The sequence below is a fragment of the Hemiscyllium ocellatum genome, chromosome 8 (genome assembly GCF_020745735.1).
Source record: "Hemiscyllium ocellatum isolate sHemOce1 chromosome 8, sHemOce1.pat.X.cur, whole genome shotgun sequence".
NCBI classification, from domain to species: domain Eukaryota; kingdom Metazoa; phylum Chordata; class Chondrichthyes; order Orectolobiformes; family Hemiscylliidae; genus Hemiscyllium; species Hemiscyllium ocellatum.
The window spans coordinates 30,699,986-30,988,343 of NC_083408.1; the positions used below are offsets into that span (position 1 = coordinate 30,699,986).

Consider the following 288,358-nt stretch of genomic DNA (forward strand, 5'->3'; position numbering starts at 1 on the left):
GAGATCTTGGGGTGTCTGGGGAGTATTAAGGAGAGATGTGGTGGTGGCTGGGGGGTTATGGGGAGATGTGGGGGGTATCTGGGGGGTATTTAGGGGAGATTTGTCGGTGTCTGGGGGGATATGGGGAGATGTGGGAGTTGTCTGGGGGGTATTTAGGGGAGATTTGGGGCTGTCAGAGGGGTATTTAGGGGAATCTGGGGGGATGTAGGGGGTGATGAGGGGGAGGATCTTGAGTCGACCCGGGGGAAAGCAGCACTTCCGAAGAATAGGTGACGTCGGGCTGTGAGAGGAGGAAGGTGAAGGAGAGAGACAGAGAGAGAGAGAGAGTGAGGAAGAAAAACAAAAAAAAAGGACAGAAACAGAGAGAGAGAGAGAAGGAGAAAGGCAGCGGAGAGAGAGAGAGAGAAAAGGAGAGAGATAGAGGGAGTGAGAGAGAGAGAGAGAGAGAGAGTGTGTGAGAGACGGAGAGGAGGGTCGGCGGGCACCGAGCTCCGAGCCCGGTCTCCCATCAGCGGAGTATCCCCGAGCCCGAGCCCCGGGCGGCGGTAGAGCACGGTCCGGCCTCCCCGGGCCCCGCCATGGCCGCCAACATGTACCGGGTCGGAGGTAGGTCCAGCCCGCGGCCCCGACCGCTTCAGGAGCAACCCCCTCCCCACCACCCCCCCCACCCCCTCAGATCACCACCCCCCACCCATCATCCCCCTTCCCACCACCCCCCACCCCCTCACATCACCCCCACCCCATCACCACCCCACCCCCTCACCTTCACCACCCTTACTCCCTCCCCATCAGCACCCCCTCCCCCTCACATCATCCCACCCCACCCCCTCCCCATCACCACCCACACACCCCTTACATCACCCCCATCACCATCCCCATCCCCATCCCCATCCCCACCCCCCTCTCATCACCCCCATCACCACCCCCACCCCCTCACCACCCCTACCCCCTCCCCAACACCACCCCCACCCCCTCACATCATCCCACCCCTACCCCCTCCCCATCACCACCCACACCCCCCTCACATCACCCCCATCACCACCCCCACCCCATCACCACCCCTACCCCCTCCCCATCACCACCCCCACCCATCACCCCCATCACCACTCCCACCCATCATCCCCATCACCACCTCTACCCCCACCCCCCTCACATCATCCCCAACACCACTCCCACCCCCCCCCCATCACCACCCCCTTCCCCCTCACATCAACCCCATCACTAACCCCTCCACAACACCACCCCCACCCCCTCCCCATTACCACCCCCACACCCCTCTCACATCGTCCCCATCACCACCCCCATCCCGTCACATCAACCCCAACACCACCCCACCCCCTCCCCATCACACTCCCACCCCCTCACATCAACCCCAACACCACCCCACCCCATCACCACCACCCTCACCCCCTCACATCAACCCCAACACCACCCCCTCCCCATCACCACCCCCACCCCATCACATCCTGCACCCCCTGCCCATCACATCCCCCTCTCCCTCCCCATCACCACCCCCTCCCCATCACCACCCCAACTCACTCCCCATCACCGCCCTCCCCATCACCATCACCACCCCCCTCCCCTCATCACCATCACCACCCCTCCCCCTCCCCACCCCTCCCCCTCCCCACTCCCACCCCTCCCCATCACATCCGCCTCTCCACTGAACCCCACTCCCCATCACTTCAACTCCATCCCTCCCCAATACCATCTTCCCCTTTCCCCATCAGATCCCCTCACATCCCCCTCCCCCTTCACATCCCCTCCTCCTTCACTTCCCCTCCTCCTTCACTTCCCCCCATTAATCCCCCCATCACTCCATCCTGCTCACCACTACCCCCAAATCACTGTCCCCATCACTCTCCTCCATCATTCACCCCATCAGTCTCCCCATCCCTTCCCTCAATCGCTCATCCCCATCGCTCTTCCCATTACTCCCTCCATCTCTTGCCCCATCATTTCCCCCCATCACTCCCCCTGCTCATCACTACACCCCATCACTTCCACCCCATCTCTCCCCCAATCATTCCCCCATCGCCCCCCCATCACCCCCCCATTCTCTCTCCATCTCTCACCCCATGACTGCCCCCATCTCTCACCCCATGTCTCCCCATCTCTCCCCCTTTCTCTCTCCCATCACTTCCCCCCCCAGCAATTTCCCATTACTTCCCCCCATCAATCACCCCGCTCATCACTTCCCCCCCAAACTCTCCCCCAACTCTCCCACATCCCACCCCAACTGTCCCCCATCTCTCTCCTATTTCCCTTTTCCCCATCACTTCCCCTGTCATTCCCCCCATCTTTTCCCCTATGTGACTTCCCCCTACCACTTCCCCAGTCACGTTCCTCTGTCACGTCCCCCCATCTCTTTTCCCCCAATCACTTGCCCCCTCCCTGCCCCCCTCCCTTCCCCCATCACTTGCCCCCTCCCTTCCCCCATCACTTGCCCCCATTCCCATCACATTCCCCCATCCTCCATCACATGCCCCATCCCCATGACTTGCCCCCCAACACATGGCCCCCCCATTGCCATCGCTTTTGTCCCCATCATATCCGCCATCCCCCATCACTTCCTCCCCCCATCACTTCCTCCCCCATCCCCCATCACTTCCTCCCCCATCACTTCCCCCTCGTCCCCCATCACTTCCCCCTCGTCCCCCATCACTTCCCCCTCGTCCCCCATCACTTCCCCTCCATCCCCCATCACATCCCCCCATCCCCCATCACCCCCCATCACTCCCCCTCCACCCCCCATCACTCCCCCTCCATCCCCCATCACTTCCTCCCCTCCATCCCCGTCACTTCCCCCCCCATCCCCCGTCACTTTCCCCCATCCCCCATCCCCCGTCACTTCCCCCCCTCCATCCCCCGTCACTTCCCCCCCTCCATCCCCCGTCACTTCCCCCCCTCCATCCCCCGTCACTTCCCCCCCTCCATCCCCCGTCACTTCCCCCCCTCCATCCCCCGTCACTTCCCCCCCTCCATCCCCCGTCACTTCCACCCCCCATCCCCCGTGACTTCCCCCCCCATCCCCCGTCACTTCCTCCCCTCCATCCCCCGTCACTCCCCCCATCCCCCATCACTTCCTCCCCTCCATCCCCGTCACTTCCCCCCCATCCCCCGTCACTTCCTCCCCTCCATCCCCCATCACTCCCCCTCCATTCCTCATCACTCCCCCATCCCCCATCACTTCCTCCCCTCCATCCCTCGTCACTTCCCCCCCATCCCCGTCACTTCCCCCCCATCCCCCGTCACTTCCTCCCCTCCATCCCCCATCACTCCCCCTCCATCCCCCATCACTCCCCCTCCATCCCCCATCACTCCCCCTCCATCCCCCATCACTCCCCCCATCCCCCGTCACTTCCCCCCCATCCCCCGTCACTTTCCCCCATTCCTCATCACTTCCCCCCATCCCCCGTCACTTCCTCCCCTCCATCCCCCATCACTGCCCCTCCATCCCCCATCACTCCCCCTCCATCCCCCATCACTCCCCCTCCATCCCCCATCACTCCCTCCCCTCCATCCCCCGTCACTTCCCCCCATCCCCCGTCACTTCCCCCCATCCCCCGTCACTTCCCCCCATCCCCCGTCACTTCCCCCCATCCCCCGTCACTTCCCCCCATCCCCCGTCACTTCCCCCCATCCCTCATCACTTCCCCCCATCCCTCATCACTTCCCCCCATCCCTCATCACTTCCCCCATCCCTCGTCACTTCCTCCCCTCCATCCCCCATCACTCCCCCTCCATCCCCTATCACTCCCCCCATCCCCCATCACTTCCTCCCCTCCATCCCCGTCACTTCCCCCCCCCATCCCCCGTCACTTTCCCCCATCCCTCATCACTTCCCCCCATCCCCCATCCCTCATCACTTCCCCCCCATCCCCCGTCACTCCCCCCATCCCCCGTCACTCCCCCCATCCCCCGTCACTCCCCCATCCCCCCCCACCCCCCCCATCCCCGTCACTTCCCCCCATCCCCCGTCTCTTCCCCCCCATCCCCCGTCTCTTCCCCCCCATCCCCCGTCACTTCCCCCCATCCCCCGTCACTTCCCCCCATCCCCCGTCACTTCCCCCCCATCCCTCATCACTTCCCCCCATCCCTCATCACTTCCCCCATCCCTCGTCACTTCCTCCCCTCCATCCCCCATCACTCCCCCCATCCCCCATCACTTCCTCCCCTCCATCCCCGTCACTTCCCCCCCCATCCCCCGTCACTTTCCCCCATCCCTCATCACTTCCCCCCATCCCCCATCCCTCATCACTTCCCCCCCATCCCCCGTCACTCCCCCCATCCCCCGTCACTCCCCCCATCCCCCGTCACTCCCCCATCACCCCCCACCCCCCCCATCCCCGTCACTTCCCCCCCATCCCCCGTCTCTTCCCCCCCATCCCCCGTCACTTCCCCCCATCCCCCGTCACTTCCCCCCATCCCCCGTCACTTCCCCCCCATCCCCCGTCACTTCCCCCCCATCCCCCGTCACTTCCCCCCATCCCCCATCACTTCCCCCCCATCCCCCATCACTTCCCCCCCATCCCCCATCCCCCGTCACTTCCCCCCATCCCCCGTCACTTCCCCCCCATCCCCCGTCACTTCCCCCCCCATCCCCCGTCACTTCCCCCCCATCCCCCGTCACTTCCCCCCCATCCCCCGTCACTTCCCCCCCATCCCCCGTCACTTCCCCCCCATCCCCCGTCACTTCCCCCCCATCCCCCGTCACTTCCCCCCCATCCCCCGTCACTTCCCCCCCATCCCCCGTCACTTCCCCCCCATCCCCCGTCACTTCCCCCCATCCCCCGTCACTTCCCCCCCATCCCCCGTCACTTCCCCCCCATCCCCCATCACTCCCCCTCCATCCCCGTCACTTCCCCCCCATTCCTCATCACTTCCCCCCCATCCCCCGTCACTTCCTCCCCCCATCCCCCGTCACTTCCTCCCCCCCATCCCCCGTCACTTCCTCCCCCCCATCCCCCGTCACTTCCTCCCCTCCATCCCCCATCACTCCCCCTCCATCCCCCATTACTCCCCCCATCCCCCATCACTTCCTCCCCTCCATCCCCGTCACTTTCCCCCATCCCCCGTCACTTTCCCCCACCCCCCATCACTTCCCCCCCATCCCCTGTCACTTCCTCCCCTCCATCCCCCGTCACTCCCCCCATCCCCCATCATTTCCTCCCCTCCATCCCCGTCACTTCCCCCTCCATCCCCCGTCACTTCCCCCTCCATCCCCGTCACTTCCCCCTCCATCCCCCGTCACTTCCCCCTCCATCCCCCGTCACTTCCCCCTCCATCCCCCGTCACTTCCCCCTCCATCCCCCGTCACTTCCCCCTCCATCCCCGTCACTTCCCCCTCCATCCCCGTCACTTCCCCCTCCATCCCCGTCACTTCCCCCTCCATCCCCCGTCACTTCCCCCTCCATCCCCCGTCACTTCCCCCTCCATCCCCCGTCACTTCCCCCTCCATCCCCCGTCACTTCCCCCTCCATCCCCAATTACTCCCCCCATCCCCCATCATTTCCTCCCCTCCATCCCCGTCACTTCCCCCTCCATCCCCCGTCACTTCCCCCTCCATCCCCGTCACTTCCCCCTCCATCCCCCGTCACTTCCCCCTCCATCCCCCGTCACTTCCCCCTCCATCCCCCGTCACTTCCCCCTCCATCCCCCGTCACTTCCCCCTCCATCCCCGTCACTTCCCCCTCCATCCCCGTCACTTCCCCCTCCATCCCCGTCACTTCCCCCTCCATCCCCGTCACTTCCCCCTCCATCCCCCGTCACTTCCCCCTCCATCCCCCGTCACTTCCCCCTCCATCCCCCGTCACTTCCCCCTCCATCCCCCGTCACTTCCCCCCCCATCCCCCGTCACTTCCCCCCCCATCCCCCGTCACTTCCCCCCCCATCCCCCGTCACTTCCCCCCCATCCCCCGTCACTTCCCCCCCCATCCCCCATCACTTCCCCCTCCATCCCCCGTCACTTCCCCCCCCATCCCCCATCACTTCCCCCTCCATCCCCCATACTTCTCCCCACAATCCCTCATCATCTCCCCCCACCAGCCACCATCCCTTCCAACTCCTGGCTTTCTTACTCCTCTCCACCTCCCTCCCTCTCCCCCTACCCTCAATCTCTTCCCACTCCCCCCTCTTCTCCCCCTCTCCATCACCCCACTTCCCTGATCACTTGTCCCCATCCGTCTCCTCCCATCGCTACCCCCACCATCACTTGCACTGGTCTGCATCGTCACTTGCCCCCTCCCCAGTCACTTCTCCCTCACCCAATCATTTCCCCCTTTACTTGTTTCCTTCCCCTTATTCCAATTACTATGCTCATCTCCCACATCATTTCCCCCTTCCCCCCATCATTTCCCTCCTTCCTCATCACTACTCTCATTCCCCCATCACCATCTCCTTCCCCCATCACTGCCCATTTCCCCAATCACTTCCCCTCCTCCTCTCATCACTTCACTCTGCCTCCCATCACTAAGCCTGTGTGCCTCCCATCACCTCCCTCTACCCCCATCACACCTTCTCCCAATCACTTCCCTCACTCTATCCCCATTAGTCCTCTCTATCATATCCCCATCCATCACTTCACCGCCTCCAACCCATCGCTTTTTCCCAAGTTACTTCCCCCGTTGCTTCCCCCATCACTCCCCTCCATCCCTCAACCCCATCAATCCATGATCATTTCCTCCACCGTTTCCCCATCACTTACCTCCCATCATCTTCCCCCCCGCCATCACCTTCCTTCCCCCCCGCCATCACCTTCCCCCCCCCCGCCATCACCTTCCCCCCCCCCGCCATCACCTTCCCCCCCCCGCCATCACCTTCCCCCCCCCCCATCACCTTCCTTCCCCCCCCATCACCTTCCTTCCCCCCCCATCACCTTCCTTCCCCCCCCCCCCCCGCCATCACCTTCCTTCCCCCCCCGCCATCACCTTCCTTCCCCCCCCCCCGCCATCACCTTCCTTCCCCCCCGCCATCACCTTCCTTCCCCCCCCCGCCATCACCTTCCTTCCCCCCCCCCGCCATCACCTTCCTTCCCCCCCCCCGCCATCACCTTCCTTCCCCCCCCCCCGCCATCACCTTCCTTCCCCCCCCCCGCCATCACCTTCCTTCCCCCCCCCGCCATCACCTTCCCCTTCTTATCACTTGTCCTCCCTCCCCCATCATTTTCCTTCCCCCCCCCCCCCCCCATCACCTCCCCATACATCCCCATCACATTTCCTCCCTCCATCCCCCACTCACTAACCCCTTCCCCATCACCTCCCTGTTCATTTGGCCCTCTTCGCCACCTCCCTTCACGACCCCCTCTACCTGTCACTTGCCCCTTCCCCCATCACTTGCCCCTGTCTTCCCTTGTCACTTCTCTCCTTTCCCCAATCATTTCCCCCTCACCCAATCACTTCCCCCTTCATTTTCCCCCTCTTCCTATTCCAATCACTCCCACCTCCCTCCCATCACTTGCCCAATCACCCCTTCCCCACCAACTCCCCCCCCCCAACTCCCCCCCCCACCCCAACTCCCCCCCCACCCCCAACTCCCCCCCCCACCCCCAACTCCCCCCCCGACTCCCCCACCCACCGACTCCTCTCCCCAACTCCCCCTAACATTCCTCCCCCTCTCCTCATCACATCCCCTATCTCCCCAACAGTACCCTCCCCCCTTCCCGTGGTCATTTCCTCCTCCCCGATCACTTCCTCCATTTTCCCCCATAACTTCTCCCATCACTCCCCATCACTGCCCCCTCCTCTCCTTCCCCTCCACCTCACCCCTCCTCTCCCCCCTTTCATCCCTTTCCCCCCTTCTCACCCCATCCACCTCCCCTCCCCCAGGCCCTCACTCCCTTTCTTCCTCCACACTCACTCCCTCTCCTCCCTTCCCCCTCTTCCACCCCATTCCCCCTCCCTCACATTCCCTGATCTTTTCCTCACCCCCCTCACTCCCTGCTGCCCCCTCACTTTCAGCTCTTTTCATTACTCCCTTCCACCACCTCCCTTGTTCCTCCCACGCTCCCTCACTCCCCTCCTCCCCACTCGCCCTCACTCATTAACCCTCCTCTCCTTTCTTTTCCACTCTCCCCTCACTTCACCCTCCTCCTCCCCTCCTTAACTTGTGTGCCAAAGCTACATGTAGCTGTGCATATGCTACTTGCTCCACCACAGGAATCTACATTTTACAGATCCTTGACGAAATCCTTCCTCTTTTCCAACTGTAGTTGGTTTGATAGCATTCTTGCCTCTGAGTCACAACGTTTTGTGTTCAAGTCCTACTCCAAGGCATGAGCAAAACAAAAATCAGTGCAGACAATCCAGTAGTGTCCTGAGCCAGTGCTGCAGGTTTGGAGGTGGTCTGAGGCCCAGGCTGCCAGGTCAGGTGATTGTGGGATTTGTGGCACCATTTTGACGAGCAGCAAGGGTGTCTTTCCAGTGCCTTGGCTGATATTTGTTTCCTCAAGCAGCGTCACAGAAGTAGATGGTCTTGTTGTTGCTTGTGGAGTTCACTATGTACAAATTGGCTTCTACTTTTCAGGCATTGCGACTTTGGCCACACTTCAGTGGTTGTCAAGAAATTGGAGAATCTGGTGGCCTTTCCTTACTTTTATCTCCCTTTTATACCCCCACCTCGAGCCCCAAGTGTTCAATCATCCATACTATCTCCTCCTTTTTACTTGGTATTTCTGAAGATACCTTGTGCATTTTTCTAATAAAGAGGTGTTGGTGGAGGTCTGGTATACTGCAGAGCTAATACATAATTTTAACCATTCTGGTAAAAGCCACAGCAGGTAAAAGCCACAGCAGCCAAAAGTTCTGTATCTAATGTACTGGACGTGACATCATCGCTCAGTTAACGGTAGTCACAGCTATTCCAGAGAGGTTTGAGCAGAGAGATGATGTTTCTTCCAACCAGTTTTGGATCCTGATGCACTGATGTGATGAAATCCCTCCCAAAAATCCTGAAGATACCTTCTTATCACCCCGGTCATGATTGTAACTGAAGTTTTTATTGAGTTGCAATGAAATAAGATGATGGTTAGAATTATACTTATGTTTTGCAGTCAGGATCAGTTTCAAAATTAATTTGCCTTTACACAGCAACAAGTTGTAATGATGCTGACTAAATCAAGGTCTTGCTTACTGTTGACAAGAACACCTTGAACCGTAGAGTCACAGAGTACACCCTTCTGGCCACTTCTGTACGTCTACACTTGACCCACTTGCCCACACTAGGGCCATAGCCTTAAATGTTATGATCTGTCTGACAAAATCCATATTATCTTCTCTTTATACCTGCTGCCTCTGAAGATATTTGGTGCATTTTTCTCATCAAGAGCCGTAAGTGGGGATCAGCTGAGATTTTCTACAAAACTGTTTGGACGAATCCTTGCCCTATTTGATTTCTAAATGTTTGCAAGCTCAACGTTTAGTTGGCTGTAGGAGTAAATAGCTTTGCCTTTCCCTTGATAAGAATTATTATTGTCTTACAGATTATGTCTTTTTTGAGAACTCTTCAAGCAATCCATTCTTGATCAGAAGAATAGAGGAATTGAACAAGGTAATTGATCGGCATGTTGAAATTCTGTTGCATCAGTAAGCTTCACTATCATCCTGTGAATGTCTGTGTAGAGTTTCAGTGCTGTGAGTATTCCTTTTCATACTTGCAGAATCTCTTAACTTTGAAAGAATTTAATCATGACAACAAATTTGATATAAACCTTCCATTAACTATGCATCTGACGTGCAACAGGATTTATTTGCTTGCTGACCTTGCCAAAGCAGCTAATTTTCAATGTGATATACACTGTATTTTGTTCTGACTGTAGCACACCCTGAGTCATTGTTTAACTTGTATTCAAGCCTTTGTGTAACATATTAGAAGGTGAGTGTAGGATATATTAAGTCAGTCATTGAGAAGCTTCCAATAAGTTAGGCGGTCTTCCTTCTAGAAGACAGTAAAGGTTATGACATCCGAATCCTTTCATGTTTAATGCCTGAAACTGCAGGCTCTTGAAACCTCTAACCTTGCTTAAATTTATGTTGTGAAATTAATTCACAGGCCACTTGTATAATATGGTGAACAACTTGGACAATGATATGTGATCAAACCTTCATCCATTGGATTTAAGGTTGTAGAGATTGTGGGTGCAATAGTCACGGGAGACTGTCAATATTAGAATAGTGGTGAGATTACTGGGCTAATGACTCAAAGATGCGAAAGTGAGGACTGCATATGCTAGAGATCAGAGTCAAGATTAGAATGATGCTGGAAGCGCACAGCAAATCAGGCAGCATCCGAGGAGCAGGAAAATCGGCGTTTCGGGTAGGAGCCCTTCATCAGAAGTGAGGCTGGAAGCATTGGGGTGGAGAGATAATTGGGAGGGGGTGGGGCTGGGGAGAAGTCTCAACTACCTTCTCCCCCGCCCCACTACCTTCCATTTATCTCTCCACCCCCAAGGCTTCCAGCCTCATTCCTGATGAAGGGCTCCTGCCTGAAACATTGATTTTCCTGCTCCTCGGATGCTGCCTGACCTGCTGTGCTTTTGCAGCACCATTCTAATCTTGACTTATGACTCAAAGACGCAAGCCTGGATTTTCATCCTCAGGATGGGTAGTGCGATTTTGATTTAGCTTGCTTGCTTTGAGGACTGGATCTTTATTGCCAAGGTGTCAGACGCCAGCTAGAGTCAGACAGTGCGGTTCGAAGAAAAAGTTTGGAGGCAGCCACGGGGCTGTTTAAAAGTTCACCCTGGTTCTGTGAAATTTCATTCTAGCAAGATTGCAAACAGAAAAGCTTTCCAGCATCACCCCTGACATGCCCTCAACTCCCACATACCTCATACATGGCCTCTCATGCTGCCCGTGCCAAGGTGTGTCCCCTCCTGAACAACTCAAATGGCCTGTCAGGTCTCTATGCTGGCTCTGGCACTTCCAAGCCCATTCAACCAGTATCCACAAACCCTTGAGTGAGAACAGAATATATTAAGAAAATCTTTTTAAAATAGTGATGGGGAAATTTCCAGTAAGGTTTAAAAGAAAGGTCTTTCTTCTGTAAGACAATAAAAGTTCATGTCATCTATATCCTTTAAAGTTTCAGTAGCTGCAGGCACTAGAAACTTTAACCTTGTTTCATTTTACATTATGAAATTAATAGCAGAGATGATAGAGCTTGAGCTGTCACTCAAATAGGGACTATTTTATCAGAGATAGAAAATAGGTGCAGGAGTAGGCCATTTGGCCCTTTGAGCCAGATAACAATATCTGGACTCTTGGCTCAGCTTCACTTTGTATCGACCCAAACAGCCTGCACTCATAAACGTTGCTGGTAAGTATCAGAAACGTTGGGAGCGGGCTCAGATTCCTAGAATTGTGACCAGGCTGCCATTTTTAAAGGGGTCAACCTGAGTCAACCAGGTCATAGTTTCAAACCTATATGGCTCCTATCAGTAATGGTGATCACGTAGCTATTAGATTGTCAAGAAAATCTCATCTGGGAAAGGAATCTCCTGTCCTTATCTACTCTTGTGTACTTGCACCTTCAGACACCAAGGCAATCAAACAATAGCCAATGACCAACAAAGGTAGTGGTCACTGAAGGTACTGAAACTCAGGACTTAATTTAACTTTAATTGGGCTGAAAACAACTTGATTGGTGAAAATAATAATGAGCACTATCATTCTTGAGGTGAGGACAAAAAAAATCAAAGAGGCAGTGTGTCTTTTCTTGATTATTACCCATGGATTTCCTTCTGCTGGGTGAGAACAGAATGTATAGTCACTATGGTTGATTGGCAAGCTCACAACTGTCAGCTTACCTGTGAAGAATGGGCACTTGACTGAGGTAACAGGTCAGTTGGTTCTTGTCAAGGGACCTCTGCTTTGTGTATGTCACTTCAAAGTGATGCCTGTTTGCTGTTTCACTGCAACATCTGTGTAATATCATTATCCTTAATGCCTTTTGTGTTTGCTGTTTCAGACCGTCAATGGCAATGTGGAAGCAAAGTGTGTTTGTTTCTATCGGAGACGAGACATTTCAAGCAGTCTTATTGCCCTCGCTGATAAACATGCAAGTAAGTGTCAGATTTATTTTTGTGATGGGGCAGTGCTTGTCATGATTAACGTTATTGCCTGTTCTTAGCCGTTCTTGAGAGATGGTGAGGGTCATTGTGGTCTGTGTTGTGAAGGTACACTGATAGTGCTGTGGGGTAGGATTCTAGGATTTTGACCTAATGAATGTGAAGAAATGGTGATATGTTCTAGTCAGGATAGTATGTGACATGGAGAATCATTTGGTGATGCTGGTGTTCCCTGCATCTGCTGTCTTGGTCTTGCTAGGCTAGGGGTTCCCAAATTGTGTCACCCACTGTGGCATCACAGAGATATTGTTCATGGTTGTGACGTACCCCTTCTCTGGACAGCAATGGCAACTGTTAAGTGAGAATTTTGGTGGGGTGGCCTTGGACCCTGTGGTGTTGGTGGCAGACAATAAGGGGTGGACAATGGACCCAAAAGCTTTCTCCAACTTCAGAAAAGAATTTCAGTAGTGAACCTAGGACATTTTGGTGTCAATGTGCTGAAGGTAGAGGTGGGAAAAGGCAGTTCTGAGTTTGGTCTCCTTATTTACGAAAGGAGTGCAGAGCCTCGACTTATTTCTTGGATGAAGGACTTGTACTATAAAGGAAGTTTGGACAGTTTGTGACTGTACAAGTTGGAGCTGAGGAGAATGCAAGTTGCTCATGTTGAAATGTACAAGATCCTGAGGGAACTTGACAAGGTGGGATCCAGTTTAATGATAAGTAGTCTCCCATTTAAGATAGAATTGAGAATGAGTTTTTCTCTCAGTGGGTTGTTAGCCTATAGAATTTTCTCTGTCTGAGTCATGGAGACTGGGTTGGTATGTGTGCATTGAATAGTGAGGAGGTAAGGAGCCTGATTACTACATGTGAAGGAGAGAAAAGAGAGGTGCTGAGAACTATATGCATTTGCAAGGGGGAACGAATATTTAAAATATTCATTGACTGAATCTTTTAAAACACAAAATATTTGTGAACTTAAAACAGATTTGCTTATTTATGTGATGTTGATCCATGCTATAAGAATGAATAATTATAACTGTTGCTATACTGCTTTAATACTATTTTGTGTTTGTTGAACTCAGGTCACATCAATCAGTGTTAATGTGGCGTCACATTTGAAAATAGTTTGGCAAGTGTTAAGTCATGGGCTTAGGAAATGCTGTTAAATGCTGCAGATTCAGCAGAAAATACTGTACGCTTTCGTTAAAGGTGATGACTGAACTGCTGTTCAGACAAACTTAGTCTTGAATGGTATCAAGCTTCTAGTATATTGTAGGACATGGATTCATTCAGACATTTGGAGAGTATTGTGTCATACACCTGACCTGTACCTAGAGATAGACTCTTAGAGTCAGTAGGTGAGCCACTCACTGAGGAATACCCAGCCTTTGACCGACGCTGTAGCCAAGAAACTCGGATGACAGATCCAATACAGCAAGTGAGTAGTTGTCCTTAAATGATGTTAATGTTGAGTTTGGCTGAATGACATTTGGAGATGGCTATTCTCTTTCTTGCTGGTGGTGGTCATTGGTTGTCATGTAGCGTGATTATTGGTTATCAGTCCAAGAATGCATATTGTCTAATCTTCGTAATGGAGTGCTTCATTATTTGAGGGGTGGCAAATGGAGATGAACACTGCATAAGCCTTAATTGTCCCCCAGTTCTGATCTTATGAAAAACAATAGATTATTGATGAAGTAGCTGAAGACGTCTGAGTTAGGACATTTGGGGTTAAGATGCTTGACCTCCAACAATCACGGCCTTCTTCCTTTATGCTAGATTTGATGTTATTTGGAAAATTTTAATGTCAAGGGTAGTCACTCTCATTCACTCTGGAAATTAGTTCTTTTGTTCAGGTTTGGACCAAGGTGTTATCATATTGAACAGCAAAGCAGGCTTGATTGGCCTATTACTCCTGGTTTTTGTGTTTTACTGATCCCAAAGCCATTCTGTGGAATGATGTGGAGGAGCTGGTGTTGGACTGAGGTGGAACAAAGTTAAAAATCTCACAACACCAGGTTATAGTCCAATAGGTTTATTTGGATGCATTAGCTTTCGGTTCACTGCTCCTTTACCAGGTAGCAGCAGAGCAGGACCGTAAGATACAGAATTTATCGCAAAAGTGTACAGAGTCATGCAACTGAAATGATATATTGAACAAACCTAGATTGCTGTTAAGTCTTTCATCATTTACAATAGGTTGCAGGTTTTGACTTATTAATATGAAAATCCCAGAACTTCTTTCAAGTCACGTTTTGGAGATAACTTAACTTAAGGTTTTACTTAAACAGAAAAGGGGGTCATCTCAGCTCAGACAATGCACTAAAAGTATGAGGTCAGAGTCTGTCTGTATCCCAATCTTGAGTCAGCCTGGTTCTGTTTTCAAAGTGGAATTTGTAAAATATTACATGGATTGACTGTCTGCATTGACTGTCTGCAGATTGTGTGCTTTTTGAGCAAAATAGAATGTATCTGCAAATATAATTCTGTGAATACAAACTCACCCCATAGACGTAGATGTGTGTGCAAATGCATGAGAGAGAGAGAGAGAAAGATAGTGAGAGAGAGTGTGTATATGCTTGGTAAAGTGTGTGAGTGTGATGGAGTGTAAGCCTGTGAGAGGGTATGTGTGAGAGTGTAGGGCAGGGTATGTGTGCATGTGTATGAATGAATGAGAGAGAGTGTGTGTATGAGAGAGGGTCTGCATGATTGTGTGAGTATGTAAGTTGTGTATATATGCATGCTTGTGTGTGTGTTGGGGTAGGGCGTTGGGGAGAGTGTATCGTGTAGTGGGGTCACCTTGGGTGATGAAGGAGCAGGATTGGGACAAGAAATAAACCTGTTGGACTACATTCTGGCGTTATGTGATTTTTAATTATGCGGAATGGAGGAGCACGGGTAAAGTGTTCCTGATGTTGTGCAGTCTTTGTTGGTTACAGGTTTTGTTTTTCTCTTTGGTTAATGTTGTGGAAGTCATAATCCTCTACCAAGAAGGTGTAGCTTGTTACCCTGGATCCTGTCTCTCTCTTCCTACATTATCTATTGATGTATCTTTATTTTTGACACAGCACAGTGTTATGGACTAAGCCAGATCACTCAAAACATTCTTAAGTCGGCAGGTCAGACCATAACTTTGCAATTTGTTTCAGTAAGTGTACAGTGAAAATTACCCAGGTTGACTACTAGATTTTAAAACAGACAAAAATTTATTTACACAATTACACAATGAAACACAAAGAGCAGAATAAAGAACCCTTGCAGAACTCAACCTATCCAACTAGACTTAATTATGCTGTTCCGAATATACACAACAGTCCCAATAAGCAAACTTCCTTTTAAAACCAGTATAAATGGAACAGATACTTACAGGTTGAAGTTGAAGGGCAAAGAGAGAGTCTCCACACAGCTTCCCTGTTGAACTTTTCACCAGTTCAGGACTGAACTAAAACTGTTCAGCTAACCACTGACCACTCCCCTTTCATTATACAGGTCACTTCTAAAACATGACCACTTTGGTCTGAAGTCTCATCTGTTTACATAGAAACAAAAGGCCTCTCAAAATCCTTTCCATCTCTGTACCAAACCAGACTGATTGGAGCCTAGCCTGGTTTATTACCCTTCTGAAAAAACAAGGACAGAGCCTCCTTGAGCCAAGGAACAGCTTTTAGAAAAAAAAGTGACTAGCTTTTATGACAAGAGATTGCTAATCCCTCTTGGCCATTGACCCCAGGAAATTACTCATGACGGAACGGTGACTGCTATATCCTTTACCTATCTTCATGCAAAGGTTAGTTTTCATTCCTTCTAAAGATAAAACCTCTTACTTTCCAAAACACCACATTCATAATTGGGTAGTGAAGGGCCTAATTATTCGTATGCTTGTAGGAGGCTTGTTACTACTGTAACACAGTTAAATGCGGTCTCTTGCTACATAGAAAGTTCAAGATATGGATTTCTAAAAGAACGCAGTTTTAAAGGGTTTCCATTACAGAGTGGAGATATTCTGCAAAGTGGTCACCCAGTCCGCATTCAGTCTCACCACTTTAAAGGAGACAACATTTGTGAGCAGTGAAAACAGCATGATAGATTGAAAATAGTACAATTAAACGGCTGTTTCATCTGGAAGTTGTGTTTGGGACCTTGCACTGTGAAAAGGGAGGAAGTGAAAGGGCAAGGGTCACATCTTCTGCAATTGCATGGGAAGGTGGAAGTGTTGGGAGTGATGGAGAATTGGACAACGTTATCATGGAACACATAGAGAAAGTGAGGACTGCAGATGCTGGAGATCAGAGTCAAGAGTGTGGTGCTGGAAAAGCACAGCAGATCAGGCAGCATCCGAGGAGTAGGAGAATCGACACTTCAGGCATAAGCCCTTCATCAGGAATGAGGCTTGTGGGCTGGGGGACTGAGAGATAAATGGGAGGGGTTGGGGTTGGGGGGAAGGTAGCTGAGAAAGTGATAGATGGATGAAGGTGAGGGAGAAGGTGATGGGGTTGGGTTGGGTGGGGATGGAGCGGATAGATGGGAAAGGTGATGGACACATCAGGAGGGTGGTGCTGAGTTGGAGGCTTGAGACTGGGATAATGTGGGTGTGGGGGAAATGAAGAGACTGTTGAAATCCACATTCATCCCGTGTGGTTGCAGGGTCCCAAGGCAGAATATGAGGCGTTCTTCCACCAGGTGTTGGGTGGTAACGGTTTGGCAGTGGAGGAGACCCAAGACCTGCATGTCCTTGACAGAGTGGGAGGAGGAGTTGAATTGTTCAACCTCGGGGTGATGGGGTTTGTGGGTACTGGTGTTCCAGAGATGTTCCCTGAAATGATACGCAAGTAGGTGTCCCATTCACCCCAATGTCGAGGAGACCACATCGGGTGCAACGGATACAGTAGATGATATTGGTAGAGGTACAGGTAAATTTTTGTCGAATGTGGAAGGATGCTTTGGACAGAGGTGAGGGGGGGGGGGGGTGTCCGCGCAGGTTTTGCAATTCCTGTAGTTGCAGGGGAAGGTGCCAGGAGTGGGGTGTAGGCTGGTGGGGGGCGTGGACCTGACGAGGAAGTTGCGGTGGGAATGGTCTCTCCAGAATGCTGATAGGAGTGGAGAGGGGAATATATATCTCTGCTGGTGGGGTCCGGTTGGAGGTGGCGGTAGTGGCGGAGGATAATATGATGTATATGGAGGTTGGTGGGGTGGAAGGTGAGGACCGAGGATGGGGGGTGTTCTTCCTTTTTGCATTGGGAGGGGTGGGGTTCAAGGGTAGTGGTGTCGGAAGTGGAGGAGATGCGCTGGAGGGCCTCATCAACCACATGGGAAACGAAGTTGCGATCTTGGAAGAAGGACGCCATCTGGGATTTTCTCAGGTAAAATTGGTCATCCTGTTAAAAATCACACAACACCGGGTTATATTCCAAGAGGTTTATTTGGAAGCACTAGCTTTCGGAGCGCTGCTCCTTTATCAGGTGGTTGTGGAGAATAACCACCTGATAAAGGAGCAGCACTCTGAAATCTAGTGCTTTCAAATAAACCTGTTGGACTGTAACTTGGTGTTGTGTGATTTTTAACTTTGTACATCCCAGTCCAACACTGATGTCTCCAAATCTTGGTCATCCTAGCAACAGATATGGCGGAGGTGGAGGAATTGGGAATAAGGGATGGCATTTTTACAGAAGGTAGGGTGGGAGGAGGTGTAGTCTAGGTAGCTGTGGGAGTCGGTGGGCTTGAAGTAGATGTCCAGTTAGTTGCCGGAGATGGTGATGGAGAGGTCCAGGAAGAGGAGGGAGGTGGCTGAGATGATCCAGGTGAATTTGAGGTCTGGGTGGAATGTGTTAGTAAAGTTGATGAAGTGTTCAACCTCCTCGTGGGAGCACGGGGTGGTGCTGATACAATCATCGATGTAGTGGTGCCGGTATAACTGAAGAAGGTGGACTGTTCCATGTACTCAACAAAGAAGCAGGCGTAGCTGGGTCCCATGCAGGTGCCCATGGCTAGCCCTTTGGTTTGAAGGAAGTGGGAGGATTGGAAGGAGAAGTTGTTGGAGGTGAGGACTAGTTCAGCCAGGCGGATAAGGGTGTCGATGGAAGGGTACTGTTTGGGATGGCATGAGAAGAAGAAACGGAGGGCTTGGAAGCTTTTGTCATGGTGGATTAATGTGGACAGGGACTGGATGTCCACGGTGAAGGTACGGTGTAGGGGGCTGGGGAAATGAAAATCTTGGAGGAGGCGAAGGGCGTGGAACCCATGGTCCCTGTGGAATGCTGACACTGGAGGGGAGAGGAAGATATCCTGCTGGATGTGGTGGAAGTTGTGGAGACTGGTGAGGTGGAAAGTGAGGACATGGGGAATCCTATCATTGTTCTGGGTGAGAATGAAAATGTAGGAAATTGGTCACACCTGGGGGCTTAGTTAACTGGGAGTCACTGGCTTTATGTTGGATATTGGTCAATAGCCTATCCCCAGGAATGGAAACCACAAGGAAGAGTCAGAGGCGTATTAGATAAATAGGAAAGAAGGATGGAAATGATAAGTACAAGTGATGAATCTTTCCAATTCTGTGACATCATCAATGTGTTGAAGAAAGTGTTGGAGGTAGGGGCCAGAGTAGGACAGGAACAAGAAATATTCCACATACTTCTCAAAGATACATGGGTAGCTGTGATATATGTGGCTACCCATGGCCACATCTTTGATTTGGAGAAAGTTAAAGGAGAAGTTATCGACTGTGAGAATGAGCTCAATCTGGTGAAGGATGGGACTGTTCAGGCTTTGTTTCAAGGAAGAAATGGAGAGCCTTCTAACTGGTCTGATGGTGGGTGGATGTGTAGAGGGGTTGCACATCCATGGTGAAGAGGTGACAGCTAGGCTCAGGAAACTAGAAATTGTGGAACCGAAGTAAAGCATTGGAAGAATCATGGACATAAATTAGAAGAGCTGAGACAGGAGGAGAAAGATACACTCAGGATATCAATAAATAAGTTCATTGGGGCAGGAGCTGGCTGAAGTGATGGGTCTGCCAGAGCGGTCCTGTTTGTGGAATTTAAGATGGAGATACAAGTGGTCTGTGTGGATTTGGGGGTTTATGAATAGACAAGTTGTAGAAGGGGAATCACCTTTAGCTTCCCTTTGTCTTTTTCTCTGGGCACCCTCATCACTCACTCTTCCTGTTAACTGTACAAAATACTGCAGTTTTTTTCAGCTCCTTGCAGTTATTAAAAGACTCAAAATGTTAAAACCACTTTTCTTTCCACAAATGCTGCCAGATCAATTTGAGTTTCTCCAGCATTTTCTTTTATCATTGGCACAGTACTTTGACAGGCTGTTAAAATTATGGAGATCTTCATTTGCAAGTTTAACCATGTCTGCATGGGAAATCATGTCTCATTTAACTTGACTGAGTTTTTTGAAGAAGAAATGAAGAGAGTTGATGAGGGCAGAGTGGTGGTCGTGATCTATATGGACTTCAGTAAGGCGTTTGACAATGTTCCTCATGAGAGACTGGTTAACAAGGTTTGATCTCGTGGAATACAGGGAGAACTAGCCATTTTGATACAGAACTGACTTGAACGTAGGAGACAGAGGGTGGTGGTGGAGGGTTGCCTTTCAGACTGGAGGCCTGTGACCAATGGTGTGTCACGAGGATCGGTGCTGGGTCTACTGCTTTTCGTCATTTATATAAATGATTTGGATGTGAGCATAAGAGGTACAGTTAGTAAGTTTGCAGATGTCACTAAAATTGGAGGTGCAATGGACAGCGAAGAAGGTAACCTCTGAGTACAATGGGATCTTGATCAGATGGGCTAATTAGCTAAGGGGTGGCAGATGGAGTTTAATTTAGATAAATGTGAGGTGCTGCATTTTGGAAAGGCAAATCAGAGAGGACTTATACACTTAATAATGAGGTGCTAGGGAGTGTTGCTGAATAAGTTACCTGGGAGTGCAGTTCATAATTCCTTGAAAGTGGAGTCTTAGGTAGATAGGGTAGTGAAGAAGGTGTTTGGTATGCTTTCCTTTATTGGTCAGAGTATTGAGTACAGGAGTTGGGAGGTCATGTTGTGGCTGTACAGCACATTGGTTAGGCCATTTTTGGAATACTGTGTGCAATTCTTGTCTCCTTCCTTTTGGAAAGATGTTGTGAAATGTGAAAGGGTTGAGAAAAGATGTTGTCATGGTTGGAGGGTTTGAACTGTAGGGAGAGGCTGAATAAGCTGGGGCTGTTTTCCCTGGAGTGTCAGGCTGAGGGGTGACCTAATAGAAGTTTTTAAAATCATGAGGTGCCTGACATAGACAAAGTCTTTTCCCTGGGGTGGGGGACTCCAGAACTAGAGGGCATAGGTTTCGGGTGAGAGGGGAAAGATATAAAAGAGACCTAAGGGGCAACGTTTTCACAGAGGGTGGTACGTGTATGAAATGAGCTGCCAGAGGATGTGGTGGAGATTAGTACAACTACAACATTTAAAAGGCATCTGGATGGGTATATGAATAGGGAGGGTTTAGAATGATACAGACTAAATGCTGGCAAATGGGACTAGATTAATTTAGGATATCTGGTCGGCATGTACAAGTTGGACTGAAGGGTCTGTTCTGTTGTGTACATCTTTGTGACTATGTGATTTCTAGGTAACTCTATGTATTTCCAGGAAAGGCTGCAAGGTAGTGAACAGCAGTGCAAAACAAACACTTACACTGGGACAACTGCTATGGTTCAAATGCTGGCAACTGGGAGTAGTTTAATTTATGCTATCTGGTCGGCATGGATGAGTTGGAGCAAATGATCTGTTTGCTTACTGTACAATTCTATGACTCTATAACTGCTGCTCTTGCTGTGTTTTTTAAGCATTCATTCATGGGACTTGAGCATTGCTAGCAAGGTCAACATTTATCACCCATTGTAATTACTCTGGGAGAGTGGTCTTCTTGAACTGCTGAAGTCTATTTGATGTAGATACAGTGCTGTTAGGTTTTGATTAGCAATCAGCAGTGAATAGCAGGATGGTGTATTGGTGGAAAAACCCAACAGTGTTGATGGTAATATTCATAGGGTTAGGGTGAGAATTAGGGTTTGTAGATGATAAAGTCATGGGTATGGAAGATGCTGTCAGAGGAGACTTGCCCAGTTTCTGCATGTGTCATCTAAATATTGCACACTGCCGCTACTATGTGTTGGTTAGCTAAACAAAGGCCTGGTCTTCCGGGCTTTGGACTTGTGTTGATATGGCTCAGTATCAAATTTAACAGTGCAGTTACTTAACTGCACTTTTGGAAAGACTTTTTTCAAAGAGGTATTTTGTGCTGGTGTCCTTGTCTGCACCGTTTACACACTGGTGGCATTCACCTCTTATCTCACCCATCACCACTCTCAACTGGAGCATCATATATTACTTATTCAACATCCAACCTGGATGTGAAGAAATTTCTTCCACTAGAGTATTGGGATGACTGAAATTGTTGTTTTTTGGTCTCTACTCCAAACTCTATTAGTAACTGTCTGATATTAAGCCAGTGTGTTCGCAAAGTTGATGTCACCTTCGATCCTGCAGTGAGATTCTGACCTCCTATTTGTGTCATTTCTAAGATAACTTATTTCCATCTCTGCGTCATCACTCACCTTTTTACCTGTCACAGAACATCTGCGACTGAAATCCTCATTCTTGCAATTGCTATCATCCCGGGTAACTTGAGACTGGATATTCTATGGTGAGTGGTGAGTTTAGCTCAGTTGGCTGGATGGTTGGTTTGCGAAGCAGTGTGGGTTCAATTCCTGTCACTGGCTGATGTGGCCGTGAAGGGCTCTCCTTCTCAACCTGTCTCCTCGCCTGAGGCTCTCGGGTTAACTCACCACCAGTTCTCTCTCTCTAATGAGAGAGCACCCCTATCGTCTGGTAAGACTATGATGGCGCTCACATTCTGTAGTGATTGAGGGATTAAGGTTTTTTTTTATTTTTAAGGACTGGGTGGAAAGAGATTTAATTGAGGGTGGGCAATACCTATATAGAGAGAATTGTTCACAACACCAGCTTACATGGGGTCCAGGGTGGGAAGTTAGTTGGTCAGCATTTTAGTGGGAACACAGCTCAGTTGAAAGATGACTGGCCTCATGGACAAGCAGAGTTTGGAGACAGCATGAGGAGAAATAGGAGACACTTTGAAAAGTAAGTGAGTCGAGGTCTATGGCAATGGAGAGTTTGGGGAAAAAGTTCGACTGAGTATATAAGGAGCAGGGAGGGAACTGCGAAAGATAGAATGTTCCAAGTCCGTGAACTCCTCACTTGGTGAAGATGGGGTTGCAAGAGACGGGAGGGGGAGGGGGAATGATACTTATGCAATCAAGAATAATCTGGAATCAATTGTAATCTCATGAATAATTTTATTAAATCAAAGCTGGATCCAATAGTGGTTCCAAGGAGATGCTATTGGACTCAAAATGTTAACTTTTTCTTTTCTTTCCCCACACCTGCCACCATTCCTTCTGGCATTTTGCAACCGTTTTCACTTTTACTTTCAATCTCCAGTATCCGCACTACTTTGCTTTTACCCCAATAGTGATTCATTTGGCTCAACCAAAAGTAGAATGCAGATGTGATGAATGTTGTACCGGTGTAATGGCCCGGGTGCAAAGGAACATTTGGGGCTTAAAGCATCCAAAGTGGAAATGAGGGTGGGCCTGAGCAGATTGGTTGCAACGGAAAATATTACGTTGGGTGAAAGGTCCATGATTAGATAGAACCCATCTTTCAAAATCTGAACTAAGTGAAATCTTTAGGGACAGATGTGCAAGGTTGTGAAGTTGGAAGCGGGGCTATGGGTAAAGTGATAATAGGGAGTGATCAGAGGTTCACCCCATCTGTGATTGATACTGTTGGAGTAATGAGGTCAGGTGAGTTGGCAAGCCCAAGAGGATAACTAGTGGGAGAGCTCTCCATTGAGCCACATTGATAATAATGGTCACTCGAAGCTACAGCTTAAAAGCTTCCATGATGAATGCACAAATTGACGTCTTCAAATTACAATGCTAGTGCACTGCAAAAACAAAATCAAAGGGGCCATGCACAATCGGGGTGAGGAAAAATCAAGGGAATGTTGACTAACGCCGGTGTTTTTATTGCGATTTTTATTGGTCGTTTGAGGAGTGATTTTATTCTGTAATACAGTGTGATTTGGAAGGATGGGAGATCATTACTCCAGTCTTTGGTCTTTGTGCAGGGGAAGTGGAAGAGGAGATGGAGAACACAGAACTACAGGAGCTATCGGAGAATGAGCGACACCAGCTGAAGCACCGTGAACTCTTCCTGTCAAGGCAGCTAGAATCTTTACCCGCGACCCACATCAGGTAACTCTGGGGCGGAAGAGCATGTCTGTGGTTGCAGGCTTGACGATGCAGAACTTTGTGTTTTGCTCAGTCGTTGGATGTGTACTCCTGGTTTGTCCTAATTCTCCTCGGTCAAGACTTGCTTTTGATTCCCTTCCTTTCCTGCTTAGCAGGTGCAATAATACTGACCTGCAATTGTACAATACTGTTAACATAATGAGGACAAGTGTGTGTTGAAACCTAATTCGACTCCAAACCCAAGAAGGAATTAGGATAGCCAACCTAAAGCTTCTTAAAACAGGTTTTGGCAGCATTTTTAAGGGAGGAGGGAGAGATGGAAATGTACAGTCAGGGAATTCTGGAGTTTATGTCTTAAACAGCTAAATGCATGGTTAGCAAAGATGAGTTGATGAAAATCTATACCATACTGCTGCTTGTTTTGTGTGTTCTGTCCTTTCTCTTCGATTTGTACTTTTAATATATTCTTTCTGCTTTCTTTATCTTCTTTAAATAAAACTTTTTAAAACTGGTTCCATTGGCAGGAGAGTGGGTAACCAGAGGGGGATAGCTCCTCAGTTCTCTGGAGTGGGACTTTACTCCATGAATGGAATTGACCCTAACTGAATTAAACAGCAAGAGGTTGACGGAGGTGTGTCTAGAACCAGATGACACTGATAAAAGGTGAATGACGGAAGCAATGGCAAAATAACATTTCATGCAATAAGTAGTTGGGATCTGGGAACCACTGCCTGAGAATGTGGTGGAGACAGATTCAATTGTGGCATTTGAGGGGGAATTGGACAAGCCCCTGATGAAAATAGAATTTGCAAGGCTTCGGGGAAATGCAGGAAAGTGGGACCAGCTAAGTTGCTCGCTTGCAATGACTGTCTATGGCTTTGTTTCAGGGTTCCCCAACTCAAAAGCATAAGACTGCAGATGTTGGAAATCTGAAATTGAAAATACAAAGTTCTTGAAATACTTGGCAAGTCTGGTGATATCTGTGGAGAAAAAAAACTGAGTTAACTTTTCAGGTCATCAACTTTTATAAGAACCGGGAAAAAGATATGTGACAGATTTTCAGTGAATATAGTGATAGGAAAGTGAGGAAGTGGAGGAATGACTAAAAGGAATTGATGGGTGGAATGGCACGAGGAATTAAAGAATGAAGGGGATGGTTGTGCAAGGCAGATACAGATATTAATGAAATAATAAAAGGTAATCTGAGAAGAATAGTTAATAGTACCAATACAATCTATTTGTAAAGAAAAGTGGGATTAGTGGTAGTGACCTGAAATAGTTGAAACCAATTTGGAGAAAAATATAAAGCATCTGATGGAAAACTGGCAACTACTGGTTAAGTTAGGTTAAGTTAGTCTCCTGTTCCATTTAAAAAAAACAATTCCAATAAGCTTAAACTACTACAACAACAGCAATTTAAACTAACATGTTGCTGTTAATGTAGCAAGGCATATCATAGGAATATCATAAAACAACATTTCCCTGATTTACACAAAGATATGTTGGGTCAAATGACCGACGACCATAAGAAATAGGAACATGAGCCTGCTGCTCCATTCAGTAAGATCCTGGCTGAGCCAACATTCCTCACATCCACTTTCCTGTGTTTTCCCTATAACCCTCGATTCCCCTACTGGTCAAGAAACTATCTGCCTCAGCCTGAAATATACATAAGAATTCTGTTCACACAGCTCTCTGCGGTAAGGAGTCGAAAAACTCTAAACCCTCTGAAAGATGACGCTCCCACCCCCACCCCCAACCTCTGCTCAGTGTTAGGTTGGCACCTCTTAATTCTGAGATGTGCCCTCAGGTCCTATACCCTCCCTTGAGGGGCGGCATCCTCTCAACATTTACCCTGTCAAGCTCTTAAGTATTGTGTAGGTTTCAGTGAGATCACTTCTCATTCTTCTAAACTCCAGTGAATAGGATCCCAACCTCTTCAGCCTTTGCTCATAGGACAATCCCTCCATACTGGGGATCATTCAAGTGAACCTTTCACTGTCTCCAGTGAAATGATAACTCCCCTTAAATAAGGGGATCGAAACTACTCCAGGTACTTCAGATATGGTCTCACCAGCAGCTTGCACAGTTGCAGTAAGACTTCTCTACTCTTATACTCCAACCCTCTTGAAATAAGGACCACCTTTCCATAGATTTTGTAATTAACCTGCTGTATCTGTGTGCTAGCTTTGTGTTTCATGAACAAGTAACCCCAAGTCCCTTACGTGAACAGAATTCTTATGTATATTTAAGACTGAGGCAAATAGTTTCTTGACCAATAGGGGAATCGAGGGTTATAGGGAAAACACAGGAAAGTGGATGTGAGGAATGTTGGCTCAGCCAGGATCTCACTGAATGGAGCAGCAGGCTTAAGGGACCTCATGTTCCTAATTCTTGTAGTCTTCGGTCATTTGACCCAACATATCTTTGTGTTGCGCCTTTCTGCAGTTCTTCTCCATCTAAATAATATTCCCCTCCAGTCCCTCCTAAAATGAACAACTTCACATTTTCCCGCGTTACACTCCATTTGCCAACATATTGCCCATTTAGTTAACCTGTCATTATCTCTCTGTGAATTGTTTGTTTGTATCCCTCTCAGAACCTACCTTTCCACCTATTTTTGTGTCGTCTGCAAATTTAACCGCAGTGCATTCACTTCCTTCCTGAAAGTCATTTATATATACTGTATTGTAAACAGTTGTGAAATCAGCACAGGTGTCTGTGGGTCCCCACTGGTTGTGGATTGCCAACCTCAAAAAGAATCCCTTATCCCCACTCGCTGTAACTAAGGGTTCTTGTGGTACAGTGGTAATGCCTACCTCCGAGCCAGGTTCACATCCCACCTGCTCTGGTGTGTCATAAGAGCCCTAAACAGATTGACTCGAAAACATCACCACTTGCTGTTTCCTGCCCATGAGCCAATTCTCAATGAATGCTGAGAAATTATCTCCAACACCATGGTTATTTATGACATAACCTTTGTGAGGCACCTTGTCAAACACCTTCTGGAAGTCCAAATATAACACATCTCCTGGTTTCCCTCTCTCCACTCTGATTAAGGCTTCTTTGAAAAACTCTAATAAATTAGTTGGTGGCTCAGTGGTTGGCACTGCTGTCTCACAGCGTCAGGGACCCGGGCTCGATTCCAGCCTTGGGTGACTGTCTGTGTGGGATTTGCGTGTTCTCCCCGTGTCTGTGTGGGTTTCCTCCCACAGTCCAGAGATGTGCAGGTTAGGTGAACTGGCCATGCTACATTACCCATAGTGTTCATGGATGTGTAGGTTAGGTGCATTAGTTAGGGGAAATGTAGAGTAATAGGGTAGGGGAATGGGTCTGCGAGGGATACTCTTTGGAGGTTAAGTGTGGACTTGCTGGGTTGAAGGGCCTGTTTCCACACTGTAGGGATTCTATGAAATAGTCAGGGACCATTTCATGACGTCATGCTGATTCTGCTTGATTGCTTTGTGATTTTCCAAATGCTCTGCTATTATTTCCTTAATGATCGGTACCAGCACTTTTCTAACAAGAGATGTTGGGCTAATTGGCCTGTAGTTAACTTTTTGCCTCCCTCCGTTTTTGGATAGAAGTGTCACATCAGCAGTTTTCCAGAGCTCTGGTACTTCTCCAGAATCCAACGCTCAGTCAAACAGTTGTGTTTTGCAGAGTATCCAAGAGGAGAAGAGTGAGATAGGAAATTTGGGACAGAATTGAAAAGCTTAGGACCTTGATAGCTGATGGTGTGGCCGTCAATGATGGAATAATTAAAATTGGAGATGCTCATGAGGACAGAAATAGAATAGTCCAGTTATCTCAGCCAGTTGAGTTAGAAGACAATGATAGGCAAATGTGAAAGCTTGAAAGCACTTGAAAACAAGGCACTGCATGACTAGGAGTGTGTGTGTGTGTGTGTGTCTCTATCTCTCTCTCTCTCTGTCATCCCTGTCCCTGTCTCACTTTCGCTCCCTCTGTCCCTCCCACTCTCTGTCTGTCTGTGTATCTCTCTCTCTCTCTCTCTCTCTCTCTCTCTCACTTGAGCACGCGCGCACACTTTCTCTCACACGCACTCTCTCATTTTCTCTGTCTCCTGAAGACTCCCCATGGCCCAAAAACAGCCTCAGCCCTACAAAGTAGCCTTACTTAGGATGTCGATCCTTGTGTTGTTGGTTGTTCCTGGCAGCAAAAATCCCCCACTGTTTCTTGAAATCATGCCATAAGCTTGATTTACTATTTGATCTGAAAGACAGCACATCTAACAGCATAGAATTCCCCTGATGCTGCTCAGGAGTCTCACAGTTGATAAACCCACAGCCATCTGACTAACACAGTGAAACATAATGATTCGGCATCTGTTCCCTTGGAGAAATATAGTACTTTTTACTGACAGCTTTTTGCTTTCCTTCCAGGGGTAAGTGCAGTGTTACACTGCTAAACGAAACAGAGTTACTTCTATCCTACCTGGAACGTGAGGTAAGGACCTGTTTCTGGAAGTATTTGTGGTCTATTAATGCGGTTGTTTCAGTATCTGTTATTTGTTTTATTTTCCTGTATTGTTCAGCAATAGATCATTGTGTCTCTGCTAATCTTGTATCTTAATGCTTGGAGGCAGCTTGAAGGCTTGCACTGAGCCACACCATCTGCAGGATCTTGAGCTTGATTTCACTGATTTGAGATGAAACGGTAAGAAGGATGACATGGCTGGCCCTGGTGAAGAGGGTAGAGAGTGCGGAAAAGAATTATTTAAACATCTCGGCACAGGGCAGCACAGTGGCTCAGTGGTTAGCAAGCGCCGGGGACCCAGGTTCGATTCCAGCCCCAGGCGACTATCTGTGTGGAGTTTACACATTCTCCCCGTGTCTGTGTGACTTTCCTCTGGGTGCTTCGGTTTCCTCCCACGATCCGAAGATGTGCAGGTCAGGTAAACTGGCCATGCTAAATTGCCTATAGTGTTCAGGGATGTGTAGAGTTAGGTGCATTAGTCAGGGGAAATGCAGAGTAACAGGGTAGGGGAATGGGTCTGTGTAGGTTACTCTTCAGAGGGTCTGTGTGGACCTCTTAGGCCAAATGGCCTGTTTCCATGCTGTAGATTCTATCATCCCTCTGCAGGTTGTTATGAAGGAGCACTCTGTTGCTCCTTTGCATGCCACCATCAGCAATGTCCCCATTGCTAAATAACAAACTAAGAGCACTCATTGTTGAGGCATTCAAACAAAAAAGAAATGCTTCATTTAGTAACTATCAGTGCCTTTAAGAGACGAAGGAGTGGCATTGAGAGGTCTTGGATTCTTTATTCTAAATCCAGTCTACTTAACCTTGGCAGTGCTACAGAGTGAAATTGGCCAAACATCTGGCATGAAGGTCCTGATCTGTGGAGGAATTTCAGGAATGAGATGTTGGTTTTCTATTTGAGACCTTGATATAGTCAAGCTGTGCCTTGGGCCCTTATCAGACCGATCATTTTGGAACAGCGAGCGGGGGAACCCAGTTGGATAGGAGACAAAGATTCAGTTTCCTGACAGCAGGATGAAGTTTCTGCCCTAAGTTCTCAGAACCTTTCAAGTAGGTTGGCTTTCCTGATCTTGATGCAAACCTGTTTTGAACTCACTAGCATCCCATTATTACTCATTAACATCCCAAGCTACTGAAGTTACAATCACTGCTGATGACAAACTTGTGAGGGAATGAAGTAAAACGTGTGTGTTCACAAATCCGGCATATACATATAGAAGTTAGGTTAGTTTTTTTTCCCCTTCTCGGTTCTGAAGAAGACAAAAGTCTTCACTATTTGGTTCCTTCGTAACCAAGATGTTTCTTTGCACAAGTGCTTACGTTATAAGGGGTGAAGCCTGTTCAAGTGAAATAGCTCATCAGCTGATGCTGGCAAAGCTGACCTGGAAGGCAAGCAGGGTGGAGCTCCAAGGGGCTGGTATAGTTTGCTTAATAAAGGTGCTTCAGGTAGAATGGAACTTAAAGGATGTGATTGTCAGGGGCACTGTATGCGAGAGTGGAGGGAGCAATTCTTAGGGGACGGGGTTAAGATAAACGGAGTAAGTTTAAACAAGATTTGAGGGGCAAGTTTTTTTTTACACAGAGGGTGGGATGTACTGCCAGAGGAGGTCGTGGACGTGGATACTATAGAAACATTTAAGAGGCAACTTGACAGATAAATGGATAGGTAGGAATAGATGGATGCAGAACACGTAGAGGCAAAAGGTTTTTAGTTTAAAAAAGCATCATATGTCGGCACAGTCTTGGTGGGCTGAAGGGCCTGTTGCTGTTGTTATTTGAGGAAATTATGCAGAAGGGAGAATCATGGTGATCGGGATAAGGGGGGGAAGGAAGAGTAGGAGGTACATATTTACAGTGGGGATCGCAATGGAGCTATTAGGTGAATTTGTGATAGAGTTGGAGCAGACTGGATGGGATTCAGTTCTGAGGGTCAGTACAGACTTGGTGGGTTGAATGGCCTCTTTCTGCATTGGGATTCTATGATGCTATCTCAGAGTTTCTCCTGCTTCGGTAGGAGATAACATCTCTGTGCGTGATAACATCTCTGAACAGGTTCATTCAAAAAATAAATAAGTAACCAATGTAACAGTGGAGAAAGGTTTCCTCTTTGCACCATTCGCTTAGTGCAATGCTCAGGTTTAGGCACTGGTTCAGACCATATCCTGTGCTAGATTGTTTCTGATTTGACAGTGGTGGAAAAATAAAGTTAGATCTAATTTCCAGTTATTAATTAAAGGGATTGGACTTAATATGACTGGATTTCGAATAATCTGTGCAATAAATTGATTTACTGACTTTGTATATTAAAGGAAGTATTGCTCCTTCAAAATGGAATTCTAAGTAGCACAGTTGTGATTTAAGATTAGATTAGATTCCTTACAGTGTGGAAACAGGCCCTTCGGCCCAACCAGTCCACACTGACCCTCTGAAGAATAACCCACCCAGACCCATTTCCCTCTGACTAATGCATCTAACACTGTGGGCAATTTAGCATGGCCAATTCACCTCACTTGCACATCATTATTGTGGGATTCTTTCAAACTCCTGCAAGAACATGTTGACTATCCTAACACTAGGGCATTAGCTCGATATTGTTTCCAGAATTGCATATCACTTTAAGATGATCAACACGTAATTAGCAATACTTTATAATCTAACAAAACAAAACTTAAGCTGTGAAAAGAGGATATTTATTTGATATACATATGCATTTTAGATGAAATAAAAGCTGGCCATTCTAGTTTGCAAATACCTGATCTCATCTAATCTTCTGAAGTTATGCAGACTTGGGCCTGATCAGTACTGTACTTGGATATGAGGCCGCCTGAGAATACCAGGTGCACTAGACTCCTATTTCCAGCAGAGGTCGCTAATGTCACCACACTGTATTTGCATTGAGAGTCTTGTGTGCTGCAGTGGTAGTGTCTTTACCTATGGGCCATCAGGTCTGAATTCCAGTCCTGACCCTCCCCAGACTTGTGCCACGACAGGTCAGAACTGTTTGATTAAAAACATCTGTACAGTGAAAGACTTTTGAAAGTCCTCCTTCACTCTGCAGCAGGACCCAAATGCTCGTGATTCACTTGCTGCTACCAGTTTCCAGCCTCTCTCAGTAACCGATCTTCTCATCAAATTAAGAACGTAAAAACGTATAGTTGAACATTGATTTATCGTATAACTAATTTTTCTAAAAAGTGACACGTGTTTTTGCGTTACATGGGTGAATGGAATTTTTACAGCATGGGAGGGGAACTCAAAAGCTAAAAGATTGAGGAAGCCCTGTATAGAGGCAACTTTATTTTGTATCTAACCTAGATTGATCACAACCTCCAGATGTGTACAATCATTGTAAAGAATGTGTTACTTGATAATAAATTCATAATGTACCTGTCCTGGGTCAGTGCAGAAGGAGCTTTACTCTATTTCCAAACCAGGCTGTAGCTGCCTGAGAGCATGAAGTAGAAAATATATCATGCCACAATATTCATCCTTCATTAGGCTGGCAAGGAATACAACCAGCTGTTTTTAAAAAATGTTCAAGTGACCCGACATTGGTGTCCCTGCTCATTCAAATTCATTTGGCATTTCAGTTTCAGGACAAGCAGAGTTGTGTCATATGAGTTTATGTTGACTTGTCTTCCTGTTTTACCCTTTCCCTTCAGGACACTTTTTTTTATTCACTCGTCTATGATCCACAGCTGAAGACCCTTTTGGCAGATAAGGGAGAAATCCGTGTTGGGCCCCAATACCAGGCAGACATTACAGACCTACTGAAAGAAGGTAAATGGCCAGTGGGGTTGGCACATGAACATCGAGAGCTCACAACAATTGAGGGACACCAAATTCTTTAAAAGAACTACACACGCAGACTTACTCCTCATTATGAATTTCAGGTTACTATTAGATTCCTGTTTGGTTCAGCATCATCAAAGACACTGACCACTTCAGAGCAAATCAAAACAGTCACAGTTATCCAGCTGTGAGCTTTCTTTGCAACAACCCTTAGTGAACTTGCATGAATGAGGCACTTATAACATTATGTAGTGAATGGTAGTCGGAAGTTTTATTTTCTTTGTTCATTGGTGTGGGTTATGCTGGCTATGCCCATTCCCAATTACCCTTGAGAAAGTGAGCCATCTTCCTGAATTGCTGCAGCCCATGTCAAGCGGGTATTCTCACATTGCAATGGGATTTTGACCCATCAATGATGAAGGATTGGTGAGGTAGTTCCAAGTCAGGATGATACGTGGCTGGGAGAGGAAATAAAAGGTGGTGAAGTTCCCATGCATCTGCTGACCTTGACCTTCAGGTGTTAGACGCTAAAGGTTTGGAAGATGCTGTTGAAGGAGTCTTAGTGACTTGCTGCAATGCATATTGTAGCTGGTACACACTCGTGCCACTGCATATTGGTGGTGGTGGAAGTGATTATTGAAGGTGGCGGATGAAGATTGGAGTGCTAATTAAGTGGTTGGCTTTGTCTGGAATGGTATCAATCTTCTTGATCATTGTCAGAGTTGTACTAATCTAGCTAAAAGGAGAGTATTTCATCACACTTCTGATTTGTGCCTTATGGTGGCCAGGCTTTGGAGAGTCAGGAGATGAGTTACAGATGAGCAGAATTTCTAGTCTGTCACCTGCTTTTGCAGCCATAGTATTTATACAACTGGTTCAGTTCCTTTTCTAGTCAATGCTAACCCCCAGGGTGTTAACAGTTTGAGATTTGGTCTTGAAATAACATTGAATGTCAGTGAAAGACATTGGATTCTTTAAAAGAACTACACACGCAGACTTACTCCCCATTATGAATTTCCAAACCTGTTGGAATTCTTTGAAGAGGTGACAAGTAGGTTAGACCAGGGAAACCCAGTGAATGTGGTCTATCTAGACTTCCAAAAGGCCTTTGATAAGGTGCCACACGGGAGGCTGCTGAGCAAGATGAGGGCCCATGGTGTTCAAGGTGAGCTACTGGTATGGATTGAGGATTGGCTGTCTGACAGAAGGCAGAGAGTTGGGATAAAAGGTTCTTTTTCGGAATGGCAGCCGGTGACAAGCGGTGTCCCGTAGGGTTCAGTGTTGGGGCCACAGCTGTTCACGTTATATATTAATGATCTGGATGAAGGTACTGGGGGCATTCTAGCGAAGTTTGCCGATGATACGAAGTTAGGTGGACAGGCAGGTAGTACTGAGGAAGTTGGGAGGCTGCAGAAGGATCTAGACAGTTTGGGAGAGTGGTCCAGGAAATGGCTGATGGAATTCAACGTGAGCAAATGCGAGGTCTTGCACTTTGGGAAAAAAGAATAAAAGCATAGACTACTTTCTAAACGGTGAGAAAATTCGTAAAGCTAAAGTACAAAGGGATCTGGGAGTGCTAGTTGAGGATTCTCTAAAGGTAAACATGTAGGTTGAGTCCGTGATTAAAAAAGTGAATGCAATGTTGTCATTTATCTCAAGACGGTTGGAGTATAAAAGGACCGTTGTGCTACTGAGACTTTATAAAGCTCTGGTTAGGCCCCATTTGGAGTACTGAGTCCAGTTTTGGTCCTCACACCTCAGGAAGGACATACTAGCACTGGAACGTGTCCAGCGGTGATTCACACGGATGATCCCTGGAATGGTTGGCCTAACATACGTGGAACGGCTGAGGATCCTGGGATTGTATTCATTGGAGTTTAGAAGATTAAGGGGAGATTTAATAGAAACTTACAAGAAAACACATGGCTTGGAAAGGGTAGACGCTAGGAAATTGTTTCCGTTAGGCGAGGAGACTAGGACCCATGGACACAGCCTTAGAATTAGAGGGGGTCAATTCAGAACAGAAATGGGGAGACGTTTCTTCAGCCAGAGAGTGGTGGGCCTGTGGAATTCATTGCCGCAGAGTGCAGTGGAGGCCGGGACGCTAAATGTCTTCAAGGCAGATATTGATACTTCCTTGTGACATCAAGAATTTAAGGGCTTCGGGGAGAATGTGGGTAAGTGGAATTGAAATGCCCATCAGCCATGATTGAATGGCGGAATGGACTCGAAGGGCTGAATGGTCTTACTTCCACTCCTTTGTCTTATGATTGAATTCTGTCTTGTTGGAGATGGTTATTGCCTAGCACTTGTGTGACACAAATGTTATTTGGGTAGTGATGGATAACTCATTGTCCTTTCTTTACTTCACTTCAAAAATGCTTCATTATCTGTGAAGTGCTTTAGGACATTCTGATATTATGAAAAGTGCTCTATAACTGCAAGTTCTTTTTTTTTCTGCTTTGGTTAAAATTCCTGTTGTAATTTTAATCCTTTTCTCTGTGAAGGATTTTGGAGATAATTCTTGACATTATGAATGTAACATCATATCTAAAATGTATTTGCAGCACAAATCAAAATCTCATCTAAACCAAAGGCTAATATTACTTGTAAAACTAGGATGAGAATTTCTTTTAAGAGTTGCTTTTGATCTGTGATTCCAATTTTAAAGTAGCCAAATTCCTATTTTTTTCTAAACAAAACATAGCAAAGAACTGCAGATGCTGTAAATCAAAATCACAACAGATTTTTTTCTGATCCTTTATTTCTTTTAAAAGTTTAGCATTTTCACTTTTCTCTCGTTTATTCTACCTAATTGTAAAATTTCATTGAAGTATTGTAAGTACCATCAGCCTCATCTACAAACTTAAGATGCTCTTAAGACACTTTTAGTCCTATTCACAGAATGTATGGAAAAGGGGTTTCTATCCAACTAAGGACTAGGAAATTGGAGAAACCCAAACAAAATTGAATTCTTTTGGGTTTTCTCCAGATCCAGATGTTGTTGCTTCAAGTCTAGATCGTTGAATTATTAAAAACAGTGGTCTCACACTAAGAACAGTATTACATACATCTATTTGGTCTTTGACTAACTTCCTATTCTGGGTCACTCACTTCAGTAGTATATGTCTTTGTTTCATGATCATCCCTCCTACATGGCACTGTGATATGTAATACATTATCTATACTTAGACAGAGAGTATAGTTATGGTATTCCCTCTGTGGAATGGAGATGACATATTACATAGAATGGCAATCCCTTATCTCCCATGCCTCCGTGATTATCACAGTCTGGAATGGAGGCCCAGAGATGAGTTTGACCTAATGAAGGTCAAAAGGGAGGTGGACAGCAAATGGTCCCTTAATTATGATGTAGTATTCCTTCTCTTTCATTAAATAGCTATTTTGGAATATGCATATTAATGCTCTTCACTACTAGAACAGCGCAATACGGGCCCTTTGGCCCTCGATGTAGTGCCGACCTGTGAAAATAATCTGATGCCCATCTAACCTACACAATTCCATTATTATCCATATGTATGTCCAGTACCCATTTAAATGCCCCTAACATCAACGAGTCTACTACTGTTGCAAGCAGGCCATTCCATGCCCCTACTACTCTCTGAGTGAATAAGCTACCCCTAATATCTATTCTAAATCTATCACCTCTCAATTTAAAGATATGTCCCCTTGTGTTAGCCTTCATCATCCTAGGAAAAAGGCTCTCACTGTCCACCCTATCTAAACCTCTGATTATCTTACATGTCTCGATTAAGTCATCTCTCAACCTTTTTCTCTATACTCCCAAGAATTTTACCATTAGCCCAGTACTCTTTATTCCTGTACTTCTTCCGGAATGACTACCTCACACTTTTCGGCATTAAACTCCATTTGCCACTTCTCAGTCCAGCTCTGCATCTTACCTATATCCCTCTGTAACCCACAACATCCTTCAGCACTATCCACAACTCTGCCTACCTTAGTGTCATCCGCAAATTTACTAACCCATCCTTCTACTCCCACATCCAGATCATTTATAAAAATGTAACAGCAGTGGCCCCAAAACAGACCTTTGCTGCATACCACTGGTAACTGAGCTCCGGGATGAACATTTCCCATCACCCACCACCCTCTGTCTTCTTTCAGCTAGCCAATTTCTGATCCAAACCGCTAAATCGCCTTCAATCCTGAAACTCTGTATTTTGTGCAATAGCCTACCAGGTGTAACCTTATCAAGCACCTTACTGAAGTCCATGCACACCACATCAACTACTTTACACCCATCTACCTGTTTCGTCACCTTCTCGAAGAACTCAATAAGGTTAGTGAGGCATGACCTACTCTTCACAAAACCATGTTGACTATCTCTAATCAACTTATTCCTTTTGAGATGATTATAAATCCTAACTCTTGTAACATTTTGCAACACCTCACCTACAACTGAAGTAAGGCTCACTGGTCTATAATTACCAAGGTTGTCCTGACTCCCCTCCTTAAACAAGGGAACAACATTTGCTATCCTCCAGTCTTCTGGCACCTCTCCTGTCAACAATGATGACATAAAGATCGAAGCCAAAAGCTCTGCAATCTCCTCCCTTGTTTCCCAGAGAATCCAAGGATAATTCCCATCTGGTCCAGGGGTCTTATCTATTTTCAGATCTTCCAAAATTGCTAAAACCTCCTCTTTGTCAACCTCAATACATCTAATCTTGTAGCCTGTACCTCTGTATTCTCACTAACATTGCCCTTTTCCAATGTGAATACTGACGAAAAGTATTCATTAAATGCTGCCCCTATGTCCTCAAATTCCACACACAACTTTACACTACTATCTTTGATTGGCTCTAATCTTACTCTAGTCATTCTTTTATTCCTGATATACCTATGGAAAGCCTTAGGGTTTTCTTTGATCCTATCTGCCAAAAAATTTCTCATGTCCCCTCCTGGCTCTTCTTAGCCCTCTCTCTAGATCTTTTCTGGCTAACTTATAACTCTCAAGTCCCCTAACTGAGCCTTCACGCCTCATCCTTCTTCCTCTTGACAAGGACTTCAACTTTAGTAAACCTGGTTCCCTCTCTTGACAACTACCTCTCTGCCTGATAGGTATATGCTTACCAAGGACCCGCAATAGCTGTTCCTTGAGTAAGCTCGACATTCCCCTGCAGTTACCCTCCCCATCCTGTGCATCCTAAATCTTGCCTCTCCCCCAGTTATACATCGCAGGGAAAGAGGTATATACCTATCCCTGCCTGTTGCTATTGTAAACATACTGTTCTAGAGACACTCAGATCTTGTACAGGTCAGTTGATTTGAGCTGATGTCACTTTCCCACCATCACTTTATGACTGGATGAGTAGTATCATTGCATTTCTTCTATTACAGGAGAGGAGGATGGAAGAGATCAGTCCAAAATGGAAGCCAAAATCTGGGATGGTGACACCCCATTGACAGACAAACAGATTGACCAGTTCTTAGTAGTTGCTCGGTAAGTCCTGACAACATTACCAAAACAATGTGCAGGGAACTGCCAAGCCTGTTTGTAAAGGTGGTGCAGTATAAAGAAGAGTCTGATTGCCTGATAAGTGACTTAAGGCTCGGCCATATTATCACCATTTGAGTCTGATTGCTCCGCGTCATTCAGTACTATTGAGTCTCACTTGATGACAGTGTGCCATGCAGTGAAATCACTGCGTCTGCTAAATAGTGTCCTTGGGGTTTTGGTGCCATTTATAACTTCTGGCAAGGAGACGCATAGATTTAGATTTGAAAGACTTCTGCATGCCTCAGGACACAGACCAGGAGTATCTTTGTTTGGTTCGTGAGTTACCCCAACCAGTGCAGTAATCAGTCTCTGTTTACCTGAGTATTTAATTGGAGGGTAAGGTCCAACAAGGGTTGTCCATTGCTGTATGCCATCAAGAATCTGAAGTTGGGCTGTCCTCATGAACCACTACAGTAGTGAAGATGCTGCTACCGCAAGCTGTTTGGTAACATCTGAATGGCTCACTGTGCCACTGCGAGTGCAGTTAACAATTGGCCACATAAGTTTGGAACTGGAGTTGCGCATTGCTCCCTGTCAGTATGACCAATGTCAATTTAAATTGAAAAAAAGCTATTATTTTCTTGGGACTGCATTGTTCAAACAAAACAAAACGAAAAGCTATGTGTAATATTTCTGGTCCTTTCCAGGTCTGTAGGTACATTTGCCCGTGCTTTAGACTGCAGTAGTTCAGTGAGACAGCCTAGTTTGCACATGAGTGCAGCTGCTGCCTCCAGGGATATCACTCAGGTAAGAAATAGCATGCAACTGCTCCTGTGTATAGTATCACGCTATTGCTCCTGTTGTTGACTGCATTCTCTATAGATTGCTTGTGGTCTTTTTTTCTTCCCCTGTGGTGACTGAGAGATTTACAAGACTATTGCTAGAAATGGAGAATTTTAGTGAGGAAAGCTGGGTATGTTTTCTTTGAAGTTGACGTGGCTGAAGAGAGATTTAAGTTTGGGTGAATAGAAGTACGGGGAGTCTGGAGAGAGTGGGCAGGATTTTGCTATTTCCATTTGCAAAATAACTGGTGGAGGGGATTAGAGGGGAGGTGAACAGTAATCTTTTTCACTGGTGGATGGTAAAGATTAAGAGCTCATCACTTAAGAGGATGGTGGAGGTGCAAAACCCCTCTCTCATTTTAAGAAATACTTCAGTATGCACTTGAGTTCATGTAGACTACAGGCTAAGGACGAAGAGCTAGAAAGTGGAATTAAATTGGTGATACAAAAGCTCAATACAAAACGTAAGATCACATTCGGTTGAATTACTTATTAGTTTGGGTAGAGGAATGACCAACCAACAGAAAGAGAGTCAGAAGAAAAAGAGGTCTTTTTCTGGTTGGCAAATTGTAATTAGTGGGGAGGCACAGTCTGATCCTCAGACCCCAACTATTAATAATCCATATTAATGGCATGGATATGGGGATAGAAGGTACTATAGTCAGGTTTGCAGATGACACTAAAATTGGTAGGACAGTAAGTTGCAATGAAGAAATTTACAAATGGATATAGATAGGTTAAGTGAATTTGGCAGATGCAGTTTAATGTGGAAAAGTGAAAGTTATCAATTTTGCTCAGAAGAATTGAAAGGCAACGTATTATCTAAATGGAGAGAAGCTTCGGAGTACCTCAGGGCAAAGGGATCTGAGAGTCCTTGTACATGAATTGTAGAAAATGAGTGTAGACATTGAACATGTAATAAGGTAGGCAAAAGAAAGATTGACATTTATTGCTACAGGAATAGTTTATAAAAGTATGGGGAGTGTTGCAGCAACTCTACAAAGCATTTGTAAACCACACTTGGGAGTATTGCACATATTTTGATCCCCTTACTTCAGGAGGAATATAGTTGCATTGGAGGCATTTCGGAGGTGGTTCACTAGATTGATTACAGAAGTGAGGAATTTGTCTTATGAAGAGAAATTGAGCAGTTTAAGTCTGCTGTGTGGAGTTTTGGAAGAATGAGAGGAGATCTGATTGTGGTATATAAGATGCTAAAGGGGATTGACAAGGTAGATGTAGAAATGATTCCTCAATGGTAGATGGTTCCTTGTATGGGCCAATCTAGAACGAGAGGTCATAGTTTTAGGATAAGGGGTAGTAGATCGAAAACAGAAATAATGAGAAATTATTTCTGTCAAGGGACCATGAATCTGTAGAATTCACTACCCCAGGAAAACTGAGTAAATGTAAGGAGGAGATGGACTGATTTTTAATTAGTGACAGGTTGAAGGATTATGGAGAGTGGGCAGGATAGTGGAGTTAAATTTAAGCTGAGATCAGCCATGATCACATTGAATGGTAGAGCAGGCTCAAAGGGCTGAATTGCCAACTGCTGCTCCTAGTTCTTATTGTCCCCAACGAGATTTGTAGCAGACTTTGGTGATTTTGTCCAACATGATAACAACAAATTTGGTAGTCTGTTCTGGACTCCTAACAATGGCTTTTTCTACACTGGCATGGGCATGGTGGACTGAATAGACTGTGACATGCTTGTATTTCAATTTTTTAAAATGGTTCTGTTGCAAACCTCCCTATGTTCAATTGTGTCAGCAGTGTTAGTCATATCTCAGTCAGAGCACTCTTGCCTCACTTGGGGCGTCATGGTGGCTCAGTGGTTAACACTGCTGCCTCACAGCACCAGGGCCTTGGGTTCGATTCCAGCCTCAGGCAGCTGTCTGTGTGGAGTTTGCACATTCTCCCCGTGTCTGCGTGGGTTTCCTCTGGGTGCTCGGGTTTCCTCCCACAGTCCAAAGACGTGCAGATCAGGTGAATTGGCCATGCTAAATTGCCCATAGTGTTAGGTGCATTAGTCAGAGGGAAATGGGTCTGGCTGGGTTACTCTTTGGAGGGTTGGTAAGGACTGGTTGGACCAAAGGGCCTGTTTCCACCCTGTAGGGGATCTAATCTAATCTCTGATCAAAAAGTCATGGTTTGAGTTCCACTTCCAAGAGGTGAGCACAAATCTTGGCTGACACTCCAGGTGAGTCCTGAGTGCTGCATTTCCAATAACATCATGGTTAATCTGTTTGTATTTGCAGTAGCTCATTCTCACTTATCCCTGACAGCCTCAGATTTTTATGCAAAAACCGAAATTGCTGGGGAGGCTCAGCGGGCTCTGGAACATCTGTGGAGAGAAATCAGAGTTAACATTTTGGTTTTGGTGACCCTTCCTCAGAACTGATGGTAGCTAGAGAAAGGTTGGATTTTACGCAGAAGATAGCGTGAGGGGAGTCGGTGAGGAGTAAACAATAGGTGGAGATTGCAGGAAATAACATGGCTCTCCTGAAAGCAAACTCATGCAAACAAAAGTTTGTGGGGTTGTGATAGAGGAATAATCAAACTGGAGGACAATGTTCTAGGTCTGAAGTTGTTGAACTCCATATGGAGATAGAGTCCAAAGAAAGAAATGAACAGATGGACAGACAAAGGAGTGGATAACAATTGGCTTGGGAGGATGAATAGCTATGAGTGGACAATTAAGTACTTCTTTTAGTTACTCATGGATTAGAACATCTAATGCTTTCTGCATTTCAGACTTTTGCAGTTCTCCTTCATTTAAATTATACTTTTTAAAAATAACTTCTTCCTGTCAAACTGAACAACTACACAATTTTTAATGTTATACTCCGCCTGCCAGATATTTTGCCTGTTCATTCAATCGGTCTGGAATCTGCTCATGTCCATTTTACAACATATATTCCTGTGTATCTGCAAGTTTAGCTACCATGCTTTTATTCCTCTCTTCTAAGTCTATGGTATAAGTTGCAAAAATGCTGAAACCCCAGCACAGATTCCTGCTGGACTCCATGCGTAACTTCCTGCCAGTCAAAAAATGACCCATTTATAAATACTCTCTGTTCTCTGCCAGCCAGACAATCTACTTTCCATGTGAATATATTGCTCCCTCATTAAGAACTCTGACTTTGCGTAATAGCTTTTTTTTCTATGGCTTCTTATCAAATTCCATGTGGAAATTAAGGTACCCTTACCTATAACCATAAGAGCTATCCATTTTTATCTTTCTAGCTAGCTCCGTCTTGTTAACTCTAATTTATTTCTCTGTTTAACCTTTTTAATCATTCTCTACTGTCCTTTATAATCTTTCCAGTCAACTGACCTGACTATCATTGTTGCACAATAATATGATTTTTCCTTAATTTTGATGTTTTCCTTAGTCTCTTTAGTTAATAAAGAATAATGGGTCCTCCCTTTGGAATTTATCTTTATAGCAGGGATATACGTATATTCTTAAATGTCTGCCATTGCTTAGCAATTGATCTATCCCCTAGCCTGGTATCTCTGTTCTCTACAGCTAGCTCAGCTATCATGCCCATCCAGTTACTATTGCTTACATTTATAAATTAGTCTTTAACCCAATCCTCCCTTTCAAACTGGTGAGGGGCGTAGATAAGGTGACTAGCAAAGGTCGTTTCCCCAGGGTGGGGGAGTTCAAAATTAGTTTTTAAGGGGAGAGGATAAAGTTTTAACAAGGACATGAGGGGCAATGTTTTTATGCAAAATGAACGGCCAGAGGAAGTGGTGGATGCAGGTACAATTAGGACATTAAAAGTACATGAATAAGAAAGGTTTGGAGGGATCTAAGCCAAATGCAGGCAAATGGGACTAGTTTAGTTTGGGAACATGATCAGCATGGACTAGTTGGAATGAAGGGTCTGTTTCCATGCTGTATGACTGTAAAAGTCAAGCATGATATGCTACCTAGAGCTGCCTTATCTCTGATGTCACGAATTAATCCTTACACATTATTTAATGTATAGTTTAGTGTAACCTGCTCTCTGGTTGGTTCCAGAATGTGCTGCTCTAATATACAAGAGCACTCTGGTAATGCTATCTTGGAAGAGGAGTTCACAATCTGATTTTTCGGGTTTATGTATCGATTTAAATTTTGCATGATTACCTTTATCACTAGCACCAATGTTTCTTCTTATATGTTTCATCCTACTGCCTATCATGCCTAACTGTTAGGGGCCCTGCAGACCACTCTCAGTAGTGACTTTTTTTTACCATTCTATTCCTTATCTCCCAATGTTACAGTCTGAATACCCTGAACCAAAGACATCTTTAGCTATTGCACCAATGATACCGCTGATTGATGACGTTACCCCTTCACCTTTAATAGCATCTTCTTTCTTTTGAATATTATATATCCCTCAATATTCAGGACCTCATCCGTGTCTCATGCAGCAATGTCTCTTAAAATTGTTATCAGATCATGTTCATATGTTCATTTTGTTATGAATGCTATGTACATTCAGATATGGAGCCTTTACGTTGGCCTTTTTTGTTATCTTTACAGCATCTAGCCTTGACTGTAGATGTATCCTTAGCCTTATTCCCTTTGTCTCTTCATTTTCTGACCTCATTTTCCATGTTACTGTTTTGGTCTCCTGATTTGTCTCTACTCCATGATTTTGTAACAGATCAAACAACATAATTCCTCACCCCATCAACTAGTTTAAAGGCCTCTTTACCTTCCTAATTTTGTGGCTTGCTGGAACACTATTCTCAGCACGGTTCAGATGCTAGACTATCCCATTAGAGACAAAAAAAACTGCAGATGCTGGAATCCAAAATTGACAGACAGAAAGCTGGAAGAACACAGCAAGCCAGGCAGCATCAGGTGGTGGAGAAGTCGACATTTTGGGTATAACTGTTCTTCAGGACTAGGGGTGGGTGTAGGGGGAGCTGCAGATAAAAGGGGTGGTGGGGGCAGGGTGGTGAACTGGGAGTAGGTGAAGATAGGCAGAGGGTACAGTCTGGTTGGTCAATGGGAGGAATGAATCCTCAGGCAGGGAGGAGTGGAACGGGGATGCTTGGGAGGGAGTCAGGGGATTGGACTTAGTTCTTCAATTCTAAGTGTTGAGTTCTCCAGGCTGTAGGTTGCCCAGGTGGAAGATGAGGTGTTATTCCTCCAATTTGCAATGTGCTTAACTGCGGCAATGAAGGAGACCAAGGATGGTCATGTTGGAAAGGGAGTGGGAAGGGGAATTAAAATGGGCGATGCTCAGTAAAGCATTCCCTAAGTTTACACTCTGTCTCCACGATGTAGAGAAGACTACATCGGGAGCCTTGGATGGAGGTAAGGGAAGTGGTGTCCTGGCAGGTTTTGCATCTTTTCCGATTGCAGGGGAAGGTACCTGGGGGTTCAGGAAACTAAGGACTGTTGAAGGCAGCAGTTCTTGCAGAAGGCAGAGAGGGGAGGGGAAGATGTATTTTGTGCTCCTCCTCCCACCCAGCATTTTGCAAGAACTCCATCCCGTTCTCCCAAGTCCTGTGCCTCTACTGCATCTGTTCGGACAGGAGACATTCCACTTGCGAGCATACCAGGTGTCCACCTGTTTCAAACAACATGCTTTCCTCCCTCTGTCATCCAGATAATGCTCTGCTGCACCACCTCCATTTCCCGTTCCAATGCTCTTTAGGCGGCACGGTGGCACAGTGGTTAGCACTGCTGCCTCACAGCGCTAGGGACCTGGGTTCAATTCCTGCCTCAGGCGACTGACTGTGTGGAGTTTGCACATTCTCCCCGTGTCTGCGTGGGTTTCCTCCGGGTGCTCCGGTTTCCTCCCACAGTCCAAAGATGTGCGGGTCAGGTGAATTGGCCGTGCTAAATTGACCGTAGTGTTAGGTAAGGGGTATATGTAGGGGAATGGGTGGGTTGCGCTTCGGCGGGTCGGTGTGGATTTGTTGGGCCGAAGGGCCTGTTTCCACACTGTAAGTAATCTAAAAAAAAACCCTGCCTATGCAATAAAATCAGAGTCCCCCTCACCACCCCACCAGTCCCCCTGACCTATCATCCCAACAGTCTTTACATGCAATGCATCAGCTTTAAACATTTTTGCCAACTCTAACTCGACCCTATCACCAAGAGTATTTTCCCCATGCCACCTCTGTGTGCCTTCTGCAAGGACCATTCTTTTTGATAGTCTTTGGTTTGTGCCATGCTCCCCACTGACCACCCCCCCCTCCCCAAAACCTGCAGGTACCTTCCCCAGCAACCGGAAAAGATGTAAAGCCTGCCAGTATACCACCTGCCAGTACACCACCCCCCCCCCCCCCCCCCCCTCCTCCACCATTCCATCCAAGGTCCCAAACAGTCCTTCCAGGTGAGACAGAGATTCACCTGCCTCTCTTCCAACCTAGTTTACTGCATCAGGTGCTCCCAATGTGGTCTTCTCTACGTTGGGGAGACCGAACATTACCTTCGGGAATGGTTTGCCGAGCATCGCAGCTGGTTCTGCAGGGGCCAACCAGACGTCCCAGTCACCGCCCATTTTAATTCCTTTTCCCACTCCCTTTCCGACATGACTATCCTTGGCCTCCTCCATTGCTGCAATGAAGCACACCACAAATTGGAGGGACAACACCTCATCTTCCACCGGGGCACTCTACAGCTCAGAAGACTCAACATTGAGTTCACCAATTTTAAATAACCTCCCTTCCCAACCCCCTCCCCCTCCCTTCCACTCCTCCCTGCCACCAACCGGGTTTATTCCTCCCACTGACCAACCAGGTGGTACCCTCTGCCTGTCTTAACCTATCCCCACTTCACCACCCTGCCCATGCCACCTCTTTTATCTGCAGCTCACCTTACACCCACCCAGTGTCGTGAAGGAGGGTTATACCAAAACGTTGACTTTTCCACGTCCTGATGCTGCCTGGCATGCTGTGTTCTTCCAGACTATTCCATCAGTGCAGTCTCCACCTTCCCTAGTATTGATACCAATGCCCCACAAACTGGAACCACTTCTCCTACACTAGTCTTCAAGCTTTCAGGTATTAATTTCCCTGATTTTGTCTTCTACCTATTGGTAGAAGAACTGAAGTAATAATCCAGGGATAATTGTCCTTGAAATTCTGTTGTTATTGCCTAGTTCCTCATACTGTCTAATAGGAACCACTTTTTTTCTCATACTTGTGTCATTAGTGCCTACATAGAATGGAATAATTAAAAATACAGCAAAATATTTTATGACTATTGCTGCTGTTGTGAGGGAGGAAACACAGCTTACTTAACCAATGTCCTCTAAATAGAAATCGAAAACATAACTAGTATACACGTATTTAATGATGGTTGTAGAAAAAATGTTGACCATGATACTGGGGATAATTCTTCAAAATACCCCCGTAGCATTTTTCACACCCCACTGTCAGAAAAGATAGTTCACTGTCTCATCTGAAGGACAGTGCAGCACTCCCCCTCTGTAGAGTATTGGAATGTCGGCCGACATTACATGGTCAAATGTCAAGGCAAATATTAATACCAACGACCTTTCGACTTGGACATGAGAGTGCCGTCACTGACAAATGATGTTAGTAAACTGTCGAGATAATAAATCATGTCTTAAATCTTCATACTTACTCCGCCATTTGTTGGGAACGAAGGGGTGACAGCGAAGGTCTAAACCACTGGAAGGGGCCTCTCGGTTCTGCGATCGGTCAACAGAATCACTAGGAGTACGGTCTGCTTCAGCAAGGTTTACCAGTTTATTACGATGCCGGGCACAGGTTTGTCCAGCAACACAGAGGTTAACGGCTTCTGTGTTCCTTGGAAAAATTGCGCAATTGAATTTGAACAATAAACAAACTTATATATTTCTTAAAAGACAGTATAACCTTAATTACAAAGCAAAATCAATGAAATGTAAAAAGGTGACCTAATAGACAGCAGGTTAATCCAATGATGCTTCCTGGGAAACAGTATTGTCTTACACACATTATCGTCTCATACTTGTGGTTCAAGGTTAGTCAGGGTGGTCAGTTAATGTCTTATGATTCATTTTATGAAGACTCCATTGTCTGCTTTATTTTTTAATTCAGCGAGCTCAGCAAAGCAGGAATGCAGCTTCCAACCATTTTAGCACAGTATTAACCTGAAGCCATTTTTTAATGTTACTTTTGTGGTTAGTAAAAGCTTGCATAGATTTGTTGCTCCTGACAAAAGCCTAAATCCAGATTTTAGATCCTCAACAAAAGGAGACATTTGAAAGCATTCTTTGAAAATCTTTTGTCGAAGCAGGGGAATGTGTATCTTCGTGGAACTCTGAACCATCTTTCCTACAGTGAAGAGGAGCAGTTCGTGAAGCCTTGTTCACCGTCACTTTCACTTGTCTTTTTCTTAATTGCCTCCCTTCCTGAATGGCCAGTTTCATGCCATGGACACCTTGTACAAAAGCACCTATGAAGTTTCGCAGGCCATCTCTGCGTTAGTCCCACAGGGTGGGCCAGTGCTTTGTCGAGACGAAATGGAAGAGTGGTCTGCTTCAGAGGCTAACTTATTTGAAGAAGCACTGGAGAAGTATGGGAAGGATTTTGATGACATCCAGCAAGACTTTGTAAGTAGTGCTAAGGTGGAAAAGAAATGAGAGAGTTTTGCCCCCATTCCACTAAGATATAAATAACACCATGTCTGCATTTAGCAACCTCCAGGTTTGCATGAGTGGTATATGTTGCAGAGTACATAACACAAAGAAAGCTATTTAGCTTCTCAACTCTATTCTGCCATTCAGTTAGATTATGGCTAATCTGCACGTTATTTTCATTTAACCCACCTTGATGCCAAATCCCTCATGCCATGACCTAATAAAACTGTATCAGTGTCAATACATGTGGTAACAGTGCCGATATCTAAAATAGGAGAAGACCAATAAATACAAAATACATCACTGGAAGGCAGTGCTGTAGCTTGAGATCTGTTCAACCTGCAGTTTTAGCCAAGTCATGCCCGTAAGCCAAATGAGAGGAGCACAGAGCACGAAATGGTGTTTCGTTCAGCATCCTTCACAGAATAGAAGTACCTTTTCATGCTGTGGGCCAGGGGAGTCTGGTGGATGGCTGACAACATGATGATCTTCTGTGTGAGATGGCTTACATTTGGAACTTGTCTTTAAAACAAATTACTGAAATTTGTGTTGTTCCAGTGAACAGGATGTGTTGGCCTTTCACGAAAAATAAATTTGAAAGACATTATATCATTTTTATTTCACTTGTTTCTCAAAAATGATGAACTAATGCCGCATCTCAGGCCAGCTTTTTTAACAACACTTTCTATCTGATGAATGTCTTAGTTGCCCTGGAAGTCATTAACCAGCATCGTAGAGTACTACTACATGTGGAAAACCACTGACCGATATGTGCAACAGGTAACTTCTATATACTTACTGATAACTTTGTTTTTAGAATGGTGTTGTAGGTTCTGTAAACTTGCTACCATTTGTCAACTACTGTTTGGAGCAAACTGTTTCAGATATGCTTTTGCTGCTATTGCAACTTGACCAACATTTACCTTGGAACCACATGTCTTGCCACCTGTCCGATTTCTAACTTTTAAGCAACCTATTTATTCAATTGACCAGCTGACTCCTGCAGTGATTCTCACGGTAATTGTAACACTGATGTCATATTTCACTGCTAACCAGACTTCTATGCGACTGCTCAGATGGTAAATCCATAGCATTGCAGTTGATGAACTGCTGAGGCTTATTAAAAGACAAGTTGTAACAGTTGATAAATTTGAGCCTCCAGACCACTGGCCTTTTTTTGACCAAGTATTAGCTCTGATCTCTCATTATCTTTCATTTAGAAACGATTGAAAGCAGCTGAAGCAGAAAGCAAACTGAAGCAAGTGTACATTCCTAACTAGTAAGCACTTCTTTTCTCACCTTCTCATCTGTGTCCAATTCAGTTGCTTGCAAAATGTCAAAAAGCCTGATATTGGTCCATGTTACCATTAGCACCAGTCCCTGTGAATACTGGGCTGTGTCTCTTTTTTCCATCACACTTCACTTTCTCTAACTAGTCATTGCTGGTTTCTGCATTGTTAACTTTTGGGGTAATGGGATCTTCTTAACTCCTTGCATCACGACATTTAGAACATAGAACAATACAGCACATTGATGAATGTATCGTAGAGCTGCTTTGACTTTTAAAAAAAATCTTTGAATCTATGCTTCTTCAACTGTATTCAGAACAATCACACTTACCTGACCCGTTTATATATGGACAACCATTGTACTTCTCAAATACCATAGTTGAAGAAGAGGGTAATGGAAAGGGTCTTAAAGAAATAAAATTTCAGCACTTTTCAAAACATCAAGCTATCTCAGCTTGCAGTAGGCAAGAGGTAATTTAAACTGCAATCACTGTTATGATATAGAAAACACATACAAAAAGGTCCCACAAACACCAGTATGATAATGATCGAATGAGCTGATGTTGTTTCAGGAATAAGTATTGGCCAGCCTACAACTGTTACACCTTACAACTTGAAATAGCATCTGAAAAACAATGCAGAACTCCCCCAGTTCTATAGTTAAGCCTAGAGTTTTGTGCTCACTGTTCTGGAGTAGCACTTAAACTATAATCTACTGACTCAGAGAAAGAGTGCTAGCACTTTAGCCACAGGAGACAAATCTAGTGAAAAGACTGCGATTGAGATTCCAGAATTGGCCTGTTTCCATACCGTAGGGAATCTAATCTTAAAAAAAGGTATGGCTGCCAGGTGATTGAGTGATAGGAGGACATGATGCTCAGGAGGCCAGAGTCAGAGGACCATAGGTGAGACTTTCAAAGTGGGCATGGGAACCTCACAATCATTTCTAGGTTATTTCCTGCACGGTGCTCCTGCAAAGATATTTTGAAAAGTTTGTTATACAGAAGTAATAAAGACAAAATAGAATATAACAAACTATTTATATATTGCATATGTCTAATGATTTTGAAGCGCAGGGTAAAATACAATCCCATTAAATCCCAAAATATCCTCCTTTACAGAGCTCACCCAGTGAGAATTCCCTTCTATTTCACATCTATAAGGCTTAATTTGCTTCAATACCCTGTCTTAAGAATTTGATAGCCCCTTCCTGAAAGCTTCATACAATTGTGCTTGGATTTTCTCAGCTTCAGCTAACCCCTTCAGGGTCTTAATCAAATACTTCTGTTCTGGAACTTTTATACAAAACTCCTTGCTCTGAAGTAACCATCTTCTTAACATTCCTAAACTATCCCTCCATTCTCAGAATCTACTGTTTTAGACTTCTAGATTCAGCCAAGACTTCTGCAAGCTGTCCAAAAGTTACCATAAAGAGTTTTTTTTAAAACCCCAAGTGATGGGGGTTTCCCATTAGTCCAAATAAAGTCTTAAAAACTTCTGTCTGAAAGTCTAATGTACGACATCCTTTATTCTTTCAAACTTCCCCAGTATAAACAAATTACCATTAGTATCGCAACATGATATCAGATTGTTTAAATAAAAGTAAGTCTCCATGGCTACAGAAGTACCTACAAGTTGATCATTAACCCTCTTCAGATATGCAGAAAACCTATATACCACTAGTTAAAATTCAAAAATCCAAAATAAATGAATGAAGAGGTGGGGGGGGGGTATATAAACTCATAAGTTAGGTAGAAATGTGGTGGGGCTGAAGGTATTGCTTTTGTTCCTCAGTGGTATTGAGGGATGGCTGTCTCTTGAGGTGGTGCTTAGATAGTTGCAATGTCTACCTGTTCAGATGGCCACCAAAGGTTCCATAGATGTGCTGGCCAAAGTTCTGCACTCAGCCAATTACACTACAATCAGAATAGGCAGATTATCCTGACATTTATCATTTATGGGCTTTGCTGTTTGCAATTGCCAACAAAAGAAGTAAATGGTCCTGAGAATCTGCTCTATAAGCAAAGGTCTCCTGCTTTTACTGTCTGGCTGGTAGATGAGCAAATGCACACTATAGGTGAGTGAAGCAGAGCTTGTGCAAAAACAAAGCCTATTTGAAAACATTAGAGTCTACTTAAGTAGGATCTGTACAAACTATAGTTACCGAAACTATAGTAAAGTTTCACAAGGCAACTAGGATTATTTCCTCAGCAAAATACAATGAGTGGATGACCATTAACTGAGATAAATTCCGTAAACCGTCAATCCCAATCACTTACTCCAAATGTAATTGTCAAGGGAATTACCTAATCATCTCCATTTCGTGCTACTAATCACCGAGTGCTGAATGGTATTCTGTTGGAAACCCACCCGAAATCCCAATTTGAATGGTAGCCCCACTCCATGGCCTTTAGTTGACTGGATCATTGAAAATTGCAATGTATGTGCCTAAAGGTTAGTGTGTGGGACCAGCACCTGGAGCCAGCCCCACTTTCTGATTCCTTACCCTGACTGAAAATCCTGCCTGTAGTGTTACTCTAAAGAAACTTTTTTTGTCTTTTTCCCCCATCCTGCCTCTTAGTAATAAGCCAAATCCAAACCAGATCAATGGAAGCAGCTCAAAGACTGGAACAATGAATGGAGGGAGTGCGCTGGCACCTAACGGAGCAGTGGCAGTGCCAGGACCGGGTCGAGCTTGCGAGAGCTGTTACAGTAAGTACTCTTGGAATCACAAAGCAAAGGTATCATGTGGTCCAACATGACCATGACTTTGAGATGGTGCCAGCTGTTGAGCTGCAGTGTTAAGAGTGTCTGCGGACTTACAGGCACCTTTAATTTACACCAACCTTTCAAATCCAGTTGGGCTGCTTAAGTGAACAAGACATGGGACCTGAGCATCATGTCCCATTTATCCCTGCTGAGACTGTGCTGCACGCCTGACCAGCCAGTAAAATGCAACAAAATAAACAAAAGGGGAGGAAACTTGCAATTTACTTCATTTTTTTTGTTTCACCAGCCAATCAATCCTATCAGTGGTACTCGTGGGGCCCACCCACCATGCAGTGCCGACTCTGCGCAGCCTGTTGGGCCTACTGGAAGAAATACGGTGGACTGAAGATGCCAACCCGACTAGATGGTGAAAGGCCGGGACCAAACCGGAATAATCTGGTAACTCCCAAGTGCTTTAGATCGCACCAATTTTTTCAGCTGATCTCTGTTGGTTTATTCGCTTTCCTTTTCTACCTCAAAAGACTGACTGCTTGTTGCAGTCCACATCCAAGGACAGCCTCCAAGCCCTCACCGAGAAGTTGTGCTTTTTTTTTTAGAGTTTGAATAGATTGCAGTCAGATTTGATCTGGTGCCTGTCCAGTGTCAGGGCAGGAACCACTGCTCCTTAATACTGTGGAGAAATTGTAGCACCTCTGATCCTACCCTGACTGAAATCAGCCCAATGATAAACAGCTTGCAAAGTCGGTTTGATTGAATGTGGGTAGCAAACCTGCCTTTTGAGTCAGAAAGTGATAGGTTAAAACCCTGCTCAAGGCTGAAGTGAATAATCTCCATTTACACTTTAGTGCAGTGCTGAAGGAATGCTGCATTGTTGAGAATGGCTGAAAATCAAACACAATATTGAATCTGGCTTTTTTGATGAGATTGAATATTGCACAGCGCTATTCAGATGAAAGCAGAAGTGTTCTTTGTTCAAACTAACATTGCTCAACCAAAACCTTCCTAAAACAGATTTATTGATTGCTCACCTCAATCCCATTGATTAATCAGCACAGTTAGTAGACTTACTTTGCCTAAATTAGTTGTCCAGCTTGCATATGCAATGCCTATGCATGTGATGAGGTGTTATATAAGTGCAGACGTTAGTCCTCTTTAATATATTTAAATTGCAGTGGCATTTCTCGATAACGAGATCTTGGTGCAGCCTCCAACTGCCCTTGATGATCTTTCTTCTGTCACTATTATGTATGGAAGTGTTTACTTAGCACACCTCCTTCTAAGATCGGACAGTTACCAGACGACTGTCTTTAGTGCATTCCCTTGTTGTATCATCAGTTCCATGCCACCGAGTTATCTGTGCTGATCCCTCGAGTTCAGTTTTTTTTTCCCTCTGTGAGTCTGTTTTAACAATTGCTGTTTTACTTCTCTCCCAAGAATGCCCAGGGTCTGCCGGTTCGGAACAGCAGCAGTCCCAAGTTCGCCCTGAAGACAAGGCAGGCCTTTTATCTGCATACAAACAAACTGACAAGAATGGCCAGGCGTCTATGTCAAGACATTTTGCAACAGGCAGCGCGGCACCCCCATGTGCCAATTAACATCACAGCCATCAAGGCAGAGTGTAAGTACCAAGGTAACATCAGAGTAATATTAACAAATATATTGTGTGAGTAAGTTATCCCCAGACTTCAGAATGCTTTGCTGATGAGGAAATTAGTCTTTTCTCGCAAGTTGCCTTTTCCCCAATCGAGGTTATTCTTGCTAGGTTTAGGCCTCATGTGATGGTCACTTTCCATTACCCAGACTTGTCTTTATCTGACAGGTAGTCCCAGCCAAAATTAACTGGTGGGAACATCTCGCAACAAGTCTACAAGGCATTAGTGAGATGGTGCATGGAGTAATGCGTGCAGTTTTGATCTCATTTTTTAACAAGAGGTACGGTACAATTGAAGCAGCTCGGAGAATGTTCTGTAGGCTGATTCCTGCGATAGAGATGTTTTTGAAGAAAGATTGGGTGTTTGCTCAGTGGAATTTAGAGAAATGAGAAATGGTCCTAATAAAAGGTAGAAGATTCTTTAAATGCTTGACATGCAGATTTTCATCGGTGAATCTATAACTGGGAGCACAGCTTAATAATAGGGATTCTCCCATTTATGATGGAAATGAGAAGAAATTTATTTTCTTAGACGGTTCTTAGCGTTTTGAATTCTCTTCCACAGAAAGCAGTGGAGACTGAATTATTGAATATATTCAATGCTTAAACTAGACAGATTTTTGATCAACAAAAGAGACAAGAGCTTTGGTCATCAGTCAGGAAAGTGGAGTTAAGGCGAAAAGCAAAGTAGCCACGGTCCCCCTGAAGTACAGAGCAGGCTTTTTGGGAAGGACAACCTACTCCTTGTGTAACGGTTCCATTGAGCAGTGTCTCAGAAAATGGATGGATTGCATTCATGTTATTTGCTGGGTATAAATGGACTAATGTGGTTTGGAAAGTAGAAATAAAACAAAATATCATCTTTCTAATTTGCTTTAATTTCTGACACTTTTGTGTTTTGATGCGCACATGCTCCAGGCATACAAATAGTTGCTCGTTAGCGCACAACTTGAATACTACCAATCAGTATCCTTTTCTCTTGTAGTAGAAATAGTGAGATTGTTTGAAATTTGGCACTTTTGCTGTGGTGCAAGTTGAAAAGCTTTAGCAACATGTCTCTCTTCATTCGTGGTGCTCATACCACACTGTTCAGACTTATTGTTCTTGTCCTCAAAACTTGTAGTATTAGATTTTCTGGTCTGAGTTTAAATGTAGATTCCACAGGGTTCCATTGGCTTGGAACTGGCCAGCTTTGCATGTTAGGTCTTCCCTGTTTGAGCCATTGTCTGGCTTCCACAAGTCTGTAGATAAACCTGAGAAAGCAAGCACATTCAATAAAAGGTTGCAGCCCCAACTCTAGTCCAGTGCCATTATATCCTCAGCTCAAACATTGCCTAAATCAGAGGATTTGTGATGTGGAGTTGCCAGTGTTGGACTGGGGTGGACAAAGTCAGAAGTCACATGACGTCGGGTTATAGTCCAAAAGGTTTCTTTGAAATCACAAGCTTTCAGAACTTCACTGACAAAGGGACAGCGCTCTGTTGGCTTGTGATTTAAAATAAACCTGTTGGACTAAAACCTGGTTTCATGTGACTTCTGACCTAAATCAGAGGATTAGCATTTATGTTTCGAGTCTACTCCCAAGATGTGAGAGATACTTTGTCTGAGTACGAGCACCTCTCTGATGATCAAAACAAATTCTGTAACACTTTTCGAAGGGAAATTGGATAATTACTTTTAAGTCAGATAAATATGTGAGTCTGTGGAGATGTATCAGAGAACTATCTCATACCATGAACAAGAAAAGTAGTCACCATGAACCAAATGACCTACTTTTGTGTTGTATCTCCTGTTTGTTCCCTTCTGAACTTGCAGAAAGAAATATGTGAAAGGTTATAGTAAAAAGGGATCATAGAATCCATACAGTGTCGAAGTAAACCATTTGGCCCTTTGAGTCCACACTGACCTTTTGAAGAGCATCCCATCTAGATCCATCCTCCACCCCCCACCCCCCACTCTATCTCTGTAACCCATGAATAGCAGTGAGTGAAATGCTCATTAGGAAAGCCAGTACTGAAATGATGGGCAGAATGGCCTCTTACACTGCAGTTATTCTGTGATTCAGCAGCCTGCTTGTCATCCGTCAGATGTCAATTAGAGCCAAATATATGCTGTAGGCCCAGGCCCACTAGAAGCTCAGTTGAGTAGGTCTACAAACGGGACTTTTTACAGCCAGCAGAGAAAAGTGACTTTCATCTGTTCAGCTGATGAAGGCTCTGAATACAGGCCCAGAGGACAAATAACCTCATCATGACACCTGTTCTTGTGAAATGAAATTGAGAGAATTTAAGATTGTGCTAGAGGACTGACGACATCTAAAACAACCTACCTCTCCTTTATGTGCTAGATACACTGCGGTTACCTGCAGTACCAATACAGATCACAGGATTGAAACGAGCAGCTAGGAAACCCTTGGAAACAATTGTGGAATACCTCGGTAAGAATCAGCCTGATTTAGTAACCAGTGTTGGTAAAGCGCTTCATAATCTGATCAAACATTTGCAATTCTGATTATTCAAAGTTTGTGGTTGGTGTTTGCAGTTCACAACTGATTAAGTCTTTGAATGCTAAAACTGCTCTGAGCAGAAATAAAATAGGCAGACCTTGTCTAGTGAGACCATATTAGAAATGTAAACAAATAAAATGTTTGTAGATAGCTAAAAACATGTTGCATAACATGTGTCTGGGAAAATATTAATATAAATGAGATAAACACACCATCAAAATGTTTGATTTTGAGAATATAAAATATTAGAATAGATTGTGTAGATGTAAAAAAAGAGATGGATATCTCAAACTTGTCTAGTTGCTCTATTTGTAAACCAGTAAATAGGTTTTAAAAACTCAATGCCTCAAGCGTGCATGAGCATGTATTAAAAGCAAAAAGGCACTCTGCCTTCCTATTCTCTCTCAATTTTTAATACTCTGTTCATAATGTAATCTCTTCTGGTGCTTAGTGATGTTCCAAAATATATCAAACAATGCTGCTGGTCCTAAGCAGCATCCAACAACCTAAGCTAGAAAGTATACATTTCTGGATGTTGTCTGGAAGAAGAGTCAGATGTGATACAGACGGGCATCACGTCCTAGCTGGGCTCAGATTGAAGAATACCCATGCTTGCTGTGCATTATGGAAGTGAACCATAGGAAAAGTCAGCAACATCAGGGGACAATGATGTATAATCACCGGATTCTCATAAACAAAGGGACCAGACTTCAAAAATACTTGAATTGTTGTAAAGCAGTTTGAGATGTCCTGATGTTGTGAAATACACTGTATGACAGCCATCTGAATTTTGACCTGCTTGTTGTCCGCAGAGGCCCATCCGTGCCCGAAGCAAGACCGTCCCAACGTCAGTTTGCACATCAGCAACGTGACACCTGCTAAGCTGATGCCTATTTTAAATCACAGCTCTCCAACCATCCTGGGCAAGCGGAGCTATGAGCAACACAATGGCATTGATGGTTAGTATGTTAGGTAGCAGTGTCCTGTTCCTGGTTATTTTGGGGCTTATACTTTCAGAAAAATGTACATGCTAATGTGGTTACTCCTTAGGATTATTCACTGAGAATTCTCCCTTCTCTCAGTGCTGAGACCTGGTGGAATAAAGTTTCATAGATATTTAAAAAAAAGACCCATTGGAAATACATGGCAGGTCTGAAAAAAGGAACAACAGATTCTCATTTTGGTTATCTTTCAGCCTTTGCACTTGAACTATTTTGATTTCATGGGTGGTAAATGCTGAGTTGTCCTGATGTTCAGCCAGAATATGACACTGTTCAGGGTAATGAAATCTTCATTAAGTTATGAACCTCTAATCAACGCTCCTTGCCTTCAAAAGTGACAGAATAACATTAAAATCTGACTTTGTTCAAGGCTTAAACTGCCAAACAAATAATTAAAACAGGTAGATCAGTAAATAATAACAAAATGTCTCACACAATTCTTTGTCCTTTTTAAGTTTCTTAACTCCTTAGTCAAAAAAAAATGCACCACATCTCTGTTAGGATTATCTACATAATTTTGTTACATTTACCCATACAAATCTGGATAACCCTGTTGAATTTGATCATTGTGGGCTAATATTTTTCTTTGAAACATTAGTGAGAGTTTTGTGAATTTGAATAGCTGTTTCATTCAAAGAGATGCAAATTAGACACATTGGCACAAATCTCACATCATTTCTATATTTGATTTGAGTGTTTCAGCTTCTCCCTGAAGCTAACTGCTTACAATGAACTGAACGTTCCTCCCAATATTGTGCTGAGTCAGCTGCAGTATCTGTCAATTGATCGTATTTCTGACATATCAATGTCTTGATCCATTTTTATATAAGAATGGGACATCTCGGCCCATCGAGAGTACTCTGCCATTTTTAATGCGACCATGGCCAATTGAACACTTCAATGCCTTTTACCTACACCATCCCATAAGTCTGTTCACCACTGGTAATCAATCTCTACCTTAAACGTGCTCAAAGACTGAGCTTCCATGGCCTCTTGGGTAGAGAATTTCAAAGATTCACCACCCAACTTAGTAAAAACATTTCTCCTCATCTTAGTCTTAAATTGCACCCCCTTATTTTCAAATTGTGCTCCTCATTCTACAGCCCCCAAAACAGAGAAAACACCTTTTACCTGCATCTATCCTGTCCATCTAACCTATTGTTATTCGAATGACTGTAAATTGAGAGAGGAGAATATTCAGTGAGACCTGGATGTCCTTGTGCATCAGTTGCTGAAAGTGAGCAGGGAGATGCAGCAGGCAGTAAAAAAGGCAGACAGTATGTTGGCCTTCATAGCGAGACGATTTGAATACAGAAGTAAGGATGTCTCGCTGCAGTTACACATGGCATTGATATAAGGCCACACCTGGAATATTGTGTGCAATATTCTTGCTGTAGAAGATGTTCAGTAAAGTTTGACCAAATTGATTCCTGGGATGGCAAGACTGACCTATGGGGAGAAAGTAAGTTGCTAAGGGTTGGATCTTCATTGGAGCCCACAAGAATGAGGGGGGATTTTTAGGAACCCATACAATTTTAACAGAACTAGGCAGTTTAGACAAAGGAATGATGTACCTGGTGGGGGAGTCCAGAACCAGGGGTCATACTTTAAGGATAAGTGGTAACCTATTAGGACTAAGCTGAGAAAAAAATTCTCCATCCAGAGAGTGGTAAACCTTTGGAATTCACTAATAGAAAGTGGTTGACGCCAAGACATTGTGTTTTCAAGAAGGACATAGATATAGCTCTTGTGTTGAAGGGATCAAGGGATTTGAGGGTGGTATTAGAGTATTGAGCTCGTTGATCACTCATGACCATATTCAATAATGGAGCAGGCTCAAGGGGTCGAATGGCCTATTCCTGCACCTATCTTCAATGTTTCCATCAATTTTAAGTATTTTGTGGGTTTAAGTGTGATCTCCTTTCATTCTTATAAACTCTTCCAAATCTGTTCTGAAGTGCGATCTAAAATGTTTGCATGTTGTGTATTTCTGGAGGTTTTTGCTGAAAATTTGCTTTTTCTCTTCCCCGTTTGGTTGGGGAAGGGCCAGTTTCCACACTATAGGGATTCTATGACATAAAGAGGTTTTATATTCTTTGGATAAAAAAGGGGCAGCTCAGTGGCTAGCACTGCTGCCTCACAGCGCTAGGGACCCAGGTTCGATTCCAGCCTCGGGCGCCTGCCTGCGTGCAGTTTGCACATTCTCCCCGTGTCTGCGTGGGTTTCCACCAGGTGCTTCGGTTTCCTCCCACAATCTAAAGATGTGCAGCTGAGGCGAATTAGCCATGCTAAATTGCCCATTGTGTTCGGGGACATAAACTGCTGGGTTTTACGTGTGAGAAAGTGGAATTGCAGCAAGATTTCTCTACTTTAATATTCCATTCCTCTTGCAATAGAGACCAAAATTTCATTTGCTTTCCTAATTTCATGTTGTATCTGCTCCTTTACATTTTGTTATTCATGTATAAAGATACACAAATCCCACTGTAATCTGCAGCATTCTGTATTCGTACAGCATTCTGCAATCTTTCTCCTGTTCAATAATACTCTACTTTTCTATTCCTACTGCTAAAGTACCAAACCTCTAATTTTCCAAAATTATACTTGAATACCTAACTATATCCTTTTGCAGAGTCCTCATAACTTGCTCTCCTATCTTTGTATCATTTAAAAATTGGGCTACAGTAGGACTCCCATATATCCGCTGATTCGGTTTCCGGGCTTGTTATCCGCGGTTTCCCGTGGCCTGAAAATATTACGTGGAACATTCCAGAGGGTTGCCCGGGGAGGTAAGTTTCCCATTTAAATGATGGGGTTTGTCAGTATCCGCGGTTTCGGGTATCTCATCCATGGATGTGTGTGTCATCTGTACATTACCTGCCTTCATCCAAGTTATTGGTACAAATCATAAACAGTTCCAGCACCAGCACTAATTCCTCTGACATCCCTATATTTACAGTTTGTCATTCTGGAAATGGTTCATTTATCCCTACTCTCTGTTTCATATTAGTCAGTCAATCCTGAATCTATACGAATATATTACCCCCTAATGTCAGGAGCTCTCCTCTTGTAAAATAATCTTTTACATCGCACCTATTTCAATGCCTTCTGGATATACATTACAAATACACTGGTTCCCCTTTATCCATACTGCATGTTACATCCTCTGACAAATCCATTAAATATGTCAAACATAGTTTGTGTTTCACAAAACCATATTGAATAGAATCATAGAGATGTACAGCATGGAAACAGACCCTACGGTCCAACCTGTCCATGCCGACCAGATATCCCAACCCAATCTAGTCCCACCTGCCAGCACCTGGCCCATATCCTCCAAACCCTTCCTGTTCATGTACCCATCCAAATGCCTCTTAAATGTTGCAAATGTACCAGCCTCCACCACATCTTCTGGTATCTCATTCCTTACACATACCACTCTCTGCGTGAAAAAGTTGCCCCTTCGGTCTCTTTTTTTTATATCTTTCCCTCTCACCCTAAACCTATGCCCTCTAGTTCTGGACTCCCCGACCCCAGGGAAAAGACTTTCTCTATTAATCCTATCCATGCTCCTCATAATTTTGTAAACGTCTATAAGGTCACCCCTCAGCCTCCGACGCTCCAGGGAAAACAGCCCCAGCCTGTTCAGCCTCTCCCAGTAGCTCAGATCCTCTAACCCTGGCAACATTCTTGTAAATCTTTTCTGAACCCTTTCAAGTTTCACAACATCTTTCCGATAGGAAGGAGACCAGAATTGCACGCAATATTCCAACAGTGGCCTAACCAATGCCCTGTATAGCCGCAACATGACCTCCCAACTCCTGTTCTCAATACTCTGACCAATAAAGGAAAGCATACCAAACCCTTCTTCACTATCCTATCTACCTGTGACTCCACTTTCAAGGAGCTATGAACCTGCACTCCAAGGTCTTTGTTCAGCAACACTCCCTAGGACCTTACATTAAGTCCTACTAAGATTTGCTTTCCAAAAATGCAGCACCTCGCATTTATCTGAATTAAACTCCATCTGCCAGTTCTCAGCCTATTGGCACATCTGGTCCAGATCCTGTTGTAATCTGAGGTAACCCTCTTCGCTGTCCACTACACCTCCAATTTTGGTGTCATCTGCAAACTTACTAACTGTACCTCTTATGCTTGCATCCAAATCATTTATGTAAATGACAAAAGGTAGAGGGCCCAGCACTGATCCTTGTGGCACTCCACTGGTCACAGGTCTCCTGTCTGAAAAACAACCCTCCACCACCACTCTGTCACCACCTTTGAGCCAGTTCTGTATCCACATGGCTAGTTCTCCCTGTATTCCATGAGATCTAACCTTGCTAATCAGTCTCCCATGGGGAACCTTGTTAAACGCCTTATTGAAGTCCATATAGATCACATCTACCGTTCTGCCTTCATCAATTTTCTTTGTTACTTCTTCAGAAAACTCAGTCAAGTTTGTGAGACATGATTTCTCACGCACAAAGCGATGTTGACTATCCCGAATCAGTCCTTGCCTTTCCAAATACATGTACATCCTGTTTCTCAGGATTCCCTCCAACAACTTGCCCACCACCGAGGTCAGGCTCACCGGTCTTTGGTTCCCTGGCTTGTCTTTACCACACTTCTTAAATAGTGGCACCACGTTTGCCAACCTCCAGTCTTCCGGCACCTCACCTGGACTATCGATGATAAAATATCTCAGCAAGAGGCCCAGCAATCACTTCTCTAGCTTCCAGCAGAGTTCTTGGGTACACCTGATCAGGTCCCGGGGATTTATCCACCTTTAGCCGTTTCAGGGCATCCAGCACTTTCTCCTCTATAATCTGGACATTTTGCAAGATGTCAGCAACTATTTCCAGACAGTCTATATCTTCCATAACATTTTCCACAATAAATACTGATGCAAAATATTCATTTGGTATCTCCCCCCATTTTCTATGGCTCCACACAAAGGCCCCCTTGCTGATCTTTGAGGGGCCCTATTCTTTCCCTAGATACCCTTTTGTCCTTAATATATTTGTAAAAACCCTTTGGATTCTCCTCAATTCTATTTACCAAAGCTATCTCATGTCCCCGTTTTGCCCTCTTGATTTCCCTCAGAAGTATACTCCTACTTCCTTTACTCTTCTAAGGATTCACTCGATCAATCCTGTCTATACCTGACATCCTGTCTTAACCAAACCCTCAATTTCTTGAGTCATCCAGCATCCGCTATACCTATCCAGCCTTCCCTTTCACCCTGACAGGAATATACTTTCTCTGGATTCTTGTTATCTCATTTCTGAAGGCTTCCCATTTTCCAGCCGTCCCTTTACCTGCAAACATCTGCCTCCAATCAGCTTTAGAAAGTTTTTGCCTAAAATACTGTCAAAATTGGCCTTTCTCCAATTTAGAACTTTAACTTTACAATCTGATCTATCCTTTTCCATCACTATTTTAAAACGAATAGAATTATGGTCGCTGGCCCAAAGTGCTCCCCTACTGATCTCTCAGTCACCTGCCCTGCCTTATTTCCCAAGAGTAGGTCAAGTTTTGCACCTTCTCTAGTAGGTACATCCACATACTGAATCAGAAAATTGTCTTGTACACACTTAATAAATTCCTCTCCATCTAAACCTTTAACACTATGGCAGTCCCAGTCGATGTTTAAAATCCCCAACTATAACTAATCTATTACTCTTACAGATGGCTGAGATCTGTTTACAAGTTTGTTTCTCAATTTCCCTCTGACTATTGGGGGGTCTATAATACAATCCCAATGAGGTGATCATCCCTTTCTTATTTTTCAGTTCCCTGAAAGTATTTCTGGGAATATTCTCCCTCAGCACAGCTATAATGCTATCCCTTATCAAAAATGCCACTCCCCCTCCTCTCTGGCCTCCCTTTCTATCCTTCCTGTAGCATTTGTATCCTGGAACATTAAGCTGCCAGTCTTGCCCTTCCCTGAGCCATGTTTCCGTAATCGCTATGATATCCCAGTCCCATGTTGCTAACCATGCCCTGAGTTCATCTACCTTCCCTGTTCGGCCCCTTGCATTGGAATAAATGAAGTTTAATTTATTAGTCCTACCTTGTCCCTGCCTGCCCTGACTGTTTGACTCAATTCTGTTCTCAGCTGTCTCAGATCAATTTCTTTCCTCACTATCTTCCTGGGTCCCCCCCCCCCCCACCTTACTAGTTTAAATCCTCCCAAGCAGTTCTAGCAAATTTCCCTGCCAGTATATTAGCCCCCTTCCAACTTAGGTGCAATCTGTCCTTCCTGTACAGGTCACTTCTTCCCCAAAAGAGATTCCAATGATCCAAAAATGTGAATCCTTCTCCTATACACCAGCTCCTCAGCCATGCATTCATCTGCTCTATCCTCCTCATGCTGCCCTCACTATCTCGCAGCACTGGAAGTAATCCAGATATTGCAGGACCCCCTTATTAAATTTCTGCCTAACTCTCTGTAATCTTCCTTCAGAATCTCAATCTTTTCATTTCCAATATCGTTGGTTCCCATGTTGGGAACCAACATGCTGACCTCCTGCTGGCCCCTGTCCCCAGTGAGAACATTCTGCACCCTCTCTGAGACATCCTTGATCCTGGCATCAGGGAAACAATGCACCATTCTGCTTTTTCTCTGCTGGCCACAGAAACATCTGACTACAGAATCCCCTAAAACAATTGATCTTTTGGAAGCTGACGTACCCCTTGTTGCATTAGAGCTAGTCTCAATACCAGAAACTTGGCTGTTCGTGCTACGTTCCCCTGAGAATCTATCACCCCGTACATTTTCCAAAACAGCATACCTGTTTGAAATGGGTATATCCACGAAAGACTCCTGCACTAGCTGCCAACCTCTCTTACCCTTCCTGGGGTTAACCCATCTATTGACTGTATCTGAGACTTTCCCCTCTTCCTATAACTGCCATCCATCACACACTGTTGCTGTTGCAAATTTCTCATCGCTTCTATCTGTCTCTCCAACTGATCCACTCGATCTGATAAGATTCGTATCCAACAGCATTTATGGCAGATATAATCCGCAGTAACCCTTAAACTCTCTTTAAACTCCCACATCTGATAAGAAGTGCATATCATGCAAAGACCATTTTTGCTCCTTCACAATCTACAGACCCAGAAAATAACACTGTCTTATTCTTCTACAAACACTGCCCCAGGTTAAATTAATAGCTATGGCTTATATTTTAAGTTTAATCAAAAGACTTATCTCCAAAAAAAAATCAAGAAAGAATCCACTGTACTCACTACTGCAGCCTTTCTCTTGGACAGACTTAAAACAACAATTAACTTATCTGATTCTGTGCTGTGAACTTCACCCAACAGTTACTCCAAGATTAGTTGTGAATTTCACTATTTGTTACTTTTCCCAGATGCACTCCGATGTCCGGCGATACACAAATTCAAACAGCAAAGGCAGTAACTGTGCAGGTTTTCTCTCTTTCTCTCTCTCTCTCTCTCTCTGTCCTGCACTGTCCTCACCATGTGCTTCCTGTGTCTACTCTTCTCCCTTTTAAACTTCTATTATTTTGACTTTTTTTTTCCAAAGTTCCAAAACAATGCAACAGGATATAAAACAATAATTGCTGCTCCTGGAATTTGAGGAAATCATCTCCAACACCTAAAATTCCTCAAAAAAAGGAGCAGCTCTTACAGCCAGAATTTTTTCCCACCCTCTATCTTGGGTTACCCAGAATCCATAAAACCTGTCTGTAAAATTTTAGATTTTCACTCTAGATAACTAAGACAAAGCAGTTGCTTATTTGCAAGTAATTTTAAGATACTTGATTGTTTGTTTGAGAAGCAGTTGTGTAGATTTGATGGATTAGCTGAAGAGGAAGGAAAAGTGGTAGTTGGGAGTGGTTTACTAATAGGAACAGGGATGTTGTTGTCAATAGCTTGTGATGGCAGCTTCATGCTCTGTAGGTAATATGTTGGGTACTCCTCCCCTGTTCTTCCTCTCTCTTTACTAATTCATCTTTTAAAAAATGCAGCTGCCTGTCAAGGTCTGCTCTTGATAAGGACTGTCTGCTATCTCTGAGCATTTCTGAACATCCTTCTATCTCTATGAAGTGGCAGTTTACCTTATACCAGTCATTTGTTTGAGTTCTTCTTTCCATTGAATATTGGACATGTACTCAAGATGTCAGGATGGTTTTTCCATGCTTGTTCATTCCCCCAGTTCTTTGGTTCTTTTTAAACACTTGGCAAGATAAGTGAATGTGCAGGTCAGTTTGCAACTCGATCACATCAGTTCAGGAGTTTGATGACCGTGGTTATTGAGAATGAAGCATTTGTAACTTTAGTCTCTATGTTGTCTAGGTTCCTGGCTATTAGAAAACTTTGTGCATTTCCAGAAGGACACAGTCAATCCTGTCTTGATTAACTTCATAAGAGTTCTACGTTATACTGTACACTTCACCATTCCCTTTCATAAAACCCATGTTGTCTCTGCAGGATTGTATTGTGATTTTCTTTTTTAGCTAATGCATAATAACAGACTTCAGCATTTTTCTAATGATTGTTCGATTAACTGGCCCAACATTTCCTGATTTTATTCCCCCCTCTCCTCTTGAATAGTGTCTGCCATTTCCTCCTTCCTCATTTATTATTTCAGCAGTCTTACTCGAAAGGACCATGCAGCAGCTTTTACTCTCTTTTTTTATATTCCTTGCTAATTTTCACTTATAACTCTAACTTGCAATTTTTGTTAATTGGAATACCAAATGCAGACATCACTGGATTGAAGGAATAGATCAACTTTAAATTCCCTCAGGTATCAGAATCCCGGAGTTAAACACAGTCTTGCTGTACTTAGTCACGAGTGCACCTTTGTGCAACTGATGTATTGTTCCCAAGATCAGTAATCCCGTGTTAACTGTGGATAGTTGATTGTAGAAGCTCATTAATTGTGCCTTGAATCTATGCTCCATCACCAAGATGAGGAAGGGTGAGTTTGGTTTGGAAACAGTACAGTTTGATGTAAAAGGAAGGAATTGCAATATTTTTAAAAGACTTAAATTATAAAGCTGCATAGGTTTGGCTTGTATATTTTAACATTTAGTGTAGAAGATTAAAGTGTGACCGAAGAAAGAGGTATGGAAGCAAACCTGGCTGTAGGAGTTAAGATGAGGATTAGTTATCTGTTCGGCATGGATGAATTGGACCGAAGGGTCCTCTTTCTGTGCTGTATATCTCTGTGACTGTAAATAATAATAATTAGTCACGGTCTAACAAAATTATGGAACAGGCTTGAGAGGTTGAATAGTCTATTCTTGTTCCTGTGTTTTTTAAGATACTTTCAAGTAATGTCCCAGTTACCAGATTTGACCGTCAACAAGTTGCATTTATAAGTCCTAAAGTGTTTCACAGGAATGTTATCAAGCAAAGTACTGTACACCACCAAGAAACATGGTCGAAGCTGTAGATTTGAAGGAGCATCTTAAAGATGGACAGAAGCAAAAATGTTTAGGGAGGAAATTCCAAAATTAGGCCCATAGTTATGACTGTCAATAGTGGGGCAATGAATGTCGTGAATATGCTGGAGGTTAGAAATGGGAAATACAGAAATTGGGTGATTTTCAGGCTGGAAGAAGTTATAGGAATAGAGGAGGGTGAGGCTGTGGAAGAATTAGAAAACAAGATGAGAATTTGGTAGTGGCCCTTACCAGGCTTGACATTTATTGATGATGACTGTGATGTAATCTGTTTCCAGCATACTGTGCAAATGTAACCTTCAGAGTATGCTCAGTTCTAATGGAATACATCTGACTGTTTCAAAATGTCAATAATATTCAATTCTGCCTTAGCAAGATTGGAGCTCAGGTGTGGGAATGAAACACGGGGCAGAACTAGCTCGGTGAAGCAAACTGTCAATTAAAGTCTGATATTATACTTCTGTGAGCGAGTACAGGAGTGCAACTTTGGAGTCCTGGGAACCTAGACCCTGGAAAGTACAGTGATTGGCCAGAACAGGATCAGTCATTTGATGCAGTTCATGGTGGGTGACTCTTGAAAGGGAGTTTCAAGGCCAGATCGATTTAAGTGAAGAATTGTGAATGTTGCGTGAGTTTTGATGACCCATTAGTCATTAACATCTGGAGAGAATTATTGAAAAATCACTGGGATCTATTTTGGTTGCATTTGCTGTTTGGTGTGTGCTATGGGATGTTTTATCACAATGTATTATCTATCTTTAGTACTTGTTATTATAAAATTGGAGAGGGTACAGAAAAGCTTTATAAGGATATTAGTGGGACTGGAGTGTTTGGGTTATTATAACAACCCGGAACTTCTTTCACTGAAGCATGGGAGTTGAAGGGTGATCTTATAGAAGTTCATAAAATGATAAGGGGCATAGATAAGGTGAATAGCAAAGGTCTTTTCCCTAAGGTAGGGGAGTTCAAAACTAGAGGGCATAATTTTAAGGTGAGAGGAAAAAGATTTAAAAGATCTGGGGGCAACTTTTTCACACACAAGGTGGTTTGCACGTGGTATGAAGTGCCAGAGGAAGTGGTAGATACAGGTACAGTTACAACACTTAAAAGACATTTGGACAGGTACCTGACTATGAAAGGTTTGGAAGGATATGGGCCAAATGCAGACAAATGGAACTAGTTTAGTTTGGGAAACTTGGTCAGCATTGACTGGTTGAACTGAAGGGTCTGTTCCCATGCTTTTAAAAAACAATTGTATTTGTGAGATGTGAATGTTCCTGGCTAGGCCAGTATTTATTGCCCATCCCTAATTGCCAAGAGGGCAGTTAAGAATCAACCACATTGGTTGGACACACATGTAGGCCAGGCCAAATAAGGATGGCAGATTTCCTTCCCTGAAGGGCATTAGTGAACCAGATGGGTTTTTCCAACAATTGACAATGGTGTGATGATCATCACTAGACTCTGAATTCCAGATATTTTTTATTGAATTTAAATTCCATCATCTGCATGATGGAATTTGAACCCATGTCCCCAGAACATTACCTGGTCTCGAGATTAATTGCCTAGCGATAATACCACTGGGCTATTGCCTCCCCTCATATATGACTGTATGCTCATGTTGATCTGGGTGTTAGAATATAACTAGCACATGTAGTGTAGATTTTATTATTATTCTAACATATAAGAAAGATTATTATTGCTTTAATCGTTTTGCTTTATTTGTTTAGTAAGTGCCCTGGATCTCTCACTTTGTTGTCTTTAAAGAGACATGTTAATGGTCCCTATTTGGATATTTGATTTGATTTATTACTCTCACATGTATCTAGGCACAGTGAAAAGTTTTGTTTTGCGTACAGTACAGGCAGATTGTACCATAAAAAATGCATTAGGGTAAGAGAACAGAACAAAGGATACAATGTTACAGCTGCAGGGGAGGTGCACAGAGAATTAGAACAGGTTTAAAATTTGAGAGTTCCATTCAGAAGTCTAATAACAACAGGGAAGAAGTTGTTCTTGAAGCCGTTTGTGTGTATGTATATACCTTGTATATCTTCTATCCAACAGAAAAGGATGGAAGAGAACATACCAGGATGGGATGGGTCTTTGGTTGCTTTTCCAAGATAATGGGAAGTATAGATGGAGTCAATGGATAGAAGGCTGGTTTGTGTGATGGACTGGGCTCCACTCATGACTCTTTGTAGTTTTTGTGGTCTTTGAAAGAGCAGTTGCCAAACCACAGTGTGAAGCATCCAGCTAGATACACTACAGAAAGCATTCTATAAAAATTGATAAGATTCCTTGTGGACATGCTAATTTCCTTAGCCATCAGAGGAAGTAGGGGCATTGGCCTGCTTTCTTGACCATTACATTGACGTGGGTGGACTAGGACAGAATGTTGGTGATCTTCACTCCCAGGAACCTGATGCTCTCAACCATCTCCATCTCAGCACCATTGATGTAGACAGAGGCAAGCCCTCCACTCAGCTTCCCGAGGTCAATGACCAGCTCCTTCATTTTGCTGATGTTGGTGGAGAGATTGTTGTCTTTATACTATGTCGTTAAGCACTCTATCTCCTTCCTGTACTCCATCTTGTTGTTGTTTGAGATCTTACCTACAATGGTGATGTTGTCATCAGCAAAATTGTCAATGGAGTTGGGGTGGAATTTGACTACATAGTTGTGAGTGTATAAGGAATATAGTAGGGGGCTGAGTACGCAGCCTTATGGAGCACTAGTATTGAGGATTATGGTAGAGGAGGTATTGTTTCCTATCCAGATTGTATCATAAATATGGTGGTCTTGTCTCAAGCGCAGTTACTTTGACAGGCTTGATCCTTTTATGTACTAGTTAGGTCACATCATCAATTTGGAAATCAATTTAGAAATCAATGTGAAGTCAAATGACACTGTGATGTACCTCCTATTTGACCATCGTGTTGAAAGTTTTCTTAAACATTGTCAGGAAGGTAAATGTTGAGAGGTCTTTAACTGTGAAGATTCTATTACTGAGAGTGATGTGCCAGTGTGTAATTTATTGTTTCTTTTATCTTCTTTGCAGGCAGCACAAAGAAACGTCTTCTGATGCCTTGTAGGGGTAAGAGATCTGAATTCCATTTGCTCTCAATCCGTGTTTTTCTTGCTTGCGTCTATTTATCTTTGCTTTTCTGTTTCTGTACTTTGTCTCCTATCTGTTCCTAAGGGCAGAAGTTAATCCCCTCCTCAAAGCAAGTCCGGAGGTGGGAGAGTACTTAATCTGGGACTTCACTGTTTCCTCACCTCTTCCTGATGAAGTCAATGAAAGAAAGCTAGAGAACAGCTTTCTCTTGGCACTGACAATTGAAGCCCTAAAGTGCATAACTAATGCCTACTTCATGTCCTCATCCCACAGCCAGTGGCATGGAACCAATGTTTGATGGAAGACTTGCCATGCTGGAAGATTGGAAGCTGGGGTTGGAAATGGGGTTATGGAGGACAGGGCTGGGGGATGTAGTTTATCGATCTTATGGAAGAACAAAGCTGGAGCTTGCTGAGAGTCCTTTTTTATCCTTGTTGCCAAGTCGCGCCTCTCATCTTTGGTCTGGGTCCCATGGCAATACTGGGTGTATAGCCAACCTGTGCCACCACTCCCATTGATGCTGCCTCTGCGATCAGCTCTCGGCTTTTAAGGGAACACGATTATTAGAACAGGAGAAGACCTTTAAACCTTCTCAGCCATTCAGTTAGACCCTGGCTGATTATCTACCTCAATGCCACACCATCTTCAAATCCCATGATGCCGTTGTTTCCAATAGTTAGTGATTTCTATTTTGGGCATGTTTAATTATTAAACTTCCACAGCTCTAGGGGAAAATGAATTATAAAGATTTACTCCCCTCAGAGTGAAGAAATTCCTCCTCATCTCAGTCTTGAACAGTCTCTCCTTTTATCCTGGGATTATGTCTCTGATTTTACATTCAGCAGCCAAAGTAAACATTATTCCTCCTTTTGCTCTGTCATGGCCTTACATCTCAAGTTTCAATTAGGTCACTCCTCATTCTTTGAAATGCTAGACAATACAGACCTAATGTCCTCAATCTGTCTTCATATAATAATCTTTGCTGTTGCAGGAGTTTACCTAGTGAACCTTCATTGCACTTCCTTCGTGGCAATAGTATCCTTCCTGAGATAAGGTGGCCAGAATTGCCACGGTGACTCAGTGGTTAGCACTGCTGCCTCATAGCATCAGGGACCCAGGTTCGATACCAGCCTCTGGCGTCTGTGTGTGGAGTTTGCACATTCTCCCTGTGTCTGCCTGGGTTTCCTCCCACAATCCAAAAGATGTGCAGGTTAGGTGAATTAGCCACGCTAAATTGCCCATAGTGTTAGGGGCATTAGTCAGAGGGAAATGGGTCTGCATGGGTTACTCTTCAGAGGGTCAGTGTAGACTTGTTGGGCCGAAGGGCCTGTTTCCACACTGTGGGGAATCTAATCTAATCTAATCGAACTGTACACCATGTTCTAGGTGCAATCTGACCAAGGGTCTCTCCAACTGCAGAAAAACATCAAATCCTCTTACGATAAGGGCAGATATAAGATTTGCCTGAATAAATCCAAATACTGTACATACAGGAAATCTGAAATAAAAACAGCAAGTGCTATAGTGAATCAGCAAGTTTGGCAATGAAGAGAGAAACAAACGTTCATGTTTCGAATCTGGTATGAAACTTCGGAACAACATTTATCTTCCTAATGCTTGCTGCATCTGCATCATAACTTTAAGTGACTCATGAAGAAGGTCATTCAGGTTCTTTTGCACTTCCCAATCTCTCTCAATTCAAGAAATGTTCTGCCTTTCTGTTTCTTCTGCCAAAGTGAATAACTTCACATTACATTCCATGGTCTATCCTCTCGTTCATTTGCTTAGCCTGTCTTTGTCCTCTTGAAGCCTCCTTGCATCCTTCTTCCAACTTGCATTTCCAATGAATGTTTTGTCATCAGCAAATTTTGAAATAATTTGTCCCAAATAATTTATTTAGGTTGTGAACAACTGAAAGCGATGAAGTTCTGGGGCTACTGAGATAGGGCTGGATAGTGGGACTAGGCAAAAGTGAGGACTGCAGATGCTGGAGATCAGAGTTGAGATTAGAGTGGTGCTGGAAAAGCACAGGCAGGTCAGGCAGCATCCGAGGAGCAGGAAAATCAGCATTTGATGAAGGGCTTTTGCCCGAATCCTTGATTTTCCTGCTCCTCGGATGCTACCTGGCCTGCTGTGCTTTTCTAATCTGGATAGTATGACTAGTTGGCTAGCTGTTCAGGGAGCTGGTTCAGACATGACAGTGTCAAAGTTCACTTGGTTTTCCTATTAAAATGAGAGAACAAGAAAATTTAAAGTATTAAAGATCCTCTATTGATTGCTTCTCACCACATGGCGGGGGGAAGCCCAGCAATCCCTAGTGTGTGCTGACACACTAGGCAAGCACTCTCCCATGTGATTACACAAGCTGAGGCTTTTTCTACCTTCTTTTGTTAAAACAAAGCTTTTCCTGCAGTTTCGTGTGCAACTGCCCCCAATTCAGTTACTGCTGGGACATGTTGGGGCAGGACTTTCCCTGGAGTTCCACAGAGGAGTGTACCCTATACCCCCCTTCCCCAGAAAATCTATCCACTGCCAGTTCCTGGGTCCAGGTCCCGCATAGCTGCTCAATGTCCTTTGCGACACTACCTCCTGATAAACGATAGAGGCTGCTGACTGAAAGAGTGCGGGTGGACCGAAGTACTGTCCTCTCCACCTCAGACTTATCGGGACGAACCATTAATGTAGTCTTTTTCTGTATAAAGCCCCTAATGTGAAAATAACAAAAGAGGTCCCTCCTACATAGTTCATATTTCTGGCTTAACTGCTCATAAGACATCAGGACCTCCCCCTCAAATAAATCTCCTAAACTGGAAACTCCTCTAGACTCCCAAACCCTAAAGCCAGAATCCATCAATCCGGGCCGGAATCCTGGCATTCCTACAATGGGAGTAAAAGGGGAAGTTTTTTTTGTAAATTGACCTCACTCTGTCGCATTATACTCCATGCTTTAACTGTGTTAAGGACAAATGGATTTCTGCAATGGTCCATAGCAGTCCTCATCTTGTCCATAAACAACAAGTAAAGGAGGGGGCATTCTGCCTGGGAGGCCTCGATTCCAGCCAGATTGACCGTCGGTCCTGGCAAGGCCAATCAGCCATAAAGCATAACAGGGAAATGAATTGATATTTCTTAAAATCTGGAAAGTCCACACCCCCTATCCCCTGCGGAAGCTGCAATTTGGCGAGGTTAAGAGGCTGCCTGTGATGCCAGATACAAATGTTCAGCCTCCATAGCGCTTGCCTGGGCAGCATCAAAGGAAACATTTGCGTGGGATATAATAAACAAGGAAGAACATTCGTTTTAACCAGAGCTATTCTACTCAACCAGGAAATCGAAAAATCCTCCCAGCGCCAAAGGTCCTTTCTAATCTTCTCGAGCAACTGCACAAAGTTAGCTTTATATAATTGATCAAAGGTTGGGGTGAAAAAATACAGGAAACCTTCCTGAGACCATCTGAAAGGGAATCGGTTCCACCCCCAAGATCGAGTACTCTAGTAAGACGACCCCCCCCCCCACACAGGCATGGCCTCTGAATCCATAAAATTGATTTTATACACTAAGAAAGAACCAAATAATTTAATCACTTGTATTAAGTGGGACATAGATATTGTTGGGTTAGTTTGAAAAAGAAGAACATAATCTGCATAAAGGGTGATCTTATGCCCTCCTGATCCTACCTCCGGGGCAGCTATATTGGGTTCCTCTGGATAGCCTCTGCCAATGGCTCAATCACTAATGTAAACCGCATCGGTGAGCGGGGGCACCAATACTAAAATTGTCAGGCCTTATACCATTAGTGAGAACAGCTGCCTTAGGGTCACTATATAACACTGCCACCCACCTGGCAAAGACCCCTCCAAGACCAAACCGTTCCAGGACGTAGAAGAGGTACGCCCACTCCATCTGGTCAAACACTTTCTCTGCATCCAGGGAGGCTACAAGCCTAGAATCGATCCTTGCTGGCATACCTGAACCATATTCAGTACTCTTCTAATGTTGGTAGAAGTCCTGCAACCCCTGATAAAACCTGTCTGGTCCTCCTTTACAGTGGAGGGCAAGACCTTCTCCAACCTCAATGCCAGCACTTTCGACAAAATTTTAAAATCCATATTTAATAATGATATGGGCCTGTACAAAGTATAATCCTCCAGGGCCTTCCCTCTGTTGAGAATAAGGGAGATATATGCTTCTCTCAGAGAGGATGGGAGGCAGCCCTGACTGTACGAATAATTGTACATATCCAACATTGGCCCGGCCAGCATGTTTATAAACTCTCTATAAAGCTTGCTCTGAAATCCATCTGGGCCAGGCGCTTTACTGCTCTGGAGCTGCCTCACCACTTCCTGTATCTCTAGGCTTGTCAGAGGGGCATTCAAAAGAGATGCCTGCTCTGAAGTTACAAATGGGAGGTCCAAGTCTTTAAAAAAGACTCCATCTTCACTCGTCTGTCCTCACACAGCCCTCCGACCCGTATAACCCGGAGTAGAATTTCCTGACTGCCGCGTTAATCTGTTTGGAGTCTCAAGTGAGAATACCAGCATACTCTCTGATGGATGTGATAGATTGGGGACACTCGTCTTTCTGGCCAGATTACCAGATCACTACCTAGCTTATCATTCGAATAACCTCTGTTTCGCAAAGGAGATTTCCCTCTTTGCTGTCTGGGTGAGTGCAGTATTCAGAGCAGCCCTGAGGGCTGTAATCCGCTGCAACTTGGTGATAGACGTCTGTCAAAGTATGCCGTCTCAGCTGTCTTCAGCCGGGCCTCAAGTATATGCTGCTGCTCTCCCCCTCTGCTGCTTCCGGGTTGCTGGGTAAGAAATAAGCAAGCCCCTTGCATAGGCCAATGTGGTCTCCCAGATCACCGCCCGGTTACTGGACGTACCCAAATTAATGTCCCAAAAAAATTAAATGCCCGCGAGAAATACTCAGGAAAATTACCATCCTTCAGGAGGAAGGAATCTGTGCGCCAATGCCGTGAGCCTGTCACATTACCCCTGGCCTTGACCTCCATGTACACTACCGCATGATCAGAAATGGCTATGTTCCCTATTCTACAGGACAGCACCGAAATGAAAAAGGCTGATGGAACAAAAAACATATCAATCGTAGAGTAGCACTTATGTGGGTCAGAGAAAAAGGTGAAGTCCCTGCCGTCAGGGTGAAGACATCTCCACACATCCACCAATCGCAGCTCCCCACTCAGGCCCACCAGTTGCCTGGATTGTGGGGACATACCCGCGAGACCCCTGGCATCCTATCCACCTTGGGGTCCAAAGTCGGTTAAAGTCTGCCCCTATAATTGTCTGACATGCTCCAAGGGCCATCAACCTGGGAAGTGCATCCATTAAAAATTTAAGGAGATGTGCCGGGGGACAATTGACATTCAAAATCCTGTACTCCTCTCCATGTATTAAAGCTTTAAGGATCACAAACCGCCCATACTCGTCCTTAATTTGGTCTAACACATGAAATGGAGGATTCTTCTGGATGAGTACTGCAACTCTTCACCTTTTAGAAGAGGAGGCTTGAGTCCAGCATTGGCATTCCCATTAAAGGATGAGAAAAACACCCGGCCTGCTGTAATTTTAAGTGCTTTTTATCGGTGTATTTCTTGTAGCAAGGCTACATTGACTCTTTCTTTTATAAGGCTTGAAAGTATCTTCTTTCTCTTAATCGGTGAATGACTCCCTTTAATATTCCAGGTGCACTATTTAAACAAAATAGCCAAAGCTGTCCATGATAGCCCATGACTCCCTGAGGGGAAGAACCTACTCATAACGCGCTGAGTGAAAACGGTAAACAGTTTGTTTAGTCTTGAGAATACAACTACAAAAAACTACCAAGTCAAAACTTCTAACAACTACTGCTACAATGAACCAACATAAAAAAACAAAGAAGAGGAGACTTTCTACCTAGCCCACAGGGGACACTGTCTCAACCCACTAAACCCACATGGCTCCTTCTAGCTGAAGCTGTGCCCCAAACACAGGCAAAACAAAGTTTAAAAAAAAATTGCGTGCATTTAATAACAACAAAATTAAAAGTGGGGATTCAGCCCATCCCATCCATACTTGGACCTTCAGCAATCCTTGTAGATTAAAAAAATGCTGTCCCCTAAATATTCCCCCCCCCCCCATCCCATATGAGAGAGAATAGAAAAGGGAATGAGAGAAGAACAAAGGATAATGGGAGGGGAGAAAGAAGGGAGAAGAGAGAGAAAAAAAAGAAGGGGACCCCCACATATTAAAAGAACAAAAGTAGGTAAACCAGGCAAACCACAGAGAAAAAGTAAACACTATTGTCCGTATTATTTGAGCCAGTTAGTCTATTTTAAGGAGTCCAGGAAATCCTTTGCCTTTTCTGATGAGTCAAAATTAAAGAGGCACTCTCCGCAGCTGAAACGTAATATTGGTGAATATCTTAAAGAATAGTGAATATTTAAGTCCCTCAGCCTCTTATTTACCTCATCAAAGGCCTTCCACTTGCAGTTCACGGCTGTAGAAAAGTCTTGGAAGAACAGAATTCTTGATTCCTTGTATATCAGGGCCTGTGGATCCTTCCCCAGTGCTCTGGAAGCTTCCAACACTATTTGCTTATCTCTGTAATGCTGGAGTCGCCTAGGCTTGGGCGGGGGCACTGGTCTGACCTGGGCCTTCGCACTGCGACCTGATGGGCTCACTCGACCTGCACCCGGCCCGCCCTGACCTCCAGCCTCAAACTGCGGGATCCATTGCTCCAAGAAGTTGATGAGCTGTCCTTGCTTCCATTCTGGCAGCCTGATCAGGCGGATGTTGTTCCGATGGCCTTGATTTTCAAGGTTGTCGACTTGCTCCACTAAGGCCTGTACCTATCTTTCCAGGGCCTGGACCCAGCCCTTCGAAGATTCCATCACGGTTTCGGAAGCTGCGGCCTGCTACTCCATCTCCACAATGCGTTGTCCTAGACACTGGATCTCCTGCTCACGCTTCTGAAGCATGGCCGAGATCAGTTTCAGCCTGGTCTGGGTCTCTTCCATCGCTGAATCAATCTTCTCTTGGAGTTTTACAAACTCCGAGACCAGGCTCTGCTGCACAGGTAAGTCCACAGGAACGTTCACAGAGGCTGACGCTGCATTCGCGGGTATGTCTGTTGCTGCAGGAGAGTGCCCTGCTAGTTGCAATCCTTGCTGTCCTTTTCCCTTGGTCATCTTCCTTAATCAACAAAACTGACACACACCAATTCCGGGAATCTAAGACTGCTGATTTTTATCACAGGAGCTAAGAAAGGGAGAGTAATTGCAACACTTTGCCTACATTATGGTGCAGAGCTCAGCAGGGCAGACCTACTGGATTGCCGTCATGTTGGATCTCAATCCCATATGATTTAATTTTATTCATTAACCTCCTCTTAATCTGGTTTATCAAGATCTTTTCATACTTCTTTTTCAATGTGACAGTAATATCCTGAAAAGCTTCAAGTTTTTGAAACATGATTTTGGAGTGATTGTAATGAGGTCAACAAGTTGGACCTCATAGAATGTAAGTTCCATGACCTGCTTCAATCAGGGAGCCCTGTCTGACATGTTAACGGAGTGTGTCACAGGTTCTGTTCACTCCGAGAGCTGGCTCTGGGGAAGCTGGATCAGTGTCAAGGGTTTTTCACATATAGATGAAGTGTGACATGGTGATGGGATACCAGCCTGTGTGGGGTTATTTCAGTGGCGATGATGGGAAAAGTACACTCCTGCAGAAATCCACTCGCAATAGTTGTCTTTCAGTTGGGATAAGCATTTCTGGAATCATGCCATCATTTGGGAAGCTTGAACTTGTTCGATCCTGCTGTCGAAGACTGGGCCTGATATGTGGGAATAATACATTATTTTCTCCATGACATTGGGGCAGATGAATAATTATGACTAAATATCCTGATGGTTTGTGGAACCGCAGCTTTATTGGTTATTAGGAGCCTGAGGCACCAGATACCAAAACCTTTCAAGAGTTCACAGATTTAGTTAAGGAATATTACAACCCTAAGCTTCCTCTAATTCTGAGATGCTATCACTTTTATTTGACATTCAAGAATGAGCGGAATCAGTATTGGGATTTTTGAAGAGGGTGATGTGACTGGAAAGGTCATGTGACTTTGGTTTAACCCTTAATGAGATGCTGAGAGACCATTTGGTATGTGGGATTCATGATGTAACTGTGCAAAAGTGCTTACTAGCTGAAACTTAACTGGACTTCAAACAGGCATGACAACTGGCTTTGTCATTAGAAAATGCGGCAAGTGGTACATTTGATTTACAGGATATTCCAATGAAAGTAGACACCCTCACCAGGCTAGCTGAGCTTGAGAGACACCACTTGAGTGAAGGCAATGACATAGTCTCACTCAGGACATATCCTGAATAGAGGGCCTGTAGGTCAGCTCACTGCAAAACCCCAAAACAAAGGCAAGCCTGAATAGTTAACGTTTTCTTCAAAATCTGGGTTGACAAGTCATTGTATTTGCTGCCGGTGTGCAGATTCGAGACAGCAAAAGAATCCTACAAGAATTGAATAAGCGAACTCGTATCCAGGAGACCTAGTCTACAGCTGGTGGTGATGCGAGAAACCAAAGGGTCATCAAAACCAGAACCGAAACCTTTTTGGACCCGGAGAGACCAGATCACAGTAGAGGATGGAATTTTATTATGGGGAGCAAGAATGATTCTCCTAAGCAAAGATCACCGCCAGAACTCCAAAATAAAGATGTTGGCAAGAAATTTATTAACTGTCTTTGTGCGGCAGTGCCCAGACCGTCAACAAGAACAGAAAGTGGGCGGCACAGTGGTTAGCACTGCTGCCTCACAGCGCCAGAGACCCGGGTTCAATTCCCGACTCCGGCGACTGACTGTGTGGAGTTTGCACATTCTCCCCGTGTCTGCGTGGGTTTCCTCCGGGTGCTCCGGTTTCCTCCCACAGTCCAAGATGTGCGGGTCAGGTGAATTGGCCATGCTAAGTTGCCCGTAGTATTAAATAAGGGGTAAACGTAGGGGTATGGGTGGGTTGCGCTTCGGTGGGTCGGTGTGGACTTGTTGGGCCGAAGGGCCTGTTTCCACACCGTAAGTAATCTAATCTAATCTAAATTATTGCCAGCAGCTCTCCCACTGTGTTGAATGTGCAGGTCCTTTCATGGGCTCAGTGTTCTTAGCCATTGTATACACCCACTCAAAAGCGGCTGGACGGGCATGGAGTTAATTTAATCAAACACGGGGATGACGATGGAAAAACTATGCACATCTTTTACCATAAACGAACTCCTGGAAATGTTGATCACAGATAATGGGCCGTCATCTACCCGCAGGGAATTTGTGTATTTCCTAAAATATAGTATTCATTGCATAAGAACAGCTCCATACCATCCATCGGCCAACTGTCAGGTGGAACGAGCAGTCCAAACATTGAAGACAGTCTTAAAGAAACAGCCTATAGGGATAGCTTCGGCAGACTTACCAACTGGGAGAAGATTCCACACTAGGTTAAATCTGATCTTCCTGGCTTTGAGGGGGAAGGGTGAAACGGCATCAGGAATGCCAATGCTAGACACAAGACTCCCCTAAAATCTACTGAGTTGGTCTTGCTTACTGGTAATGTTGCACTCATCGTAAGGAAGCAAGGTCCTTCCAGAGTGGTTTAGAGGGAGGGTCACTCGACCCGAAACGTTTGTGGGCGGCACAGTGGTTAGCACTGCTGCCTCACAGTGCCTGAGACCCGGGTTCAATTCCCGACTCAGGCGACTGACTGTGTGGAGTTTGCACGTTCTCCCCGTGTCTGTGTGGGTTTTCTCCGGTTTCCTCCCAGAGTCCAAAGATGTGCAGGTCAGGTGAATTGGCCATGCTAAATTGCCCGCAGTGTTAGGTAAGGGGTAAATGTAGGGGTATGGGTGGGTTGCGCTTCGGCGGGTCGGTGTGGACTTGTTGGGCTGAAGTGCCTGTTTCCACACTGTAAGTAATCTAATCTAACTCTGATTTCTCTCCACGGATGTTGCCAGACTTGCTCAGCTTTTCCAGCAATTTCTATTTTTGTTTCCCTTTTCCCATCTGGAAGTTTGCATATCCCTTGACCTGACTGTACCTGTATGACTTGAGCTTGTACTTTTTTATATGCATTTTTACCCATGTATCCTTTGTATTTTTATTTGCCCTTGCTTGAACTTGTGTCCCAATTTTAATTTCCTTAAAATCCATTCACTGACTCAATGTTAAAATCAGATCTGTTTATCTGACATGTCTGTCTGCACCTTCTTTGACATCTGTTTGTAGACTTAGTGTAAAGGACACGAGTAAAACTGAAATCTGTCTGTTACTGTGATTTGGTGGTGGATGATTTATGCTATGAATCATTAAATACATAATTCACTCATTCTGCTGCATTTCTTCATCTCGACCTTACTAATAGCAATCTTTGGTCACCTACGCAGGAAACAAATCAGTCTTGACTGCAGTCATCAATTGCAATTTCTGTGAGACTGAGTAGTGTAAATATTTTGTTGTGTAAAAGCATTACCTAGGGTTGAACTGAGCATTGTAGAAGATAAAGATTAGCTAATCGCAGCTAGGTGCATAACTCACTGTGATAGTGTGCTAGAAATTGAGCCCCATTATTCCCAGAGTCTTCGCAAAAGTTAAATAATTTTATGAAGTGTGCAAAAGTTCTCGATTTACCTGATTTTCACACAAAGGTTAATAGAAAGCACAGATCAGGTTTCTGTACTAAACAAGAATTACAGTTTTTTTTTAAATGTTGAGATTCAAGCTACAGTTTAACAGCTATGAACTATCACCACATAATATAGCAAATTAAAATTCTTTGGCAACTTCTTGTTTGTGTTCCACATCTCCAGCATTCGCAGTTATTTGTTTTACATTAAAACTCTAATGCCTTGATAAACTCCCTCATGTATACATACAGACGCAAACATAGATGGACAAGGAAAAATAAATTATGGCAGAGGTAATTCAGTGGGTTGCTGAGATGATCCTCATGATTCTTGTGCCGACCAGAACATTGCTTTTCAATCATCTTTCTTCAGATGCCTCGATTGGTTTGTAAGAGGCATAACATTCATTGATAAAAGTCTATGATTTTCAGTTAAATTCACAGCTTACAACTGCTGAATGAAAGATGAACTGGTTTTCTTTAAGTTTAAAATAGATTTTGACTACAGGGAATGGGGAAGACACGCTCCAGCTGCTCAATTACATGAGAAACAATCACATAATTATTGGCAGGCAAAACTGGTCACTAGTCCATAGCCCAATTAAGTTCTTGTTCCCACCCAGAGAAGCACCTGAATACAGAACACCACGATCCTGGTTGTTTCTGCAACCTCTTCAGTTACTGAAAGTTCAAATAGCTGTTTGATGCTTGCCATGTGAGTTTCAAATAACTTGCAGCCATCCTTTCAAAACGCTGATTTTTAAACAGTTCTTTCTCTACAATTGTAAAAAGTACAGACATAAAAAGACACGATCCATATACAGGATAGAACTACAGACATTTATCTAGCTGAAGCACGCGATTGGGCCCATTGTGTTTGCACCAACTCTCACAAATTCAGCCGTTTTAGCCTGATGCCATTTTCTAACTCTTGATATGTAACCTTGTGTTTTATGGCTTTTCAACAGTTAACCCAAATCCTTTTTGAATGTTAGGGTTTTGGCTTCTACACCATTTTAGGTAGTCAGTTCAAGGTTACTCCTCTGAACATCAAACTAAACCTATGCCCCCAACCCCAGTTATGGACCTTTAAATCAATGGAATACAGGGCTGTTCTATCTGGACTCCTTATAATTTTATACAATTGTATTAGATCTGCCCATGCCATTTCCTGTTCAAAAGAAAAGCACAAACAAACTGTTCTCGTGACTCCAGTTCTGCAGTCTAGGCAATGTTGTATAAATTTCCTCTGTAGTGCAGTCAAATCTTTCCCTGGTGATTGCAGCTGCTCACAGTATTCCAATTGTCATCTAATTTGTGTTTCATGTGCCTGTATAATGGCGGCATGGTGGCTCAATGGTTAGCACTGATGCCTCACAGCGCCAGGGTCCCAGGTTTGATTCCAACCTCTGGCGACTGTGTGGAGTTTGCACATTCTCCCTGTGTCTGCGTGGGTTTCCTCACACAGTCCAAAGATGTGCAGGTCAGGTAGATTGGCCCATAGTGTTAGGTGCATTAGTCAGAAGGAAATGGGTCTGGGTGGGTTACTGTTCGGAGGGTTGGTGTGGACTGATTGGGCCAAAGAGCCTGTTTCCATACTGTAGGGGATCTAATCTAATCATAATCTCCTTACTCTTTTATTGTTCATCTCAGCCAGTAAAGGCAAGTAGCCTTCTTGACCACCTTAGCTAAGTATCCAGCCACCTTCAGGTGTCTGTGGGCATGCACTCCAAGGTGGCCCACTCCTCCTCTATAATTTTCAGTATCCTACCATTTATTGAATATTCCTTAGCCTTGCTTTTTCTCTCAAGTGCAGTACATCACAACTATCTGGATTCAATTCTTTTTGCTATTTTCGTGCCCACCAACATCTTCCTGCAGCTATTACTATCTTTGTAGAGACCAATAACCTTTAAAAAAATTCAAACTTCCACTTTGCAGCTGTTAGAAAGGAATAACTTGAGACTCAACACCCAGGTCTGTTCCAGTCATCAAATGGTTTGTTTCACACTGGCAGGGAGCAAGTTGCTTGGCACAACATGTATTTCTCCACTGAACAAAGAAAATCGTGCACTTTTTATACATTTACTTCAGTCCATCCTGCTGGTTACAAACGAATCACAATATTAATTGATTAAATGCATGTCCAATCAAGTTAGAACATAGAAAAGTACAGCACAGAACAGGCCATTTGGCCCACGATGTTGTGCCAAGGATTAATCCTAACGTAAAATAAAATAACAACCTACGCACCCCTTAATTCACTGCTATCCATGTACATGTCCAGCAGTCACTTAAATGTCCCTAATTACTCTGCTTCCATCACAACCACTGGCAACGCATTCCATGTATTCACAACTCTGCGTAAAGAACCTTCCTCTGACATCCCTTCTATACCTTTCTCCTAATATCTTAAAACTATGACCCCTCGTGTCAGTCAATCCTGCCCTGGGGAAAAGTCTCTGGCTATTGACTCTATAAGTTAATAGTTAGGCATCATGTGATTAGGTAATCAGCTTGCAGACAGCACTACATCATCTCATGATGTTCATTAGACATCTTCTCAACCATGCCTGGGTTCTCAGAATAGCTCGTGGAAACGGACCCTTCGGTCCAACCCACCCATGCCATCCAGATATCCCAACCCAATCTAGTCCCATCTGCCAGCACCCGGCCCATATCCCTCCAAACCCTTCCTATTCATATATCCATCCAAATGCCTCTTAAATGTTGCATTTGTACCAGTCTCCACCACTTCCTCTGGCAGCTCGTTCCATATACGCACCACCCTCTGTGTAAAAAAGTTGCCCCTTAGGTCTAAGTGTTCAGGAATTCCTTTTCTCACCCACATTCCTAGCTTGTTGTTTCTAGCGGTCAGTTACTCCATGCAGCTGCCTATGTGACCACAGTAACTGAATAATTACAGGAGTGTGGTCAAGTTGATCAGGTCCCACATTCAGTCAGTAGCAGTCCACTGTACAATATAATATGTAACTATTGTAGCCTGTCTTGACCATGGTTAACCTGAGTAGAAGCAGAAAATGATGACACAAGTTTTCACATTTTCAACTTTTTTCCTGTAACAAATGATTTAAAAGCAATATTGACAAAACGCTTATTTTTGTAGTCAGCTTATACATTAAATTATAAAGAGGATCAACATTTGTTATATTTATTGCACACTGTAATTGCAGTACTAAAAGCAATATGTATATATAATTCACAGTTATTTCAAGCTTACAAAGGATTCCCATAAGCCACTTTCAGGAAATGTAACTTAAATTGGCTGTCTTCAGTCACTTCCTTCAGTTTTCTGGTAGTTCCTTAAATGCACCACAGCAGTAAAGCCTGTTCCATTGATTATTCTTCCTCCTAGTCACACCAGGACAAATCTTCCAAAACCCTTAGTAGGCTGTAGGATGTATCTTTTTGAGAAACTCTGTCTCTCCCACACCCGTCTTTGCTTCACAATGACCACACACAACTAATGTCTGACTGTGATACTTAATGATTTGTAGGAAAGCCTGCAAGTTGTTCAGGAAACTGGCCTCCTCTGACCTCTTGCCTCCACATGGCAATGTGCAATAATGGCCTTGCATCCAGACAGAAATGCTAATTAGCTATTCTTGATTCCAACTCTCCTCTTACAAGAAAACAGCATAGCCCAATGTCTCCTACATCTTTCTGGGACTTGACGCCTATTCATTGTGAACTCAGGTTGCTGCCATTGTCTTCAAACATAAAACTTTCCACCTTCATCCTATAATAGTCTAATTTGATCTCTGACTATCAATCCACCAAGATTTACATCCTGGTGGACCTCAGAACAGGTCACATGACTCTCTTTATTTACCTTAGTTTAAAGATACAGCCAAGAGGATCATAATTTTGCAAACCTCATATTTGTAACATAAATTTCTTTTACAGTATCAATCACATAGCTTATTTTTATCACTTGCAAATGTTTTCATCATACTCCTTGTATTCAAGTCAAAACCATTGATCTCCACCACAAAATAAGCTAGTACTGAGCCTTGAGGATCTCCACTTGAAGCTTTCTTCCAGTCACAAAATCCCTGTTAACTGTTACCTTTCGCTTCCTGACCCAATTTTTGGTGTAACCAGCCAATTTGCTCCAGAAGCTATGGACTTTCACTTTGATGATTATTCTGCCATTTGGCACCTTATCAATAGCCTTGCTAAAATCTACATCGACTACATAAAAGACGCACTACCCTCACTTTTCTTTCTGATTAGCTGCTCAAAAAGTTCTATTATATCAGCTAGAAACGATCTTACCTTCACAAATTGTGATGATTGTCTTTGATTAATTCTTCCTCAAGGAATATTAATCGGTCTTTCAAAATTTAGTCTGATATTTTCCGACTAGCTGACTGGCTTGTAATTGTTTCATCTCTGCCAGTTTCTCCCTACTTCTGCAGTGGTGCAGCATTTGCTGTCTTCCAGGCCTTTTGAACAACATAATCTTTACATTTATTTTGATATTGAAAGGGAGTTGAAATCAAGAACAGTTGAATTAATTCTGCCTGAATACACCTCTTTGCGAAGTTAATCTGTTGCACATTGCATGATGTGGAGGACAGAGGAAGCTATTTTTGCAATCACATTGCAAGGTTCACAACAAATCAATGAATGTCGCTATTTTTTCTCTTGCTGGCTTTAACAGCCCAGGGTGCATTTCATATACAGCTAAGGATTTATCCACTTTCAAAGATGCTAAATTTAGTAATACCCCTTTTCTCTCAATATTAATGTCATGAATATCTCACACTCATCCTCCCTAATTGTAGTGTCTGTATTGTTTTTCAATAATAACAGACAGGGAGTGTTCATTAACAACTGTACCAACCATTAAAAAGCTGCATGCATTCTTCAGTTATACTTTCTTATAATCCCTGCTGATGATAACACAGGACAAGTCAAATTCCAGAAGGAAACCTAATTGGACGGACCACAAGGGGAAATTTTGCAATTTGCTTATGATGTAGTCAGTCACTGAACAGATTCACAAGAAGCTACCAGTATACTGCAATAAACATATATTGAAGTTTATTACATGAGATGATAACACAAACAATTTTACAGTATACAGGAAGTAATTCAAACAGTGAAGATACTATTTCCACTTTGAAGTTCCTTCTTCAGTTGTCACAGCCATACTTGGTTTCTATCTGGTAAACCTCTGCATTCACTTGATGTTAACATCTTTAATTAATGTTTTTTCAACACTGATTCCTTAACTTCTTCTACAACTTCTGCCTCGAGAGATTTCTCTTATTGAAACACTCTAGACTTCTGTTCTCCAACCCTGATTGTCTAGAGATTGCTCAGCTAACAGCACTTTTGCTGCCAAATACCTGTTCTCTCTGACCAAAATCTGTGCACTTGCTAACTTTTTGGATGATTTTACCTTTCTAAAGGGAAGCTGTTTCTGTTTCTGTCTCTGTCTTTTGCCTGAGAAGTCGATTTTCCTGCTCCTCAGGTGCTGCCTGACTGGCTGTGCTTTTCCAGCACCACACTCTTGGCTCTGTCTCTGACTCCCTGGGTCATCGGACTCCTTGTTAGTAGGCAAGAGGCCAATTTTCCTTTCTCGTGTATTCAATCTAATGATGACATCAGTTTGAATTGAATCAAAAATCTAGAATTGAAAAAAAGTTCAGCCTAATGCAAATCATTGTCATTTGTCCTAAAAGCCCATCTGGTTCATGAATGTGCTATCTTTACCTGGTCTGGCCTACGTGGTCTACAGTAGTTGACTGTTAAGTGCCCTCTAGGCAAATAGGAACGGGCAGAGATAGGAATGCCGAGCCAGCGGCACCTATATCTCATAAGCAAATTTTTAAACAAGTGACCGGAAGATAGAGATTTAAGGTAACTGACAATAACTGAGTTGTGTAGCAAGTTGTTCTGATCTGGAATGCACACATGAGATTCACACAACTTTCAAGAGGAATTGGATCTACGTTTGAAGTGGAAGGAGTTTGCAGGGCTGTGGAGGTGGATCAGAGAACTGGACTAATCAACTAGCTCTTTCAAAGAGTCAACATAGTCACTTTGGGCCAATTGACTTTCTTTTGTGTGCTCCCTTTGACGATTTCTTTCTGGAGGCTCATTTGAAGCACTCAAAGGGAATTAGACTCTTGCTTGAAGAGGAAAACGTACAGAGTTACAGGGCAAACACAGGAGAGTGGCACCAACCGAAGTGCTTATTTGGAGAACAAGTGCTGACGAAGTGGGCAGAATGACCTCTGTGCTGTTCCAATTCTGTGCAATTCCGTTTGATAGCGCTGTCAAAGAAACCTTGCATCACTTCATTTGAGAGGAGGCTGATAGGGTGGAAATTGGCTGGGTTGAATTTGTTCTACTTTTTGCGGACAGGGTATCGGCAATTTTCTACATTTTCATGATTAAGAAATCTGAGTGACAGAATTAAATTATTGGGGTGGCTTGCATAAACTTGATTCCCTTAAGTGTTGTAGATTGAGGGGTGAGGAGAAAGTGAGGACTGCAGTTGCTGGACCTCAGAGTTGAGAGTGTAGTGTTGGAAAAGCACAGCAGGTCAGGCAGCATCCGAGGAGCAGGAGAATCAACGTTTCGGGCATAAGCCCTTGGTCAGGAATTCCTGAACTGATCGATCTGAATTTAGGAAGATTGTTTTTTGTATAATAGGAGGAGAAATCTTCCTCAAAGAGCTAAGGTATCAAGACTGAGGTAGGGATACGGAGAAGTAATTGGTCAAAGGGGTTGGATGCAGATCAGCTATTATCAAATGGAATGGTGAACTGAGAGAATGAAACACCTGCTTCTGTTCCGAATGCCACATGAGTATTGAATTATAAATCAAATACAAAATGTGCTGCAAAACCTTGCAAACTCTCAGCAAGTGAAACAGCAGATATGTAACAGGAAGCAGAGTGAATGGTGAAAGTTTAGCTCTGGAGCCAAAGGCCCCACACCTAGAATATTTTTGCAACCTGAGCCTACACTGCATCAGTGTGTCAAAATGTCACCGACTAAATGGCACACGGCTGAGTCCACCCTGACACCGATTAGAGCTTTCTGGTGTGGACAAGAGATAAAAATTAAGCAAGCAGTAAGAATTTAAATGGTAATAGAAGATAAAAATAGGGAAATTGTATTGCAGCTGTACAGGACCTTGGTGTGACCACATCTGTTGTACTAAGTACAGTTCTGGTCTGCTGATTCAAGAAAGAATGTAATTCCATTCAAAGCGCTTCAGAGAATGTTCACTTGACTCATGTATGGTATAAAGTCTTGATCTTATGAACAAATTTTAATAGATTGGAATTTTACTCCTTGTAGTTTAGAAGAATGAGAGATGATCTTATTAGCATGCAAGTTCTTGAGAGAACTCGACAGGGTAGATTCTGAGAGGATGATTCACCTGTAGGAAAGACGAGAAAGAGGAGACCGCTTTAAGAATCAGAAGTATGACCTTTAAGACAGAGTGGAGGAAAAGCTTTTTCTCTGAAGTTAATTATTCCACGGAATTCCCTTCCCCAGAAAACAGTGGAGGCTGGGTCATTGAATTTATTGAAGTCTGAGCTGGGTTGATATATGATAAGCAATCAAGTCAAGGGCCAGGGTGGACAGGAAAGTGGTGCTGAGATCGCAATCAAATCATGTTGTTGAATGTTGGAAGCAGGCTGAAGGGGCCAAAACCTATATTCCTAAAAGACAAATCACATTATCATCTGGACTTGCTGTTTCCTGTTACATATCTGCTGCTTCACTTGCTGAAAATTTGCAAGGTTTTGCAGCACATTTTGTATTTGATTTATAATTCAATACTCATGTGGCATTCGGAACAGAAGCAGGTGTTTCAATCTCTTGCAGCTTCAAGTTTTTCTGATCCTCCTTCGAGACCCAGATTGAATCGATGGAACTGGGTTTTTCTCTTCCTTCCCCCTCGAAGAAGAGCTCCAGTGAGTCTGAGCGAGAAGTGACCATAAATTCCTCTTAAGAGCTGAATCACTCTTTTTCTTGCAATACTAAGCCTCTCGTCTCTAATGATAACAACTGTATGAGGAACTGATTTTCAGTCTCCCCTTTGGTATGAAGAGATGTGATGATAAAAAAAATGTTTAAAAGATTAAGTAGGCCCAGACCTTTCAAATAATGGACACTAAGAACGAAAACACACCATGTGCAACATCGACAAAGTTGTGTTCACAAAGAGCAGGGAGCTTGGATGAAGTCAATGGAGGACTTTGGGAGAGAGGTAATATGGATCAGTTTGTGAGTGGTATAAGATTATTATGTTCTTGAACTGAGAGAAAATGTAACCTGCCTGCAGAACAGTGGCCCAGACCTTCCTCGTTCTTTCTTTGCAACTTCTCTCAGCGAAATGTAAGAGCTGAAAACCCATCAGAAGTTATTTTTAGCACTTGTGGAGGACTCCTGAAGCAGATTCGTTGGAATCTACTCCACTATCTTGAGCAGCTAACTACAATTGTCTCAGGAAAACATCCCTTGCTGCCTGCCTGTGTGTGCAGAAGAACCCTTGGAATCAGAAACCATTTGGGACAATCTGTGACATTTCAGCATGAGTTTACCTATTCCTTGGTCAACGTACTTTAAAGTTAACACAAGGCCAGTTAGGAGTGGGCACTGTGTACTGGCCCAGCCAGCAATGCTCACATCCAACAAGTGAATAAGAAAACTCTGCAGTTTTCACTTTTCTTATGCTCGGACTTGTAGTGTGTGTGCATCTTTTTTAGAGGGTAAGTATATAATAGCATAACCAAAAGTGTTTGTCAGTAATCTTTGCCTCCCTAAGTAAATTTGTTTTTTTGACAAAAGAAACAATTGACTGACTTGTTCTGATATAGTCTGAGATCTATATAAATGGGTCTGAGATCTATATAAATGGCTATATCACCAAACTGGTTAAACTTGAAATTTTATTGTGACCAGTGGAAGAGTGAGACGAGGAAAGGATACAGTATGCCTCTTAAATCTACTCGAAGACCTTTCACACATTATTTACACACTACAGTCAGGAACTGTTGCTGAGTGCCTGATAGCTATGCTTAAACACGTTTCATATACTCCCTGGCATATTCACTTCTGAGGAAGGGTCACTCGACATGAAACATTAACTCTGTTTTCTTTCCACAGAGTCGAGAGTGTGATGCTGGAAAAGCACAGCAGTCAGGCAGCATCCGAGGAGCAGGAGAATCGACGTTTCAGGCAGAAGCATTTCATCAGGAATTCCTGATAAAGGGCTTTTGCCTAAAACGTCGATTGTACTGCTCCTCGGATGCTGCCTGACTGCTGTGCTTTTCCAGCACCACACTCTCGACTCTGATCTCCAGCATCTGCAGTGCTCGCTTTCTCCTGGTTGATTTTTCTCCTCACAGATGTTGCCAGACCTGCTGCAATGTGTGTTTTTGTTCCATATTCTCTCTGCTTTGTTCCCAGTTCTTGTCATTTGAAAATTGAAAGCTGCTGCTCCCCATAGTCCCCTCGTGAGTTCTCCAATGAACTCAACTAGGAGTTCTGCAGATGGCTGACTCCCCATTCCTTCCCTTCAATTCAAAAATTTAATTGTGTCAACTGAGGTATCAATAACTAGAAGCACCTTCTGGTATTGTTGACCTTCCCACATCCACACTCATCTCCAAGGGTAATTCAGAATTAAATCCAATATGTTACTTCACCAAGTCATTGACCTGAAACATTAACTTTATTTCTCTCTCCACCATTTAGTCTAACCTGCTGAGTTTTTATTTCAGTTGATTCAAATTATTAGGACTGCCTAGAACAATCTTTACATTACATGTAATTGTGCTGACCCAGGAGTGTTAGGTTTTAACTTTAGGTGCCTGATTTCTCTCACACCATCCTTAAAAAACAACATCCCTGAGGTTACCCTTCTCACTACTGTTTTCACTTCACTTTCAGATGGGATAAGATGGGTATTGTCTTAAACAATGATGATGCTTCTTGTCGGTTTGTTTTGATTATTTTGAGATAATAAAGGGAAATGTTGCATTGGAGTTGTAAAGAAGAATAAAGAATAGTCATTGTCTTATTTTAATAAATCTTTCATTTATTGCAGGTATGTCGAACCATACCCCAGGGAGACAGCTGGTAAGGGACTTTACCTTGGGAAGCTGTTATGTAGGGGAATAGTTTTCTGTGGATTGCACTGTGATGTTCTGTATGTTGGTCATGAATATTAAACTCTCCTCACCTAGTCAGGATGAAAAACTAGTCAGGCCTGATGCTGAATACGAATTGCTGCAGGTGTTGGAGGGATGGATGTGTGCAAAATCCCTGGGAATTCTGATTGTTCTATTTCTCAAATGTGTCTTTGTTAGTCTGCGCAGAGCTTTGCAAATTATTTATGTTTGACTTGCATTTGTTTTTGTTTTGCCTGACTCTCCAAAGTTGTTGGTTAATATTTGATTTTCTATTAGACAAATGTCGTTAAGATTTTGAACAGGATGCTTTATGTCATACAGCTCTCCTTCCCAATTTTCCTCAACGAACTAAAGTACTGCACACTTGTTCACTTCGCCACTGCTGTTCTTCAGATGTCAGGCATGATTCTTTATCACCACGAAGTCAGTTGATTAGGTGTTCAAGCCCATACCAGGGGCTTGAGCACAAAATACCAGGCTGGCACACCGGTACAGCACTAAGGAATGCCAAACTCACAGAGGTACCATATGCTGGATGATAAACTGAGGCTCTTTCAAAGGGACAGAAATAATCCTAGAACACTATTTGGAAGCAGGGCATGTTCGACTGGGGATCCTGACCAATATTATGCTCTCAACCAACCCGTCATTTATTTCATTGTTGTTTGTCAGAGCTTGCAGTATGGACATTGGCTACCACATTGTCTGTGTTACAAAAATGCTGCAGTTCTAACTACAGTACTTCGTTGGTTAAAAAGTGCTTTGGAACATCTGAGATTTTGAAGGATGCTGTAGAAATATTAGATTGTGTTTCTAACAGTAGTTCTTAGTATCCTTACTCTTGCCAGAGAATTTCCATCTTTTTCAGAGCAGTGTAGCTACCGGCCTCGTAGCTTTCTCTGACAAAAATAAAATCCAATTTCTGTCACAGAACCTAAGATCTTGGAGCAATAGAATTTTTGAAAAAGCCACGGCTATAGTTCTGGTTCCAGTGCAAACTCTAAAATCTTGCTACTAATTGGCCTTGCTGGCTTCATCCTTGTAGACCATAAACTGATTTCTCAGCCCATAATCTGTTAGTTGTTCTCACCACTGTAACATTTCCTATCTGTATTCCATTTACAGTTGAAACCTGATTTCTATCTTTGTCGACTATACACTCGATGATTATAATAGTTTTTTTGTCCATCCTCCCATTTTGTGCTCTCCATAAGCTTCAGTATTTAGATTTATGCAGCCAGTATTTCATCATGTATTCATTCCTGCCTGTACACCTCAGCTCCCACACTATCCAACTTTACTCAGTCCCTAAAATCCACCCATTTGGTAACAGATTTAGTTATCTCTCCTAATATCTCTGTAATTGGTTCAAGAATCTGGCATGGGAAAGGCAGGAAGGACTCACTGAATGCCACCTTTCTGACAAACCTCCTCTTTGCCTCACAGCTCCATGTCTTCCCTCTCGCCATCCCTCACCTTAGGCCTGGGAATCCAGTAATGATCCTCAGCCTCAGGCAAATATCGTCCCAACAGGAGCTAGTATCACTTTGATGGTGCTGCTATCTAATGGATCTGCTGGTATTGATTCTAGGGGCTTGAATGTGTCATTTGAACCTGTGTCCAACTTAATTTCAGACAATGTATTCAATTTCTTAACTATTCATTGTGAGAAAAAGGTTGTTCCTCATCTCACATTTTCTTCTTTTACAAAGCATTTTCAAACTGTGCCTTCTGGCTCTCAATCCACTTTCGAATGGGAACAGTTTTTCCTTATCCATTCTGTCCAGACCTCCCTTGATTTTGAAAACTTGAATCAAATCACCTTTTAGCCATCACCTCATCAAGGAAAACAGTCCCAAATTCTCCAGTCAGATTTTGTAACTGAAGTGTCTCGTCCTCGGAAGCATTTCTGTCAACACTCCAATGCATTCGCATCCTTCCTCAGATATGGCATCTAGAAACATATGTAATACTCCAGCTGGACTCTAACTGGTGTCTTGTATAATTTCATCATAACCTCCAGCTGTTGTAATCTCTGTCCCTATTTATGAAACCTGAAATACTGTCTGCTTTATTAGCAGCTCTGTCTACCTGTTCTGCTACTTCTAGTGACTTATATATGGTATACCCAGGTTTTTCTGCACCGTCACATCTTTTAGAATAGTACCCTTTATTTTATATTGTTTCTCCATATTCCTTGCACCAAACTGCATCATCTCACGATTCTCCATATTGACCTTCATCTGCCTCAACATACATTGTGCTCCTCTCAGTTCAAAGTTCTCCCCAATTTTTTGTCATCTGAAACTTTGGAATTGTTGCCTAGTTCCAAAGATGTGGATCATTTATGGGGCAGCAATGTGGCTTAGTACTGCTGCCACACAGCACCTGGGACCCGGATTGTTCGACTCCAGCCTGTCTGTGTGGAATTTGCATATTCTCCCTGTGACTACGTGGATTTCCTCCAGGTGCTGTGGTTTCCTTCCACAGACCAAAGAAATGCAGGTTCGGTGAACTGACCATGGGAAATGCAGGGTTATAGGGTATGGGGGTGAGTGCGCTTCAGAAAGTTGGTGTGGATTCCATGGGCTGAATCGCCTGCTTCCAGACTGTGGGGATTCTATGATGACTTACATTTATCTGGAAAAACAAGTGTCCCAATACCAAACCCTTGGAATCTCTACTATAAACCTTGCTCCAGCCTTAAAAATATCTATTAACCATTACTGTTTCCTACCCCTCAGCCAATTCAATGAGATCATGGCTGAACTGATAGTCCTGAACTTTGCTTCCCTGCCTTTACCCCAAAAACCATCATTCCTTTAATGATCTGTTTTTCTCAGCCTTGAATACACTTAATGACCCAGTCTCAATATCCTTTGATGAAGAAATTCACAAATTCACTACCCTTGAAGAGAAATGTACACCTCCTCACCTCTGTCGTTATTGGGTGACCCTTTACTCTAAGATTATGCGCTCTGGTCCTCAGCTCTCCTACAGGTGAAACAACCTTTCCGCATCTATCTTGTAAAGCCCCCTAAAAATATTATCTTTTAGTAAATTAAAAATGACAATCACCTGATGAAGGAGCGTCGCTCCGAAAGCTAGTGTGCTTCCAATTAAACCTGTTGGACTATAACCTTGTGTTGTGTGATTTTTAACTTTGTACACTCCAGCCCAACACCGGCATCTCCAAATCATATCTTTTAGTAAGGTCTTTATTCTCCTGTCTGTCTGTCTGGCCTAGTGGTACCATCACTAGATTATTAATTCAGGGGACCCGGGTTTGAATTCTGCTACAGCAGATGGTGGAATTTGAATTCAATTTTTTAAAAATCTGGAATTAAGAATCTACTTATAACCATGAACCCATTGTCAATTGTCAGAAAAAACTCATCTGGTTCACTAAAGTCCTTCTGGGAAGGAAATTTGCCATCCTCACCTGGTCTGGCCTACATGTGACTCCAGACCCATAGCAATGTAATTGACTCAACTCTCCTCTGAAATGCTCCAGCAAGCCACAGAGTTGTATCAATCACAAAATCTTGGAATTCTGTTCCTCAGCTCATTGTGGGCTAACCTACAGAATGTGGACTTCAGAGGTTCAAGAAGGCAGCTCACCTTCTCAAGGGCAAGTAGCTAGATGGGCAATAAACGTTGGCCAGCCAGTGACATTCACAAACTACGAGTGAATTTTAAAGATCCCCAAAATTTAAATTTTTCCTTGTAAGAAAATCCTGTCACATCCTGGATCAATCTGGTGAACCTCCTATTGACCAAACACAATGTCTTTATAACTTTACTTAGATAAATGGAGCAAAGCTGCTCACAATATTCCAGTAGTGACAACTACCTTGTATAATTTTAACATGACTTCCCTATTGTTACACTCCATTCCTTTTGAAATAAAGGCCATTTGCCTTTCCTATTATCTGCTAAACCTGTATACTAGATTTTTGCACACGAAGACCCCCCAAATCCCTGTGCTGCAAGTGCAAAATCTCACAATTTTCCACATTGCATTTCATCTGCCATGTTTTTTCTCACACTTATGACCTATCTATGATTCTGTGGTTTTTTTAAGTCATCCTCACTACTTGCCGTCCTATCTATTTTATATCATCAGCAAACTTAGCAACTTAGCAAACTTAGCAACTTCGGTCATCCAAGTCATCAATATAGTTATGGACCCAGCATTAGTCCCAGTGACATTCCAGTAATTATAGGTTGCCATTCAGAAAATATCCCCTTATCTCAACTCCTTTTCTTAGTTAACCATTTTAATATTCTGCCCCCAACACCATGGGCTCTTGTTTTATCAAGTAGCCTTATGTGTAGCACCTTATCATATGGCTTTTGGACGTCAAAATGTACTACATCAACTGGTTTACCCTTAATCTATCTTGCTTGTTACCTCCTCAGGCATGATTTCCCTGCATGAAGCCATGTTGATACTAAATTCTTTACATCCTTTATAATAGATTCTAACATTTTCCCAATGAAAGATGTTAAGCTAACAGGCTGACAGCTGCCTGTTTATTTCTCCATTCATTTTTGTGTAAGGGTGTCACATTGGCACTTTTCCAATCCTCCAGGACTTTGTAACAATCCAAGAATTCTAGGAAGATTATTGCCAATATATCCACCATCTCTGAATTTGCTTCCTTTAAAATCTTAGGATGCAACCCATCAAGTCCATTGTGCTTTACCCTGTTAATTTCCCTTGTACCTTTTCTCTAGTAATAGCAGTTGCATTTATTTCCTCTCCACCTTTAGCCCACGATTATTTTGTATTTTTAGAATGCTGTTACATGAAGACTAATGCAAAATATTTATTCAATTCCTCTGCCATTTCCTAATTCCTCATTATTATTTCCCCAAGCTCATTCCCTGAGGGGCCACATTTGCCTTGGTCTCTCATTTCCTTTTTATATATTTAAAGAAGTTTGTGCTGTTTGTTTTTATTTTGTCTGCTAGTTTGCCTCCATAGTTTACTTTTTTCCTTTGGTTTGGTCATCTTTTAATACTTTCCCAATCCTCTGGTTTCCTGCTAATCTTGGCCACATTTTATGTTTTTTCTTTTAATTTGATTCTATCCTTATGTATAGTCAGTTTATGTCCTTCCTAGAATCATTCTTCTCCTCCCCGCTCCACCTCTTTCCGTGAGTTACGAAGAATTTGCTTAAGTATCTGCCATTGTTCTCTGCTAAGCTCTTTTCCTTGTCCACACCACCAACTCTGCTCTTATCCCAATATAATTGCCTTTATTTAGGTTTAGCACAGTTGTCTCTCACTTTAAAACTGAATGCTAAATTCTACCATTTGTGGTAACTGTTTTCTCGGGCATCTTTACTCTGAGATCATTTATTAAACCCGCCAGATCTAAAACAGGTTCACTTCAGATTGGTTTAGCAAACTGTTCCAAATAAAGTCGATCAATTTACTTCATGTTTACCTTTGTCAACTTGATTTTTGCAATGTGCATACAGATGATTCACCCATGATTGATGTATTGCCTTTTATACGTCCCTCATTAAATCATGAATGAATCTGTCCTCCTGAGCATCTTTTAGAGGGCCTTCCTCCCCTTCTTATTTCTTAATCACACTCATATAGATTCTGCATAATCCGATCTTAGATCATTTCTGTTTACTCCATGTAATGTTTGGAACCAGGTGGATGGCATCGTCTATGAGATCCTTGATTGGAGTTGTTAACCTAGGCCAAACAGAGAATTCTGGCTAACAGATATAACCAGGAGATGCAGAAGATGTCCTTAGTCTAGGTGTTGCTTTGAGGTGGCTGGTCAGAGCCCATGTACTGTGCACATGTAAATAAAGGGTGACTCGGTGACAGCATACAGGCCTTTGTACAGTTATTTCACTCCATCTGCTACTATCTGCATCAAGCTATCCACTAACCTTCCCTTCCTGGCTGTCCTTCTGAAATGTCACATACCTCTGAATATTTAGTTCCAATTTTGATCTTGTAATCACATCTCTGCAATGACTAAAAGATCAAATCCATTGATCTCTATTTGAGCCGTAGGTTCATTTATTTCGGTTAAAGTACTTTGTGTGTGTTTAAGTATCATTTTCCCTCTTTAAAGTTTTCCTTGTTTTATGCTTGTCCATGCTGTCTCTTCCTTTCTTGCTCCCTGAGTATTTTTATCAATGTAGTCATAATGCACCATCTCATTTTGTTTTGTCACTCTGGTCGATGTGTTATTGATAGACTTTTGATTTACCTCTACAGTCACTTTGTTTTGACATCTTGGGTTGCAGGATGCAAGGTGGGAAATGTCAGCCTTTTAGTACCATTAGTTAACCCACAGCTTTTCCTGTACTGATTTTTTTCTCTCTTATGTCTGCTGCTTTTCTTGTATTCCTGAAATGCTACTGTGAAGACTGATAGAAAATAGATGTTCAAAATGTATGCTATGACTTTCTCCCATCCATTCACACCCTCTGAGAGACAAATGCTCCTTCAGCTATTCTTCTCCTTTTTCATATAGCTTTTATTGTTTGTTTTTATATTTCTTTTGTTGCCTATTGTACTTCAATTTTTTTTCTTTTTGTTTGAGTAATCCTTTGCTGATTTCTAACACTGTTCAAATCTTCTGCCCTACCACAGATCCATGTAGCAATGTGTGTTTTTTTCTTTCAATTTGATACCACCCTTAACTTACTCAGTTAGACAATAGATGGTACATTCTCCTTCCTCAGTTGAATATGCCTCCATCATTTTAACTTTCAACCTAGCTTCCCAGTCTACTTGAGTCAACTTTGTTATTATACTCATATAATTGCCCTTATTTAAATTTAGTTTTTTTGATCCATATTTCTCGCCGTTAGACTGAATATAAAATTCTATCGTGATGTGATCATTAGTCGAGAGCATTTTTAATATGCGGTCCTTAATTTAACCTGCATCATTTCTCATTGCCAGTTCCAAAATAGCCTGTTTCCTGGTTGCATCTAAGCTTCTGTATCAAATGCAATCTATGACTTCATCCTCTAAACATGGAACAATACAGCACAGGTACAGGCCCTTCGATCCTCCAAAGCTGCATTGACACATTTTGCCCTTCCATATAAAACTGTCTTCACTTACAGGATCCTATTCATGTATTCATCCAGATGCTACTTGAATGCTGCTATTGTGTCTGCTTCCACCACCTTGTCTGGCTGCACATTGGAAGAACTCACCACCCTTTGTGTGAAACACTTGCCTTGTACATCTCTTTTAAACTCCACCCCCCCCCCGCCCCTTTCTACCTTGAATCTGTGTTCCCTAGTAATACTTCCCCTCTACCTTGGGGAAAAAAAGCTTCCTACATTCCACTCTATCCATGTTATTCACAATCTTTAAAACCTCTGTCAGGTCACCCCTCAACCTCCTGTGTTCAGTGAATACAAACCCAGTCTATCCAGTCTAGAATCTCCCATACCAGGTAACATCCCGGTAAACCTTTTTGTATCCTCTCCACCCTTCTGGTGGTGTGGTGACCAGAACTGTCTGCAATATTCTAAGTGTTGTCTAACTAAAGTTCTGTAAAGCTTATATAAATTGCCTGTTCTTATACTCAGTGCCCCTTCCAATGTAGACACGCATGCCATAGGCCTTTTTTATTACCTTATCTACCTACACTGCCACCTTCAGTGATCTGTGGACTTGCACAGCCAGATCCCTCTGCACATTAATATTCCTAAGGGTTCTGCCATTCACTGTATAATTTTCACCTGTACTCGACCTTCCAAAATGCCTCACCTCACACTTGTCTGGATTAAACTCCATCTGCCATTTTTCAGTCCATACCTCAAACTGATCTATATCCTGTTGTATTCTCTGACAATCCTCAGTATCCGCAACTTCACCAATCTTTGTCCCATCTGCAAGCTTACTAATTAGACCAGCCACGCTTTCCTCCAAATCATTTATGTAGATCATGAACAGCAGAGGTCCTAGCAGTGATCCCTGTGGAACACCATTCGTGTTCCATTCTGAAAAGCATCCTTCCACAGCTACCCTCTATCTTATATGACTAAGCCATTTTTGTATCCATCATGCCAGCTCATCTGATACCATGTGACTTCACCTTTTGTACCAGTCTGCCATGAGGGACCTAATCAAAGGCTTTACTAAGTTATGCATAGACAACATCCCTCATCAATCATCTTGGTCACCTCCTCAAAACACCTGATCAAGTTAGTGAGGCACAACTTTTTCCATACAAAATCATGCTGTCTATCGCTAATAAGTCCATTTGCTTTGAAATGCATACAGATTTGTCCCTGAGAATCCTTTTCAATAATTTCCCTACCGCCAACGTGAGGCTCATAGACCTATAATTTCCTGGATTATCCCTGTAACCTTTCTTAAACATTGGGACAACATTGGCTATTCTCCAGTCTTCTGGGACCGTATCTGTGACCAAGGAGGATACAAGGGTGTCTGTCAAAGCTGCAACAATTTGTCCTCTTGCCTCCCTTGGGATAGTCCCTTGGGACCTGACTTATCTACCTTTGTACTTTTTTAAGATGCACAACATCTCTTCCTTTTTAATAGTGACATGGCTTAGAAATTTGACATTCCCTTCCCTGAGATCATCATCCACTAAGTCCCTACTTTGCATCGATGTTCTCTTTGGTTAATACCAGCGCAAAGTATTTGTTTAGGATCTCTCCTACCTCCACACATAGATTCCCTCCTTTGTCCTTGAGTGGGCCAACCCTTTCCCTGGCTACCGTCTCGCTTTTTATATACGGAGAAAAAGCCTTCGGATTCTCTTTAATCTTGCTTCCTATCAACTTTTCATGACATCTTTTAACCCTTCTAATTCCTTGTTTACGTTCTTCCCTACTTTCGTCATATACTTTAAGGACTTCATCAGTTCCATACTCCTTGACCTTACGGATGAATTATAAAATCCCTACAGTGTGGAACCAGGCCATTTGCCCCAACAAGTCCACACCAACCTCCAAAGAGTATCCCACCCAGACCCATTCCCCTACCCTATGTTTCTACATTTCCCCTGACTAATGGACTAACCTACATATCCCTGAACACAATAGGCAATTTAGTATGGCCAGTTCACCCAACCTGCACATCTTTGGTCTGTCGGAGCACCTGGAGGAAACCCACGCAGACATAGGGAGAATGTGCAAACTCCACACAGACAGTCGCCCGAGTCTGGAATTGAACCTGGGTCCCTGGCACTGTGAGGCAGCAGTACTAACTATTGTGCCATTCAGTACTTCCTTTTCCATTCTAACCAAGGTCATAATATGCCTGGTCATCCAAGGTTCACATAACTTGCCACACCTAACCTTCCTTCTCACAGGAATGTTCCGTTCCTGAATTCTTATCAACTACCATTTGAAGTGCTCCCACATGTCTGATGTGGATTTACCCTCAAACCGCTGTCTCCAATCAGAATTCTCCAGTTCCTGCCTAATATTGTTGTAGTTCGCCTTCCCCAGTTTAACGCCTTCACCCCCAAGGATTGCTGTTATCCTTATCCATGAGTATTTTAAAACTCACGGTATTATGGTCACGACTCCGAAAATGCTCCTCCACTGAAACTTCACTCTCCTGGCCAGGCTCATTTCCCGAAACCGGGTCCGGTAATAATTCCTTCTCTGGTTAGGTTGTTTACATATTGTGTCAAGAAACCCCGCTGAATGATCCTTACAAACTCTGCCCTATCCAAGCCCATAGCACAAAGCGAATCCCAGTGAATATGGGGGAAGTTAAAATCACCCACAACAACAACTCTGCTGTTTTTACATCCTTCTAAAACCTGTCAACATATTCTTTCTTCTGTCTCCTGCTCACTGTTGGGAGGACTGTAGTATACGCCTAGCATTGTGATTACACCTTTCCTATTCTTGAATTCTACCCATATTGCCTCGCTGCACAAGTCTTCTGCTGTACAGCTGTGAGATAGGAGAAACTGAGGACTGCTGATGTTGAAGATCAGTGTCAGAAAGTGTGGTGCTGGAAAAGCACAGCCAGCCAGGCAGCACCCGAGGAACAGGAGAGTCGACGTTTCGAGCATAAGCTCTTCCTGACTCTCCTGCTCCTCGGATGCTGCCTGACCGACTGTGTGTTTCCAGCACCACAGTTTCTGACAGCTGTGAGACTGTCCTTTACCCCTTTTACTCCCCCACCTCACACCTGAAACATCTAAATACTGGGACACTCTGCTGCCAGTCCAGTCCCTCTTTCAGCTAAGTCTCCATAATCGCAATAATGTGACATCTCTAAGTACTAACCAAAGCTGTAAGTTCATCTGCCTTGCCTAATATACTTCTTACATTGAAATACAAGCATGTAAGACCACTTACCCAGCTCTTTTCAGCAGCATTTCCCTGACTGTTCTTGTTCTTAGTCATGTTTGCCTTGGTTTCTATCTCTCCCTCAATTCCTGCATCTACTGCCCTCCTCTTCTGGTTCCCATCCCCTTGCCACATGACTTTAAACCCTCCTCAACCACTCTACCAGGTATCCTCCTGTTGGAGAATTGTCCAGTTACAAATAGAGGCCACACACAGATCTTGTGCAATTGACGGACACTGGTTTATTTCTCACGATTTCATGGGGAATAGAAACTGGACTGATACAAAACAGACACTTTGCACAGTTTAAGTCAATGATTCTCTTCCCTGAACTTCAGATACAGACAGTTCTTATGGGGTTGTAACAGTTAATTACAAGACAATGCCATTTCGAATACAGTTAATAGAAAACAGCTGCTTGCCCAGCAGTATCCATCAGTTGACAATTCTAACAGGAGGTTTAGCTAATCTGTTAATGGGTGCTAATGGCCGACATCTTGGCTTCAATGGGTCCCTAGGGTATGTTCATTCTTGTATAGTATCTTGGTGCCCCCTAGTCTGCGTGGGCTTTGTGACCAATGATACAATTGTGAGGTAGGAAAACCAGTTAGCGGATTATCTGCGGAGTCTGTTCCTTCAGTCGGGGAAACAGCTTAGGTAATGTCTCCTTTCATCACTGTTAGTTCCTGAGCTGAGTGTAGTTGAGTTGAGGTGCCGGTGGCATTATGGGTAGGTTCGGTTGGGCTAAGAACAGACATGGTTTCTGTGAGCGAGTGGTGGACAGGTAGAGTGGTTTGTCTCTCTCCCCCCCACCCACTCCCAACCCCCCACAAGGTCCTCCCCAGGCTTAACACGCCCAGATTATACAGGTCCCAACTCCCCCAGAACCAATCCCAATGCCCCACAAATCTGAAACCCTCCCTCTCACACCATCTTTTCAGCCACCTATATATCCTATTGTTTATATTCTGACTAGCTTGTGGCACTGGTAGTAATCCTGAGATAACTACCTGTGAGGTCCAACATTTTAACGTTCTTCCTATTGCTACCTTTGTTTATTTATTTGTTCACTCACTGTGAAGGTTAAAGTTATGCATGGTTATTTACTTCTCTTGCAAGCCCAATATTTCTCGATGTACACTCTGTCCACTTTAACTACAGTTGTGAAGTCGGTAATTTATTTCTGCAAGTGACTTTCTTTTGTTTTCTTTTATTTCTGACCAGACTGATTTTGTATCTTGATCTTCTGAATCATGATAGTATGCATAATTATGTTGAATGTCATTTTGTTAACAGAGCTATCACACCTTCTGTCCCTTTCCCTCCATACTTACAGGAGTGCCTGATATTGCTGTAACTATGCTTGAATACATTGGCCACATTGCAAGCGCCTCTTGATGATGAGTATTATAAAAACGAATGAACAAAACTCATTTATTTCTGTTTGTGCTATAAATTCACCCATCTTGTCATGAATGCTGTGTGCATTCAGATAATTATTTTTGACATTTATGCTTACTTGGGAAATGCTTACTTGGACTGGGTGTCACAAAGCTGGTTTCTTTTTTCTAAAAGCTGTTCCTTTTCTCAAGGATACTGTGTCCTTGTTTTTTGTCAGAGGGGTAATAAATCACACTCAGTTCCGATCAGACTGGTTTGGTACAGAGATTAAAGGTATTGAGAAGCCTTTTTTTTTATATGTAAACAGATGAGATTTCATGCCAAAGTGGTCTTGTTTTAGAAGTGACCTGTATAATGAAAGGGGAGTGGTCAGCTCTCTAGCTGAGCAGCTTAGTTTAGTCCAGAACTAGATGGGAAGTTCAGCAGTGGACTATGTGAACAGGCTTTCTCTCTTTCTGTCCTTCTAACTTCAACCTGTCAGCATCTGTTCCATTTTTATACTGTTTTTCAAGACGGTTTGCTTATTGGGACTGTTATGTAAATTCGGAACAGCGTAATTAAGTCTAGTTTGGATAGACTGAGTTCTGTAGAGGTTCTTTATTCTGCTTGTTGTGTTTCATTGTGTAATCTTGTGACTAAATTTTTGTCTGTTTTAAAATTTAGTAGTCAACCTAGCCACCTTACTCTGCATAATTTTCACTGCACACTTACCGAAACAAATTGCAAAGCTATGCTCTGGGCTACCTGCTTAAGAATGTTCTGAGTGGTCTAGCCTAGTCCATAACAGATTAGGGGCTCTTTGCGGGATTTTAAACAGCGGGTGGTAGGTGCTAGTGTCTTTATTTTGCGTTATGGTTTGGTTTGGTTTGGTAGACAAAGCTTGGGATAGTAATGGCTCTTTCAGCTGCCAAAAGTTTCCTGGAAGTGGACGCGGTGACTTTGGAAGTTTTGTAAAAGGTGAATAAGACCTCTGCAGGAGTTAGCAGAGAAGCTGGAATTGGAACTGCCTGTGTCTGTGAGGAAAGGAGAGATAAATACAGCAGTAGCTCAGCCTTTAAACATGCCGGAGAAACCATCAGAATCTACAGAGATGGCAAGAATTCAATTGCACATGAAGCAGCTTGAGTTAGAGGCAAGAGATAAGGAAAGGGCAGAAGAAATGAAACAGTTTGAATTACGATTGAAAGCAGAAGAGAGGGAAAAAGAGAGAGCAGAGAAAGAAAAAGACAGGGCTTTTGAACTTTAAAAACTGACACTTAAAAAGGAAAGCCAGCTTAAAAAGTTGGAGATAAAGGCTGAGGGTAGGCTTAGTGAGGAAGAGAGTGAGGGTGAGCAAACCCCTGGTAATAAGAAGCCCAGTGAGAAGCTGTTTATGTTTAAGCATTGCCTAAACTTGGTGAGAAGGATGTGGGAACCTTTTTCATCTCATTTGAAAAGGTGGCTAAACAAATGCAGTGGCCAGTTGCAATATAGATTTTGTTGATTCAAACGAAATTTGTAGGTAGGTCTAGTGAGGTATTCGCATCACTATCAGAGGAAGTATTGGGGAGTATGAGGAGGTAAAAAAAGCCATTTTCAGTGCATATGAGCTTGTACCAGAAGCCTATAGACAATGTTTCAAGAATCTACCCTGGTCAAACCTATATTGAGTTTGAAAGGATCAAACAGAATAATTTTGATAGATGGATAAGAGCTTTAAAAATCAAGCAAACCTATGATGCCCTTAGAGAGGTAATTATTTTGAAGGAATTCAAATACTCACTGCCTGAAGTAGTATAAACACATGTGGAAGAGCAGAGAGTTAAAACAGCGAGGTTAGCAGCTGAAGTGGCTGATGATTATGAGCTGGTCCATAAAATATGGTTTGGCTTCCAGAATCAATTTCATGAGGGATAGAAACTGGGACAAAGAGGAATCCTCACGTGGAAAGGGAAAGGTAGATCTCAGTGAAGATCATAAGGATAACTTACCACAGGGTAAAAAAGAAACCCTTGAGGGGGACAAAGAAGTTAAAAAGCTCCGGTGTTTTCATTGTAATAAAGTGGGCCACAGGAAATCACAGTGTTGGTGGGCTAGGAGAAAGCCAGCTGTAGGAAAACTGAACAAGCCTGGGAGTTTTGTTGGACTAGGAACAAAAAGCATAAGGGAAGTTAGACAACTGCCTCAGAGCGTACAAGATGATCAGAGGTTGATTATGGAGGAAGTATCAGATCTGCTTAAAAAACATATATGCAAGGGCAAAGCTTATTCACATAGGCCAGGAACAGCAGGTAAAGAGGTTACAATATGAAGGGACACAGGATCCTCTCAGTCTGTGATGCTGAAGAATAAGGAGATATGTACTCTTGAGAGACTATTGCCAGAGAAGGTACTGGTCATGGGAATTCAAGGTGTGAGATGAAGTGCTCAATTATGCAAAGTGAGGCTGGAGAGTCCAGAGAAGAGTGAAGAATTTGTGGTAGGAGTACTGGACAAACTCTCAGCTCCAGGAATACAATTTGTCCTTGTAAATGGTACAGCTGATTCACCGGTAGGTGTGCTGCCTGCTCTGGTTGAAAAGCCAGTGGAGACGCAGGCAACTGAAGAAATGGAGAATGTTTATCCAGGAATCACAAGATTCACAGAGGCACAAGTTGAAGCAGGAGAGACCAAAAGGCACAGAAAAGGAAGCTAACATAGCTTTATCAGCAATTTTCTTCGATCAGATAAGTGGAACAGAGAAGGAGCAAATAAGGTAAACATACAAGTATCTTTAACTCTGCGATGCTTATTGAGTTACAGCAGAAAGATGAGAACTTAAAACTTAAAATATCAAAAGCCATATACAGAGAAGGAGAGTGAATGCCTTCCTGAGTGTTATTATTTAACAAATGATGTCTTAATGAGGAAATGCATACCATAATACATTCAAACAGATGAGAAACGGGCAGAGATTCATCTAGAGTCATAGAGACGTACAGCACGGAAATAGACCCTTTGGTCCAATCAGTCCATGCCGACCAGATATCCCAACCCAATCTAGTCCCATCTGCCAGCACCCGGCCCATATCCCTCCAAACCCTTCCTATTCATGTACCCATCCAAATGCCTCTTAAATGTTGCCATTGTACCAGCCTTCACCACATCCTCTGGCAGCTCATTCCATACACGTACCACCCTCTGCGTAAAAAGTTGCCCCTTAGGTCTTTTTTATATCCTTCCCCTCTCACCCTAAACCTATGCCCTCTAGTTCTGGACTACCCAACCCCAGGGAAAAGACTTTGCCTATTTACCTTATCCATGCCCCTCATAATTTTGTAAACCTCTATCAGGTCACCCCTCAGCCTCAGACACTCCAGGGAAACAGCCCCAGCCTGTTCAGCCTCTCCTTGTACCTCAGATCCTCCAACCCTGGCAACTTCCTTGTAAATCCTTTCTGAACCGTTTCAAGTTTCACAACATCTTTCTGATGGGAAGGAGACCAGAATTGCACGCAATATTCCAATGTCCTGTACAGCTGCAACATGACCTGCCAACTCCTGTACTCAATACTCTGATCAATAAAGGAAAGCATACCAAACGCCTTCTTCACTATCCTCCCTATCTGTGACTCCACTTTCAAGGAGCTATGAACCTGCACTCCAAGGTCTCTTTGTTCAACAACACTCCCTAGGACCTTACCATTAAGTATATAAGTCTTGCTGAGATTTGCTCTCCCAAAATGCAGCGCCTCGCATTTATCTGAATTAAACTCCAACTGCCACTTCTCAGCCCATTGGCCCATCTGGTCCAGATCCTGTTGTAATCTGAGGTAACCCTCTTCGCTGTCCACTTCACCTCTAATTTTGGTGTCATCTGCAAACTTACTAACTGTACCTCTTATGCTCGCATCCAAATCATTTATGTAAATGACAAAAGATAGAGGACCCAGCATCGATCCTTGTGGCACTCCACTAGTCACAGCCCTCCAGTCTGAAAAACAACCCTCCACCACTACCCTTTGTCTTCTATCTTTGGCCAGTTCTGTATCCAAATGGCTAGTTCTCCCTGTATTCCATGAGATCCAACCTTGCTAATCAGTGTCCCATGGGGAACCTTGTCGAACGCCTTACTGAAGTTCATATAGATCACATCTACTGCTTTGCCCTCATCAATCTTCTTTGTTACTTCTTCGAAAAACTCAATCAAGTTTGTGAGACACGATTTCGCACGCAGAAAGCCATGTTGACTATCCCGAATCAGTCCTTGCCTTTCCAAATACATCCTGTCCCTCAGGATTCCCTCCAACAACTTGCCCACCCCCGAGGTCAGGCTCACTGCTCTATAGTTCCCTGGCTTGTTTTTACCGCCCTTCTTAAATAGTGGCACCACGTTTGCCAACCTCCAGTCTTCCGGCACCTCAGCTGTGACTATCGATGATACAAATACCTCAGCAAGAGGCCCAGCAATCACTTCTCTAGCTTCCAACAGAGTTCTCGGGTACACCTGATCAGGTCCTGGGGATTTATCCACTTTTAACCATTTCAAGACATCCAGCACTTCCTCCTCTGTAATCTGGACATTTTGCAAGATGTCACCATCTATTTCCCTACAGTCTATATCTTCCATATTCTTTACCACAGTAAATACTGATGCAAAATACTCATTTAGTATCTCCCCACTTTCTGTGGCTCCAGACAAAAGCTGCTTTGCTGATCTTTGAGGGGCCCTATTCTCTCCCTAGTTACCCTTTTGTCCTTACTATACTTGTAAAAACCCTTTGGATTCTCCTTAATTCTATTTGCCAAAGCTATCTCATGTCCCCGTTTTGCCCTCCTGATTTCCCTCTTAAGTATACTCCTACTTTATACTCTTCTAAGGATTCACTCGATCTATCCTGTCTATACCTGACATGTGTTCCCCTCTTTTTCTTAACCAAACCCTCAATTTCTTGAGTCATCCAGCATTCCCTATACCTACCAGCCTTCCCTTTCACCCTGACAGGAATATACTTTCTCTGGATTCTTATTAGCACATTTCTGAAGGCTACCCATTTTCCAGCTGTCCCTTTACCTGCGAATATCTGCCTCCAATCAGCTTTCGAAAGTTTTTGCCTAAAATACTGTCAAAATTGGCCTTTCTCCAATTTAGAACTGCAACTTTTCGATCTGGTCTATCCTTTTCCATCACTATTTTAAAATGAGTAGAATTATGGTCGCTGGCCCCAAAGTGCTCCCCCACTGACACTTCAGTCACCTGCCCTGCCTTATTTCCCAAGAGTACGTCAAGGTTTGTACCTTCTTCTGTAGGTACATCCACATACTGAATCAGAAAGTTGTCTTGTACACACTTAACAAATTCCTCTCCATCTAAACCTTTAACACTATGGCAGTCCCAGTCAATGTTTGGAAAGTTAAAATCCCCTACCATAACTACCCTATTATTCTTACAGATAGCTGCGATCTCCTTACAAGTTTGTTTCTCAATTTCCCTCTGACTATTCAGGGGTCTATAATACAATCCTAATAAAGTGATCATCCCTTTCTTATTTCTCAGTTCCACCCAAATAACTTCCCTGAATGTATATAACTTCCCTGAATGTATTTCCGGGAATATCCTCCCTCAGCACAGCTGTAATGCTATCCCTTATCAAAAATGCCACTCTCCCTCCTCTCTTGCCTCCCTTTCTATCCTTCCTGTAGCATTTGTATCCTGGAACATTAAGCTGCCAGTCCTGCCTATCCCTGAGCCATGTTTCCGTAATTGCCCATGTTCCTAACCATGCCCTGAGTTCATCTGCCTTCCCTGTTAGGTCCCTTGCATTGAAATAAATGCAGTTCAATTTATTAGTCCTACTCTGTCCCTGCCGGCCCTGACTTTTTGACTCACTTCTGTTCTCAGCTGTACCCGTCTCAGATCAATCACTTTCCTCACTATCTCCCATAGTCATGGTGCCAAAGCCAGATGGTACCCAACGGTTATTGTGGACTATCATAAAGTCAACGGCATTACAAAGACTGATGCATATCCAATTTCACGGTTGGAGGACTGTGTTGAAAAATTGGGACAAGCAGATAACATTTCTAAGTGGAACTTGCTCAGAGGTTACTGGCAAGTATCTCTGTCAGAGAGAGCAAAGGCAATTTCAGCTTTCATAATGCCATATGGACTATATCAGTTCAATGTCATGCTATTTGGTATGAAAAATGCTCCAGCCACTTTTCAGATACTGACTAATAAAGTCATTGCTGGATTACCCACCTGTGTGGTGTATTTTGATGGCGTAGTGATTTTTAGTCACTCATGGAAGGAACATTTACAGCATTTATCGGACTTATTTGATCGAAATCAGAAGGCAGGCTTGGTGTTAAACCTAGCTAAAAGTGAATTTGCCAAAGCCCAAGTCATCTTCCTGGGCCATGTTGTTGCACATGGGCAAATGACCCCATGGGATGCGAAACGATAGCAATTGGGGAATTTCCCACATCACCGACGATAAAAACAGTTCCTGGGATTGAGTGGATTTTACCAAACGTTTGTGCCGAACTTTAGCAGTATGGCTGCTCCACCCACCAAATTGTTAAAAAAGAGCAAAAAGTTTCAATGGACAGCGGTCTGTCAAAAGGCATTTAACAGGCTAAAAACTGTATTAACCACTGTCCCAGTATTAGCCACACCAAATTACACGAAACCTTTCAAGGTGGCTATCGAGGCCAGTGATGTGGTTGTCGGTGCGATGCTGTTGCAGAAGGATGACTAGGGAATAGAATGACCCAGCAGGTATTTTTCCAGGAAGTTGAACATTCCTCAACAGAAATATTCAACGATGGAGAAAGAGACTTTAAGCTTGGTGTTGGCATTACAACAATTCGGTGTTTATATTACGAGCAGTGCATCTGAGACAATCGTATACACTGATCATAACCCATTGACATTTCTGGTCAAATTTAAGGGCAAAACTGACAGACTGTTTAGATGGTGGCAGGTCGTGAAAACGTGATTGCCGATGTGTTATCGAGACTCGAGTGAGATACGGGAGGGTGTGGTGGTGGGTGTGCCACGGGCTGAATTTGCATGTGGTTGTGTATATTTGCATGTTTACAGTTAGTACAGTGTATACTACTGTACGCTACTAACCAGGTTTTTGAAGAGTTTTAAAGCCATCTTTTGATATTGGTGGTTCATTTTTTAAGGGGGAGGTGTCACAAAGCTGGTTTCTTTTTCTAAAAGCTGTTCCTTTTCTCAAGTCTACTGTGTCTTTGGGTTTTGTCAGAGGGGTAATAAACTGCTCTCAGTTCCGATCAGACTGGTTTGGTACAGAGATTAAAGGGTATTGAAAGGCCTTTTTGTTCATATGTAAATAGATGAGACTTCATGCCAAAGTGGTCTTGTTTTAGAAGTGACCTGTAGAATGAAAGGGGAGTGGTCAGCTCTCTAGCTGAGCAGTTTAGTTCACTCCAGAACAATTCAGTCCCAAACTTCAGCAGTAGACTGTGTGAACAGGCCCTCTCTCTTTCTGACCTTCGAACTTCAACCTGTAAACATTTGTTCCATTTTTTTATACTGTTTTTCAAGAGGATTTGCTTATTGGGACTGTTGTGTATATTCGGAACAGCATAATTAAGTCTAGTTTGGATAGACTGAGTTCCCTAGGGGTTCTTTATTCTGTTTTTTTGTGTTTCGTTGTGTAATCTTGTGAATATATTTTTGTCTGTTTTAAAACCGGGTAGTCAACCTAGCTACCTCACTCTAGGTAATTTTCACTGTACACTTACCAAAACAAATTGCAAAGTTATGGTCTGGGCTACCTGCTTAAGAATGTTCTGAGTGGTCTGGCTTAGTCCATAACACTGGGACAATCAGGTTGGTAGTGGGTCACAAGAAAAGGAATTTGTGCAACGCCTGTTAGATGCTTTTTTTTGGGGAGTGGCTTGTGGTAGAACCCACTAGGGAACAGGTCAGTCTGGATTTGGTAATCTGTAATTTGGTAAGCTGGCAGACTTGATTAGGGAGCTGAAGGTGAAGGAACTCTTGGTGGCAGTGACCATAATATTGTCCCCCTTCCAGATGCACTTCGGTGTCAGAAACTCAAGACTCCAGTTCCTTGACTATTGAGCCAAAGTTCCTCAAATGGCAATGCAAACATTTACCAGAGATCTGTGTTCTGTGGATCACACAAGTGTCCATCAGCTCCCACATGGTGCAGCTGCAACACATCATTTCATTTGAGTAATTAAATTTATAAGTATCACTCAATGATTATCAATATCAAGTGGTTTTAACTATAAGATGACTATTAGTTAAGCAATAAATTCAAAATACACTTTGCTGTTAAAACTTCTGCCCCATTTACAGGAAAACTAAAAATGTCAAACTCGCCAACCACTCACCTATCTGCTTCCAGGCTTCGACTCTCACAGCCTGCTGCTGCATTTCTCAGACAATTCCATTAACGGAAAAGGTCAGGGAATCACCTCTTCCCTCACTAAACTGAACTCTGTCACTCACAAATATCTAACTTTGTCTTGAGCTGCTGTCTTGGTGCTTGCTTATTTTGTGCACTGTGTGCAAGGCCACCTGCATTTCTACCAGCTAAAATTCTACAGTAGGCAGCTTGTTAATGCCTGACCAAGACTGAAACTTGACATTAAAGTATAATTAAATACAAACATGGCTAGATTTTAGGGAAGGATTAACTCTTAAAAGGAACACTTAAAATTCCCTACTCAACTAATTCCCAAAGGCACGTTCTGTCTCAAGCTGCTATCTTCATGCTTGCATACTCTGCACAATGTTAGAGCAGAAGGACCTGTTTAGGTGTGGCCCAAGTAAGCGTTCTTGTTCAAACACCGTTTAAGGAATAAATTGAATGACTTGCTGGTACAAATTTAATTTGGACAACATGACATAGTAACAGTACTGAGACATGGTGCAGACTTGGACTGGGAACTGAATATTGCAGGTTATCAGTTCAGCAGAAGATATGAAGTAGCAGGGGGTTCACTCGACTGCTTCTCGGAATGAAGGAGTTTTCTTGAGAAAATGTTGAACAAGTTGTGCATGCATCCATGGCAGGTCATATAAATGAGGGGTAATGTTGATGAGACATATACAATCCTGAGAGGATGGACAGGATGGATAATGATAGGATGTTTTCCCTTGTGAGAAATCCAGCAATTGAGGAATAGTTTCAAAGTTAGGAGTAGGGTGACAGCCCCACTGAGACACAAACTGTCCACAGTAAAATGGATGCACATGTTAATCCATAAAGTAACAGAAGATTTGTAGGGGGTGTTACAAAGAACTGAATGTAATACAGGCAATGTTTATAGCCTTACGGGAGTATTGTGCATGTCATTCTGCTATTTAATAAAGCGGATATTCATTCCTTCCACAAATCTACTGCATTCGGATAACTAAGCAGATTTAATTCCTTCATGTCACAGTCATAGATTAGTCTCTCACTTATTCATATCCTTTGGCCTTACACTATCTTTAAATATTTACTGACCAGAGCCCCAGTTGTAATAACTATAGAATCGTGCCCAATTTTGTTTTCATCTGCTTTATTGAAAATCTGTACTAGGACTAAATCATTAGGTTTTGCAGCACGCTACACTTTGCACCTACCCTGACTGTTCAGGTTTGTCTTTTGCTTTGTGGAGCAGAGAGGTCATAAATGTTGCAGTTTTCATGATTTTGTGTCTTTCTGTCTGATTTTAATGCTTATGTTAGTGCCACCAGTACTAGTTGCCTCCACTAGTTGGTATGTGTATATGTCAAATTTTGTATGTGTTTCTGCCTCCTATTATGAGTATCTCAGTGTGGTTTGCTGTGTGACTCTGTATTCAGTTGTGTATCTATCTATATATTTACATATTTATGTCTGTCCGTGTGGCATTGCATCATCTTCCCCTATCATTCAGTGTAATGCTTTGTATGCGCCTTTGTTAAGAAGCCTGACTTTGTTCTGATGTGTGGTGCTTGGTCATTTAGGAATCTGCCTGCAGGTTGAAAATGATGTTGTATTTGCCTTATAAAAGATGAGTCCCGAGGCGCCAAGTGTCTTTGTTTCCGGTGAGCCTAGAGAAACTGTACTGTTCCAGAAATAAAACCCCAGAGAAACTGTGCTGACATTTAACAAGGAAAGAGACCTTCATTAAAATATTGACCTACTAATTCCGAAGATCAATTGATTTATTAAAACTACATGGTTTGCCCTTGAAACATAATGAAACATAACTGACTCCTCAAGAATTTGAGTTTAGTTTGGCCCAGCACCAAGGACAGAAATATTTCAAAAACAATCCTCATTGAAATCAAGTACCTGTGATTCTGAGTATGACTCAAAGAGTTACATAATGTATTGACTATTTTATTTACAGCTCCCCTTCGAGGTCAGGGCCATAATTTCCATATTTGAGGCTGGAGTCAGGGCTGTACTTGAGTCATATTCCAACCTTTGTTTTCAGGTTGCTGGAGAGCACAATTTTGTGCTCTCCGGGGCCTTGATTGGCCCAGTGGTTAGTCGTCCATGAAATTGGACAGACCTGAGGCGGGAGTGAAGTCACGCAGACTTCTGAAGGGCTGATTAGAAGGTCCACCTCCATTTACATAAATTCCAAAGTATATTACCTCGATCTTCCAATAGGCAGCATTTTTCCAAATCCCCCCATCACTCAACCCACCCATCCTTAGCCGCATTATAAGTAGATGAGTTCTCAAGCCCTTTTCAAAAGAGCTGACTTCCACATAAGAGGCCATTAATTCCCCCAGATAAATAACTTGACTCTCAGAGCTGAGAATTCAGTCACTGTCTAAACTAAAAACTTAAAAGCAATGGGAACGCCTAGTGGTATGATTGCTCCATTATTAATCCAGTGACCCAGGTAAAGTTATGGGGATCTGGGTTCAAATCCCGCCATAGCAAATGTTAGAATTGAATTCAAAAAATGTCTGTAATTAAGAGTTTAATGATGACCAGAAAGTCATTATTTATTATTGCAAAAATCCTGTCTAGTTTACTAATACCATTTAGAGAATGAAATTGCCATCCTAACCTGGTCTGGCCTACATACGACTCCAGTCCTGCAAAATGTGATTGACGTTGTGCCTATTCTCGCTGATTGTTCGTTTTCTTTGTGGGTGTGGCTGACAAGGCCAGTGTTTGTAGCCTGTCTTGAGTTGCCCTTGAACAGAGTGACTTGCTTGGTTATTTCAAAGGATAGCTAAGAGTCAATCATATCTCTGGATCAGAAGATATTAGGGTAGACCAGGTAAAGATGGTAGCTTCCTTTCCTCATTTATCCAATTCCTTTTTGAAAGTTACTACTGAAGTTACATCTACTACACTTTCAGATTATAACTTGCTGCATTAAACATCATCTCATTTCAGTTCCAGTTCTTTTGCTCTTAAATCTATGCAGATTGATACCAACACTTCTGTTAGTGGAAAGTAGATTCTTCCCAGTTGCTTTGTTATAACCATTAATATATATATTGAACATACATTAAATCTATTAAATTTTCCCTTAATATTCTCTACTTGAAGGATGAAATTTTAAACTGAGTCTCCATATCTGTGTAATAGATCCCATAACACTAAACAAGAGCAAGAGGGTTCTGCTTGCTGTTCTGGCCAATGTTTATCCTTGAATCAGTATTGCTAAAGCAGTCACCCAAGAGGTCATATCCCATTTCTGTTTATGGGAACTTATTGTGCAATGTGAAATGCACTTTATAAATGAAAGTTATTTATTTCAGGGAAGCTAGCTTGCTGTGGGGTATAACTAAATATTTGTTTGCTGTAGGACAATTGTTCCCCATTCAGACAATAGGGATTTTTTAACTCACAAACTTTGTGAAAACCGATACACTTAAACAAGAAACTACTTTTCCAAAGTGACTGTTATATAAACTGCAAAGTTGTTGACAATTTAATATTTTTTGAGTATATAATCTGCTTAAAGGATAGAAATTATGTTCAAACGGGTGAGTTCACCTACCCAGAATATCTGATGTTGTCTGCTACTCTCTACCCAGTTGTGGCATGGTGTCTTTAATTTCTTCAAATTGGTCCTCTAGTTGTGAAAAATATCTGATGGTGTTCTTCAAAATGTGCTATGGAAACTTATTAAATAACAGAATCTATGCATAGGAACTAGAACATATCTGATACACTCACTTAATCAGTGTTCATCATCTGAAAGTGTTTCTGTTGGGTGTCCCATCATAGAACATAGAATATAACAGTACAGGCCCTTCGGCTCTCGATGTTGTGCCGACCTGTGGAACCAATCTGAAGCCCATCTAACCTACACTATTCCATTCTCATCCATATGCCTATCCAATGACTATTTAAATGCCCTTAAAGTTGGCGAATTTACTCGAGTTGCAGGCAGTGCATTCCATGCTCCTACTACTCTTTGAGTAAAGAAACTACCTCTGACATCTGTCCTATATCTATCATCCATCATTTTAAACCTATGTCCCTTTAACACCTTTAAAATGACAAAAGCTGGGAATAGTCACTTTAGTTCTACTTTGGAACTAGTAGCATGGACGTGGCTTCTAATTGGCTGTCGTGTTACATAGTAATGCCCTACATTTTTGTAGGTTGCATTGAAAGTCCGTTCTTGGTCTTCCCATGTACCCACTCCTTATGAATTTAATTTGCTAACTAGTAGTTGCTCTTTTTAATGTATGGGGCAATAGATGGGAGACCATTTAGAATCATTATTGCATGAATTCTAGGAAATGACTAAAATTTAACTGAAAATTGTCAAGAATGGAAAATTCAGGAAACTGAATTTACATGAGGCCTTGTAAGCATGAGTCTTTCATGATTAATACTCCTGTTGGGGAAGGGGGGAGGATTAGACATTTTCCTTCAGACTTTTGCAGGTGAATACAGCAGGCTCAAGCCACAGTTCAAAGATGTAGAAGAATCAATGATGACCTTAAACCTGTGAGTGTTCGTGTCACAATATCTTGGCATTCGTCAGCTTGTATGCAAGATACTCCTTGTTGCAAACCAGTATAGTCTACAGTCTCCGTCTCCCAAATTGTGGGTTGATTTTGGAAATCCATCTAATCCAGATAAGTCACAAATTGCAGAGTAATTTTAATGTCCAGTTGAAGGGGAGGTGGGGCAAATGTCTTTTCTTCTCAGCTTTTCTCTTCCAGATACCTAAAGAAAAATTAAACTGCTTGGAGCCATAATTTGCATCTGATCCAGGTACCCTCACTTAATGCCATAGTTCTATATGGGGCGGCACGGTGGCACAGTGGTTAGCACTGCTGCCTCACAGCACCAGGGACCCGGGTTCAATTCCCGCCTCGGGCGACTGTCTGTGTGGAGTTTGCACATTCTCCCCGTGTCTGCGTGGGTTTCCTCCGGGTGCTCCGGTTTCCTCCCACAGTCACAAAGATGTGCGGTTCAGGTGAATTGGCCATGCTAAATTGCCCGTAGTGTTAGGTAGGGGGTAAATGTATGGGTATGGGTGGGTTGCGCTTCGGCGGGTCGGTGTGGACTTGTTGGGCCGAAGGGCCTGTTTCCACACTGTAAGTAATCTAAATCTAAATCCCCTCATGCTAGCTGTCGCCATCCGAGGAAAAAGGTTCTCACAGTCCAACCTATCTAACCCTGTGATTATCTTATATGTCTCAATTAAGTCACTCTCAACCTTCTTCTCTCGAATGAAAACAGCCTTAAGTCCCTCAGCCTTTCCTCATAAGACCTTCCCTGCATTCCAGGCAACATCCTAGTAAATTTCTTCTGAACCCTTTGCAAAGCCTCCACATCCTTCCTATAATGCAGTGACCAGAACTGTATGCAACACTCCAAATGTGGCTGCACCAGGGTTTATATGACTGCAGCATGATGTTATGGTTCCAAAACTCAATCTCTCTACCAATAAAAGCTAACATACCGTATGCCTTCTTAACAACCCTAACAGCCTGGGTGACAACTTCCAAGAATCTATGTATCTGGACACCGAGATCCCTCTGCTCATCTACACTACCAAGAATTTTACCATTAGCCCAGTACTCTGCATTCCTGTTACTCCTTCCAAAGAGAATCACCTCACACTTTTCTGTACTAAATTCCATTTGCCAATTCTCAGCCCAGCTCTGCAGCTTATCTATGTCTTTCTGTAACCTACAACATCCTTCGTCACTATCCACAACTCTACTGACCTTACTAACCCATCCTTCTATACCCTCATCCAGGTCTTTTATTAAAATGACAAACAACAGTGGACCCAAAACCCCTTGTGATACACCACTAATAACTGAACTCCAGGATGAACATTTCCCATCAACCACCAGCCTTTGTCTTCTTTCAGCTAGCCAATTTCTGATCCAAATCGCTAAACCACTCTCAATCTCATGCCTCTGTATTTTGTGCAATAGGCTATGGTGGGGAACCTTACCACATGCCTTACTGAAATCCATATACACCACATCAACTGCTTTACCTTCATCCACTTGTTTGGTCACCTTCTCAAATAACTCAATAAGGTTTGTGAGGCACAACCTACCCTTCACAAAACCGTGTTGACTATCCCTAATCAACTTATTCCTTTCTAGATGATTATCAATCCAACCTCTTATAACTCTTTCCAACACTTTACCCACAACTAAAGTAAGGCTGACAGGTTTATAATTTCCAGGTTGTCTCTATTCCCCTTCTTGAACATTTGCTATCCTCCAGTCTTCTGGTACTATTTGTGTAGACAATGGTGACATAAAGATGAAAGCCAAAGGCTCTGCAATCTCCTTCCTGGCTTCCCAGAGAATCCTAGGATAAATTCCATCTGGCCCAGGGGACATTTTTTTTCAGATTCCAGGATGCTCCCAGGCAATCCAGGATCACTGGCGTTTGTGTGTGCATGCGTGTTATATGATGACAGTATATATTCAATGATTGAGAAGAGCCTCGTGGAAGATACAAAATCTTAATTCACACCTTGGGGGTGCCAGCGTTGGACTGAGGTGGAACAAAGTTAAAAATCACACACCAGGTTATGGTCCAACAGGTTTAAATGGAAGCGCTAGCTTTTGGAGCACTGTTCCCTCATCAGGTGGTTGTGAAGTATAAGATCGGAAGACATAGAATTTATAGCAAAAGTTTATAGTGTGATGTAACTGAAATTATATATCTAAAAACACCTGGACTGTTTGTTAAGTCTCTCATCATTTAGAATGGGCATGTTGGTTTCAGTTCTTTCATGTGTAAATTCTAGAACTTTCTTAAAGTCACATTCTCAAGTGAACTTTACCAGTAAGTGCCATGTTGGCCCAGATAATGCATTGAAGGTGTGAGGTGCTCTGTGTGAGGGTGTCTGTGCCCCAATGTTCAGACTGATTCTAATCTAAAAAAGGGATTTACAAATCTTACATGGATTCATGCAGTTTCTGAGCAAAATAAAATGTAATTCTGCAAGTACAAATTCACCCCACAAACTTATGTGTGTGTGTGTGTGGGGGGGGGGGGCGGGGGGAGGAGTTGGGATATGAGTGTCTGTGAGAGAGTGTGAGTGTGAAGTGGTATATGTCTGTGAGAAGGTGCATGTGAGAGTGTAGAAGTGTACATGTGAGTGTATCAGAGAGAGCTTGTGTTTGAGAGAGGGTCTGTAGGAGTGTTTGTGTGTGTGTGTCTATCTGTGAGAGTGTTTGTGTGTGTGTGTGTAGGTGTGTGTAGTGCAGTGGGGTCACCTGTAGTGTGACATGAACCCAAGGTCCTGGTTGAGGCCATCCTCATGGGTACCGAACTTGGCTATCAGCCTCTTCTTGACTACTTTGTGTTGTTGCCTGTCCCAAAGTCCGCCTTGGAGGATGGTCACTCGAAGGTCCAAGGTTGAATGTCCCGGACCGCTGAAGTATTCTCCGACTGGGGGCGAGCAGCCCTGTCTGTTGATTGCTATGTAGTGTCCATTCATCCCTTGCTGTAGTCTCACCAATGTACCATGCCTCAGGGCATCCTTGTCTGCAGCGCATGAGATAGACAACGTTAGTTGAGTCACAAGTACCTGCCACGTACATGGTGGAAGGTGTCCCCACATATAATGGTGGTGTCCATGTCGACACTCTGACATGTCTTGCAGCGTCTACTGTGACAAGGCTGTATGGTGTTGTTCTGAACAACAACCTGGCCTGTTTCCACACTGTAGGGATTCTAATTTCAAACATTCTAATTCTAGTAAAGGCTGTTCCAAATGGTGCCTCGAGGTCATGTAGCCCAATGTCAGATCAGCAGGAAATGACTTTAAAACTTACTTTTTAACACTAAACAAACAAACATGTGAAGTAGGAGTAGGGATAGACTATTCAGCCCCTTAGGACCTGTTCTCCATTTGGTAAAAGAAAGAATATTCTAGAATATAGCCCCCATTAACTGACCAATAAGTGAAATAATATAATGTGGAGGTGCCGGTGTTGGACTGGGGTGGGCAAGGTCAAAAATCATACGACACCAGGTTATAGTCCAACACCGGGGCGGCACGGTGGCACAGTGGTAGGGGCGGCACGGTGGCACAGTGGTAGGGGCGGCACGGTGGCACAGTGGTTAGGGGCGGCACGGTGGCACAGTGGTAGGGGCGGCACGGTGGCACAGTGGTTAGGGGCGGCACGGTGGCACAGTGGTAGGGGCGGCACGGTGGCACAGTGGTTAGCACTGCTGCCTCACAGCGCCAGGGACCTGGGTTCAATTCCCGCCTCAGGCGACTGACTGTGTGGAGTTTGCACGTTCTCCCCGTGTCTGCGTGGGTTTCCTCCGGGTGCTCCGGTTTCCTCCCAACAGTCCAAAGATGTGGGGGTCAGGTGAATTGGCCATGTTAAATTGCCCGTAGTGTTAGGTAAGGTGTATATGTATGGGTGGGTTGCGCTTCGGTGGGTCGGTGTGGACTTGTTGGGCCGAAGGGCCTGTTTCCACACTGTGAGTAATCTAATTAGTCACTAGCACCTGATGAAAGAGCAGCGCTCCGAAAGCTAGTGTTTTCAAGTGAACCCGTTGGACTATAACTTGATGTCGTGTGATTTTTGACTTTGAAATAACTTAATAAATAAATAAGCAACAATAAATAAGGACTTGCTGTTGTGTGTTACTTCACCAGGATGAATCTTTGTTAGTTTTTGGCAACAACATGTTGACATGTATCTGTAATAGTTAACAATGAACTGTGAACTGGAGGGAGTTTAATTTTTGGATGTGATAATGTATTGGTGCTTTTGATTAGTTCATGTTGTGTAATGTCAGCTAGTTTCCCAGCTCTTTGACTCAGTCTAGTTGACAGCAAAGAGCAGCACTCTGAAATACATTCTGTTTCCCTGAAAACTGTTTGCTTTGTTATTTTCTGGAATTGCCAATTAATCCCATTGATTCCTTTGATATGAAAACCTATAAACATATAAAGAATTCAAGTCAAATTGGAGTCTCGGCTTGCGACAAATTTGGGAAAGACTTGGATTTGCAAAATGTCCTTTCCCCTCTTGGACCTCAGTTTGAATGAAACTCAGTGATGTCATCATTCACTCTTCATAATGTGAGGTTGGTGTGGAAATAACAATAAAAACAACATTGAATTTATACAACACCATTAACAAAGTAAAGCGACTCCACACCAAGCTGTAGAGCAATGAGATGATGCTGCAAACTGGTTTGCATCACTGAGTTGCAAATCCATAAGCAAGTCAATGCCTTGTCTGAACCTTGTCTGATGCCTTACTCCCCCAAAAGCACTAATCTTCTACCTTTGTGCTTTTGGAGCTTTCATATGCAGGTAATCCATGTTTTACATTGCCATGCAAAATATTCATTTCAACCTTGTTTTATTTTCAGGACCTATTTCTCTGGATTATGTAGTAATTTCTGGTTTAATATCTTGCATGTGCATTTAGTGTCATCGTGTGTTGGTTTCACCTGGTGTTGGGCCTTAGTTGGCTCCATGTTGAGGTATCTCAAAGGAACATCAGGACACAATATTTTTTTCAAGAAAACTGGCTTAATCTCCTAGCATTGTTAAAAATCACACAACACCAGGTTATAGTCTAACAGGGAGAAAGTGAGGATTGCAGATGCTGGAAATTAGAGTCGAGAGTGTGGTGCTGGAAAAGCACAGCAGGTCAGGCAGCATTGGAGGAGCAGGTGAATCGCCGTTTTGGGCAAGAGCTCTTCATCAGAAATGAATGACCACCTGATGAAGGAACAGCGCTCCGAAAGTTAGTACTTCCATATAAACCTGTTGGACTATAACCTGGTGTTGTGTGATTTTTAACTTTGTACACCCCAGTCCAACACTGGCACCTCCAAATCTCCTAGCATTGCTTCCCACCTGATCCTAGTGTCGCATTTCTCCACCTTTGCCCTAGCCTTGTGGCTCATTCACTGTTCTTAGGAACTGGGATATACCTTAGGCCTTGGGATCTGTTTGTAGCATCTTCTTTTCTCCTGGTTCCTTTACTGGATTGGCACTTGTGGGCTCCATCGAGTGGCAGTAGTTGGTCATTGCTGGAACCCAGCAATTTCATGCATTGAGTAAAAAATGAGGTCTGCAGATGCTGGAGATCACAGCTGCAAATGTGTTGCTGGTCAAAGCACAGCAGGCCAGGCAGCATCTCAGGAATAGAGAATTCGACGTTTCGAGCCCTTCATCAGGAATGCATTGACCAATTTTCACTGGAGCTCAATTCTTTAAGACATCATATACTATTGCATTTCTTTTATATTTCTGATGTGTTTTATTTTGAAAGTTATTCAGCTAGGAATGAACAGTGCTGGCACTTTAGCTTGCATATTTTTTCCAGATAGGAATTTCCTGTAAGAATCAAACTCGGGCTTTAGCTTTGATTCCTATGGGAACCTATGATTTGCTTCAAGTTGTTTCACTTAAAGTCATGATTTCCAGGAGCACAATTAGAATTTTCAACAAGGACTCTATGCTTGATTAGAGTTTGAACAGTTAGCAAGGTGCGATCAGACTGGTGTTCAGGTCATTATTATGGTCACTTAAGATCTTGTGCTAAAAGAAGCTATTTACAGATATGAGTTTTCTGTGAGGGTTTCTGGCAATGGAATGTGACTCTGAATAACAAGAGACCATGGACTACCTGCTACATGAGAGAACTGGAGAAGGGCACCCAGCAGGTGGCCATATCAACTCAGAACCTTAAAGGAGCAATTCTATTATTCCAATTTTGTGTCAGTGTTTAATGCTGCTGCCTGCTTCAAGATAGTCAATCCCTCAAAAAAAGCTTTACAGACATGAGAAGATATATTCCGCATGCCTCGGATATGAGTGTTGGAAGTTAGTCAGCAATAGAATTACCTGGAGGAAGGTGTTTGTTGGATAATAGGTTATCGAAGTGATGCTTCCGTGAGAAGGACGAAGGACAATTCAAAACAAATTTGTAAACAGAGCTGATTGGGAAATGTTTCCTAAAAGTCAGGGTGGGAAATGATTGGAAAATGAGGGAATGTTTACTAAAAGTGTTTGGAATCCTGTCACTAGAGAATTAGCAAGAGAAAAGATTCTGTTCATACAACCAGAGGTTGATGGGACTAGTTTAGTTTGAAACATGCTTGCCATGGATGAGTTGAACTGAAGGATCTGTTTCCGTGCTGTATGACTCTGCGACTCTCTAACTTCAACAAGGACCAATCCATGAGATGTCTTCGCATCATGAAAAAGATCATGATTGAAATATGCCCATTGCTGCAACGGCAAACTGTAACCACAGAAGTACAAGGATAGCATTACCTGTCATTGTCAAAGTGACTCTCCGCTTTTATGTGTCAGGCTCCTTTCAGTCGGCTGCTTCTGAATAAACAGCATCTCTCAGTTTGTAACACATTTCTGTTCTTAGGAGGTAACAGCGACTCTGTCTACAAATAGAAACATGCTATTCAGAATCAACATGACATTTTACTTACATTATGTATGTAGATTATGTATGTAGATTATACTCTAAAGTATATGATCCCTATAATTGCTTGTACATTATGCTGTACATGCCTCATCTGAACTTGGCTATTATCATCACCCAAAAGGAATTTCACTTGTTCAGTGTGCAGATAATGTTTGCCAACAGTACCCATTATTCTGGCAATAGTTATAATTCCCACATTCTACAATAGTGTTCTGTTTCACTTGTATTTGATAAGGTAAAGGCTGGTTGATGGGTAACAAGGCCAGTCCACTCATGACATGACTCTTGACTCTAGCTAGGAACTCGTGCAAATGTGGACAGCAATAAGAATCATGCTGCCACAAAGAATCTTTTACAGCACACTGTCAGTGTCCTCATGAAGCACATCTGCTACCAGGATCACTCAGGAGGAATGTTACATAACATAGCATCAATGAACACTATACAGCATTAGAGTCCTCAAGTGTTGCTTCTGCTACTACTACCATTTAGGAGTTGACCTGCGGTTTATGCCTAAATGATGTCAAGATTTGTTGTTACTATGTTGTCATATGCTTAGCCTTTGCTGAGGAGAATGAGGAAGAAGAGGACGAATGCAACACAAAGTAGAGGAAGAGAAGGAGAAAGGGAAGCTATCAGTACCTCTCTTCCTGGATTCTACATGTATCGTAAGACCAGCGCCTGCAAGGACCCTCAGAGTCCCTATTCCTTCACTGTCATTGGGTCAAAACCTTGGAACACTCTCTGTACCAGCATTATGGGAGTGTCTTTACTATGTGATGGTTCATTACCACTTTCTCAAGGTCACTCAATAGCAATAAATGCTGGCCTTTTCAGAAATGTTCACACCCCATGAATGAACAAAAGAAATGGATTATGTCATAAACAATAACAGAAACCTCAAACACACCTTCCCTCTTACCAGTGGTTTCATACTCTTTACCTTTTCCCTTTTGTGATCATTGCATCTTCCTCTTTCTGATAACCCAAAGTAAAAATCACAGTAGATGCGCATTTCCATTCCAGTTTTATTCATACATAATGCACACAAAATGACAGTAATTACCTTGATACATTTCCTTAGTGCCTGTCCTCCATGTGCCTTTGTTTGACCTAGTGCTCTGTCAACAGTACTGGTAGTTTGCTGCTGACCTTCACTGAGCACTATAGGTTACCTCAGAGAAATGACCTTGAGGAGCTGACACCATTCCAATTGCCACTTCTGCCATCCCTATCAATAACTTGTCTCCTGGTCTTTAAAGTATACACAATATATTTGACTGCTGAAGGAGATGTTAATGGGCGGCACAGTGGTTAGCACTGCTGCCTCACAGCGCCTGAGACCTGGGTTCAATTCCCGACTCAGGCGACTGACTGTGTGGAGTTTGCACGTTCTCCCCATGTCTGCGTGGGTTTCCTCCGGGTGCTCCGGTTTCCTCCCACAGTCCAAAGATGTGCGGGTCAGGTCAATTGGCCGTGCTAAATTGCCCGTAGTGTTAGGTAAGGGGTAAATGTAGGGGTATGGGTGGGTTGCGCTTCGGCGGGTCGGTGTGGACTTGTTGGGCCGAAGGGCCTGTTTCCACACTGTAAGTAATCTAATCTAATGTTAATCTAGGAGGCAGGCTGATGCCAACAGCTAACATTCAACAATAAAAGAGGCTGGTGTTTCAGGACATCATAGAATTGTAACATGATTGGGGTTGTTCTAAGATTGTAACCTGGGCTGGTGTAAGATATTGTCACATTAAGTGCAAGTTTTAACTTACAGGATTGTATCAGTGTTGAAGTTGCTGCTAACACTGTAAGGGAGAGAAATTTTCGGGCATCTTGATTTTCAAATTGGATATTCAATTGGGACAATGAAGCAGAAGACTCAAATATCTCAGTGTTGGTTGCATCTTGTGTAACATTCCTTTTTTGATCATTCTCACTTGGAATATTGATTTTACATAAAGATGTTATTACAATTCCAATCTGGATTTTCAAATTTTATTATGCACCTGGATGAAATTCACAAATTTTGTTATGATCCAGTTAGTGATGAGTAACCTTAGTTTTGAAGTAGTCAAAATTAGAAATTGCAGTAACTCACTAAGAGGAAACAGCCTCAAGATTCCACTATTTTAAGCAAACCAAAGAAATTTGACTATACTTGAGTTAACAACCAGTCAATACTACACTCCTTCCAATCTAGCATCCAGAATTAACAGGAAGCAAATTGTAGACAATACCTTCCAAATCTACAAACTCTACTGTCTGGAAGAACAACAGCAGCAGGTAAATGGGAACAACATCATGTGCTAGTTTTCTCCAGACCACACACCTTCCTGACGTGGAACTGCACACACATGCATGCACACACACCCCTTCACTCGTGCTGTGTCAAAATCCTGGAATACACTCCCTAAATGCACAAAGGACTTCAATTCAAAAAGGCAGCTCATGACCACCTTTTTGAGGACAACTGGGGGTGGACATTAAATGCTAGTCTAGCTGGTGTGCCCGCATCCCATTATTGAATTTTAACCAAATCTCTTCTGCAAACAGCAATTGACAAAGTGTTAATTTTAAAAATGATATTGATACCAAAGGATTTAAGAAGTGTGGGGCAAAGGTGGGCTTACAGAATTAGGTCACAGGTTAGACATTGTATGGTGGAACAGATTGAGGTACTAAATGTTTGTTCCTATTCTGTGGCTGGGCAAACCACATTTATAATAATAACACTGACGACAAGTTCAAGGAATGCATTCAAGATCAAGATTCTGGATCAGTATTTTGAGGAACCATCAAGGTTTCAGGCTATGTAGATCTGATACTGTGAAATGAAATCTGGTTAATGAGTATTTTTGGGAAGGGTGATTGTAACATGACAGAACTTGTAGTTTAGGCAAAACTAACTAAATATCTGAACAAAGCAAACTTAAGTCAGTATGAGGGACAGGTTGACTAAGTTGAATTGGGAAACCAGATTTAAAAAGTAAAAGATGAAAAAGGCAGTTTAAAGAATTAATTCACAATGAATGTACATTTCCATTTGTCCTCTGGATTGGAAAGAAACAAAGCAGGGAATAAGAAATTCTGAATTTATTCCTTAAAATTCAGCTGCTTATCTCTTCACATCATTAGTGGGATTGTTAGCATGTGATAACAGGACTTGTAGTAGCTTGTGAAAGAGAAGTCATGCTTCTCAAGTCAATCTTTTTGGAGTTGTATTCAATAAGGCGATGTACATAAGTTTGAGGCTAATGGGCTTGGGAATACAGTAATTATGTTAGTATGGATTGAGACTGATGAATGAACAGAAAACAGAGGAGCAACAAAATGTTTGGGATTGCAGGCTGTAACTAGTGGGTCACTACATGAATCATGCTCAAACCTCAGCTTTTTATCAAATATAACAGTAGCTTAGATGAGATCAGAAGACTGAGTTTATACTGTACCCATGTTTACTGATGATGCAAAGTCAAGGAGGGAAAGTAAGATGTAGGAGGAGCAAAAAAGGACGCAAAGGGATTTAAAATTGCTAATGGCCAAGAACATGGTGATGCCATGGAATGTGAAGAAGTTAAGTGATTAAGGTTGTCATTTTAGTAAGACATAAAGAAAAGTAATATATTTTTAAAATGTGAGAAACTGGGAATTGATGATATTCGGAGGAATTTGACCTTATACTTTAATCACAAAGTTAATATGCAGATACAGCAAGCAATTAAGAAAGCAAATGGTGTGTTAGACTGTATTGTGAAGGGTTTGGAATACAATGATGAGGAATTCTTAACAGCATTCATAAGGAACTTGGTGAGTTTGCAACAGAAGCACTATATTTGATTTGTTCTTCTTAACTAAAGAATGACATCCTATTCAAGAAATGAACATTCTATACAATTTCTGGGATGGGAGCATTGTTGTATTAGATGAATTTAAATAGCCGAGGCCCCAGAATTTAGGAAAAAAAAGATCCTTTTGAAATATAGTGCTTTTAAGGAGCTTTAAAGGGGAGGTGAAAAGATGTGGTGTTCTGTACCCTAGAGAGTGATGGATGTTGACCTGTTAAGTGTATTCAGGAATGGAGATCAACAGATTTTTGGTTCCCAAGGGAATCAAGGAAGATGGAGTTGAGATTAAAAAAAAATCAGTCATGATCTTAATGAATGGCAAGAAGGCTGGCAGATCCAAATGACCTATTTGTTAATTTTAGCAGAATCCACTGAAATTTTGCAATAATGTTCTCTCAAATTTCTGTTTTCCATTGTGCACCCTCAGAGGTCTATGCACAGCAAAGCTTCTATACGTAGAAGTCAATGCATTGGCATGTGTGAAACTCACCGCTGCGGTGCAGTTTAAAGGGAACATTGTTTAGCAGAATCTGGTGAATTTTAACAGACTGTCGTTTTCCTCATTGTTAAAAGGTGATCCAGTTGGAATTTGCCTTCAAATTTTGTATCAATGTAACTGTAACCAACAACTGCCTCAATTAGAGGAAGAGGTCATCCAAAAGTGAGAGCTAAGGGTCCCTTCTCTTGTTAACTGGTGGCACTAGAGAAATATGGAGAGGTGGGTAAATGAGGGTAAGAAGTTGAACTCTGCCCTGAGCTTTCCAATGAACCAAATATCCCACCAGAGGGCGAAATTACTGCATCTTCCAACATCTTAATTCAGCTGTGGAGAGCTATTGGTTTGGATTTGAAATGGTTCTGGCCAGATCTGATCCACCTAATGGTGTTTTAAGTTGTTGCAGGACAAAGTGTTCTGGCTATCTGAAGAATGCCATTTACACAAGGCCATTTTTCATTTTCCCAGTTACCATATTATTGTCCTCTGCCCTCCTGCAGGGACCTGCTCGAAACTCTATGGTCAATGGGAGATCTTACCCAGCCAGTGTCAGAGCTCCACGAGCAGGCTCGGTGCCACCAGTGAAGCGTAGGCGATTAAACTGGATCGATGCCCCAGGCGACGTCTTTTTCATGGCAACTGATGAAACCAGGTAAGATTGCAAAAGGTTTCCAGCCCTAAGCAGAGCAATGTTGACTCTTGGCACCTTAAGTTATACAAGAGTCTCAGCACCAAGTCATCAATGCCATCATACCCTCCTCCCCAAAAGAAAGCATTTATTCATGAAGAAAGCAAGGTGAAGCCATCATTAAGAATGAAAAGATGAGGGAATTCTGAAAAAGCAGCAATATCCCACTATGAACTCACTACTGTCATTACATTGATTTCAAGTCTAGTACTTATTAAGGGTGCAACTCCTCCCCTTTCTCTGCCTTCCTTCCTGCTACGGACTTCTGCTACTAGACCTATGAACAGTAACTTGAAACTCCCACAATTATGGTTGAGCAGGCTGAGGGTATCTCTCTTCTTGTCACTCGGGTTTGTTTGAGTTATTGTGGTACTTCCAGATTGGGACAGGAGGCCAGTACTCTCTTCATGTTGTAACCCACTTCAAAGTGTAACCACATCACAGAATAGTAAGTAAATAATTTGATAAGTACATGAGTAAGAAATGATTGCGGTGGGGAGGGGCACGGGGAGGGAAGGAATATGGGCAAAGCGCAGGCAGGTGAGTTTAGTTTGGAATGATGGTTGACATGGACTGGTTGGATCTAAAGGTCTGTTTCTTTGCTGTATAACTCTAAATGATGTTCAGATGTCTTGGAATTTTTCAGTCGGTGGAGTTGTAACAGCCCTCTACTAATATAATATCGTTGTTCTCAGCTGTAACGTCTGTGTCACTAAAAAGCTCATTGTGCTCCTTGCCAGTCATTGGCCAATTGTCACAAGGAGCTTGAACCACTTTATACTATTTCTATACTAGCAGTCGTCCAATGAAATTCTTCTCCAAGCTTTCATGGGCAGTGATGTAAGATCCACTTGGTGGGGGTGACCGTAATCAGAGGCCAGTGGTGGAGGGTGAGAAAAGTCTCTGACAGATTCTGAATTGCAGTGGCTGAGAAACCAACTTCCAATTTTTTTTTAAATGACAAGCCATTTTGGTTTTGAGCATTAGAATATTTTGAACAGTAATGGAATCACGGGAATTTGACCAATGTAATGGATGTATATATACAAAGCAGTGAGAGTTACTGGTGCAAAGGCATGAAAAGTGTGGGTCAATATGTACAAGCAGTGAGAATGGTAGTGTTGCATAGGGGAGCACTGTGTACAGATATATTACTTTTTAAAACTCAAACATAGGCTGAGCGTATCAGTGGTGAAGCCAGTATTTCCATTACAAAATGAATTGAATTGCAAGGCCATTTCAGAGATCAAATAAGATAAAAGATGGGTGCGATTACACAATGCATTGCAAAGACTTGTTGATTTACATCATGTGATGGGTATTTTGTTGAGTTTACAAAGCATGATACATGATTTGGTGGGTTTAGAAAGCATGGCATGTGGTTCAATGAATTCTTGATTTGGTGTGTTTACACATTATGATTACACAGGGGGTTGTGCAATTCACTGTGATTGCTCAGTGTAGCACATGGTTTGGTGTGTTCACGCATTGTGATTACACAGTGGACTACAAAATTCAGTGTGATTACACAGCACAGTAAGCAAGTTGGTGCAGTTACAGCAGGTTTTCCAGCAAGAGTGATCCTGTTTACTTTCCCGTGTATCTATCAGCCAGAAATGTGGGGCAAGCATTTGTGACTGGACTACCGGGGCCTCTTGATCCAAATTGGTCGCACTCAGATTGAGGCCTAGCGCAACAACAATGAGCCTGCAGGATATGCAGGGTTTCAGGGAGTCCCTGCCTTTTGTAGGAGAAGAATGACACTTGGTGTCAATGAACAGATGGATGAGAATGAGGTTTAGATTGTAGCGTAGGCTAATGAATGAAGCTGGAGGAATGAAAGTCAGCCGTGCTATTGGAGTGGGAATCAAGGCAGAGGTGAGGGAACTGTCAGCTAGACTATTAGGGCTGGGGAGTGGAGAGGATCAGTAATTGATCAAGAGACTTGTTTTCTCTGTTAGGGATCTGCTATATACCTTCTCTGCAATCTGATAATTTACACATGCCTATTGATCTAGTTGTAACTGTACAATCATCTGAAATATCTCCTTGCAGTGATTGGGACCAGGTGGACCTCATTGACTATGAGGCTCTTGATTGAGGTCGTTAAGCTGGGCCAACCAGGAAAGCCATGGACACCAAAAGATTGGAATCTCTTTAGTTGAGGACTGACTCTGAGCTAGCTGGCCACAGCTGTTGTACTGTGCACTAGTACAAATAAAGGGTGACTTGGTGTCAGGATACAATCTCAGTGCAGTTATTTCACTCCTGCAGCTCCCACATGGTTACATCTGAGTCCTTCTGATACCTTTTCATGGCCATCTCCTACTTTGTGCCTATCAGCAACCTCTTCCAACAATGTAGAGTAATGATGGCCAGCTCTCTCCACAATATCTCTCAAGTCCCCTATCGCCATTGACCTGTCACATTCGTTGTTTTACATCCATTATAGGCTGAGCAGAAATTTCAGCAGTGAAATATTGGGGATACTGAAGCCATTATCTGTGGTGTTATTGTAAACTCTTCTTTCCCAACCACTGACTGCATTCTGACCATTGTATGAGGCTGAACCAGACCAGAGTAATCTCAAAGTCCTACTTGAATCTGAGTTGAGTTTCCCACACTATATCCTCCACATCACCAAAACTGCCTACTTGTATCTCCATTCCAGTGCATCTTTCCAGTTCTACCTCAGTTCATCTACTGTCAGAACCTCCCCTCTGTGCCTTTATTACATATAACCTTGATAATTCCAAATCGCTGCTAGTTACTGTCTTTCACCCTGAAAGGTTAGAGAGCATCCAAAACTCTGGTGCCAATATTCTTATTCATCAATGTCTTTTATTTATCCCTCATGGGCAGGCTGACATGATGGTACATTCGACATGCTTCAAATTAAAAATTTTCCTCCACGACCTCACCCCTTCACTGTCAATTAAGATCTAGGCCTGTTGGTGGAACAGAACTCAAGGCATCTTTCCTTGTGAATATAGTTTATTGAGCACTCAGTCATAGATATTGTGTTGCAGTTATAAAATAATCTGAAAGCAGAGCTCATTTCTTGCTTCTTTCAAGATATTTTCTAATCAAACACATACCACCTGAGCAGATGGGATCAGAAGCCAGGTCTCCTGGTTAAAAGATACGGACAGTACCACTGTGCCACAAAAGCCCCACACTCAGTCACACAGCTCCTTTCAGGTTCAGCACTTGTTACCTCCTTCGTCTTCATTAATCAATTAATGCTAATGCTTCATATACTGATATTCCTGTTCGGACGCTTGTGTTGCTATGGTAGTGCCTTAACCTTGTGTACCTAAGTACAGTGAAAAGCTTTATATGCCCTCTGCAAAGGCATACCATACATAGGGTGAGAAAAAATCTTGGATAGACGCATACAGGTTTCACTGCACAGAATGTGCACTAGCAAGATCAACATTGACAAGATCTACATTATTTGAAGTTAGAGAGTCCATTCATCGGTCTAACAATGGCAGGGAATCTGTTCATGAAACTGCTGGTGCATGTGTTCAAGCTTCTGTATCTCCTGCCTGCTGGAAGAGGTTGTAAGAGAGCGTAACCAGGAGGGATGGGTCTTTGATGATGTTGGCAGCCTTTCCACAGTAATGAGCTGTGAAAATGGAGTCCATGGATGGAAGGTTGGCTTTTGTGATGGTCTGGGCTGTGCACACAATCTTTTGTAGTTTCTTATGGATCTAGGCAGAGCAGTTGCCATGCCAGGCCGTTATGCACCTGGACAATTTGCTTTCTGGTGCATCTGTAAAAGTCTGTGAGGGTCCTTATGGACATGCCAAATTTCCTGAGGTGCCTACAGAACAAGAGGCATTATTGTATTTCTTGGCTGTTGCATCTCCGTGGGGAGTCCAGGACAGATTGTCGGTTATCGTCACTTCGACGAACTTGACGCTGTCAACCCTCCCAACCTCTGCTCTGTTGATGTAGATGGGGGTAGTGTTTGCCTCCTTTCTTTCTGAAGTTGATTAGTTTTGTTGACAGTGAGAGTGAGGTTGGTCTCTTACACTACATCACCAAGCCCTCTATCTCCTTGCTGTATTCTGACTTGTTGTTTCAATTCTGTCCTGCCACGGTGATGTCATCAGCAAACTTGTAAGCACAGTCATGGGTGTACAAGGAGTACAATGGGGCTAAGAACACTTCCTTAGGGGGCTCCAGTGTTGAGGATTATTGTGGAGGAGGTGCAGTTGTCAATCTTGACTGATTGTGGTCTGTAGGTCAGGAAGCTGAGGACGCTGTTGCAGAGATCGGAGCTGGGCCCTAGGTCTTGGAGTTTTGAGATTGTCAAGGTCTTGCTGCATGTGGACGCAACTACTTTAGTCCTTGAGGAATTTTGAATGGTGATGAATATCGTACAATTAGATTAGATTAGATTCCCTACAGTATGGAACAAGGCTCTTTGGCCCAACAAGTCCACACTGTTTTCCAGTTTCGTGGAAGATCTGTGATTGGTCTCCTTGGAGCAGAGGAGGATAATGGGAGATTCAGTAGAGGTGCTCAAAACCATGAAGGTTTGATAGACTAAATAAAGAGGAACAGTTTCTGGTATCAGAGTAAAATGTAAGATTACTGGCAAAGCATTCAAAGATAAAATGAGTAGAGTTTTCTTTTACATGGTAGTTCGTTATAATCTGGATTATAGTACTTGTAAGGGTGGTGAAAACATCCAAAACTAATCTTGAAGAGTGTTTGAAAGAATATATATTCCAGGTCTGTTGAGAAAAAGTATTGATTAGATCATACTCTGAAGGAACTGGCATGGGTAGTATGGACCAAATGATCGCTTTCTGTGATAGATCGTTCTGTAAATCTCAATAATTTTAATCATTCTTCTGTTGCAGATGTAGGTTTGCTCGCTGAGCTGGAGGGTTTGGTTTCAATCAAACTGAAACTGAACCTTCCAGCTCAGTGAGCAAACTTACATCCAGAACTTCAACCTGAGCTACATATCTTCTCAAAACTCGCAGAAGTTCTGTTGCCTTTTGCTGCGTGAATCCTCAGGTTTGAAATGCTCTCTTCTGCTCTATTTCTTATTCCTCTGTTAAGACACTCCTTAAAAGTTATCTCACCAAGCATGTGACCACCTGTTCTAATATCTCTTATTATGATTCGATGTCAGATTGTGTTCACTTAACAACCCTGTGAACCACCTTGGGATATCTTATAGTGTTACAAATAAATACAAGTTGTAATCCTATCTAATACTTGCTCATGTCTGAAAGAGATGAATCATTATCAGTTGAGTCAGTGTGAGGCTCCTGTTTTGATACCACTCTCTTCCTTCCCCTTTTGTTGATCTCACTCTGTGCACCTGTCCAATCCTTAGCTAACTAATCAGTGTAAACTTTTTAATTGGAGAATGAGCAGACTTCACATCATGAAGCAAAAAGACTGTGCACAGTAGCTGAGGCTGCATTTCCATTTTTAACCCCCACCAACTCACAGATCCACCACTATGTTTAAATTTTGCCAGACAGGGAGCGTAATGTACACAAACTGTAATTTCATACAACCCACTGAGTGATAGGCTGCTAATTAATTATAGCCTGTCCTGCACAGACACAGACAACAGCCTCTCACTTTCATCAGAACAAAATAAACAATAAATCAGCACATTCCTTTCCAATGTCCAATGTCCGAAGTTGCAGAACAATCCATTCCATCACCAAGGTTGAAACCATAAAACCAGCTGCCTCTTCCCTTCCTCTAGCCCTGAACTCCACTCTGTCTTCTGATTTCCTGCCTCCTCTCCTGCTCTCTCTCAGCTCATTTTGTCAATGACTAATCATGACTCAAACTTATTCCCATTAAACTGTTGACCATCCAGTTTCCCTTCCTGATTTTCATGTTACATGATGTTGTGATTATTTCCGTCTCCTCAAATCTGCTGACATCGCCACTCGCCATCCTCATTAAAACAAAAAGCTTGACAATCTGACTGTGAAAACTGTAGAGGATGGTGTGTGGCTTGGAAGGGAATTTGCAAATGCTGGCCTTCCCTCTCATCTGCTCATTCTAGAAGGTAGAAGTTGTGGATTTGGAAAGTGCTGTTAAAGGATCCTTGTAGAGTTACTGTAATGCGTCATGTACTTTGTTGCTATTGTGCAGTGGTGGTGAAGGAAGTGAATGTTGAAGGCTTTAGGTGGCTTGCCAATAAAGCAGGCTCCTTTGACCTGGTTAGGGTTGAGATTCTTGATTGTTTTTGGAACTGCACCCATTCACGCAAGTGAAAAGAATTCAGTCATAATCCCGTCTTGTGTCTTAGGCAGGCATTAGAGAGGTAATGGTGAGTTATTCACTACTGAACTCCTGTTAATAACTGACTCTGCTGATAATGGTTCTGATTTGCTGTTATACCCACAGTATTTTGATGGGTTGTCTGTTGACGTTTCTGTCATTGGCAAGCCTGCAGGATGCTGGTAGTGGTCGACTCAGTGATGATAATAGGGTAACAGTTAAATTCTCTTTTGTGGAGATGTTCATTGCCGAACACATACAAGCCAAGAATGGATGCAAATCTTGCCAAATATGGACATGGACTGCTTCAGCATCTGAGTCATTGTGAATCATGCTAAACATGTTCTGGAGCTGAAATGATTGACCACAGTTATCTTCCCTTGTATAGGTATGACTGTAACCAGATGAGAATTTTTAACTGAATTCCTATTGACTCCAGTTTTGCAAAGGCTTCCAGATGACACATTCAGTCATATGCTGCCTTAACACCAAGGGCGGTCAGTCTCAGCTCACCTCTGGAATTCAGCTCTTTTACTTGTGTTTGAATCAAAGCTTTAATGATGTTAAGAGCTTAGTGGCCCTCAAACTGAGCATCAGTGAGTAGATTATTCCTGATGTGGGGGGTCCCAATGTTGCACTGGGATGGACAAAGTTAAAAATCACACAACGCCAGGTTATAGTCCAACAGGTCTATTTGGAAGTACAAGCTTTTGGAGCACTGCTTCTTCATCAAGGTAGCTAGTGGGGCAGGATTGTAGGACATCCTCTGTTCCTATGCCCCACTAGCTACCTGATAAAGGAACAGCGCTCTGAAAGTTTGTACAGTACTTCCAAATAAACCTGTTGGACTACAACCTGGTGTTGTGTGATTTTTAACTAGGTTATTCTATGCAGCTATTGCTCATTAGCACTGTTGACTGCCCCTTTTATCATTTTGTTGATGATCAAGAGTACACCATTAGGGCAGTAACTGGCTAGATTGGATGGTTCTTGTAGACTTGACATTACCTGCATTGTTTTCCACATTGTGAGATGGATGCCAATGTTGTTGCTGTACTGGACCAGCTTGACTCAGGACAAGTTCTGGAGCACACCTTCAGTTCAGTTGCCGGAATGTTGTCAGGGTTTGTGTCCTTCACAATGTGAAGAGCCCACAGCTACTTCTTGACATCAAGTTGAGTGACCTGTGATCTGTAGACCTCTGTAGACTTTTGGCTAATGAATAATGTAAATGCTTCAGCATTATCTTTTGCACTAATGAATTGGGCTGCCCCATTGTTGAGGATGGCCAAATTTGCAGAATGCCCGCTTTCTGTTGTTTCACTGTTCATGATCAAGTGAGGCAAGACTGCCAAGTTTACATCTGAGAAAAGAAAGAACTGCCGATGAACTGCAAAAGAAACAAAAACAGAAATTGCTGGAAAAACTCAGCAAGTTTGGCAGCAAGTTAATGTTTCTGAAAAAGGGTCGCAGGACCTGAAACGTTAGCTCTGCTTTCTCTCCACAGATGCTGCCAGTCCTGCTGAGTTTTTCCAGCAATTTCTGATTTTGTTTTAGAACTGAACTTGTGGCATTGCTTAGCTTTGTCTTTTGCATGATGCTTTGCTGTTTAATGTGTAAATTATCCGGTGTTGTAGCTTCACCAGTTTGACCCTTTATTTATGCATGGTGCTGCCTCTAGTATGCTCTGCTACACTTCTCATTGGATCAGGGTTGACCTGCTGATGTTGATGTTATTATTGCGTGGGGGAAATGCCAGGCCATAAGGTTACAATTTGAGCTTGAACACATTTCTGCTGCTGATGACCCATAACACCTCATGGATCACATATTTTGAGTGGCAATATGTGTTAAAATCTATTGTTTAGCAGGATGTTACTGCCACACTACCCAATGTGTCCTCAGTGTGAAGAAAGATTATTTCCACATTGAATGTGCACTGGTCACTTTGACTGATACTGTTATAGACAGACACCTCTGCAATAGGTGAATTGGTAAAGATAAGGTCAAATAGGCTTCTTTCCTTTCTTGTTGATCCCCACTACACATTGCCCTTTTGGACTCAGTCAGTCGTCCGTGATATCAAGTCAATGATGGATGTTGAATTCTCCTACTGTAAATTCTATCGTTACCACCTCAGTACTTTCTCCAAGTGTTAAACATGGAGGAATACTGATTCATCAGCAAACGGGTGTTGCGGAAATGATAATTAGGAGGCGGTTGACAATGCTGTGAGAATTCACAGGCTCTGGAGTTGATTTTGAGGACTCCCAGGACAGCTCCCTCCCAAATATGCCACCATCTGTGGTGAGTTTTATCTTGCTGGTGAGACAAGAAATAGTGAGGGATGCTGACGGTGTTCTGGGATACAGTCATATTCATGGAATCGTAGCTTCTACAGCATCAAACTGTTGATTGACTTGTCCAAGGGATGGCTCACATTAAAATGGCACAAGCCTCTAAATGTTAATCAGGAGCACTTTGCAGGGTTGCCAGGGCTGGTCTGCCCTTGTCGTTTCCAATGTCCAGATCAATTCCAGGTGATCCACCCACTTTCAGCTCTTCCTTAGGCTTTATCGTGGTTTGTAGAGGGCATTTTAAGAGTCTGGAGTTACATGTGGACCACAGTATGGACTGCAGATGTTTCTTCTGTAATAAATTAGTGGTATTTTTGTGGCAATTGATTATGTTTACATGATTGCTATTAGACTAACTTTTAATTGCAGTTTTTCTTATTGAATTCAAATTCCAATATCTACCATGATGGAATTAGAACCCATGACCTGGGGCTCTGAATTACTCTTGCAAAGACATTACCACTGCCTGCCCCTGCCTGCTGACCCATATGGTCAAAGAATTTTATGATCTTAAAATACTTATCTTGTTTTCAAATATCTTCATTTGCTCACACCTCCCTATGTTTGTATTCTCTTCTAGTTATTTGAAGTTTTTTTGCAGTCATTTAATTCTGGCCTGTTTAGTGTCTCTGACTTTAATTAATAGCTGAGATTTGACCAAACGACCCAAGCTCTGAATTCCCTCCCTGATATGAAGCAGCAGGAAGTGGTTAAAGACAATAGTGAGCATTCAGTGTGCACAATTACCCACACCACCAGAATTATTTGGAAAACCTAGACTCCATTTGCCCTGTTAGTGGGTCATAACAAATCACGTGGCAACATTCAAAGAAAAGCAAAAAAGTTCGCTCATGGTCTTGGTCAATTTATTCCGGTCCAACAGCCCTGAAACAAACAGTAAATTTTCTAGGTGACTGCGGTGACTACATTTCAAATGAAAAATGCAAGTTCTTCTCAATTCTTCTGGTTTGGTGTTTACGGCACTTGCTATGCAGACATTGGCAACTGTGTTTTCATACAACGCAGCAGTGACTTTGTTTCAAAACTATCAAGAAAGGCTGAACAGGTTGGTTTTCTTTCTTCCTGGAAGAAGGAAGGTTGCGGGGCCAGGGGGGAGCATGTTACAGTGGTCTTTCAAAATATGAAGGCCTTTGATTTAAGTCAGATAAAGTGAGATGGAGCATGACCACCTGCACTAATAAGTTCAAGCATGGTGTGGACATAAGATGTCATTGTACAAATAGGCCAGTCAGCCCATCAGGTCTCCTCTGCCATTTCTTGAGATCATAGCTGATCTGGTAAACCTCAACTCCACTCTTTTGCCTTTCTCCTATAGCTATTTATTCCCTTATTGATTGATGATGGTGGTGGTGGTGGTGGGTGGGGGGGGGGGGAGGGGAGGGTAGCAATGATTAGTGGAAAGTCACTCACTCTCACTCTAAATGGGAGGAAATGGTTAAGTGTTGCTCCTCCTATCAAAGTGACAGTTCTGCCTTGAAGTCAGCAGCAAACCCAGGAGAGAAGCAGCTCGTCATCAGAAGAGCAGCAAGCCAATATGAGAGTCATGCTGATGTTGAATGGTTCCCAGAGGAGTAGCTATCACAGTGAGCAGGATCTGGGGAAGGTAAAGCAAGCACAAGAGATGGCAGCATGGAGTGACGTCTAGGTATGCAGGCTACCTGGAACTGAGGATGTTGAAAGGACATAGAGAGTCAGTATTGGCAAAAGACTGAGGCCAGAATTTAAATCTGAGATTGAGATCTGAAATGCAGTAAATACAGTTGCAACTGTCTGGTTAAAATGTTCTTGCTTTTTTGCATATTTCGTGGGAGCACTTGAGCTATTTTCTTACCAGTCTTTGGGAGATGTGTTTAGGTGATGAATTTTAATGTGCAGAAACTTATTAGTTATTTTGAAAAATACTTTAAAATAAAGCCTGTTGTCTCATATTAATTTAAATAGCTATTTATTGTCATGTGTATTTTTACAAAAAATACAATGAAAAGTTTTATAAGTCGCCATACCACAACACGTAAATTAATGACAGAAGAAAGAGAAAGAGTAAAGGTTTCTCGCAGTTCAATTAACGGCTCCTGGGTTCAGGGTACGCTGGAAAACTGGGCTGGGACCGCTCCACCCCACCACACTGGGACTGGACCTCCACACTGGTCCACTGGAAGATCCCAAAGCTGCCTCCAAATTAAGGATGAGACCTCCATGCAAAGATGAGACCTCCTCATTGTGACTAGACCTTCATGCTGGGCTAATGGAATACCTGTCTCTGCCAAAGAATCCCTCCAAGCCAGGTCGAGACTGCCCCTCCTGGACAAGATCGCCACACTGGGAGACCATCCTACCAGCTGGCTTTTGCCCAAAACATTGATTCTCCTGCTTCTCAGATGTTGCCTGACCTGCTGTGCTTTTGCAGCGCCACACACTTGATACCAAGCCTATACTCCCATTCTGGACCGCTGGAAGCCACCTCATGGCTGGGCCAGGGTCTGGGCCAAGACTCCTTCCGACAAAGTTGTTTTAAGAAGATAAGGTACTTTAATGAATGGAAACATTTTTTAAAAAGAGAGGAAGAAGTGAAATTGATAAGCTCTGGCCTCTTGGGCGGAGGAACCCACATATTGTGTTGCTAATCTGCCATCATAATGTAATGCCTGGAAATTAACGTTTACCTTCTATGTTATGGCTTTATGTTTGATAGAGGATAAGTAATTATTGAGGATACTGTTGAATTACCTTTGCTATCTGGATTTTTGACTTCCTGACCAACAGACCACAGTCAGTAAGGAGAGGCAACAATACCACCTCCATGATAATTGCCAACAGTGATGCCCCAAAAGGCTGCGTACTCAGCACCCTACTGTATTCCTTATCCACTCATGACCGTGGGCAAATTCCACAACAATTCCATTTATATGTTTGTTGGCTACACCACTATTGTAGGTTGAATCTCAAACAACGATGAGAAAGCATAAAGGAAGGAGATGGTGCTTAACAGCATGGTGTAAAGACAACAATCTCTCCATTAATGTCAGCAAAATGAAGGAGCTGCTCATTGACTTCAGGGAGTGGAGTGGGGGGCACGCCCCTATCTGCATCAGTGGTGCTGAGGTGGTCATGGTTGAAAGCGTCATGTTTCTGGGACTGACAATTGCCAACGATCTGCCCTGGTCCACTCACATGACACTACAATCAAGGAAGCACAGCAACACTTCTGATTCTTCGGAGGCTTTGGAAATTTGACATTTCCATAAAGAATCTGACAAGTGTTTATAGATGCACCTTAGAAAGCATCACAGTGTGGTATGGCAATTGCTCTTCCCAAGACTGAAAGAAACTGTGAAGAGTTGTGAACACAGCCCAGTCCATCATGCAAACCAGCCTCCCATCCATTGACTTTATCCGTATATCCTGCTGCGTCGGGAAAGCAATCAACACAATCAAGAGCCTTTCCACCCTCTTCCATCAGGCAGAAAACAATTTATGTTCATATTTATGAACAGATTCAAGAAGAGCTTGTTTCTGCTGTTATCAGACTTTTGAATGGACCTCTTTAATGTTGACCTCTCTCTGCACCTTCTCAGCAGCTGTAACATTGTGCCCTGCACTCTGTTCTGTTACTTGTACAGTATGATCTGCCTGTAAAACACGTAAAACAACAATGGTACAGGTGACAGTAATAAATCAAATAAATTATTCGAGTCCTATTTGTGAGAGAGTCCAAATATCCCTTGTCAGCACAAATACAGAAGGTCTTGTTACTATATGACAGCATCACCTTCTAAATGAGTTACAAAGAATCAAAAAATAACCCTCAAGAAAATCTCAAGAACAGCTCTCAAAACTGAAAAATTATTTTGACCCCTAATTGACAGTCTTCATTACAGCAGAATCTTTGTTTTTCCCAAGTGATGTAGTTCCTACTTATGCATCTCTAGACATTCCACATTCAATTTGCAAATAATTCATTACTTCAAGTGATGTGATGTTTTCTTGGATCCCAGTGAGCTGAGTATTTCTTTGTTGACTGGATTTAAACTCTTTTCTCTTCTGTGGCAGCCGACAACTCCCCCGCAACTTCATCCAATTTGTAGCCTCATTCTCCCTCCTTGTATCTTGTATAACTTCCTTTCCACGTACTCCTCAGAAGCCTACATTCCTCCCTAAACCCTTCTGAAATCAGGTCCTCCTCTAACTGCTGTCTTCCCACAAAGACTCTGACACTGGATTCAGCAGATGGCACTTTTGGATTCATCAAAATGCACCTTGTGGCCGTGGCAATTAGCCTGCATCCCAGCCAATACCTGCACCCCCACCCCCAGTTTTCTGAGTGGTGAAGTAACAAGCCAATCAGAGGCTGCTTCTCTCCCAAGTTTGTTACTGATAGGTTTATAAGTGACCTGTGATGTCTGGCATACAAAGCTATAAAACTAAGAAAGTATCAAAGTATAATGGAGAGTTGATAATTATTGAGGATACTGTGTGGGAGCACAAATACAGAAGGTAATGACACCAACACTGATACACTGAGTTAGTGAGAACCATAAAGTAGCACTCGGTGTGGGGGGTGGAATTATTTTGACCCCTGGTGCTATATAAATGCAAGTTTTTCTTTCCTTGAACTTGCCTCACAGTTCAAGTGTGGTAAGAATTAACTAACTGACATCCTGACACTAACACAGACAATTTAACTTTCAGCATGACTTGGTCTCAATAGGCATATTGATGAGCACCTGTACTGTATATTGTTTTACAGGAAGATCCGCAAGTTGCTTACTTCCTTTGAGAGGAGACGTAGCGGGAGGAGGCCCCAGGCTCAAATTGCCATTGAACAGTGCCAACCAGACCCAGCAAAAGGACCAAGGCCTCCCCTCAGTGATGAGCCCATTGTGATTGAAGATTAATGGAGAAAGTCAACATTGTTCATCTGCCTGTATTTCACCCTGACAATGTTGGTTTCGCCCAGAGGAAAGGAACTGTATTTGTTTTCTTTTTAAAAAATATTTAAAACAATCTTTATCTTTGTAACAGTGCTCTCATCTGAAACTGAGACATCAGGTTGGTTATCTGCCCTTCCCATCATTTGTTTTCTGTCATTGGACCTACCGAAGGAAACATTTACATTGATGTAAAATTCACAACCTCCGGACATCAGAAAGTGTTTTACAGCCAATGATGTAATTCTTGAAGTGTAGTCACTGCTGTGTGTATGGAAGTGTGGCAATCAAATTGAGGTCAGATCCCACAAAACAAACTGAAATGAATAGCCAGATAATCAGTTTTATGATGTTTGTTGAGAGATGAATGTTGGCCAGTCTGGAACAAATTCCCAGTACCTTTTCACCAGCTCTAAAGTCAATTTAAATTATTAAGGTACAAGAGAGAAAAGAACATTTTCAGATTTGGTTTGGTGAAGATCAGAATTTGGGTCCAGTTGGAGATCTGACGGTTCTGTGGTGAGCCCTTTGAATCCACCACACTGTGTGAATTAATCTTCATTATGAAGTTTTAGATTCTTGAAAATGTTAGCTGGTCAAAGCTTTCTGCTTCATTCAAAAGGGGAAGCCAAGGATTTATTTCCTCCTTTCCTCCCCACTGATGATGCCTCAGTTATAGGATGCACTAACCAAAGTCACCTACTCCGTGCCCATACCCCTCCACCACATCACAATCGAGGTGCAATGAAGGATCCTACCTGAAACAATAGTGCTGTTTCCTGTTCCACACAGTGACTAACTTGGCTGTTTACAACATTAGTGGTGGGGAGTTGGTATTTAGAACTCCTACCCTGTCCCCTTCTTCAGAAAGTGCTAATCTCTTCAAGGTATACAGTTCTGCAGAAGCCAGTACCTCTTGAGTATCTCACACAAATCGCATGTGTGTTTGGTTAATGAATGGTAGCTGACTGTCTGACCATGGGATGAATAATGGCTGAACCTGATCCCATCTTGACTGACAGTACTTTCACTTTTTCATAGGATAGTGGTCAATAATAGGAAGACAGGTTGGTAATTTTCCACATCACAGTCTGGGACTTAGTCAGTAGCAGTCCTCTGAGATTAAAGCACACCTAGGAATTTAACCCTCTGCTAAAAAAAATCCTTTTCCCCCAAGATATTTGTTGAGTTAATGATAGTACAGAGAAATAGAGGCAGATGGAGTTTTAACAAAAAGAAATTGTCATTTCTGTTCTCTTTCACATGGCCAAATTTAGTTCTCTTCTATCTATCTGTTTCTTCTCTGTTCACCTGCCAGCATTTCTTAGATGTTCTCGATGACTGTTCCAAGATCAGGTCCAGTGGAACTTCAGTGTGAGTCAAACTGGGAGAAGGGACATAGGATAAGTCTATTGTGCGTTGCTTTCTCACTCTGTTCAATAAGTTCTGCATATACTAACCTACCTTCCTCGTTGGCTAAATTTAATTTCTCTCTTCCCTTCTCAGTGAGTTTATGACCTCGTTTGTTCTTTTAAATCCTAAACCTCATCCCTAATCTTTTCCTGGATCAGAGGGTGATTATGAACTTAAGCGTGGGGAGGGCATGTAATTAGGCAGGACAGGAGTGTACCTGAGTGCTCCACCTTCTTGATTCCATCAGAATTAACTCCTGGGTAAGAAGACCCTGGGTCAATCTTGTGTCCTGCTGCTAATTGAGCAGATCCTAAGTGACCAGTTAATGATTACTGAAGGCCCTCATCTGCAATCACTGGGATTAACCCAACTGCGGCTGGGCCTCCTACCAGGTAGTACGTACAACCAGCTACAACTTTGCGGCCAACTTGTCCCCTGGTGGGAGACGGGGTCTCTCCTTAATCAAATGCACTCAGTGCCTGATCAAGGAATTGGACATTATGAAGATGGGTCCCAGTGACATCCCTCCCCTGTCTGCTGTTGAACTCTCTCTGCCCTTTTCCAAAATCCTCTTTCCCCAACCCCTCTTTGTCCTTGACTGCTTGCGATCCTGGGGCTCTGGAACCTGCCTTTCCTGCAGCAGTCACAGCCTCCCCAATAGTGCAGCTGGCCTACAGCTTTCAGTAAGTGAAACTTCCATCCCTGGGGACTTGGTTCCCAGAGAAAAAACCACCACTGGACTCCCCACTGGCTGACTGACTTGTGGTTGAGAGGGCCACTTTAAAAAGAAGCAGTGCTCTCACACCAGCTATCCAGCCATGGCAGGATACCCACTTCATCAACAAGATTCTCTGCTCTCTATCTCTAACGACATGGTTGCTTGTAAAAAGATCCTGAAAATTTGACAGAGCTCATTAGCACAACATAATAACTCCCAACCAACCAAGTGTCTTTATACTTTGAGGATGGAGTTTTTTTTAATGTTTTTTTTAAAGAAGGTTTTTGTTTGAACGCAACAAAGTAACTGCATAACTTCCTGTTTGTGAATAAAGATTAAGTTTAAGTTAAGTATGAGTTGCCTCAGTTACTGTATGGCACTTTTCACCAAAACTAATAGTGTGATAAAATGTAACTCATTTTATCAGAGATGGTGATATTAGTTAAAATAATTTAAATTCCCAAACCTTGACACCCTCCTCATCTGAAACCCTTACCTTTCAAAGACCAAGCTTTCTCACTGGTTACTTCTTTGCTGGATTTGAAAGGCCACAGTTTTCCATTATAGTGGAAGAAATGAAATTGTCATCGTAATAGTGAGCCACATGGACTTGGAATATTCAACAGTCAATCCTCAATCTGTATTTAGATAGTTAGTTCTAGCCAAGGGAATGCTTGTGGTTACACAATTAACCTCAGTCAGTGCCCTATGCTGGCAAGAGAAAAGTAAATCAAGTGTTTCCATTTCTCATCTTCTTTTTCAAAAATACACTTGTGAAATTTGTAAAAGTACACTGCATAATAGTTCAAATTTGACTAATAATGTACAATACAGTTCATCTCCTTTCATTTCCTTATATGACTATCTTAAGTGTGGTAAGCAACTTATTTACTGGTCATACCTACAACATATATTTCATGTCAAATACAGCCCAAAGGACTTTATAGAAGTTCCAGCCTCTCGTCTACTACAGCAAAAAAGGCCTTAAGCAGTCAATCATTGTAGTAGTCGTCCTAACCTTTAGTGTGTTCTACAGCATGTAGTCCTGGAGTTGGGAATGTGTCAGTCTATAACACTTAGTCACTTTGCTCTGCAAGGCCAACAAGTTACAGGAAGATCAAAGCCTTTCATTGAGTTGATCAGTCTCCAACAGCAGTTAAAGTTTGATTTGACATGCATTAAGGAAACAGCCCATAGAGCATAGTGTCCTGTATTACAGTGCTGACCAGAATGAATTTGGATTTAAAAAACCTACAGATTTTTCCTGACCTTCTCTGCAAAGCTGCCCACTCCTGATCGTTATTGAGCAATATGTGTTTGCATTGAGTTATTATATATTTTACTAATCTGATTTAGCTCAAAGCAATGCAGAAATAATGCTAATTTTAAATTGAAAATGTTCATTTACATGACTTCATGGAACATCTTGAACATTACAGAGCATTTGATATACAGATAGATCCCAAGGGAGCCAGGAAGCTTGGGGAGAGTTGAGGAGGCTGCCAGTTTGCGAGACTAGGCTGTTTGGAAGGCCTGCCTCTGAGCTCCAGCACTGAATCCAAAAATTAAAACAAAAGAATAAAACATAACCTGTCCTCCAGCACTCATACCCCTTTTGCCAATTGATGGTCTTCTACCAATCTTCACTGTTAATCATATTCCCATACCCTGTTACCAATCTCCATGGTCTCACATCAACTTAATGGAGAAAGTGAGGACTGCAGATGCTGGAGATCAGAGCTGAAAATGTGTTGCTGGAAAAGCGCAGCAGGTCAGGCAGCATCCAAGGAGCAGGAAATCGACGTTTCGGGCATGAGCCCTGATTCCTGAAGAAAGGCTCATGCCTGAAACGTCAATTCTCCTCCTTGGATGCTGCCTGACTTGCTGTGCTTTCCCAGCAACACATTTTCAGCTCACATCAACTTAATGCCTACTTCAACTGACCTTCCTTCCCCTTCACCTACCATATTAACTCATCTAGTATCCATAAGTTCTCATGCACAGGGGAGAAATAAAAAGTTACCTCATTAAAGTTAAATATGGCAGGCTATACTATTAATTAAAAAAAAGTTCCATTTATTTAAAAAAAGCACAATAGGGAGCTTTGAAACTGCTTTGACGGTTCTTTGAGGGGTTGACACTTTTTTACAGATCTTGCTAGTTCTTGATTGGGTTGACAGGTTCTGACAGTACTTGACAAGTTTGACTGACCGTTCTTGACATGCCTGACCCTTTTAGACAGACCTTGATAGTTCTGGATAGATTTGACAGTTATTGACAGGCCTTGACACTTCTGGATTGTTCTTTCACAGATTATGATAGTTCCAACAGGTTTACATACTTTTTACACATAATCTCCTTTACAGTTAACAATCCCAAATTGATTTAACTCCCACAAAGCATATCTGACGACCCCTCCCAAAGGGTGCCAGAACTCCCTCCTCCAAAGGAAACTGACCTACAATGTCCACATATCCTGGGAACACATCCATTGGTATTTCAGCTCTACTAGGCTACTTAAAAAAAATCAGACTATCTTTTACCTTTTTAATCTCTATAGGTCAGGTTCTAAAAAGCAGGGAAGTTCTGACTTGATCATTTAAGTGGCTGTCTGTCACTGTGAACCACAACCTGGCTCAATCCTGCCTCTGCTAAAATGGGAAATGCCAGGTTCGAGGTGTGACTTGAGATTGCTGAGGTTATTTTCACATTTTATGATGGAATCTGACAATACAAAGACCTGGGATGTAGTCAGGGTCTGGGATGTAGTTACAGTCAGGGATGTAGTTACAGTCGGGATGGAAAGGGAACCGGTAGGCATTGCAGGGATCCCCTGTGGTTGTTCCTCTCAACAACAAGTATACCATTTTGGATATTTTTGGGAGGGACTTATCAGGAGTATGTCATGGAGTACAGCTCTCTGGCACACAGTCTGGCACAGAAAAAGGATGTGTATTTAAGGCAGAAATTCAAGGAGCAAGGGTGGAAGCTTGGAGCTAGAACAAACAGAGTTGTTATCTCTGGTTTGTTGCCTGTGCCATGTGCTACTGAGGCGAGGAATAGGGAGAGAGAGGAGTTTACACATGGCTACAGGGATGGTGCAGGAGGGAGGTTTTCGGATACCTGGATAATTGGGGCTCAGTCTGAGGTAGGTGAGACTTCTACAAACAGAATGGTCTACACCTGAACCAGAGCCACCAAGTCAGGTTGCAGCTGTACAGAACTCTGGTGTGGCTGCACCTGAACCAATATCCTGGGGGGGGGACATTTGCCAATGCTCCTCAGGCGGCAGGATGGGAACCTAAATTGTAGTTCCGGTGTCCAGGAGGCTGAGCATACTGAGGTCAGAAATATGGTTTCAAATTTGCAAGAGTGCACCGGCAAGCAGGAAGGTGGTTTGAAGTGTGTCTACTTCAATGCCAGGAGCATCCAGAATAAGGTGAGTGAATTTGCAGCATGGGTTGGTACCTGGGACTTCGATGTTGTGGCCATTTCAGAGACATGGATAAAACAGGGACAGGAATGGTTGTTGGCAGGTTTTGGGATTTAGATGTTTCAGTAAGAACAGAAAAGAGGAGGAGATGTGGCATTGTTAGTCAAGGACAGTGTTACGGTGGCAGAAAGGACGTTTGAGGATTTGTCTACTGAGGTAGTATGGGCAGAGGTTAGAAACAGGAAAGGAGAGGTCACCCTGTTGGGGGTTTTTCTACAGGCCTCCAAATAGTTCCAGAGATTGCAAAGATTCTGGATAAGAGCAAGAGTAATAGGGTATGGGGGACTTTAACTTTCCAAATATTGACTGGAAATACTATTGTTCAAGTACTTTAGATGGGTCAGTTTTTGTCCAATGTGTGCAGGAGGGTTTCCTGACACAGTATGTAGACAGGTCAACAAGAGGTGAGGTCACATTAGATTTGGTACTGGGTAATGAACCCGGCCAAGTGTTAGATTTGGAGGTAGGTGAGCACTTTGGTGATGGTGACCACAATTTGGTTACGTTTACTTTGAAAGGAGCAACAGGAATGCAGAGTACTGGGCTAGTGGTAAAATTCTTGGCAATGTAGATGAGCAGAGAGATCTCGGTGTTCATGTACATAGATCCCTAAAAGTTGCCACCCAGGTTGATAGGGTTGTTGAGAAAGCATATGGTGTGTTAGCTTTTATTGGTAGAGGGATTGAGTTTTGGAGCCACATAGTCAGGTTGCAGCTGTACAGAACTCTGGTGTGGCTGCACTTGGAGTATTGCATACAGTTCTGGTCACCACACTAAAGGAAGGATGTGGAAGCTTTGGAAAGGATTTGGAGGTGATTTACTAGGATGTTACCTAGTAATGTGGGAAGGTCTTACGATGAAAGGCTGAGGGACTTGAGGATGTTTTCGTTAGAGAGAAGGAGGTTGAGAGTGATTCAGTTGAGACATATAAGATAATCAGAGGGTTAGATAGGGTGGACATTAAGAGCCTTTTTCTTCGGATGGTATTGGCTAGTATGAGGGGTCATTACTTTAAATTGAGGGGTGATTGATATAGGACAGATGTCAGAAGTGTTTTTTTTTCACTCAGTAGTAGGGGTGTGGAACGGCCTGCCTGCAACTGTAGTAAACTCATCAACTTTAAGGGCATTTAAATGGTCATTGGATAAACATACGGATGAAAATGGAAAAGTGTAGATTTGATGAGTTCTAAATGGGTTCAGATTAGTTCCACAGATTGGCACAACATCGAGGGTTGAAGGGCCTGTACTGAGCTATAATGTTCTATGTTATAATCTTGGTAAAGAGCCTAGATCTTCCAGAATCTTCTCACAGTAGAGTTATTCAGGCTTAAACAATCAAATATAAATACAAGGATCTGTGAACAGACTAACACAATCAAATCTAGAATTATCAAAATCATCCCATGTATGAATTATATCAAACAAAAATTGATGCCAAGCCACATGAGATATTCAAGGCCAAAAAAAATCTGCAGATGCTGGAATCCAAGATAGACAAGCAGGAGGCTGGAGGAGCACAACAGGCCAGGCGGTGTTGGGGGGGGGTCGATGTTTCGGGTGTAACCCTTCTTCTCGCATTTATTCCAGGTTAGAAATAGTTTTGGACTTGCACCCACCCTGAGTCTTGAAGAGGGATTTCACTCGGGTTATCGACTTCTCCACCTCCTGATGCTGCCTGGCTTGCTGTGTTCTTCCAGCCTCCTGCTTGTCTACATATGATATTAGTGCAGATGATCAAATTCTTGGATGGAGACTGAGGTTCTAAGGATTGACTTGAAGGGTGAGAGAGGCAAAATAAAATTTAGAAGGAGAATTTCATATCTCGCAGCAGCATTGGAGGACCATATCTGGCTATGGAATTTGAATGAGGTTATGAATGTTGAAAAAACAAATAATTATGTAATAATAAATTTTATTACTTTTATTATTATGATAACTATATCATCATAGTGGGTGGCACGGTGGCACACTGCTACCTCACAGCGCCAGAGACCCGGGTTCAATTCCTGCCTCAGACAACTGACTGTGTGGAGTTTGCGTGGGTTTCCTCCGAGTGCTCCGGTTTCCTCCCACTGTCCAAAATGTGCAGGCCAGGTGAATTGGCCATGCTAAATTGCCAGTAGTGTTGGGTGAAGGGGTAAATGTAGGGGTGCGGGTAGGTTGCGCTTCGGTGGGTCGGTGTGGACTTGTTGGGCCGAAGAGCAACTGTAAGTAATCTAATCTAAACACTAAAAGTGACCCTAAAATAAACTGCGATACAACAGTTTATAATCATATTGTCTGTTCATGCCTATTATCTAAACATATCTAAATGAAGAATTGTTTATGTGTACTGGTGGAACTATACACTGGCGAAACTTAACTTTCAAGTGACGAATAGGAATAATATCTAGCACTGCAAATCATAGATAAAATTACAGAAGTACTCTGAGAAACTTGATTCTACATTTCACTATTTTGATTCTAGAAACAGGTAATGTTTCTATAGAATACCATCCATTTTATCAACATTCCAGTTGAAATCCAACCTGTCGATAGCCTCCAGGGACAATAAAGCAGGAAATTGCAGATATCACCATTTATCAAATTAAATCTATAATTAAATGGATAGGATTCAGCTTGCTCTGTATTGTATCCAAAAGCCCTGGATAAAATTACTGCTCATTGTGAGATGATTGTTGAATTTTGATTGATTCAACATCCTTTGTTAGAGAGGGGTAGACCAACTAGAAATCCTGTCCACTTTACATTATCTAGTGACCTTTGCGAGAAAATACACAGCTTGAAGACATATCAGAAATGATCGAGCTTGACTGTGTAGCTCCAAGTATCTGACATCACTGAGTTCATATATGCAGAATAGCCAGCACTTGAAGTATCAATAATTCAGGAGAGAACATCTGACATCTGGCAAGTTGAAGGCAATGAATTGTTGATTAAACAGCCTGTGGCAATTCATCTTTCTTTTTCAATATTTCTAACTGGTGTTTACAATGGTAAGATTGAGTTTCCAGTGTGTTGTGAACATTCCAATTTCAACCTACTGTTATTCCAAAAAAGGTGCTAACACACTATTAAACTATTGAATTTGAGTTAAAGGTGAGTTACTTGTATTCAAAAATGATGGGTGAAACAAACGAATACAGCAAAAATAACAGCACAGTATCCGAAACAAAAACAGATTTATGGAAATTTGTTAATTTCCTCAGAATTCCAGGATCACTGGACCTGAAAGGTTAGCTCTGATTTCTCCCCACAGATGCTACCAGACCTGCTGTGCTTTTCCAGCAACTTGTTTTTGTTTGATTTCCAGCTTCTGCAGTTCTTTCAGTTTTTGTTTAGTACAGTAACTGACTTCCAAAAATCATAAAGAGTTTGAAAACAATATAAAGTACTAAATCATTGGTGCTCTAAGTAGCTTGTGAGTGAATGTTTCTGAGGAAATATTCCGTAGAGAATCATAGAATCCCGACAATGCAGAAAGAGGCCATTTGGTCCACTGAGTCCACACTGACGCTCTGAAGAGCATCTCAACCAGACCCAATCCCTTATCCTATCCCTGTAACCCTGCATATACCCACCTAGCCTGCACATCTCTAGACACAACAGGACAATTCAGCATAGCCAATCAACCTAACCTGCACATCTTTGGATTGTGGGAGGGAACCAGAGCAGCTAGAGACACCTATGCAGATACAGGGATACAGATGCCACAGAGACAGTCACTGAAGGCTGGAATCAAATCTGGGTCCCTGGCGCTGTGAGGCCAAAGTGCTAACCACTGTGTCATCTTGAGCAGACATTCCAAGCCCCTCTTGGTGTTTGGTCATTTGGGACCAGAGGGTAGAGCACCTCCTTGTTAATCTGCTCCTGAGTCTCATCAAGGTGGTCCCGAACAAGTACAAATAGCAAGCTGGAGTTGAGGGTTTCATTTGGCCCAACTGCTTGCCCCTCTTCCATCATTATCTCTGGAGAGGGGACACACAATATCAACTGATACACTTGAGGTCTTCCTTGAGCACGAGTATCACAGGAGTTGGAGTGAATTATCAGCATTAGAAACAATGTTTCAATTTAATCAGACGAATTTCCTTTTAAGTTCTGATTTTTGCTACAGAGTATAAAGTTCACAGGATGTATGCTTAACTATGCATTATGGTCACGCATAGCCAAAGGGTATATTGTGTCAGCATGCTTTTTGTTTGGCAATTAAAGGATGAAACGTACTATGGGACATATCCTGTTTGGAGACAAAAATATGGCATCATTCATTTTGCCATATGTTTTTAATTGATGGCTACGTGTGGAGCAAGATTTGTATTTTCAAGGGTTGTGTTACATGTCTGAACATGCAACCTCTGGTAGCTCTCCAAGGCTGTGACAAGGAGATTGGCAGAGATGATTTGCTACCATCGTAAGTGTTGTGCTGCACTTTTCCAGCAGGTCATTGCCCTGTAACTGCTGGAAAAGATCAGAAAACCTGCCTATTATAGCTTAACACTCTTAGGTCCAAGTGCAAAGCATGATATCTGGGGTTAATCTTAACCATTAATTTTTTTTAAAGACAAATCCCTTTTGGATTCTATAGACCTTCAAGGGGGTCAAAATAAAGAACTAGGTTCTCCCTTTATTTCTAACCTTGTTATTTTTGTTGCACTGGCCTTGCTGGCTGGTGCTTGTGACTTGTTATTTGAACTGGGATTTGGTAGTGGGTCTACAAAGCAAAGGAGTCCTTGTGGACCTGCTCCTGAGGTAGCCATCATCAGATACAGGCAACAGGCCATGGAAGCGGTTCCAATTCCACGCTTCTCTTCTCCAGCTACATTTATGCTCATATATCCTCGGAGAGGGAGCACCAACACTCGAAGATTTTAGAGGTGAACACTGCCATTGCTGGACTGCTAGAGTGCATGATCTCCCCTTGTTGGGCAATGCTTGTAATTTGCTATTTGTTTAATGACTTAATTGGATTATTTAGTGGTAGATCTTTCAAAATAGTAATAGGAAAAACTGGTTTCTTCCTTTGTGTGGAGGAGGTAGCCAAGTCAGAGGATCTCCTCATCGGCTTGGCTAAGGTTCCAATCGGGCTATGGAAAGGGTGATCACTCTAAACTCAATGCCTGTTTTTCTAGTGTTACATTTGTGCCTGGAGAAGGAGTACATGGTGTCCATTGGCTTTTAGAGAGAGAGAGATATGGATACTAATGGGACTGGATTGTATATTTCCCCACTGACTCCATTTTGACATTTGGTGACTGGATTTTTAAAAATTGGTGGGTTCATTAAATTTTTAAGAAGAACTGGGCTATTTGCCCTTCTGCATGGCAGAGGGATTTCTTGTAAGGGTTACTGCACACTATCCACTGCTGTCCTTTTTCCACCTTGATGTTTCATTCTACTGTCCAGTGGAAGGCTGTTTTTCCATCAGGAACCCAGAGTGGAGGGTGTTACACACAGAAATCCCATGCAATCCTCAATTAAAGAGATTCACAGAGTGCTAACCCAACTACTTATTTTGCAGTGCGTGGAGTCCATGGTCAAAAGATATATTAGTTATGGGCAGTCTCATCCCCTTTTTAGTTACTTGAAAAACTTGTTCTTTTGGTTGCACTTCAGTCCCATGCTCCTTATCTTTATGCACCCAGTTGGAAGGGAGTGAGGAAGTTGGGAGGACCTTCTCATGGGTCTGGCCAAAGAAGCCACCAATAGACAACAGGCCATAGAAAAGGTTGTCATTCCCAACTTGTAAAATTAATTTATGGGTTGAGGGCACCATTGGCTAGGTAAGCATTTATTACCCATTGCTGTGGGTCTGGAGTCACATTTAAGCCAGAGCAGGCAAGAATGGCAGTTACTTTCTTTAAAGGGCATTAGTGAGCCAGATGGGTTTTTCCCCAATAATCAGCAATGGATTCATGGTCATCATTAGACTCTTAATTCCAGATATTTATTAAATTCCAATTCTACCATCTGCTATGGCAGGATTCAAACCCAGGTCCCCAGAACATTACTCTGGGTCTCTGGATTAACAGTCCAGCAATAGTACCACTAGACCATTGTCTTCCTCTCTTCTGTTTTAATGTTTGAGCTTGGTGACCTTGGAGTCACAGAATCCAGCAGTCGTTGCGAAGCTTTCAGAGGTGGACACCACAAGGACTACACTGCATTATTTCTTCACTGACTCCATTTTCTTCTTTCTCCTCCACTTCTTATGTTCTATTATTGTTACACTGCCCTGATCGGGAGTGCTTATACTTTGAGTAATCTGCTAATGGGTTTTAAAATTTTAAAAAGCTTGATTCTTGTAATTTAATTATTGGGTGATTTGATCATTTGGTTGTGGGTTTTTACAATTAAAAAAAGCTGAATACTGAGGTGGGCATGTCAGGGGCATGTGTACATTATCTTCCCCTTCAAGACTATATGATTTAGTTTGCCTTCCTTGTTACCTCCACCTTTTTGATTTTTATTATTGTCAAATTGCCCCTGGTGAGCAGTGAGTGTAATTTGATTGATCGGGTGTTTTGTTGACTGAACAGCACTAAGTTCTTGGAATGGTGGATGCGATCATGATTCTCAACTGCCTGCCGTACTTCTGTGGTTACATCTGCATGTCCTTGAAGAAGCACACAGTATCCACTGGTACCCTTGAAGATTTTTGGGTAAGATGAGAAATGCAGGGACAGGGATGCATTATTTCTCCCTCCTATGATATTTTGATTTTGTTCCTTCCACCCCTGATTGTTCTTTCTGTTATAATGCCCAAGATGGATGTTTTGTTTGTAACTTGGCTGATTGGTTTATTTAAAGTAAGAGTTGGGTTCTTCTGCAGAGTTGGTGTTTGCTTCTGTACAGGGAAACAGTTTGAAAGGGAAGAGTGAAAACTGGCATTTGTGTTACACTGTAAGTTTCTAATAAAAATCCTTGCAAATCTCTGAAAGTCTTTTGCTGCCTAATTCAACTTGTGAATATTAAACAAACGGTCGCCTTATGTGCCATAATCATTCAATTATTCAGTGATCTGCTCACAATTTCATTGCTGTTGGTGTAGTATTGCAATTGGATTCATTGTTTGCTGCCTAATTCAGTGTATCAATATCTGGCAGTTAAACAACGAGGATGTGGATATTGAGGTAGTTCCAGATCCAAGCTCACAGTGATGGGCACACATTCAAAGCAAGCAGAGTTTTGCAGATGTATGAAAATATAGAAGGCATGGTTAGTAAGTTTGCGGATGACACAAGAATTGGTGACATAGTAAACAGTGAAGAAGGTTTTCTAAGATTACAAAGGAATCTTGATCAAATGGGTCAATGGGCTGAAAAATGTCAGATGGACTTCAATCTGGATAAATGTGAGGTATTGCAAGTGTAGAACTTACACAATTAATGGAAGGGCCTTGGGTAGTTTTATAGAACAGAGGGACCCAGGGGTTCAGGTTGTTAATTTTTTGAAGTTTGCGTGGTTAAAAAGACATTTAACATACTTGTCTTCATTGCTCAGGCCTTTGAGTGTAGGAGTTGGGAATCGCGTTGAGATTGCACCGAACATTGGTGAGGCCTCTTCTGGAGTACTGTGATTAGTTCTGGTGGCCCAGTTATAGGAAGGATATTATTCAGCTGAAAAGATTCAGAAAGATTTATCAGGGTGTTGCTGGGTGTGGAAGGTTCGAGTCTTAAGATAGGCTAGGACATATTTCTATGGAGAGTAGGAGGTTGAGATGCAACCTTATAGAACTTTATAAAATAACGAGGGGTATAGATAGAGTTAATGGTAGTTTTTTTTTCCCTAGGATGGGGAATTTCAAGTCAATGGGGCACATTTTTAAAGTCTATTTATTTGTCTGGTTTCCATCCAGCCCTTATGCTGTAGATTGAATTTAGCTCCAGTGCCTCAATGTTAGAAGACTGCAACATGCTTGGCCAATATCTGCCCTGTCATAATATCTGTGTTGCTTTGTGAACTTATTTGAGCCCTCCGTTCTCAGCTGTCTTTTAAGAGCACTGGCTTGCAGGGATGCTCCATTGATGTCTGATGCTGTTCCCCATTCAGATCTGAGCAGTGGTACTTCCCGCATTATGCTTCTGTTACTTCCCCATTATCGCTCTAGCTCGATGCAGAACCATTTGTTTGAGACTGCTGAGGACTGACTAATGAGGGGGCAAGAGTTCTGCAGGTCGGTATCTGCTTTAAAATTCTGCATTTCCAAAGAGTGCTTAATGCTTTACCGTCGTCAGCCTGTTTCATGTAACTGTTACATCTTTGCAGCTTTCTCTCTCTCTATCTGTCTGCCTCCACTGACTGGGGATGGCTGTAGCAGAGCCTCTGAGTGCCCTTTCCCGCTGGTATCTCTATGCCATTCACGGCTACTTCTGCGAGGTGATGTTCACAGCAGCCTGGGATTTTGTGGTGCACTTCAACTGGAAATTTCCCGGGGTCACCAGCGTCTGGGCCCTGTTCATCTACGGCACATCCATGCTGATAGTGGAGAGGATGTACCTCTACCTCAGGGACAAGTGCTGCACCGCTGCCCGGTGCCTCATCTACACCGTCTGGACGTACATTTGGGAGTTCTGCACGGGCTACATCCTGCGGCAGTTCGACGCCTGCCCGTGGGACTACTCGCAGTTCGAGTTTGACTTCATGGGGCTGATCACCCTGGAGTACGCCATTCCGTGGCTCTGCGGCTCCTTCCTCATGGAGAAGCTGGTCATCAGGAACACGCTGCGCCTGAGGTTCGACCGCCCCCGGGACGCGGCGGCAGCGGCGGCGGCGGCGGGAGCAGCGCCGACAGCCTGGTGCCCCAGCGCCCTGACCAACGGGCACATCAACACCGACTGACCCTCCCCTCTCCTCTCCTCCGAACCGATCTGTGGAGGGGCGGGAAGATGAGGACAGAAATGATGGCGCGGCGAGGATGGCTGAAGGAGCGACATTTCCGCGTCCACAGAGGATGGAGGAAAGGCAGACTTAACGGGCGGACGGTGCCGCTTGGAGCAATTCCCCCGCCCCCGTGTTGACGTCAGGCGGCCAGTGCTGGATGCTGATTGGCCGGGACAGCTGTCACTCAGGTCATTTGAACCCAGCGGCACGAGCTCGGACCGTTGTTTCCCGCTCGCTCATGGTAACGGCTCAATTACCAAAAAACAAGACAGTGACTTTAGTCATATATATATATATATGTACACATACTTAGACTGCTTTGCATTTTCTTTCCTTTGAGTTGTCGATTCTATTTGTGCCCGATGCCCACTGTGTTGTGCTACCCCCACACAAGCCAATCCAGCTTCTTGAAAAGGGGAACTTCCATAAGTCAGTATTAGATTCCCAATTCCAGGTATTTTACTGAATTCAATTCCACCATTTGCAAAGGCAGGATTTGAACCCAGGTCCCCAGGGTCTGTAGATTAATAGGCTAGCAATAATACCACTAAGCCATCACCTCCTATTCTCCAAGTCCACCGAAGAAACTTATCTCGAATGTTAGTCAGAGTGCACCCTGCCTTCTTGGGACCCATAGGTTGCTAAAGTAGTCATTGAGAAGGTTCAGTGCTATGGAGCTGGCTTTGTTTTCAAACCGTTATCACAGAATGCCAGAGTCGACTCAACTGATCATGTCACTGAGCTGGCACATTCTCCAGAACTGAAGAAACATCCACAGCTTGACATGCCTCTATAAAGTTTTAAATGGACAGTTAAATATGAAGGGCTTTTGCCTGAAATGTCGATTTTCCTGCTCCTCAGATGCGGCCTGACTGGCTGTGCTTTTCCAGCACCACACTCTCGACTCCTCCCCTAGCCTGTCCACCACACACACCAGACTCACAATAGACTAGTAATTAAACCCAAGGCAAAATATTATTTGACAACATTCACCTTGAGCTAATGCAGTCATAAGCCCTGGAAAAGGGCTTCTGCCCGAAATGTCGATTCTCCTGCTCCTTGGATGCTGCCTGGCCTGCTGTGTTTTTCCAGCACCACATTTTTCAACTCATGCAGTTATAATTGACATATCAGGGATACAATTACTGCAGTGGTGTTCTTCCCCATTAAAATGATTATATTTCCACCTGGACTGCAGAATAATGGGATGAGGGACAGAGAAATATAAGGAAAACCCAGACCAGCAGTCAATAGATGGAAGGGAACTCCTTAAATGATCTAGCCACAGCATGTGGGGTAAGAGTGTCAACGGTCAATACCCTTGATTTGGCTAATTTGGACAATAAACTCAGGACTTTGACCCAGTTAGTCAAATCAACAAGGAATTACAGGACACTCAGTGGAGAATCAGGCTTCTTAGTGATCATACTAGAGGGACACGTCAAGATGATTAACCAGATCATCTATGGCAAAATCAAGGGTGATGGTGAGCAGCAAACCACCCTCTGTGCAGCATCTTTGATAACTGGATGATTGAACAGCTGAGGGGGGAAAAAGGCTCTCCCTGTCCACCCTGATTATCTTATATGTCTCTATTAAGTCACCTCTCAACCTCCTTCTCTCTAACGAAAACAGCCTCAAGTCTTTCAGCCTTTCCTCGTAAGACCTTCCCTCCATACCAGGCAACATCCTAGTAAATCTCCTCTGCTCCCTTTCCAAAGCTCCCACGTCCTTCTTATAATGCGGTGACCAGAACTGTACACAATACTCCAAGTGCGGCCGCACCAGAGTTTTGTACAGCTATAGCATAACCTCGTGGTTCCAGAATTCGATCCCTCTATTAATAGAACACTGTATGCCTTCTGAAAAACCCTGTCAACCTGAGTGGCAACTTTCAAGGATCTGTGCACCTGGACACCGAGATCTCTCTGCTCATCTACACGACCAAGAATCTTACCATTAGCCCAGTACTTTGCATTCCGGTTACTCCAGCCAAAGTGAATCAACTCACACTTGTCCGCATTAAACTCAATTTAGCACCTCTCAGCCCAGCTCTGTAGCTTATCTATGTCTCTCTGTAACCTACAACATCCTTCATCACTATCCACAACTCCACCGACCTTAGTGTTATCTGCAAATTTACTTAGCTGAAAATGTGTTGCTGGAAAAGCGCAGCAGGTCAGGCAGCATCCAAAGAGCAGGAGAATCAACGTTTCGGGCATGAGCCCTTCTTGAGGAATGAGGAAAGTGTGTCCAGCAGGCTAAGATAAAAGATAGGGAGGAGGGACTTTGGAGAGGGGCGTTGGAAATGCGATAGGTGGAAGAGGTCAAGGTGAGGGTGATAGGATGGAGTGGGGGTGGGGGTGGAGAGGTCAGGAAGAAGATTGCAGGTTAGGAAGGTGGTGCTGAGTTCGAGAGATTTGACTGAGGCAAGGTGGGGGGAGGGGAAATGAGGAAACTGGAGAAATTTAGGTTCATCCCTTGTGGTTGGAGGGTTCCTAGGCGGAAGATGAGGCGCTCTTCCTCCAGCCGTCGTGTTGCTATGGTCTGGCGATGGAGGAGTCCAAGGACCTGCATGTCCTTGGTGGAGTGGGAGGGGGAGTTGAAGTAACATGCAGGTCCTTGGACTCCTCCATTGCCAGACCATAGCTACACGACGGCTGGAGGAAGAGCGTCTCATCTTCCGCCTAGGAACCCTCCAACCACAAGGGATGAACCTAAATTTCTCCAGTTTCCTCATTTCCCCTCCCCCCACCTTGCCTCAGTCAAATCTCTCGAACTCAGCACCACCTTCCCTCCTTCCTACCTTTTATCTTAGCCTGCTGGACACACTTTCCTCATTCCTGAAGAAGGTCTCATGCCTGAAATGCCGATTCTCGGGCGGCACGGTGGCACAGTGGTTAGCACTGCTGCCTCACAGCGCCAGGGACCCAGGTTCAATTCCCGACTCAGGCGACTGACTGTGTGGAGTTTTCACGTTCTCCCCGTGTCTGCGTGGGTTTCCTCCGGGTGCTCCGGTTTCCTCCCACAGTCCAAAGATGTGTGGGTCAGGTGAATTGGCCATGCTAAATTGCCCGTAGTGTTAGGTAAGGGGTAAATGTAGGGGTATGGGTGGGTGGCGGGTCGGTGTGGACTTGTTGGGCCGAAGGGCCTGTTTCCACACTATAAGCAATCTAATCTCCTGCACTTTGGATGCTGCCTGACCTGCTGCGCTTTTCCAGCAACACATTTTCAGCTCTGATCTCCAGCATCTGCAGTCCTCACTTTCTCCTTGCAAATTTACTAACCCGTCCTCATCCAGGTCATTTATAAAAATGAAGAACAGCAGTGGACCCCACACCGACCCTTGCGGTACACCACTACTAACTGGAATCCAGGATGAACATTTCCCATCAACCACCACCCTCTGTCTTCTTTCAGCAAGCCAATTACCGATCCAAACTGCTATATCTCCCACAATCCCATTCCTCCGCGTTGTGAACAATAGCATACTGTGGGGAACCTTATCGAACGCCTTGCTGAAATCTAGATACACCACACCAACTGATTTACTCTTATCTACCTGTTTGGTCACCTTCTCAAATAAACAAACAAAAACTGGCTCTCCTTTGACTCTGTCCCAACCAACCTTCTTTTGAACAGGGACCACAAGGGGCCAAAGTAAATGAAGACTCAAGAAAAATCAAAGAAAACAAGTAAATAAGCATACAAGTATACAAATGAATAAATAAATCCCCCCTGTTCCAACCTTATCGAATACTCCTGGTATGGAAAATGATGGTTTAAAATCCAAATTAAGTTCCCCTACTCACTTAACTAAAAATAAAAATCCCCTCACACCGATTCCCATCAAGTGCACCTAGGACAGTGATAGTACAGGGTTAAAATAAAAGCCCCCTTGATTCTTCCAAGGGGTCCAAAATAAGACAGCTCTCCTCCCTGGGCAACACACTGAAAACAAATGCAAACTCAAAGACGAAACACTGCAGAGACAACCAAATCAGAATTTCATTATCTAGGCTGATCATGCACTCCAGCCCCGCGGCGGCCAGTGGTTTTGAAAGGCCTCAACAGCACCAATGAGTATCACATGCTCCCCACTGCGTCCTCCCACAGGACATCACCCCCAACCACTGAACACATCCCATATCGAGAGCTGGGGGAGGGGATTGTCCAAGGTCATCGGTCGGACACACCCGTACCTCAACGCCACCCCCAAGGCTCAACAGCAGGAGGTCCCTGCATGCTTCCCACTGTATCCTCCCCCAGGTCATCACCTCCAATCCGAGCCTATCCCACATTGAGAGCGGGGGATTGTCCAGGATCATCGGTCAGACACAATCTTGTCTCAACCCCACCCCCAAGGGTCAAAAGCAGGAGGATCCTTTGCAGGGACCTCCAAGTCTCAGATTACACCAGACACAACTGAAATGTTGACTAAAATGTTGGGCCTTCTGGGTGGCAGCAGTTCAAAACTCTGCTCCACTCCTGGGTCACCCTCCATATTTGCTCAGTAAGGGTAGAAGTGCCCTACATAAAGGCCTGCGATGGAGCGAGGAGGCCTGCCTCTTCATTGCTGCCAACCAGGGTAATTATCCCCATCACAGTCCCCATGAAGCACAGACAGTACCCCCACGCTTTCCAGATCTTGTGGTGTGGGCAAGACCTCAGCAGCCATGCCCACCTCAGCCTCGGAGATGTCTGGTCCAGTTGCAGTGGACTGCGGGGGTGGGGACGTGTCCCTCTTCCCCAGCGAGGAGTGAAAGAGGTTTCTGGGGATGCTGTTCCCTCATCCCTGGGAAAGGTGCTGTTAGTACTGGACTCCTCCTGTACTCCAACCCCAAAGAGTAGCACCTTTTTGCAAGGAATGGATAACAAGAGACACCTCCATTTCTCCACTGTCCTGATGCCCCCACCACCATGTTCTCTCCTTCCCTTGTCCCTCATGGGTTTTGGTGCACATGGGAGCCAGGGGAAACTGGAGAGAACCACCTGCTCACTCACATTTTCATCATCGAAGGGCTCCAGGCTGTGCTGCATATCCCGCGCTTTCCTGATGGTTCCGGGATTGCTATCTTTTGTGAGGGATCTCTCTCTAAGCTGGGGGCCTATGGCCTCAGGGTCATCTGGCGAATACTCCTGGGAGGCTGCTCCCAAATGCTGAGTCTTCTTTCAGGCTTTCCTTCCATATAGATGCTCTCCTCTTATCCCTCACAAGTTGCCGTAAGCAAGATAACTCCCTCCTGTGGAGGCCAGGTGAGGGGGCCTGAAGGGGAGGGGTGACGATGCCAGCTGCAGCTGCTTGGGTGTTGGCAATGGCCTTCGAGGCAGAGCAGTTCCGCTGGAGGTGCCCTACCTTCTTTCAGTCATGACAGTGCACACACCTCCCCTCTTCCCGCCGACCAGAACACCCGATGAGCAGCACTTTCATTGCTCAACCATGAAGGTGCTGTCTGTGACCTCCTCTCAGGCCAGGCAGACGAAAATCTGTCACCAGAAGAAGAAAACAAGTCTCAGGCGGGCTTCCTTCAGACCTAGCAGTAGCAGCGCCATATCCAACCTCACCTCCCTGAGCTGGCAGAGGTGGAGGAAGAAGGACCTCAGGTGGAACAAAGGGTGGGACATTTGATAAAATGACCATCTGAGAAATTATTTCCAGAGGGTCGACAGGCAAGGATATCCTACCGACAGTAAGCCCCTTCTCTAGGGCAAGGTCCACCGCCTGCTCAGGAAGAACACCACCTTCCTGTACATCTTTGATACAGCGACAATGGTGGGGGTGGTGACCATCCCCAGCAAGGTCGTTGTGCGTGCCTCAATGGTCACGCTGTCATGCTGGGGTGAATCCAACATTTCAGCCTGAGCTGTTTTGTTAAATAAGTAAAAGTGATGAGTCCCTCTAGGTAAGGTGTGCGCAATGCAGAGGACCCACATGCAGGAACGACTGGGTCCTACCCTGGATGTTGTTTTAGAGCACCCCGCAGTCGCCATAGCTCCGCCCCCCCCCCCGCCCCCCCCCCCCCCCACCCCAAAACCAGGACTACCACCACCTCTCACACAAAATACAGAAAAAGAACCTGACATTGTCTTGTTTAGCCTTGGCATCTAGCAGAGTCCCTAAGGTTGCCACATCACAAACAACAGTTCCCCAAAACCCAAAGGCAAGTCACTTGCAATAGTATTCTGCAGAATACAGTCTGGAAGTACTAACAGGGAGAGGGCTCAGGCTTCTAACAGTTCCAGGCCCCAGATTCAAGAATGTAAATAAGTGTACAGGCCCTAAGCTGTTAGTGTTCAGGCCTGAATCACCCAACTGAAGAAAAATGTCCAGGCAGGAACACGCCTCCTCAGCAGCAAACAGAATAGAAAAGTCATGAACCAATGCTTCAAGGTACTTACTGGGTGAAAATATAGACCACCAGACTCCTCAGGGAAGCAACAGCAGCTGGTCCCAGTTGTGAGTTTATCCAAACAGGCAGTCAGGCAGGCTTCAGGGCCCGGGCTCCTGGGCTCCAGGCTCAAAGCAGCAGCTTATTACAGCAGTCTTCAACTCACCGAGGAGAAATGCAGGCCATCAGGCTTCCAAAAGCAGCAGCAATGGAGAATCCCAGATTTGAGTGTCTCCAGGCAGGCAGGTTGGCTACAACACCAGAGGCTCCAAACTCTCTGCCTCAATCAGCTCCAGCTCTTCTCAGCTGCAACATGTGTTCCAATGACAACAGCAGCGGAGTACAGACTTCCAATACAATGCCCTATACAGGGAAAACAATCCTCCTCTTCCATCATCTTTTGTCTCCTACCTTCAAGCTAGTTCTGTATTCAAATGGCGAGTTCTTCCTGTATTCTATGTGATCTAACCTTGCTAACCAGTCTACCATGCGGAACCTTGTTGAACACCTTACTAAAACCCATATAGATCACGTCCACAGCTCTGCCTTCATTAATCCTCTCCATTATACATGATTTCCCACTCACATAGCCATGTTGACTATCCCTAATCAGTCCCTGCCTTTCCAAATACATGTACATTCTGTCGATGTAGTGATCTTTAGTGTGTCCTGGGAAGATCACATGGTACAGTTGGCAATGCTCTTTGACTGATTAAGAGAAGCAAAACTGGTAATAAACAAAACTGAATTCGTGAAAGCAGAGGTGACAAAAGTTGACCCCAAGGAAAGCAAAGACGAAGACCATTGAGGAATTTCTATGACCAATCTCAAAGAAAGAGGTGCTTTGATCTTTGGGACTAAGCAGATTCTATCAGAAGTTTGTTGCAAACTTCAGCAGCATAGTGGCCCGTTAACAGATTTGCTGAAGAAGAACACAAACTTTCGGCATTTGCCAATTTAAAAGCAATATTAACCACTGCACCAGTTTTAGCTACACCAAACTTTTTGAAACTCTTTAAAGTTGCAATCAATACTTGTGACATAGAAGCTAGAGCTGTACTGCTACAGGAAGGTGATGTTATGAAGGTGTAAGGGGTACTGTACATTTAAGAAAGTTGAAAGCTAGCAAGAACTTAGAAAAGCATAAATAGGGCATTGTATTGGAAGTCTGTACTCCGCTGCTGTTGTCATTGGAACACGTGTTGCAGCTGAGAAGAGCTGGAGCTGATTGAGGCAGAGAGTTTGGAGCCTCTGGTGTTGTAGCCAACCTGCCTGCCTGGAGACACTCAAATCTGGGATTCTCCATTGCTGCTGCTTTTGGAAGCCTGATGGCCTGCATTTCTCCTCGGTGAGTTGAAGACTGCTGTAATAAGACCTACTGCATTGCGGAGAAGCTGCTGCTGCTGCATTGAGCCTGGAGCCCTGGAGCCCAGGAGCCCGGGCCCTGAAGCCTGCCTGCCTGCCTGTCTGGACAAACTCACACTTTGGTTCAGAACAGCCAACACTGGCTGGGTTGCCTAGAAATGAGAACAAATTCAAATTCAGTTGAGACAATCAGTTTAAATTATACCCCAAAATACCAACCTCCAATCAAATTTGAATTTAGGATATTGACAATATTAAAAACGAATGAAACAATCTGATGCTTTAGGATATAAGACCGGGGAAAATTGAACAGTTGGAGGAGAACTGCCAAGCCACCAACATATGCAGACTGCCTGTAGAATAGCTCTCATCAAGGTACCTTTATCTATCAATGACCTGTGGAACAGAAATCCCTAAGAAGATGAAAAGAAGACAGAGGAAAATACAAAGAAAAGATTCAACAGTTGGCTGGTTTTGAATTTTGAATTCTTTGGTAAATCTTAATCAGGGGCTTGATCAGACTAGTATTGTAGAGGGGGTGGTACAAGATAGGTTAGAGAAAGGAATTGTAAATAATTGTTAATTATTTATTCTCTATTAGACTTTAAAAACACAAGTTAACTTTTACTTTATAATCGTGACTTTTGGGATAGTTCTTTGCCCCTCATGTTTTCACAGATTGCTGCACGGGGTAAATCTTTTCTGCATTGCTGGTTTAAATTACGGGGGGGGGTGGAGTGGGTTACCCCATGTTGTAACATTTTGGGGGGCTCATACGGGATTTGAATTGGTTTAGACAGATTTGAATAGATTTGGGGGTGTGAAAAAAATCCCAGCAGATTTAAACACTTGCCGGTTAGTGTCCTAGATCTTAAAATAAAACGTAGGTGAGACAATTTGTTTAATTTCAGTGACTTGTGGTTGATTAAATTAAAAGTGAGAGAAATAGCTCTTAAAACTGCTTAAAGAGGTTCTGGGATTTAAAGACGATTCTCAAATTTTCCCAGAAAGCTTAGAAGGAAAGAAAAAGGTCATACTTTTAGGACTAGCAAAGAAATTAGATTTGGGTTTAACCAAGGACAGAAGTAAAGCTGCAATTGTAAGGGAATTACTCAAACATTTAGGTGTATCAGAGAAACAGATAAATGCAGTGGAGGTAAAAAAAACTTAAATTACAATTGAGGAAAATGGAGTTAGAAGTTAAAGAGAGAGAGAGAGAAAAGGTTCTTATTTGAGCAAAGAGAGAGAGAAGAAAGAGAGAGAGAGAGGAAAAAGAGAGAAAGTTCTGGGCTGAGCAAAACGTGAGAGAATTTGAACTTGAGAAGTTGCGAATTAGTCAATAAAGTCAAGTTAACAAGATGGAGATTAAAAGATAGTGATATATACAAATATGTCAAAACTCGGCCACATTTTGAGAAAGATGTTGAAGCCTTCTTTATTTCATTTGAAAAATTGGCTAGGCAGTGGTGCGAGGATTTACAGGCAATGCTAATTCAGACTAAACTGGTAGGCAGAACTAGTGAGGTATTTGCAGCGCTGTCAGATGAGGAACCAAGAGATTACGAAGAGGTTAAACAGGCTATTTTAAGTGCTTATGAATTGGTACCAGAAGCATATAGACTGTGGTTCAGAAACTTAAAGAAGGAACCAAGTCAGACTTGTGTTGAGTTTGAAAGAATTAAACATAGGCATTTTGAAATATGACTGTGTGCTTTAAAAATAGATAGGACTATCGAGGCTCTAAGAGAGATTATTCAATTGGAGGAGTTTCACGTGGAGGAACAGAAAGTTCAGGACTTGAGAAGGGTAGCAGAATGAGCAGATTAATAGATGTCGGTGCATAAGACAAGCTTTCGGCCAGAATTTCATCCTAAAAGTTGGGAGAAGGGGAGATCCTACACTTTGAAATCAAGAGTAGGGGACACTGGTAAGATTTTACCATGGGTTAAAGAAGCCCAAGAAGGTGAACAAGAGGTGAAAGGCCTCAGGTGTTTTCACTGTAATGGAGTGGGACACAGAAAATTACAATGCTGGTGGTTTCAGAAGGGCCCTGGGAAAAGGTGTGGTAGAAAGACACAGGTCTGCTAGAAAGACACAGTGCTGGTTGTTAAAGAAAGACACTGTGGGAAAAGATGTGGTAAAAGAAGCTAAGCCCGTAGCATTAGTGAACGCAGTAAAGGAGACCCCAAGAAGAGCCAAGGAGCTTCAGGAGAGTGCACAGCCTAGACAGGGTCTGGGTATGGAGTTAGTACCTGATCTCCACAAATAATTCACTTCTGTGGGTAAAGTTTACTCAGAAAGAACAAGGGGAGAAGGACAAGAAGTTTTAATTTTGAGAGGTACAGGACCTAACCAGTCCTTAAGATGGTTATGGATAGCTTAGGTATACAGCTCTTTAAAGCTAATGCATATCATCCTGAATTCCAAGGAGCTTTAGAAAGGTGATATCAGATCTTGAAGACCATGTTGACAGAATACTGTCAGGATTACCTGAATGATTGGGATAAAGGTATCCCTTATTATTTGCCTTAGAGATGCCCCAAATGAATCTACTTTGTTCACTCCCTTCGCGTTAATATTCGGGCATGAAATGAGAGGCCCTTTGGAATTAAAGAAAAATTGATAGGACCAAATTCAGAGATTTCACACTTAGATTATGTGTAGGAGGTGAGGGAGAGATTAAATTGAGTAGGTGAATTAGCTAAACAGTACCTAAAGAGGGCACAGAATAGAATGATGCAGGTGGCTGATGAAAGCACTTACACTCAGACGTTTTCCTGAGGGGATGGCATGTTTGTACTGTTACCAGTGATAGGAGATCCCTTCAAAGCTAGGTTTAGTGGTCCCTATCAAATTGAGAAAAAGTTGAGTCAGGTGAACTATCTTAGTAAAGATGCCAGATAGAGAAAAAAAGTATCAGGTATGTCATGCGAACATGTTGTAATTGTATTATATTAGAGAGAAAGAACTACTGAAACAGGTGTTAGTTACTGCCCCGCAGAGTGAGGAATTAAATCCAGATGATGTAGATTCTGATGTGCCTCAAAATAGATAAAAAAATGAAGAAGTCTTGAGGAGGAGGACAGACTACTAAACTATTTGTCTCATGAGCAGAGAACGCAGTTGAAAGATTTGTTTCTGCAGTATATGGACATATGTAAGAATCAGATGGGGAGGACTAATGCTACTGTACATGAAGTAGACGTAGGGAATATTGTTCCGATGAAACAACACCCCTATCAGCTTAATTGTTTCAAAGCTAGACAGGTGTAGATGGAGGTGGAGGCCATGCTCAACGAGGATATCATCGAACCAAACCAGCGCGAGTGGAGTTCACTGATCGTCTTAGTTCTGAAAATGGGCGGGACTTAACAATTCTGCATGGATTATTGGAAGGTCAATGCCGTTACAAAATTGGACTCCTATCCAATTCCTAGTTTGGATGACTGTATCGACAAAGTCGGACAAGCTAGTTACATCACCAAGTTGGACTTACTGCATGGTTACTGGTAGGGACATTTATCAGAGATGGTGAAAGAAATGTCTACATCTGTAATCCCAAATGGGTTCTATCAATTTAAAGTTATGCCCTTTGGCATGATGAACGCACCCGCCACATTCCAAAGGCTCATGAACAGAGTTGTGGCTGGGTTAACAAACTGTGCAGTATTTTTAGACGATGTAGTGATCTTTAGTAAGTCCTGGAAAGATCACATGGTACAGTTGGCAGAGCTCTTTGAACAACTACATGAAGCAAAACTGGTGATAAACTTAAACAAAACTGAATTCACAAAAGCAGAGGTGACATTCTTGGAACATTACATCGGTTATGGAAGGTTGATCCCATGGAATGCAAAGATGAAGGCCATCGAAGAATTTCCATGACCAAACTCGAAGAAAGAGGTGCTTTGATTCTTAGGACTCAGCGGATTCTATAGTAAAAGATAGGTTAGAGAAAGGTGTTGTAAATAATTGTTAGTTAATTATTCTCTATTAGATTTAAAAAAATAAAGTTGTTAATTTTTATTTTAAAATAGTGACTTTTGGGATAGTTCTTTGCCTTTTGAGTTTTCACAGATTACCGCACAGGGTCAATCTTTTCTGTGTTGCTGGTTTAAATTAGCTGGGAGTGGAGGGGGGTGGGGGTTATCCTTGTTGTAACAATGATGATGGAATTAAACTGCCAGTTGCTTACTTTTTAAAGAAATTCAACACCCACCAGAGAAAAACATCGAAAAAGAACTACTGAGTTTGTTATTGGCCTTACAACATTTTAATGTTTATAGCACGAACAATGTGTCAGAGATGGTTGTGTGCACAGATCATAGTCCTCTTACATTATCTGAACACTTTAAAGATAAGAATATAAGACTTTTTTTGGAGTCTTATGTTATAGATTTTTAATTTACAAATTGATCATCTTGCAGGTTGTCAGAATGTAATAGCAGATGTGCTATTGCAGATTTAACTGATAAAGTATAGATGAGATTAGTATCTATTCAATGTTTTATAAATATATTTGGGAAGAAGTTAATATGAACTTAGATTAAAGTCGTATATATGTCATGGTAATGTGGTTAGGAATAGAAAAAATGAAGCCATTTTTTCAGTATGATGGTTTTTTTTAAGGGGGGAGGTGTTATGAAGGTGTAGGTGTATATTGTAGCTTTAAGAGACAGTGAAAGCTGGCAAGGACTGACTGCAAGCACAGGGTGTGCTAAACAATTTAAAAATGTAACATCTGGCTGTGAAACAAATAGCTGATGCTGAGTTGCAATGGTACACAACAAATTCGAATTCGGCCATTCAGCTTAAATTATGCCCCAAGATACCAAAATCCAATTACATTTGAATTTTAATGCTTTGATGACATCAAACCAATGAGACGATCCAATGTTTTGGGGTATAAAAATCAGATATTTTGAACAGTTAGCCAGAGCGGCAAAGAGCACCAACAGACTGCGCCCGCAGAATTGCTCTCTGAAAGGTACCTCTTCATATGAAATTTGTGAAGCAGAAGACCGAAGACAGAAAGATACTGCAGAATCGACACAGCTGACTGGTTTTGAAATTTGAAGTTTTATAAAACTTAATTGGGGTTTTTCTTTTCGGATCACTATATTGTTGTAAAGTGGGGAGGTAGATAAATTGATCAGACAAAGGAGATTTACAGCGGAGATAGTTGTTGTTTACTTTTTTTAAACTTGGAGTTAAAGAATAAACTGTTTTATTTTCTTTAAATAGTGGGATTTGGTAGTTCTTTGTTACTTATACTTTAACAGATTACGAGACAAAGTGAGCTTTTCTGTGTGTCTGGTTAAATTAGCAGAAAGGTTTACCCCCCGTGTTGTAACAATATCCTTCTACACAGTAAACACTGATGCAAAAATCTTGTTTAGCAGTTCCCCCATTTCCTGCAGTTCCACACATCGGTGGCCTTGTTGATATTTAACGGGCCCTATTTTCTGCTTAGTTACCCTTTTGTCCTTAATGTATTTATAAAATCCCTTTGTATTCTCCTTAACCCTACTTGCCAAAGCTAACTCACGTCTTCTTGTTAGCCCTCCTGATTCTCCTCTTAAGTGTCCTCCTACTGCCTTTATACTCTCCTAAGGATTCACTCGATCCCTGCTGTCGATACCTGGCATTTGCTTCCTTCTTTTTCTTGACCAAAACCTCAATTTCTTTAGTCATCCAGCATTTCCTACACCTACCAGCTTGCCCTTCACCCTAACAGGAACATACTATCTCTAGACTCTCGTATCATTTTTGAAGGCTTCCCATTTTCCAGCCGTCCCTTTACCTGCGGACATCTACCACATCTAATACTGTCAAAATTAGCCTTCTTCCAGTTTTTTAGATCCGGTCTATCCTTTTCCATCACTATTTTAAAACTAATAGAATTATGATCACTGACCCCAAAGTGCTCCCCCATTGACACCTCAGTCACCTGCCCTGCCTTATTTCCCAAGAGCAGGTCACATTTTGCACCTTCTCTAGTAGGTACATCCACATACTGAATCAGAAAATTTTCTTAACAAATTCCTCTCCATCCAAGCCTTTAAGACTTTGGCAGTCCCAGTCTATGTTTAAAAAGTTACACCCTATTATTCTTACAAACAACTGAGAGCTCCTTATAAATTTTCTTCTCAATTTCTCACTGATTATTAGGGAGTTTATTGTACAATCCCATTAAGGTGATCATCGCTTTTTTATTTCTCAGTTCTACACCAACAACTTCTCTGGACATACTCTCAGGAATATCCTCCCTAACTACAGCCATAATATTATCCCTATCAAAAATGCTTTTGTCCCTCCTCCTGCCCCTCCCCTTCCTATAGCATCTAACCCTGGAACATTAAGCTGCCAGTCCTGTCCATCCCTGAGCCACATCTCTGTAATTGCTATGATATCCCAGTCCCATGTTCCCAATCAAGCCCTAAGCTCATCTGTTTTACCTGTAAGGACTCTTGCATTGAAATAATGTTCAATGTTCTAGCAAAACAGTATTCTAGTAAAAGGGGTGGATAGAGTGGTCAACAGGACTTTAAATTAGGAAGTCGGGGGGGGGGGGGGTGTGCAGGAAGGATAAAACTCAAAGAAGTATAATAACCAATAGGAAGCAAAACTTCAAGTTAGCATCTATGGGAGTGGATTCTGCATTGAACAATATGAAAAGCATGAAAAGAAAGGAGAACTCAGGAAAGGTCATTAAAGTCTCCAGCACACAAAATGGGACACAATGTTTGGAAAAGGTAAGGAGTCAAACTTAAAATATATTGGATAAACGAATAACAATGAGAAGAGGGATGACCAAAACAGGACTGAAGGTGTTGGTATCTGGAATATATCGTGCTGTATAAGGAATAAGGTAAATGAGCTGGTAGCGCAGATCAAAATTGGCAGGTATAATGTGGTGGGCATCACGGAGACGTGGCTACAAGGGGAATTGGATTGGGAGCTAATTATCCAAAGATATATGTCCCATCAAAAAGACAGACAGGTGGGCAGAAGGGGTGGGGTTGCCTTGTTAGTAAAAAAAATGAAATTAAATCAATAGCAATAAATGAAATAGGGTCACATGGTGTGGGTAGAGTTGAGGAACCGCAAAGCTACAAAGAAATGGGAGTTATCTATAGGCTTCCAAACAGTAGTCAGGATTGGAGAAAAAGATATACCAAGAGATAGAAAAGGCTTGTAAGAAAATCAAGTTTACAGTGATCATGGGGGATTTCAATATGCAGGTGGACTGGGAAAATCAAGTTTGTAGTGGAATGCAAGAAAAGGAATTTGTGAAATGTCTACTAGATGGCTTTTTGGAGCAGCTTGTGGTGGAACTCTCTAGGGAACAGGCAATACTGGATTTATTATTGGACAATGAGGTAGACATGATAAGGGTGCTTAGGAGGCAGTGACCACAATATGATAGAATTTATTCTGCAATTTGAGAGGGAGGATGTGGAATCAAATATAACTGTATTGCAGTTGAATAAAGGCAATTACAGAGGCATGAGGGAGGAGCTGACCAAAACTGACTGGGAGAGGAACCGAGCAGGAAAGACAATAGAACAACAATGGCAGGAGTTTCTGTGAGTAATTCAGCAGATGCAGCAAAAATTCATCCTGTAGAAAAAGAAGCATATCAAAGTGAGATGAGCCAACCATGGCTCACCAGGGAAGTCAGGGGCAGTATAAAAGCAAAACAGATAATGTGATGAAGGGCAGTGGGAAGTCAGAGGACTGGGAAGCCTTCGAAGACCAACAGAGGATAATGAAGAAAGAAATAAGGAGACAGAAGGTTAAATATGAGGGTGAACTAGCTAGTAATATTAGAGAAGATTGCAAGAGTTTCTTTAGATATATTGTTAGGAAATGGCAGTGAACTCCTCTGTTAATTAAACCAAACACCCAGAAAAGCTCACCTCACCTCGTAATCTGTTAAAATATATGGGTGACAGAGAACTCGCAATTTCCACTATTTAAAGAAAATAATCTCAATTTATTCTTTAACTCCAAAAGTGAATATTAAGCAACTATTCACAACTCTAAGCCTCCCTTTCTCTTAACTGCTTATTACCTGCCTCTAACTCTATAACAATATACTGCTCCAATAAAACCCTTACTAAAATTACATCAACTTAATTTCAAAACCATACAGTGGCTGTCATCTGCGGTGTCTGGCTTCTTCTGACTGAAGATCTCCCTGGGTTGTCTTCTTTCTTTTTACTGTGAAGATGTTTTGTGGGAAAGCATACCTTTCATAGAGAGTATTCCAATCTTTTGGGACTGTCTCTCTTGATGGCAGTTACACTGTCGATGGCAGTTACTCTGTCTAACTTTCAAAATGCCTTTTTTTTATGCCCCCAACATTGGATCATGTCATTTGTTCAATGATGGCAAAAACAATAAATTCAAACTCGATTGGGTTTTAGTATCCTGTGGCATAATTTAAAGTGGTTGGTAAAATTCAAATTGTTGTCAAAACAGCAACCAACTCAGGTATCTATTTCACAGCCAAATATTACCCTTTTTTAAATTTTCCAGTACACTCTGGGACTGCTAATTAGTTATATGACAGGTGTTTATAAACGTTCACTGCAGAACAGTATTCACTCTCTCTTAAAGGTACAGTACGTGCTTTCAACTTCATAACAATATAAAGGGCAAAAGAGAGGTAAAAGTGGACATTGGGCAGCTGGAAAATGATGCTGGAGAAATGGTAATGGGGAACAAAGAAATGGCTGAGGAATTGAATGAGTACTTTGCATCAGTCTTCATGGTGGAAGACACGACTAATATCCCAAAAATTCAAGCGAGTTGGAGGGCAGAAATGACTATGGTGGTTATCACCCAGGAGATGAGGCACAATGTAGAGGAGGCCACATCGAGTGCAGCGGATGCAGTAAATGATGTGTGTGGAGGTGCAGGTGAATTTGTGACAGATATGGAAGGATCTCTTGAGGCCTTGGAGGGAAGTGAGGGGGGAGGTGTGGGCGCAAGTTTTGCATTTCTTGCGGTTGCAGGGGAAGGTGCCAGGAGTGGAGGTTAGGTTGGTGGGGGGTGTGGACCTGACGAGGGAGTCACTGAGGGAGTGGTCTTTCCGGAACGTTGATAGGGGAGGGGAGGGGAAGAAAATATATCCTTGGTGGTGGGGTCTGTTTCCAAACAGTCTGTTTCGTCATTGGGGAGACAGGCTGCCTACTTGTGGAACGTTTCAGAGAACACCTCTGGGACACCCATACCAACCAACCTAACCGCCCCGTGGCTGAGCACTTTAACTCCCCCTCCCACTCCGCCAAGGACATGCAGGTCCTTGGCTTCCTCCATCGCCAGACCATGGCAACACAACAGCTGGAGGAAGAGCGCCTCAGCTTCCGCCTAGGAACCCTCCAACCACAAGGGGTGAATGCAGATTTCTCCAGCTTCCTCATTTCCCCTCCCCCCACCTTATCTCAGTCCCAACCCTTGGACTCAGCACTGCCTTCTTGATCTGCAATCTTCTTCCCAACCTCTCCGCCCCCACCCCCTCTCCGGCCTATCACTCTCACCTTAATCTCCTTCCACCTATCGCATTCCCAATGCCCCTCCCCCAAGTCCCTCCTCCCTACTTTTTATCTTAGCCTACTTGGCACACCTTCCTCATTTCTGAAGAAGGGCTTATGCCCGAAACGTCGATTCTCCTGCTCCTTGGATGCTACCTGATCTGCTGCGCTTTTCCAGCAACACATTTTTCAGCTCTGATCTTCAGCATCTGCAGTCCTCACTTTCTCCTATATTATGACAGACCATTGGTCAAGCTGCAGAGGGTCACAGGTCTCTGGGCTGCTCTGAATTCAGTGCTTATGCAGGCGGCGAAGAGAGAGGCTCTCCTTTGCAAAGCAAAGGTTATTTGAATACGGGGATAAACCAGGTAGATATGGCTAGGAAGAAAAATGCTCCGCAGTACATTGTGTCCATTAGAGAGAAAACCGGTGCTATTACTCAGGAGTTGAAAAAGATTGGTGCCATATCTCGGAAATTTTATGCGGAGTTATACCAATCAGAGGGCTGTGAGGATGGGGTGGCAAGAATGGAATCCTTTTTCGAGATCTTGGACCTATAAGACCATAAGACATAGGAGTGGAAGTAAGGCCATTTGGCCCAACGAGAGTCCACTCCGCCATTCAATCATGGCTGATGGGCATTTCAACTCCACTTACCCGCAATCTCCCCGTAGCCCTTAATTCCATGTGACATCAAGAATTTATCAATTTTTGCCTTGAAGACATTTAGCGTCCCAGACTCCACAGCGCTCTGCGGCAATGAATTCCACAGGCCCACCACTCTCTGGCTGAAGAAATATTTCCGCATTTCTGTTCTGAATTTACCCCCGCTAATCTTTAAGGCTGTGTCCACGGTCCTAGTCTCTTCCAGACATAAAAGCCTCCCTTTTAAATGCGCCCCTATAACAACACAGGAGGTGCAAGAGGTGGTAAGACAGCTCCAAAGTGGCAAAGCACCTGGCCCAGACATGTTTCCGAGTGAGTTCTACAAGGAGTTCATAAACATGTTTGGGCAGCATGGTGGCACAGTGGTTAGCACTGCTGCCTCACAGCGCCAGAGACCCAGGTTCAATTCCCCCTCAGGTGACTGACTGTGTGGAGTTTGCACATTCTCCCCGTGTCTGCGTGGGTTTCCTCCGGGTGCTCCGGTTTCCTCCCACAGTCCAAAAATGTGCAGGTCAGGTGAATTGGCCATGCTAAATTGCCCGTAGTGTTTGGTGTAGGGGAATGGGTCTGGATGGGTTGCGTTTCAGCGGGTCGGTGTGGACTTGTTGGGCCGAAGGGCCTGTTTCCACACTGTAAGTAATCTAATGTTGGCTGAGCCAATCTGAGGAATTAACTTCCATTCATATAACCAGGACTGCCTTCCACCCTCTCTTAGGGAGGCTAATATCTCCTTAATTTGAAAGAAAGGAAAAGACCCTGAGGACTGTGCCTCATATAGAACAATCTTGTTGCTGAATGCAAATTTTAAAATCATGTCGAAGATGCTGGCCTTGAGATTGAAAAAGGGACTGCCCACTATTATAAAGGAAAACCACAAGGGCTTCATTCAGGGCCGTAGCTCTTCCAATAACATTAGGAGGGTGCTGAATATAGTGCAGGTATGCCAGCACAGGTTGATTCCAGGTGGTCTCCTTGGATTCGGAAAAGGCATTTGATCGGGTAGATTGGCCGTATCTTTTTGGTGACCGAGTACACATTGGTGTTGGGGGGAGGTGGCTTTCACTAAGTGGGTGGCTGTTCTATATAGTGATCCCAAGGCAGCAATTCTTACGATTGGCATTAAGTTGCATCATTTTAGCATTGGGAAAAGCAGCCAACAAGGATGCCCTCTCTCGCCACTATTATTTGCCTTAGTAATTGAACTGTTGACAGAAGCCATTTGGAAGGACCCTGAAATAGTGCCTCCAAAGTTAGGAACGGGAGAACACAAAATTGTGCCGATGATGTTCTCCTACTTATGGCTAATCCAGAAAAGTCTGTACCCTGACTAATACAAAAAATTAAAGTATTCGGCAGTTTCTCGGGATATAGAATAAACTTTACAAAGTCGGAAGCTATGCCTGTGGGGGGCTTGGTGGGAGTGCATGACCTGGAAGATGGAACACAGTTTCCCTTTCAATGGTCACAAAAAGGTTTTCTTTATCTGGGTATTTTTATTACCCCCGTTTTTCATCAGCTGTACAGAGCTAACTTTATGCAATTGCTTGATAGGGTAAGACAGAATCTGCAGAGTTGGAAGGGGTTACCAATACTTTGGTTAGGCCAAATAGCTTCGATTAAAAGTAACGTTCTTCCTCGGCCACCACATCCTTTGAGAATGCTCCTGCTGCTGCTGCCCAGACAGGTATTGCGGAGGTTAAATGGCTGGCTTGGGGCCTTCATGTGGTGTCATAGATGCCCTCTCATTAAATTTACTATATTGCAACTCCACAGGGTATTGGGGGATCTCCCAGATTTGAAGTGATGTCAAATAGGTGCTCTATTGTCATATACGGGTGACTGGGTGCGCAAGGATCAGGGGTTGATATGGATTGCCATCAAGGCTTCTCATGTAAGGTGTCCCCTCGTTAATTTATTGTTTATGGAGAGGATGAAACCCGTGGCTGAGCATTGTAAAAGCCCGATTATCTTAAACATAGTCAAAGAGTGGAGAATAATGCAACAGGGCGAGGGAAATTCACATAAGACCTTACCATTCACCCCTTTGGTTGAACCCCAGGATTTAAGCCAGGGTCAATGGATTTCGGCTTTAAGGCATAGGAGGTCAAGGGAGTCTCCTGTTTGGGAGATTTATTTGAGGGAGAGGTCCTGATGTCTTTTGACCAATTAAATCACAAATATGGGCTACCTAGTTAGGACCTCTTCCGTTATTTCCAGATTCGGGATGACATACAGAGAAAGACCACATTCTTGGCTCAGACCCATACATCTGATTAAGAGAGGAGTGTGCTCCGGTGTGTGGGCACTCTCTCAGTCAGTACTCTATATCATTTACAGAGAGGGGGTGCCCTGGAGGATATGGAAAGACTCTATGAAGTCTGGAGTCAGGAACTAGGTGAAGAAATTTTGGTTGAGACATGAGAGGACATACGGGAGAATGTGAAGAAAATTTCAATATGCAATAAAGTGCAAGCTATGCAGTCGAAGATTCTTCACAGGGCCCTTACGGCTCCAGAACGGTTGGCAAAGTTCAAGAAAGGAGCATCTCCAGGGTGTTCTAAATGTAAAATTAGCACAGGCACCCATACGCATTGTTTATGGTCATGTTACAGGATCCGTGAATATTGGGGTGCCAGAGTTAGTGAGTTGGAGGGGATTCTGGGAATCAAGATTAAGATGGATCCGGTATCCCTTCTTTTGGGATTGCCGAATTTGCCCTCGTTGGATGAGCATGGGAAGAGACTATTTAACATTCTCACACACAGTGCAAGGAAGAACATTCTAATGAACTGGATCTCAGAAAAAAAATCCAGGTCTCATGGGGTGGTGTAGATTGGTGATGAAGCACATTCCGAGGTTAGCTCACAAATGTGGTGCGCCAGAAAACAGAACCACTCTCTAAGACGTGGCGGCCCTTTCTCAATTACATCAATATGGACCTGTCGGCAATACTGACTAGGGCCTTTAGATAGCCATGGGGCCAGATTTAGTGGTCTGAGGGGCCCTGGGTTTTACAACTGATGTTCTCATGGATGAGGGTGGAGTTGAATTGAATTAAATTAAATTGAATTTAGTCTAGTTTAATTTTAAGTTAATTTGAGTTAAGTTAAGCTAATTTAAGATTATTTTATCTAATTTGACTTATTCTAAATTGGATTTGTTGGTCTAGTGCAATCTGGGTCAACCTAATCTAATTCGCGAAATACAGTTACTTTCTGAATCTCAATGTGGAGAGACTGTTTTGTAATTTTTTTCCGCTTTTATTTTGTGATAGTTTTGGTGCATTCTATCTAGTAGTAGGTAGTTTCCTGTTAACATTTTTGTAATATAAGATTGTTATATTGATTTTCCTTTTTGTATTTTTATAATTTTGTAACAGAATAAAAACTTCTACTAATTGAAATATGAAAAAAACCTCACTGGAGGAGGAGGCTCCACAAACATCCCCATCCTCGATGATGGAAGAGCCCAGCACATCAGTGCAAATGTTAAGGCAGAAGCTTTTGCAGTAATTTTCAGCCAGAAGTGTCAAGTGGATGCTCCATCTCTGCCTTCTTCAGTAATCCCCAGCATTACAGAAACCAGTCTTCAGCCAATTTGATTCACTCCACGTAATATCAAGAAATGGTTGGAGGCACTGGATACTGCAAAGGTTACGGACCCTGACAATAGAAGGGTTCCGGCCCGAAATGTTGATTTTCCTGCTCCTCAGATGCTGCCTGACTTGCTGTGCTTTTCCAGCACTACTCTAATCTTGACAACATTCTGGCAATAGTAATGAAGACTCGTTCTCCAGAACTTGCCACTCCCCTAGCCAAGGTGTTCCAGTACAGTTACAATGTGGAAAACTGCCCGAGTATGTCCTGTATATAAAAAGCAGGATGAATTCAACATGGCCCAATTAACGCCCCATCAGTCTACTGTTCATCATCAGTAAAGAGATGGATGGTGTTATCAACAGTGCTATCAAGCAACATCTGCTTAGCAACGCTCAGTTTGGGATCCCCCAGGGACAATCAGCTCCTGATCTCATTAGGCTCAAAAAGCCTTGGACAAAAGGCATTCCAGAGGTGAAGTGAGAGTAACAGCCCTGACATCAAGGCTGCATTTGACCAAGTACTGCATCAAGGAGACCTATCAAAACTGGAATCTATGGATATTGGGGGCAGACTCTCCAGTGGTTAGAGTCATACCTGACACATAGGAGATGGTTATGGTTGTTGGAGGTCAGTCATCTCAGCTCCAGGACATCTCTGCAGGAATTCCTCAGGGTAGTGTCCAAGGCCCAAACATCTTCAGTTGCTTCATCAATGATCTTCCCTCCATTATAAGGTCAGAAGAGGGGATGTATGCCGATGATTGCACAATGTTCAGCACCATCCATGAATCCTCAGACACTGAAGCAGTCTGTGTCTAAATGCAACAAGATCTGGAAAATATCAAAGCTTGGGCAGACAAGTGACAAATAACATTTGTGCTATATAAATGCCAGGCTCTGACCATATACAATAAGAGACAATTTAACCACCGCCCCTTGACATTCAATAGTGTGAATCCCCTATTATCAAAATCCTGGGAGTTACACCATTGACCAGAAACTCAACTGGACTCATCACATAAATGCAGTGGCTACAAGAGTAGGTCAGAGGCTTGGAATACTGCAGCGAGTAACTCACCTCCTGACTCCCCAAAGCCTTTCCACCATCTACAAGGCACAAGTCAGGAGTGCGATGGAATACTCTCCACTTGTCTGGATGAGTGCAGCCCAAGCAACACTCAAGAAGCTTGACACCATCCAGGACAAAGCAGCCCACTTGATTGGCACTGCATCAACAAGCATCTTCTCCCTCTACTACCGACACTCAGTACAGACTGCTGCTACTATCTACTTGATGCAATGCAGAAATTCACCAAAAATGCTCAGACATCACTCTCGAAACTCACAACCACTTCTATCTAGAAGGACAAGGGCAACAGATACCTAGGAACACCACCACCCGCAAGTTCCCTTCCAAGCAACTCATCTTCCTGACTTGGAAAAATCTCACTGTCCTTTCACTGTCACTGGGTCAAAATCCTCAAATACCCTCCATAATGGCATTGTAGGTCAACCCACAGTAGGCAGACTGCAGTGCTTCAAGAAGACAGCTATGACCTTCTCAAGGGCAACTAAGGACAGGCAATAAATGCTGGCTAGCCAGTGACTACCACATCTCACAAAATGAATAATTTAAAAAAGTATAATCAGGGAGATAGACATTATTCTCTACGCATCAGTGAGAATCCTGAAGGTTGTGTTGCCTGCCTGGTGACAGACTTAAGGACATCTCCTTGGAGCTGGAGAGAACTTGTATGGAAGTAGAGAGATCCAGTTGTCATCATCCACATTGGTACTGACATGGACAGGACTTGAAAGGGGGTTCTGCTGAAAGATTTTAAACAGATATGACCATAAGATATAGGAGCTGAATTAAGCCATTTAGCCCATTGAGACTGCTCCACCATTTGATTATGGCTGATATGTTTACCAATCCCAATCTCCTACCTTTTCCTCATGACCCTTGATTCCCTTACAAATCAACAGCCTATGTAGCTCTGTAGATATACTCAATGATTTGACCCCACTGTTGACATATTTTCTAATCAGCCTATTCAGAGATGCTGACCAAGTTTCTGTCTCAGGCTTGCTGCAGTGCTCCAGTGAAGCTCAGCTTAAGCTGGAATAACAATATCTTATTTTCCACTTGGGGACCCTGCAGACCTCTGGACTCAATATCAAGTTCAACAGTTTTAGGTCTTGAACCCGTCCATGTCTGAGCCCCCAACCCCACACACCAGGCCTCGTTATCAAATCGTCTGCCATTAGACACTACCCATTGTAATCCACTAGCAGTCTCCATTCACAGCTATTCACTCTCCTTTCCACTCCTTTGTCTGTCCAACTGTTCTTCTCTCTCTTTGGGCTCCACCCCTATTATTTACTCCTTAACCCCTCCCCACACTCTATCCTCTGCACATAAACCAACATTTCCCTGGCTACCATCAGTTCTGAGGAAGGGAGACCAGATCCGAGATGTTAGCTCTGATTTCTCTTTCCAAAGATGCTGCCATATGCTGCTGAGCTTTTCCAGCAACTTTTTTTAAATTGAGAGAAGCTACTGCACAGCTGTGGAGCGGGTGGGGCATGAACCCAGGGAGCACTTCTCACAGCTCCACAAAGAGCACTGTCCCACTCCTCTTTCCGAAGGCAATGGCATGAAGCAGCTGTGAACTCCTTCTGGAGTTGTATCTGATTGATCACTGTCTCCTTCCCACAGATGCTGCCAGACTTGCTGAGCTTTCCCAGCACTTTGTGTTCACTGTAGATGTTTAGCATTCACAATAGTTTGTCATTCGCATGTGTTCTGTCAAACCTGGGGCTCCCATTTGGTTGGGGGGGAGGGTGTATGGGGACACTTGGGCTCTGCTGGAAACTGGAACTGACATTTATATCACTGCCGAATATTCAGGAGAGAGCCTTTAAGAAGAATTAAAAGACGATTGAAGACTCTATCCCTACGAGGGGAAATGCAATAAATAAAGGATAGCTACTCTGAGCAATACAGAGATTGTCGCCTCCTCCCACCACAACCCCCTCCCAACAACTCCTGTGATTGGCTGCAGTGCTCCGTCCGCGGATTGGCCGACACCCTCGGCACACGTAACAATGGCAGAGCGGTTTCCGGGCTTCGTCCCGCTCGCGCGCGTCCCCCTGAGATCCCTCACGGGGATTGGCCGACACGCGGCGAGGGGCGGGGCCAATGTGAGCACGGGACCATCCCACAGGTGAACGAGGAGGTGGATTCCCCAGTGAGTGAGTGACTGGGTGTCAGGGAGAGGGGAGCCAGGAGCCAGAGGTAGACCCTGGGTCTGGGACAGAGATATGAATACAGAGTTAGACCCTGGGTCTGGGGGAGATGGGGGGGTGGGGTGAATACAGAGTTAGACACTGGGTCTGGGGGAGACGGGGGAAGGGGCGAATACAGAGTTAGACACTGGGTCTGGGGGAGATGGGGGAAGGGGCGAATACAGAGTTAGACCCTGGGTCTGGGGCGAATACAGAGTTAGACCCTGGGTCTGGGGGAGATGGGGGGTGGGGCGAATACAGAGTTAGACACTGGGTCTGGGGGAGACGGGGGGTGGGGCGAATACAGAGTTAGACACTGGGTCTGGGGGAGACGGGGGGTGGGGCGAATACAGAGTTAGACACTGGGTCTGGGGGAGACGGGGGGTGGGGCGAATACAGAGTTAGACACTGGGTCTGGGGGAGACGGGGGGTGGGGCGAATACAGAGTTAGACACTGGGTCTGGGGGAGACGGGGGGTGGGGCGAATACAGAGTTAGACACTGGGTCTGGGGGAGACGGGGGGTGGGGCGAATACAGAGTTAGACACTGGGTCTGGGGGAGACGGGGGGTGGGGCGAATACAGAGTTAGACACTGGGTCTGGAGGAGACGGGGGGTGGGGCGAATACAGAGTTAGACACTGGGTCTGGGGGAGACGGGGGGGGGGGCGAATACAGAGTTAGACACTGGGTCTGGAGGAGACGGGGTGTGGGGTGAATACAGAGTTAGACACTGGGTCTGGGGGAGATGGGGGAAGGGGCGAATACAGAGTTAGACCCTGGGTCTGGGGGAGATGGGGGAAGGGGCGAATACAGAGTTAGACACTGGGTCTGGGGGAGACGGGGGAAGGGGCGAATACAGAGTTAGACACTGGGTCTGGGGGAGACGGGGGGTGGGGCGAATACAGAGTTAGACACTGGGTCTGGGGGAGACGGGGGGTGGGGCGAATACAGAGTTAGACACTGGGTCTGGGGGAGACGGGGGGTGGGGCGAATACAGAGTTAGACACTGGGTCTGGGGGAGACGGGGGGTGGGGTGAATACAGAGTTAGACACTGGGTCTGGGGGAGACGGGGGAAGGGGCGAATACAGAGTTAGACACTGGGTCTGGGGGAGACGGGGGGTGGGGCGAATACAGAGTTAGACACTGGGTCTGGGGGAGACGGGGGGTGGGGCGAATACAGAGTTAGACACTGGGTCTGGGGGAGACGGGGGGTGGGGCGAATACAGAGTTAGACACTGGGTCTGGGGGAGACGGGGGGTGGGGCGAATACAGAGTTAGACACTGGGTCTGGAGGAGACGGGGGGTGGGGCGAATACAGAGTTAGACACTGGGTCTGGGGGAGACGGGGGGTGGGGCGAATACAGAGTTAGACACTGGGTCTGGAGGAGACGGGGTGTGGGGTGAATACAGAGTTAGACACTGGGTCTGGGGGAGATGGGGGAAGGGGCGAATACAGAGTTAGACCCTGGGTCTGGGGGAGATGGGGGAAGGGGCGAATACAGAGTTAGACACTGGGTCTGGGGGAGATGGGGGAAGGGGCGAATACAGAGTTAGACACTGGGTCTGGGGGAGAAGGGGGATGGGGCGAATACAGAGTTAGACACTGGGTCTGGGGGAGATGGGGGAAGGAGCGAATACAGAGTTAGACACTGGGTCTGGGGGAGAAGGGGGGGGGGGGGTGAATACAGAGTTAGACACTGGGTCTGGGGGAGATGGGGGAAGGGGCGAATACAGAGTTAGACACTGGGTCTGGGGGAGAAGGGGGGATGGGGCGAATACAGAGTTAGACACGGGGTCTGGGGGAGATGGGGGGTGTGGGGTGAATACAGAGTTAGACACTGGGTCTGGGGGAGACGGGGGGTGGGGCGAATACAGAGTTAGACACTGGGTCTGGAGGAGACGGGGGGTGGGGCGAATACAGAGTTAGACACTGGGTCTGGGGGAGACGGGGGGTGGGGCGAATACAGAGTTAGACACTGGGTCTGGAGGAGACGGGGTGTGGGGTGAATACAGAGTTAGACACTGGGTCTGGGGGAGATGGGGGAAGGGGCGAATACAGAGTTAGACCCTGGGTCTGGGGGAGATGGGGGAAGGGGCGAATACAGAGTTAGACACTGGGTCTGGGGGAGATGGGGGAAGGGGCGAATACAGAGTTAGACACTGGGTCTGGGGGAGAAGGGGGATGGGGCGAATACAGAGTTAGACACTGGGTCTGGGGGAGATGGGGGAAGGAGCGAATACAGAGTTAGACACTGGGTCTGGGGGAGAAGGGGGGGTGGGGGTGAATACAGAGTTAGACACTGGGTCTGGGGGAGATGGGGGAAGGAGCGAATACAGAGTTAGACACTGGGTCGGGGGGAGAAGGGGGGATGGGGCGAATACAGAGTTAGACACGGGGTCTGGGGGAGATGGGGGGTGTGGGGTGAATACAGAGTTAGACACTGGGTCTGGGGGAGAGGGGGGGTGGGGCGAATACAGAGTTAGACACTGGGTCTGGGGGAGAAGGGGGATGGGGCGAATACAGAGTTAGACACTGGGTCTGGGGGAGATGGGGGAAGGAGCGAATACAGAGTTAGACCCTGGGTCTGGGGGAGAAGGGGGGGTGGGGCGAATACAGAGTTAGACACTGGGTCTGGGGGAGAAGGGGGGGTGGGGGTTAATACAGAGTTAGACACTGGGTCTGGGGGAGATGGGGGATGGGGCGAATACAGAGTTAGACACTGGGTCTGGGGGAGAAGGGGGGGTGGGGCGAATACAGAGTTAGACACTGGGTCTGGGGGAGAAGGGGGGGTGGGGGTGAATACAGAGTTAGACACTGGGTCTGGGGGAGATGGGGGAAGGAGCGAATACAGAGTTAGACACTGGGTCTGGGGGAGAAGGGGGGGTGGGGGTGAATACAGAGTTAGACACTGGGTCTGGGGGAGATGGGGGAAGGAGCGAATACAGAGTTAGACACTGGGTCTGGGGGAGAAGGGGGGATGGGGCGAATACAGAGTTAGACACTGGGTCTGGGGGAGATGGGGGGTGTGGGGTGAATACAGAGTTAGACACTGGGTCTGGGGGAGAGGGGGGGTGGGGTGAATACAGAGTTAGACACTGGGTCTGGGGGAGACGGGGGGTGGGGCGAATACAGAGTTAGACACTGGGTCTGGGGGAGACGGGGGGTGGGGCGAATACAGAGTTAGACACTGGGTCTGGGGGAGACGGGGGGTGGGGCGAATACAGAGTTAGACACTGGGTCTGGGGGAGACGGGGGGTGGGGCGAATACAGAGTTAGACACTGGGTCTGGGGGAGACGGGGGTGGGGCCCTGTCGATTGCTGCATCTGGGGGAGAGGGACATAGGGATGGCAGAGTCTGTCGCTGGATCTGGAGAAGTGGGGCAGCGGGAAACACAGTGAACAGTCAGTGAGTCCAGTAGAGGGAGAGGGACAGGGTCTAGTGTCAACCACTGGGTTAGTGGGAGATGTAGGAGTCACTTATCTCCCATCTCTGCTGCTTTCCCCTTCACGGTTCTTGCATTTTATAACTGATATGTAAGCTCGGTGGAATGGCATATAAATTGTATATGACCTCTTGCTGCACCACGACAATTTTGTGAACATTATTCATGTTGAACCTATCAGTCCTCTCATCTGATTTATTCGTTGTCATAATTTTACCTGGAATAAATTAGAATTGAACCTAAAGTATGTCGTGTTTTCACAAACTCTGAGAAATTGCAAGATTTGGCCCATAAATTCTGCACCTTACCTGTGTGATGAGGAAGCAAATCTCAGTTGCATATTGTGTTCAGTGACTGTTCCAGTCCATGGGAGGGCACAAATAATCAAATGTAACATTTAATGACTTGTATTCATATAATGCTTTTAACATGGTTGTAAGCGTCCAAAGGCAGTTGGCATGACTGGCTGACTTATGAAAGCTATGGGAAATGTGTGTGTGCGTGCAATCAATGCAATTTGTATTGTTCATTGATGTAATAGTACAATCACTTTGAATCTATTTCAATATTGTTTCGTTTCCCTAAACTAGATTGCAAATCATGGCAAGCAAAAAGCTGAAGAGGACAGGCCTGTCTTCAGATTTGTGTGAAAGGCTTAGCAAATACCAGATTATAAACTGTCAGGTAAGGCAGTGGCTGGCCATTCCAAGGTGATGCTACGATCAGCTTGGATATAATTATAGCAAACTGTTATATGTTTCAGCAACTTAACTGATGGCCCCACAGAGTAATGAAGAACATTCTGATGAATGGTTTCTTTTCCCAGTTCCCATCTCATTCTGTTCAAGGCAAACCAACAAAACTATCCTCTGATACACTACCCAAGAGGGCCTCCTCCAGATGGGAATCCTTTCAGTTATGTGGCGTTTTTGTTGTGTGAGGATAATGTTATGAAGTTAGTTCCTGTTTTCAACAGACACCTTTTTTCCAATGGAGCTCAGTAACGGCAAACCTGGCAGACTATATATTTCGTCTGCATCCAATTGCTGAGGCCAGTTGCGCCTGACCAGACATTTGAATGAACACTGGAACCTGAGTTGTAAAGAGATGTGTTAGGTTTAGAAGCGTTTCAGAGAAGGTTTGCTTGTCTCAATCCTGGATTAAAGGGTTTATGAAGACGGTTGAACAGATTAGGTCTTTATCTGTTGGTGTCTCGAAGAATAAGAGTTGATCTCATTGAAACATATAAATTCTTGAGAGTCATAACAGACCCTTCCATCCAGCTTCCAAACTAAACTAGTTCCATTTGCCTGCATTTGGCCCATATCCCTCTAAACCTTTCCTATTCATTTTCCTGTCCAAATGTATTTTAAATGTTGTAACTGTACCTTCGTTTACTACTACTGCTGGCAGTTTATGCCATATATGCATCTCCCTCTTATCCCTCAGGTCCCTTTTAAATCTTTCCCCTCTCACCTTAAAACTTCGCCTACCCTAGGGAAAAGACCTTTGCTGTTCATCTTATCTTTTTTCCTCAATTTTATAAATCTGTTCCAGCCTATCCAGCCTCTCCTTATAACTCAAACCCTCCCGTGCTGGTAGCATGCTCATATATCTTTACTGCACCCTTTTCAATTTAATAATATCTTTCCTAAAGCGGGGCGACCAGAACTGTATGCAGTACTCCAGAAGTATCCTCACTAATGTCCCAGCATAGCCCGCAAAGTACTAACTTGGATTGAAAGTTGGTTGGCTGACAGGAAACAAAGAGTAGTGATAAACGGCTCCATTTTGGAATGGCAGGCAGTGACTGGTGGGGTACAGCAGGGATCAGTGCTGGGACCGCAGCTTTTTACAATATATATTAATGATATAGAAGATGGTATTAGTAATAACATTAGCATATTTGCTGATGATACAAAGCTGGGAGACGGTGAAATGTGAGGAGGATGTTAGGAGATTACAGGGTGACCTGGATAGGTTAGGTGAGTGGTCAGATGCAGTTTAATGTGGATAAATGTATGGTTATCCACTTTGGTGGCAAGAACAGGAAGGCAGATTATTACCTAAATGGAATCAATTTAGGTAAAGGGGCAGTACAAAGAGATCTGTGTGTTCTTGTACACCAGTCAATGAAGGTAAACATGCAGGTACAGCAGGTAGTGAAGAAGGCTAATAGCATGCTTGCTTCATAACAAGAGGGATTGAGTATAGAAGCAAAGAGGTTCTTCTGCAGCTGTACAGGGCCCTGGTGAGACCATACCTCGAGTATTGTGTGCAGTTCTGATCTCCAAATTTGAGGAAAGACATTCTGGCTATTGAGGGAGTGCAGCGTAGGTTCAAGAGGTCAATTCCTAGAATGGCAGGACTACCTTATGCTGAAAGGCTGGAGTGACTAGGCTTGTATACCCTTGAGTTTAGAAGACTGAGAGGGGATCTTATTGAGACATATAAGATTATTAAAGGATTGGACACTGTGGAGGCAGGAAACATGTTTCCGCTGATGGGTGAGTGCCGAACCAGAGGACACAGCTTAAAAATACAGGGTAGACCATTTAGGACAGAGATGAGGAGAAACTTCTTCACCTAGAGAGTGGTGGCTGTGTGGAATGCTCTGCCCCAGAGGGCAGTGGAGACCCAGTCTCTGGATTCATTTAAGAAAGAGTTGGATAGAGCTCTCAAGGATAGTGGAATCGAGGGTTATGGAGATAAGGCAGGAACTGGATACTGATTAAGGATGATCAGCCATGATCGTATTGAATGGTGGTGCAGGCTTGAAGGGCAGAATGGCCTACTCCTGCACCTATTGTCTGTTAACATGTTAACATGATGCCTCGCCTCCTATACTCAATGCTTTGACCAATGAAGGCAAGCATGTCAAATGTTTTTTTTTACCACTCTGACCACCTATAACATCACTTTCAAGGAACTATTTTCCTAATCTCTAGTCTCTCTGTTTGACAACACTCCCCAGGGCCTGACCATTAACTGTGTAAGACCTACCCTGGCTTGTCTTACCAAAATGCAACACCTTGCATTTATCTAAATTAAACTCCATCTGCTGTTCCTTGGCCTGTTGGCACAGCTGATCAAGATCCTGTTGCACTGTTGGATAACATTCTTCAAAGTTCGCTATACCACCAATTCTGGTGTCATCCACAAACTTACTAACCATGCTTCCTATGTTCTTAATCAAATCATGTGTATAAATAGTGAAAACATTGGACCCAGCACTGATCCCTGTGGAATATCACTGGCCTCCAGTCTAGACAGCAACTCTTTATCGTCACCCTCTGTCTCCTACCTTTTAAGCCAATTTTGTGTCCAATTGGCTAGATCTCCTTGGATCCCATGTGATCTAACTTTACTAACAAGTCTACCATGGGAACCTTTTCGAAAGGTTGCTAAAGACCCCACAGACTACATCTACTGCTCTGTTCTTATCTATCTTCTTGGTCACATCTTCAAAAAGCTCAATCAAATTTGTGAGACACTATCTCCCACGTACAAAGTCATGTTGACTATCTCTAATCAGTCCTTTGCCTCGCCAAATGTATTCAAATCATGTCTCTCAGAATCCCCTCCAATAATGTACCCATTACTCAAATCACAGTCACTGGTCGGTTGTTCCCGGCCTTTCCTTGTAGCCTTTCCTAAATAAAAGCACAACGTTAGCTACCCTCCAGTCTTCCGGCACTTCACCCATGGCCGTGGATGATACAGATATTTCTGCTACTGGGCCTGCAATTTGTTCCTTTGCTTCCACAATGTCCTGGGATACTCTTGGGGACTTACCTATTGTCACATGTTTTAAGATCTCCAGCACCTCCTCTTCTGTAATGTGGTCTGTTTTTAAGACATCACTATATTTCCTCAAGTTCACTAGCTTCCGTGTCTTTCTCCACTGTAAATACCAATGCAAAATATTGGTTTAGTATCTCACCCATCTCCTGTGGTTCCACACATGACACATCGTTGACCTCGAAGAGGGCCTTTTCTTTCCCTAGTTGCTTTTTTGTCCTTAATATACTTGCAGAATCTCTTTGGATTCTTTTTAACCTTACCTGCTAAGAGTATTTCATATCCTCTTTTTACCCTAATTATTTCCCTCTTAAGTATGTTCCTACTTTCCATATACTCCTTCAGGGATTTAATTAATCCTAACTACCTATACCTGACAGCTGCCTCCTTTTTTTTGACTAGAGCCTCAATATCTTGAGTCTTCCAGTGTTCCCCACATCTAACAGTCTTGCCCTTCACTCTAACAGGAATGTGCTGCCTCTGAACTCCCATGATCACATTTTTGAAAGCCTACCATTTTCCAGTTGTCCCTTTTTCTGCAAACAGCCTACTCTCAATCAATGTTTGAAAGTTCCTGACCATCAAAATCAACCTTATTTCAGTTTGGAACTTTGTTTTATGCAAGGTATATCCTATTTTCCAGCTGTTTTAAAATTAATAGAATTATGAACACCGATGTCAAAGTGCTCCCCCAGTAATAGCTCAGTCTCTTGCCCTGCCTTATTTTCTAAGAGGAGGTCAAGTTTTGCTCTAGGAGTACATTGCATTTCGATATGAAGATTTTCTTGAACACTTTTAACAAGTTCCTTCCCATCCAAGTCCTTAACACCAGGGCAGTTCCAATCTATGTTTGGAAAGTTAAAATCCTCTACCAGTACAACTACATTATTCTACGGATATGAGATCTCCCTACATATTTTACTCCTCAGTTTTCCACTGACTATTGGGGGGTTTATAGTATAACCCCATCAAGGTGATCAACCCCTTCTTATTTCTCACTCCCACCCATGCTTCATTGGACCATTTCCCATGAATATCTTCTCTAGGCACAGCACTCATGATTTCCCTCATCAAAAATGCCACTCTCCCTCCTGCTTTCCCTCCCTTTCTATCCTTCTTGTAGCATCTATACCCTGGAACATCGAGCTGCCAGTCCTGTCCCTCCCTTGGTAATGTTTCTGCATTAGCTGTGATATCCCAGTCCTATGTTCTCATATATGCCCTGAGTTCATCTGCTTTACCTGACTGGCCTCTTGCAATTTAATTCTTCCGTTTTAACTTATTCTCTGCTGTGCTCTTGCCTGCATTGACTATTTAACTTGCTCCCTTTAACTTCTGAACCATTTTCAATCTTTTCTCAGTATTATTTGGGATTGCCCCTCTATACTATCTTAAAGCTGAGTAGCACCAGTAATTCACCCCCTCCACTTAAGGCTTAAACTCTCCCTCCTGTACAGATCACTTCTGCCACAGAAGATATCCCACTGAATCCCTGGCCCCTGGATCATCTCCTCAACCACGCGTTCAACTGCTCTATCCTCCTATTCCTACACTCACTGGAGAGAAATGGATAGGGTGGATACTGGAAAAAAATTCCCTCATGGGGGAGAGTGGATCTAGGGGACACAATTTAAGAATAAGAGGTTTTCCTTTTAAGACAGAGATGGGCAGGGAATGTTTTATCTGAGAATCATTATGATGGAAGTTCTCTTCCTGAGAAGGTAATGGAGGACGAGTCTTTGTAGTTATTCAAGGCTGAGTGTCTGTGAAAAGCCTATCGAAAAAGGAACCGAGGGTTGCGGGCTGCACTCAGGCAAGTGGACCTGAGAGCACAACTAGATCAGCTGTGATCTTATTGAATGCTGGAGCAGGCTTGAAGCGGGACTTGGCCTACTCCTGCTCCCAAATTTGGTGTTCCTGTGGAACAAAACCAAAATTGAATTGTCTGCGTCAGTGTTGCACTGTTCACTTTCTCCACCTGGGTTGGTGCATGCAAACAGAGTTGATTGTTACACAACATAGTAGTCCAGTCTTACCATCTTTGCACACACTTTACATGGACCAGTTCTGGAGGCCTGCAGAATCCAGACCTAAACCGCTCTGATGCCAATTCTGTTGGAAGTCCGGTATGCTTCCCCATCAGTACAACCCTTGAGAATCTGTTACCTAAACTGCAGTATGTCAATTTCACAGTCATCCGAACTTACAGATTCTTCTTCACCTGACTCCATCCTGCATCTGTCATGTTGTTCAGGCCTATATTCCATTTTCTCTCCTCTACATTTGAATGACAGACTATTGATGCTTTTTCAGTGTCAGCATCTGTGACTGAGGCTTTTTCCAGCATAGCTACACTCAGAATTTCAGTTCTTGCTCATTGGCTCTAGGCAGAAGGTTGTGGCAGCAAGTCTCACTGCAGTGACTTGAGTGTATAATCTGAGCTGCCATCCCCACCCTATGGGTGCAATTGCTGAAACTGACTCTCTGTTTAGACATAAAACAACCTGTAGTTTTATTTGAAATAGAGCTACAGAGATTTTCCCTAGTATGTAATTTGGCTAAGATTTATTCCTTAGCCACCCTCACTTAAAAGGAACTTATTTGGCCATAATAACATTTCTGTTTGTGGAACCTCACTGTGAATATGTTTTCTGCCCTGTTTGTTACATTACAATAGTGCCACTACTCACTGTAATTTTCTTTTGCATGTGTGCCAACGTTTTTAAGTATGATTCCCTTTTTATCCTCAAATCATTTATCTGCACATGCAGTAATTTAAAAAGACTAACTCAATAAAGCCTGCTTAGGGCTTTTTGTTGCTGTGTGGTTGCACATTTAGTGGAAATGCCTGTTTTGACTATACTTCAATACACTTTGGTAGCTGCAGAGGGATTGGGATGTTCTGAGATTGTGAAAAGGCAATATAAATGTAAATCTTTCTTCATTCCAAACCAATCAGCACTATATAAAAACCGAAAGAACTGCAGATGCTGTAAATCAGAAACAAAAACAGAAATCGCTGGAAAAGCTCAGCAGATCTGTGGAGAGAAATCAAAGTTAATGTTTCAGGCCAAGTGACCCTTCCTCTGAAGAGTCTAAATTTTGGGCATTTCTCTTTGACCATCTTCCATAGACTTCCAACATACTTTTGTTTGGTGTTCAGGTGGTTTACTTTAGAAATGAGGTTTTGATAAAGACTTTGTCATCTCTTAGACCTGAGAATGCGTATTTGGTTTTTTTAACAGGACTTTCTATCCCTTTCTCCACTGGAGCTGATGAGATTCACGGGTCAGAGTATCCAGAAGGTTTCTGCATTAGCAAGAACTGTCAGTAAGGCTTGTGCTCCTAAAATGGTCACCGTAAGTGAAGATTGTTGTTAAATCATAAGGTTTTTGATATCAGCTTCTAATTTTGTAATTTGTTCCTTGGTTAGGGTTTTCCTCTCTCTTTTGTCTTTCTGTGCTGACTGGATTTTTCCATAGTTTTTGGAGATGTGTGTGTTTGGGTGAAACAAATGTTCTTTGTTTGATCCCCAAAGGCACGGATGGAGGAATACATCCATAGTTTTCCATTTATATAGAACTGTAGGGCACAGAGGGAGGCCATTCAATCTACTGTAGGATTTATAAGTAGATTCTCTGAAACCTGAATTTCCCATTCTTCTCCCATTCTTCCAATATCACTGTTGCTTTTTAAAAACAAAATTCTGTCTTTTTAAAGTCTTCCTTTCATCATCCCTTCCCAGAAGGGAATTCAGGGCTTAAAGTCACTTGTGATTCTGGCTTTTGCACCGGTTTTTCTGAATAGAATTCATATGCAAGAACCCAGTTTTCATTCAATCAATGCCATATCCTTGAGCCTTTGTGCCTATTATGACTCATTCAGTATGCAACAGAACTGTAGTTGTTCTACGTAGTTCAGCCTTCAGTGCAAAAACTCTGAGCCAAAGCTGCTCAACCATCAGAAGTTTACTGCACAGGTGTTTACCCTGCTTAACAAAGGTATTCAGGAGTTCTTCTATATACTGCATCCTTGATACATCACCTGCACTGCCATCATTAATGAGTTTTAATTATATTGGTGTCTTATGTATGTTGCCTTTTATATATTTTATGAATTTTAACACCAATTTGTTTCCTGTGTTAAAATTTAAGCATCTAAAAGACTTTAACCCTTTATCAGACACTCATCAAACATCTAGCTCCTTTTTCTGTAGTAGGGCCAGAACCAATTTTAATCAGTTGCAGGGAATCTGACTCTCTTTCTGCCTGCCATGAGCTTCATTTCTCATTTGCTCCTTTCAGTTATGTTGACTGTCTGTCTGTCTTGGTGTCCTCCTCTTGTCTACTCCTGTGAGTGCTGCTGACGATTGTCTTAGGGTTCTCATCTCATGCACATATGTTGCCATTCCCTCGTTCTTCATTGCTGTGTTAAAATTCTGCAAATAAATATTAGCCTTGCCATTGTTGCCAGTATCTTGAGAGTTAACATTTAATACAAAAATATGGTATGTTGCTATGACCTTACCTTTGGAATTTGGCTTTTATGTCTTGAAGTATTGAGGCCTGGAGGTGGATGGTCTTGGTAGAAGGAGCATGGGTAAGCAGGTTGCTGGTTAATAAATGTTGCTGGTAGCACTATTGCCACCAACATCAGCATGTATTTATTAATGTCTTTAATATCATGATATGTCTCAAAGTGCTTCGCAGTACCATTATAGCACAAAATATGACACTGAACCACACATGATAGCATTCAGTCAGAAAACCCAAAGCTTGGTCAGGCAGGCAGGTGTCAATGATTTTCTGAAGTGAGGATAGCAAGGTGGAGAGGTCAGTGAGGATATCCCAGAGCTTGGGCTGAGTCACAGTAGAGCAGCAATTAAAGTTGCAGAAACACGGAATTTAGAAGAGCGTGAACTTCTCCGATGTCTGTGCACCCTGAGATTACAGAGACGGGGTGGGATAAGGCCAGGGAAAAGTTTGACAAGAAACTTAAAGTTTGAAAATCAAGACAGTGCCCTTCATTGAACACGGTTTATAAGTGAATGGGACTTGCTGAGAGTCATGACACTGGCAGTCTAACTTTGAATATCATCAAGTTTATGGACAATATAGTGTGGGAGAACAGCCAAACATGTGTAGGGATAGTCAAGTCTAGAAGTAAAGACATGAAGACAGGTTTCATCAGCAAATGAAATGAGACTGCTGAAGTTGGGTAATGTTACAAACTTTGTCCAGTTGCATGAGAGCTATCCCAGATATCTAATAGTCTGATATTAATCCTGAAGTGATAAAGCATCAAGGAGAAAATGATCTCAGCCAAATGGATCTTATTGAAATGTGGATAATTCAGGGTGGTTTTCGATTATGTGACTTGCACAGAGACGAGAGAACACTTTTGCTAACTGCATCTTAGTTGTAACACACTCTGAAGGATTTTTCCCTATTAGCGAGAGGAAGTCTCTGCTTCAGTTGTGCTGCATGTTACAGTTTTGTTCCTGGCACCGAACTGAGCTAAATTATGAATAGAGTTGAAATTGAGATTGGGTTTAGGATTAATTTGAAAGATTATCTATATACTCCTTTTGTATTAAAGTTCAGAAAGCTTGGGTTTGATATCTGGCCATCTAAATGAACCAATCCTGTCCAGAGTTAGTCACATGCTGAAAATGTGTTGCTGGAAAAGCGCAGCAGGTCAGGCAGCATCCAAGGAACAGGAGATTCGACGTTTCGGGCATAAGCCCTTCTTCAGGAGGGCTGAAGAAGGGCTTATGCCCGAAACGTCGAATCTCCTGTTCCTTGGATGCTGCCTGACCTGCTGCGCTTTTCCAGCCACACATTTTCAGCTCTGATCTCCAGCATCTGCAGACCTCGCTTTCTCCTCAGAGTTAGTCACATGACAAGTGGTTTTAAGTGCCGCTGGGTTAACACACACAGGCGAGGCAGGATTCCTATTCCTGAACTCTGATGGAAGCTGCATGGCTGAGCACTTGACACTGACAGTTTTTCACTTTTCCTAAAGGACATGGCTGCTAGACTAGAACTGCAGGTGGTCATGAAGGAAAAACATACCCAGTCTCATTGACTGTAATATGCCTGCCTCAGGCGCACCTGCTCAGTACATGTGACCACTACACAAATGTTTTGGAGACAAAATCTGTCATTACATTGAGATTACCCTCCATCATATTGCATGGCAGTAGAATCATGCAAAATAAAATAAAATGTTTGAACAGATTTAGCAACTCAAGACTAGACATCCATGAGATGCTGTGGACCATCAGCAGCAGCAGAATTGTACTCCAACGCAATCTACAACCTCATTGCTCAGCATATCTCCACTCCATATTACCACCAAGCAAATGGATCAGTCATAGTTCAATGAAGAGTGCAGGATGGTGTGCCAAAGGCAACATGAGGTATACATAAAAATGAGGTCTCAATCTAGTGAAGCTACAAACAGAGCTCTTGTGTGCCAAACTCCAGAAGCAGCAACTGTTAGACAGAGCTATGTGATTCTACTATCAATAGATCAGACCTCTGCAGTCCTTCCAAATCTGGTCGTGAATGGTGATGGACAATTTTAAGAAAGACCTCACTGGAGAGGGAGGCTCCACAAATACCGTCGTCCCCAATAATGGTTGAGCCTGGCGGATCAGTGTAATCGTAAGACTTAAGCTGTTGGACCAAGCTTCAGCCAGAAGTGCTGAGTGGTTGATCCGTCTAGAGGACCCAAGCATCACAGATGCCAGTTTTCAGCCAATTCGATTCACGTGATGTCAAGAAATGGCTGGAGGCACTGGATGGTGCAAAGCCTATGGGTTCTGACAACACTGCAACAGTGGTACTGAAGACTTATATACAGAACTACCTGTGCCCTTAGCCAAGCTGTTCCAGTACAGCTGCAACACTAGCATCTATTTGACAAATTGGAAAATTGTCCAAGCATGATAAACAGAAGGCAAATTTAGTCAGGCTAATTTCCATCTCAACAGTCTTGATAATCAGTACAGTGATGCCAGCTTGCTATAGGGCAGCACTTGCTTAGTAATAAACTGCTCACTGATGCCTGGCTTGGGATCCCCACGGCCACTCAGCTCCTAACCTCAGTACATCATTGGTTCAGACATAGACAAAAGAGCTACATTCTAGAGATCAGGTGAGAGTGACTGCCCTTGACATTAAGGCCAAGTATGCCATGAAGGAACCCTAGCAAAACTGAAATCAGTGGGAATAATTAAAGACTCTGTGCTGGTTGAAGTTGTACCTAATGTAAAGGATCATGATTGCTGAAAGTCAGTCATGTCGTTTCCAAGACATCTCTGCAGGATGTCCTCATGGTAGATAAGACCATAAGACATAGGAGTGGAAGTAAGGCCTTTTGGCCCACTCCGCCATTCAATTATGGCTGATGGGCATTTCAACTCCACTTATCAGCGTTCTCCCCGTAGCCCTTAATTCCTCGAGACAACCAAGAATCTATCAATCTCGGCCTTGAAGACATTTAGCGTCCCGGCCTCCACTGCACCCTGTGGCAATGAATTCCACAGGCCCACCACCCTCTGGCTGAAGAAATGTCTCCGCATTTCTGTTCTGAATTGACCCCCTCTAATTCTAAGGCTGTGTCCACGGGTCCTAGTCTCCTCGCCTAATGGAAACAATTTCCTAGCTATGGCTGTCTGGCAGAAAACAGAAAGTGGGGATAAAAGGGTCTTTCTCAGGATAGCAGCCGGTGACAAGTGGTGTTCGGCAAGTCTGAGCATTGGGACGACAACATTTCAATTTATACATTAATGATCTAGATGAAAGAACTGAGGGCATTCTGGCTAAGTTTTCAGATGGTACAAAGATAGATAGAAGGGCAGGTCGCATTGAGGAGGTGGGGTGGCTGCAGATGGATTTGGACAAGTTAGGACAGAAGATGGAGTGGCAGATGGAGTATAATGTGGGAAAGTGTGAGGAAGAATAGAGGCATGGACTAATTTCTAAATGGGGAGAAAATTCTAAATGGGAAGTGCAAAGAGACTTGGGAGTTCTAGTCCAGGATTCTCTCAAGGTAAACTTGCAGGTTGAGTCCGTAGTTAGGAAGGCAAATGCAATCATGGCAATTATTTTGAGAGGACTTGAATGTCAAAGCAGGGGTGTATTGCTGAGGCTCTCTGACTCTGGTCAGACCACGTCTGGAGTATTGTGCACAGCTTTGGGCCCCATATCTCAGCAAGCATGTACTGGCCCTGGAGTGTGTTCAAAGAATGGTCCCAGGAATGAAAAGTTTAACATACAAAGAATGTTTGAGGACTCTGTGACTATACTCGGTGGAGTTTAGAAGGATTAGGGGGATCTAATTTAAACATACAGAATACTGAATGGCCTGGACAGAGTAAATGTTGGGAAGATGTTTCCATTGGTAAGAAGATTAAAACCCAAGGGCACAGCCTTACAGTGAAGGGAAAACTTTTTAGAATGGAGATAAGGAAAAATTTCTTCAGCCAGAGAGTGGTGAATCTATTGAATTCATTGCCACAGAAGGCTGTGCAAGCCAGGTCATTGAGTATATTTAGGACTGAGATAGTTGGATAGATAGGTAGGTTCTTGAGGATCAAGGGTTATGGGGAGAAAGTGGGAAAATGGGGTTGGGAAACTTATCAGCCATGATTGAATGGCAGGGCAGACTTATTGGTTTGAATGGCTCAAATTCTGCTACTGTATCTTATTGTCTAACCTATGAGAGATGTTATCACGTGCTACTGGAGCAGATGAGACTTGAAGTTCCTTGTGGTGGTGTCCTAGGTCCAATCATTTTTTTGCTGTTTCTTAAATGCCCTTCGCTCCAACATAAGTTCAGAACCAGGGATGTTCGGTGATGATTACACAAAGGTCAGCATAATTTGCAATTCCTCAGAAGCAGTCCATGCTCAAGTGGAGCAAGATCTGGCCAATATCTTGGGATGAAGTAGCAAATGACATTTGTGAAACACAAATTCCAGGCAGAGGCCATTTCCAGTAAGAGGCAATCTAACATTAGTCCTTGACGTTCAGTGCCATCACCATCTCTGAGGCTTACCATTAACCAGAAACTGAACTGGACTCGCCATTTAGGCAAAAGCGAGGATTGCAGATACTGGAGATTAGAGTCAAAAGTGTGCTGCTGGAAAAGCACAGCAGATCAAACAGCAACTGAGGACCAGGAAAATCGACGTTTTGGGCAAAAGCCCTTCTGAGGAGATCTTTTCCCCGAAATGTTGATTTTCCTGCTGCTCAGATGCTGCCTGACCTGTTGTGCTTTTCCAACACCACCTTTTGGACTTGCCATTTGGCTAGACTTTTGGCATAAAAGCACATCAGAGGATAAAAATCCTGCAACACTCAATTCACTTTCTGATTCCCCAAAGCCTGTCCACCATCTACATGTCTCATCAAGAAAGTGATAGAGGAGATCCAAGATGGCGGCGACTCAGCAAGTCTGAGTTTACAGTGCTCTTCCCAAAACCTGGGTAAAGTGAGTTACTCACCCCCACCACACTTACCAAACCACCCAAAAAAATTTTCTAACCTTAATTAGCTGCTTACTATTATATTTAAGCAGTTTAATATTAAGTGGATAATGAGTAAACCAAAGGGATCCCGCAGCTCTCAGAAAACAAAGACCCCTCCCCCACCCTCCTCTCCTCCTCCGGCTGCAGCTGATGTAAAAACAGGCCTTGAAGAGATGATTGCCAGGCTGGAAACGACACTCGTCAATTTCATCGCAGAATCCAGACAGAGATGGAACTCATTCGAAGATAAGTTACAAAAGCACAGCCAGGCTCTCGAGGAATTACAGGGCCGAGTGGAGGGGGCGGAGCTAAAGGCCACGACCTCCGAGGCTGCAGCACAAACAGCTGCAGAACAGGTGCGAGCTCTGGAGCAGAGAGTCCGGGCCTTTGAAATCTACATGGATGACCTGGATAATAGAAATCGGAGAAAGAATATCCGTCTTCTGGGCCTCCCTGAGCAAGAAGGGAAAGGACAGTTAGCAGTATTTCTGGAGCGATGGTTGCCCCAGCTTTTAAACCTGGGGGCTGAAACTGACCGGGTAAGGGTGGAGTGGGCCTACCGGGTCGTAGTACGCGGATCTGGCCCAAACCAGCGCCCACGCCCGGTCCTGTTCCGGCTGCAGAGTTATAGGGAGAGGCAGATACTCCTGGATGCCTCCAGAAATCTTGGAAAGGATCCTAAAGCTATGATTCATGAAGGATCCAAGATTATGTTATTTCAGGACTTCTCCCCGGCTTTGGCACGAAGGAGGAAGGCGTTTGATGAGGTGAAGAAATGTCTAAGGAACTTAAATATTCAATACACCTTACGCTACCCAGCGACGTTATGCTTTACCCACGAAGGATCCGAGTATAATTTTAGATCACCAGAAGAGGCTAAGGAACTTTTAGACTCGTTTAAATAAATCGTAAGAGACAATTTATGTTGGCTTGCCTCTTCCACACTCCGTGGGGAGAAGTGGATACTTTACTCTACTTTACTTTTGCTTCTGGGAGCAGGGTTGTCTTCCCTTGCTATTTTATGTTATTATACTTAACTGTAATCTGTTGGAGTTGTAATTTTATAGTTATGTGTGTTTGTACGTGGCATTGATGCTATCAGATATACTCAGGTATGGGTGGGGAGGGGTGGGGGTGGGGCACTCACTGTTAACTCTAGCTCGGTATTATATCTAAATCCTATTAAGGAGCGCCCGGGTCAAGGGTGGGACACTGTTTGGGAGAGGATATGGTGGACCTTTAGAAAGGAAGTAAGGCCCCCTGAGAACAAGGGGGAGGATCTCCATTCAAACATGTTTTATTTTTTTTTGTTCTTATTGTTTGGAAATAGTTTCCTTTTTATTATACTGTTATGAGTGTATTAGAGAACATTTTCTCTTGTTTGAAGGATGTAAGTGACTCAACTATACACTCTGGATAATTGTGGATTAGATTAGTAGTTAACTGAGTTTCATTGTTTTTCTTTCTTCTTTAGTATCATTCCTTTGAATTTTGATGATTATATATTTAAGATCTATTTTTATATTAATGTTTGTGCTTGAAAGTTCTGTTTATTTTTGTAAATCTGTCAAAATATTAAATTTCTAATAAAAGTATCTTTTAAAAAAAAAGAAAGTGATAGAGTATTCTCTGCTTGTCTGAATGGGTGCAGCTTCAACAACATTCAAGAAGCTTGACATTATCCAGGACAAAGCAACCCACTTGATTCGGAACATAACTACAAAGTTCAGTCACTCCTCCAACAATGCTCAAAATCAATAGTAGTACTGTCTGCACGATGCACGTCAGAAATTCACCAAGGCTACGTAGGCAGCACCTTGCGAACCCACAACTACTACCATCTGTAAGGGTAAGGTCAGCAGATACATGAGAACACCACCATGACTCACCATTCTCAAACTTTGAATCTGTTCCTTCACTGTCACTGGGTCAAAATCCTGGAACTCCCTCACTAATGGTTTTGCAGGTCTTCCTACATCAAGTGGACCTGAACAGTTCAAGAAGACAGATCACCGTGGGCGGCATGGTGGCACAGTGGTTAGCACTGCTGCCTTACAGCGCCATACAGGGGCATTTTCTGTTCTCTGCACTTCTCCCGCAGTTTGTAAAGAGAGAAGATCATGTCTACTGTTGACCTTTAGCTTGGAAGCCGCACTGTGACTCTGGGTATACATGTTCTGCCAGTTTCTGCAGGCGAGTCTAGGTGCCGACAATGTCGAGGAGAGAGATGCCTCTGTAGTTGTTGCAGTCGTTTCGCTTGCCCTTGTTCTTATAGAGGGCAATGATCTTGTCATCTGTCATGGCCTGCGGTATAGCTTCTCCTTGTCAGCACTGGCAGAGGACTTCATGCAATGGGAGTAGTAAGCTAGTCTTGCAGCACTTGATCAGATCAGGAGGAATCCTGTTGCTACCGGGGCCTTACCTGAGGCCAGGCTGTCAATGGCATCTCTCACCTCTCCATCTGTTGGCCTTTCTCTGTGATTACATCCCCAGTAGAGGATTTGAGGGGGGGCTGTCTTGCTCTGAGCTGGTCCTAGTGCCTCCTTGATACTTTTGTATATTCCCCAAATGTTCCCCGTTATAGCAGCCATCTGAATTACCTCAATTAACTGTGTCCAGTACTCGTTAGCGCAATGCCTGGCAGTCTGCTGACAGCCCTGAGAATCTGCAGGTTCTTCCCGCTAGCTGACCGCTTGTACTCAGCTCGGGCGACATGCTTGGCTTCAATGACGGGTCATCTTGTTGCTTTAGCTTCAAACCAGTTGTATGTCTTGCAGGTCTTCTTCCCAAAGATAGTCAGGGATGTGTGGTGCATGGTATCCTGCAAGGTTTCCCACTTCTGTGTGGCGGAGTGTTCGTGTTGCAAGGTGCTGAGTTCTCTCTCGAAAGCCTTTGTGATTTGTTGCATTAAGGTCTGGCTGGGAAATCTTGCTGACAGTGCTGCAAGGGTTTCTGTGTTGCTTAGTACGATAGAATCTCTTGGGTTGCAGCCTAATCTTGCAACACAATAAGGGGTGATCTGTGTCACTATGGTGAGAGTGTGCGTGGAGAACATGTCTGATAGCTGCGCACCTAAATAGGATCAGATCGGGTTGGTGCCAATGCTTTGAGTGCGGGTGTCTCCAGGAAACCTTGTGCTGAGGCTTTGTCTGGAATTAGGGGTTGGTGATGCACAAATCATGGTGTGTGCACAGCTCAAGCAGTCGCTGTCTGTTCTCATTCATTTTGCCCACACCAAAATGCCCAAGGCAGGAGGGTCACGAGTCGTGGTCTGCTCCCACTCTGGCGTTGAAGTTGCCCAGCAGAACAAGTTGCTCCTTCCTAGCGATGCTGCCAATGAGAGGTGCGCGTTTGTTGTAGAACCCACTGTGTGTCTGGTGTGGAGGACAGTATCGGGGCATACATGCTGACAAGGGTGACTGGGCTTGCAGTGGTATTGAGGCGAAGAGTCATGAGTCACTCTGCGCCATTGCTGCCTGGCGTTCATCAGGCTATTCTTTACTGCGAAGCCGAATCCGTGCTCTCTAGGCTCATCAGAGCCCTCTCCCAGCCAGTAAAACCTAGTACTTATGTAGCAGAAGACTTGGCCATCTACACTGGGGTGGATAAAAATCTGGTAAGTGTAAGAGGGCAGAATTGAACTGGGGTCCTTTGGTCAGGTGTACCAGCATCCCCAGAATCATGTGACTCACAGTCTGCTCACGCTTTGGTTAGTGGCTAACAGGAGGACAGTTAGGGTTCTCGAATTCTGATTGTATAACTCGTTGACAGGTAAACTTACTGATGAGGTGCACTTTGTAAATATTTGTTTGTGTTCTTGTCAGGCACTTGAAATGAAAGCGGAAAGATGTTCAAAACCATCCATTGCTTTCTTCCCCACCTCTCTGACCAAACTTGACGAGGTCCTTCACGGTGGACTAGCCTGTGGAACCCTGACTGAGGTATTGTTCAAGAAATCTCTCATTTCACACCAATCTTGTCCATTATTGAAGTGCTCATCTGAACGCTAACATATTTTACAGCACAATATGTAATCAGGTCAAAACTGAATTGGGTTGGGCTTTGATTTCAACCCTGCATGCTTGCATATCCCACCCAGTATTGACTGAATCTCTCTCAGACAGTAATTGCTCTGGTAAACCTTCCATATTCATTCATGGTCCAATGCTGGAAGTTTGTTCAGGAACTGTAATTCAAAATAAATGATCTGTCGTCAAGTTGTTTGAGTTTTTTTTTGTAATTTGCCATTTTTCACCCATTTTGCTGACGTGAACAGCTATGTTGATCCAATCAGCAATGGGGACACTAATCCTTGTTATTTTTTAACCAGGAATTGCTGAGTTTGAAAGACTGGGGCAAGTCTCAGTCCCTGTATTGAAATAAATTTCCCATATTTATGAAGTTAAAATTGGAATTGGAGTGCGACAGAAGTGAGTCACATATGCCAGTAGATCTGAGGTGGGAACTACTGATGCACGAACTTCAAGGAAATTTGCGGCTGGGTAGAGGAATTGTGATGTATTTTATATTGGTTTCTCTTCTATTAATTTGTCAATCTCTGCAGCTGCTTCGTAGCTACGGGGAAGTGACTGTGTATTCGAGACAACTTAGAGTTAGAGATGTACAGCATGGAAATAGACCCTTCAGTTCAACCCATTTATGCCGACCAGATATCCCAACCCAATCTAGTCCCACCTGCCAGCACCCGGCCCATATCCCTCCAAACCCTTCCTATTCATACACCCATCCAAATGCCTATTAAATGTTGCAATAGTACCACTTTCTCTGGCATATCATTCCGTACACGTACCACCCTCTGTGGGAAAAAGTTGCCTCTTAGGTCTCTTTTATATCTTTCCCCTCTCACCCTAAACCTTATGCCCTCTAGTTCTGGACTCCCCGACCTCAGGGAAAAGACTTTTCCTATTTACCCGATCCATGCCCCTCATAATTTTGTAAACCTCTATAAGGTCACTTCTCAGCCCCCGACACTTGAGGGAAAACAGCTCCAGCCTGTTCAACCTTTCCCTATAGCTCAAATCCTCCAACTCTGGCAACATCCTCGTAAATCTTTTCTGAACCATTTCAAATTTCACAACATCTTTCCGATAGGAAGGAGACCAGAATTGCAAGCTATATTCCAACAGTGGCCTAACAATGGCCTGTAGAGCCACAACATGACCTCCCAACTCCTGTACTCAATACTCTGACCATTAAAGAAAAGCATACCAAACGTCGCCTTCACTATCCTATCTACCTGCGACTCCACTTTCAAGGAGCTATGAACCTGCACTGAAAGATTTCTCTGTTCAGCAATACTCCCTAGGACTTTACCATTAAGTGTATAAGTCCTGCTAACATTTGCTTTCCCAAAATGCAGCACCTCGCATTTATCTGAATTAAACTCCATCTGCCACTTCTCAGCCCACTGCCCCATCTGGTCCAGATCCTGTTGTAATCTGATGTAACCCTTTTTGCTGACCACTACACCTCCAATTTTGTTGTCATCTGCAAACTTACTAACTGTACCACTTTTATGCTCGCACCCAAATCATTTATGTAAATGACAAAAAGAAGAGGACCCAGCACCGATCCTTGTGGCACTCCACTGTTCACAGGCCTCCAATCTGAAAAACAACCCTCCACCACCACCCTCTGTCTTCTACCTTTGAGCCAGTTCTGTATCCAAATGGCTAGTTCTCCCTTTATTCCATAAGACCCGACCTTGCTAATCAGTCTTCCATGGGGAGCCTTCTCGAACGCCTTACTGAAGTCCATATAGATCACATCTACCGCTCTGCCCTCATCAATCCTCTTTGTCACTTCTTCAAAAAACTCAATCAAGTTTGTGAGACATGATTTCCCACGCACAAAGCCGTGTTGACTATCCCTAATCAGTCCTTGCCTTTCAAATACATGTACATCCTGTCCCTTAGGATTCCATCCAACAACTTGCCCACCACCGCGTTTAGGCTCACTGGTCTATAGTTCTCTGGCTTGTGCTTACCACCTTTCTTAAACAGTGGTACCATGTTTGCCAACCTCCAGTCTTCCGGCATCTCACCTGTGACTATTGATGATACAAATATCTCCGCAAGAGGCCCAGCAATCACTTCTCTAGTTTCCCACAGAGTTCTCGGGTACACCTGATCAGGTCCTGGGAATTTATCCACCTTTAACCATTTCAAGATATCCAGCACTTCTTCCTCTGTAATCTGGACATTTTGCAAGATGTCACCATCTAATTCCCTACAGCGTATATCTTCCATATCCTTTTCCACAGTAAATATTGATGCAAAATACTCATTTAGTATCTTCCCCCATTTTCTGTAGCTCCACACAAAGCCCGCCTTGCTGATCTTTGCGGGGCCCTATTCTCTCCCTAGTTACCCTTTTGTCCTTAATATATTTGTAAAAACCCTTTGGATTCTCCTTAATTCTATTTGCCAAAGCTATCTCATGTCCCCGTTTTGCCCTCCTGATTTCCCTCTTAAGTATACTCCTACTTTAGACTCTTCTAAGGATTCACTCGATCTATCCTGTCTATACCTGACATATGCTTCCTTCTTTTTCTTAACCAAACTCTCAATTTCTTGAGTCATCCAGCATTCCCTATACCTACCAGCCTTCCCTTTCACCCTGACAAGAATATATTTTCTCTGGATTCTCGTTAACTTGAGAAGCTTTAACGTGATACAAGATGGCTGGACTCCTGGATAGAAATACTGTGTTTCACGCTGAGCTCAGCACTCCAGATCACAGCTGCAAATAAAAGTCACATTGTTTTCAGCTTGAGAATTGCTGACAACCTGAAAATTGTACATTGAGACAACAAAGTTACTTAAGTCAGTATTCAAATCAGGGTATCAGGTCTTCTGCAAAACTTGCATTATTTTTGAATTGTGATGGTTATTTATAATTGTGGACTGTCTTGTTGGCTGCACCTGCAACCACCTAAAAGTATTGAATATACTGGAGACATGGCTTTTATTCAGTAAAGTTTCGAAGATTGAGAGCTGGCCTTTTTGTGAGTGGCGTGACAGCAGATACTGTGAGGAAGTTTCTCTTTGCTGAGGTGTCCAGAACTCTGGAATCATAGACTCAGAATAAGGAATCCAAATTCGAACTGAGGTGAGGAGCAATGTCCCTACTCAAATATTGTAAATCTTTGGAATTTTCATCAGAGTTGTGGATGTTTAGTTGTTAAGCATATTTGACGCAGATTGATAATTTCTTTGCATGGTGAGGGAAATGGGAATCGTCCAGGAAGGTGGAGTTAAGGTAGAACTTCAGTAATTTTATTGAATAGTAGAATAGGCTTGAGGTTCTGGATAGTCAAGTCATGCTTTTCTTTTTAAGCATGCTAAATAATGGCCTGCCCCTTCTGTTGGTCCCAATATTTGTTGGACACAACCTTCTCCGTTCCTCTTCCGGAAGCAAGCAACTTGAGCTATGATATTGTTACTGCTGTGCTGCTCGCTGATATCCCTATATGTCCGTTGTAGGTGGCAACTATAATCAATTTATTTCTTCTCCTTCAAAGACACATTTAAGGTCTGGTATAGTATCTTGAGTTGAACAGACTGGGAAATCATGCATGGGACCAGTGTGATCTGGACCATAAATGGCATGTATTTGTAACTGCTGAGGTCTGAAGTCATTCTACTCGGGTGGAATGGTGTGCGTGTTGCAGAACGCCTGGTGTGCTAGAGCCTGACCTAACTGGGTTTTGGACTCCAGCTGTATGAATCAATTTTTGGAACATGTTTAAACTGTATGGCATGTGTTATTGTACAGAGCTGTAAGCCTGGTGTTGGATTTTGTTTGCAAAATAGTTCCCAATTAAAGTTTCCTGTGTTTAGGTGACAGGTCCTTCGGGCTGTGGAAAGACACAATTCTGTATGATGCTGAGCGTGTTGGCCACCTTGCCTGTCAGTATGGGTGGTCTGGATGGAGCAGTCATTTACATTGACACCGAATCTGCTTTTAGTGCTGAGCGGTAAGAGATATAATTATGATTTCTAATAATTCAATGTATACCAACACTGTGACTATGGCTCTAGACCATAAACCCAAAAGTGGACCTTCAAATCCTGTCATGATATGCTGAGAAATTGAATCAATCTGATGTGTTTTTTTTTTGCTCAGCGAGTATTTCATTCCTGTCCTTTTTTAGGGAAGAGAACCTTTCACCATTACCTGGTCTGACCTGTATCTGACTCTAGTCCCATGCTGGTTGATTCTTGAACTGTCCTAGTAATTGGATCTGTTGTAATTCATTAATGTATAAATCAGGAAATTCGGTAGCGACCGAGATCCCTTCTGAGAATGAAAGAAGGCATTTTTGTGCTAATTTAATCTCTGCAAGACCCTCCTCATCAACATCTCCAGCTATTTCCAAAGCTGGGAGAACTGATCCATACTCAAGTCAACCAACAGCTTGACTGTACTCATTGTAGAATTCTGTCCATCAGCTATTATCCCTACCTCCTCCTTCATCAGGACTTGAGGGGGAACCTTTTTACATAGAGAGTGGTTCAAATATGGAATGAACTGCAAGGAGGTGGTGAATGCAGGTGCAGTAACAACATTTAAAAGATGTCGATAAGTTCATGCATAGGAAAGGTTATTAACAAAGACGGCATACTTAAACTACTAGATCTGTGCCTCACAACACACTTCACATTCAACAACCAGATATATGAACAAATTAACGGAACACCCATGGGCTCACCGATCTCCGGACTGTTAGCAGAAGCAGTTATGCAAAGGTTAGAAAAAACAGTTTTACCGCAACTACAACCCAAACTATGGATCAGATACGTGGACGACACCTTTGTAATCATAAAAAACACAGACATAGAGAACACACACCGGATCATCAACGCCACACTCACAGGAATCCGATTCACGAGAGAGGAAGAAAAGGACAACCAGCTCCCATTCCTGGACGTAATGGTACAGAGAACACTGAACGGAGGATTCACCACGAAGGTATACAGAAAAGCCACACACACAGACCAAATCCTGAACTATGAAAGCAACCACCCCAACACACACCAATGAAGTTGCATCAGGACATTATTCAAAAGGGCCACAACACACTGCAGCACACCTGAACTACAAAAAGAGGAAGAAGAACATCTATACAAGGTATTCAACAAAAACGGATACCCACGCAATTTCATTAACAGATGCCTCAGGGAAAGACAACGAAATGAGGGCATGCCACAACCCAAAGGACTGGCCACACTCCCATACATCAGGAGCATTTCTGAACTGACAGCCAGACTGCTGCGACCACTAGGACTCATAACAGCACACAAACCAACAGCCACTCTCAGACAACAACTCACCAGGACAAAGGACCCGATTCCCAGCATGAGCAAAACCAACGTGGTTTACAAAATCCCATGCAAGGACTGCACAAAACACTACATAGGACAAACAGGAAGACAGCTAACAACCCGCATCCATGAACGCCAACTGGCCACGCAACGACACGACCAGCTATCCCTGGTAGCCATACATTCAGATGACAAACAACATGAATTCGATTGGGACAACACCACCATTATAGGACAGGCCAAACAGAGAACAGCCAGGGAATTCCTAGAAGCATGGCACTCATCCACGAATTCAATCAACAGACACATCGACCTAGACCCTATATACCAGCCACTGCAGTGGACAGCTACTGACAACCGGAAGCGGCAGATTCAAACCAGTATAAATGCTGGAAGAATCAGCACAGAAGCGCTTCACAGGAGGCTCCCAAGCACTGAAGATGTCACCTAGAAAGGGGACGAAACGTTTGCAAGAAAAACTCCCAGCTCGGCGAACAGAACCACAACAGGAAAGGTTATGGGCCAAGCATAGGAAGGTGGGACTAGTTTAGTTTGGGAGCATGGTTGGTGTGGATTGATTGAACCGAAGGGTCTGTTTCCATGCAGTAAGACTCTATAACATCCCTGCCTCCTCCCTCACCATCCTTAGGTTCGTCCAGTGGACATAGACCCACCAAGGCTAGGTGGATAATGTTATGCTGACAAGCTCACTGTCAACTTCAAGAAAGTTTCCTGCTGATCATGACATACTAACTCCTTACAGCATCTCAAAAGTATCCCGCCATTCCCTGGAGGTAGCAAGAACACTGGTGCTCTTGAGTAGCCACAACAAAGTTGTTCACTACTCATATTATTCTTGGCTAATTCCTGATGCCCTAACTGATCTGCGTCTGGCTCAAATAGTGAGGGCACCAATGTAGTGAAGTACCATCCTGACTTCCCCTCATTCTGTCTGAATGCAGCAGCATTGGGAGAAGGAACCACTGTTTAGTGTAGTGAAGAAATATAGTATTTCTAGCATTGCTCTCTCCTTCGTGTTATTAAGTGGAACACGATGAGGGATATCTAAGCAACTGTTTCATTACATCTATAGTGGCAGGATTGTCTCATATTACAAAGTGTAACCTTGTGTCCTTGTATAACCCTCACTCCTCGACCACCTTCACTCTGGTTCATTGCAAAGGGGCAGAAGGTGACAGGAGTAGACCTCGCCATATTCTTGAATGAGATCTAGATCTAATAATTACTACACAGGGCTGCTTGCATGCTAAGTACAGAGGCAGAGTTAAACAGTCCTAGAATCCAAGTAACAGTAAATATTTATTTCTCCACTATTTTCTGTTGGGCAAAATCAGGATGCAAACTTGCATGATTGGTGGAACTGGAACATGAGGTGAGCAGAATTACTAGAGTTATGTTGGTAGATTACATTTAGACGTGCATGATGTCAGTGGAGTAGCTGCAGGATTTGTTTTAGTTTCTTTTTTCCTCGAGGCTTCCATCAGCTTGACTCAGTTGATATCATGCACATCTCTGACTCAGAAGCTGCTGGTGCAGAGACTAATCATTGTGGTGCTGAGACAGTTTTGGTTCGTCATTAGCGCTACCTTCCAGATAATATGTTAACCTGGGATTGCTGCCTGGATGTTCCTGTCAATTTAAGTGGATGGCAAAGATCCTGTGACTTTTTGAGGAGCTGGAACTATTCCCAGACTCCTGACTAACATGCCTGCTTCAAGCAGCACCCTCAATTGCAAATGAACTGTTGGTGGCGTATTGCTATTTCCTTAGGACACACAAATTGATATATAAAAGATTTAGGGGATTGTGACACTAAGGATGTGTCTGCTGTACTGTCTTTCGGGAGAAATAATTGCTCTTGCATGCTGTTGTGGAGTATGTTCTGCTCCATTATGCTGTGTGAGCTCTCTTGATGGAATTCATATTTTTGTACTTTTTAAAATTTTTGTTTGTATTTCAGGCTAATAGAGATAGCAAGGTGTCGATTCCCTAATTACTTCCATGAAGACCCGAAGCTGATTGCAATGACCAACAGAATTCACTTGTACCGTGAACTCACTTGCTTGGATGTGTTAAAAAGGTATCTGTTGTTTCCTATTACAGAAACAGAAACTGTTGGGAGAAATTCAATGGTCGAGAGTGTGGTGCTGGAAAAGCACAGCAAGTCAGGCAGTGTCTGAGGAGCAGGAGAATTGATGTTTTGGGCATAAGCCCTTCTTCAGGAATGATTTGGAGGTGCCGGTTTTGGACTGGAGTGTACAAAGTTAAAAATCACACCAACACCAGGTTATATTCCAACAGTTTTATTTGGAAGCACTAGCTTTCGAAGCACTGCTCCTTCACGTATTTGTGGACCTGATGACAGAGCAGGTCTCCGAAAACTGGTGCTTCAAAAAAACCTGTTGGACTATAACCTGGTGTTGTGTGATTTTTAACTTCATCAGGAATTGGGGAGAGAAACTCAATAGATCTGGCAGCATCTGTGGAGAAAAAACAGAGTTAGCATTTCTGATTCAGCGATCCTCCTTCAGAGATCGTTTCCTTTTGTTTGACTTGAATTTGATCCTCTAATCATCCTTAACACTAATATTCATGTTTGGAGAACATGAAAGTAAAAGAACAGCCTTGTGTTCATTATCAACAAGTTCAATAACTTTAGGGCTTGAACCATGTCCTTGCCCCACCCTCCACACATACCAGGCTTTGCTGTCACAAGAGAGACAAAAAAAACCTGCAGATCCTGGAATCCAAGATAGACAAGCAGGAGACTGGATGAACACAGCAAGTGAGGCAGCATCAGGAGATGGAGAAGTCCACGTTTCTGGTGTAACCCTTCTTCAAGACTGGGGGGTGGTGGGTGTAACCCTTCTTCAGGACTGGGGGTGCTCCCCTAACACCTACTTTTCTCCATCCCTTGTTATTACATTGTCTGTTATTACACGTAATCCACTATTATCTACTAACAGTCCCCATGAATAGCTATTCACCCTCCTAGCCAGATTGTTATTTAATTTTTTGTCGGCCCAACTATTCTTTTTGTTTCCTTAGCCTCTAGCCCCAATATTTACTCCTTACCCCCTCCTCCCCATATCTTGTGCATATAAACTGACATTTTCCTACCTACCATCAGTTCTGAGGAGCAGTCAGTGGACCTGAAGCGTTAACTTTGATATCTGTTCACATATGCTGCCAGACCTGCCTGAGCTTTTCCTACAATTTCTGTTTTTGTTGCTTGCGTTTTTTATGCTTCACGTCTTCAGTGTCCCAAAGGTAGTCCTTCCTTTCTTTTTCTTTTGCAGCCACAGCTTGTAAATAGATAGCAACTTTAACATGATATGCTGTCTCAAAGAGCATTTCAGAAGCATTATAAAATAAACATGACTCCCTACAAAGAGATATTAGGACAGACGACAAAAAAAACCTGATGATCCACGCCACCGCCCCCCCAATCAAGCCACTTTCCATTCCTGACACCTTCCCCTGCCACCAGAAGAGGTGTAAAACCTGCGCCCACACCTCCGCACTCACCTCCATCCAAGGCCCCAAAGGTTCAATCCACATCCAGCAGAAACTTTCCTGCACTTCCAAACACCTTACCCACTGTCTGTTGCTCTGTATGTGATCTCCTCTACATTGGGATGACAGGACACCAATTTGCAGAACGTTTCAGAGAACATCTCCGGGGCGCACGCACTAAACAACCCCGCTGCATTGTGGCCGAAGACTTTCTGGTGAAGAGCTTATGCTCGAAGCATCGACTCTCCTGCTCAAATGCTGCCTAACCAGTTGTGCTTTTCCAGCACCATACTTTTGATTCTGATCTCCAGCATCTGCAGTCCTCACTTTCTCCTAGCTTTTAAGGAATATTTGGGGAGAGGAATGAAGAAAGGTGGGGAGACGTGACTTTACTGATATTGATCTAAATCAGCTTTGTAACACTTAGGGGCAACGTTTTCACACAGAGGGTGGTGCATTTGTGGAATGAATGGAAGTAGTGGAGGCTGGTACAATTGCAACATTTAAAAGGCATCTGGATAGGTATAGGAAAAGGAAGGGTTTAGAGGGATATGGGCCGTGTGCTGGCAGGTGGGACTAGATTGGGTTGGGATATTTGTTTAGCATGAACGAGTTGGGCCAAAGGGTCTGTTTCCGTGCTGTACAGCTGTATGACTTTATACTCTACTGTTTAGGCAACAGTGACGTAACAAAGATAAGACCATAAGAAATAGGAATCGAAGTAGACCATTCCAGCCCTCAAACCTGCTCTGCCATTCAGTAGGCTCATGGCCGATTCAATATTCCTCACATCCATTTTCCCCATAACCCTTGATCAGCATCTATCTCAGTCTTAAATATACACAAGTATTCTGCTCCCACTGCTCTCTGTGGCAAGGAATTCCAAAGGCTCACAAACATCTGAGAGAAGAAATTCCTCCTCATCTCCAATTTAAATTGGCACCCCTTTATTCTCAGACTAGGCCCTGTTGTCCTCTACTGCCCCATGAGGGGAAACATCCTCTCAGCATTTATCCTGCCAAGTCCCTTAAAACTTCTACATATTTCAATGAGGTCACCTCTCATTCTTCTAATCTGCTGGGAGCAGGAGTCCCAACCTGCTTAGTCTTTGCTCACAAGACAATCTTTCCATTCCAGGGATCATCCTAGTGAACCTTTTCTGAACTGTCTCTGATGAAATAATAATTTTCCTTAACTAAGACTGCAAAGCCTCCATTCTGGAGATCATTATGTAGAATATGGATGATCCTTGACCTAAACTCCATTTCAATACACACCTACCTCCACAGTCCTTCTAGACCCGACTCCTTTAAAAAAAATCCAAAAATCTATGGATTGGCCATGAAGCGCACACAATCCTCCGATATCAAGAATTCCAATCTACTGAATTTTTTTTTCGCAGCCCAGTTCCCAGATTGCTGACCCATTACCCTGATGCCAGTCCTTGTTCTAGACTCTGGTCAGGGAAACAACTTCTCAGAATCCAACCTGTCAAGTTACTACCCATACTAATAGAATACCACCACCTGCATTTGCCAACGTTTGTTGACATCTTATTAAATGTCTTGTGAAAATCTAAATATGTTGTTTCCAATAATCACCCTGCAAGTTACAACCTCAAAGTCGAACAAATGTGTCAACACAACTGCCCTTTCGCAAAACCATGTCAATGGAAAAAGTAAACAAGGGCAGGATTAGGCCATTCGGCCCTTTGAGCCTGCTGCTCCATTCAGTATGTTCATGGCTGATCATCCAACTCCGTATCCAGTACCAAAGTGCTTAGACTGCACTCTGAAAATCAAAAGTTTTGGAGTGTTTGGAGAAAAATGTTTTCCTTCTGGGAGGGAACTCTGCCATTTATTAAATACACTGTCAGTTTTCAGTCAAAATGCTTCCATTTATTCTCCAGCTTTCACTACCTCAGAAATGTTGAAGTATTTTGCAGTCAATGAATTTTGAAGCATAGTTACTGTTGTAAGAGATGTGTCTTTCAGTTTATTCCCAGCAAAGTCCCACAAGCATCATTGAGATGATGGCCAGGTAATCTGTTGTAGTGATTGTAGAACAAATATTGGCTAGGACACTGTCCCTTACCATTTTTTCAAGATGATGTGTGGGATCTTTTGCATTCATTTGAATGTTTATCTTGGGCTTTGGTTAAATGTCTCCTCTCAAAGATGGCATCTGTGAGTGCAGCAATCCACAGTATTGCACTGGAACATCAGCCTCGAGTTTAGTGAGCAAGTTTCTGGACATGAACTCTCAAAATTCGGACTGAGAAGTGAGAATGCTAACATAGTTGACTCCAACTGGTTGAAGGGTTTAGACGAAAGCCTTACTTGTGATTAACAGATGAATTGAAGAGTGTGAACTGCCACCAAAACATATGTAAAGCTGAACACTTAATATTGGTTGGGCTAGCGAGTCACAGAGGCGTTTAAAATTATGAGGGGTTGGGATAGTGAAGGAAGCAATATTGTTTCCGATGAAGGGAGGCTCAAGAACAAGGGGAATTCCTTCCCTAATGGCATTGTGGGTCTACCTACAGCACTGGATTGCAGCAGTTCAAGAAGTCTGCTCAGCCTGCATCCTGTGATTGAATGGTAAAAAGTCAAAATCAGATTTAAAAACAAGAATTTCAGGATAGAGAACAGAGTAACATTTTTAGTATTGATACCAAGACACAGATGCATAATGTATGAATCAAATAGAAATTTGATTTTAAAGTACAGATGAAGTATATTTTTGGTTTCAGTTCTGTCAAGAAAACCTTTTTCAAAAAGGTAAAAGTTATTTGGAACAAGGAACTAAAAGCATAATTTCTAAGAAGGCGTGTGATTTAAGTGCCTGCTAGGTGTTATTTGAGGTATTTACAAAGCTGAACTTGAATAACATGTAGAGAAAGCAGTCCAGGAGCCAATGAGTTCAGTTCAGAATCGCGTTTCAGCTCAGAAGAACCAGGTTTTCAGTGCAGAAGAGCAGTTTAACTCTGAAGTCTCCAAGCTGTGAGGGTTTGTGTAGATATTTTCAAGCAGTCAAAAATGAAAAGAAGCTTAAGGCCATCAAAATTCAGAACATCAGAACTGTAAAGAAGCCATCCAAACTGGAAAAGTTATCAAATAAGAAATTAAAAAGTTAAGGTAACAGTGGCACCTCGTGAATATGTAACTAACCACCGTGAGAACCAACTTCAAAAACTAAACTCCATCAGGCCTGGTTTCAGTTTGGGATCTGATTTGATCAATAACAGCATTAGCTGGGATCGTAACAGTATCCTAGCAGAGTTTATGACTGACTGAAAAAGATAAAGAACAGATTACTATTGATAGGCATTTGGAACGGGGTGATCAAGGCTTATGGGGATGTCTTCTGCTTATGTGGGATCCGAATGTCTAATTGGGCCAAATGATTTCTGTTGTAAGCAAATAATTTATGTTGGTGGTGGTTAACAAAAGCTGCTGACTGGGAGAACTCTTATGCTGTTTAAATAGTTTCTTTGCATCTCTGAATCTAATTGATTCGGACAAATTGCAATGAAATGTCCTGCACGAATCAGCAATAATGCAGCACACTCTCAAGTACTGCATTGCAATAGAAAGTGTCCTAGTTCCCACTACTGATATGCTGACCTTGATTGACGGTAGTTAAAGGAAAACACCCCAGATGTTGACGTTTTAGGAGCTGTCAATGCATTGATGTTCAGAGTGTGGAGTTTTGATCAAAACAAAATGCAGTGCGCTTTGCAGATGCTGAGAGGACAAGCTGCATCTATAGCATTTATCCAACATTTGCATTTCTTTCTGTGCTATTAAAAAAAGTGATGGATGAGTAGACAAAGCTTGTTTATTGTGTCAGTCTGTGGAGGTGTCTTTCCTTCAGGTGTGCACTGTTTCTGTGGTGGATTATGGCAGAGCTTTGTGAAACTTATAGTTCTTCGCCTAACCATTTCAGCTTCAATAATGCCAATGTACTTCCTTGTACTATTGACTCTTTGTTTTCCTGATTACTCTTAACCTTTGTGAACTCGGTGTGGGAACAAGAGGTGCTGTAATGGTGAACATTTTACAAAAATATTCAGGTGGCCAAGGATGGGTGAGTGGGGACAGGGTATTTGGAGGGAAGAGGTTCATGTGATTAAGTCCTGCAGGAGTACATCCACTCAAGGTTGGCACCCCTTAATTCTTTGATGTTTGGCCTGTTTTCAAGGGAGAGATGGATTGTTTTGTAAATTTGACTTCTAGTAGTGGTTGGGAGTATGGAAGGAGCTGTTGTATTGAATATTGCTGTAATAGTGGGCATGGTGGCTTAGTGCTGAGGACCAGGTTCCAGCCTCTGGCGACTGTGTGGAGTTTGCCCGTGCTCCCCCTGTCTGGGTGAGTTTCATCCAGATGCTCCGGTTTTCTCCCAGTCCAAGCAAGTGCAGGTTAGGTGGATTGCCCATGCTAAATTGTCCTATAGTCTTCGATGATGTGTAGGTTAGGTGGATTGGCCTTAAGAAATGCAAGGTTACTGGGATAGAGTAGCTGGATGGGTCAGGTGGGAGACTCTTTGGAGGTATGGTGTGGCCACAGTGGGCCAAATTGCCTGCTTACTCAGTGTAGGGGTTCGGTGGTACTAACAGAAGGTCATTGCACTCTAATTTGAACTTCTGTTTCATACTGAATTAACAGCATGCCAGACACTACCCATCACTGTTTCCCAATTGAGAAACCAAACATGTTTTCAACTCTGCAATCTTTCTGTGACTTAGGTGATCTTCTGAGGCCGCACAATGGGAGCAGTTATTAGGATTTAAGGAGAGAGTTAAAGTGGACTTGTACGCGCTAATGTAATTGCCACTGTGTTTTCAAAGTCGTAGACTGAATTCTTATTCTTGAAAAGTGTTTAAATGTTTATGTTTTTTAAATTGAAAATGTTGTGGCAACTGGAGAAAGAGATTGGAATAACCTGTGCTTTTGGGACCAAGTTATTAAGTGATGCACAGTTGTTTCAATGGGAAGGAGGCTGCAAGTACAGTATGATACATTTTAATTTATAATAATTTAAATGAATCTATATAAATGCAGGAATGACCCACATCTTCAGACCAGCATTATCAAATAAAATTTAATATTGAGCCACTAATTGTCACAGATCATAAAAAACTTTGTCAGAGGAATTTTTTAAAGTAACATCTTAAAAGCTTTCTATAAGGAGAAGCAACAGGTCATAGAGTCATACAGCTTGGAAACCAATCCAACCAATCCATGCCAAACGTAAGCCCAAATAAAGCTGTTCCCACCTGCCTTCTCCTGGTCCAGATCCCTCCAAACATTTCTTTTCGTGTACCTGTCCAAATGTCGTTTAAATGTTGTAACTGCACCCACATTTACTACTTCCTCAGGAAGTTCATTCCAAACACAAATCTCACGCTGTGTAAAAGATTTCCCTCTCATGTCTTTTTTAAGTTTCTCTCCTCCTGCCTTAAAAATGTGCCCCCGAATCTTGAAATCCCCTATCCCAGGCAAAGGATAACTACCCCTCATGATTTTATCAACTTTTATAAGGTCACCTCTCTGACTCCATTGAAAAGTCACAGCCTTTCCAGCCTTTCTTTATTACTCAAACCTTCCACACGTGGCAACATCCTGGTAGATCTCTTCTGAACCCTCTCCAGCTTAATATTTTCCTTCCAGTAATGGGGCGACCAGAGCTGGGCACACTGTTCCAGAAGAGGCCCCATCAGTGTCTGCAGCAATAGTAGACTCGCCAAATTTAAGAGCATTTAAATGATCATTGTATAGATATATGGATGACAATGGAATAGTGTGGGTTAGATGGGCTTCAGATTGGTTCAGCAGGTAGTGCAACATCGAGGGCCAAAGGCCTGTACTGTGCTGTAGTGTTCTATGTTCTAACATGACTTCCCAATTCTTATAGTCGAAGGACTGAGCAATGAAAGCAAGCATACTAAGTGCCTCTTTAAATTCCCTGTCTATATGTGAAGCAAACTTCAAAGAATTATATACCTGAACCCCTTGGGCCCTCTACTTGACAACACCACCCAAGGCCTTAACCATTAATTGTTTATGTCCTATCCCTGTTTGTTGCCTCAAAATGCAATACATCCTATTTATCCAGATTGAACTCCATTTGCTATTTTTCAGCCTATTGACCCATTTAATCAAGATCCCTTTGTCATCTGAAATAACCTTCTTCGCTGTCTACTATGACACCAATTTTGGTGTCATCCACAAACTTACTAACCGTGCCTTCTGTATTCTCATCCAAAACATTTATATAAATAACAAACAAAACAGGACCCAGAACCATCCATGTGGAACACTGCTGGTCACAGGCCTGAAAGCAGCCCTCCACCACCCCTCTGCCTCCTGCCATTAAGCCAATTATATATCAGGTTGGTAAGCTCACCCTGAATCTCATGTGACCTAATTTTATTTATTAGTCTACCATACCGAGCCTTGTAGAAGGCTTTACTAATGTCCAAATAAACAACCTCTAATGCTGTGCCCACATCAGTCTTTTTGGTAACTTTCTTAAAAAAGCTGAAAATGTGTTGCTGGTTAAAGCACAGCAGGTTAGGCAGCATCTCAGGAATAGGAATAGGGGATGCTGCCTAACCTGCTGTGCTTTAACCAGCAACACATTTTCAGCTGTGATCTCCAGCATCTGCAGACCTCATTTTTTACTCTAACTTTCTTAAAAAACTCAATCAAGTTTGTGAGACACAATTTTCCTTGCACTCAATGATGCTGACTATTCCCAATCAGTTTTTTTTTGATTCTCTCAATGTCCATAAGTCCTATCTTTTAAAATCACCTCCAACAATTTACCCACAACAGAAATCAGACTGACAGGTCTATAGTTCTTCTGTTTCTCCTTACAATCTTTCTTAAACAAAGGTACAACATTAGCCACCCTCCAAGCTCGTGAATACTAAAAGCAATGATAGTGATAGGATGAGTAAAATGGGTTATGCAGGAGATAAGAGTTTTAAGTTTTTTGAGGGAAAAAACAGATTGTAGTACATATTGGTACCCATAACTTAGGTAAAAAAAAAGGGATGAAGACCTGAAAGCAGAATTTAGGGAGCTGGGAAGTAGATTAAGGAACAGGAGCTAAAAGGTAGTAATTTCTGGATTACTTCTGGTGCCACTTGCGAGTGAGTACAGAAATGTTGTACCTTTAGGGCACTATGCCCAGACAAAGTGTCATCTGTGTGTTCAGAGTAGCTCTGCCCAATGATAGCGTTTTGATTGACTTTTCAATTGGCAACAGATGTCGTGGGTTCAGGAGAAATCAGCATAGTACAACCTTCTGATTGGCCCAGCTTCAGTTTAATGCATACCCTGGAGCATCAAAACTGAAGAGGACACATGATATGATTAGGCAAGATTTAGGATGCATAGGATGGGGAAAGAAACTGCAAGGGATGGACACAATTGAAGTATGGAGCTTATTCAAGGAACAGCTTCTATGTGTCCTTGATAAGTATGTATCTGTCAGACATGGAGGAAGTGGTCAAGCAAGGGAGTCGTAGTTTACTTTTAAAAAAAAAGGTTGAATCTCATGTCAAGAGGAAGGAGTGATCCTATGTAAGGATGAGACATGAAGGCTCAGTTAGGGCACTTGCCAGTTACAAGTTAGCCAGGAAGGACCTAAAGAGAGAGCTAAGAGGAGTCAGGAGGGGACATGAGAAATCGTTGGCATGTAGGATCAAGGAAAACCCTAAAGCTTTCTATAGGTGTGTCAGGAATAAAAGAACAACTAGGGTAAAGTTAGGACCAGTCAAGGACAGAAATGAGAAGTTGTGCGTGGAGTCCGAGGAGATAGGGGAAGTGCTAAATGAATGTTTTTCGTCAGTATTCACACAGGAAAAAGGCATTTTTGTCGAGGAGAATAATGAGATACAGGCTACTGGACTAGACAGGGTCAGTTAGGCTCGAAACGTCAGCTCTTCTCTCTCCTTACAGATGCTGCAGGACCTGCTGAGATTTTCCTGCATTTTCTCTTTTGGTTTCAGATTCTACCTGGTGTCCTAGCTAACATTGATTACTGTGCTGTCTTGTTTGTCTAATTTAGATGGCATGTTTTAACAGTAATTGCACTTTGATAAGTCCTTCATTGGTACTTTATGATCTAGTCGAGAGCAAACTGTTCCTTACTTTCCCTCTAGATTTTTGAATATGTCTAGGTGGGGAGTACAAGGAATGATGTGATAAATGTACTTTAGTTTTATTCTACTGAAGAAGTTAAAATGTCACGTGGGAGTCCGTTCCATGCTTTACTTCTCTTCCAGGGCACATTGGGGACTTTAGGGTTAAAAGTCCCATGACCAAGAAAACTTACTGCAACAGCAACTAAAAGCCTGTACTCTTTCAATCCACACATGTAGAAAAAAGCAGACATCAACACTACACTACCGCTGTATTTTTCAGTGGTCTGTCACGCGTTTGTAGTGATTAATTAGGTCAGCTGAGTGGATTTCATAGAAATTAAGTTTCCTGATTGGGGCTGTTGGTCTGGTTCAATCAGAGAGCCCTGGCTAACAGATATAAACAGTGTCAGAGGTTCTGTTTCCCCTGAGAGCTGGCTCTGAGAACGCTGGACTACTGTCAAGTGCCATGCGCATGTAAATAAAGGGTGACTTGGTGGTGGGATATTGGCCTCTATGGAGCAATTTCAGTGTTAATGTCAGTTTATTCCCCTTTTAATGCCAGATTGGAATCCTTGGAAGAAGACATTATCTTGAAAGGAGTAAAATTGATTGTGGTGGACTCAGTTGCATCAGTAGTTCGCAAAGAATTTGATACCAGGCTCCAGGGTAACCTGTCAGAGCGTAGTAACCTGCTGTCAAGTGAAGCTGCCACACTGAAATTTTTGGCAGAAGAATTCTCCATTCCGGTAAGACCATAGGCCTTTTTTTCTGTTTGTGGTTGTGATTGGTTTGTTGGAGCTTGTTAACACCTATTGTTAAATGAGCCCGCACTGTTTTAGTGGCTGCAGTGGTAATACTGATAGAAAAATGTTGCATGCTTTGGATGTTGTTGCAGTGCTTAAATGATGGTATTATGAGCAATGTCACTCTTAGAAACCTATAGCTCATAAAGGCTAGACCTCCTTTCCTGCTTACTTGCTTTCCAAGTCCCTGGTAGTTCATACCTAGAACACTTGACATAGTCAAGGTAGAGCTGTTGTCAGCAACTAGTCCATGGATTTAATGTCTCCTTAGAATTAATTCTTTATGTTGAGCTATATTTAGTTGCCACAATCAACTTAAAACTGAACATTCTTGCTTGAAATGAACTATATACAATGCTGTGAGGAATGCAATAAGCTAGAAAATTGGAAACAATTTGCAAATCAGCAGATCACTTTTTTTTTAAAAAAAGGGAGAAATTAAACTGAAGAGAGCCAGTCAGTTATAGAAAAGAAAAACAGTAGGTGCTTCCACAAGTAGAATTTTGCAATAAAATGAAAATAGCTAAAGTGAGCATTTTTATTTTAGATTATTAAACTGTTGAATTAATAATGGGAGAGGAGAAACAGACAGAAGCTTTGAAGAAAGCATTTTGTCTATCTTCACACCAGAAAACTTAAATTGTTGCAAGAATAGTGAAAACATGAATCATGAAGCAAAAAGGAAAGATAAACTTAAAATGAATGTAATCAGTAGAGAAAAAACATGTCTGACTATCCACATCCTAGGGTCTTAAAATAATTAGTTTCAGATTATACATTTGTCCTCCACAGGCCAGTTTGTCTAACATCTGTCATTGGGAAAATCTGTTATTGTGAAGTAGTAGCACAACATAGAATAGATAGAGTAGACAGTCAGAAGGGTGGAAGGTATAGGGGAGATGTCAGGGGTGGGTTCTTTACCCAGAGAGTGGTGGGGGCTTGGAATGCACTGCCTGTGGGAGTGGTAGAGTCAGAATCATTGGCGACCTTTAAGCGGCAATTGGATAGGTACGTGGATGGGTGCTTAATCTAGGATAGATGTTCGGCACAACATCGTGGGCCGAAGGGCCTGTTCTGTGCTGTATTGTTCTATGTTCTATGTAACATTATCTCTCATTTGGAAGATCATAATTTAAACTTCACAAAACCATGTTAATTTATGTCTGACAAATGTGTTTTGAGTTCTTATAAAGATGTAATTATCAGGGTGGATAAGGGGAACCACTAGATGTGGTGTATTTACATTTTCGAAAGGCATTTGATAAGGTGCCATGTAAAAGGTTACTGCATAAGAATAGAGCTTATATATTGGGGTGATATGTTAGCATGGATAGAGGGATTGACTAAATATCAGAACAGTTCTGATGAAGAGTAATTTCGACTCAAACTGTTAGCTTGTTCTAAATAATTTTCGGTTTGACAAACTGTAATGAGAAACAAATGTTGGGTTTCAACTATTTGGGTCTGCTGACAATACAATAAAAATGCAATACAGTAAGGGAAGATATGAGTTTGCAAAGTGATATAGATAGGTAGGTGAGTGGCAAAATTTTGGCAGATGGATTTAATGAGTCAGTGCATGCTGGTAGGAAGTATAGAAGTGGAGAATATTGTTTAACTGGAAAGCTTGCAGAATGCTGCAGTAGGGGGAGGTCTGGATGTCTTCATATATGAATCACAGAAGTTTAGTATGCAAGTACAGGAAGTAATTAGGAAGGTATGTGCAATGTTGGTTTTTATTGTAAGGAGAATGGAATATAAAGTAGGGAAGTTGTGCAGCACCTGTACAGGGTAGACCACTCCTTGAGCACTGTGAATATTTTTTAGATCATTTTGCTAATGGAAGAATATACTTGATTGGAAACAGTTCAGAGAAGGATCAGTCAGCTGTAGGAGGTTGTCTTTGGGAAAGGATGAGCAGATTGTGCCTAAACTCATTGGAGTTTAGAAAAAATGAAGTGATTTGATCAAAATATGAAAGATTCTGAGGGTACATGACAAATTCAATGCAGAAAGGATATTACTCCTTGGTGAAGTCTAGAACAGGGGACTCAGTTTGAAAGTAATCCCCTATTTAAGATAGAGAAGAGGATAAATTTCTTGCCTCGAAGTGTCATTAATTTTTGATTCCAGAAAGTAATGGAAGCTAGTTTATTAAATATATTCAAGGCTAAGTGTAAGGAATATGTTTTTATTTGGAGGACTGAAGTGAGAAAAAGCTGTTTTTAAAAAAAATCAACATTTTGTTGCACGTATTGAAAAGCAAATAACCTAAGACCCATGGTAGGCATTGTAGGTATCTGAATGAGAAGTTGATTGGTCTATGGGCTAGAGACAGTTATCAGTGACCGAGCTTTTTTTTCCCAACAACTGCAGGAACAACTTAGAGTTGGGGAAAAAAATTACAAAGAGAAAGTGTTCAGTTCTTTCTCAACAAGGGAACAGTCTATTCTCTGCAGTCAAACCTCACTGTAAGCCTGAAGTATCCTAGTTTATATTTTCTACAACAGTTGTTGTAAGCTGTGACTTTTAACCGACAAATCAGAAGCTCTTTAATAAGTGTACCAGCCACCCTGTGTCTCTTACCATCCAGTAGAAGCAACTGATAAAAAACAACTGAAACAACATGCTCACCAGCAAAAGAGTTGTAAGGATCATCTTAACAACAGTATCTTGGAATAAAGACTAATCAACTGCTTTCTTCTTTCCTTCTGTTAATAACCTATTTTACCTCATTGTTTGTTTGGACAATGACAACAGAAGACAACGAAGAAAGAAATAAGGAAAGAGAATATTGAATTTGAGTGTAAGCTAGCCAGTAATATAAAAGGAGATTGCAAGAGTTTCTTCAGATATATAAAGTGCAAAAGAGAGATGAAAATGGATGTTGAGCCATGGAAAATAATGTTGGAGGAGCAGTAATGGGGCACAAAGGAGTGGCTGAGGAACTGAATAAGTACTTCAAGTCAGTCTTCACAGTGGAAAACACGAGTAATATCCCAAACATTCATGAGAGTTGGGGGGCGGAGGTGACTCTGGCCAACACCAAGGAGAAGGTGCTAGAAAAACCAAAAGATGTGAAGATGGACTACACCATTGAAAAAAATAGCTGAAGAAGTAGTGGAGGCATTAATATTGATCTTTCAGGATGTACTGGAGTCAAGGAGCATCATGGAGGACTGGAAAATCACCAATGTAAACCCCCCCTGTGTAAGAAGGGAGTAAGGCAAAATATGGGAAATTATAGGCTAATTAACCTGAACTCAGTTGTTGGAAAGATTTTGGAGTCCATTGTGAAGGATGAGATTTCTGAATACTTTGAAGTGAATAGAAAAATAGGGCAGAGTCAGCATGGTTTGATCAAGGGGAGGTCATGCCTGACAAATCTGTTAGAATTCTTTGAGGAGGTAATTAGACCAAGGAGAGCCACTGGATGTCATCTACCTGGACTTCAAGAAGGCATTTGACAAGGTGCTGCAAAGAAGGCTGCTGAGTATGATAAGAGCCCATAATGTTAGAGGACAAGGTACTAGCATGGATAGAACATTGCTTTCTGCCAGACAGCCAGAGAGTGAGGATAAAAGAGTCCTTCTCAGGATGGCAACTGGTGACTAGTGGTGTTCCAGAAGGGTCATTGTAAGTTCTTTAAAAGGTCTTTAACTTTTGTGATGAATCTAGTAATATCAAGTCTTGATTTCCAACACCTTACCCCGGTGAGGTATAATATAAGTTAGACAGATATTTGAACCACAAGGAGATGAGAGTAGGGTAAGAAAGGGGATTTAAGGCCCAATTAGATCAGCTATTACCTTATTGAATGATGGTCTAAGCTTGAAGAGCTGAATGGTCTACTTTTGCTACTATTTCTTCTGATCGTATTAGTACACTAAAGGTCAAAAACCACCTCTTTGGAAATGACGTTCTAGCTCAACTTGCTACATTGCTGATTGTTTTCCATTGTACTTTCTGTCTGTGGGATCAAGGCATTAAATTTGAGTGCAGACATTATGTATGTTTTGCTCAAATGTACTTGAATGGTTGCCTTTGTCTTTTCTTTGCCTGGACAGTTTCTAAGAACTGCTTTGTCTTGCCTATTTCTTGAACAGGGAATTGCTCAAATGAGGACATCTATTTTTGAGGCTCCCTAGTGATGCATTGAGACCAGACAGTGTCTTTCAGCAGTGAGGAAGCCAAGAGGCCTGTTAATGTTTGTGCATTGGGTTGTTAACGATACACATGATTATGAATGGATTTGTTTGTTTACTCCGATTCTGGGCTCTCAAAAGAAAAGTATAAAGAGAGTTGGATGAAGTGATAGTGTCCCTATCTTTGTGCCAGAAGGCCTAGGTTCAAGTCCCATCTATTCCAGTTGTGTGTCAAAATCTGCTTGGGCAGGTTGGATCTAAAAATATCTAAAGAGAGCCTGATTCTCTGAGACAGTAGTGTGATGGTGATCTCAATAGATGAGCAGAACAAGCTTGCTGACAGCAAAGTCTGTTGGATGATATTCAGTTTAGTTTGAAGTTAAGACTGATCTGAGTCTTTGGAACCTGACAAAGTTCACCTCTTCAGGGCTTAATACTTGGTCAGTTTTAGAGACAGTTTCTACCAAGAGAAGAAGAGAGACTTGCAATTTCTGGTGTCTTCCTTACTGATGACTTAGGTCAGTAAAACATAAAGCTAACTCCAGAAAGAGTTACTAGGCAACTATTAGTATAGAGGTTCCTGCTATAGTATTTTCAAAACCAGCTTTTCTAGTATTTAAGGGCCATAAACCCCATATCTTATCTCATTTGTTATTCTTTCTCCAAAGTCATTCAGTTTTTTCTGCAAACAGTAGGTGGCTTAGAGCATACCCTCAGCTGTTGACCTCATTCTATGATTAAAGTTACATGGTAAACACTTTTCAATCTAGAAAATATCTGAACAATTCCATATTTTTGAATATCTTTTGCAGTCCTTGAATATAAAAAATATATTCCTAATAATTGGTTGTGTTTAGGAAAAGAGCCTGAGGTACACTGGGCAAACAGCCTGTGAACTTCAGTAAGAGCAATTGTGATAACAACATTGTTTTTAAAAACTTCTAGGAGAAAGTGAGGACTGCAGATGCTGGAGATCAGAGCTGGAAATGTGTTGCTGGAAAAGCGCAGCAGGTCAGGCAGCATCCAAGGAGCAGGAGAATCCTGAGGAAGGGCTCATGCCCGAAACGTCAATTCCCCTGCTCCTTGGATGCTGCCTGACCTGCTGCGCTTTTCCAGCAACATATTTTCAGCATTGTTTTTAAAAAGCCCATCTGAATTGCTAATGCCCTGAATGGGAGGAAATCTACCATTCTTCACTGGTCTGGCCCACATGTGACTCCAGATCCACAGTAATGTGGTTGGGTCTTAACTGCAGTGGCCTAGCAAGCAGCTCACTTCAAGCTGTGTTTTCTGAATAAATCCACTATCAAGGAAAGAATGGTGTCATGTTTTGTACTGTAAGAGTACATCACAGCCTGGAAATTTTATGGCGAGTAATTATCACCCGCTTCTCAATGCCTGTCCACAATCTGTACAAGACACAAGAAGGTGATGAAATACTCTACACTTTTCTGCATAACTGCAACAGTACAGAAGATACCCGACTTCATCTGGAGCAAAGCAGTCTACAGGCTTGATACCTCATATACTACCTTCAACATTCAGTACCTTCATCACCAATGCATTGTGTCCCATCCATGAGATATGCTGCAGCAACTCCACAGGCTCCTTTGATCGTACCTTCTAAAACCCATAACCATGTCCTAGATGAATGAGGGCAGCAGTTGTACTGAAACTCCACCACATGCAAGTTTCCCTCAAAGCCACATCTTAGGCCAACTTGCAATTATATTGCTGACCTTCACTGTTTCTGGATCAAAATCCTGGAACTCCCTAACAACACCGAGTGTCCCTCTGCACTAAGGACTGCAATGGTTGAAGAAAGTGGCTCACTTACACCTTCTCAAGAGCCATTAGAAATGGGTAACAAATATTGGCCATATCAATGACTTCCATATTCCATACATGAGTAAAATATCATAGAATCTTAATATAGAAGCAGACTATTCAGCCCATCAAGTGCACACCCACCCTCCGAAGAGCATTCCACCCAGAGATGCCCCCCCACCCTAACCCAATAACCTTGTCTTCTCCCTGGCTAATCACTTACCTTACACTATGGACAATTTAGCATGGTTGATCCAGCTAAACTGCACATCTTTGGATTATGGGAGGAAACTGGACCACCCAGAGGAAACCCATGCAGACATGGGGAGAATATGCAAATTCCACACAGACAGTTGACATTTAGCTTGGATCCATTTCACAGGGCCTGCAAAGTAAGAACGTTATCGATATTTGAAGGCAGCTATCTTCTCCTGTTTATTGTTATTTTGCATCATGAGGAATTTGTATATAATGTTTCCAGCATATATTCTCTTGCTCCTGTTTGCTTCTTCTGTAACAATGTTAGACAGATAAAGCCTAAAATAAGTGGAGGGAATTTCTTCCAACTCCCACATCCAACAGGAGTGTTTACGGAAATCTGTAATTGAAATGTACCAGTTGATTTCCTAGCGATCTGGGCAAGTGAAATCATCCTCTGGGACATTAGGCTCAACTCTTGACACTGTCACGGAAACAGATGTTAAGAAGTATCCACGATGAAAATAAGCCAGAAAGTGTTTACAAAAGCATAATATCATACATACAGGAACTCTGAACTGTAAATAGGAAATGCTAGAAACCACTAGCTGTGGAGAGAGAAATATATACTAGTTCAAGGACCGTGTTGTCGTAACTCTGGTTAAACTTTCCAGCTTTCTGTTTTTACTGCCCCCTTCCAACTTCTACGTGTTGTGTTCGGCACCCTGACAGATTGCTGCTTGCCTCCATTTCAATATACCATCGTAGAACTAAACGACTACAATTCAGGATTTGCAGGAGAGGTTTCAATCTCTTTGCTGAGTTGATTGTGCTTGTTGCAAATGTCTAGAATCAAATTGATGCGTTTATTTGGTTTATATAATGTGATGAAAACTTATATATTTTTGGGAATTTGAGTTCTAAAGCAAAGGCAAAAAGGATTTTTGGTTTTCAGTGCTGTGGAGGTCTGATCTGTTCTGTTTTTAGGCACCAGAAAGTTATTGGCATATAGAGCAAAGATGGTCTTTTTGCAAAATCAGTTGACTTGAGCAGTTGACTCAACAAGCTACCTGGTGTGATAGTTGCTGTTTATTACTGACTTGAGTTTCCGCTGTCAGGGAGGGGAAGCAGGTTGAGCTCGGAAGAAAAATATCTCTGTTGGCAGAATGGTCGCTTAGTTTTGGCGGCCTATAGACCAACAGAGTTAGAAAGAAGTCTTAAACTATTTTAGTGTACAGGACTGAAAAATATCCTTAGCTGTTTTTAAAGGGCTCACTGAGGAAACATTAGTGAGTTAGCTTGTTTGTTTGACGAAGAGAATCACATCTGGTGAATGTACAGAAAACTGCTGTAAAGAAACCCTCTGTCATCTTCAATTGAGTGAGAAATTTTGAGGTGGGTAAAAGAACGCTACTTCATTGGTGTTGAGTATCTGTAAAGGATTTTTGTTGGAAAATTAAGTTAGAATTTGATTTCTTTTTTTTTGTCTATTAAACTTATGGTCTTTTGTTAAAAGAACACTGGCAGCCTCTTCTGAAAATGATCAGTGACTGATAATGATAATCAAATTGCAAAAATCAACTTCTGGTCTATGAAGCCAGGTTTTACTGGATCTGACTTGTCAAGTGTTACCATCTGCTGGAATCATAACAATAGGGTTACAGGCTAGGGTCAAACCAAGGGGTTCAACTCCTTTTTATATTGCATAATCAAAAACTGCATTGCAGGCTGGAATTAAATGCAATGACCTCTTTCTGCAATGTTAGGATTCTACGATTCGGTTGTATAGATTCTGTATTCTACCATGTTAAGGTAACTGTTCTGAGGTCACCTTGTACTCTGATGTCATCCATTGAACCTGCCTGATTCCACATTATAGGTTCCATAGTAGCCAAATTATAAGGGTCACTGGACCCAAAACATCTGCTTTCTCTCCACAGGTGCTGCCAGACCTGCTGAATGTATCCAGCAATTTCTGTTTTCGTTAGCCTGATCCTTGGTTGGATCTATAACATACTATTCCGGAAAACTGTCCAAAATACATTCTGTTAGTTCTTCCTCCTGGCTGCCTCTACCAATCTGACTATCCCAATCTACATGAAGATTAAAATCATCCCTGATAAATGTACTACCTTTGTTACATGCTCTCATTATCTCCTCATTTATAAATTGTCACGTTGTATAGCTGTCATGTTGTCTTCTTTATAAATTCTTAATTTGTGCATTTGGATTCCAAGTCTTCCACTTGAAGCTCATTCTCATACTTTATTCCGCCTTATAATAACAGCGCTACCCTACCATCCTTTTCCTTCCTGTCTGTCCTTTTCAAAAGTCACACACCCCTGAATATTTGGTTCCCAGATTTGATCTCCTTGTAGTCATGTCTCAGTAATGGCTGTAGTGGCGCAACAATAAGGTTAAATAGTTGACTGCCCTAATGGTGCTTGCTGTTAAATCATTGGCAAGCTACTGAAAGACTGCAATGGAATTATTTTACCTGAATAACTCATCGTCTTTGTGAAAGGAGTGATGAAAAGTAGGTGAACACAAAAGACGACAGCAGTAATTTTTTGACATTTGTAAGGATTGAGTTGGATGCCGGTCATGATAAAGAACTTGTAAGGGGCAAAATGAACTCACCCACTGGAAGCCCATCCCCAGCACTGGAGCAGGTTATTTGTATGTCTGCATTTTTCTCTCAGCAGTGAGACAAATTGATGGAACTGCTAATGTCACAATGTCCTTTCTCCCCTATCCTGAACAACAAACACTTGCATTTAGATGGCACCATGATGCTTCTCAAGGCTTTTTACAGAAGCAATATTGAACAAAATTTGTCACTTACTATCTATATTAGGGCACAAACCTTATCCGCTTTATATGACTCATTTGCTTATGAGATTTACTTGAAGCAGCAGCAGCGAAAGGCTGAGAGGTTTAGAATGTAGAGTTTAGTTCAGGTTCCATGTCACTGTTAAGACAGCAGTAAATTGTGCGATTTCTATTTCCTGGCTCCAACACTGGAATATTCCTTCCCTTCAAAGTTAGATTTGGACATTATGATCAATTTTGGTTTCCTTTGGAAAAAACAGTTGGGACATGTCACTTCATGAAATTTACTCTGGAACAAATGTCGGCCCTGGAATCTTAATGAGTGCCTCATATTTATAGCAGAGTGCAATAAACCCACATTATCTACATCTGTAAAAGGCTGGCCCCCTCTTCAGGCAGCTCCATTGTTTTCCCTTTTTTGCACTTGAAGGTTTAAGCACTGAAGGCACAGTGGACGTAGATCTTGACTTTTTTTTTGACTAAGACAGATCATGATGGTCTATCAGCTGAATAGTTCATTTATATATCTCTTCTCTGGCTCAGAAAAAAAGGCTCTTCAGCCGAAATTTTCTATTTAAGTCCTTATACTCCACTTGAGTCTCTTCCCCCATCTTTTCTCATCTAAATTTATCTTAGGAACTTTTTTTTGTTCTCTTTTCTCTCATGCGCCTTTATAGTTTCCCCTTGGATAAAGAAGTTTTTTTCTGCATACTTTACTTAAATGGATTTTCTGCTTATTGACAACCACTATTATGCTCTTCAACATGAGAAAAGATTATCTCTCTCTCTCAATTGAAACCTTTTCTAACATTAAAGACTTCTAATAGATCGCTCTGCTATTTTTTTAAGAGAGAGGCGACTCCGTCTGCCAATCTTTTCCGATATGCATACTCATAGTTTTCTGATTTGGAGATGCTGGTGTTGGACTGGGGTGTACAAAGTTTAAAATCGCACAACGCCAGGTTATAGTCCAACAGGTTTAATTGGAAGCACTAGCTTTCGAAGCGACGCTGATGAAGGAGCAGCGCTCCAAAAGCTCGTGAAGGACTTTCACCCAAAATGTCAATTCTGCTGCTTCTCGGATGCTGCCTGACCTGTGCTTGTCCATCACCACACTCATGACTTTAATCTCCAGCACCTGCAGTCCTCACTTTCACCTGACTGTTTATTATAAATGCAATAATAATGTGCATTGATAAAAGACTTGAATGTTGGAAAACGCACCAAAGTTCTTTGCAGGAGCATTATCAAACAGAAGCTGACACTGATCCAGATAAAGGAGCTATCAGGATGGCTTGGTGCAAGTAGTAGGTTGTGACAAACAGGTAGGAAGTTTGGGAGAGGGCTCTTGGGACTTGGGACCTAGGTAGCTGAAGGCATGAATAAAGGGGTAAAGGAAATTTGAGATGTGGAAGAGGCCAGATGAGTTATGATGGTTGTAGAAATATTGGAAAGGGTGAGGAAGGTTGACAGGACCACGCATTTAGAGCTGGGAAGCCACATGACAACCTCCAGAAATATTCCCGCTTGGCTGTTCAGATGCATGACAAGGCAATAACCTGCAAGGGAATGCCTTGGTGTTGCTCATATCATCTGCTCCTTCGCAGCTGGACATTGTGCAAATAAATTAAGTGTATTGCATGTGGAGAAAATATTGGCCCACACAACAGCCAAATGTTACAGGGAATAGTGTGTCCAACTGGAGATGGGAGTTGAGTGGTGCTGTCATTAAGGGGCATCTCGGCTCCTCCTATTGAGATTTTAATCCAGATGGTACAGATCTCGTTATGAAGACTAGGTTGCCAGTTGAAACTGTCCATAACAGATGTGGATTATTTGTGGAGAAATGTGGTAGTCTGTTCGGAGTTTAAGGACAGGTGGCTAGAGAGGAAGTGCTGCCAATTAAACGAAGGTTTATGTGGATTAATGACCAACTGGGCTCCTGTGGATGGTTGTATTTTTGGTTTCTATTTTGGACTGACTTGTTGTTCTTGCAATGTGAATGGTTATCTTTTGGTAGGAAGTGCATATCTTGATGTTGTTTGGGCAGATCGTTTAGGACTGAGATGAAGAGAAATTACAATTACTCCAAGGATTGAGAATCTGTGAAATTGTCTATCTCACAGGGTTGTGGGTGCTGCTTCAATGAATACATTTAAGACTGGTACACAGTGACTATGTTGCTAAACTAAACTAGTCCCACTTGCCTGTACTTAGCCCATATCCCTCCAAACCTTTCTTATTTATGAACTTATGCAAGTGTCTTTTAATCATTGCAACTGTACCCACATCCGTCATTTTCTCTGGCAGTTCATTCCATACATGAGTAACTCGCTGTGAAAGATTGCCTCTTTCTCCCCAGAGTTTAAAGGTAGAGAGTTTACCATTTGAAAAGAAAGTGAGCAACCTATTTTCCTAAAAGGTCATCAGTCTTTGGAATTCACATCAGTAGGCAATAGAAACGTGTCACTGAATATATTCAAGGTTGAATTAGATGGCCAATTTGAGTAAGCCAAAATGGCTCGAGTAGAATTGGTTTAACAAGTCAAAATAGAGGTTGATGGTTTTAGAAAGAAAATAAAATGATGGCTATGACTGCAGGAGATAGACCTTGCTCCCGAATGGCATACTAACAGGGCCTCTGCGCCCAAACCCAGCAAAAAGCTCTCCCCCCAACTCCATTCCTGACACTGGTTTAAGCTGCCAACTCACCACAAATCAACTTTTCTTCTTTATTAATCTTGGCTCTGTGCTAGTTGAGTCCCATGTGACAGTCTGTCAACCTAAACACTGGGTGTCGCACAGCACTTGAGGCTTATGGACTTTGAGGCAGAAGGTGCAGGGTTTAAAACTTGCTTGAGTTAGTTCCGCCTAGTGGAGACCAGAACTGTGGGTCTGAAACATCAAGAAAGCAAAATTGCAACTGGTGCTTGTGGCAACGAGTGAAAATCCTCCTGATGTATGTACCCAACTGTGGGCAGTAGTAGTACACAAGGTCTGAGTTCAAGTCCTAACTATTTTAGAATTAATGTTAGAACATGTCTGAAGTTGATTAAAACTATCTATAGACTTAACCACCTTATTGACCAATTGAAAGAGAGTGTGACTGTGGAAGAAGTGTTCCCAGCATGGCAGTCTCTCTGGTCTGGCATAGCCTCAGCGTGGTCTCCCACATCGAGGTGATTTCCAGAGTGATGTCCTAACCTCATGAACCTCGAGGTGAAGTCCGGCGTTGTCTGGAGTCAGGGCACGGTGTGGACTGGTGATTAGGTGCCAGCATGAACTGGGTTGGAAAACCATTGTTCTGACCTTTACTTGCTGCAATGCTGAACATTTTATTTCTCTATTTACTAAAATAAATTACACTCTATTTAGTGAGCAGCACGGTGGCACAGTGGTTAGCACTGCTGTCTCACAGCGCCTGAGACCCGGGTTCAATTCCCAAAGATGTGCGGGTCAGGTGAATTGGCCATGCTAAATTGCCCGTAGTGTTAGGTAAGGGGTAAATGTAGGGGTATGGGTGGGTTGTGCTTCGGTGGGTTGGTGTGGACTTGTTGGACCGAAGGGCCTGTTTCCACACTGTAAGTAATCTAATCTAATCTAAAATGTTGTAATTAAAGAAGCTGTACCTAGGTACCTTTTGTAGCTAAGATATTGCTATAAGTTGCAATGTGTACAGGGATCTGTGCTGGGACCACTGTTGTTTCTGATATACATAAATGATCTGGAAGGTGTAGGTGATCTGATTGGTAATAAGATTGGTGGAGTAGCAGATAATGAAGAGGACTGTCAGAGAATGCAGCAGAATATAGATAGACTGGAGAGTTGGGTGGAAAAATGGCAGATGATGTTCCATCTGGGCAAATGCGAGGTGCTACATATTGGAAGATCCAATTCAAGAGCAAACTGTACGGTGAATGGTAAAGGGGAAAATTGGTGTATGGGGAGATCTGAGTGTTCAGGTCCACTGTACCCTGAAGGTGGCAATACAGATCAGTAGAGTGGTCAAGAAGGCATACGGCATGCTTTCCTTCATTGGACGGGATATAGAGTACAAGAGTTGGCAGGTCGTGTTGCAGTTGTATAAAACTTTGGTTTGGCCGCATTTGGAATACTGCATACAGTTCTGATCGCCACATTACCAAAAGGATGTGGATGCTTTGGAGAGGGTGCAGAGGAGGTTCATCAGGATATTGCCTGGTTATGGAGGGTGCTAGCTATGAAGAGAGGTTGAATAGATTAGGACTATTTTCATTAGAAAGGTAGAAGTTGAGGGGGGACCTGGTTGAGGTCTACAAATATCATAAGAGGTGTAGACAGGGTGGATACAAGAAACTTTTTTCCCCAGAGTGGAGTCTCAAGTACTTGGGGTCATGAGTGCAAGGTGAGATGGTAAGTGTCAAAGGGAGATATGCGTGGAGAGTTCTTTACCTAGAGGGTAATGGGTGTCTGGAATGCATTGCCAGCAGAGGTGGACATGATAGCGTCATTTAAGATGATAAAAACATGAATGGGCAGGGAGCAGAGGGATACAAATCTTTGGAAAATTGGCGACTGGTTTAGAAAGAGGATTTGATCAGCACAGGCTTGGAGGGCCGAAGGGCATGTTCCTGTGCTGTAATTTTCTTAGTTTATAGACAAAAAAGAATAAAAAACTTTTCACTGCACTCATTTGAGTAGATGTGACAATAAAGTTAATTCAGTTCAATTTAATTTGTGTTCACCTTGTTAATTAACTACTGAGCCCTTTCACTGCTTCTCATTGCTCTCCAGGAGAACAGTATGAAAATATAATTGCAGCCAAACCCAGTTTTGGGTATGGATCAATAATGACAAAACTCACTGAATTGAGTTTTCATGTTCTCTGAGGCATTACAGCATTATAACCACTGATTCGAGCAGCTAACACAGGACAAGCCAGGGCATTACAGCAAGATTGGACATACATAGAGTAGCATCTTTACCTACTGTCTTGATTGCCATAAATTTTGCATGATTAGTGTTGAATATGGAGTATGTTACGAACTATAATAACTTTGAAGTTCAGATCATTGAGTGACCTTTATTCGCTGCTTGTATGAAATTCTACAGGCCGTTTCCTTGTGTTCAGTTACTTATTACCTCAAGCTAAGGTATATAAATATCTGTTCAATTAAAGAAAAATAAAATCAAATTTTTTGAAGCACTATTATTTTCACCTTTTTAATGCCAGCTTCTTTTATGCCCGTGTTAAACTCAATTTAATCGGTTGCTTTGTCTTTTGCATTTCAGTCCTCCGATGGTCTTTCTTTCTGTTGCTGGATTTCTACTTGCTGCAGCTTTGTGTTTTTCTTTCTCCCAGTTCTCTCCAGGAACTTGTTTGTCTCTGTTTGACCCTGTCTGTGTTTAGTGTGTGTCTACTGCTCCCTTCCCTCTCCCTGCCATGTCACTGTCTTGATCTTTACTCTAGATTCTGTTGCTGAGGGGGAGAGAGAGCCATACAATGTGAAGCGTGTGGAAGATGGACAGTGCTTGCTAGCTATTCACTGCATTTAATTCTTTTTTTTTGTACAGCGTTGAATTGCAGTTATTGGGTTACTAGTTTGAACCTTTGGCTGATTTCATTCAATTGCAGTACCAGCTATCAGCCAATAGATGGTGATGTTTAGCTGATTATATGCCTTGGTCCCATTTTTTCTCTGGAATATTGTGGGTGGATGAGACAGAAACAGAAATTGCTGGTGAAACTCAGCAAGTCTGGCAGTATCTGTGGGGAGAAAGCAGAGTTACTGTTTTGAGTCTGGTGACTCTTCATTGGAACTGCACTCACCTAGCATCTGCAGTTCTTTATTTTATTTTAGTGGGAGGATGGGAATTGGACTGTGTTCGTCTGGGGCAATTTCTGAGGCCATGATTCAATTTTGAGCCATTTCTTCCAACTTGATTCAGCAATTGCAGAGAGGCTGTCATGACATCAGATCCCATTTTAAAAAAAAAACAATTTCTCATCAACTTTGAATGCGCTATAGAATCATTTTATATTGGTTGTTTCAGGAGGACAGTTCAAAAACTAGTCTTACTTGAAATGTTTGCTTGGAGATGTGGTACAGTTTTATGTAGAGGAGGAGCCAGAAGACAGGTGCTTTTCAAATTTTGAGAAATGTTTGTGCCACAAATAAAATTGAATAATCGTGCATCCTTTCAGATGCCAGCCACATTTTTAAAAATTAGGTCTCACTCGGGTGTAGAGTTTGCTGTTAGTGCAATTAATTCCGGCTGGGTGATAAAGATCCCTTGATACTACAGTATTCGAACATGATTTGGTATACTGGGAAATGTCACTGTCTCAATCAAAGCTCGAATACTGATTATCTGGCTCTTTATTTCATGGCTATGTGTGGATACTGCTGTGCATGGACTCACAACTGTTTTGCTGTACACTATGGAGAAGAGTAGCCTGGATTCATAATGCAGGGACTAGGCATTTGCTCTAGGAACACTGAAGTTAACAGCTAGTCTTGGCAGTGAAGCTATTGGATTGTCTTTTTTATATTAAAAATAGGATGGAGTTTGAAACACTGACATATCAGCCATGATACCATTGAATGGTAAGTACGCTTGATGGGCTGAGTGGAAAACTCCTGTTCCTTGGAGTAGAGCATGCTAGAAGGGCTGAATGGCCCACTTTTGCTCTTTTGTTCATGTGCCACACAAATCTGCTGTCTGTACCTGCTCTGGCCTCTGCCTGACTCCAGACCAACGCAACATTGTGGCTCTAAGCGACCTTCAAATCGTCTGGCAAGTCACTCAGTTGAATCAAAGTGCCTCAGAAAAGTCAAGAAGGAACAAAGCTGGGCAGACCACCATCTATTGACCAGGCACTGGACCCTGCAAAGAAAGCCCTCCTTGCTAATACTCGGGGCTTGTACCAAAATTGGTGCACACACATAGACAGAGGTGAATCCAAACTCATCCATATCGAGCTCCAGTTGGAGGAAGCACTGAAGGTGGAAATGGCATAAAATTGTACTTGTATTTTGGTATTTAGGCATTACCAGGCAGGGCTCAGTAGCACTACTAGTGACTGAGCTGGTCAGTCTTTAAGTAAGTAATTGCTATACTGAATTTGCGCAAGTGGTGAGAAGCAACAGGAGGGAAACACCTACTGGGTGTTGACCTCACAGTCTATCTGCTGCAGATATCCAGGACAGTATTTGTAGAAGTAAATGCCGCATGGCCTTCACAAAGGACAGCATCCATTTTCATGCTGAGGATATCTTCCATCATGTTATGTGGCACTATCAGTGTCCTGATGAAGGGTTCCTGCCTGAAATGTCGACTTTTCTGCTCGTTGGATGCTCTCTGACTGGCTGAGCTTTTCCAGCTTCACATTACTGACGTGCAGTCCTTACTGTTTCTGAGTGCTAAATAGACCTGGCAACTCAAGACTGGGCATCCGCGAAGTGGTTTGAGCCTTCAGCAATAGAAGAATTTATGCAACTACAATTTGTAACCTCGTGGCTCAGCACATCCCCTAACTCTAACATCAAACTCGGGGATCAACTCCAACTCAGTAGAAGAAAATAGGAGACCATTCCAGGAGTAGCATCAGGGATCCTTAAAAGGAGGTGTCGGAGTGAACCCAAAGTCAGTAGATCAGATCCAAGCTCTGTAGTCCTGTGCAATTTTGTTAATGAAATGAATTAATAAACAACTCACTGGAGGTGGAGGCTGAACAAATGTCTCTCACTTCCATGGTGGGGAGACTGGCACGTCAGTGTCAAAGAGAAGACTAATGTATTTGTATCTATTTTTAACCATGCTCCTCCTGTGCCAGGAGACCAGGTTCAAGTCCGACCTGTTCCACAGGTGTGTAATACATCTCTCAACAGGCTGATGAGGAAATGCTTCGAAAGGCCTGATGAAACTCTGACCTCTCCACAGGTATCTCAGTCCAAATCCGTACACCAGGCCATGCCGCAACAATAATGGAAGCCCAGGGCTTTTGAGGGGGTTGTCTCCGGTTTGTTGCTGGCGGTAACTGGGAACAGGGTTATCAAGTGTCGGATTTTAAATGAAAGTTATTTCAAGCTATTGGACTTGAAAATCATACTAATTTTTTAGTGGCTGTCAGCTCTGGCCTGTCCCCATACCAATCATGACCCAGTAATTAGGAGGTACACTGGAGTAGTCTTGAGGTGACAGCAGACCTATGTTCACATTCTAAAATGCAAATATTTCTGATTTCATTGTTTCTACTGAATGTTTGGTAAGATCAAATCTTCTGAATTTGAAATGGCACTGCATTGCAACATTCTCTTTTTGGAATTTTCTTTCTCATTTTCACCTTGGGGAGGTGTTTGAGTTTAAAGTGCCACCACATGCTGTGTGGACTTTGCAACTGGTTTCATGTGTGAGGCTGAGAGAGCATTGCTGTGGTGCTTTGTTGTTGCAGTTATTCCTTTTGAAACTCTCTGCAGTGTCACCCTTTGCCCTTTTCCCTGCTTCAAGTTTAAAACTACCTGTCTGGTGCCTATTTCACATTTCCAGCCCTTGTAATGGCTGGGAGAAGTTGCAGAAACAGTTATTCCTGTTGCTTGTTGTCAGTGCACCCTTCTGGAGTAGCATTGGTGTTCCTTGGTGACAAAAATCAACAGTCACAAGGCTTTGCAAAGGTCACTTGATAAGTATGGGTCAGCAAAGAGACTTCAGTGCAGGATAATAAATCAATTGGTCTCCAGTGTTACCCTGTACATTCATGATGTCAATTACAGACTGTCTTTGACTATTTCTTTGTATTCCTCCCCGATCCACATTGTTCTGTGCACAATTGATCCCAGTTCCCCTAGCAGTGATGGATCTTTTGCATTAGCCTCAGAGGGGAGATTGCTTTTACCCACTAGGTGGCACTTCCAACAGTGCAGCAGTCCTCAGTACAACATTGACATTGCCAGTCTAGATTTTGTGTTGAAGTCACTGGAATGGGTCTTGAACCCATGTCTTTCTGACTCGGACACGAGCGACCTACTACTGAACCACGGCAGACATTTGGTTGTGAAAGCTCAGACTCTTTCCAGGCTTCGATGATATAAATAGGCCTCAGTGGTGGAGCCCCTGTTGTTTTCCAAATCCATTTCTTGTTCAGCTTTGGGAAAAATCGCATTTGGTGATTGAGTATTAAATGACTTACGTGGATCCCTTCGGCTTCATTTAATGAAGGTAGAAAAGCAAGTTAGGAGAGTGATGGAATACAGCACTCGGGAAGCTTGACACCATTCTCAGACAAAGCAGCCTGCTTGACTGGCAACATATCCGCAAGCATCCACTCCCTCCACCACTGACACTTAAAAGCAGTGGTGTGTGCTGATTCTCCTGCTCCTCGGATGCTGCCTGACCTGCTGTGTTTTTCCAGCACCACACTCGACTCTGATCTCCAGCATCTGCAGTCCTCACTTTTTGCTAGCAGCAGTGTACGCCATCTACAAAATGCAAAAATTCAACAAATATCCTTTGTCAGCACCTTCCATACCCACAACCACTTCCATCTAGATGGACAAGGGCAGCATATATATGGAAACACCATCACCTGCAAGTTCCCCTCCAGGCCAGTTACCATCCTGACTTGGAAATATATCACCGTTTCTTCAGTGTTAGGGAAGGAATCCCAGGATTCTGATCCAATAAGGGCATTGTGGCTTTACCTGCAGCACATGGACTGCAGTGGTTCAAGAAGGCAGCTCACCACCACCTTTTCAAGGGCAAAGATGGATGAGCACTAAATGCTGGCCAGCCAGCAAATCCCATGCCCCGTGCAATAATATTTTTAAAAACTTCCAATTCCTCTGTCCTATTCCTGACCCTGTGCAGTTCACTAAATGTCATTTTCTTCTGCATGTGGAGCTCCTCACTGTTATTTTTAGTTGCTTACTTTGAATTAAGATGTCTGTCAGCTTGTCTGTAGATGGCAGAAAATCTGACAATGATGAGCCCTCCCCGATATAAATCTTTGAAATGTTACATATGGCTTTACTTTGCCAGGAAATTTAAGTATTTATTAAATGCGGAGGGAGATTTTATTGATTGTTGCTCATGGTAACAGTATTCTTTCTCCCTTCATGTACTCAAAAGTGCTTTGCACTAAAGTACCTTTCACAAATTGGGCTTGAGAAATTTTAAATATTTTTTGAACCACATCATTCAACAATTGTCTATTATGCATTTTTTTAAAAGCTTGCAGCTAACTATATTTACAGCTAACTGCTGAAAATAAAGGATCTAATTTGCATTGTATGCATGTAGAATACTGTTAAGATGTTTTATGGAGTGTTTCTACTTCTGGGCCAGATGTTCTGAGTTCAAGTTCCACCTATGATGAAAATATTTTGTTTTAAAGAATCTGCTGCTGTCGGGAATGTAATAAGTGGTTATATAACGTAAACTGCATTAATGTTGTGCTTTTCTGCCTATGAAGTGCCACAGTGATCTTTCTAGCATGGGGGTTGGATGTAACTAAACTACCGGATTCATGGTCGAAGTGTAAGGAAGGGTGAGAACAAATTTGGTGGAAACACTGAGTTGTGCAAAAAGCTTTGAAGTGTGAATTACAACATGGTGTACGGCTCCATGAGGAGGTGTTTCACAAAAGAACTTGCACCGAAGTATAAGAGCAAATTACTGCGGATGCTAGAATCTGAAACCAAAAGAGAAAATGCTGGAAAATCTCAGCAGGTCTGGCAGCATCTGTAAGGAGAGAAAAGAGCTGAAGTTTCAAGTCTAACTGACCCTTTGTCAAAGCTAAAAAAAAATGGGAGAAAGAGGGATGCTGCCAGACCTGCTGAGATTTTCCAGCATTTTCTCCTTTTGGTTGCACAGAATTGGGCCTTCAGCCATTGAGGAGGTTTTGGGAGAATTGATTAAAAGTTCATTGAAAGTTGGTCTTTTAAGGTGGATGTTTTCGCAAGAAAGTGAATTGGACAGGTAGAGGGATTTAAGGAAAGAATTCTATCATGTAGGAATTAGTTGAAGATACGGCTGCAGGTGTTTGGGGCAATGGTAGGAAATTCCTGAGACTGAAGTCAGAAGATAGGGAGTTAAGTGTGCTGTAGTTTGGGGGGAGTTGAAGCTAAGGAAAGTAATTCCATGAACAAATCTGCATAGTTGGATGAGAATTTTATACTTAACGATACCACGTGCTGGGAAAAAATGTGAATTAACAAGGAGAAGGATGGTGTAGCAGTTTGGTTGATCTGAAATTTAAGGAAGGGCATAAATGGGAGGCTGGCAAGGAAATCATCACAGTACTCAAGTCTGAAGTACTAAAACATAAATGAGGGTTTTACTGATGATTGAGCTGAGGCTCGGGCAACATTGGGGACTTAGTCATAGAGATGTACAACATGGAAACAGACCCTTTGGTCCACATCATGAATATTGGGATAGATATTTTTTGTTTGGGCTCATATGGCTCAGGAGCTCAGCGTATGAAGTAGGATTTGATGGGTTATGAGTTAAGTTTCAGAGACTGGCACATTATTTAGGGAGGGAATTGGAATTTGTGGAAGGAACTGGAGATGATGCTGTTGGTCTGATCAACATTTAAGCAGAGCCTATTGCAGCTCCTTCAAGAGTGGAGTGCTCTCAGGATAGAGTGAGGTCTGAACCTGTGGCCCACAGCAGCCAAGGACGGTGCACAGGTGGAGAAGAAAGGGGACCGTAACAATAATTTCTTGGGGCATTCTAGAGGGAATAGAATGGGTTGAGCTGGAGGTTGCAAAGTAACAAGAGTGAACCAAACCAAGGAAGTTCCACTGAATTGGATGACATGGCAGAGACTGAATAAAAGGAAGATCTGTGTGAGGTCTGAGTCAGGATTTTTGACATATTGATGATAACAAAGGATAGTGCAGTGTATTCACAGAGGATATCAGTGTTAACTTCAGCTAGGAATGGCAGAGGGATAGAAACTTTTAAAGGCTGTCAAGAGATACTGTGGAAACTGTGACCAGTCAGTATGACTTTGGTGGGGCAGCATTTAGAAACAATAACTTGGAACAAAATTAATAGTCACATGAAAAATACACATTAGTGAAGAAAACCAGATGGTTTTGTTTAACGCAAATTGGGTTTAACTAACTAAGTTGCGTGACATTTTTGATGAGGTTAATGTTGTTTAGCTTGATAAGGTGCCACACATGAGATTTGTGAGCAATGTTGTAGCTCATGGAATAAAAGGGGCAGTAGCAATAAGCATATGAAATTGGCTGAGTTAAAGGAAACAGAGTATAAATGGTTAATAAATGCATTTTGGACCAAAGGTTTATAGCAGAGTTTCCTGGGGGACAGTGCTGAGACTTTTGCCTTTCCTGACATATTGATTATGTCAATGTAAGTGGAGTTGAAATGCCCATCGGCCATGATTGAATGGCGGAGTGGACTCGATGGGCCGAATGGCCTTACTTCCACTCCTATATCTTATGGTCTTATGGTCAATTTTGATACACAAAGCAAAAGCTCCAAATTTGTGGATTAGAGTAACTCAAAAGCATTGTAAATGATGAGGAGGATAGCTCAGAGCTTCAAAAGAACATGGACAATGTTAATGGAATGGGCTGACAAGTCGGAGAGGAAATGTAATATTCAGAAGCACAGTGATTAATTTAGGCGGAAGAACATGGACTTTTACGCGAAGGGTACAATTCTAAAGATGATGAAGGAGCAGAGGGACCTGGATTATATGTGCATAAGCTATTGAATGTGGCAGGACAGTTTGAGTGCATACAGTATTCTATGCTTTTTTTAAGAGGGTATGGAGAACAAGAGCAAAGAGGTTTCATTAAACTTGTGTAAAACACTGGATCAGCTCCAGCTGGAGTATTGAATCCAGTTCTGGGCTTCACATGGTATGTGAAGGATAAAGTCCTTAGAGAGAGTACAAATAAAATTATGAGAATGGCTTCATAAGATGAGCTTCAGCTGTAGATGGATCGGAGAAGGGAAGATTTTATATCAGTATTCAAAATAGTGAGGAATCTGAACAGACTAGACTGGGGGAAAAGTTGCTCCCACTGGTGGATATTTCGGTGTTGAAGGAGACTGCAGTGGAGAAAATGAAGTCCCTTTTTTTCTTTAACCTGATGAATTGAAGGTTGAAGTGAGAGGCAGTTTTAGCAACCAGGCCTAGAATCTTCTATTTGTCCACATAATCCAGTCAGAACTGGTGATGGATGACTAATGAGGCTGAGTTTCATCATGCCTTAACCTGGTGTGAGTATATTCAGGACGCTGGTTGCTACTTTGTTCATTAAGGAACCCAGAGGATTTGAAGACTTGTGTCAACTTGAAATGTTCTTTTCAGAAGGCTGTTGATGTTGGCCAAGTGCGCTCCTTTCAGAAAGCGAATGACGTGCTGTGGAAATTTTTTATATTTTAAAAAAAAATTGTTTACAGTAAAGATTACTGCCGAAACCAGCCCTGACAAGATTTCCTTCCTGCTTGATGCTTTGAAATTTAACCACTGGCATGAATAGAGCACACATAATAAACATAATGGGCTGCAATGATTTATATTTTAATCAAGTGAAGATGCTCATTATGTTTGAACCACAACCCTAGTGCTTCAAATACAGTGCAGTAAACCTCATGGGTGCCAGTTAGTTTGAGAGTTGGAATAATTTTAGTGTATATGTCATTGTCGAACTAAGTTTCATATTGTATATGTGTGAAAGACTTTGTTACATGGACTCAATGATCCTGGTACCCAGATTTCTCTTTTCTTTCTGGTGAGAATCTGGCCATTTTAAGATGGCACAGCTATTTGATAACCCATTGATATACCAATTAATTAGAGAGCATGTGGTGCAGGATTAGGCCATGCAGTCCAATCAGCCCATGCTAGTGTGTATGTTCCAGTTGAGCCTTGTTTTTTATTACAAATAAGATGGTAGTGCTGATGGACAGTGTGACACTTATTGCTTTTCCTTCACTTCACTCTCTCACTCTCTCACTCTCTCACTCTCTCACACTCACATGCATGCACAGTGGTTAGCACTGCTGCCTCACACCGCCAGAGACCCAGGTTCAGTTCCCACCTCAGGCAACTGTCTGTGTGGAGTTTGCACATTCTTCCCATGTCTGCGTGGGTTTCCTCTTGTGCTCCGCTTTCCTCCCACAGTCCAAAAGTGTGCATGTTAGGTGAATTGGCCATGCTAAATTACCCATAGTGTTAGGTGAAGGGGTAAATGTAGGGGAATGGGTCTGGGTGGGTTGCTCTTCGGAGGGTCGGTGTGGACTTGTTGGGCCGAAGGGCCTGTTTCCACACTGTAAGTAATCTAATCTCTCTCTCACTCTCTCACACACCTTGAGAGTAATGGCAAGCTGCTTTCTACAGTACCTACACTTAGAGTGCTGTTAGATAGGGAATGATAAGATTTTGCCCCAGAGGTGATGAAGGAGCATTGATACATTTCCAAGTCAGCATGGCTTGTAACTTGGAGGAAAGTGTGAAAGCAGTGATTTCCCTGTGCATCTTCTCCATTTGTTCTTCTGAATGTTTGAGGCTGCAGACTTTGAAGATGCTGTCAAAAAGGCTTGTTTTTAATGGCTGTAGTTCATGTTGTAGACGATGCATACTGTCACCATTTTTCTGCAGTGGTGTAGGGAATGAATTTTTAAGGTAGGCGATAGTTTGTTGATCAAGCAGTTGTTTTGTCCCCGATGATGTTGAGCTTCTTGAGTTTTGTTGGAACTACACTCATCCAGGCAAATGGAAAGTATTCTATCACACTTGGTTTATGTCTTCATAGACAGTAGAAAGGAATGAGGGAATTGGGGGTAGGGGGAGGGGGGTGGGTAGGGGGAGGGGGGTGGGTGGGGGGCATGAATCACTTATTGACGAATCTTTGGCCTTTGATTCTCTGCTGTAGCCACTATTTATGTGGCGTATTTATTTAGGTGTTTAGTCTGTAAGATGTCGATGGTCAGGTTTTGATATTGCTAATGCTGCTGAATATAAAGGAAATGGTGAGGTACTGTTGTTGAAGGTGGTCATGCCCTGGCCATTTTCCTCTTATAAACCCAAAACCTGACTGATGTTGGGCAGGATCGAAAAGTGTGGCGCTGGAAAAGCAGCATCCCAGGTACAGGATAGTTGATGTTTCAGGCATATACCCTTCACCAGGAATGTGTGGTGGGGGAAGATGAGGGGTAAATAGGATGGTGGGGGTGGAGAGAAGTAGCTGGGAAGGCGATTGGTAGATGGAGGTGGGAGGTGATTGTGATAGATTGGAGAGGAGGGTGGAGCGGATAGGTGGGAAGGAAGATGGACAGGTCAAGAGGGCACTGCTGAATTGGATCAGGGATGAGGTGAGGGGAGGATATTAGGAAACTAATGAAGTCTATATTGGTGCAGTGTGGTCGGAGGGCCCCAAGGCGGAAGATGAGATGTTCTTTCTCCTGTCGTCGGGTGGCGTGGATTTGGCAGTGGAGGAGAAGTAGCTGTGGGAGTCGGTGGGTTTGATGTTGTTGAACCAGCAGAAGATGTTTGGACCAGGGATAGCCAAGGAAACTCCTGCAATGTTATCCTGTGTGTGAGATAATTAGCATCCAACAACCACAGTCATCAAGATGTGTTTTTGGAATCTGGCCAGTCTTCACCCAAATCCCAATGACTTAATTTTGCTGAGGCTCCTTGATGCCACAGCTGGTAAAGTGCTGCCTAGATACCAAGGGTGCTCCCCACATTTGCACTAAGGCTGTAATGAAGTCAAGAACCAAGTTTCCTGGAGGAACCCAAACTAAAAATTAAGGAGCAGATTATTGGTGACTAAGTGGCGCTCAGTAGCACTGTCAATGACCCTTTGCCCAAGTTGAGTCAGGGTTGACAAGTTGACACTGATAGGTTGGATTGGATCATTCTGCTTCTTAAGGAAAGGATGTAGTTGGGGAATTTTCTACACTGTTGAGTAGATGCTGCTGTTGCACGTGTACTGGAGCCATGTGACTCTGGGAATGGTTAGTTCATGAATAAAATCTTCAGCATTGCAGCCACATCGATATCGAGACCCAAAGCCTTTGCTGTGTTCAGTGAGCTGAGTCCATGTGGAATGAATCAGATTGGCTTCTGTGATGCTAGCTATCTTGAGTGGAGACTGAGATGAGTATCTACCTAGCACTCCTGACTATGTTGAGGTGATTGTAACTGCTTCAGACTTGTCTTTTCCTCCTGTAAGCTGTATTCCAGCATCATTGCGGCTGAGGATGCACATTATCTGGATGACTGATTAAGAACCTAAACTATTTCTGCAAGTTGAACTTTTAATTCCAGCATGACTTTTTTTAAAAAAAGAGGGCCACTACATCCAGGTGTACATGTCGAACGTATTTGCAGAGTCCTGTGTGGATTCATGGAAGATAATACATGTACAGAGTCGGAGAAATATTTAAATAGAAGGGATTCACGCTACTCTACCAGTGAAAAGTATCTACTGAATTACTTACAATATATACTAATGACTTGGGCTAGGAACATGAATGTACTATTGCCAAGTTTGTGGATGGCAACAAAAGCAGATGGAAAGGCAAGTGGTGTGGATGACCGAGTCTACAGAGGGATATTGACGGGTTAAGTGTGTGTGCAAATATTTGGCAGATGGAATATAATGTGGGAAACTGTGAGGTTATGCACTTTGGCAGAAAGAATAGATGAGATGAATATTATTTACATGGAAATATCTGTAGAAAGCTATGGGGCATTGGGATTTGGGAGTCCTCATGCATAACTCACCAAAAAAAAATGTAAGATCAATAGTAATAAGAATGGCAAATGGAATGTTAGTCTTCATAGTCTTTGACATGAAGTATAAAGACAGGAAAGATTTGCTAGAACTATACAGTGAAGTACTCGGATCACAGCTGGAAAACCATGAATAGTTTTGGGCCCCTTAGCCAAGGAAAGATACGCTGCAATTGGAAGCAATTCAGAAAAGGTTCATGAGGTTGATCAAGTATGGAGGGAAGATCTGATGAAGAGAGATTGAGTAGGTTGGGTCTATACTCATTGAAGTTTAGAAAATGGGAAGTGACCTGATTGAAGTATATGAGATTTTGAGAGGACTTGATAGGGTAGATGTGGAACAGCTTTTTCCTGTGTGGAAGAATCTAACACCCGAGGGCATGATCTCAGAATGAGGGGAGACCCATTTAAGCCAGAGATGAGGAGGAGTTTCTTCTTTTGAGGGTCGTGAATCTGTAGAATTCTTTAACGCCGAGGGTTGTGCTGGGTTGTTATGTTCAAGGCTAAGATAGACAGATTTTTAATCAGTAAAGGAATCAAGGATTATGGGGAATAGCTAGGAAAGTAGTATTGAGGATTTATCAGATCAAACATGATCGAATTGAATGATGGAACTGAATGGTCTGCTTCTGCTCCTATATCTTCTGGTCTTAAGAGGCACTGCTCTTAGATGTTTGCAATGCCCTCATAGTACATAAGAAGTATTTAAATGTACAGTTATGTTGCCAGGTCATACAAGACTATGGATCAAATGCTAGAAATAGGATTGAAATAGTTTTTGACTGGCACAGACCAGATGGGCTGAAGGGCCTTTGTCTATGCTGTGGACCTCTGTAAGAGATCAAAAGGAAACAATAGAGAAAGCTGGACTCCTCCCTGCCCCATGTCACCACCACCCACCGGTCTAGCAGAAAGCATCTCCAGCAGTCACGATTTACCCTTTCTGAGAGATACAAAGAAAGGGTTAAAAGCTGACTGAGTTGGGGGGAGGAAAAATAGCAGCATGAGTAGGCCATGTTACTTGAACCTACTCTACCATTCAGTATGATGATGGCTAATAATCTACGTCAGTACCTGTTCCCACTTCCCATTTTTCCCATTGCACTTCATGAGTGCCTAATGTTAAGTTGCTAGATCTGTTCTGAAACAATTCCTATTTAGGATGGGGTGGCATTGCCTCAGTGTGAAGTCAGGACTTCACCTCCATGATAACTGTGCACATTACTAAGCATTCTAACCTTTCCTAATTTCTCAGCATTATCCTGCCCTTTTCCCTTATGTAGCTTCACCTCAAAACATTATTCACCTCAACAACTACTCCCTGTGGTAATATGTGATTACAATACACACTCTGCAACAGAGTGAGCGTTGCATGTTGGTGCACACCCACGTTAAGAACATAGGCTCATGTTCTGACAGGCAAACTTTTGTTTGGTCTATAGACTGGATTACTATTTAATTTTATCTGGGCTTGTTTAGCAGCTTAGACTGCATATTTTCAAGTCACATGCTCTACTTTAGACACAATGGGTTAAAAGCAAGTGCTGGTTTGACAGTAAGACATGTAGATGTTTTGTTCATGCTAAAAATTAACTCTAGGTGTAGTTTAGTTCGAATTTGCATCAACATCTGGAAAACATCTGAAACTAATAAAATTGCTGGTTAGACATCACTAGGTACATGAGAATCGAAGAGATGAATGCATGAGTGGACAAATGGTATATGAAGGAAGATGCACAAAAATTGAGAGACAGAGAACACTAGACTAAGAAATAGGAAGGTATTAGTTGGGGTTACAGTAAGACAGAATGTCGTAAGATCTAAATTAGGTTTACTGGGTACATGGGCATTAATATGACTGTGGTAAATAAATTTGGTGAGCGATAAGAGTAGATAATTATGAGATGATAATTAGGAACTGCCTCAAAATGGCTCAGGATCCTAACCATTCCTGTAAATAAGACATTCAAGGAAGCTGGGGAAATAGAAGGAAAGAGGATTGACAGAATTTATTACTTAGAATGTTACAGTGCTGGAGAAAGGATATAGTGAAGGAGCCAATGACAGAGTCTGTTTAGACGACCATCCACTGAGAAAGATATTGGGAGATAAATTCACTAACAAATTCCTGAAAGGTGCGTTTGTTTGCAATGAGGGACTAATATAGGCTTTTGTAATATAGGCTGGGGTAGTGACAGTATAAAATGGCAGAGGGGGACGAGTTTGCTGGATTAGTGTATTTCTGGAAAAACGGGTAGGAGACCTTGCAGGACCTGGTTCTAGAGAATACGATGGCTTGTGTGTCTGCGGAGGAATATTTTGGGATCAGTGATCAATCTACTGTTTAATTTAGCTATGGAAAGGGACAAGAATAATCAGAATAACAGTAACAATAATTGTGGGAGGGCTAATTGCAATGGATGAAGAAGATCTGATTCAGTCAGTTGAAATTGAAGATTGGATGCAAATCTGTAATGGAAACGAGGGTCTGCTTTTAAAGACTTTGTAGCCAGAAACAGGAACATGGCATCCTGTAAATTGAGCTATTTGATACTCTTCATATTATAAATTCTGTTTGCTACATGGCTGGCATAGGTTGAGCATTCTTTGCCCAGACTTGATCTTGTGGATTGGAGTGTTATGCAAGCTGATCATGCTAGTTGAGTGAAAAAGAGAAGGAGACATGTTGGATCCAAACCCAAAGACCTGGACAAAGAGCTGATCTTAATTTATTTTCACTCGGTTGGATCCAAGCTCCAGGAGTTCTTCGACTGCATAGTTCACTCTCCTGAAAAAATATACTTGTATATAAAAATATACTGTACTAGACTCTGATACAGGAAAATGAATTGATGCAGGAAAAACCAATGCAATGAAAATGCCGATATGAAGTGATGAAAATATAAAATTTCATGGACATGAAAGTGGGCACACTTACCAAAACACATTTCTAATGGCAAGATTTAAAAGTTAGAAACCTCAAAGTTGTGTTTGCTCCAAATTGCATTTTCCTTGACAGCCCTTGGCAAGCCAGTTGAAAAACACTGTGTGCTTGAAGAGAGAAGTTTGATAGAAGCCATTACTTGTAGTTGATGTTTGTTCAGTAAATGTACTAATATGTAACATGGTGCAGAACACACAGTGAATTGTCAGAGCTTCAAGCTTTCTTCTGTTTCTGAGCAGGTTGTTCCAGAAATTCTCTTAAATAAAATGCAGGGAATTTTTTTGCCATGATGAAAGCTCCCTCCCTCCACTGCACAGTGAGGAAGTCTGCCAAAACACCTAATGTGGTCAAACTCTTTAGAAAGACTGAAGGAGGAAAAAGGGAAATGCCAGACCCTCCCTTGGAGAGATACATATTGACAGCCTTCCAATAGTCAACAAGTCTGATTTATAGTGCACTCGTATAACTCTGGTATGAACCCAGAATATGAGGTTTTTTTAACAGTCTGTCTGTCTTTCCCACCAATTTGGGAAGTGTTTAAATCAAGCTCCAAAAGACCATGAATGGTTAACTGTACTCTTTACAAAGTTGAAGAAATTGGCAATAAGCCTTGAGTTATGGACATGTCCCAGCCCCTAAAGCAGGCTTCATCAAATGGACCTTGTTTTTCTTTCTCCAGAACAATAGCTGCAATTCTTTTGACTTGACAGCACTGCATTTGACTTGAGATTGATGTGAGCCTTTGGAAAGCATTATGGTAACCTCAGTCTAATGTTGTATATGGTTCCTATACTGACTAATAATCTTGTAAGAACGTTTCCTGGCATTAACTATAATACCTGGCTTCAGATTGATATGCTTACACTATTGGAATTGTGGCACTAGTTAGGGCACTAAAGCTTCAATTGATTATCACCAGCACAAACATTACCACTGAATTACTAAATTCTCCCTATTGACACATTTGTTGGTTTCCCTTCTTTGGTCACGGGTCGGCTTGGTTCTTGTACAACAATGGAGACTGTCAGCGTAGCAGATTCGCAAGTCAGGGTATTCTACCCTCAACAGAAAAGGGTAATTAAATGGGAAACCCAACAAATAAAAATGAATCTGAAGTCACATCTCCCTGTCAGGGTTGCAGAGTTCAGTACAATCCCAAGCTGGGGTGAAGAAATAAACAAGATGAGCAAACTTTGTTTGTTTCATCGACAATGGATGGAGATGTTGAACTCTCTTGGTAAATATCCATTCATTAATACTCTCAAGAGATGAGCTGGATCTTGTTTTGGCGTGAAGCTATACATTTGATGAATATTGAATCTTGCTGTGCCTGAGCTCAAATTGCCAGTTCTCCTCCTCCAACCTCTTTTCTATCACATGGTTTTGTTCACAGATTGATGCATCCCTTTCATAGATGAAAGTTGGGTGCAGTACAAAAATCATATTCTTTGAGAGAGTCCAAGAGTTAACACAATAGGTAAAGCCTGACCTTGTTGGATCATCTTCATTAGGTTTAATTTGAGAACCAAGATACTCTGCTTACTACCTAAATGCCAGTTTGCCCTTTGAGCAATTGAATTGTTCAACAAGAGGCATGTAGCCATTCCTTCTAAACTGGCTAAAACAAATTCTGCACTCCTGTAGACTCCCAAAGATCCATCAATTGGTGACCTGCATTTCCTTTGAAAGGGTAATAGTGTTTGCTTAAATTATACCCCTGTTCTGCAGCATTTCATGCTGTAAGATCTTTGTCTTCAAGCATTTTTTGGTAATCCCCTCCCTACTTAGTGACAATTTTGAATTTGTATTATAAACTAATCCCTGAAGCAGGGAAGTGTTCCTTTGTGCTTCATCCTCCCAAAAGCTGACACCATTCTAAAATATATCTTCAAATATGTTGGATTTCTTGGGAAGGTCTCTTGGCTTCCCTTCTCCAGTAGAAATAGGCCCAGTCTCTCAAATCTTATAATTACAGTTTTCTAGCCCTGGTATCAATCTGGTGAATCTGCATTGCCCACTCTGAGTTTAACTGTCTTTCTGCTGCTCAACCTACAGTCCATATTCTGAGACTTTACAATACCTGATCACTGTCTGCTAAACTCCTTTGCTTGCATAATCAGCAGATTAAACTTTGTACTGTCAATGCTCAAGTCCAAATCATTAGCCGACCCAAAATGCATTCAATTCACTTTTTCCAATTCAAAGTGACACTGTAGCTATTCGCACACAGGTAAAACTGCACTCATTTCTGTTTTTAGAGTGCATTTCCAAAGCTATACATCCTTTGAAGATTTCTGGGGTTCACATAGAATCATAGAGTTGTACATCACAGAAACAGACTGTTGGGTCCAACTTGACATTGCGGATCAGTTATCCCAAACCACTGTTGTGCCACTTTTGGAATATTGTTTGTAATTCTGGTCTTGCTGCTACAGGAAGGATGCTGTAAAACTTGAAAGGGTTCAGAAAAGATTTACAAGGATGTTGCTAGGGTTGCAAGATTTGAGCTAAAGGGAGAGGCTGAATAGCCTGGTGCTATTTTCCCTGGAGCATCAGAGGCTGAGGGGTCGCCTTATAAAAATTTATAAAATCATGAGGGGCGTCGATAAGGTAAATAGCCAAGGTCTTTTTTCTGGGGTGGGGGGAGTCCAGAACTAGAGGGCATAGGTTTCGGGTGAGAGGGGAAAGATTTAAAAGGGACACAAGGGGTAACTTTCTCATGCAGAGAGTAGTGCGTGTATGGAATGAGCTGCCAGAGGAAGTGGCATGGATGAGTTGGACCGAAGGGTCTGTTTCCATGCTGTACATCTCTATGGTGGAGGTTGGTACAATTACAACATTTACCCACCCACATGCCTTTTAAATGAATAAGAAGGGTTTAGAGGGATTTGGGCCAAGTGCAAGAAAATGGGATTGGATTAATTTAGGATATCTGGTTGGAGAGGACACGTTGGTCCAAAGGGTCTGTTTCTGTGCTGTACATCTCTATGACTATTTTCTAGCACTTGGCCCAAATCCCTCTAAACCCTTCCTATTCATATACCCATCCAGATGCCTTTTACGTGCTGTGATTGTACACACCTTCACCACTTCCTCTGGCAGCTCATTAACCACACTCTGTGTGAAAATGGAAGAGCCAATTTTGAAAAGTAAGATCACAAAAAATCCATTTTTCAGAAGATTGTAATATTTATAAGTTGTAGATAGAATTGAGAGATATTTGATCCTGAATGTTCTAGATCTCACAGGCAAGATTCTTTATAGGTCTCTTCAAGGCTGAGGGGGAGGCAATGGCCTAGTGGTATTATCCCTAGGCTATCAATCCAGAGATCCAGGGAATGTTCTGGGTATGCACGGCAGATGGTCGAAGTTGAATTCAAAAATAACAGATCTGGAATTAGGAGTCCAGTGATGACCATGAGTCCATTTCTGATTGTTGGAAAAACCTATCTGGTTCACTAGGGAAGGAAACTGCTATCCTTATATGGGCTGGTCTACATATGAATCCAGACCCACGGCAATGTGGTTGACTCTTAACTGCCCTGTGGGCAATTAGGGATGGACAATAAATGCTGTCTAGGTAAAAACAAGGACTGCAGATGCTGGAAACCAGAATCTAGATTAGAGTGGTGCTGGAAAAGCACAGCAGGTCAGGCAGCATCCGAGGAGCAGGAAAATCGACGTTTCGGACAAAAGCCCTTCATCAGGAATAGAGGCAGGGTGCCTGCAGAATGGAGAGATTAAAAAAAGAATGCTACCTGGCCAGTGACACCCACGTCCTGTGAACAAATAAAAAAAAATGACTTTGCAGTTCCCTTTTCCAGACATTTGGCAGTAATGGCCTTTGGAAGGGATGAAGAAAAGCAAATAGTCTGCTTCTGATGTTGCAATAAGCTAGCAGTAATATTATCTCAGCAGAACAACTGATGGAAGGAATGTGTTAAATACGCTTCTGAGTAGCCACCTTCAGTCTATGAGCAAGTGTAAGATAGTAGTACAATGCAGTAGTTCCCCCATACCCAAAGGGGATCGCGTTCCAAGACCTACTGCGGAAGCCCAAAACCGCAGATAGGAGCGAACCCACCCATTTAAGTGGGAAACGTACCTTCCCGGCAGCCTCAGCCCCCTGGTTCTGGAATGTTCCCTGTAATTTGTTCAGGTTGCAGTAAAACTGAGGGAAAACGATTCCACGGATATGCCGGTTGCCCTGTATTATCCCCTTTAACTTGAAGAAAAAGTCCACAATTCACGCGACATGTCATTTTATAGTCCATTCAACTTGGCTTGAGGTATGCTGTGGCACTCCCAAATAGAACCTGTTTCTTTAATTTAGTAAAAGTGTAACCCAAAACAAAAAGAAACATTTCTAACCCCATAACTTGCGTTTGAAGATTTGACACCCTCGTTCTCGAGGATCGACACTTGCATGCAACATAAGATTTTCACAGGTAGAAATATTTATGCCCGGAACCCAGGGCATAAACAGCAATGTGGAATATTCTATCAGTCAGGCTTCAGCCTTGATGTGATCAGAAAATGACTATTAAAAGTCACTGGGTTGAAATTGTGGAACTTCCTGGTCACCTCAGTTCTAAGGGAGTACATTCACCATAGGTACATCAGTGGTTCAAGAAGGTGGCTAACCTTCATCTTCTAACGGGCAACTAGGGATGATGCTGCCCTTGCCAAAAATTCCCACATCCTATGAAGACATAAGAAAATAAACATTAAGTTTCAGGGGTTGAGTGTGGTTTGATAGCACCTCTATGTGCCATATTGGTATAATTCAGGCGACTTTAGAATTAATATCCATAACACCAAAATGGCCTCCGTGTCGGGGCAGACGTGGCCCATGACATCAGTTGGCTGTGACAGAACAGGCTGCAGGAATTGTCTGCGCGTTGATGTCATCACCAGCACATGTGCTGCTGACAAAGAGGAGAGGGAGGCAAGGCAGAAACTGGGGCCTTGGCAGGAAAGAGACAAAGGTCAGGAGCAGACGTGGGGGAAGCTGTGCCAGCTTTCATTTGTCCAATTTATGTATTAGTTTTTTATGAAAATTGTTCTTAAATCTGAAGACCTTCCTGCAGTGCTATCTTTGAGACTGGCTGCAGCTTTGCGTCCCTTACCAGTGATGTCACCTTTCTCGTCGTGTGCCCTGTTTGTGCTATTCCACTACTATGTGGGCTAGGTGTGACAAAAATGGTTAGGTCTTTGGGTGGTGGCCATCCATCAAAACATCAAACTGATGGACATTCTGCACAAATGTCCCCTCTAAGCTGTGGAGCAATTTGAAAGTCTCCCTGCAAGCCATGTAAAAGTTGGGACCATGAAATTACCAAGTGAAATATTAAAGAGGCTAAAGCTACCCTTTTCATTCTCAGCTCCACAATTTCACACCTTGGAAATAATACACTTGCTGCTTATTCTCTGTGCTGAAATGGACAATTTAATATTTTCCTACATTATTCTCAATTCGACAGATCTCTGCTCACTCAATTGATGTATCTATATCAATTTGAACCTTGAGCTCCTCACAACGTTTCTTCCTACCTATTTTTGTGCCATCAGTAAATATAGCAACCACACCTTCTGTCCCTTCCTCTTAGTGCTTTATATAAATTGTACATGATCCCTGTGCATTTTGTCAGCCAGAAGATTTATGATTAGACTCTGCTTCCTTTCAGCTAGCCAATCTTCTATTGATGCCAATACAATAAAATACCTTCTATACCATAACTGTTAGTTTTCCACAGTGGCCTTTGATGTGTTTCTTTATCAAATGCCTTCTGGAAATCTAAGTACAGTATATTCACTGTTCTTATTTATCCAACACACGCGTTACTTCTTCCAAAGAATTCCAGTAAATTAGTTGAATATTTCCCGGTCACAAATCTGAATTGACTCTGCCTTTTACCTTGAATTATTCTAAGTGCCCACTATAACAGCTCCTAATATTTCCCTTATGAAAAGCTGTGGGCCTAATGATACTCTGGCAAGGATATTGAATACTTGTGCTCCAGAACTAGCCACAAGACTCGCCAAACTATTCCAGTACTGTTATAACACTGGCATCTATCCGGTAATGTGGAAATTTCCAGGTACGATCTGTTCAGGACAAATCCAACTTGGCCAGTTACTGCTCTATTGGTAAACTCGTAATAATCAACAAAGTAATAGGAATGGATTGTCCATGTCTCACTACCCCTTTATATGAAACTGCTATTCACTCAACTACTCCATTGTAGCAGTAAGTTCTGCATACTGACCACATACAGATAAAGAAAGTTTTCCATAATTTATTGTTGGTGACTTTTATGTTCCTAGTCCCTTGTCTGGAATATTTGAAAATATACCTTGGAGTGTATTCTTTTAAACTCTTTAACTATCTTAAAGATGTCCCCCATCTAACCACTATAGAGGTCATTCAATTTCTTTTTCCTTTGCTTCTTTTCCCATCCTCTGTTCTTGCCTTGTGCTTTTCTTTGTAATATTTACCAGTTATGATGAAGAATCTGGAGTCTTAAACTGCTAACTTGTTTGTTGCTTCTCTGTTAAGTGCTTCGATGATTTTTTGGCTTTAATTTCAGTTTTCCAAAATTCCATATTTACTTACAGAAAATTGGCTGTCTTTTCAATTTACTTGTTGCTTCCTGAAGCTAGAAAGAATACAAAATGTGGCTGTCTTCTCCAGTGTTTTCCTGGTCTGTGTGTGTAAGTTCAAGTGCATCCAAAACTTCACTGCTGCTGTTGTATTTCACACCAAATCTGGGGAAAAAACTTGGTTATTAAACATTTTCATCCATTATCTCCAAATATCTCTTCGGTTTCACCCCATCCTACCTCCACACTCTCCTCAGGCCTTGCAACTGCCTAAAATTTCAGTACTCCAGCAATTCTTCCGCATTTGTTGGATGTTCCCTCAGGTGTCAAGGCCTGAAGTTCTGGAATGTTGAAGTATCTCCTCTTCTCCCTTCTCATTTAAGATACTCCTTAAAACCCACCTTATAGACAAATCTTTGGTTACCTGTACTAATAATTCCCTTATGTGTCATATTTTGTCTTTGGATTTTAATACTCTATTGAATGTGTTGCATAAATGCAAGTTGTTTGCAAAATTCCATTTTTAGGGCATTTCTTTAATAGCTGATCAGGTATTGGTTCATTTCATCTAGCTGGTTGTCAGATTGGCAAATTTATTTGGTTAGGCACAGACAGGCTGGCAGGCAGGATGTCTTTGAATCTAAATGGAAATGACCTCTACAGTATTTGTGTACCTGACACTGTTTTTGACTATCTTGTAAGCATTGAAGACTTGATGCAGATATGTGAGGTATGTTATTTTTTTCAGTTGTCCATTTGCTGGAATCTTATCAGCAACTACCTGAGATGATTTATATTTGCTGACTTTACCCTGCTGAACCTGCTACTTAATCCTCAAGGAAGGCAGAAGCAGAATGTTGTGCAGAACAAAATTCCAGTGTATTTTTATGGTAAAGGACTTAGCGTCTAGTCCAATTTTCCCCCTGTAAAGATCAGACCTTTTCATTTCCTTTACATTTGGACTGTAGACTAAAATTGATAGATACTGCTTTAAACCAAGGTGACTGTGCCAAGAGATGGGTGCAGTTTTACAAGTTATATTTGCTGGAAAACATTGAGTTGAATGCATGTTGCACTTTCCTGGAATGATGAGACCAGAAGCAGACACTATGAGTTCTGAACTAAGGGAAGGTTGCTTGACAATGTTCGGAATCACTCCTGACCAAGTGATTATTGTGCGATTATTGCAAGTGCAGCAGAGAACCACGCAGCCTGCAAATAGCTGCTTAAAAGTCTCTCAAAAGTGGGGTAATAGGATCAAATTAAGTTGTAGAGTTATAGGTTAGTAATTCACGTTTCCTAATTTCCATTGATTAAATACAGCGTATTTGTAATAAACAGTTATATACTTATTCAGTGCAGGAACGTTATTAGCTTGTCCATTTAATCCAAGTTTGTCATTCAGGTGAGTTGGGGATTTTGATAAATTGATTGAATCTTTTCAAATTTGTGACAGGGTTGTTAAGAAGGCATACAGTGTTTTGGCCTTTATTAATAGAGGGATTGAGTTCCGGAACCAGGAGGTTATGCTGCAGCTGTACAAAGCTCTGGTGCGGCCCCACACTTAAGTATTGTGTACAGTTCTGGTCACCGCATTATAAGAAGGATGTTGAAGCTTTGGAGAGTGTGCAGAGGAGATTTACTAGGATGTTGCCTGGTATGGAGGGAATGTCTTACAAGGAAAGGCTGAGAGACTTGAGGCTGTTATCGCCAGAGAGAAGAAGGTTGAGAGGTGACTTAATAGAGACATACAAGATAATCAGAGGGTTAGATAGGGTGGACAAGGAGAGCATTTTTCCAAGCATGGGGAAGGCAAACACGAGGGGACACAGCTTTAAAGTGAGGGGAGATAGGTCTAAGACAGATGTCAGAGGTAGTTTCTTTACTCGGAGAGTAGTAAGGATATGGAATGCATTGCCTGCAATGGTAGATTCGCCAAGTTTAAGTTCATTTAAGTCTTCATTGGACAGGCATATGGATATAAATGGAATAGTGTAGATGGATGGGCTTCAGATTAGTAAGACAGGGCAACGCAACATCGAGGGCCGAAGGGCCTGTACTGCGCTGTAATGTTCTGTGTTCTATGCACTCTGGAAATAATGGAGCTTGATGACACCAGAGGTTTTAGTGGAGAAGGCACTGCAAGCATTTTGTTTCCTATTTTGAAAAAGGACAGTTGTTTATTAATGTAAAGCTATTGTTTGCAATTCATTGTTAATGAAGCTGCTCAGTAATTTATTGTGGGGTAAAATAAAATACAAATGCTGTAACTCTGAAATAAAAAAAAGCAAGTGCTGGAGAAATCCAGGTCTGGCAGGTGGCATCATTTGTGGAGAGAGACAGTTACATTTTAAGTTCAATATTTGGATCAAAACGTTAACGCTGTTTCTCTCCCCACAAATACTGCTAGACCTGAGATCACACTTCAGTGTGTCCTGGTTTTATTAAAGTCTCATAAGGTGTTTATTCAAGATGATCACATGGTTTGTCTTATATCTGGCAAGCTGAATGTAATGACAATGATTTTTGTTTAATTCCTGCACACTATATCTACCCAGATACTGAATCAGTCTTTGGCGCTGTCTCCAAGGGAAGTATTCTGGATGAAAGTCTGTTTTTACCAGAGTGATGCTGCCAATCCTTTTCCTCTTTTTTATTTAACCTCATGTGGATACACAGACACCGTTTACTAGAGAGGTGGCACACAGGCTAATGTTTAGCCTTCCAAAATGTCAGATTTTAAAATTCGTTTTACCTCTTCAATGTTACTGAGTTCTTTAACAGTTTGTTTGGGTTTGTGACTTTGAGTCTCCTTTGCTTTCGCCTTTGTTGAAGTAGGGTCATTAATTTATTGGAACCAAAATAATCCAAATCAAAGAAAAGGAATAGCATGCCTTTACATGGCATTTTTCAAAATCTCAGGCCAACTCGCAATGCTTTACAGCTAATGAAGGCCTTTTGAACTTTCAGGGTTGTGTAATGCAGCGCTGTACAAACAGGAATGTGATAATGTCCGCATGTTAGTTCAGTGATAACTACCTGGAGAGACCTTCCTTGATCCTTTTTGATTTGGGCCAAGGGATCTCTTTTGTCCCTTTGAGAGGGCAGAATTGGCTTCAGTTTGGACATCCTGTCCAAAGGATAGTTCAGAACTGCTTCAAAGTTGTTGCGCCACTTGGGTGTACAGCTGGATTTTGTGCCCAAGCCTCGAATGTGACTTGAACCCATCACTTTCTCACTCAGAGGCCAGAGTGTGACCATGAGTCCCCAGCTGACAAATTCAGTTTTCGCTACAGGATTCCTAGAATTTACCTGTAGGGGTTTGGATGAATTTTGCACTTTCCAACAAGTTGCCGTTATATAGCCATCTACTCAAAGGCAATTAGGAATGGACAATAAATGCTGGACTTTTCACTGATGCTCTCATCCCATTAAATCATGAAGAGAAAAGGCCTCCTGGTTTATATAGTGACTAACTGAATTTAGCCTTTATTATTGGATTGACCTGATCGGATATTTGAAAGTTATTCATGGTGGTCACACCCTTTTTTTGCGTAATTGTGAATCATTCGGTCTGGCATTATATAAGGAGAGTTAATTTTGTATTGCCTTCTGGAGATTGGATCTATCACATCCTGTGCGTGCAAGACCACCACATCTTCCTGAAAATGTTTCAATTTGGTGACTGGTCCAATTCATTGACTATGCCAAACTCTAAAATGGATGATATAAAATGTACAGAACTCACACACTTTATATCACGCTCTCAAAGTGATTGTTTAGTCCTGATGAGTTTACCTGATTTGTTTCCTTATCCTTTTGTCATGTTTTACTTCATCCATCTCTCCATCCTATTTTAAATGTTGACACAGTTACTGCCTCAATTAAGCAAATGAATTGTACAGGTTCACTATTTATTTTGTTTTCTTGTATCAGTATAAACCTTGGTTTTAGATTCTCCTGGTTGTTTCTATGCACCTTGTCCAAACCTGTCATCATTTCATAGGCATCTATAATATCCTGTAATTGTAATTTCTAGTACAAAGATCTCAATTATTCCTGACTTTTCCCAGATTTCACTTTCCTCTAGCACCAGCAGGATCTGAGTGAAATTGCATGTACCCTCTTGAAAGCCTCAATTTCTTCTCAATAGCGTACAGTATAATATGACATACAGTTCTAAAACTGCAGTCTTCTTAAGGCTTTGCCCGGGCTAATCATTACCAATTTAAATTCTAAACTTTGTGATTAACCCTTAAGTCAATAAATTACATGATAACATGAATTTGTTATCATCTCTCCCATGATGTTTAGTTCTCTTTGATTCTAAAAATTGATTCCTTTTTATCAAATGTATCATTTTACACTTAGCAGCATTGAATTCCATTTGGCATCTTTGGCCCATTCCCTCATTTTATTAATGTCCCTTTTCAATGTCCTCTGCTCTTCTAAAAACAAAATGGCTTTTCTTTCTATTTTGTATCATCTGTAAATTTCAGTGCAACTCCCTCCTGACCAACTCCAAATAATTAATTTATCCAATTAACAGAAGTCATCCCGGAACTGAAACCCATGGGACACCATGAACCCCTTGTAACCACATTGGAACAATTGCCCCTGCTTGCTCTCCTCTAATGGGTTTTCAGACCAGTTTGCTACTCTATACTTCTTAATTTTTAATATATTCTGCCATGTGGTCTGTTTCAAAGGCTTTTATGCATACTGCTCTCCACTCCCTCAGCTATCATGCCAATTACCACCTCAATAAATTGTGAGCCCTATCAATCATCAATTGTCCTTTTTTAAAATGATCTATTTATCAAGATGCATGATAATTTCATCTGCAGTTAAAGACTGTTACATATGAAATAATGTTCCATACTGTAGGTATTAATTTAACTGGCTTGTAATTATAAGTTATAGATAGATTTACAAGTCACAAGACAATTAGTCTCTGTACCAGGAATACTGTAACTTTGATCATTCAAACTGCTAAGTGATATCTGACCTTCAGTTGAGGTAAGATGTCTTGTCCTTGAGTGTGTCTTTGCTCGTGAATTTGTATTCTAATTGGACAACATTAAAGTCACTTGCTTTGTCTTGCACAATGTGCTTTTGTCTTTTTGAGTTCACATTAAAATATTGCAGGAAGATGGAACTGCAGGCCATTTGGTTTGAGTCAACATTTTATGAGGCAATAAAAATTCCTTGTGATGATATCTGATTTATAGAGAATTAAATAGCAGCTTGAGGGTTGAACTTCATTTAATGAAAGACATGGTTATGTTGATGAAATAATTTTCCACTGGACTAAGACCAGGACTCTTGTTAAAGATCTTTTTTCTGCCTCAGTGATCATTAAAAGTGTTTATATTATCCCACAAAAGGAAGGGTAAGTTTGTTTTTATAAAGTTGTAAATCTATAGATTTTCCCATTCAATAAAGCAGTTATTATCTCTGTTTAGGTACTTTTCGTTTCTGATGAGATGCCCAAGAAGTTGAGAAACATTCCCCAGGATTTATTACTGTTCCTCTTCCAACCCTGTTGAATGAACACGAATCATGCAGTAACCCTAATTGTGCTGAACAAACAGGATGCATAGATAGTTGAAGTGAATAACAGTCATTCTGCTGAATAAACAGGAATGAAATGCAGTTACGCAGTTGGTAACCAAGATCTCTGAACAGTGTTCAGAGCCCAACTTCACAAGAGCCCGCATTACAAATTTTCCAAGCTTGCCAGTTTTGCAGCTGGAATTCCATTGACTACTCAGCTGGAAGCAGGGCTAACTTACCTGCTGTTTTCCCAGCTAACACCATCCCATGCTGTAGCTTGAATGCACAAGGTGATCTGATATCTTCCTCAATGACTGGTCTGTTCTTATCAGTGCCATAGTCACTGGTCAGCTGACTTCATTCAGGGTTGGAGTTGACAAGTTTGTTATGCAGAATCAACTCCATTCTATTAGACATGTTGTTTTAGAGCCACTTTGACCCAAAAGATCCTCCTTAACTCTCAGGCTAAACAACAGCACACACCCCTGCTGCCCACACTCTTCATCAAAAGGTGTTCACTTGTTGACGATGAGAGAATGGACAATGTCAACTTTAAATCTCTAATGGAAAGACAGCGCAATTGTCCGAATTCGTTATTGCTACTCTCTTAGCACAATATGGACACACCATGTCGTAATGTGTAGTGTTTTTATCTGGAGAAAATATTGTTTACCTATCTGAAACCCTGACCAAGGAATGTAAGCTCATTCCAGCAATTCTTATCACTGGGATTGCTGCGTGATTTGGGACAATGAGTGCAGACAAGTGAGCCAGCGATACAGACAATGCTGACTGAGATATGGAATTACCCTGAATGGATACCAACCCGGGGAAGAGACTTTGTTGGGGCAATGAGGACACAAGATGGACCATACAATGAGAAAACCTTTCTACAAAGGAAGGAACGGTTTAGGATTTACAGAATTGAAGTGGATTATTTTGCAGTATTTTGTGATTCATTTGATTGCTGTGTTAATTGAAGCAAAATGTAAAGCACACAGTTTCATCACTGGTCTTGTTTTTAAGGAAAAAACATTTGATGAAATCAAGTACAAATTACTGGTCAATTGCTGTGTGCTTAATCTAAACTAATTTACCACTGACTATATAAACATTCTTCACTATCCTCTGACACAAAATAAGGAAAAATCTCTCTTTTAAAAAGAAAATTGCTGTTCCTCACATGTACTTCTCAAACTGTGGGTAACTGATGAATGTTGAAACTCCTGATGACGCAACTCTTTATGGGACGTTAATATTATTGTGTGAAATATGATTTACTGATTTAACCGCCTTCTGGCTTTTTCCTGTTTAAATACTGAATCCTCTGGGCCATGCCTGTCTTGTTAATACCATTGCTGTTGTTAAATCTGAATTGCTCATTCAAGTATAAAACTTGCCCTATTTTCTTGTTGCTAAACTAATTGCTGATATGAAGCCTGGCCTTAATCTGTGTCCCAACTGCTTTGATTTGAATTCTGTTTTGCAGTTGGTCACTTTGATTTGATTTCGGGACACATCTGCTTTTTCAGATTATGCTAATTCTGATGCACACCCGATTCTGTGATGATAATCTATCTGCTTCCCGTCAAGAATGCTTTGGAGAACTGCAAAGTTAACGTCGGAATTCTGAGTGGTCATGATGTTGCAGACTTGAAGAGCTGTCTGTTTATTTTGAAAGTTGTCTCGGCAGGATTTTCAGTTTTGTGATTAGTCTTGGGATTGCGTGGGTTTAAGATTTTGCTAACCATGGAATCTATGTGTCAACTTCCCAAGAGTCTTTGGGGGCTGAATATTGTATTCCATATGATGAGACGATGAAGTAGAGATTGGGAAAAGGCTCACTAAAGTCATGTTTAGACTCTGGATAGGAGTGCGGCTCCATGGAACATTTTAAGGTCATGGTCTAATTATTCAACAGACCATCCTTCATGTATGAGGCAAGATGATGAATGTTGGCAGATATTTCAGACAGGGTATGATGCAACTGACTTTATTCCTAACAATATAAGTGCTCAAACTTTATACAGACTCATTGTTTTAAACTTGTTGCTGAACTGTTGACATACAAAAGTTTATTTTATTCAGCTGTGGGATATGTATGTCGTTGGCTGGCCAGCATCTACTGTCGATACTAGTTGCCATTGAAATGGTGGTCAGCAGGAGGCTGGAAGAACACAGCAAGCCTGGCAGCATCAGGAGGTGGAGAAGTGGATGTTTCAGGACTGGGAGTGGGTGTAAGGGGACTTGGGGTGGGGGGGGATGCAAAGTGGTGAGGTGGGGATAGGTAGAGACAGGTAGAAGGTACGACCTGGTTGGTCAATGGGAGGAATGAATCTAATAGGTGGCTGAGAGGAGTGGAAGGGAGGGAGGTGGGGTTGGGAAGGGAGGTTATTTGAAATTGGAGAACTCAATGTTGAGTCCTCCAGGCTGTAGGCTGCCCAAGTAGAAGATGAAGTGTTGTTCCTCCAATTTACGATATGATTCATTGTGGCAGTGGAGGAGGCCAAGGATGGTCATGTCAGAAATGGAGCGGGAAGGGAAATTAAAATGGGCGGTGAGTGGTTGGCCCCTGCAGGCCCAGCTGAGACACTCGGTGAAATGTTCCCTTTGTTTTTTTTTGTAAGAATCACTACAGTGTGAAAACGGGCCCTTCGGCCCAACAAGTCCACACCAACCCTCTGAGGAGCATCCCACCCGAACCCATTCCCCATCACTCTACTTTTACCCCTGACTAATGCACCTAACCTACGCATTCCTGAACACTATAGGCAATTTAGCATAGCCAATTCACCTAAACTGCACATCTTTGTACCAGAGTAACCAGGAAACCCATGCAGACACAGGGAGAATGTGCAAACTCCACACAGACAGTCACCCAAGGCTGGAATCGAAACCGGGTCTCTGGCACTGTGAGGCAGCAGTGCTAACCACTGGGCCACTGTGCCACCTCCCTGATGTAGAGAAGACCATATCGGGAGCACTGGATACGGTAAATTAGGCTGTAGGAGAGGCAGGTGAACTTCTGTCTCACCTGGAAGCCCTGTTGGGGCCGTGGATGGAGATGAGGTGGGGTGGTGTGTTGGCAGGTTTCACATCTTTTCCTGTTGCAGGGAGTATGTGGGGGTTGGGGAGAGTGGCACAGACCAAGGATTGGCAGAGGCAATGGTCCTTGTGGAAGGTGGGGAGGGGAACATGTCCTTCGTGGTGGCATGCTGCCTTGACTTGATTTGATTTATTATTGTCACATTTACTGAGATACAGTGAAAAGTACTGTTTTGTGTGATAACCAGACAAATCCTACCTCATAAGCATTCATCAAAGAATTGTCACTGTCCATGTACTGTACACAGAACCACAATGCCCGTAGGGAGGGAATTCCAGGATTTTGAGCCAGTGACAGTGAAGGAACGATGATATATTTCCAAGTCAGGCTGATGAGTCACCTGGAAAGGTGTTCCCATGGATATGTTGCCCTTATTCTTCTGGATGGAAGCGGGCATGGGTTTGGAAAGTGCTATCTAAGGAGCTTTGGTGAATTTCTGCAGTGCATCTTGTAGATAATACACACTGCTGCTACTGAACTTCAGCGGTGGGGGGAGTGGATGCTTGTGGCTGTGATACTCACCAAGTGGGCTCCTGGATGGTGTCGAGCTTCTTGAGTGTTATTCGAGGTACATCCATTCAGGCACGTGGGACGTATTCCATCACACTCCTGACTTGTACTTGGTAGATGGTGGACAGGCTTTCAGGAGTCAGAAGGTGAAATGTTCACTCCAGTATTCTTCGCCTCTGACTTGCTTTTGTAACCACTGTATTTATATTGGTGAGTCCAGTTTGTCTCTGGCCAATGGTAACCTCTAGGAGTGGTGATGGTGGCCACAGTGAATAACAAGGGACGGTGGTTAGAATGTCTCTTATTGATGTGATTAAATTTCACTTATTGAGATGTTCATTGCCTGGCATTTGTGTGGTGTGTGATATGTTGGACGGTTCCACCATTGGAGAATGGGGCTATTTGTGGGACCTCCTCCTGTGGGCCGCCATTCGTGACTGGATTTAGCAGGACTGCAGACTTAGATCTGATCTGTTGATTCTGGGATTGCTTTGTTCGAACTATCACTTGCTGCTTATGTAGAATGGCCCGCAAGTAGTCCTGTATGGTAGCTCTGCTCGGTTGACATCTTATTTTTCGGTAGGTCTAGTGCTGCTCCTGGCATGCCCTTCTGCACTCGCCATTGAGCCAAGATTGATCTGCTGACTTGATGGTCATGGTTGAGCGGAGGATATGCCAGGCCATGAGGTTGCAGATTATATTGGAGTACGATTATTCTGCTGTTGATGGTGCATAGTGCCCCATTTATGCCCATTCTTAAGTTGGTGGATCTGTTTGAATTTTGTTCCATTTAGCACGGTGATAGTGCCACAGAACATGATGGAGGTTATTCTCACTGAATCAGGGGATCTTCATCTCCCAAAGGACGATGTGGTGATTGCCCTTAATTGTTATCTGACATGGTATCATTAAGGATGAGGCCAAATATATTTTTCTCTTTTGATGGTTCCCTCACCATCTGCTGCAGACTCAGTCTAGTAACTATGTCCTTTAGGACTAGACCTGCTCGGTCAGTAGTGCTGCTGCCAAGCCCTCTTTGTAATCGACATTGAAATCTCCTACCGAGAGTACATTTTTCCTTCTTGTCACTCTCTATGTTTACTCCAAGTGTTGTTCAACATGGGGAAGTACTGATTCATCACCCAAGTGAGGATGGTAATCAGCAGGGAGTTTCCTTGTCAAATCTGGAGAACTTATCCCTTTATCTCAAATAATTCTCCCCCTCTTTTTCCTGTGAAATATGAAATCTTTTAACATGAATACTCAAAACTAAGAGCTTTGACTTTTTAAGCTTTCAACAACCTGCAGATTTCTAACCAACGCTCCTGGATTGGAATTTTCACCAACTAAACTTTTCTGTTGAGGTAACTGTCCTATTTCGTGTGCTCGTCTGTCTGTGCGTGTGTGTCTGTGTCTGTGTATCCATATCTGCTTCTGACCTCAGCCAGGTCTCTGAACTGACTAAAAACTTTTATTCTCTGGGCTTTCTCAACTAGAATCAATTCTTAACTTTAAACCCAAAGTAAACATCTGACCTTCAATCTGTAATCCACCTGCTGTCAAGCACCACAGTAAATATTAGTTTCCATTTATCCCTGCTCTCTGATACATATTGAGTTAGGTCAATGTTTTAGAAGGACTGACTGACCTTTTTTTTAGAGCCCTTCGTCCATCTGCTATTTTCCTATAATGCAGACTCTAAATAGCATGTTAATATATACAGATCTTAATTGTAATCTATAACACTTTAATCACACTGCACTTTAAAAGAACCTCATTGGACTTCAAGCATTATGAGACATTTTTGAGATTGTGAAGGGTACTGCTGAAATGCTAGACTGCTTATTATGTTTGTACAGGTGTAACTTGTTATAAAGGCATAAGGGAACAACTTGGGCACTCGAGAAAAGGTGATAAGAAGTGGGAATGTGTGTGGGAGGCTGCAAGGTAATCTTTCAAGTCTCCACAAGATTTTTTGAAGATTCAAAAGGATTTGTGGCTGAACACAAAATGAGTGTAACCTGAAAAAGTAATGACTGTTGCCTTCACAATGAGCTTTTTCAGATCATATCCGCTTTTCCCACTGTTGAAATTCCCCATTATAAAATCACATTTTTCCATTATGCCTCCCTAATCACAGTGGCACAGTGGTTAGTACTGCTGACTTACAGTGCTAGGGACCCATCTGTCATTGTGGAATTTACACATTCTCTCAGTGTCTACGTGGGTTTCCTCTGGGTGCCCTGGTTCCTTTCCACAGTCTAAAGATGTCCAGGTTAGATGGATTAGTCATGCTAAATTGCCCATTCTGTCTAGGAGTGTATAGATTAGGTAGGTTAGCCATGGTTATTTAAAAAAAAACACATGGGCTTATGAGGATGGATCTGGGTGGGATGCTATTCAGAAAATCAGTGCAGACCCAATGGGCCAAATGGCCTCTTTTTGCACTGCAGGGCTTCAGTGATTCTATTAATTTCCACTTGTGCTTCATTGTGGTTTGTCATCTGTCCCTGCTGCATTCTCAACTTCCTTCCGGTCCAAGACTCTGTTTTCCCTCGTAATTCATATGCTCAAATTCAAAAGGTTTAAAATAGATGACTTATTCTTATCTAAGTTAATCTTCACCTGTGCATGATATTTAAAAATAGCTTTCTAAAGAATTTTGAACAGATTTGTTGATATCTTTCTCATTCTGGATGTAAGTTTGCTTGCTGAGCTGGTAGGTTCATTTTCATTGTTTCTCATTGTTTGTGCAGTGTGATCTCATTCCGAAATGAAATCAGCAAGAGCGTGTGAAATATTTGTGTGATTATTGTAGCAGTTTCCATTCTAGGATATGGGTTGGTGGCAAGGCCATTGATACTAACCTAAGAAGGTGATAGTCCTCCTGATCTGCTCCAGCCTATGAGCTTTAAGTTGGGGACTGGGATGTATATGTCGAAATCTGGGTAGTGTCTACTTGGGATGTTTAGTCTTTCTTGACATTGCTGGTGTGCCGTTCTTGATGGTAGATAGTGCTGTATAAGTAACTGGAACAAATACCATCAGTAACACAGGTTGGCTCGTCATTTCATTGCTATCCGTAGGATAATTCAGTAAGTAAGTTGGGTCTGCTTGTCTCTTCTTCACAATAATCATCACATTTCAGAAATACATAATTTTTGGAACATCCCAAGGTTGTAGAAACACTTTAGTAATGCAAATTTTGCTTTTAGTTTTGCCCTTTAATGTAATGTGAGTGGAATTAAGTTACAATCACTTCTAACTAGATTCCTCCCTCATCTTAGTTACTTTACCACTTGATACATTGCTGTTGAAGTGATGCACTGCAGAAATGCGTGGACAAATTTCAGTTGTAGAAATATAATTGCAAAACCATTGACATCTTGATCTCCTCTGAATTTTGCTTTTTATCAGATTAAAGTTTTAGTTATCAGAGGAAGGAAGAGGAACTAGTTATTTTTGAAGAGCATTTTGCTTCAGTATTATGAGAATGTCAAGCAGTGACCAGCGAGGTACCACAAGGATCAGTGCTGGGTCCACTGCTTTTCATAATTTATATAAATTATTTGGATATGAACATAAGAGATCTGATTAGTAAGTTTTCAGATGGCACTAAAATAGATGGTTGTGTAGACAATGAGGAAGATTATCTGAGTACAATGGGACTTTGATCAGATGGGCCAGGTGGTATTTAATTTACATAAATACGAGTTATTGCATTTTGGTAAGATGAACAAGGACTTAGACAGTTAATGGTGGAGCCCTGGGGAGTGTTGCTGAACACAGAGACCTAAGGGTGCAGGTGCTTAGTTCTTTGAAAGTGAAGTGGCAGGTAGACAGGGTGGTGAAGGTGGTGTTTGGCACACTTGCCTTCATTGGTCAGTGTATTGAGTGTCGGAGTTGGGATGACACGTTGTGGTGGTACAGGACATTGATGAGGCCACTTTTGGAATACTGTGTACAGTTCTGGTCTCCCTTCTGTAGGTAGGTTGTGGTTCAACTTGAGATTGAACAAGAAAAAGATTTATAAGGATGTTGCTGGGAGAGGAGGATTTGAGTTACAGGGAGAGGCTGAATGGACTGGGGCTTTATTCCCTGGAGCATCAGAAATTAAGGGGCAACCTTGTAGAGGTTTATAAAGTAATGAGGGGCGCGAGTAGGGTGAATAGCCAAGGTCTTTTTTTTCTAGGATAGGGAGTTCAAAACCAGAGGGCATAGGTTTAAGGTGCGAAGGGAAAGCTTTAAAAGGGATCTAAGGGACAACTTCTTCATACAGAGGGTGGTGCATGTATGTAATGAGCTACCAGGCGAAGTGGTGGAGGCTGGTATAACTATACATTGGATGCATCTATGAGTAGGAATTGTTAAGCAGGATATGGACCAAATGCTGGTAAATGGGTTTACATCAGACTGGGATGTTTGGTCAGCATGGTTGAGTTCTGTTTTTGGGCTGCATAACCCTGACTCAGAAGTAAAGTTTTGCATAATTTCGATCATGCAGTATCAGCAGTAATTTTCCCAAGGCAGGTGTTAGGTGCGGAGTAAATCATCTTCGGTGCTGTTCCTTTAAACACCTCAAGTGCCAGGTTGGGCTTGAGGGGCTGAATATTAGTTGTAGCTGACCCGAGTGCAACTTGCTAATTGTTAAATTGTAATAACTCAGGAAACCTGACTGGAACGAACATTTTTTATTGTTGAATATCAAAATAGTGTCACTACTCATGGCATAAATAGGCTAGCCCCAGCCCAGGGCAGAAGGTCATGCAGAAGCTGACCCTGAGTCTGCTTTTTAAAAAAAATTAACCGATTTTTCTAATCAATAGAGTAATAGAGTCATATAGCACAGAAACAGACCCTTGGGTCCAACCAGTCCATGCCGAGCATAATCCCAAACTGAACTATTCCCACCTGCCTGCTCCTGGTTCATATCCCTCCAAACCTTTCCTATTCATGTACTTACCTAAGTGTCTTTTAAATGTTGTAACTGTGCCTGCAGCCACCACTTCCTCAGGAAGTTCAGATGTTACTACACATCTCTGGATTAGGTGGGACTTGTACTTGGATCTCCTGGTCCAGAGGTAGGGACATTACCATGTTTTGTATTCACCTATTTTCCAATCAACCAGTTGAGGGATGCTATTACGGACCACAGGACCTAAACTCAAAAAAAAGATTAATTAGTGATTCCCCCTGGGCCTTGTAGGGGTCATCACATGGAAAATTTGCTGATTTAATCATCTCATTTCGACCTATGCTTTTCTTGTTGAACAGAACCCATGCAGTTAGTCAGTGCCCCAGGATCATTTGCTAAGTGTGACAACTTGGCAATACAATATGATCAGTTCACACTGATGTTCAAATACCATATACTATTGGGTTTGTGATTTTATCCTTTTCTTTTCTCTGTCCAAATCTACCACGGCTTTTTTTCTGGCAGTGCTGTCATTCTCATATGAAAACCTGAATTTCTACCTGCAGTCTGAAATCGCACCTTCATATTTAGCACTTTACACACAGTGCTTTGCGTTCGGTAACTAGCAACCATAGGCACAGCACAAAGTTTTGGCTTGGATAAGTCATAGAATCATAGAGCTGTACAACATGGAAACAGACACTTTGGACAGACTCATCCGTGCTGACCAGATATGCTAAATAAATCTAGTCCCATTTGTCAGCATTTGGGCCTGTGTTCCCTAAACCTTTAATATTCATATACCCATCCAGATGCCCTTTAAGTGTTGAAATTGTACCAGCCTCCACCATTTCCTGTGGCAGCTCATTCCATACACACACCACCCCCTGCCCTTAAATCACTTTTAAACCTTCTCCTTCTCACCTTAAACCTATGCCCTCTAGTTTTGGACTTTGCACTTGGAAAAAAGAACTTGGCTATTCACCCTATCCATACCCCCCATTTTATAAATCTCTATGAGGTCACCCCTCAGCCTCCGACGCTCCAGGGAAAACAGCCCCAGCTTATTCAGCCTCTCCCTATCGCTCAAACCCTACAACCCTGGCAACTTCCTTGTAAATCTTTGCTGAACCCTTTCAAGTTTCACAACATCTTTCCTACAGCAGGGATACCGGATTTGCATGCAGTATTCCAAAAGTGGCCTAACCAATGTCCTGTATAGTCACAACATGACCTCCCAACTCCTATACTCAATGCTCTGACCAACAAAGGAAAGCATTCTAATTACCTCCTTCACTTTCTGGTCGACCTGGGACACAGGAGATTGAAGAAGAGAATGCAGTGGGTTTTGCCTCGTGAGTTTTCTGAAAGTTTGAAAAAATGGATATTAAAGAGATTGAATGAAGACTTCACCTAAAAGTCCAAGATTATGACAGGTTTAGACAAGGTAAATAAAGAAGAACTGTTTCTGATAGCAAGGACTAGGAAACAGATTTGAGATTTTGAGCTACAGGCAATATGTAAAGAAAAACTTGTTTCAGCAATGAATTGTAATAAGCTGACACTTACTGCTTGTGAAGGTGTTCGAAGCGGAGACAATCAGTACTTCAAAAGGAAATTAGAGTGGCACTTTAAGGTAATAAACTTGATGGGCTACGAGGATAGAGTGGGGAGAATGTGACAGCATTACGCTTTGGGAAGCTGACAAGCGGTCGTTAGCCCAAATAGTCATTTCCAGAGCTTTGTTAGATTACACCTTGGGAAAATAGACTTCCAACGAGTTAAAATCCTGATATTTATGTTTCACTCTTAAAAGTGAAGCTGAATTTTACTTCTAAGTGGTGTTTTCTGTGATAAATTTACAAGAGTTGTTATGTCTGTCCAGTATAGATGCAGAATGGATGAGATATGGAGTGAGGTTTCCTCTACCCTGTCCTGTCAAACACTTCCAAGATAGGAACAGCTTTGACTAGATACAGTTTCTATTATTTTGCCTCCCTGGAAGAGTGGTGCTGTTATACCATTTTCCATGTTAGACATCCTGCGAGTACGTTATGCAGTTTCAAAGTTGTTTGCATGACAAAGAGCAGCAGAGTCTTCCCTCAACTAATGTCACTAAAATTGAACATCTTGTAGTTGATTTCATTTCTGTTTGCAGAATCTTCCTGGTTTCAAATTGAGCTCTCTCCATTAAAGTGGTGACTGCAGTTCAAAAGTTTGTAGGGGTTTAGAATATTGAGGTTAAGAAAACTGTCTTTTCAGTGATCCAAGTGCTAAGCTTCACTGATGCATAAAGTCCAGTCCTTGTACTTTTTCCCTTTGCTGAGGTCCCTATGGAGGGTTTGCTCATCCTAGTAGCTGACGTTCCTAAGAATGCAGCAGCTACACAAGCTCTGAAATGGTGAAAGTATTTGACATTTCCGTTCCTCTCTGAGGCAGTGGAGAGGCTCTTGAGGAATTTTGAAGGCAAGGTTACCAATGCAAAGAATTGTAGCCTTTTGTCAAGTTTGCTGAGACTTGATGACTTAATGACACTAACATTGCAGGAAGTTGCTGAGAAATCCATGGGATCTGTCTTGGTCATGTTTATTATTTGATACGTGTTCGTACGGTGTTTAGTCATCATCTGTTGTATATTAATTCTGGAATTTAGAATATACATTGTACATGTAAATTGTTCTGGCATTGTGTACAAAAGTACACTGTTGTTTTATCAAACCTGTAGAATCTTGTGACTTTATTCTCTTAGTAATTCCCCATGATCTCTCACTTTGTCAGCTTCAACAAAATAAAATGTTACTGTTCCTGAGCCAGATTATTGCATAAATTTGGGGGTCTGGTTCAGAATTATAACCGGTATGCAAATGAGATTGAGATAGGGTTAGATTTGGCTACAACTGGCTGCAATTTCCTTGAATAGCGATCCAAGGCTTGCTGTCTTGGCAATTAAAGCTATGAAGCAGCAATAAACTTGTACCCAAGTGCTAGAATTCTATTCACAGCACCTGTAGATGTATTTCGGATGCAAAACGCACATGGAAAATTGTGTGGGGGTATGGATGTGAGGAGGTTCCTGATCCTATGGGCTATTGGCTGTTAGATACGAAGTGCAATCTGAGATGCTGTACAGTGAAAATTTACTTCTGAATTGTGTGTTCTTTTTAATCAGTGTTGAAACCTATTTTGGCTCAGATGCTACTTTTGGCACAGATTGGAGCTTGAGATTTCTTGGAATTTGAGATTTCTGTTTGATGGGTCTCTCTTCGGCACTACTCCTGCGTTCTGCAAATTTTTCTTTGAGCATTCCAAATTTTTCCGAGGCAATGGTTCAAGGACAGAAGATACTGCAACTGCATTTCACTGTTTTGTATCATTCTTGCCTTAACATTGTATTGGTCATTGTCTTTCCAATATGGTATGAAATCCACTTCACCTTGAAGTTGCACAGATCTTATTTCTCCAATAACTGACAGAAGAGTTACCTTCTGTGCCACAACTATTCAATCAATTGTGACAACACTGAGTGCGAGAGCAACTGAGCTAGCCAATTCCTTCTTGAAAGCCACGTTTGAATCTGTCTTCACTATTCTTTCAGGCAGTGCATTCCAGATCCTAACCATCTTTGCGTGAAAAGAGCTTTTCCTCAAGTGCGGACTGACTTTTTTCCCCCCCACTTACTGAAATAAGTGTCTCCTGCTTTTTTTTTAACCTAATTGCCATTTAAGGTTTAAGGCCAGCAAATATTGCCCATCCTCCAACTGTCCTCAAGAGGGGTTTGAACTGCTACAGCCCATGGTATGTAAAAAATGAAAGGTAAAGGTAAAGTTGCCCTCGTTCCACTGCACTTTGCTCTTTAGAGAGGAGACTGATGTGGTTTCACCTCAGGGTTATCAAGCCTCAGTAAAAATAAGAGGTTGAAAAGGAGAGTCTTTCATGGTTAGTGCAGGACTTGAACCCATATTGCTGGCTTCAGTCTGCATCATCAAATCAGCCGTCCAGCCAACAGTGCAATTGTATACTTTATCTTCATATGTTTTCCCCGTTTTTCAGTTTTCACTAGTTTCCACTATAAATTTAAGGTATCACTTGTCTGCCCTCTATGAAGTTTATCACTATCTTCTTTACGGTTCACAATGTTTCCAAGTTTAATGGCATTTGCAGATTTTCAAGTTTCACGGTGAATCTCTCTCTTGATCACAAGCGGGTTTTCTCACTCACCTTATTACCTGTGCACTTGCTACTAGGGGTGCCTGCTCACTGCAGGTAGAAATACTGTCCACTGCCAGGACTCCCAGGACCCTGACCCTGGCAACGTCCTTAAATCCTAACCATGCACCAGATCAGATGCTGGCAGCCTGCAGCTATCAGTTTCCCCAGACATGTCAGAGAGGGAAATTGGCCACTTTGCTGATAGTGTCCTAGTGGGCAGGGTTTGCAGTGCATGTGATCCAGTCAATAGAGCACACCCTGTCATTGGTGCTAGGTGTCCAAGGTGGACAGTTGGAGAAGCAAGTGGCAACAGGAGTTGCCATGTCACTGCTCTGATTTTCATGTTGGAAATGGATGTCGTCTTGTTTTTGTTCGGCTGGTGGGAGATTGGGGAACTGCATATCAGTGAGTTGAGATTATGTCATGATGAGGATGTTAGTGCACGCTAATCGGTCTCTTGCTGCTTGCTAGTAATCTCACTATAAGACCATAAGACATAGGAGTGGAAGTAAGGCCATTCGGCCCATGGAGTCCACTCTGCCATTCAATCATGGCTGATGGGCATTTCAACTCCACTTACCCACATTCTCCTCGTAGCCCTTAATTCCTCGAGACATCAAGAATCTATCAATCTCTGCCTTGAAGACATTTAGCGTCCTGGCCTCCACTGCACTCTGCGGCAATGAATTCCACAGGCCCACCACTCTCTGGCTGAAGAAATGTCTCCGCATTTCTGTTCTGAATTGACCCCCTCTAATTTTAAGGCTGTGTCCACGGGTTCTAGTCTCCTCGCCTAACGGAAACAATTTCCGAGCGTCCACTCTTTAAATCACTGTTTAACATTTGGTTGGAAAATGGGATCTTTTTCTCTCAATCTTGGCAAACTCATCACTATGCATTCTAACTCATCTAATGCATTCTCCCAACTTTCTGGCGAATGTCTATATCATTCATTTGCTGGGGAAGTTCTCTCCCATATTTTCATTACTTTTTAAGTGATGATGTGCTTCCTGAGCTGCCTAACTATAACTTAAGGTTATGTCCACTGTTCGGGACTTGCCCCGTGTCGAATAACTTGCAAGTGAGACTCCAGAAGGTGAGCAAAAAGGTCTTGGTCACGGTGTTGAAGCATTGATACTGACAAGACCTTATTTCAGCAGATTGGTGGAGGCTGAGTGATGCACATGGTGTCAGAAACTTGGAGGTGAAAAGGATGGACGGAAACTTGTGGAAATTCTGTCTGTTTGTTGTCGGCTTTGAAGTGTCCAGCAAGAGATGATCAGAAGTTGCTATATTGTTGCCTACTCACTTGTTGGATGGTCTGCAGTGATTTCTTATTGCCTCCTTTGATCCAGGTTTTTGAGAGAAAGGACAGTTTGATTTATAAATTTAATCTGAGGCTGCTTTTTGAACTGCTATTTCCTGCTCTGTCTGGCAAACGACTCCCAGTGAGTTTGCCAAATTATTTGGCAAGCACAGACATCTAGTTCAATTTGATTATAAAGTTTTCGGCCCCTAATTGAAAAGGCTTTTAAAAAAAATATTCTTTCAATATTGTTCAAGGGTTCAAAAGTTTTTTATTGGGAGGGGGAGGGTGGAGGGGGGAGAGTTGGGGGAATTGGGTGGATGGTGTGTCCCAAGCCTTTTTCGCAGCAACAGAAATAGTTGGCTGTGTCGTGAATTTACTTTTTTGCAGCTGAACAATCCACAACTTCGAGCTGAGTGTATTTCAAAAAACCGTTCAGAAATACCTTGGTTTTACCTGCCTAGTTTATTTAATTTTTTTTTGTTATTTAGTCCCTTTTCCTTGCCCTTTTCCACCAGCTTCTCCCTCTGTTACATTTCCTTTTTGGTGCTGGCACCAATCCAACTGGTTAGTAACAAAATGTCAGCCCCAGCGTTGAGTATTGACATTCTGTTTGACTGTGGAAGCCATTGTAGAGAGCCCATTGTTTTACTCCTCAGGGTATATCTGCAAGCAAGTCTTTCAATACCTGCTATCAGCCCAATGAACCTTCTCTGGACTGCCTCCTTAGAAAAGAAGCCCAAAACTGTTCACTGTATTCCACCTATGATCTGACTAGCCCTTTACAATTTTAACAATTTCTGCTGAACTTCGATGCTAGAGTTTTGTGAATCATGCACAAGGACTCCCAAATCCCTCTGATTCCTAGCTTTCAGCAGTTGTTTTTCTTCCTGCACAATTGCATAACCTCACATTTTCCCACATTATTGTTCATGGTCAATCTTGGATTGGTGATATAATATCTGCCCAATTTCTGCTTGGTAGATTTAAAAATAATTATTATCTGAGTGACATTATTCCTACTGCACAGCAGGGGCGGCACGGTGGCACAGTGGTTAGCACTGCTGCCTCACAGCACCAGGGACCTGGGTTCAATTCCCGCCTCAGGCGACTGACTGTGTGGAGTTTGCACATTCTCCCCGTGTCTGCGTGGGTTTCCTCCGGGTGCTCCGGTTTCCTCCCACAGTCCAAAAGATGTGCGGGTCAGGTGAATTGGCCATGCTAAAATTGCCCATAGTGTTAGGTAAGGGGTATCTGATGGGGTATGGGTGGGTTGCGCTTCGGCGGGTCGGTGTGGACTTGTTGGGCCGAAGGGCCTGTTTCCACACTGTAAGTAATCTAATCTAATCTAAGTACTGTCTCCTGATTCATTCTCTGAAATGCCAGTTAGTTTGAAAGACCATTCTCTTTTATAACAGCTTGCGCTTCAGAGCTTATCAATATCCAAAATTCATAGGTTTCACCAAGATAAGATGATGCATGGCTTAGAGAGGGTGGACGCTGGGAAGTCGTTTCTGTTAGGCAGGGAGACCAGGGACCCGTGGGCGTAGCCTTAAAATTAGAGGCGTAAGTATAGAATGAAAATGAGGAGGCGTTTCTTCAGCTAGAGAGTGGTGAGCCTGTGGAATTCATTGCCACAGAGCGCAGTGGAGGCCGGGACGTCGGGTGTCTTCAAGGCAGAGATTTTTAAATTCTTGATCTCGCAAGGAATTAAGGGATAAGGGGAGGGTGCAGGTAAGTGGAATTGAAACACCCATCAGCCATGATTAAATGATGGAGTGGATTTGATGGGCCGAATGGCCTTCCCCCTCCTATGTCTTGTGGTCTTATGACACCCATTAACCGATTTTATATGGTCTGCCTTGGAGTGTATAGTGTCATCTCCTGGTGATTTAATATTGTTCCAACTAATGCAACAAAAAAGATCAAAACGCTGCAGAAATATGAAACTCATGACAGATTCTAATTCCAAAATTGTATTAAACATATGCCCACCGGCCTGTCACAAACTTTCAAGCTACAAAACTGAGCTGTTTTAAAACCTAGTTATGTATTTGAATAAAACCATTTTACTTCAAAGTATTCTCATATTTATTGTCTTGAGCCATAAAAACAATCATAAAACTATTTCCCAATGACTTTGCTTTTAACCTGTAACATATGCCATTCTGCTTTCAGGCTCTTTTATAACTTAGCACAATTAATCAGAACATTTGTCAGTTGCACAATCAAATCAAAACAATTAATTACTGAAACATAACTCAAACCGACACATACACACTTGGTCTTGGGTGATTTTCACCTTGTTCCATTAGCCTTGGGATGCTGGGATACATTGTCCCATGCTACTAGTTTGGATGTAAAGCATAACCATTAGCAACTTGATTTGAGATGGTGTAGTCCATGGTGGGAGCATAACAGGAAACCTTAATTAAAAATAAATCTGAATGGCTTCAATTTTACTTGTGATCTCTTTTGCTTGTGCTCTAATCACCCTCATTTGTTTTTTGAACAAAGAGGAATAGGTTAAACCAGTGCCATGATCCAGCTGGCATACTCTTGTGCTGTGCTGAGTTTAGTAAGAATGGAATGCACCCGGACTGTGCTAGCACTCTGGAATGCAAAACACTTGGTTTCGGTGAAAATTTATGGCTGGTTTCAGTCTCACTGTGTGGACCGATAGCTATGACAGCAATAACTTGCATTTATAAAGCACCTTCAAAAAGGCAAATCATCCCAGACACTTTGTATGAATTATATCAAACAAAAATTGATGCCAAGCCACATGAGATATTCAAGGCCAAAAAAAAAATCTGCAGATGCTGGAATCCAAGATAGACAAGCAGGAGGCTGGAGAAGCACAGCAGGCCAGGCGGTGTTGGGGGGGTGGAGGGGTCGATGTTTCGGGTAACCCTTTTTCTCGCATTTATTCCGGGTCAGAAATAGTTTTGGACTTGCACCCACCCTGAGTCTTGAAGAGGGATTTCACTCGGGGTATCGACTTCTCCCACCTCCTGAGGCTGCCTGGCTTGCTCTGTTCTTCCAGCCTCCTGCTTGTCTACATATGATATTAGTGCAGATAATCAAATGCTTGGATGGAGACTGTGGTTCTAAGGATTGACTTGAAGGGTGAGAGAGGCAAAATAAAATTTAGAAGGAGAATTTCATATCTTGCAGCAGCGTTGGAGGACCATATCTAGCTATGGAATTTGAATGAGGTTATGAATGTTGAAAAACCAAATAATTATGTAATAATAAATTTTATTACTTTTACTATTATGATAACTATATCATCATAATGGGCGGCACGGTGGCACAGTGGTTAGCACTGCTACCTCACAGCGCCAGAGACCCGGGTTCAATTCCTGCCTCAGACAACTGACTGTGTGGAGTTTGCGTGGGTTTCCTCCGAGTGCTCCGGTTTCCTCCCACTGTCCAAAATGTGCAGGCCAGGTGAATTGGCCATGCTAAATTGCCCGTAGTGTTAGGTGAAGGGGTAAATGTAGGGATACGGGTGGGTTGTGCTTCGGCAGGTCGGTGTGGACTTTGCACATTCTCCCCATGTCTGCGTGGGTTTCCTCCCACAGTCCAAAAATGTGCAGGTCAGGTGAATCGGCCATGTTAAATTGCCCGTAGTGTTAGGTGAAGGGGTAAATGTAGGGATACGGGTGGGTTGTGCTTCGGCAGGTCGGTGTGGACTTGTTGGACCGAAGGGCCTGTTTTCACACTGTAAGTAATCTAATCTCATCATAATGGGAAGACAAATGAAACATTGCCCTTTATTTCAAACAGAATGGCATGTAAAAGTAAGAAGGTTTTGCGGAAACTATAATAGGCACAAGTCCGACTACAGCTAGAATGCAGTGAACACTTTTGGGCCCCTTATCTCAGAGAAAAGATACTAGTATTAAAGTCGAGAAAGTTCATATGGCTGATCCTGAGTATGGAGGGACTCTGTTATATAAGGAGAAGTTGAGTAAACTGGACCTGTATTCCTTGGAGGTTAGAAGAATGACCAAATTGAAACACACAAGATTCTTGGGGACTTGACAGGGTTGATACAGAACGATCGTTTACACTTATGGTAAGGTCTAGGAATGATGAGCATAATGAAAGGGATTGCCTATTTAAGACAGATAGGGGTTGAATTTCTTCTGTCAGAGTAGTGAATCTGTGGATGTCTACTGCAGAAAGCTGTCGAAGTTGAACAATTGGGTATATTCAAGACTGAGAGAGATTTTTAATAAAGGAATCGAGTTATGGGGAAAAGGCAGGAAAGTGGAGTTGAGGATTATCAGAAGATTATCTCATTGAATGGTAGAGCAAACTCAGTGGGCTAATTGGCCATCTCTGCTCCTGTGTCTTCTGATCACAATCAAAAATTCAGAAAAATAAAAGATGTGGTCTTTACCCAAGGCACATTGGTTCCTCTGCTCTGTCATATTTAGTGTCTTGTGCTGATGGTAGAGAACGATTGAGTGCATGAGCAAGATTTACTCTTCTGTAACTAGTCCATGCACACTTGAAATGTGAATGTCTTCTCTTCACACTGGTTACCTGAAATGAAACAGGTTCATTTTCTAACAGTAAGATGTTCAACTTGAGTATTCAACAGTTTGATTTATTTCTAACAGGAACATTGTTACCTTTGGTCAACAACCTGATGTGATTAACTCCAAACTTTTTTCAGTTGAGTGATGTTGCTGAGTTTGTTGCTTCCACAATGATTGTTTTGCTGGATGTACTTTAAGCAATTTTCCATCTCTGTCTGATCTATGCTGCAGCACAGTCTGCTTGTCCTTATGCTCTCAGCCAATGTTAATAATTCAAGTGAAAATATCAGATAGGGTCTGAAAGCTGCAGCTGACTAATGATCTCCCAATATCTATATGCTCTCACCCTCAAAGACTTATATTTTGTCTCTAATTCTACTTCCAAATCTCTCTCATTCTGGAGTCTAATGGTGAAAGCATCAGTTGGCTTCCCAATGCAATAGAATTGTCCATTGTGAGCCTATACACTGAACGTTGACAGGTTATTCAATTGTGGCAACCATTTCCAATAGTGATCCAGAACAGAAGAAGCAACCAAGATTAATCAGGACAGTGGCTATGAACTGCTGGCTTAAGCCAGGTTGATTTAGCTGCACCATACTGTAGCTGCCTTCATCCTCTTGGCCATTTTTTGAGACTACCCAACAGACTTCAGTTTTTTTTAAATTCACTGTCCTTTACATACCAGGTGAATGGCTGCACATGGTTCAAGAAGGCAGATCACTGTTACCTTGTCAATGGCAATTAAGATGGACAATAATTGTTGGCTTTGCCAGTGAAGTCTGCATTGTATATCAATGAATAAGCAAATAAAAAGAAGAACGCAAACCTTTCATGGTGCACAAACAATTCAACATACCCAAGTTGTATGTCTGCCACATTGTTAATTTTCTTGTCGGGAAAACATACAGTATTGCATAAGGCAGTTAGGACCTGAAAGTGTTAACTAACACTCCACCTATTGGAATATAAATGACTATTCCTGGAAACAGCTAACCACAGAGTTCTACACTTATCATCAATGCTGTAAGAGAATGTTTTAACAACTGTAATGTGAGCCTAGGCTTAAATTGAGCCTGATGTCTCAGAAGAGACAGTCATATATCTTAGATGTAATGTAAGTAGCTATTAAAATCTTGTAATGAACGTATTCATTTCATGTCAAGACCGAACCTAATTCTGCTGAAAACCTTGAGTGGGCATCCTTTGTTGTTTCATAAAAGTAATCTCGACTAATGCCAGGAAGAAGGATTGGTAGCAGTGAATCTACTCAAGACATCTCAGCTGGTTCTGGCAGATGATGGTGCCAGTGGCAGATATCTGATTACTTTGTTTAAGACTTAGTTTTGCATAAGACTTAGTTCTGCTTGACGCTTGTAATCTTTTGAGTTTTTCATCCCTGATGGCATTCTCTGAGCCCCTTTCTTCATGGCTTTTAAAAAGCCTACCTTCCTGACCAAACTGTGTTTTTATATATGGCTCAATGTCAAATTTTATCTTGTAACACACCTTAGAACATTGTACTATATTACAGATATTAGATAAATACAGGTTAGAATCATAAAAACATATGGCAAGAGGAAGATCATTGCATCCATGCGGATAACTTGAAAGAGCTATCTGATAGTCCCTCAATCCTAAAATAGAATGAACAGTCCTTATTGTGAATGTTATGCAGTTCTGTTGCTAACACTATGCTGTTCATGTATTGGCAATTTTTGGGTGTCTGTTTCCCATCCCTTCTGCAACCTGGAAAGTCATGAATCTTGGCTAGAACTTTTTACTGATAATTCCTGATAGTTGGTTATTTTCTGTGCTTCTCCCTCCTGAACATATGAACTGATGATATCTTCCCCATTCCCATTCATCATGAAAGCCTGAAAAGGGAGGTAATCTGCTATCGTTGACTGCCAACTTTGTTATCGACCTTCGACTCTGATCTCTTCGCGCGCCTCCCCATTCCTCCCCCCACCCCCAACCCAATCCCTCCCTCCTTCTGTCTGTCCCTCCCGGTTGGAGTGCTAGCCTTCAATTACCTTGGTCCCAAGTGCTGAGATTCCTTCCAAACCTCTCTACCACTCTGTCTATCTCTCTCCTCCTTTACACATGACTCCTTCAAACCTACCATGCTTTCTGCCGCCTTTCCCAATGTTGTTTTATGTGGCTAGGTGGCAATCTTTGTTTTCATAGCATCTTTGGGATGTTTTGCTATGGCACAGCTGTCATTTAGCTGTTGGTATGATGCCGGTTGAGTTGCTGCAGTCCGCTTTCAGTATTACGATTTGTAATGTAATTCCACACTGCCGTCTTTGGTTTCTTGATGTTAAGAGAGAACCCCATTCATATCTCTGAGTGCTGTTTGAAGTTGATCTCAAAAGGTTTCAGCCACCAAGCTGTGTGGGCCTAATTATATGAACAAACTACTCTGCAGGGATGGGTGTGTAATGTGCAAGTGTCATCACATTCCCCTGAGCCATGAAAGCGCCTATTGATTTGAAACCTGTTTACACGGAGCTAATTGTTGAGACACCAAGTGAGATAAGTGTACTATTAATAACTATTTATCATAGGCAGGTACCATTGTGTTGTCTACAACAGAAACAGAAATTGCTAGAGAAACTCTGAACCATTGTACTTTCTGATTGTTGATAGACAAGAGCTCAGAAACCTCTTGAGCAACCGGTTTCTTGCTGCAGGACATTCTTTTGATCACCATCCAACATAAGCTTAAACGTATCCAAAGCTACAACTGATCTGCATCAATTTCTACTTCCTGAATGCCTCTCTTTAAGATTTCATCCTTTTGTTTAAACCCCCTTTAGGTCCTCCTCTATCTCTAAACCTCCAAGTTTTGCTCCCTCTGAAATACTTGAATTCTTCCAGCTGGCCTCTTGACTTTTCCTAACCCATGGCCCTATTATTGTGATCTAGGCCTTCAGATACCTAGCTCCAAGTGCTGAAATTCCTTCATCAAACCTATCTACCTTTTGCATCCCTTGCTTGTCTGTTAAAACTCTCCTTAAAACCTAACTCTTTGACCAAATATTTGGTTACCTGTGCTCGGGTAACTATTTAGTTGTCACTGTTTTTTTTGTTGATTCACACGGTTGCATAACACCTTGTGACGAGTGAAGTATCATTCATGGCTCAGTTGATAGTGCTCGTGCCTCTGAGTCAGAAGGTTTTGGTTTTTGAGTCCCATTCCAAAGACTTGAGCTCATAATCCAGGCTGATACTCCCAATGCACTGAGGGAGTGGTGCACCGAAGTGGAACAATTTGCAAGGTTATGGATCTTCAACCGGTATCATTATGAATCAGATGATCTTGTCATACTTGTGGAGATTTAGTTTGTGTATGTTTCCTGTGTCACAAGAGAATGTACTTCAAGAAAGAAAATTAATTAAATGTAAATATTTTGGATCCTTCTGTAGGTGTGAGATTTGTGATACAAGTTGATCTGGAATCCTCACAATGTATGACTAGGCTGATTGAGAGTTTCATACCCAGGACAAAAAATATATTGTGTAGCTTTTGGCTAACCCATCAAGTTCCTTGTTCCATCAGACAAATGAAGGCCTCATAAGAGGAACCAATCTCATCAAATTATGAACACTAGTCCCAGTTCTGTGTTATTAGGTAGTTAGTGAAGTATTGCATATTTTGTTGTTCTTCCACTGGTAATTCTAAGTCTCATGTTGTAAATTAATGAGAACTGCCATTCAGGTTTTTCCTGTTAATTGCTTCAGATTTTTTTTAGCTATGGGTCTGGGTGGGTTGTTTGTCGGAGGGTCGGTGTGGACTTGTTGGGCCGGAAGGCCTATTTCCAAACTGTAGGGAATCTAATCTATTTCAATAAAACAATTCATTAAAGTTAGCGTAATAAAATATAAGATTGTTTCTGTTACATATTTCGAGAGATGCGATCTTTTAGGTGACAACAAGGCCCTGTCTACCCTCAGGTAAACTTGAGATCCCATGTCACTATTTTGCAGAAGCCCTAACCAAATTTATCATTTAACCATCATCTCAAAAAAAGGATCATTTCTTCAGATCAAATGGGCCAGTGGCCTGAAAAATGGCGGAGAGAGTTCAATTTGGATAAATACAAGGTACAACAAACAAGGATATGGTTTACATAATTAATGGTTAGGGTCTTGAGAGCAGTGTCGTGGAGCAGAGGGACCTAGGTGTTCAGATACACAATCCTTTGAAGTTTGCATCACATATAGACAAGGAGAAAGTGAGGACTGCAAATACTGGAGAATCAGAGTTGAAAAGTGTGGCACTGGACAAGCACAGTAGGCCAGGCAGCATCCGAGAAGCAGGAGAGTCAACATGTTGGGCATAAGCCCTTCATCAGGAAAGACCGAAACATTGACTCTCCTGCTCCTCGGATGCTGCCTGACCTGCTGTGCTCTTCCAGCGCCATACTTTTCGTCACATATAGACAGGGTGGTTAAAAAGGTGTTTAGCACATTTACCTTCATTGCTCAGGCTTTTGAGTATAGGAGTTTGGAAGTCATGTTGAGGTTGTGTAGAACATTGGGGAGGCCTCTTCTGGAGTACTGTGTCCAGTTGTGGTCACCCAGTTGTAGGAAGAATATTATCATGCTGGTGAGGGTTCAGAAGAGATTTACCAGGATGTTGCTGGGTATAGAAGGTTTGAGTTATAAACAAAGGCTGGATAGGCTGGGACATTTTTTTCACTGGATCACAGGAGGTTGAGAGGTGACCTTACACAGGATTATAAAATCATGAGGGGCACGGATAGGGTTAACGATGTGTCTTTTCAAGAATGGGGGGGGGGAGGGCATATTTTTAAAGTGATAGGAGAGAAGTTTAAAAAAGACAAGTGGGGCAACGTTTTTTACACAAAGGGTGGTTTGTGTGTGAAATGAACTTCCTGAGGAAGTGATGGATTTGGGCACAATCACAAAATTTAAAAGTCATTTAGACAAGTGTATGAATGTGAAGTGTGGAGGGATTTGGGCCAGGAGCAGGCTGTGGGGACTAGTTTAGTTTGGGATTATATTGGACTGAAGGGCCTATTACTGTGCTGTATGATTCTACAGTCATTTTTCTGTTTGTGTGATCTTGTGTGTAGATTAGTTGCTGTATTTCCTATTGGATGCACTTTGGAATTACTTTATGAGCTGCTAATTCTGAAGTTGCTAACACCTTCATCAACGTTCAATTTGACTATTCCAATACACTCCTGGCTGGTCTCCCGTATTTCACTTTGCATAAATTTGATGTAATCCAAAACTTCACTGCTGTGTCCTTTGTCCCATCAAGTCCCATTTTTCCATCACTCATTAACCCTAAACTGAGCTCCAGGTCACGTAATGTGCTCATTTAAAAAATTCTTATCTTTCTTTCAAATTCTTCCATGGCTTTAATCCCTTCATATCACCGTAATCTCTGAGGAAGAGTCACCAGACCCGAAATGCTAACTCTGCTTTCTCTTCACAGATGCTGCCAGATCTGCTGAGCTTTTCCAGCAATTTGTTTTTGTTTCAGCAACAGTTGAGCTGAGACAAGGAGCACTATGAGGCAACGTTGCTGGGATGGTAGTAGATGGCCTCAGTGGTAGTTCAGAGATATCTTGGCAGCTCACCTAATTTTCCAAGATATAACCAAGTGATTATGATTTAGTCATGTTAGCATGAAGAAAGTTAAGGTTTCTATTGTGGCGAACAACCTAGGTTAAAGGATAGTAACATTCCAGAAGCAGCAATAACTCAGAAAATGGAAGGGATGGAGAAACTCAGGAAAATAGCAATCACCAGAGAAGTGGTATTGAGTGAATTGTTAGAGGTCAGGCTGATAAGAGTCTGGGTCCTGATGGATTTCACTCTAAAGTCTTAAAAGAGCTAGTAAGCAAGATAGATGATGCATTGGTTTTAATTTGCCAGAATTCCCTAGAGTCAGAGAAAGTCCCTTCAGATTGGAAGATAGCAAATATAACTCCTTTATTCATGTAAGTAATCTATTAGAGTTCTTTGAGGAAATAATATACTTTGGATAAAGGGCTACAGGTGGATATACTGTATTTAGATTTCTAGAATGCACTTGATAAAATGCCACATCAAAGGTTGTTTCAGAAAGTAAAAGCTCATCGTGTAGGGACTACCATATTGGCATGGATAGAAGATTGGCTGGCTGACAGGAAACAGAGAGTAGGCTTAAATGTGTCCTTTTTAGGTTGGCAAGTTGTGGTGTGCCAAAGGGATTGTTGATGGGATCTCAACTGTTTACAATTTGCATAAATAATTTGGATAAAGATCCTAAAGGTATTTTTGCTAACTTTGCTGATGATACAAAAGTAGGCAGAAAAGTAAGCTGGGAAGATGATGGAAAAAGGTTATGAAAAGGCATACAGTAAATAGGTTAAATGAGTGGGCAAAAATGTGGAAAATGGAATGGAAAATGTGAAATTGTTCAATTTGGCAGGAAGAAATCTGCTATCTAAATGATGAAAAATTGCAGAATTGGAGGCACAGGCATTTGGTGTCCTGGTGCATTGCAAAAGTAATCAGGAATAACAAATAATTATGAAAGTTAATAGAATGTAATCAGTTATTTTCAGTGGAGTTAAATGCAAAAGTAGGGAGATTATATTTCAGTTGCGTAGGACACAGGTGAAACCACATCTGGAGTACTGTGCACAATATGGGTCTCCTTATTGAGGATGGGTGTAACTGTGTTGGAAGCTGTTCAGAGAAGGTTTACAATTAATTTCTGGAATGGGTGGGTTGTCTTTTTTAGGGAACCTTGCTTAGACTAGGCTTGTGTCTGCAGTTCAGGAGATTAAGAGGTGACTTGATTGAAGCATGCAAGATCCTGAGGGCTCTTGACAGAGTAGAGGAGGAGAGAATGTTTCCAATTATGTGAGAAGATGGAAGCAGGGTTTGCTGTTTAAAAAACAGGTGTCAGCCATTTAGAACGGATGAGGTTAAATGTTTACTTTATGGTCATGAGTCTTTCGAATGCTCTTCCTGAAAAGGTAGTTGTAACAGCAGAATGTTTGAATAGATTTATTCTCTTGAAATAGAAGTAAATATGATGTGAGAAAAATGTTTTCAAGTTTAGAGTGTTTCAGGTCTGGTATGTACTATCTAGAAGTGTGGTTAAGGCCAGTTAAATTGAAGCATTTGAGGGTATTGGATTGTTATTTAAGTAGAAATAAGGTGCAGGATTATGGGGAAAGATGGGGGTCAGAGTGACTTTGTGGTTATAGTCTGAACAGGTACGATCTTATTAAATGCTTGACTGATTTTCTTTGACCTGGGCAGGTGGTTATAATACCTAGTAGAGTCATACTTCCCAAAGGGATTTAGAGTAATCTTGCAATACTAAGCACTTTCCACAACTTACTAAAGTGCTTTGGAAAAATAGACATTGTTGTAACATCCGAATTGCAGTCATAATTTTGCACATAACTAACTATAATTTCAAAAGTAAAATGCAGCTCATCTTGAAACTCTGTGGAATGTTCAGCAGGTCAGGCAGCATCTGTGATGAAAGGAAGCAGTTAATCTTGTAGGTCTTTAACTTACTTTAATAATACTTCACTTGGCAATAATTTTTAAGTTTGCATTTTTCATTTAAAAAAATCAACAGTTAAATGCAGTATACGGACAGCTGCAACCTTTACATTTTTTTAATGCTTGCTAGAAAACTTCAAGCACATATATGCCCTAATCATTTGCCAGAGTTGTAGAATTTAAATGCTATACCACAAACAGGTCTCTCGATGCTAGTGGATTCTCAATAAATGATAGCATAGTGTGTAAAAGTACTGTCTGTAAGAGCAACATCATGATCCTGGAAGAGAAGATGTAACAGGATGATGGTAAGGATGAGAGAGTTCAGTTATTTGAAGATGGTATGGAAGGTTAAAATTATGAAGAAAGTCTGGATAGGGTGGGATTTTCCTTACTAGAGCTTAGGAGGTTGAGAGGTGACCTTATAGAGGTTTAACAAATCACAAGGGGTAAAATTAGCATTAATGGTAGCTGTATTTTTTCTTGGGAGAATTTAACGCCTGGGGGCATATTTTTAAGGTGAGAGGAGAGAGATTTTTAAAAAAGATATCGGTGAGGAGCGAGTTTTTACACGGTGGGGGTGGGGGGGGGGGGTTCGCGTGTGAAATTATCTTCCTGAGGAAGTGAGGGATGTGGGCACTGTTACAAGATTTAAAAGACACTTAAATAAATAAATTCATGGGCAAGGTTTGGAGGGATGTGGGCCAGGAGCAGATCATGGGGACTAATTTAGTTTGGAATTATATTCAGCGTGATTGATTGGACTGAAGGGTCTATTTCCGTGCTATATGACTCGATGACTATGACTCTATTGCATTTTTCTGCTTGGAAAAGTTAAGGGGAGACTGAATAGTGTTGCAAATAATAAGGGGGTTTTCATGGAAGGAATAGGGAGGAGCTGTTTCTTCTGGCAAATGCACTGCAGTCATAGCCTTAAGATAATTGGCAAAAGAACTGTAACGCTAGTGTAAAGAGATCCACTTTGGATTTGAGAGAAAGTACCATGCATCAATTTTTAATAGTGTACAATAAAAAAAGACTCAACTGGACCATACGGCTAGGTGCACTGTGTGGTACCGGGCAAGTTATCCTCTTTGCTGTTTGTGCGTCAGTCCTTTCCTATGCTCTTACGACCTTTCACGTCAGCTTGACCAGAACACCCAACTCCGAATCCACAAAGATCAAAATCTGGCACAGCCTCAATCTCGAGTTTGTCGATTTTTGAGACGCTATACCTGTGGAAAGTGAATGAGAAATTTCTTCACACGTCTGGTTTTTAAGATCTGGAACACATTGCCAGAAAAAATGTAGTTAAAGAAAAATGTTGCCGATGCTGGAAATGCAAAACAAACGTAAAGTGCTGGAGAAACTCGATAGGTCCTGCAGCATTTGTGGAAAGGGAAAGAGTTAAAGTTTCAAGTCCCATTATAATGCTCCTTCAATCCAGCTGTGATGCTCCAGCACTTGATTTGTTTATATTAGCGTCAGAAAGGGTGGTGGCTTTGTAATAACTTGCAAAAGGCTGTTGGAGATATACTTGAAGAATTTGCAGTGCTCTTTTGGGAAAAGCTGGTCAGTGAGACTAGACTAGATGGCTGATGTAGAGTGGTGTACAGGGATGATTTCTGAGTGATCTCCTTCTGAAGACATCATAAACATTATGATTGGCAGTGCTTGTGCAGTGTGAGTTTGTTGGAAATGCAGCAATTTTTGCAAGGTAGACTTCCCACAAACTGCACAACTTCTACTGATGTCAGTTAAAGGATAAAATGAAGATGGAAAGGGAGAAAATTACAAGAGGAGTGTGGTGTTGAGAATATACCGCTTGTGGATAAGTTACAAACATATGAAATTGGTGGGTAGGGAAAAAAAAACTGGCAATCAAATATGGCCCTCCACAGAATATGGCTACAGCACCCTGCCCCCAGCTGTGTAACCTTGGAAGAGGCATTAAAAAAAAGTGAAAAAAGCCTTAGGTCAATAACTAGAGAAGAAATTATTCTGGAAAATTCCTCTTTGTTCCCTCAGGAGATCACAAGGGCCAAGTTAAGCGTTATCTAAATCTCCAACCACAAGACTCGGCACTGTTGTTTAGATTTGGCGTAACTACTAAATTCAATGTCTTTCTGCAGTTCAGGTAGTGTGTCACTGAGCAGAGGTGGGGAGAGGCTTGGTGGGTCAGGGCAAGCACGTTTTTTTTGCTTGTTCCAGGCAGTGAAGATTATAGAACTAACTTGGCAAACAACTGAAATGTTGCTTATTTATCTTTTTTTTAACCCCCTTCGGGGTAGAATTTGAGAGAAATACCAGCTGCTTTCTGGAAGTTTAAGTAGGTTTCCTTATGTTTGACTTGAGGGCGTTCCAGCTTTCAGAGAGCCAGGAGAACCAGTTCAGAAACAATGCAAGGTTGGGAGGAATATAAATATAACACAGAGATCTGTAAAGATAAGCTGAGAAAATGTTTGCTTGCCCTGTGTGCTGCAGCATTTCAGACATTGGCTTCAACATATTGTAAGCCGTGGTGAACCTATTTAATTCTCTTGGCCCAGGACCATTGTAAAACAAACATTCAGCTTTTCTGACCTTTTCAAGGTCCCTTTGTATTCTGATGGTGCAGTTTCTGGATTCTGCCACTTCGGGTCCTCAGTGAGGTATAGGAAGTGTTCAACTGCAAACACTACTGAATATTTTTGGGTTTTTGTTTAACCACCAAGTCCTACTGCTTTGCTCTGCTGTTTTACAGGCTAGTCCCCCCTTCCTACCCCTTTTACTTTTCCTATCTTAACTTTGCCTCACCCTGACCATGGCTAACACAAGTTATGTTGTGGAGTTGTTTACTGGGTTTTGTACATCCTTGACTTTCACTGCTCTGTCATTGGTGGCCATGCCTTTAGCTGCCTTGGTCGTAACCCCCTCTTGTCTTGCTGTTCCTTCTAAGTTGTTCCCTAAAATTTACCTTTGCCACTTGTCACTTCTCCTGCCTCCTTAAATTCTGTTTGGTAACTTTGTTCCTTGCCTTTTACGTAGTTAACCATGTTAAAGATCCTATTGAAATGGAATTAAATCTCAATTTCAGTGCTGGAGGAGAATTCAGCAAAGGATCATAGCTCCTGAAAATGCGCTTGTGATTGCACTACTTATTTGCAAATGTGCTTCCTTTTCCCAGGTCTCCATCTGGGAATGCTAGTCTCTGGGAGGACTATCTGAGAAGCCCAGGGGAGAATCTTTCCATACTTGATAATTTTGGCTTGTTGCAAAGAGTTCAATGATCACTTGGGCAAGATGTAAACTCTCCTTGGGCTACGTATTGAGACTGGATTCTGCTGCTGCATGATGCCAAGTTACCAATGGGTGACCCAGTTGCCAATACCTTTGGGATATATGTAGCTCGCTACCTTTCTCTTCAGACCTTCATGGCTCAACTTTGTGATTTGATAGTCATTCAGGAGCACAATCACTGCATACAGATTCAAGTTCCAAAATAAGGAGACAGTGAGGTCTGCAGATGCTGGAGATCAGAGTTGAGAGTGTGTTGCTGGAAAAACACAGCAGGTCAGGCAGTATCCTCCTGCTCCTTGGGTGCTGCCTGACTTGCTATGCTTTTTCAGCAACACACTCTCAACTAGTTCCAAAATAAGCCTGGCCATTATATCATGGAGAGTATCACAGCTAGGGTGATCTATCTTTGTTGTGTGTTCTTCAGCATAAGCTATGTATGGGGTGAGAATGCTGGAGTGTGTTGAGATATTGTGAATGGCTTGGACAAACTGTTTCAGAGCTGCTGATCTTTACTGGCTGCAGTCCAGCCATCATGTTACAAATATATGCTGGTCTATATTATATGTTGGTCTATATGTTACAACTATATATGTTGGTCTCCTGCACTGAAGGATCCATTAT

At 42.9% G+C, this 288,358-nt stretch overlaps 3 protein-coding genes and 1 long non-coding RNA gene across 20 annotated transcripts in view; 3 read left to right on the forward strand and 1 right to left on the reverse strand.

Annotated features, from left to right (window-relative positions):
* Positions 1-301: 301 nt before the first annotated feature.
* LOC132818097 (metastasis-associated protein MTA1-like) lies at positions 302-151,961 on the forward strand. 9 transcript variants are annotated; one of them, XM_060828772.1, is made up of 20 exons: positions 302-606; positions 9,479-9,546; positions 11,965-12,058; positions 23,261-23,387; positions 27,788-27,851; positions 31,553-31,670; positions 37,065-37,167; positions 37,872-37,971; positions 46,397-46,585; positions 47,318-47,392; positions 47,833-47,891; positions 50,483-50,613; positions 50,918-51,069; positions 52,066-52,261; positions 54,630-54,719; positions 55,601-55,747; positions 68,294-68,329; positions 75,213-75,427; positions 89,138-89,169; positions 139,272-141,899. In XM_060828772.1, exons 1-20 carry the CDS (start codon positions 579-581, stop codon positions 139,417-139,419), a joined length of 2,172 nt encoding a protein of 723 aa, XP_060684755.1. In that variant the 5' UTR covers positions 302-578; the 3' UTR covers positions 139,420-141,899. The 9 variants fall into 9 exon arrangements, with proteins under 9 accessions (XP_060684755.1, XP_060684757.1, XP_060684756.1 ...); XM_060828774.1 differs by lacking the exon at positions 75,213-75,427 and adding an exon at positions 125,686-125,837; XM_060828773.1 differs by having other exon boundaries at positions 52,066-52,249.
* Positions 151,962-153,202: 1,241 nt separating this feature from the next.
* On the forward strand, positions 153,203-154,215 carry LOC132818098 (transmembrane protein 229B-like). The gene is made up of 2 exons (XM_060828782.1): positions 153,203-153,254; positions 153,347-154,215. The coding sequence occupies exon 2, from the start codon at positions 153,386-153,388 to the stop codon at positions 153,917-153,919; it is 534 nt and encodes a 177-aa protein (XP_060684765.1). The 5' UTR covers positions 153,203-153,254; positions 153,347-153,385; the 3' UTR covers positions 153,920-154,215.
* A 21,982-nt stretch (positions 154,216-176,197) lies between these two features.
* Positions 176,198-288,358, forward strand: part of rad51b (RAD51 paralog B) — a 582,669-nt gene continuing 470,508 nt past the window's right edge. For 3 of the 9 annotated variants that reach the window (XM_060828790.1, XM_060828783.1, XM_060828792.1), the window contains exons 1-7: positions 178,642-178,772; positions 182,845-182,938; positions 189,301-189,414; positions 199,418-199,534; positions 203,456-203,592; positions 206,922-207,041; positions 217,198-217,381. In XM_060828790.1, the coding sequence (XP_060684773.1) occupies positions 182,855-182,938; positions 189,301-189,414; positions 199,418-199,534; positions 203,456-203,592; positions 206,922-207,041; positions 217,198-217,381 (756 nt within the window). In that variant the 5' untranslated portion in view covers positions 178,642-178,772; positions 182,845-182,854. Of the gene's footprint in view, positions 176,256-178,641; positions 178,820-182,150; positions 182,218-182,242; positions 182,346-182,844; positions 182,939-189,300; positions 189,415-199,417; positions 199,535-203,455; positions 203,593-206,921; positions 207,042-217,197; positions 217,382-288,358 lie in introns of those variants that run through there. The other 6 variants (XM_060828787.1, XM_060828788.1, XM_060828786.1 and 3 more) reach the window with 6 other exon arrangements.
* Positions 285,492-288,358, reverse strand: part of LOC132818100 (uncharacterized) — an 85,013-nt gene continuing 82,146 nt past the window's right edge. The window contains exon 3 of the long non-coding RNA XR_009644959.1: positions 285,492-285,693. This is a non-coding gene — a long non-coding RNA (uncharacterized LOC132818100). The remainder of the gene's footprint in view (positions 285,694-288,358) is intronic.

Bases quoted from the DNA above. Each gene is read 5' to 3' on its own strand.
- LOC132818097 (XM_060828772.1), top strand. From the start codon at position 579: ATGGCCGCCAACATGTACCGGGTCGGAG. The intron at 37,168-37,871 runs GTAAGTCCTGAC...GGTCCTTTCCAG, and splicing joins CAGTTCTTAGTAGTTGCTCG to GTCTGTAGGTACATTTGCCC. The intron at 89,170-139,271 runs GTAAGGGACTTT...ATTGTTTTACAG, and splicing joins ATACCCCAGGGAGACAGCTG to GAAGATCCGCAAGTTGCTTA.
- LOC132818098 (XM_060828782.1), top strand. From the start codon at position 153,386: ATGGCTGTAGCAGAGCCTCTGAGTGCCCTTTCCCGCTGGTATCTCTAT.